Source organism: Sparus aurata, chromosome 4 (assembly GCF_900880675.1).
Source record: "Sparus aurata chromosome 4, fSpaAur1.1, whole genome shotgun sequence".
NCBI classification, from domain to species: Eukaryota; Metazoa; Chordata; class Actinopteri; order Spariformes; family Sparidae; genus Sparus; species Sparus aurata.
Window position 1 is genome coordinate 31330733 of NC_044190.1, and position 288358 is coordinate 31619090.

Below are 288358 nucleotides of genomic sequence, written 5' to 3' on the forward strand. Positions count from 1 at the left end.
CTGTGGACAATATCGTATCGCTGCAAAACCAGGGCTGCCGGAGGTCGGTCCCGTTTGTTGCTGAGAGGCCAGGATTACATTCATGTAATGAAGACGATTTACAACTGTGAAAGTGTTTCCCACTACGGCTGACAGGAGGGGCAAACGCGTACGACAGCACACCGTATGTCGAGGTGGCCACAGCTGCTACAGTCAACAACAGTAAGGAGGTGAGAGGGGAGAGGAATTCCCCAGACTCCCTGATAAAATCTCTCAATTTTGTGAGTTGTCGAGATAAAGGGAACTTAATACACTTATCAGCTGGTGTCAATGACGAATTCTAAATGATCCGGGCCTACTTGTAAATTCGGCACATGTAATACTTTTGGAGTTATTTATTTCACTGTGTAAACAAACATTGTTTCCATTTTTTCCCAGTGATATTTGTGTTTATTTGCTTGTGGTCAGATCACAAGTGGTCACTCGAGATGCATGTTGAGACGAATGTTAGGTGCAAAACCACTGTCAGACTGTGATCAGATCGCAAAAGATGCACGTTAGTAAAAGGGATCAACAGCCTTATATACAGATGTTACATAGAGGAGACGAGTGTATATAACGCACATCTGTCACTTGTCACTGTGGACTCCAGTCTGCAGTTTAGTTCACTTGACCGATTATCCAGAGAACTGAAGGCTTCATGATCAAATAAAGTATTCGTATCATGTTTTCTTACCAACCGATGTTTTTATTTTCATTATGCCTTATTTCACAGGGTGCTGCAGCATGTCCGGCACCCTCACCTCCCACGTCCATGTACTGAACGCACAATTTATGTAATGGTCGTAACTAACAAGTCATCTAGCATGTGGCCGGCTGCCTACATGTTACTGGATCGTGTGAAAGCACAATATAACACACAATATTGTGCAACGTTGCTCGAGCGCCCTTGTGTAAGAGCGTCTGCTCTTTGTGCTTGTGCCTCGGAGGTGTGCATCTACGTGGGTAAATGTCAGCCGGGGTGAGGTTTCTTTTTCAGGTTTGGATTAGCTATTTTATGGTGTTAGCTGTTAAATGTTAAATAGCCTTTAAACTACACCTCAGAGGGTTTACACACTCGTACACAACGAGAGGCGCACATGGAGAGAATGGCACAAACACAACGTCTTCCTCCCTCCACACACACACACACACACACAATGCTTGTAGGGAAAGTTTGACCTCTAATCATCTTGCATATCTCATGATTTTCTTAAAGCGCTCACACTTGCACACTTACATGGACACACACACACACACACACTTCCTCCCTCTTCGTCTCTTCATCCTTCATGACCTTTCATATTCAACATAATCGTCCTCACTCACTTGCTCTCCTTATCTGCTGCTAATCTGGCAACTTAATAGTGACGGGGAGACGGCCACCGTGTGTGTGTATCTGCACGTGTGTGTTCACAGTGACACATATACGATTGAAACATTTTTTTTTTTGCTTTTCATCCAGAAGTTTATTAATTTTGGAAAATCAAACTCCAACATTGTTTATCAGGAACTTCATGTCTATTTTTGTCTTTCCCTGTAGCTGATCACACATTGCAGGTGTTGTCACTGACATATGTTTCTGTTATCACCTACCTGCACAAGTATTCAAGAATAATTTAAGGTCATAAATAATAAGACCCCAGAAAATCACCTGAGAAATTACTCATCCTCGCCGAATGGGTTACAATTACGGGGCTTCAAGGTTGATGATACAAATGTGCTGTGGTATTATCATTTTCAGTGCTGATAACAACCTGGACAAGAAAGTCCTTTGGCTCATTGTTCCTGATGTGAAGGAGAAAAACACATGGGAAGATTCACGTGTTGATCTCATTTTTCCCATATTCGTCCACGAGTTGTCACATTGCCGTAATTATTTTCATTTCGTCATTTTCCTTAAATTGAATTACTCCGTCGCGCGCACAGGAATCAGCGAGCGTGCGCTCTCAGAAGGTCTAATCATTATCTAAATTATGTGTCAATTGTTTGTAATTGCCTTTCGCAATATTGTTTGTGAACTTTCGTACAAATAAAGCTCATTAAGTTGAAAGTGAATTGAAGGAGCAGGAGCGGGGTGGGGTTGGTGGTGGTGGCGGGGTTTTCTGAAAGGAGAAGCTCCGCTCGTCTGTCAGGAAACCCTGACAACACAATCTCTCAGACCCCCTCCCACCTCCCTCGCAGATTCCATTACCCAAGCGGTGATAAAATTTCCCGATGACACCCAGCACCATCGCATCTGCAAAGGCCCCAGACAGAAACATAAATTCAATGCACCAGTGCCGTATAGTGTCTAATTGCTAATTGTTGTAATATCACATTACAGGCAGCGGGTGCTAACAATTTACAGATGCCCGTGGTGTGTGTGTGTGTGTGTGTGTGTGTGTGTGTGTGAGCTGGGAGGAAGTGGGAAGGCATATTTATTTATCCAGAGTGATCCATGGTATTAGACAAACCCAATCCAGGTTGGGTTTCAGAGGAGAGGCTGTGTGTGTGTGTGTGTGTGTGTGTGTAAAAGAGATGCTTGATAAGATGCTTGATATTTAAAAAACACACACTGAGGTGTATGCAAAGCAAATCATCACGAAACCCGACAGTGTTTATGTGTGTAATCTAATTAAAATATACACTTACATACGAAGTCTCATATCGCTTCAATCTTGGTAAAAAGTTACTGGGCATATATTAAAGAAAATCTGGAGAGGTTGAGTTAAAATCACAGGCTTCACTGCAACAGCACCATCCCGCTCTTGACTGGGGCGACACAGGGACACCCAAAAATAACACATAACAAACTGATGATGTACTACCCTTGTTGCGTTTTCACGTAAGGTAGCTCGTGCAATCACTTTCACAGCCATGAGGGATAGGAGGAACACTCACAGGTCAGTTTACCAAGCTGGATTTGACTTTGACTTTGCATTCGGATGCTCGGGCAGCCCAGTCGCCACAATCAAATGTTGGCACGGTGCATTTTTGCACACCACAAATACATCTGTAATTTCCCTGTGTATCGTATCAACGTTTCTACAGTGTGCGTGATAACGTGTGCATGAGCCGCCTATTTCGTCCGGAACGAGATGGCGCTGACGAGGAGGCACTGCCGCAATATAAAATTGAAGTTAAGCAGACAACATGGCAGCTTACCGCTAGCAAGGTTTATTGGGATCCAGTGTAAATGCTGATGGTTTCATGTTCCTGTATCTATTACACCATGCGATCAGCGTTTACTTCATAATGACACGCTGAAGCGGAAAACTTTGAAAAAGATTGTAAAGCTTCCACACATAAGATGTACAGTTTCAGTTTGTCTGTGGTTTGCAGAAACCTATATTGCCAGCATTTAGTCCGGCAGTTTGGGTTTCCCCAGAGCCATTAACATTACTGCTTGAGTTTCCTGCGGTTTTATTATGGCCATTACCACTATAAAGGCACCAAAATGCCATTTTATTTCCTTTTACCAAGCCTCTTTACTCCCGGCTTAAATAATCCTCGTGGGTTAATTTGTAGCAGACTGCTGCATTTAGAACTGAACAGATCTTGACCCCTTCGTTCTGAGTTGGCATCAGGACTTTCCAATTACTTTTTTTTTCTACCAGAGAAATGTTTGTTCTCAGTTCTGTTTCTAGCATATAGATGGAAATGAGTACTTTCCTTTTCTTGTTGTTTAACTCAGGGTCCACTTCTTTTCTTTTCTTTTCTTTTCTTTTCTTTTCTTTTCTTTTCTAGTTGTTCAGTCCTGAAACGTCAGTTGTTAGCATCCTGAGTCCTGTGAAACAGTAGGTTCAGGCAACAACTGCATTTTTTCCAGGTGAGGGAAAAGTCATTGTTTAGGTGAAATGTTTATCAGCTAGTATTGTCTTGCAAAGATCACATAATTTGACCATAAAAAAAACAACAAAAACAACTTTAACGATTTGTTAAAGTGAAACTCTTGCCAAAAAGCAACCAAGGCTTTATTTGTGACTGTATATGAGTCAAACCTTCGTGTAAATGTATAATTACGACAAAAGAGGCACTTTTAAGATTTACCATAGTTTCATTTTCGGGCAAGCTAATTTTCAATGGGGTGCAGGGGCACTCGTACACTAGCATCAAAATCGCTATTTTTAAAACACTAAGAAGGCTCGACACAACATGAAAAAACTTTGCTCGTAGTATCAACAGGGTCTCTTCACATGAACACAAGCATTGAGAACATTGTTTTTGTACGCAGAGTTTACTAAAAAGAAGGTTTTTGAACTACTCACCATTGGAGCTGGATCTAAAAAAAAAGATCTTAACAGTGCCTCTTTCATCGTAATTATGCATTTACACGAAGGCTTGACTCATATACAATCACAAATAAAGCCTTGGTTACTTTTTGGCAAGAGTTTCACTTTAACTCTCACCATTTCCTCATTTTCATCAGCCACATCCAGTCTGCACAACATTTCCCTCCCACATGTGCTCAATATCGCAAATGACTTGCATATAAACATCATTTCTAGGGGACGGGGGATTGCTTGAGTTGCACCAGCTCAAGAAAAGAAACTGCTTGTGTATTTGTTTTTGCCAAAAGCTGTTAACAGATGTTTGAGAACCTGGACAACACTGGCAGCGACATCACAAAGAACAAATGATTCGTTTAAATTCCAGAATGTCATTTTGTTTTTGCTTTTGTTTTTTTTCACATCTTGCCGTTTTAATTGAGCAATGCTTCATTAATTAGAAAAGGGACCACACGTTCGGTTGCAAAGCTTGTTGTGACGTCTGGATGGACGAGTCGGCGCTGGGTGATGTCTGGTAGATTTTTTTTCTTTTTTCTTTTTTTTTTTTTAGAGAAAACATGATTAAAGTTACCTTGGAAAAATGTAATGAACTGCCCAGAAAAATGGAACAAAATCATCTCTAACTGCTGCCATGTCCTGCGTCTCTCTCTCTGTCTCTCGCACGCCCGCACACTCCGATGCCTCCGTGTTGCTATGTTAGTTGCTACAGCCAGCAGGGAGCGAGAGGCTGCTTTTTAACCACTAATGGAGAACACCTGACGAGCCTCTGTGCTGCCTGCTTTACTTTAGATGGAGGAGTGGAGTGGACAGTCTAGCCTTCGTCGTCTGTTTTTATTTTAGACGACGAAGGCTACATCTTTCAGGTTGGGAGCGAGGACAGCGGGGGAGAAGAGAAGCCGCTGTACTTCAACGCACATCGCTGCAGAATGGAACAAAGTGTGCAGTGTGCCGTCTGTGGCCTCTCATCGGAAAGACACATTAAAAGCATAAAACATATGCTAACCATTGATAATGAAAGCGTGTGGATGATTAGCATTGGTGTTCGCGGAGCACTAATGAGGCTGATGGGAATGTAATCAGTTTTGCAGGTATTTGGTCATGAGCCATACTAACTGCGTGGCTAAATAAAGACGTAAGCTACAGCGATTAATAATATTTTGTCCCATACGTGTTCCATAACAACTGTCCAATGGAAAAAAGTATGTACTGCTATGGTGAAGCAGACACCCACGTCTCTTTACAGGGCCGGTTTAAACACTTGCTGCCATGTGCTAATTAGCCATACAGTAAGATGACACAACATAACAGCTGGCACGGCTATGTCACCAGCGTTTCATTCTAATTGGGTATATTTTTAAGCAGTTATTTCTACTTTTTCTCTCCTGATGGGTCAACCTAATTACAACATACAGATATTTTCGCACCAATAAATCCAACCTTTGGACATATTTTGTAAGAAATAATATGTTCTTTATTCAATAAAGTAAAATCTGCATAGTTGTGTATGAATTCTATGTACAATTTGGCCACTTATTTCCTCAAACCTGTCTTGGTGGCATATGTCTGTCCTGCTTTCTCGCTGTCAAAGAATGCTTTATCATTTGTAATTGTGCTTCCCTTCCTTAAAAGAGAATATTCCATATAATGCTCATTTTCCGGTTCATACTTTTATTTTGGGTTACAACTAGAATAGGTCTACATGCTTTAATGCTCAAAATACACAATCAGTGTTCTCAAACTGTCCGATGTTCCACCTCTGTCTGAAACGCTCTGTTTAAGCTCCTGTCTCTCTAAGGCCCCCCTCCTGAAATCCTGGTGTCCCCTTATTGGTCAGCTCACACCACCGATAACGACAAAAGAGCGGCTGTGTTAAATCAATTCTTAAGTGCCAAACTTGCCAAGAGGGGTGCAAATGTGTGACATGGTGATGTGGTGTGATGTCACAAAGTCACAGAATTAAAAGGTGAGACCACTGACGAGGCGTTTCAGGAGCATTGTTTATTGTGGGAGAGAAGAGCTTCTGTCGGCTACCTTCAAAATCTTTTTACATGCACGTGCACAACAGACAAAAAAAATCATAAGTCTCTTTTAAAATGTATCGTCAAATAAAGTGTAACCCTTTGAACTACACGCAGACGCCACAGAGCTTCATATCATCACGATCTTGAAACACATATTTTGCAGGGTCATTCTTAAACACAGACCTGCTTCCCCATCTGCAACAAATTCAGTCTTCACGGATGACTTGCATTTCGCACGGAGCCAAACCGCTCACCGTCCGAGTGAGGCAAATGAAAGAGTTGTTTGAAAGTAGCACTGTATGTGGTATGTAATTCACCCAGCGGCAGACGATAGCTGCTGTCAGACTGTGTTTGTGGGCTCAACAGGGTCCACATCGTTTACAGGTCAGGGAGAGAAAGAGAGAGACCATTAAAGTAGACAACAACTTATTCAAAGCAGCACCACTTCCCGATTGGATTCATCTCTCCCTCTCTGCGGTCCTAATTAGAGAGAGAGATGTCACACTGTGATTGCGATTGGAAATTGAGACTCTCAGTCGATTCTCATCATTCTCCCATAGCTGATCAACGCCTGAATGGGAAGGTCTCATCTGATGCGTGCTTATTTATTGTAGCACTCAATTAACACATCCAAGCTAAACTCCTGGGTGGTTTAAGATGAGTTGTGTTCGCATTGTCTCTCTATCCTCCGCTTCTGTCTAGTTGATTCTCTTTGTTTCAGGCCTGTTAACACTTTGATTTTCTCCACAATGACGGTAAGATTTAGCTAGGGGACTTATTTTTCCTTTTGACGAAGTCAAAACTGTTGCCCTGATGAGGAAATACATCACATGAGGAAAAATAAGTCATTGACCTGCGAAGTTCAACATGTTGGAGGTCACAAAGGGAGGCCGTGTCTCTGGCTTTCCTCGGATGATGTTGGTCCACTACCTTATCAGAACAGTTATTCGATGGATTGCCCTGAAGTTCTGGAGAGATATTCATTGCGCTCAAAGCATGAATCATACTGTCTTAAGTGACCCCCTGACTTTTCCTCTTGCGCTACCAGCAGGTACAAGGTTTTCAACATCTACACATTTTGTACAGATGCTCGGAGTTCTGAGGTGATGCATCCAACTGATCCCCTGACCTCTCATCCTTCCATCATGATGTGATGATGACGACATCTGAGTTGGTTTTAAACATCTACTGCCATCATCATCTTAACACTAAATGTGTCCAATACTTTGGTTTATGATTACATAATGGTAAAATAATCACATCTCTGCTACTTTGTGTTTGTGAATGTTGATATTGATCTATGGGTCTTTTCCACTGGCGTTTATGGCCAGCTGTTTCCGGAGTTGATGCCCATGACCCTAAATGTACCTAAATAGCACGGGTATGTCTTACAGATGTTGGTTCGATAAATAGTTTGCTAATTGACAAGACGTTGGCGAGGCATTGGCATTTGGTCGACATCTTGCAAACGTTTTCTCTAGACGTACGACGTCTGCAAGACGTACGTTTGTTATTGGGGTGTGTTATCGATATTCTGCAGGAAGGGGGGGGGGGGTTACAGCTGCTATGCTGACCACTATTCATTGCGTGTCACTAGTAAAAGACACAGATGCAGATGCGAATCTCTGGCACGCTGGGCTGACGTGCCAAGTCAAACGGAGTCAAACCAGGAGGCGGGTGTATGTGGAAAAGCCCCACTAGTCTCGGTGCTTTCACTGATCTGATAGCTGTAGCTTCAGGAGGTGGAGGTGGAAGAGAGTCACACAGCCTTTGGAGGAATAGCTCTTCCTGTGACTCATAAGTTATATCTTATAAACAGGTTTTGATTTTTCAACTGCAAGCCCACCACTGCTAACTGGAAATTCAGGAATCCTGCTGGCTTCAGAGTTGGGAGGGTATACCATCTGATGCCTCAGCTGAGGACAGGACATCTGGAAAGCTGCGTTCAGTCGTCAGGGCTAAGCTAGCTGTCGACAGTCAGTAAATACCTCCAGGCTGGCAGCTCACAAACCATAATGCACTGTTTTCTATTTCCTACCGAAGATGCAGAGCGTTGGTGTGAAGGCGATGCAGTCGGAAGGCATCCCAGATGGAGCTGGGACGTAACAAGCGATGTAAGTAACAACTTCTGCTGATGAGTAAAGTGATGCATTATTCATTTTTCAGGAAACACAAAAACAAAAACTTGTCACGAACACATTTTATTCTTCGGTAACACGTTGCAGATGAAAACCTCAGAAAACGTCCGACGACACAGCGGTCCAGTGTCTGTCTCATCCCCACTTCATAAGACTAATAGAATACTTAATGAGCAGGAGATTAAAAAACTCATTTGGAGCTCAAGTCTGCAGAAGAATGACAACGCTCTGGGTGATAGTATCAACTGCAAGTGCTGAGATTAAAGCCAGTGCCTCAAACCTGCCTCACAACCCCATGTCTGGTCGAATCTGCTAAACCAATACTTAAAATCATCACTTATTGGATAATTAATGGGAATCTAACCTAACCATGACCCAGGCAAGTGCAGAATATAGGTTTGAGATTTAATTTCATCCAGGCGCATAATGAAAAACTTCTCTCCTCACTTGACCTCTGTTTTCTCTGCACATACCAGAGTCAATTGCACACAGACTCAATATTTGAATTCCCATTATGCCTAAAAAAGGAGCTGTTTCAAGAGAAACATTCACGCCCAACAGTCACTCCAGGCACACTGCCAGCTCCAGCACAGCCTATCCGGGAGATAACCTGGCTTTTCTGTGAGGTAACTGACCGTGCGGACGAATACTGCATGGATGCCATCGACTTGACTACCATCTTCAGAGTCATTCTGCGGTAAGTGCGTCTCCGCTAGTAACAAAGTAACATGCTCACCATTGTGCAGTCACACACACCGGGAGGGTGGCAACTGCACATCCAAGAGATGGGAATGCACAGACCTAAACAGACTCTTTGTGGCAAAATCATTATTTATTAATGGCCGAGTCGGATTCGCACAAAGCATTTGATGCAGGAAAGCAGCCGCTGTGCTTGAGGGGCACGATGGCGTCTCGGGCCGTGACTGAGTTGATACAGCTAGTGGTTTATCTGCGAGGTCAGAAGAGGGGGACCGACATGTCAGTCTGCTGATGATTTTCTGTGCACATTCTGCTTTGTGGGCACTCTGCCCTTTTAGCTAGCTTATCTCAGGATCTGCTGGCTGGCTGGTCCGGCTTTGTGTGAGTGTGTGCGTATTTGTGGATGGCAGCGTAGCATTGGGAGAGATGGATGGAAGAATGCATAGCTAATCGGAATAATTTGTCTCTCTACTCTCACACTCTCATGTTCTGCTTGTTACTATGCAGGATGCAAAGAGCTGACCCTCAACACGCCACAGAACAAGGATTATCCCCTCGGGGGTCGACCTCTCCAATTTACTGCCTTTTTCTGCTCCTCTTCTGCCCTTCTAACAGGGCCTGTGTGGGGATAGCGAGCGTTAGAAAAGGACCCGTAATTGAAAGGGAGTGTAAAGTGTCGACTTCTAGTTTGCTGTCAGGGAACAAGGGCAGAGCGAGAGGGCATCAGAGAGAAGGCAGGGGTGAGGGCACGGGCAGGGAGACATCTGATTGTTTTGGTAGCCTCTGAAGTCCGTGTGGGGAGAAAATAGCAGGAATTTCAAGGAGCCGAAGCTGAAGTGGTTTAACACTCTCTGCGAGTCAGTATAGTCCTCGCAGAGATCCGCCATACTGCTCTCAACAGCGTCGCCTCCTCCCCTACTGCAAAGACAGTCTAATTGGATGGCATCAATATTCTCTTTTCGTCCGCCATTAGGATAACAATAGATGTAACAACAACCAGCTGCCGAGAGATGTGACTTTTTTCAGTGCGCGTTCTCTTCATCTTGGTTACACAGCTAATGCAGCCTGAATTCACTAATGCAAAGCGAGGGACTCCCGCGGTCAGTCAATAAAATCACTTGATCTAATGTGGAATTACCACAGTACATTCCACTACACTTTTGTCTCTTGTCATTATATGAGAATAAAACCCCTCAAAACCTCAGATGGATTGATGTGTTGATATTGGATATTGACCAGATCATTTCCCGAAACCCTCAAGATGGCAGGTCTTACCTACTATGAGCCTGTCAGGAGGCATGTGACGCCGTTACGGGCACTTGTCTTCGAGACCACGATGGACGATGAATGCTAGCATTCATCTCTGCGGATTTTTCACCCAACTAAACAGAAACCAACGGCAAGGTCCGTGCAGGAGGATAAGAGCGGACCGGCCCTTCATCACGCGATGAGCAGTATGGCAGCCTGGGGCTAGTCGGGTCCACTGGGGTTTGGTCTATGTTTTCTGGCTTGTTGGAAGCGTTTAAAACCATAAGGCCTAAAGGTAATTAAATCCCCCCAGCCAGAGGTTTTCAAACAGTGAGCGGGTGAAAGCGACAGTAGTGTTGAAACTAATACTCATGACATGACACTCTGTAAGGACACTCCCACTCAGAGTTTAAAAGCCTGCATTTCCCCCCTCTGATGAAGCCTGTCGGATGAGAGCTGAAACATCTTCATGAAACATCCAGTTGCCTACGATAACAGCACTTAGAATTACCATGACCTGGATGACTGAGAAACCTAGTTTGACTTGAAATTTACCAAGGATCAGTGTCCAATGTCCTCTCATCATCCACTGCAAGTCTTAATAAAACTCATAGAAAAAGAACCGTCATTACAGGAGGCAACTGTGGTGGCTGGGTGGCATATACACAGGACCTTTCTCCTTTTACACCTGGGTTTGTGTTCTTTGTCTGGCCAAGTTTAAAGATGCATTCTTTCTAAAGTTACGTTTAAGTGACATAACATACGCAACGTGACTGAATGCAGTTAAGTACTTCTGATGCCTAAACCGAGCCAACAGTGTCCATTTCACAACTTAAATAACAGTTGAAGGGTCATGAGATGTTAGAATAGGTGAAATGTTTGTCAGCAAGCTATATTTTCAAAGTAGAAGGGAATGTTGCGTGTTATTTTTGTAGTATTCTGGCTTTCTTTACCACAGAACCCCTCAATGTGTAAAATGGACTTTATGGGGATGAGCTGAGAGTCAAAGTTCCAAGCTTAAGGCCTCTGATGGAGCTATTTAGCAAATGGGGAGTGGCAACGTGTTGTCTGTTGATAGCTGTCTGCACATTTGGGGGATACATAAACAAGAATTGCTAATGCTTATTCAGAAAACTTCCGACAGCAATTTACTGTAATACAAACTAAAACAAGCAGGGCTCAGGTTGTATCCCACAGCCCATTAACACTAGACGGGGGTGTTGGGCAAGTGGTAGCTGGTGATTATTTACCTGGAGGTGTCTAAAGGCGCTGAAGGCTTCTGCTTACACACCAGCTGTTACTGTCTAAGATTCGTCTCCCAACTATAGAATTTCATTTGCTCAACAATTTAATCAGAAAAGCAAACACGCCAGGCAGCAGCTGAGCTTGTTCTACTCACCTTACCTGTCTTCTTTCCCGCCAAGCAGAAGCGTGTCCCACAAGTATGAGACCGAATTTAAGACATTATTTCTTAGAGGAGCGAGACAGAGCTGCCGAAGGTGTCTGCTTCTCCGACAATATGCCACAGTTATTGATGTGTGGGCTCCTACTGGATCATATTCTTTTCCATCAGTTTTAGGTCTTCTGCACGCTTTTTAAACCCATTTATCTGGATTATGTGGGAGGTGGGATCAACAGTAAGACTAGTGTTGAATACCTCTGTGATGCATGGCTGGGAGGACGCCGAGTGGGAAACATTTCAAAGGATACAACTTCATTTGAAGTAATACTGAGATGCGGGGAAAAAAACAAAAAAACAAAAAAAAAATAATTCAAGCTTTTTGGATGACCCTAACACTTTAGTACAGCCTGTGACGGCATTATGAAACAATATCAGAGTAAACGTCTGTCATACAATTATGTGCGACGTGTGAGTGTTTACCTGTGAGCGCGTACTTCGCTAAAATGTTTGACATTGTTGTACACGTTTGATGTGTTAGTGCGATGGCTGCCCAATCAATACGTGCTGCCTGTGGTACTTCTGGTGTGTGAATCAATATGCATCCAAACAGGCCAATCTGAATTCCACATACCATTAATGCATCCGTGCCAAACCGGTTGAACCACTGAATGTGGCAGCACTGCTGAGAGCACACAGCACTTCGGTATAGTGCCATCTTATCCATTTTGCTCACAGTAGGACTGTGACGCTGGTGCGAAGCGGCTCACACCTCGGCTCATCTATTTTAAGCTTCAGGTAGCTGGATGAGCTTCATATCTATGTTAATTCTTGACCCCGGGAGCCCTTTTTTTTATTTTTTTATTTTTTTTTAACAGGATACATATCAAAAAACGAAAATGACTCGGTGTTAAATTTTGATGAGGACTTCAACTCCAGCTCGACTTAATCTCTGCGAAGACTTTGCGTGCGACGGAGACCCCCCATATCCGCACACACGAGCACACCGCGATCTCCAATCTAAAGAGCCTCGTTTTCGCCGGATTCACGGACGAGGTGGACACGCGACTGACTAACAAGAGAAAAAAACAAATAAGCGAGTCCTTGAATGCCAGCACAGGCTTGGAAATGAATACAATATTTGCTCTCCCGCCCTCCCCACCCCTCCCAGTTGTGAGTTTGTGAGCAATTGGAGCTGGCAAATTACCTCCTCCTAATAAAACCTCAAATTTAGAAAAGAGTCAAGGAGAGAGTAAGGAGAGAGGGAGGGAGAGAGCGACACTCCGGAGCTGGGCTTATACCACTGTTGCAGTAATGATAGTGTTTGCCCGTGGCCAAGACGCACAGAGAGAAGGGAGAGAGAGCTGTGCGTTCGCTGCAAAGGGAGGATAATAGCACAGAGAATTATTAGACAGATCCTCGCAGTCTGTGTTTGAGTCAATTCTTTAGCCTTATTACACGCCGCAGGGGGGGGGGGGGGGGGGGGGGATGCAGAGAGGGAGGAGGAGGGGGAGAGATTTTAACAAGTAATACTGAATTACACGCATTAAAGGGTGACAGTAATTACTTATACCACTCAAACTGAGGCATTAAGACAGCAAAACACAAGCTGTGCTCCCATTTTCACCCCTTTTCCCTCCCCTCAGCTGATTGTTTCCTCCTTTTCACCTTCTGTCTCCGTCTTCCCTCCCTTACTCTTCCTCGCCCGGCTCTCTCCTTTCCCTTTCGTTTCCTTCCTCCCCTCTTCGCCATAACGCTGTCTCCTCCTCTTCCCCTTCACTCTCCTCACTCTCCTCTCACTTCGCGCCTCCGTCTCTTTTCCCCCCTCTTCCTTATCAGGGCTGTGGCGGCTGCCTGGGTAATGAGGATCAGTGTTGTTTTAAACATGAAATGGTGAGGGGGCCCGGCGGGGCGGAATCAATAAGAGCCATTACCTCTCCTCTCTAATGATGCAGCCCCCCCCTCCTCTCTGCGCAACACCACCCCTTGTCTCAGCCCATTTCTACCCGCTATCCGATATCGGATGGGAGGAGGTTATGAATTATCGAATCCCAAGGGCAATGTGCCTCGCTGCCAATTACCCGGTGAAAAATGACCCCTTCTTGGACATACGTGTGTGTGTGTGTGTGTGTGTGTGTATTTTGCCGCAGATGTGTGTGTGGGGTGGGTGGAGAAGTTGACACGGACCGGCTGGTGTCACACCACACCGGTGGACAGCTATGCATCCTCAACGCGCGCACACACACACACACACACACACACACACACACACACACACTTCACTCGAAGATGGCTACACATTGTGACGGATGATTTGTTTGTTTACTTTGTCTTTCGGAGGGCTGTGTAGGTGCGGCAAATTATCCATCAGCTTAAGAGGACTAGAGGATTTCTGTTACTACACGCTGGGGAAGCGTTTTTTCACCGGTGATCAGTTTTGCATAATGCACCATAACTTCAGCAGAGGGGAGACATTACAAAGACAACAAAGCGAAAGAGCAAACTTTTTTGGTCGACGTCAGTGATTAGCCATCTGTCAGTGGTCCTCTCTTTTATAAAGCTGTACCCAGTCTATTAGTCATCGGTGCTCCATTTTGCTACCCTTTGCAGTTTTGTCCCCTCCGTCGAAAGATAAATTACAGGTCGTATCTTCAAAATAGTTTGTCTTACAAACTGCCAGAAAGAGATGGCTGCCAGTTTGTCAAATTGCCCTTAAGGAGGTAGAGAGGGAGCGTAATGGAAGAGGAAACTGAGCGCCATGTGAGAAGCGCACAATGCCGGTCTCCTGCAAATTATCGCCACAATGGACAATTATGCAGTTGTCGTTTGCGAGAAATGTCATTCCGGTGAGAGCCATCGATTTAGCTCAGTAATTAAAGATGAAGAGAGGGCGGCTCGTTGACTGTCCTAAACTTAACTTTACCTTAACCAGTCTGTATTTACATGGTCTACATGGTTTATTTACTTATCAAAATGCTGATTACAATGGGCTTACATCTGATTATATTATTTTGGGTAAAGTGCTGAGAATGTCGCAGTGTGTGCCGTCTCAGCCTTGTTGTGTCATGTTTTTTGTGTCCCTGTTGTAGTCTTCCCTCACCTGCCCCGTCCAGCGCCTGTGTTTGTGGGTGTGGCTTGCTCGTCACGTCCTGCTGCACCACCCTGATCTCTCCACCGCTCCAGAACCAGATCGTTCCGCCGCGTTCGGTGACGACTCCAGTGCTCTCTTTGCCTTAAAGAGTGTTTCTCAGAGTTTCAAGTGGCTCCCTGCTACGTTTTTTGCTTCAGATTCCCCAGTGCCTCTCTGCTCAGCCTGCAAGTCTCACCTGTGCTTTTGGAAACTCTCCTTGCTGCCATCATTCCTCACCAGCCTGCCCTCCTCGCTCCCTGCCTCAAAGTATGGTTGTGAATAAAACATTTTTGAACCGCACATCTGCCTCAGCCCCAACACAGCATATACAGCCGATCACTAGGATCAATGTTGGCAGTATACATTTTTGCAAAACATGTGTTGAAACTTTTCAATTCTTGCAATAGATTTTTTATCTTGTGACATCACTATGCTTATGCTCTGGTAAGGCTTTAGGCACAAAAAACACTTGGTTAGGATTAGAAAAATTAAAAGAATGCCTGTTTTAATTGCCAAAAACACTTCTGGAGATGTACTTCCCTTCTAAAATATCAGGGTTCTGTCACCACTGACGTGGCTGAAAATTGTCTTGAGGTCTCATTAAAAGCATCCAGTGTCATAAACATAAGTCATAAATATGTGAATGTGAACATATGAGTAAAAATGTGAATGTCTGAGTGGTTTAAAGCAATGTTAGCCTCTAACATTTTGTCCTGGTGATGAGGCTGAGAATATAACATCCATCCCGTCATCCAAAAAAGACACATATACCATCATTTTATATGATAACAGCAGAAGAAAATGGCCACTATAACGTAGCCTGGGATCCATTTTCGGAGCATAACATCAGACGATGGCCTCTCTGTTGGCCGTCCTGACCCGGTCTGACTGACGTGTTGTCCTGGGAAATCTCACCTCCCTGCTCGGTGCAATAGTCGCAGCTACCTGTTCTTAAGGGTCCTAAACGCTCAGGAAACACCTTCATCCTCGTCTCTGTTGTGTCGTGGACATGCATGTACTGTACGGTCGGCTACCAACAATCGCTTGCGAGTTGCGGCATACTATGGAGGCCAATCTGCGCTGTTTGGTCTTTTCTTCCCTTCGTCCAAGTTGAGTAGCTGGTGGCACGATTGTCCCATGACATTGATGCAAATTTCCTTTTGACCCAATGAAATTTGCTCCTCCAGTGGACATAGACTAAGGAATAAAAAAAATATCTTTGGATCTTTTCATGTAACAAAAAAAAAGAAGAAAAAAACTCCCTTTTCTTTTCCAACAGACGTCTTTAATCTCTCTCAGGGAGCCAGAATCCTCGCGGCCCTCTGCAGCGTCCACTTTCCTTCCTCGTCTCTGTATTGACGCGTTGAGTTGTCTAGTTGAGATGCCTGTTATCGCACCTCTGTCTAACGGAATTATATTGCTTTTCTATTCTTTTCTCCGCCACACACACACACGCACACACACGCACACACGCACAGACAATGAAATTATTTCCCGTCTCAAGTGTATCTTTTCTGTCCATTTAGCTGTTTCTATGTGGGGAAGTGCTTGGTGCTGATATACAGCACTTTGAGCTCTGATTGAATTACACTGATGGGAACATCAATTACAGAGCATGGTTGTAGGAAAAAAAAAAAAAAATCTAACCAAGCACCTCAGATCACATTACTGCGTGCAGAGCTCCGATGGGCTGCGGAAATAAGACTGTGGTCTGGAGACAGATCACATTTACTGCGGAGACACCAACAGAGATCTTCTTTTGTCTCGAGCCGTTTATTGTAGGGATTTTACTCCTGATGCGCTCAATGTTCAAATGGAAAATAACCGTTTGAAAAGTTGTTAATAGCGACACAGCTTCAAATTACTCTACTGCTCTCATATTATACCAACAGAAAATGCTCATTTATATTCTTTCCAGCTTGCAGGCTGTAATACCTGTGTTACCTCGTTATCTTTTTTTTTGTTATTTTACGCTTTCCTGTGCATCTGTGCGTCTTCGGCTGGTTCGCTGTAAGTGAATTTACCTCGCGCGCCTCCTGTTTCCTCAAAGTCTGCAGGAATATTACTGATTTTTGGTGGTGCAAAACAAAACCAATGAATAATTTTTGAGAACTGTTTTTTTTTTTTTTTTTTTAAAGCAAAGATGGGATACACAGTGATTGATGTCTTGAAGCTCCGATTCTGTTCGGTTCCAGCTGAAATTATTCTGCCAGTTTTCATAGAAGGTCAGTGTAGAAATATCCACCACGATTCTTTGTTTGAGAAGAATGTCTCTTCAGTTCAAATCATTTCATTCACAATTCAGTCGTGCTTTGTGTGATTTTCATTTCGTTGCTATAGAGTTATTGACAAGTGGATCCCTGCTTTGTATGTTTAGTGCACAGGTGATACATGTTCCTCCAGGGGCGGTTCTAGGGGGGGGGGGCCAACAGGGGCCAGTGCCCCTGTAACTCTGAGTCTGGACCCCCCTGTGGCCCCCCTGACAGGGAGTCTGCATTAATAATACAATGACAGATTTCTTGCAATGATTTTGTACTGAAGGGAAAGGCAGAAATAAAGTGTCTCAGCAGTTTACTACCCAATCAAAATTGCTGAAATTGTAAACACTGCTTTGTCTGAATGAGGGATTTATGTGCCCCCTAACAAAAAAGCCGGTCCCAACCTCGCCCCCCTATTAAAACTGGTCTAGAACCGCCACTGCGTTCCTCCGCACCTGCAGACAGTCCTGATTTCCGCGGATGTCTGTTTTTAACCCCTTCTCCCATTTTACTCCCATTATATCATTTCTCTTGTTGATCTCCCAATTTAATAATGATGTCATCTCAATAGTGTCTCAGTTTTTTTGTGGGATGCTGGAGGCGGAGGTCCGTGTGTGAGCAGACAACCCCACCTGACGCGTGTCACTCTTCCAAAGTCCTCCGCTTCACTCAGTTTGCTGCTGAAAACGACTGAAACAGGTTCTGAGAAGAAGAACTACGCTCCGTGAGTGAGGACTCCTCCTCAACACCCACACACACTCTCAGATATTCTGTGTGATGTAAGGTTAAGATGCTGACTTTTGATAGTTTTGTTCTTTACAGTGAGTTTTGGATTAAATACTATCACAGCCTTGTATTTGTCCTATTAATCTGTGGTGTAGGGTCCGAAATAATCCAGGTTACATAGGGAACAATGGCAGTTGAAAATTATGATAAAAAAAAAAAAAATAGATGAAAACGAGGCTTCCACATCAACTCAACACAGAGACGGTGGGTCAGAAGCACGGTACTTACGGGAAACCGATGTGTGACATCTGCACCCGTAACACGCGAAGCACTGATGCGGCCACTGAAAGGTGAGAGGTGCATCCAAGTTTGTGTGCGGCGGAGCCAAAACAACAGTGAATGTAGCATTTGTAATATTTTGTTGTTGTCTGTGTTCACTTCTCTGTTGGCTCTTCTACACCCGCTGCAATTATTGCCTCGCTCAGAAGCCTTCTGCAATTCTTTGAGAAAAACATGGCTTCATGTGGTGGGATCACAGTGTGCGTGTGTTTGTGTGTGTGTGTGTGTGCTTGTGTTTTGGTGTGTGGCTCCCACCCAAGGTTGCTCCTACAACATGTTGTCTTTTGAGATTCATTGCCTTAAGCAGCTATGATTCGCTCTCAGCAAGACATGCCAAGACTGCTGGCTGTAGCCCAGGACGAGGAGCGAAATGGAAAGAGGAAGGAAGCAGAGAGACGGATTCTTGAGCCAGATCCCGTGATTTTGTTTACGCGGAACAAAAGATTCATTTGGATTGAGAGCGCTAAGTAATTGCTGAGTGTCTTGATTCTGCTTAGGTGTATTTACTGCTCACGGCTGCCCAGAAATGACTGAAGTGCACAAATGTTAACTGCTACGTTAGGCACAGCACAACCTGCGTCGGAAGTTTGCTCTTCTTAAAAAAAACTTTGTTCCCGGTGTTCATGAATGTTACTCCAGTGAATAACAAAGCAGTTTGGGTCTAGTTCTTCAATTAGAACGTGGAACAAATTCACGTATCATTTTCTTATCAGTGCTTCAAACATAAGCCGCATCGAAGCCTTCCAGTGTACGCTAAGCTATGAGGTCCAAGTTCAGTTAGAGTTTGCGGGAGGTGTAGGTGTGCTGATGCAAAAGAAATGATTTGGAAACGTTTCAAATCGAGTAAAACGCGCTTCGAGCGTCCGTGCGGATTAATTAACATCGCCTGGCTCAGCAGAATCCGAGCACGAGGCGTTCGGAGTACAGTAGCGCAGAACACTTTGAAGTTTAACATCAGAGGCTCCGACAGCCGGCAGAACAAGACAGATGGTCGTTTGACCCGAGGGTTGCTAGTTCTAGTCCCGGGCAAATTCAGAGGGAGATGTTGGCAGCTGAGCAGAAGAAAGAACAGAACCACCGAGGTGCACTTTATCAAAGCACACATCCGGCAGCTGCACCTGTGGAGCGGGTCAACAGCTTAAACCGCGAAGCGCCGCATGTCTGCTCGCAGCCTGCACACGATGCGCTAGACAAAACGATGATGTCATTTCCAAAAACTTCGGTCGATAAACAACACATAAATCACAGATCGCACACTCAAACAGGTGAAACAGTGACAGGTGAGTTATCTGCTGGATGTTAATGTCGCACTACGTGCTGAGACGATGCAGTCAAAATGGATTACGACCACGTGTCGCCGTGCAACATGAATTTTTTCCAACACGCGCATCAATCTGAAACGACAGTCCACCCACTCAGCGTGTCAGACGGAACAGTTCCCAAACAAATACTCCTCTGCAGCCGATACCCAAGGTGAGAGTGTGAATCTTTTTTTCTTTGTCGAGCGGAATTATTTGAACAATAATGCAATAAACGAGCCTGGAAAATGAGTGAAGGCTGGACAGTTTTAATATCTCCCCGTCTGCAAGGTCGCTTATTATACATTCAGGCACACGCGATGATTACTGTCTGCTGTCAGTGTTTGATTTGTTTAGTGGCCTCATCTTCCACTATGATCAGCCGCTCTACGGAGGCCTGAAATGAACAAAATCAGAACTGAATAAGAAAAATGGCTTGATAAATTAATACTTATGGCAATAAACAATAATGAAAATACATGTAGCCATTAATTATCAATATATAAAATGTGACATAAATTGATATTTCGGCTTTAATTTCCAACTGTATTCATTTACATTTGTATTAATTAAACTTTTTTTTGCTTACTTTGCCACTTCATTTTCCATTTTATTTATCAGTTCATTCGTTCTTAAATGTATTCATTCACATGTTTATGTTTATTTTTCCAAAAACGTATTTACTTTTGGATTTCCGTTTGACATGACTGTGTCCGTTTCCAGCTGCTCTGCCTTCACTCTGAGGGACAGACTGAGTTTCCTCGATGGACGTATAACTTAACTTGTCATTAATAATTTAATAAGTAAATACATTTATTTACAAATTAGTAAATAAAATGGAAAAATGCTGAATTTATACTATATAAATACACTCGCAAATTAAAGCATAATTATGTCAAAATGTATTCATAATTATATTATTAACAAATGTATGTTCAATATTATTTTGGGGGAGTTTTATTTAAATGGCTTTTTTTTTTTATTATAAAGCTCTTTAAAATTATTTTCAGATTTTGGCACATTCAGTCCTCCATACCACTGTTCCGAACAAACAAATGAATATATACATACTTCTGCCTAAGCACTTTGCAATCATCCCACACTAACAGAGTCCTTTTTAAATAAACTGAATATTCGTTCTGGTCTTTTAAAGGGCAGCTTGCTCGCTCTGCCCTGATGACAAGAGCCGTTTGATATTTTTGAGTGTCTGTTTTATTCAATCCAGCTTCACAGGGACACACTGCTGCGTGATCTCTCGTGTTGAGGCCAGAAATACAAGGACACACACACACACACGCGCACGCACACACACATACTGCACGCGCATCCCAATAGTGGTAATGCGCTGACGCACGCCCTCTTGTGGTCACGCTGGGATGTTTGAAGAAAAAAAAAAAAAAAGCCCGGGGCACAACTATGATGCCTGTGAGTGTAGACAGAGCGCGAGGGTGGGGAGGTGTGTGTGTGTGTGTGTGTGTGTGTAGAGGCTTTTAATGTGTGTGTGTGTGTGCGGGGTTCAACAGTCAGTCTATTTTTGCTGTCATAAATAATTGGTCCGCGGGGAGGAGGGCTGCTGCTGCTGGTGGTGGTGGTGTTAAGGGGCTCCTCCATTTGGCCAACAAAAAAAAAAACTTTCGGAGCCGCCTTTCAGTCCTAATTGGCACCGACGATTGGTGGCACCGCAGCTGGTGAACTCCGCCAAAGACTCGACAACAAGAGAAAAAAAAAAAAAAAAACACCACCGCTGCCCTCCATCGGCTCTTAAAAACATCCTGTGGCACCCAACAGGCTTGAAAACCTCCTCCTCTCTTCTCTTCCAGAGTGAGTGTTGGATGAGGAGAGACAGAAGAGAGAGAGAGAGAGACACACACACAGAGAGAGATGCTGTTCTTTTGACAACCTGTTCAGTGTGGAGCTGTGGAGGCTCCGGCGCATCTATGTGTAAAGCCTCTGTCCTCCTCTCCTCTCCTCTCCCCCTCCCCTCCTCCGTCTCTCCGAGCCCTCTCTCTCCCTCCACAGACAGGGGCGGTCGTTCTCAGTCAGCGCACATATTCCACTTGGCCAGCATCACTTGGAGTCCACAGACAGACAACAGCGCTGATTGAACGAGCGGAGGGGAGCTCATTTTCCAGAGCGCATGATTGTGTTAGAGGGGGCTTCACTAGACTGTCACCGGTCCGACACAGACAGACAGACAGACAGACAGGCAGTGAAGCTGGCTCAACCACGCCTTTTAAAAAAGTAAGAACATCCACAACACAGGAGACGGCTGTGAGGAGGATTTTTTTTAATTATTTTTTTTGGCTAAACTAGCCCTGCCTTGAGTGTTTTTTTTTTTCCAAAGAGGAAAGTGTTTTTTTTTCTTCTTATATTTTCATCCTTGGGAAGAAGAAGGACTCTCCTGTGGAACCGCTGACATCCCGCCGCTCCGCTTCTTCTTTGTGCGTAAAAAAAAAAAAAAAAAAAGTTTAACACTCCGAGGAGGACGTTTGAGAGCAGACACTCGTCACCAGACTCTCCGGGAATCTGTAAACGCTCACACCGGACGCCCATCTGAAGGAGGATATATAACTTTTCCACGCATTTGCTTTCTTCTTGTCTGTGGTCGCTCATAACGGAGAGCGGAGGAATCCTGTTCGCTGAAGCCCGGGGAGGAGCGCGCACTGCGCCGGGCAGCAGACTGACCCGAAGGACGGCCACCTCGGAGACAAGGTAGAGAGGATCACACTCCTGCACAGCGACTGTTTGGGGATGTTTTTTTTTATTTTTATTTTAAAAATCTGAATCACATCATCCATCTGTTGACTTTGCATCCTGCCTGTGCGCTCTTCTAATCCAATGTGCACATATTTGTTGAAAGCCTCCCCAAAACACACACACACACACACACACACACACACACAGTAGGTTATTTATTCTAACCGCTCTACATCTGTAACATCCACGCTTTTAACCACACGATGACTCACCGGGGACAAACTCCCAAAATTCCCTGGCTCCATGGCGCCTTTCTTTAATTTGCATCATCTTTCTTTCTCTCTCTCTCTCTCTCTTTTTTTTTTTTTTTTTTACATCCACGCAACATACCGATAGCAGTCATGTCAGAATAAGCAGGAGCCACGCAGCGCTCCCTGACATTAATGCGGGGTATTAACTCACATGCACCGTGTGATGAAACTTTGATCACGGCACGCTGCGTAATGCGACCTGTCAATGCGGCCGCGTACAAAATGCGAGAGCTCAGACGTCGGGAGGGAGGAAATCCTGGTGTCGGGGCCGGAGGAGTCACACCGGAGGGTCCATTACCCCCCCTGACTCCTGCTGCCTCTCATCCCTTTGATGCTGATCGATTTTTATAAAGCAAACCCAAACAAAAAAAGTGTGTTTTTTTTTGTTGTTTTTTCTGGAACACACATACCTCCCTCTCCCTGCTGCAGAAACACTATATTGATCAGAAGCAAAGGTGCTGTGTGTGTGTGTTTGGGGGGGGGGGGGGGGGGGGTCGAAGGAGCATGACCCCACTTGTTGTAATCCCCCCCATGAACACTGCAGTCCTAATCCTTGTCCTGACTACACCTGCTCCTCCAAACCAGGAGGTTTAGTCACGCTAAACAGCAGACAATCCTGTCAATCTCAAATTCTCCAACACACATACACACACACACACACACACACACACAGAGCCCTGCTTGTAAACTTTCTCTAATCCACCATTTGTGATTGAATTACTCCTGCCTTTAAGTTGAATGAGACGACGCGGGCTGTGCCGCCGGGCGCCAAATTGCTCTGTAATATTATTTTCACGGCTTAAGGGGGCTGCAGGGGGACGTGGTTGAACAAGAGAAGAGAGAGAGAGAGAAAAGAAAAAAAAACAATTGGCCCCGTACCTGTTCTGGCTTTTTTAGATAACAATCACTCCAGCTGCCGCCTCCTGTTTGTCACCTGTCTCTGTCTCACTCTCTGCTCTGTCTCAATCTTTTCTCAGGTTATGAGGGAACTGAGCTGAACATGGAGCTTTTCTGGATTTTGTTATTTTCTAGCGTCTGCCCTCTCGCCTGGGGCCAAGGAGTTTACGGTAAGAGCCTGATATCTACAAATGCATCCCCGTTATTACATCAATGGCATGCTTTGTTAGTGCAGGCTGACTGAGCTCCTCTGCACCACCACCACCCCCCCCCCCACCACCAGCAGCAGCAGCAGCAGCATGGATGTTAATTTGTTCAATTATTAGCCCATAGCCTTAATTAAGGGTTTCTCCGCGCCACATATTGTCCGCGTTTCAGCACCACGCGCTTAATGGGAAGGCAGCATAATAACTGGCGTTCAAACTACTGCTAGAACAGCTCAAGGGGGGAGATCGACAGCAAATTAACTTGAGAGGGAGATATTACTTCTTAGAAGTCACAGGAGGCGGCTGGAAAACATCCAGCGCCGTGGCGGAGAGGAAACCCACCTGCTGTAAATCCAATCTAATTCCATTTTTAAGGCTGATATTAATCTTTACGGCGAGAATCCACATTATATGCCCACAGATTAGTGCTTTATTACACAAAGTATGATCAGACTTTGAGTTATTGTTTAAAGGTTTATGGTTATTACTGAGTGTGTGTTGGGGGGGGGGGGGGGGGGGGGGGGTTACGGTTTGGCCACTGCTGCACTCACAAGCTCACGCGCAGACAACAGGTTTGGAGAGGAGGATAAACGCTGGCACGGCTCCCCGAGTTCGAGGCTCCGTCTCTGCCGGGTTAAACCGGACCGTCACACTGTGCTTTTGAGGGATGAAGCGGGAGACTTTGTCCCCTGCAGCTCTCGCTGAGCTACAGAGGCTCGGTTTCTTCAGCTACAGGCACCTGTCCAGATACGCCATCCGTCCTGTCCCTCCGGGGCGAGGCGGAACGCACAAACTGATCTGTCAGCTTTGATACGCTGACTTTGACGTCTGAAGGCATGTGGCAGCCATCGAAAAAAAAACAAGGCCCTGTTTAGTCGTAGTAGCATTAGAGCGCCGTTGTCATAAGTGATCCCGCAGCCTGCCGTCACACGCTGACACACGCTGGCAGTCTGTCATGTGCTGAATGAAGCATGTAGGCCGGGCGCAGAGGTCCGGGCTAACCAATCACAAACGCTTCATACTGCCGGTGTCAGTTTCGGTGTGAATGATGCCTTCTTCGCTCTGAAGACTGTAATTCGTTATGTATTTAGTTTGTCTTGACCACCGGTTGACGCCATTTTGAACCAAAGCGGTTCTGTTTCTCATGACTCACAGCTGAGACAGAGCCGTGCCTGTGTGCTCCGACAGAGCTGGGTGAAATTTTAGGAAGTGCATTTTTTTAGTTTCACAGCCTCACATTCTCACCTGGGATCGTTTTGTTTTAACCCGGCAGGTGCAGGCCTCTTCATCCGATCTGAGAGAGCCAGGATTTACTATGGATCTATTTTTTAAGTCGCTGTTACGTCCTAATAAAAATGAAAATTGACTTGACATATATTAGGTATTTTGGAAACGTAACAGCATATGCATTCCAGAACTTCCTCTCGGTTGCCAGCAGTCGCTCTTCCAGGCGCGTGTGTTCATTTTTTAAATCAGCTGTCTCCTCGTGGAGTGACTTCCTCTGATCTAGTTACTGTACGCTGTCCTGCAGAAGGCTCACATCTCTGGTTTGCCCTTGTGCATTCTTGTCCTCATTTATTTTTTATTTTTTTCCCCTCCATAATAACTGCACGAAACAGTTTTTTTGGGTTTTCTCTCACAGGGCGATGCACCGATTGTCATGAAAAAGCGTGTGCATCGGCGCCTCATGGGCTCTGTCACAAATACGTGCTGGGTCGGAGCAGAGAGGTGTGCAGTCCGTGCGAGCGTACGAGGCAGGCGTCGCTTTTAGGTTTGTTTCCTTACTTGTCTTAAGGGGGGGGGAGAAAAAAAGTCCCCAGAGCTGTCCGGGAATCGCTCTGGACAGCTTTCACAGGCCTGCCGAGTTTCCCACGTGGCTCGTTGTGTTGGTGGTGCTCAGCTTTGCGGTACCTGCGCTGCAACCGTTTCGTGTAGGTGAACCATTGGCACTAAAAAAGGGAGTCATTCAATAAGAACAAAAAATCGTTTTCGCGATCCGCACAGTCGCAGCAAAACAACCCCTGGGTAGGAAAGATCGGGGAAGGGTGCCAACGAGCCTGGCGCGCAGATATGCATAAAATGGTTTTTCCTTCACTTTGGAATTGTTTAGCACTTGCTCTAGCAGACAGATGCGACTCACCGTCCGTCGGGAGCCGAGTCAGTGCAAGCGTGCCTGATTGATGTCAGCGCTTTGGACGGCTGCGAGGTTCATTTACTGTAGCCTCCTCTGGGTGGGGGGGGGTTGCGTTTGGATACGTGAGTTTTTTCTGTGTGTGTTTTTTTTGGTGTGTCAGCTCACGCCTGCGAGTCTGTGCGTGCAGGTGTTTCGAGTGTGAGTCCGTGCACGGGTGTGAAGCCTCGGTTAGGTGCGCGTGCCCGCGCGAGTGTGACGTGTTTGTAAGTCAGGCACACTTTTTCTTCCCACTGCAACAGTTTGCTGGCTCAGCAGGGACTTTGTGGATCAGTCACCGCTCCTCTTGCGGCGGCGTGGTATTGATTGTGCTTCTGTGGATTTTTGATAGGCTGTCATAAAAGCTCGTAACGCCTGTCTGTCAAGCGGCGACTGGACGGACGAACGTGCGGGAGGAAATGGGGTGCTGTATTTTCAAAAGAGGAAAGAAGAGCTGCACACTGTATGTTGTTTCACATTAAGCTTTGTTATGCCGGTTTAAAATCCATCCTCTCCTCTCCTCTCCTCTCCACTACTGTTTTTTTTTTTTTTTTTTTTTTTGGGGATAAGCTTTTTATATGCATCTCATCACATTAGTCACAAGCATTCTGACGTACACATACAGAGATTTTTCAAGTTTCATTTAATCTGGATGTACTGTAATCCCGGGCATTACAAGCATGATGCGTCACTCACACGCGCCAAACTCTTTAACATACTTAAGGATTAGGGGGGAAGTTCAGAATATTTCAAGACGGTCTCGCAGGATTTGAGTCCTCGCCTGCAGCACTCCGACGTCAATCCGGACAAAGTGCACCGGAGGAGGGAGGTGTCTCTCCGTCTTTCTGGCGCTGCGTCACATCACACTCCGCGGAGGCAACCGAGTTCACAGGGACACCAAATTATTGATCGCTCGACAAAGTCACACGAAACCATTAGCCGGCGCTGTAGATGGAACCCAAGCTGCATTAGTCGGCGGCGCGATGCGTCATTATGTGCTTGTTAACAGGAAATTTAATGAACTTAAATCAATGATTTTGCACAACATCGTTCGAGGTGGTTCGAGTGAGGCGCTCGCAGCAGCAGGAGGCGAGGCCTCGCCACCGGCCATGGAACAAAGCACTACAAGAGATGCAGAGAGTGAAAAAGTTTAATATGCCTACATCGCGCACAAATTTAACATCACTTTGAAGATGTTGCCCAAGGAAGAACGAACGACTTTGGAGTACTTTGCTTGTTTTTTATTTGCAGTCTGCACGTGTGAATGTGTGTGTGTGTGTGTGTGTGTGTGTGTTTTGACGAGCACCTACAATTTGAGCATCTTCTTTAATGCAGAGGTAAGTTCATTAGCTCGCCGGGGTTGAACGGCGTTGACCTAGAAAGGGATCGTTCCAGGTTGAACCGGCCCCGGCCACTGGCTCCCCCCCCCTGTGACTTTAACTCTTCCTCTCCCCACATCAGCACTTTTTTGTTTGTGTCGCTCTTTTATGTCTCTCGCTGCGGAGTTTATTTTAGATGCTGAATATTGCCCTTTTCTAATAAGCATCCATAATTTATCGTCGGCTCTGAGGCAACGGAGGAGGGGGACAGGAGACGGTGATAGAAAGAGACTGAGGCATCGGGCTGGTGGAGATGACGAAAATCTTTTACCTCCCACTATCTGACACCTACAAGCCTCCTCCTACTCTTTACCTCTGCGCTTCTTTTTCTGCACACACACACACACACACACACACAGACACACACACACACACACACACACACGCCTCTTCTTGCATTACGGAGTGCACCTTCCACATAAATGTGATGGGTAATGTCAGCAATTATTGAACGACCTTTCCCTCTATATTACGTTTAATTAAAGTCCTTGGAATTTAATTAGTGGAGCTGGAAAATCTTTTTTTCTGACTGTCCACACTGGATAGATAGATAGATAGATAGATAGATAGACAGATAGAACTGAGAGGAAACATGAGAATCAGGTCAATATTTGGACAGATAAATTGAGTGGTTTGGAAGCGTGATTGTGGTGCCAGATGATTAGATGAGCTCTTCTTTGCACAGCACAGATAGACAGATAATAGGCTGGCAGGGTAGGAGAGCTGATGTGTGATGGCAAGTGCCTTTATTGTCTGTAATGTATATCAGATTCATCCCTCGTAAACCACAATTAAGAATTAAAACATTTCGACATGAACCACTTTACCTATTACATGCGAGCGGCGGCATCTGCCTGCTCCCCCGTCTTTGTCTCCCCCCGTCCCTCCCTCTTTTTGTGTCGCTGTCACTCTCTCTGATCTCATCCCTTCTGCTAAAAGTTTTAGCGCACATGGTGCTTTAATTATCTCTTCCTGCTCCCATTTTTTTTTCTCCCTCACGCTAACTAGGTCCATTGTGTGGCAGCGTGGGCCCTGACGCCTTTGTATTAGAGGGGTCAGCCCTCTGGAACATTCACACATTGCAAAATGCAACCTCCTTGTTTTGATGCGAAGTCAGCTCATTCTTTGCCACTTTTCGTTTCCCTTGATCTCCTCCCCTCTCCTCTCCTCTCCTTTTCTGGCTTCCTATTTTTCCTCTATGGCTGACTGGATATTAAAGCCTGGCAACATTTCTATTAACCCACAGGTCAGCAGCAAAGCCATAGGCCTATGGCCAAAGTGATACGTTGACTGTGGTTTACACTAGCCTTGCTACCTGGGGCTAAAGGATCAGAGCGCTAAGACAACGTCTTGGGAGGTCTGATTTATCACCCTGCCTCCCACTAGTTACAGTCAGAGCCCGGGGTGGGCACCAGGCAGCAGGTAGAGGTGGGCAGCCTGGCACTCTGGGGGCCCGAGCGAGGTGAGATAGTAATATATCTCCTTAGAAAGCAAAGTCTGACAAGTGTTGGTGTAATGTATGAGAACATACCGTGTGAGTTTAAACCAAAGTGTAAAGCTGCCTGCCTGCCTCTTCTGTTTGTCTTACCAGTAATGCGATGGGCAGTGGGTGGCTCCTCCCACCAGTCGTGATGCAGATGATGTGCTGTTTTTCCAAAAAACATTTTATTTGACTTGTTTGCTGAAAGACGGAAGAGACTCAGAGGAGAAAAAGACTTGAGGGAGACAAGGCAGAAGGCTTCAGTAGGAGTTGTAATTTAAAGGGACAGTTCGACATTTTGGGATATACTGTACGCCTATTCACCTGCAGAATTAAATGAGATGATTGTTGCCACTCTCATGTCTGGACTGAAGCATAAAGATAACCCTCTCCTGTAACTTATGAAAGAAGTGTAAGTCATAAAATGTTGAACTAACCAATCAAAGCAATATGTAACAATTAGTCAGATGTAATGTAGGTGCTAATTACAAACAAAACTTACGTCATCACAGTGTTGTGTTGAAAAGTAAAGATGTATGTAACGCTGTGATCCTCCCCTCTCACTGAAGTTACATAATGCAGAAACAAGTGATAGGTGGGCGGGGTGGTGGAGACACCATTCACTCTATTACAAGACACTACCATCAAAATTATTTATTTTAAAAAGGTATAAAAAAAAGTTACATAATGTTGCTTTTAGTTGCACATTTTAAGAAAACTGTGCACAAAATCCCATCAAATTAAGCTTTGTGAGGCCACTAATGGCCATCAGGGGGCACAAATCCACTGGTTTCAAAAAGAGGTCCTATTGTATGTGAGCTTATGAGAAAATGACCCTACTTCTCACTTGATTTATGACCTCTGTGAACAGTTTTTTAATGAGTTTATGGTCTCAATCTGTCGATTCAAGTCTTCTTCAATACAGCACAACGTTCACGTTGTAAACTATGGTCCCGCTGAGAGTAAAATGGCAAATAAAGCAGGGCAAGCTTTCGGGGTAAACCTTCACTCCACAGTGTGTCAAAACCAATCAGGATAGCCTCCCCAGCTCAAACCCCTTTGTGTAAATACGGTCGCTTATGGCTCCAAAGAACTAAGTCGGCGATGACGCAAAACTGGGGGCTTTGGAAAGGTGGTCCACAGACTGTTGTCTGACGATTACAGCGGGCAGACACTTGTTTGTCGGTAAAGCATATTTACCACTCCACACACTGACTGATCATATTCCTCTGAATGTTTCTGTGTTTCAAGTCGGACTTGAAGAGATCAAAGTTCGGAGCGATGAGGATCACCGCAGGCTCCAGCAGTGGCGTCTCTACTGAAGTTCTGACAGAATCCTATCCAAATTGTTTGCTCACGGATCATCTTGCAAACCCACCCCACTCCGTTCTATCTGTTCACCTTCACTTCTTCTCTCGCGTCTTTATGTTTCGCTCCCTCCGATTATGACGATGTCATTCTTGTTCATGCAGATCACATCCACACGCACGAGAGCCCACGTGCAAGAGTCCCGTGCACGTACGCACATGCACGTGCGCAAACATCTCTCGTTGCGTTTACCTTTCGCTGAACTCAAAGATCATTACCTCACTCTCACCCACTCTCATCTCCCTGCACCGGGATGTTAGTCAGTGTCACACACACACACACACACACACACACACACTAAACCAAAGGCCTACACACACACAGACCTCTTTGGATGAGAGTGGTCCACAGCGTAACAGGACGACGTGGGTGCCCTGTGAGGAGGAAGAACTGTCAGGGAGGTTTCACTTTTCTCCTCTGTACTGCTGTCACTCTGTCAGACATTATCAAGAGCCTCTCACCGGCTCAGCCACAGGAGGGAATACACACAAAAGCGTGTGTGTTTGCGTGTGTGTGCACAATTTCGGGAATGCAGGGCCGCTTAATGTCTGAATATACTGTACTAGAGGCTAAACTAAAAGCTTGTTGGAGCGTAGGTGTTTTTATGTTTCTGCATCCGTTTGTTTTTTTTTTGCGTGTACACAGGCTCTCGCGTGTGTGTGTGTGTGTGCGTGCGTGCGAGTTTCCGCATGTGCTGTGTGTGTTGCGCGCACGGACATGAGAGGGAGGGAACATTTGCCGTCTAACTTATTCATGAAGGTGACAGGACGGTTGTGAAAAGCGGCGAGAACATGGCTTACATCAGAGACCGTCTGCCTCCTCCTGCACTTCTCTCGCACTGTCACTCTCTTTCTTCTTCACGGCCGTCTCGTTCGCCCTCCTGTCCTTTGTCTTCAGCGCTCAATTCACTCTTTGGCCCTCGATCTTTTTCAGAAAGTTCTATTCGAATGTCTGCTTTTTGGGATTCAAACTTTTGTGAGATTTCTTTATGGAATAAGAGCCTCTTTCAAATTATTCTCATGGAGTTTTTTTTTTCTTTTTTTGAAGGTCCAGTGAAAATAGGTGCAGTTTATTTGCTGCTTTCAACGTTTATTGCCAGAGGCACACCGCAGGGAGAGGAAAACCAAGCAAATGTCTGGGGCCCTCGATGAAATTTGGGGAAAGGGGCCCCTATTGGCCATTTTCTGTTGGTGTTCCATTATTGAATGCATAATGGTGGTGAACGCTGGCTGGGGGTTAGTTTACGTTAGTGGACTTTAGAGTTTCTAAACTGATATTAGCTACTGTAGCTCTCTGTTAGCGAAGCGGAACGAGGCACTTACAGGAGAGACTACTGAACTTGTATAAAGTCACATCCTTTGGACCGTCGCGGAAAATCTGTTCTGGTGTGGCCAATAAAAAAGTGATGAATACATGTAACAGGGTTCGTACGGGTGCTTGAAATCTTTGAAAGTGCTTGAATTTCTATGTTGTGTTTTCAAGGTCTGAAAAGTGCTTGGATTTTCGTTTAAGTGCTTGTAAGTGCTTGACATTATAACTCTGTGTCTTTGCAACATTGGGATCAGACTGGATAATTTGCTTATTACAAGGAGAAATAAAATCAGTGTGTGTGTGTGCGTGTGTGTGTGTCGTCACACATGCAGCCTGGTAGCAATAGAGAAGGATGGCTGAGGAGAAGGTGACTTTGATGCAGTTTGGACTGATGACACGTTCAATATTAAACTTTGATGAATAAGCGAACAGCTTATAAAAGTCTATGTCAAAAAAGAAAATGACAGGGTGCTCTCAGGTCTCTCTTTGTCTTGGTGCAAGTGTACCTGAAGAATGCCAAGTGGCTTCCCTTTTTTTGGATAAAACTTTGTGTTCTCCTTTAATTTCTAAAGTTTTTGCTATTATGAAACAGCATTTTAGATGTTTACAGCATAATACAATGTACATATTTGTGATAAAATGTGAAAAAAATAATCATGAGTATATTCCTGTAGATATGTATTTTACCCCAGCGATAAGGTGCTGGAAAATGTTGTAAATGACCCTTAAAAGTGCTTGAAAAGTGCTTGAATTTGACCTTGAAAAATGTGTACGAACCCTGATGTAAATCCCTGCAAATAGTCACATAGAGCCCCTTTAAGTTGTCTTTTACTGCTGGACTGCTTATTATGAAGGACTTGCGTAGGATTTCCATGACTTTATACACGTTGTCAAGTGCCGCGCCACAGTGCCTCTGACAAAAAACAATAGTAGCTAATGTTAGCTGAGAAATAGAGTCCACTCACATAAACTACCTACCAGCTTAAAGCAAGAGCCACAGAGCCCCTTTAAGACAAATATTCAATGAATAATATCAGGAGTTTTTTTGAGCAAAGTTACCTTTTTTTTTTTTTTATAGTTCTCAAACATGGATCCTGCAGACCCATTGAAAAAAAAATCCCAAATCCATCCACCGTGCATTTGGGATTGGAGTCTGGAGTTTCATCATCAGACTTTTAAGTTGCAAATTGAAGCGTGATTGGCTTCCCATCTCGTCGGGATGTCACAAATTCATGCGTGTACGTGCAGCACATTCTGCACCCAGCAGATGTATTTGAAAAACAGTCTCAAATTTCACGTACGTCACTCTGCACAGTGAAGGTCAGACAACCGAGTAAAGTCACAGTAAACAAAAAAACACGCTGCTGAGCGAAGGGAGAACAATTTTTCATCAATCTTGCATCTTTTTCCAAACCTATCTTCGTGAAAAGTTGTTCAGACTAAGAGGTAAGTGGTTATCTTTTTTTGAAGATCTGTATCTTTAAGTGTCGGCGCACTGTGCCAGTCTTTACAGTAGGTGTAAATCTCCTCGGGGAGCTGTAAAGATATTTGTGATATCGTTGCCTCACACCGAGCAAATGGCAGGGTTTCACTGTGTGCAAAGTGCTATGCATGCTGGCAGCCGTCCTCGCTGCCTGTTGCACCTTCAGCACAGACGTATAATGATATATTGATATATCTGTCACACAGACTGCCACTGAAAAAAACCTTATCACGCAGATGTACTCCGGCTTAAAAGGTTGTCGGGAAGCAAAAAACGCACAGCCAAAACCACACTTTTACCAGGCTGCTCCTCCCACGTGTGCTCCGCCTCACCCTGCGATGCCCGGCGCCAAAAAAAAAAAACCCCCTCCGGAACAACAACAAAACAGCCGCAACTGCCGGAGTTGGTCGTGTCCAACTAAACTTTCAGACAGCAGGAAGGGATCAACGCTGGAAATCTATCTTCTGCTCCAACACGCGTCCGGCCTCAATAATTCAGCGACGCGTGCCGCTAGGAGACCTCTCCCTCTCTCCCTCTCCGGCTCTCTTTCACGCCGACTCTCTCTGACTCGCTCGCCCTCAGCAGCAGACCCTCCCCCTCCCTCGCCTCCTTCGTTGCTCATGACGGTTTCAGGATTTTTTTTATTTTTCATTTTTTTCCCAAGTCTGGCACTTGAAATGTTTGAAATGTTTAGCTTGCCGCTCTCACACTCTCCCCGTCTTTTTCTCCATGCATCTCAGCTGGCTCGGAGGAAAGGGGGGGGGGGGATAATCTGGCGGATATGTTAAAAAGTCCCCATGTTGTCAGGGTAGCAATTTACCTGCCACGAGCTACACATCCTGATCCCTCTCCTCCTCCTCCTCCTCCCCGTCCTCCCTCATTCTGTCTCTACCCATCTTCTAAAAGTTGTACCTGTCAAGAAAGATGTTCCTGTCATCTTCCTCTCTTCCCCCTTCCCCTCTCTCTGATCCTCTTTGCCTTCCCGGCCGTCCATAAAGCTACCCTTAACATGCCAAAATGGGGTTGAAAATGTACCCATTCTCTGCTTTTTACATCCTCATCCCATCGTAATTCTCTGCCTTCATCCAACCCTCTCCACAGACACTTCCTCGCCCTCCCCTCTCCCCACTCTATCCTTTCTTCACACCCAACGCCCGCTCTCCTCCAAAGCCCTGTCATCCTCTCGCTATCATCCGCCGTTTCCGTGGCAAGCATCCACCCACCTCTCCGCTTACCGCATATAGGACATAGTGCGCGCTGTCATTGAATGCTGCAGACAGGCTTTGGGAAGCAGGGTGGAGGGCTGACGCCGGGGGAGGAAGCCTGGGCCGGCAGGAAACCTCAGGAAACGAGGGCAGAGGGAGAAGGTGCGTCGTGCGGAAAAGGTGGCTCGGTCTGGGTGAATGCAATTACGGCTACAGAAAAATGAGAATGCATTTACTGAATTTTCATGCAAACCGTGCTGCCCAGTTCACACGGAGCCCAGCCGAGTTTTTTTTGAATGGTGTACCCCCACAGCCCGACCAAATAAGCTCAAATGCCCCTTCATCCACGCCACCTGTCGGGTTCCAAATGAGATCACGTCAGTGGATTTTAGCAAAAGCCGGATTTTCAACCATTCATCTGTTCCTTTCCATAATATATTTCATCGTCTCTGCTCACTTGCTAGTTTTTTTGTGTGCATGAAACGCTGACTTTGCTGTTGCCTATGAATGAGCACCAAAGTTAGCCTAGATAATACGACAAATATGACATTTTATACTGGTAATAAAATGCTAATTAGCACCATCACCTGGGGAGACATGAAGGCAAGTGTTAGCTTGATTTATTAATTTGTAGACACTTGACAACAGGGTGCAATTTTTCATAGGGAGGGCACACAATGTTAAAAACATTAACCTTCTTTGTTGCTGAGCATAGACGTGAGTTGGAGTGAAGTAAGGCAGACAGACAAGACGTCAAGCTGTCCTCAAGGGTATGAAATGGTATGGTTCCGTGGAGGGGTGTCAGATTCTTTCAGGAATATCAGTGGGAAATATAGATGGTAATAAAGGTTATTGGTAGAAAGGAAATATTACTTTTTTTTTTACCCCCGACTTTATTTATTTATTCATTAATTTAATTAGTTAATTGATTAAACACCATTTGAACCCAGGGTACAACTGATTTATTCTGGTCGCAGTGTTTGTCCTGTTCAAGAGAGAACTGGTAGTTTGTAATCCTATTTGCGTGTGAATTTTTGCTTGTTCAATTTAATACAGCTTCTCCACAATTGTTTCACTCGTGCCCCCCGGTGAAACTTCCCCCCCGGTTGGCGTCACTGCTGTAGTTGATGGAAGCCACTCAGACATGGAAGCGCGTCAGCGCTAGAACGTTATCAGTCCAATAAATTGTGACGAAGAAGCGACGTAGCAGTCTTTGATTTAATCAAAATCTTGAGAGATGGAGACAATCAAATTCTTAATTTGTGAAAATGTTAAAAAAAGAATAAAAAAAACCAAAAAAAAAAACAGCTCTCACGGCAGAAAGCTGTGGAAGCTTGTTCGCCGAGGACGGGGGGAATAAGAAAAAACAAATGAGAGCAGCTATTTGCAGGTGCATGTGTGAGAATATTATTTCTAACTCAATCACTGTGATGCCTGTGGCTCAGCCAGGACACGTTATCCCACACAAGAAATCATTTCTCCAGACATCCTTCATCTGAGGAGGAGGTGCTGTTAAGCAAGGTAATGCATCAGGTAAATTTCACACTTCCAGCGAAATGAAACCAGAGACACGCTCAGCAATATTCTGATTCGTCGGCTGATCTCATGGCTGTGACGCAGACAGAAGCAACAGTTTTTTGTTTTTTTTTGAGCAGCTGCGATGCACACATTCTTCAGAAGCATCTGAGGATTTGAAGTGATCTAGAAAGAAATCACTCACTTCATTTTGTTTACGTGAAACTGATTCGACATGAAAACCGCGCATTCTCCGAAACGCGTCGCCCTAATTTATTTACCAGATCAACACCACCCTTCCACCTCAGGTATTAACACATCGGCGACGCTCGTGAATTCTAATTGAATTGTGACATTCAGCGAAGTGACTTGGAACTGACTCACGGAAGCAAAAAGGAAGAAAGGACACACGGCCGAGTGAAAGGCTCACATTAAAAAACAGAGAGAGACACACAGCGAGAGTGACATTGGAAAGGGCAGGGCCAGATACAGAGCAGCTAAAAGAAGAAAGGCCTCCCTAGAGACAGAGAGCCAGACCGACACGGGGCTCCGGAAAATGAGAAAGAAACAGAGGGAACGAGAAAGTGAGAGAAGGCGGGAGCTAAACTTTATTTGCTTTAGCCCAAACCGCGTTTGAAAAGTTTGCTGTAGGGCATTTTTTACACTCGGCTCCTCTGTGAATCACACTGTTCAGGTGCAACGCGAGGACTTCAAACAGAATCACACCGACACACGAGGAGCTTGTTTCCGTCTTTGAAAGCTGACGGAGAAACAAATCTTTTTTAATCTTTTTTTTTGTTTTTTTTTAAAATGCCTATCACAATTTCCCAGAGTCAGAGGTGATGCCTTCTGCCAAAAGCCTGAAACCCAAAGATATTCTCTTTAAACAGCGTTAGACCGTAATGACATGCATTTAGTTGATCACTGTACTAAAAGTTAATTTATTGACATGTGTGGCTGCAGCTCAGGGGGTAGATTAAGTCGTCTAGTGATCGGAAGGTCGCTGGTTTGACCTTTTGTATGACTTTCATTCCATTAGAAAGACAAATATTGTACCTTTGCCTCCGCTACATCTCCGTGAATGTTCCTGTTACTTTGAAGCACAGCTTTGAAGTCGGTGGATTCATTTTCATGTTTATCACGGGAGAAAAAAAAAAAAAAACCCAATCATAGTAAAGTACTTGTACGGCAGTCAGTCACGATCCTGACCGCATGTTTTAACAGTTCATTTTGAACTTGGCAGCATGTGATGATGGCGTAGCAGAGGTCCCAGCTACAAGATCTTTATTAATCTAAAGACCTGAGTTTGATCCGCGGAACACAACTGAACAATAACGATGGATACAATACTTGATATACTTTCTGACAACTCAGTTTTCCATTTCCCATCAGTTGAATTCACATCTGATGTCACTGTATGTCCTTTTGGTTTTATCCAATCAGATTTCCTACTACGCCCCTGACGTAGATCTTGCATCTTTTCCAGAAGATAGGAAAATTAACTCAGATGACGAGGCTAAAAAAATAAAAAGTCACAGTGCAGCTCAAAGCCTTAAAAATGCTTCAGTGAAAGGCAGTGGCAAACAGAAAGGTCCAAAAATAACTGCATGCTGCTTCTCCATGTTTAGTTTTGACTCTAGGGACTGAAAGCAGACCTGTACCTGACGACCTCGGAGGTCTGGATGGTTCAGAACGTAGCAGCGGATCAGAAATGTATTTTGGCCCTGAACCATTCAGTGCTTTAAAAGCCAGCAGCAGCAAGATTACCAACGAAAAGCCAGGCTTGTTTTGGTTAGTCACAACCTTTTTCCAGTTGATTGGGTTCCATAAAACAAACTCAGCAACAGAGTAATGTGTTATTGACAGACAAACTGAATATTTCAATGCCAGTGGGCAATCCCACTATTTTTGAAAATTTCAAAACTTGATTTTTTTTTTTTATTTGTAGACTTGTTATTTTCTCCACACTTTGCAAACAGCGACAGGTTGGTCATCCCCGCTGACAGAACGTGGGGTGCTCAGTCTACCAGTCTTGCTACCAAGTTGCCCCTAATGTGAAATCACATATGAACTTAGTTCCTACTTTTAATCGCTCAGCTTTTCCAGAACTTAGCAGCTGTTCTCCTATGTCTGTGATTAGATGTTTACAAATCTTCACAGGTTTCCAAATGTAAGTGCTGCTTTCTGAGCCCCCCCCCCGAGTTTAATATGGTAGAAAAGTAAGAAAACCAGCAAGTCATCACATTTGCGGAGCTGGAACCAGCACATCTTTGATTTAATTACTCGAGTAATTATTTCAGTTCCGGTTAGCCCCAGTTAGTCGAAGCATTTCTCATTGAGTAATGTTTTTTTCAAGCGTGAACAACCATGCAGTACAGGCCAGGTTTATTACATGCCGACCATCGACCAGTAAAACCTTGTGGAACAGCACGAAAACACAACACAATAAGAAAAACTCTGCGCTTCTGAAGTAGTTTCTCCTGAACCAGACTGCCGTCAAGTGTGGTTAATCAGTCCCGTCGGATTTTGAATAGCTTTTGTTTTTGGTCTGCCAAACTGAAAGGGTTCAACTTTCGAAATAACGTGTTTCAAACATGGAACACACCACAGTGGATATGAAACAGCTGTCCTCTGCTATTCACGGGTAGCAGGGGGAAAATGTTTCAGGGATATAGGTGCTGGCTTGCTGCTGCTTTACACTTATCAGACTCATCCTCATCTTTTTTTCCTCTCTGCATGGGGATCCTCTCTCTACATCTTCTCTGATAGCAACACTCCTCCTCTCTCTTTCATTATCTTACCCGTCCTCACTTTTTTTTTTTTTGGGACACACACGAGAGACTGGAAAGAGCTGACTTGTGGCCCTGAAACAATTTCCCCCTGTTTATTCGTTCTCTTTCTTGTTTTTACACATCGTGATTACTCACTACAGGCTTTCTCCTCCGCCGCAATTTTTTTCCTCTCTCCCCCTTTTACTTACGTTCCATCTTTCTATTCAAAGTCTTCATCCATTTCGACTTCATTCCTCATTCCTCCTTGTTTTTAGTCTTTTTTTTCCCCCCCTCGCCCTCTCTATTCTCGCCTGCAGCGCCCTGCAATGCAAACACAACCTGTTCTGAGGAGAAGTGAATTATTGAAGCTGCTGCTGCCATTCCCTCTGCGCAGAAGTGGGCCGCAGAGGAAGGAAGGATGGAAGGGAGGGAGGGAGGGAGGGAGGAACGAACGAGGGTGGATAAACGAAATGGAGAGGATAGATCTGTAAGGACGACGGGGGGAGGTGTTCGGGGTGTGAAGAATCAGAGAAATGTAGTTTTGTTTTATAATGTCTGCAGTGTTTACAGCTGGATGGAGGAGATGCAAGAACGTGATCGGGGATGACGATCTGAGCTGAATTTAGAGACGGATCACAATATTCCAATCGTCGGTGCCTTCCTTGAGCTTGCTCAAAAGTTCTTTTGTCAGAAACCATTCCGCTCTCTGCGGCAGGTGTCTTGAAAATCGGGTTCGGACATTGTCCAGAGTCGCATTTTCAAACTGTGGCACATGACAGTAAAATTGCCAGTGTGGGACATGTTTTCACACACTGGTAATCTGTGTTTGGTTTACCCGATGAAGAAAGTACTCCGCAGTGTTTTGTTCAAAGCACATTGAAGATGAAGGATGAAAAGCTATCGACTGTGTGTGAGAAGCTCTGCGTTGGAATAGTGTTGTATCCCTCCGGCTTCACGCCAGACACGTGTCAGAAACTGGGAGATCTCTAGACAGTGATGTTCTCCGTTCACACGTGGGCTCCATCGGACTCACGGGTTGTTATAAAGGCTCCTTTGGTTAATGACCACTTGAGTTCAGGGCTGCAGCACATGTGTGAAAGACCCTTCTGAGACACAATGTTTCATCCTGATACAAAAAAACCCAAAAACCTTTTAACGCCTTGTTGTTGTTTAATTAGCGTACAGGCATTTTTTATGGCTGTGGCCGCTGTGCATCGCGCTCTAACATCTTTAAGTCAAGTACTTACAAGTAAAGTACAAGTACACTTACTGTACATGTACTGGTTAAAAAGTTTCACTCATCCGCATGTGAGTCTGCAACTGCAATATGCACACAGAACATGTGTGGTGCTATTGCTCAAGATTATGCACAAGCTAACAGGAATGGAGAGGAATGGAGAATATAAAAGATTTAACCCTCCCCCGCAGATTGACGAGGTGGCTTACCTTGACCCCCTCGGGTTATTTTAGCCCTTTAATGGGTCACTCAGCTGCGGGGGACCTTTGGAGATCATTTTGTCTTGAACACGAGCAAGACTACTGGCAGCCCTGAGGCATTTTGATTCGTACGGCTGAGCCTTTTTTGCCAAACTGAATTTGTCATGTTTTTTTTTCTTACTTGATGGATGTAGCACTCAGGATTTTTGTGCTGAACTTTTATCATGCACCAATGTTCCTTTTTGTTACTTCTGCCGACAAGGTTATGTCTGGCTACTCCCACACTTTGATCCATTATCCAATAGGTTTGAAGACTTGTACACTTGTTTTATTATACAGTATGTGTTTGCTTTATGTCTTGGTCCGTGTTGACTCTGTCTTTAAGTCTCAATGTTAGTGTGATTGCAGTTGAAAGTCCAAAAATCAGTTCCCTTCCAGTCCCATTTTTTTTTTTCTCCTGGAAGTTTGCTGTCTCAGCTTCTGTCGTACTACTGATGCACCTTATGTAAACACAAAATCACTTCTGGCGTCCTTGATCGAGATAATAGTAGATGTCGTGTTAACATCTGTACCACAAAGGGCTTTACTGCCTTGTTTTTGACTGATGTTCTATTCAAGCACCTTTTTCAGAGAACTTTAATTAGCCGATGTTTTAGTTCGATGCTTTGAGAGCATGAAGAGCTGGTGGAGGTACTTCCTCTGCCCTCGGTGTCAGATACGCACTGCAGGCTTCACACAGTGCTGACAGTGTGCACCGGTCACGTAGGGCCGTCTGCGTGCATCACTCATTGCTGCTTGTTAAGCTTCTTGCCATTAAACTGACGATGACTCCAAACCAAAAAAAAAAAAACAAGTTCAATCTTTTTTTATCATCGACTTCATGAACTCAAAAAATAACCAGGAACAATAAAAGTGAGGTGGGCAGGAATAGGATTGAAGGGAACATGTCCCCCAGCGTGCACACAAAGCAGTGTGACAACACTGACTGCCCTGAATGTCTTTTTCACATTATCATGTAGACCGGAGCGAGTAGAGCTGGTGCTTCTTTCTTATTTGAACCACTAGGACCTTTCCAGATGCTTTATTTTTTTTCATTCAGAACGGGGAATTGGTGTGCGACCGCTGTATTCTCCCTTTTTTTCCGTCACATACATGTCATCAGGGAGGTACCGACAAGTTCAGCGGGTGGACCAAAGAGTGGAGGGGAGGGTGTGCAGGGAGCTCACAGGGTTACAGCTCTAGCCTCGACCTGATGATGTCTGAGATTGCCTAAATGGAGAATTGGCAGCATGGAATCACCTCGCAGTAGACTCAGCATTCATTAGCAACACATATGAGGTGATTACGTCACGACCTGATGTCACACGTTTCTCCTTCGTGGGGAGCATTTGACTCAGACGAGGCAGCTATGACGCTGAGTCGAGTCAGACTTTTTTTGGGGGGGTTTGATGTTCCAGCTGTGACTCACACAGACGTCCTGCTGAGCATCCTGTTCAGCCCGATTCTGCTCTACAGCAGTTACAGGTATTTCCTAATAACGCCATCCACGGGAACAAGCGGTGACGCATAATTCATGTTGGAGTTGTCATTCACCGGCGAATGAGAGCCATGGGGCTTCTCTTCACTGCAGTGTACAAATTGTAAAGTACGAAGGGTATGAACCAAGCCTGGATACAGAAAAACAGTATTTCTGGCATCAGTTCGTGCCGTTGAGACCTGCTGTTGAAAGGGGAGACATCGGACCTACGTTCAGCCAATTTAGGTATCGTCAGCATTTGCTTTCATCCTGCCCCCAAGCAGTACAACTTCAACTGCAGAATTTGGCGCTGCACTTTGAACCTCGGAGTGAGCACGCTGCAAACAAAGAAACATGCCGTTCACAGCTCCCTGCCACATCAGATTCACGGGGCACTAACAGACACTCATGAATATTACACAAAACACGGCTGTATGGGCAGCTGCGCTATGTGGAAAAATAGCATAAATGAAATGATGATGATTTGGGGGCGAAATAGGAAGAAATTGCATTCTAAGAAATAATAATAACTTGGTTCGGACAGATGTTGGAACAAGAATTAAGTTAAATGTCTGAAGAGCAACAAAGGGTGACGGTGCGCTACAAGGTTTGCATTTAAAAAGAAAAGAATCCGACTGTTTCATGTTGTTGCTGAAAAGCCGTGCCACACTGTGAATACTTCACCCGTAAGAGATATGAATGCTGTAATTGGTAACCGGGGGATTTTATGCACTTTCATCTTCCTTTAAGATACCCACTCCTCTAATTGCTGCTTTTTGTTTGGCAGCGAAGGCTTTGAATCCATGCCCAGGAAAATATGTTTTTTATTGGTGCCAAATTGAATTGAAAATTGTTGATGCAATATAAATCTGCCACGCCACGGTACCGGCCCGGTGCCAGAGCGTTGATGAATGTACGTTGGCTCCATTTTGTTTTTTTGAGCGCGGATGTAGTATCTTCAGATGTTTGCGAGCGTCCGGGGTTAACTTGACGTTTTTTTTTTTTTAGCTGTTGTCCTTGAGCTTGACAAGCGATGTTTAAATGAAGTCTTTTATTAAAGCTAATAAAGGTAATGGGGGTGACTTTAAAACATGGCGGGGGGTAGAATCCGTGCTTTCGATGAATCTGTTTTATCGGCCGCATTCGACATGTTATTAGTTAATTATCTTCTCGCATATCCGGCTGACAGGCTCATCAAGTGCGGCGCTGTAGTTCGGCCTTTGCAGTGTGAAAAGTTCGTCCTTGAGCCGTCGCTAAACAGGAATCCTGATTTTAATCACAAATCTCTTGCGAATCAATATGTTATCAGACGATTGTACTATTTTCATCTCTTTGCTGCTCTTTTCCCTTTCTTTCGCCTCACTTCTACTGTTCTTATCTTTTATGTTCCAGCCTCTCATCACCTCCTCTGCGCTGTAAGGAAAGTGCGGACGCCGTCCATCACTGGTTAATGTCTGGTCTTGTATTAATGAGTCATGTTCGTGTTAAAAATTGAAAACGCTCACCACTTGCTGTAGCCTCACACTGTGTGCCTGCCTTCTGAGTAATATGCGAACACATATTTTTCCCCCCTCTGCTCTGGGAGCGGGTGAGTCACCTCTCCCTATCTGTCACCCGTCATTACAAAAGCTGAATTATCAATATGATTGTTTCTTTGATCTCGGTTGTAAAAAGGGGAACAGACGTCACCTTGCAGCTGAGGAAGCAAGAAGCTGTAGACCTGCGGAGCGAGGAAGGGAACGCAGATGAATATTGCATACATTCTAGATTTGTTAAAAAACTGACACAACAGGGTAGGAATGAAAAGCTATTGAACTGGTATTTTAAAGGAGACCTATTTATGCGTTTAGTGTTTAGCAGACAGTGTTTTATACAGGTTAATGTCCATCTGATAGATCTTGAAAGGTAAAAAGGTCAAAGTCTGAAAAACGCTGCTGCTGAAACGCCCTCGTCAGTAGTCCCGCCTTTAATACTGTGAGTTTGTGACATCACACTATGTCGTCATGTGACACATTTGCGCAGTTTATGCCTAGCTCTGTTGTTGTTAGCATTGTTGGGTCAGGCATGTGTGAGCTGACCAATCAGAGGGAATGGATATCTGGGATGGGGGAGCCCTAAAGAGAAAAGAGTATAAGAAAGATGATGTGTTTTCAGCACTAAGGCATGTAAACCTATTCTAGTAGTCGCCCGAAATGAAATTGTGAACCCTAAAATGAGCAGAACATGTCTCCTTTCATTCCATTCTTCATTTATGTGGCCGTGGAGAAAATAAGGAGCAGGAAATGAGCGCTGATAAAAAAAAAAGGAAAACAAAGGAAAGCTCACCTGAGAAAGTCCAACTGTCGGTCACAGTAAATTGTCTTTTGATTTTTCTTTGCGCTGTCTTCTCACGCTGCTCAGAGCTGAACCGGGACAGATGTAGAGCCGACCGCTGGGGAGGTGCATAGATGTCTTTACACTGGGGAACTGATCACAGAGCAGCCATTATCTCAAGCTGCAGGAGGTGACAAGGTCAGGGAGAGAAGTGCCGTCTTCCTCTGCTGGTTGTCTTAAATACAACGCAGCACTTCAGGGAAGGTTTTCAAGGACTTGGACAGACTTTGAATACATTTTTCTTTGGTTAAGATTAAAATCTGTCAACAAATTGATAAATTATTCCATCATAGATTGCTGTCATGGTCGTTTTTCTCCTTTCACTCTCCAAACGATCCAGTTTCCCAACTTGTGAGGATCTGACTTGTGTCGGATCAGGTGAAACCGAGTAAACCGTGACCTCGATTGTTCTATTTCATATAACTTTTAAAACTCTGTGTCTTCACAATGAAAGCGTTTGTTATCAGACAAGAGTAAAGTTTCTCTCTTTTTCAAAACCCACTTGGACTTCTGTGCTTCAGACTTGAACACAGTTGTTAAGGATTCATTCAAAAAGAGGAAGAAAAAAAACCCATAACAGACAAATCCTGCAACAGCATGGAAAAAAAAGTGTCGACCCTGAAGAGTTGATCGACAAAAATGCTTTATCTGTTAATCTGTTATGAAGTATGCAACAACTCTGTTGTTTTGTTTTCAGTTCTATTCTTTTCCAAGTCGGGCTACGGGTGCTGTTTTGTTTTTTTAACTTGACGCTGTGATTCGGATTTGCTGTTGTGATTTGCAGTCGTACCTTTCAAATACGCGAAGACTCACAGAGACACGACGATGAACTGTTCTTTTCATCACTGGCATGTACGGTTCTGGGCGATATGTCAGAACAAAGGTGGGGAGTGGATGGTACGGTAATCCTGTGGCTTGCATTGACCCTGATTCATAACTAAGCACCTGGCGCTCTTCAGATCTGAAGGACATTAGTGTATGTATGTAGGAACGTTTCTATCTGATCAACACAGGTCTGAACGTCCTCGCATTACAGTGTATGGCATTTATCCAGGATTTTATTTGAAGCAACGTTCTTTCAGTGTAAAGGAAGGTCAATAAACGGCCCTCGCGAGTGCTTCTGTGTATTTAAGCTTAACCTATCACACACATACACCTGTCCACACACACGCACGCACACACACACACACACACACACACACACACACACGTTATACCAATTCTCCACAGGACTCATTCCATAAAGGGAATATTGTATTACCTGTGATGCTCCAGCAGGAGTGTTGCACGGAAAGAAAATATAGAGTGAGGGTCCAAGGGTATTGGATGAGAGCGGGCGCTGCTCTGTGGTCTGCTGTGGTTGTAATAGCCTCATTATTCATCGGTATGCTCTGCTTATACAACCCAGCAAAGCCTAAAGGAGAACAAACAGAACCTATTATACACACACACGCACAAGCGCACATGCAGCAAACACACATTATTCCTGTACACATCCTTCAGCACCCTGCACACAGCGCATATAGATTCAACGTTAAACCCGGAATTTTTTTTGGCCACTTGGGGGCAGCAGAACAAGTTGCGAACACAAGGCTGACAAAAGTTGGCGAGTCGACGCGTGGGACTTTTTCGGTAGCGCTTCTGGCCGCCGTCAAACCATGTCGGTCCAATAAGCTTTTTCATTGCGTTTTTAAATCGCGCCGAGTTGAGCCAGACCGCGCCCCAGTTGGACCCTCACCACGGTGGGGCGAAAGCATGCCTAAAGCCAACCCTGGATAACCAACAAGGGTATGTTGCATTTGCAAAAAAAACTCAGTACTTTTGTCTGCTCTCCTGCGTCCCTGTTTGCACTTCAGACACCTGCTTTATTTTACCGTTACCGTTGTCATCATGGTCGCATTCATTCGCTTCCGTTTGGCGAGTCATGTTAAGTCACTGCCGGTGACAAACCAAAACGTTTCATGATTTTGCTGCTTCACAGGACAAACGTCTTGTATTAATATTTTTTGGGGGGTCTTTTCGTGGCTTTATTGGACAGGACAGCTTAGAGAGATGACAGCAAATGGAGCGAGGGAAGGAGGATGACATGCAGCAAAGGGCCAAAGGCAAGGGCGCTATATTAAATCTGGACACAGTGTTGGAGGCGAAGCTGCATTCATTCCTATGAAAGATGCTCATTTGAAGCCAAAAAAGCTTGACTTTTGAGACTCAAATAGGGATGAAATAGTTTGCACATCTTCTAGACTTTCCAAAATTTAATGGACTGAATCCAATCCAATTATGATAGTGAATCAAGTCATTTCGAGTTGTGATGCTCAAAAAAAAAGGTGCTCACTGTTTTACAGATGCTTCTTTCACTATGTAAGCTTTTGGCAAAAAAGTATTTTTGGGAAGCGGTGCATCACGTGACGATTTAATTACACTGTGTGGCCACTACGAAAACTAGCTTCAAAGCCTGCCGCTCTTTTTGGGGGCTAGGCCAAATGTCAGTTTTGAATCTGAGGCCAGTGTGGCGAGGACACAGTCTCTGAGCACGGGCTGTATGGTCAACCAAATCTTTTAAATAACTAAAACTAAAACTTGGATTATACTTCTGGTAGGAAGAGCGTTTGCAGCTGCTCTTTTGACCACTATTCAAAGCAAATGCATTATCCGACACCTTTAACTAGGCAGCCCTGTTGTAGAGAAGGTGCAAAATCCCTGCCATACTGGTCTAACACACTGAGTTAAACCAAGTCCAGCTGAGCCCTGTGTGGCAAAGCAAACAGCTGCTTATTTACATGTCGAGCATCTTCTGTGTTTGGTCTCACCAATTCTAGATGGACAATTTTGTTTGCGAAATGCTTAAAAGGGACAAATAATGAAACAAACACAATACATAGCGTAGTCTCCCAAGGTTTGAGCACAAATATCAAGGAGCATTGACAAAATAAACACAATCTGATGTATATCAGGGAGGCATGATGCCCCGCTCCTGAAACGCTTCCAGTGGGATATGAAGCGGCGTGAAGGACGGGATAAAACAGCACCTCGCACACCAGGTAGAGACTAGCCGACCTAGCGGTGAGAGTAAACCAAAAACCACAAAGATGCAGCTCAGATAGCGTAGGTAAGCATGTTTCCCAAAATAATCAAACTAATCCTGTAACACCACATTCCCGAGAGGCGGGACCGGCCTGAATCACACGGATTTGCAAAAATTTTTACTCCGATGACCTTAAACTCAAATTCGAGTTTAAGGTCATCGGAGTAAAATTTTTTCTCATAAAGATAAAACAAGGGCGCGCGCACACACACACACACACACACTGCGTTCCCACAGATATGATATAAGCTGTTCGGGAATACCACTATATGTAGAGTTGTGGACTGTTGGCGAGGCGCCTTTGTTTGCCCGTGATCAGGGGAAATAATACAATCACAGCTTTCAGGGTAAAAGTAAGCCCGAGCTTTAATTAATCCATTTGTCAGTTGACTGATCTCTCTGTGTGAAAGTCATAAGCCTCTTGTCTCCGTGACTTTGATATTCACAAGTTAATTACCATGGCAACGCGGGCCGCTGCTACAGCGAGTGTTGGTGGTGCGGCTAGAAGAGAACAGATTGTTGACTCATACAAACAGAAACTTTGATCCCCCTGGTTTCGCTTATGCCGTTGGATATAATCAATCTGAGTTTGTGCGTGATGAATGTTGTAATTTTTCCTTTTTGGTGGAATCATTTTCCCCTCACCCTCTTGTTCCGATTGGCGATTTGCATTTAGAAAACACCTGGAACTGCTGCAGTCAGTCTGTGCAGGTGGAGAAACCAATACTGAATTAACACACCGGAGAGCTTTTCCCGTCTGAAAAAAAAGTGGTTATTGTAGAGCTGTGTTGCTTTTCAGTCTTTTGAGGCTACTGTTAGTGGAGGAACCGGCGTCTGTGCGCCCTTCACTCACATTTCTCCTTGTGGAGTTGTTGAACATCTGTGCACAACAATGTTTACAAAGCAGCTATGCCTCTTTTACTCTGAAGGGACGGCGTCGAAACAAAACGTTTCCATTTCTTCCAAACCTTTTAACCTCGGTATAAATTGCGCTTCGAACGACTTTACTGGGGGCAATCTCATCTACTGTCATTTTCCCCTAAAAACCACGCATCTCTAAGACAACTTTACATAAACCGCTTTCGCACACTTAAGCTGTTCGGTGATCAGATACGCCCCAGACGAGCCGACTGCAGAGGGAAGAGCAGTAAGTACGTTTGGGTTACAGTAAATGAAACTGATACCGACTGTTGAAAGGAGACGGGACATGAACCGCAGTCTCTGATGTCGTCTCTGAGTAGTGTCTTCATGAGGCATAAGAGGTTTTAGATGCCTGAGCAACGCAGAGTGATTTATAATATCACAAGGAAAGATTTTACAGTTATAGAAAATGATCACACATCGTGGAGGTGCCACTCCCGTGAATGAGAGAGCAGATTTTTGCATGCGCTGTTTTTTCCTCTCTGATGATACTGGGCTGCTGCTGAGAGAATTCATAAGAGAGTAGAAGGTTTCTTATCAGGGGAAAAAAATAAAGAAGTCCTTAAAGAGTTTGAACACAAGTCCAAAACAGTTGTTGTCCTGGTGGAGATAGTCTTGTTACAGCTGTGTCAGACCGCTGTCTGAACTCATTTACTTTTGTGCCTCCTTTTCTCCGCTGCTCTCCGTGTTAGAATCAAAAGAAATTGACTTGTCTGATGAAAAAAGGGGGCTTGTGCCGTCACAGTCGGTGAGCCTCAGAGCCGCTCTCGAAGAAACCTGACGGTTTTGTCATTGTTGTCTTGACCTTATTCAGCGTATAGAAAGCCGGAGCAGAGCAGCTCAGCTAATTAACACTCCAAAAGGGACTTAATCAGATGCCAAGTGCACTAATAAAAATGAAAGTCATTGGGAAAAAGGCGAGCTCTCCGCAGTGGGACGGGGAGGATATTTGAAGACACATGCGCATGCGTGTATGCATGTGTGTTTGAGCGCGTGGGAAAAGGACTGAACCGTGAAATGCAGTTTTCTCAGCCACGGTACAGTATAGAACGTTTGCGAGGACACCAGTGGACACTTGTGTGTCTTCAGAGCGTTGACTCAGTCGGTGCTTACATGCGCAAACACACAGCGGGGAAATTGAAAGTAAAATCTGCGATTCAAGACGCTGGTGCTGTTTGTCAAAAGTGTCCAAACAAGGCTTGAAAATGCATCGAAGAAAAGAAAAGATATCATTTGAATGCATGTTGATTCAAGGAATATAAATGAGTGTCCAAAGGGAAGCGATTATCCATGATATGGGGATGGTGCAGCGTATTACTAAATGCTGATGGATGGGTTTTTTTTGGCCGTCTAGGCGTTACGCATCATCACTTTGTACTTAGATTCTTGACCAATCTAAGTGGCTACAGAAAAAGGGAGGCAGCTAATGGACATGCTGGTTGTAGCTTCAAGCGGTGCTCAGAAGTGCATTTTATCCCCAAAGTAATGACCATTCATTGAGAGACAATGACCTCGGTGATGGCTGTGTTTTCCAGATGAGTTGGGAGAGAAACTGAGCCGGGGAATGAACTGATTATGAGAGAGAGTGAGTAAAAGAGAGAGAGAGAGAGAGAGAGAGAGAGAGAGAGAGAGAGAGACCCAGAGAAGCCAAAATGTGTCTGAGGGGATGTGGAGGTGTAATAACTCTATGGGCTATGGCTCGGTGCCTGTGAAGATTCATGGCAAACTCGAAAATATATGCTTGAGTAAGTATATTGTGTGTGCATATGATTATCTCTCCCCCTCGCTCTTTGCATGTGAATATTTAATCATTTCACGGCGCGTTAAGCATGTGTTCTAAGTAAGTGTGTTAAAAAAGTAAAGCCGGGAAGACGGGCCCCGTGCTGCACTGTCTAACCACTAACCATACCTTGTGTTCGTGTTTAAAAAAGGGAACCACTTGAAACCAAAAAACAGCCCAAAGTCCTGTGTGCCCAAGATAAAGTGATATAGCGTGAATCTTTTAGAACTCAAAATTAATGGGGTGACAGTATTTTAGGGATGGCTATTGTTAATTTTTCGATACATTTTTCATAAATAATCATCAGTAATGTGGATATAGTGACTAAAAAGGTAAAGGCACTTACTAGAAGTAGAAAAATTACATCTGTGTACTGTAACGCAGTCTTTGAAAAACACTCTCATAATATTACAATATCCAAAATCTAAAATCTGTAGATGAAAAGTTGTCTTATATCCTGATATCGATGTATGAAATGTATATATTGCACAGCCCAAGATTCATACCTGCCAAAACCTGCCGAGTTTCTCGGAAGAGTCTCCTGGTTTGCTCCTGAGGTCACAGTTTTCCCGTATATCTCCCGATTAATGACAATTTTTCACACTTTTTCCCCTTTTAACTTATAATAACCTGTTTCTGGCGCTGTACGGCGTGTAGTCTGCTGTACTACTGCACCTCATCCTCCCCTCTGAGCCAGAGACGAGCAGAGAAATGTAAAACAGAGAGAATATTTAAACAAATTCTCTTTTTTGTTTAAGTGTCACAAGAATGCAGGAAGCAAAGTCCATTTAAGGTAAAGGTCGGATCCCAGAGTTGCGCTTTGGTTTCGAAACACTCCTTTTTTTTTTCTTTATTGACACGACAGCTGAAGATATGACAGGAAACAGGATGAGAGAGAGAGGGGGAGTGACACGCAGCAAAGGGACCCAGGCCGGGAGTCAAACCCCGGTCCGCTGCAGCGAGGACAAAGCCTCTGTACATGGGACGCCTGCTCTGCCCACTGAGCTAAACAGCGCCCCGAAACGCTCCATTTTTTGAGGTCTCAAGGTTGCTTGTAATCTTGACTAGCACGCAAACACAGCACCTGAGCAAACTTCCATTTGGGTTTTGAAACCAGAAGCATTCGAGTACTTCTGTCTGCTGCCGTTTCAGAATTTGCCGTCCCTTACATACAATAAGATGCTCCCCTCCTTCCGTCCTCTTTCTCCTCCTCCTCTTATCCATCTCCACCACACCTCATCGTCTCTGCTATCTTCCTGACTTCTCTCCCTCTGCATCTGCGCGGATGTCCTCTTTCATTATTCCCTCATGTCTCATTCTCTTACAGCATCCCCCCCCCCCCCCTCCTTTGCTCTATCTCCTCCATTCTCTCCTCATTCTTAGCTTTTGCTACCTGTTGTATTCACTACCAGCCCCTGGTAATGCATATTTATTGTCTTCAGCGGGCTCGCCTCATCCAGCATGCAGCGGCTGAGAGTAAATCTTCCCCCTTCCCTCGGCTTACATGCAGCCTTGTCTACTGTCGCGGGCAACACAAACACCTATTATTTACTGTGTGATTTATTTATGAATTAAGTCTTTTAACTTTTTGCTTACATCCATTTCCCAGGGTGGGGAGGATGCCAGGGCTGATTAATTGTGGGTTGCCGTGCCCAGCAGAGGCATCGTCCTACATACACACACACACACGCATGCACTCACACACACACACACACACACACACACACACACACACACACGCTCATACATACACACACTCGCAGGCTCCGTCAAGACATTTGCATAGACACTCTCGCTCACGCGTGTATGCATGCACATGGCTACATTACCTAAGGGGCAAACACAATGTGAAAAACCCATTCACCGGAAGGACAATGCCACTGTTGCTTCAATCTTTTTCCATAAGAGCAGACTCCCCTCACAGGGACTGGCAAATATAAATGTTTCATCTTAAATACAGCAGATTACATGCAACCCCTCTACTGAGATGTCTCATTTCTGATTTAATTCCTGTGTGCGTATCTATGCATGTTAGGGAGATCATACTGTTTGTCACGTTCAAGATACACAACAACTCTGTGAAGTATAAACTGCCATTATTAAGGCTTGACAGGACGTTTGCAACAGATCCTAAATTATTCCCCTTTGCATCAGCTTCTGAGCTACAAAGATTTAGGAAGGTCATGTCATGCAAAATTCCAGGTTCATAATTTCATTTGAGGGTCCTGGAAGAATAGGATTACATACTTTAATAAAAAAAAAACAAAAAAAAAACAACTTTATTATCTCATATGGTGATCTCGCCTCTGTTCAAGCTTTGGTGAAAGTTGTACAAGCAGATTACCTAACGGGCAGGATGTAGATCAGAGGCAGAGCAAGGCGGGTCATTCCGAGCAAAGTAGTGTGATTTAAAATAACGGTGTTACAGCATTAGCAACTAGATGTCTGCTGACTGACAGGGGTGAATATATTTTATAATAAATGCATGAAAATATATATTTATAAAATGCCTGTTGAATAGTGATGCACATAAATTACAGAAGTACCTTTTACATGCACAAAAATGCTAAATAAGACAATAAAGGAAAGGCAGAAACTCCAAAAAGCATTATATGACCTCTTTAACAAAACTTAATCTGAACCCAGAAGAACTACTTTTTGCAACACCCACTGCGTCATCTCAGTGTACAACCACAGTATGCATGTCCCTGTGGGCTGAACCTCCTTGATGCAGGCCAGGTGGAGCCAGGGGAACAAGACCAGTGTTCATTCATCACGGGCTGCGTATGATGAGTGAGCAAGTTTTGTTTGAAAGAAAAGGCACCAGTTTTGCTGTATTACATCCAGTCCTCAATATGTCGGTGCATATTGGACTCACTGAAGGGAAGGGCACTCGGCAACACCCGAGCTATACAGCAGCACCTGTAGGAAGAGAGCGACATCTTATGCATCACGCGACATCTTATGCATCACGCGCCATCTTGGAATTTATATGGACTGTTTAGTTTAATTGAATTTTTTTTTATTGTAGCCAGTTCAGTTCCTGGTGGAAGTGAACGCAGACCTTCACCCCAAACTACTATGAAAACTATAAAAAAAAACTGTGTGTATGGTTAAGTTTAGGCATAAAAACTACTTGGTTAGGTCGAGGGAAAGATTCAACACAGTTGCCAGAATAAAGGTTGGCAGTGTAAGTTTCTGCAAACCAAGGATATGTTGCAGCTTTACATTTCTTCATGTTTGCAACTGTTTCAACTTTGCATTTATTTAGGTTCAGTTTTCTTTTTCATGTTGTGACAACACTATGCTTATAGTCTGGTTAGGTTTAGGCACAAAGACCACATGGTCGTGATTAGGTAAACATCATGTTTTTGTCATAATATACCTGTTTTGGTCGCCACAAAACAACAAAAACAGCTGAAGATGTCGTAATGTCTTGTTAAAAACAGCCTATTTTGTAGCCACAAACATGGCTGCGTCCCTCCCCAAAAATATCCAGTGTTTTCACACTTACAATTACAACTATTCTGGCAACTGGGCCAAAAGATCATGGTTGGAATTAAAAAAATAATGAAGGTCAGTAGACATAGTTGATGAAATGGAATAGTATGACATTTTTTTTCTTCCTCCTTTGCTCTCGTAGTAATTGTAGCTGCTAAATTGCCATGTAGGCTGTGTAGCATAATAGCTTACATTTGGTTATGATACCAGAGATACAAATTTAAAAAGAGAGCCGTGTTGTTCTCTTACTTATGGTCTTTGCTTAGTATTTTACATCCAATCTGAGAATCACGCACAAAGGGCTTCACATGCAGCTCTAATACACAAATACATCAATTATTTAGGTACAAGCTTAAACACCAACGCACACAGAAGGACTTCTCGGGGGGCTATTCTTAAGTACATCTAATGCAACAGTAAACAAACACAAAAGAATGTGCACACACACACCCAGAAACACACACACAGGTATGCACACACACTCACAGTTCGTCTGGATGGGCTCTAACTCTGAGTGCAGGTGAACTCAACTTTCCTCCTTGAGGTTCCCTTTGGAATTTCATTACCTGTACTTGGTGCTTATCGATCCTGTTATATACACTAGGCCAAGCAGCTGTTAAATTATGCAGTCTGGTTAAATAGGGCTGTTCCATTATTCAGAAGCGTGGCACAGTGTAATTAATATTGTAGAGATATGTGACAGGCCGGGTGGCATTTCACTCAGTGACAGCACATCGCCTGCTCTCTACTTTTGCTTTCTCTGTTCTCCTCCCTTGTATTTGTCATCGTCTTTTCTCTCTTTTGTCTTTTCTGCTTTCCCTTTTTGAAGATTTTCTTTCCCTTCACTTTCTTTGTTACGCTTTAAACAACAACAAAAAAAATGCTCCAACCCTTTCCTGTATCTGCTCGTCTTTCTTGACTTTCTACTTTACTTTTCTTCCCCTCCACCTCTCATTCGGCTCTCTCAGCCTTTTTCTCTCTCTCCGTCACTTTCGTCTTAATCTCTTCTGCCTCCTCCACTCCATACACGCGTCTGATGCTTGCGTCGAAAAGTTAGTTGCGAGACTCAAAAAGCATCTGGGGGAATTCTCGGCGAGTTGCGCGTGCATGCGTGCACATAATGGAGCGTGTTGTCTTTTTAATGCGACATATATTCCTCAGCTCCCTCCACAATGACCCATATTGTGCGGCAGTTGTTCAGTTGTGACAGAATACTCCATTTGACAGAATATCCAGAATATTAAATCCTCTGCATCGCAGTACGTACAGTATATGAGAAGAAGGAGAAGAAAAGCTTTGTTGCTACTGTATCTTGTACTCGTGACAGCGTCCTTGAGCAGCTTCCTATATGCTCCCACGCTCTTCATTAATGTGTATTGTAACAGCCATTATAGAAATCCCCATCCAGCCTATCCTCAGTCTGTCCTTCATTACTACTGCATTATTTTTTCAGTAAATACTGCATTGCAGCTGCCTGTTCAGCCTCAAGTAGAATTACTATAGATGAAGTGTAAAAAAAGGCCCGATGACAGCAACATCATAATTGCTCAGTGCTTTTCTTCTTCTTTTGTTAACAGAAGTGCAAGAAACAGAAACAGAAATACTCGTTGGGTTAATTCTCTGGCTAGCAGCCTTGACCAAGGCACCGGCTTAGATCTGGAGCTGGTCCCATTGGCTGCCCATTGCTCCCCTGGGAAGCTTAAATGCAGAGGAGAACGTGTTTCACTCAAAATACACTGTATCCTCTTCTTTTTCTTCTTCTTTGATCTGAAAGGGGAAATGAGGTGACATTACAGTTGCTCTTTAATATAGTAGAAATGTCACAGCAGAGAAATTATGAGAAAAATATCAAGTAGAGAATAGATATCCTGTATTTAACCAGGATAGGTCACTATTTCTGCATCAATCAATCATGATACACTGAATTCAAATAATTCCAGTTGACTTTTACTTTTACCGAGGCCTGGTCAAACCAGAGCGTGGCACAGGAAATTCCTCCGCGCATCTTTGCAAAACTTGGCTCGGGAAGCTTGGTAATGTAGTCCCTGCTCGTTCAAACTCGTTGGTTTGAACTGGCGAGCTGACTGCTAACACGCAAGCTGATAGTTTAAGGTGCGTGGCCCAGCTCCATTCAATAAAGAGTTTTACTGGAGTAGGAAGGGAAGCATCTGTGAGCTGACGAGCTTGCTAACTGTCGGCTAGTGAGCTCATTAGCCCAGTTGCTAATGTGACATGAAGTTCAGACAGTCTATTCTAAACAGAATCACTGGCTGTTATCAAATATTTTCACAACTGTATGTGAAACCATTGTTGTTCATTAGGGCAGTTTATACTCTGAGAGAGGAGATGATGTGAAAGTGAATGGTGCTACATCGCTAAAAGGCTCTAGCAACTTTCTCCATTTTGGAGTCTGTTCCAACAAAGGTCAGCACAGTCACGGCTTGCTGTTGGTCGGCAGAGAAAACAAAGTTAAACTCAGAACAAGAGAAGTTGTGCAGATTCACTTTACACGCCTGTAATTGATCCCACTTATTGGAGAGATTTCATGAGAAAGAATCACTATGTCACTTAAGTTGCTGGCTGCAGTGAGATTTTACGTGGCTACACTCGTGTGTATTGTGAAGTACTGTTCCACATGTCTGTTGACATCATGCACACACACACACACACACACACACACTTTCACTCACAGCTCTGAGTTTTCTCAGGAAGCCTCCTTGGCATTGTCCTCCTCTTCTCCACGCAGCCAATTAGGATCCGTATCCTCTCATCAGCGCCCCTCCTCCTCCACTCTTGTCAAAGATCTTTGACAAAACAAGGAAGAGGAGACTTCAAAAGACTGTTGTCTTGTTTTTTTCCTCCCTACTTTCGCTTTCTGAAGCCCAGAGTGAAACTACAGAGGTGCCGGGATGACAACACAGCGAGCTCAAAGGGTGCTTCGTGTGTGTGCAGGGAGGGATGGTTGATGCTGTTTGTGTGTGTTTTGTTTTAAAGTTCAATATCTTTATGTAAATCCTTGTGAGAAATTGGCTAAATGCTTGACCTTATTGTTCGTGGTGTGGGATGTTTTCCTCTACATATGCCGGTTCACACACCATTGTTTCTCAAGTCTGTCTCACGACCGACTGAAACCGTTAAATGCGTTAATAAAATAGGAGTTGGTTTTGTGTTGGAGGTACAAAAAGAATTGCTTTCACTCGACCAATCTCACACTCTTTTTTTTTTTTAAAAATTCAGCACTCTCCTCGTTAGTATCCAGCGTGGCGCTTGGCGAGCGATTTCCCCCTCAGAGGAGCGTTCTCTGTTCGCTTCATATTTGAAGAGTTATTAGGAACACAATGTCATGATTGCCTTCATTAATCTTTCATGATGGTTTTAGCTAATGAAAGTTTTAATCACACGATAAATATTCAGTTTGACTTGAGGTACATAATTTTAATATTTTAATATAAGGAGTGACGGTGTGGACTCAAACAGGACATTAGGTGGAGGTGAGTGAGTGTAATCAGGCCTGCGCTGTAGTTTGCTGTGCGGATCCAGACACACTGTGGGTGTGTTTTGCCCCTGCCTTTGTCTCGTTGTTTTCCTGCTTATTTCCCCTCTCCTTTCTCTGCCTTTTCTTGCTGTCACTCCCTTCGTCAATCTATTATTGTCTAACTATCCGCCCCCCTCAGGGGCTTTGAGTCTGACTGTTCTCAGATGCTACTTAATATTTAATCTACTGTTAAATAACACATTGTTGATGAGTCATTGGCTGTCTGTCAAACATATTTCGTACGCAGAGCGCTGTTGTGTTTGCAGGCAAATATTGCAAATCTGGGAAATATTGTCCCGCATCGTTGAAGAAATGCCTCGAAAAAACATGTCAGCAACCTTTTCAAGCCGTCGGGACCCTCCAGGCACAGTTTCCCAACTCTGGCTGGGCTTGTGAAAAAAAAAACGAAAAAAAAACACACACACGAAAAGTGGCACTGCTGCAATATTTGGCGCTTTGCTTCTCTTGCTCTGTTCATAATAGAACCAGTGTTCTTCAGAAGGGCAAGTTTGGACAGATGAAGAGAGAGAGAACAGCGGTTGCGTGGAGTTAAATAGCCTCCTCGTGTCCACGCGGAAGTTACCTCGGAGCGAAGGAAGGCACAAACAGATAGCAGATAGAAACAAACTGTCGACCTCTCGCCGTCAGTCAAGAAGCACAGATGCCTATTTTCACTTTGTTTTTTAATATCTTCACCATAAGCCCCGTTCGGACGTGACGCCTCGATTTTGCAGTGAATTCTGGGGGCTTACTGATCATTCCTGTAAGCTAAGTCAGTATCTGATGCATCCTCAGTTGGAAATAATCCACTGGGATCTTTATCCGCCCCTCTGAGTTCTCCTGTCTGTGTGAGATTGCAGTTTGGCGGATATGTATTACATCAAATACGTCATGGGGGGATGGAAGTATTGTCATGTATAAAGAGAGCTAATATACCTACAGCAGACTGAGAGACTGGCACAACTAACTTCCGAGAGTGCGAGATGGTGGAACTTTCTGTGCGGGCCTTTTTATTCTGTTCAAGATCTTGTCTCTGCTGCACAGTCTTTACTCGCTTCCACTGAGAGTCTCACTGAAGTAAGACTTTAGTTCAACTTTAACTTTAGCATAAGAGAAATGTCTGAACATCGTGAGTCAGGGGATGATTTTGCATCACGCTGCTTTGAGCTCGAGGGTTCCTCGCAAAATGTTAAGCCGGTAACTTCTGGAGATCTTGCGTAATTGATAATCACCCTGATGAAACTCGCCGAAGTTGTCAAAAAATGGTCACTTCCTCATTTAGCAACCGCCCGGCGTCATCAGCTCTGGACACCGCTGTAGCCTCCGTTTTTTCTTTTTTTTTTTTTTCCCTGATTTTTTTCATGATATGAGGGGGAAAATTTTTTGTGTGTCTCGAAAAAGACAGGAAATGAAACAGTCTCGCAGGTCATCAGAGGACGTCGCTTTTATCAAATATACAGTCTATCTTTATGAGAGCATGTTCATAATACCGCCTGTTCATGTAGTATGAATGTGTGATATCTCTAATCTGTGTAAGTATGAGACTTATGATTGCCACACATAGAAAAGTGCATGTAATATAGGGTGATACGCAGACGTTTCATACATTTATGGATGAGTAATGGACGTGTACAAGCGTGGACTCAGTTATCAATATATTTGACTGAAAGCATGTGTGTGCTGCTGGCTTCCCTCATGTGATAGGCAACCTGACAGCTGTCAGATCTCGCTGGCTAAGTGGCCCTACATTAAGTCAATTATTCGGAACTACATGTCTTTATTAAACCTCATCTGCGGCTAATGAAATGCTCCCTCACGTGTCCAGAGAGCCGGTGGATCTGTGGAAGTCGTCGTGTGACGCTGGTTAGCCGGTGTAGCCCGGGAGGTGGCTGATCATACATGTGGGCTGCTAAAGTAAATAATGAAGAGATGGAATTGCAGAGATGTTGAGAGATATTTTTGCGCATAAACCGGTCAAAAGTCACTGAAGACAGACAGAGACTTTGTGTCTTTAATCAGTTTGAAAATGGAAGAAGAATGTGTGGAATGAACAAAGCAGAACCTCTGGTCCTCTAGTGTCGATGCTGTGTCATTTGTTTTCCAACTGTGCATTATGACTGCATTTTAAACGTGACATCACTGGAGGCAATTTATCAGACTGCATGCAGCTTCCTCTGGAGCCACAAAAGGCTTTACACGGCTTCATATACGCTGTAGCACTCCTCCAGACCTGTAAACATACTTTAATGTATGACATCTGTGGAGTTACTGTAAGTGCACTTTTGAGGCACTTTTGCTTTACTTGGTAATTTTCCATTTCATACCACTTCAAACTTCTACTCCACTAGATGTAAGAGGCAAATATTACAGTTTTTACTCCACTCCATTCCACTTTGATCACTTCAGTCACTAGTTACTGTGCAGGATCAGATTAATAATACAAAATACAGCTCACAAATAAATGATGATGTATATTACGGATTAAGATCAAACCTTACTGATATCTGCTGAGGAAATTCCCTCGCAGTTATATTTTAGTATTTAAAATAGGCTGATTTTGCAAGTGCAACGTTAAAACATAAATGTTGTTATCCAATTATATTGTGTATTGTATATATTTTTACTTTTTGTGCTTTGCCTTTGAATTTTTATTTGCAGCAGAGTTTTACAAAGTGTTGGTTTGCTAAGTAAAACAATCAGACTGCTTTCACCCCAGTGTATGCTGGGATAAGCCCTTAAAGACATGCCTTAAACCAGCGTTCGGTCTAATGGCCAGCAGGGGGCGACTCCTCTGGTTGCAAAAGACTTTTCAATTGTATGTAAGTTTCTGAGAAAATGACCCTACTTCTCAGTTGATTTATTACCTCAGTAAACAGTTTTCCTAGTGAATTTAAATTCTGTATTGCTACTATCAAGTGTTCTCCAATAGCGTCATGTTCATTTCGTGGTCATGTCTGTAGTGAAATAGAAGATCAAGGAGGGTACAATTTAGGGCATGGGTAGCTTAAATTTGACTACCTCGGGTTTTAAAAAAAGAGATGGCGATGACGAATGGGTGACATGACGTTGGGATTTCAATTGGCCTAAACACAATGGCCCTCATTTATCAATCTTGTGTGAAAACGGGTGCAGATCTGAGTGCAGAATTGGTCTAACGACAGGACACGTGTGATTTATGAAACATTCGTATCTGACCAATTCCAGCGTACGAATGATCGGGTCTTGATAAATGCGGCGGCTAAATTTGATCGTCATTAACATGTTACACCCTTAAATATTCCTGGTTCGGAGGCCTCGCCCACTGAGGTCAAACATGGAGAGAAAGAACACTGGCAAGAAGAGAAACTTTTTCAAGATGGAGATTGGCATCCTGGCAGCACCGGCACATCAGAGGCACTCCATTCACTAATGCAATGTTGTGCAAAACTGAACAGGCCAAAGTAATATCGCACCCTTTCTCTGGGGTATACAGCAGCGCTCCCCCTGCTGGTCCGAGATCGAGCCACCTGCCCTTCAGCAACCTGAAGCAGCGCTCCACTGTGACCCGTGTGCGTGTGTGCGCACTATTGAATCTGCATTCCTGCTCTGTGGCAGGGTTTTCCAGCGGGGTTATTAGGTATTCCGGTAAATAGTTGTCATATTTTATTTTACAAAAAAGTGGTATCAGTAAAAACGTGGGCTTTTTTTTAATTAATTTTTTTTAATTTTGTTTTATTCGTTTCAAGAATCTGTTGATCTGTTCTAAATATGTGACTGCTTATGCTTAATGACAGCTGAGGTTTGTTAGATAATTATTTTCAGACTCAGCCAGATTTTGCTGTGCTGAACCGCAAATCCACAGACTCAGATTTGCGTACACGAGCTCAGACCTGACGTGAGATCTGATCGTAGCTTCCGCTCACGTCCAAATTGATAAATGCCGAAGCGTGCGTGGAAGTGGTCGTACGCACGGTTTTCTGCCGTACGTTCATTTGATAAATGTCGGCCAGTAAGTGGTTCAGAAACAGAAGGCTGGAATTTGTAGCATATTTTTTCTTTTATATCAAACAAACATAACATTTCCAGGTGGAAACATTTACTTCTCCAGATTAACCCTGCTTTCATATTGACCCAGCTTTGACTTTTTAAGCCAAACAGCCATATGAAGGTTATCCTTGACCAGCTGTCCCTGTCAGGTTCTTTTAGCGTGCAGCTCGCTGCTCCAATTTCATCTACAGGCTCTTCCAGGCCAAGCCTATAGGTGATAATCCATCATAGCTGATGGTACGGAGTGTGCGCACACACCGACACAGCCACACACACATGTTGAAGTTTCACTTTTTAGTAATTCATTTTCCTCTCCCAAAAAACTGAATTATTTAGCTTTCTGAAGACCATTAAAGCATACTGCGTGAAACACATACAGTCAGGAATGGTGTATGGGTAACGTGTGCACGCACATGTGAGTGTTCGGTAACACATATTCCTCCTGCTCATCACCCAGAATTCCTTTTCACATCATCTGAGAAGTCTCACTTGCAGCTATTGTTAAAGATCACCTCAGAGCTCACCTCTCCTTCCCCTGCCTCTCCTGCTCTCCCTGTTTCTCTCCCTACACAAACCTCTGGACATCCGGCTTAAGAAGTGGGATGATTGTTATTACAGGGTTTATGCTTGCTGTGTATTTTAAACCTCTTAGCAGATGTTGCAGCTTGTATGAAGGGGCAGTGTTTTTGTAAGCGTATTGTGACGCTGAGCTCTTTTCTGGCGAGACACCTATATGCTTTTACAGAACAGTTGTTAACATGGATTGTCTCTCCTTCTCTTTTTCTTTCCCTCTCCTCCACACGCACCTTTAGTAAATGTAATTATCACGGCTTGTCTCTGCCAAACGCAGCAGATGTTAGCCCCCTGCACACCTTAACAGTCTTCAACAGTTCCCTCACTCTGAATGATAAACAGTTAGCAGTTTGGCATGGAGTGAGAACAGCATTTCATTACACTCTTATCATGTCAGAAAAAATCTAAATACTCTTTCGTTACCGCGTTGGCACCAGAAACACCTGACACAGAAATCCGACTGCGAGCGGTGAAATGCAGTTCATGCTCTTAGCTCGTTATCTCAAACTGTGGTTACTGTATTCAAATGGCAATGTGTCGATGAAGCTTCTCATCCAGGTCATGGCAATTCTTAGTGATGCATCGTAGGAAACGGGACATGTTTCCGTTTTGCAAAGATGTTTCACCTCTCATCCGAGAGGCTTCTTCAGTTCTAATCAGCTGGAGGGGAGCTGCAGGCTTTTAAACCCTGTATGGGAGTGTCCTTACAGAGTCAGTGTGAGCTCTGAGTGTCAGAGTCATTATGGCCACTTGTGGGTTGCTAGGGTGAGCCCAGCCACCATTCACACCTGATCACACACTTATCGGTAACAACTCTGTACGTACACTCCCACACAGGGTTTAAAAGCCTGCGACTCCCCTCCAGTTAGTTAGAACTGAAGAAGCCTCTTGGGAGTGAAACTTCTTCAAGAAACTGAAACATATCCAGTTGCCTACGATACAGCACTTAGAACAGGCAATATCTGTTTACAATTCATGCAGCATTACATCATGTGGCTTAATAGCCTTCAAAAACTGTGTTATTAACTTGTAATTAGTTGTCTTCTGTTGTCTTTTGACCTTACTCATTGTCCTTTTACTTGTATTTCTTTGTGGCACGCAGGGCAGAACATGTCATCAGCCAGCTCCGCTCATTCATCTCTCATATGGCAATAAAGCTCTCTGGAGTCTTGACTTGAGCAAACAAATAAAAAAGCCCCAAATCATTATTTTTCATTTCCGAAAATGACACTTGACTTTGTCTCCCTGTCATTTACACTCGTTCCTCATTTTTCTCCTCTTGTCCCACCTCTGGAATGATAGTTGGAAGACGGTTGAGCTCAAGTATCCGAATACAATGACACTTGATTATTTAAATCTTTACACAGTGAATTGGGCCAACGCTACAGCCAGAGATGTGGACTCAAGCCATTGTGGCTTGGTCTCGAGTCAGCTCAGTCACTGCTCTGATGACCTGCAACTTGACTCAACAGAAAATAAATTATTTGAGACTCGACTTAGACTTAAAGACTTTTGATGTGACTTGAGACATGATGGCTTCGATGACTTTTGTGTGTTCATTTGTGTTCGAATTTTGTATACAATTCTTTAAAAGTAATATGGAGGGAACATTTTTCTAAATTGATAAAGCTTTTTTGAAGTTTTGATGTTGATTACATGTATTTCATTGAATATCAATACACAAGATTAAAGTCTCTTGGGTAGGGAAACAGTGACTTGACTTGATTTGACTTGTTTAAGGCTAATTGACTTGAGCCACATGTCTGTTATTGCATTTTTTTATTTACTTCTTTATATTGATTACCAAGATTCTATGAAACATCTCAAAAAATACAATAACTCCATCTGTCTTTCCATCCATCCATCCATCCATCCATCCACCCACAAATCTCTCTAACCCTCTTGATGGACGTGACGGGCGTTCTCTCCGCGCCGCTGTCGAGACCCGCCCGTATTGTGAGCCAGCACTTCATTAAATCCTGATAACAGCTGAGAAAAGCCCGCGTGAAATCAAGTGTGACACATTAATGAAGCATTATTTATCAGCTGGTTAAATGGATCCAGTAGTTCTGTGTGAGACCAATATCAATATCCAAAGTCTGGCTGTTTTGACAGCCTCACAGCGAGTTTCCATTTAAGTTCTGAAGTAATTGCAGCCGTTCTTTTGTCTCTGTCTCTCTCGCCAGCTCTTCGTGGTCGCCATTTACTGTGGTCTGTGACTCTCCCTTCCCTCAGTGCTTTATCCTCTCCACCTCCTCTCAGTAGTTCTCTACATGATTCACATGTGTGGGGCATTTTCCATTTGAGCCTTTCTTCCTCTGTCTGCCTCAGCATTCCTGCGTCTGTGACTCTTTTTGTCTGTCCGTCTCTCTCTCTCTCTCTCTCTCTCTCTCTCTCTCTCTCTCTCCCTCCTTCAGTTTCAGTTTTCCAATTTCAGTCCCTTTATTGGCATGACCGTTAAAATGGAGAGAATACGTAATATCTTGCCTCTGCTTGTGAGGATTTTTTTCCCTCCGCACACGCACACACGCACACACCTGTCTCTCACTTTACCTCCAGCTCTCACTCTGACCTTTTATTCAAGCGTTTCTTCTCGCTCTCCTCTTTATCGACATCCTCTCCTAGTACCTCCTTCCTTCCCACCACTTCACCCGGACTGACCGCCATGCATTGTCGGGCTGCCCTGCCGCAGTTTCCTTGGAGATGTGCAGACATGCACGCTCACGCGCAGACAGAATCCTTTTTTCCTTTTTTTCTTTTGTTCCTGCCACTGTGTCAAGTGTGCCTCTTGCGTGCGTGTCTGTGCGTTTTAGTGTGTGCCATCAAAGTGGGTGGGAGCATTTTGGTTGAATAGAATAAGGTCAGGTTGACAGTCAGGCAGACGGATGATGTGGGGGCACATGACCTCCAGGCCGCGCCGCCTTGTCTTCACCACTTCTCTCTCCTCTCTCCTAAATACAGTGCTTTTCTCCCCCTGCTCTCATTCCTCCCCTGTCATTTGAGTGTTTTTCTTCACTCTGCCGTGCGACTTTCCGTTATCTCTTCTCTCCCCTCCATCACAGCGTAATCACAGAAACCACAGGGCAGGGAGACTTTTTACTTGTCTCTTCTCATCGCGCCCGTCCTGCTCCAGAAAAGCTACATCAACTAGAACAACCATATGTTACACCTAAGGTGATTTGTGTGGCATATGCTGCACAAAAAAAAAAAACCCAGAAAACCACACACAAACACACACGCACGCACACACACACAGGATAAAAGAAGCCAAACCTTTGCTGCAGTTTCTAAGCCTTGCCAGCTGTTACTGTCCTCTGCTTGTTTCTATCTCTCTTTTTCCGTAGCTCTCATTGTATTTTTTTTTGCCTTAACAGATGCTTATGTTGCTCCGAGAGACCCAGAGGTTTAGTGGGAATTATGGTGTAGGAAGTGTGAAGTGCAAATCTCAAACATCACTTCTACAAAAAGGCATGAGGGCGCCTTGCGTCTCCTCTCCTCTTCCCTCTCCTGTCCTCTAAGACGAATTGGTTTCTTAATGATATTAAACAGAATGGAGAGTATACAGTGGAGTAACAGGGCAGTGGGCACAGAGAGGTAGATAACCTGCGACAACCGTCAAGGGATGAGCTTAAACAGTCGATAGCAGGGGTTCATGGCCTGTTCACAGGGGTGCCCAATTAAGCTCAGTCTGAGCCTATTAAAAGATCTGAATGATGATACGTTGTGAAAATCCCCGGCAGTGGGGTTATTGCTGGAGGTAAGACATGTATGTGTGTCCATAAGAACGGTCTGATATGATTTAAGGGCACTGTGATCCTCACCGCGCCGTTTAAAGTGACCAGAAAGAAAAGTCTCGCAGCATCTCTAATCAGCCAAACTTAGAACATCGGACTTGTGATGATGGTAACTCTGTACTTAATTAGTTCGAGGAATCTGCGAGATGCCATGATGTGTTTACTGACCTTCGGGCGCAAAGGCGATGTTGTTTTTAGCAGCACCAGCCTCCACTCAGAGGATGTGTGTTTGTGTGTGTGTGTGTGTCTGTGTGTGTGCGACTTTATCTGAACACTTTTAACTTTAATCAGGACATCAATATGTGCTGTTGTAACTCTAACTGCACGCTGATGCATTGTTCACGTAAAAAAAAAATGGAGGTGATTTGAGGATGTTGTTTCTTTCACGCGAGGCTGAATTACACAGCTACTCAGGTATCCAGCAGTAGGCCTAATTGTCAGTCATGATGATCCTCATGTATATTTAAAAAAAACACATGTAAATACAGTTTATGCACATGTAATCAAATTTCTATACTTTATATACTTTGTATAGGAATTTGTCAGTTATTGGCTAGTATTCCTCACCAGCAGTTGGCTCTGTGAAAAGGGAATGTTTCACAATTTGTTCACTTACATCACTTCTCATTTTACTTGATAGTGCTGAGATGATAAGTTGATTAATTGGTTTAGCCAGCAACAGTTATTCAACATTTTCTCATAATGAACTAATGCATGAAGTAATTTATCATGCAACGAAACCAAGAACATTCAGCTATGCTAGCAGCTGTGTGAGGCTGAAATGCTAACACTGACATGCTACTGTAACAAGCTCACAATAACAATGCCAACATGGTGATGTTAAGTTCTTCTTAGTAAAGCATTGTAAGCATGCTAACATGTGCTAATCGGAAAAAAAAAAAAACAATATGCAGATGCAGCCTTTCTGTTATAAAGAAGTTTAAGCTAACCTAGGACCCAAAAATATGCTACTATGAATCTGAATGTTACAGTCATCCCTTTATTAGTGATAGAGACATTTCCTTTTTTCTCGAGCAAAGCGGCGGATCAGCCGACTGACAGAGATGGAGGCATTTCCATTCCAAGAGCCATGCTGCTCAAATAGCTAGAATACCAGAAAAATGTCAGAAATATCAGTCATCATTCTCTATATGTTCATATTTTAGACACCAAGCGTTAAATCAAATAGTTGAAACCAAGAATTGCATGTTATGATAAGTGAAAAACACTTTGTCGCATACTCAGCACTACACTGCACAAGTTCATGGTCATGTTATGATATAACCATTTTGTCATTATTATGCAATTCAAACTGCTTCAACAAGGTGAATAATGTCGCCGATGAGAAATAGTGGAAATTTACTGGCGGAACCAAAGGTTTATGAAATGATGGAGCTAGCCAGTTCTAATGATTCATCGACATCCAAAGAAAGTCATATCTGATGCTTTTTCATCCTCTACGACCCACTAGGTCAAGACAAGCTGATATCCCAAAAATGATATTGTCTGCAGAGGAAGCGAATATCAACTCGTAAACTCTGTCAGCTGGTGTTAAAATTAACTAGCTGCGCTTTCTCCTCCCTCCCGTCGGTTTCAACGCGGCGCGTATGGGATGCGACAGGCTTCTCTCACAAAGAGAATGCCAGTCAGACATTTTTTCTTCATAGCGCCCTACTTCGCTCCTTGCTCTCTTATGGCTCCCCCCTCTGTCCATCTGTGCCAAAGATCTAAGTAGTTTTCATCTCTTTGTCGGAACTCTGCCTCTCTCTCTCCTCTCTCGTTATCTTTTCATCCTGGGGAAAGCTCAAGTGCGGCAAACACGCTCTCGCGAAGGAGTACGAGTCGTGTTTGTCCGCGCTCTACAAAACCCCAGATCACTTCACATCACTCGCATCCTCGCAGCAGATGCAACACATGATCTGCCATGTTTGCGTTGTTGACTCTCCTCCCCCCGTCCACATCTCAATTGTCATATATTGAAATTGATTGAGTTTGTTAAATAAGCATGGGATTTGCAGGCTTGATCGCAACCTTTCTCTTCACCACTGAAGACCAGATGTCCGGATTTGAACTTAACTAATAGCTTTTTGGAGCTTAAATTTATAGGATCAGAGTGAAGCGCTGGATGGTTCTAAGGGAATGTATGGTGAAAAAAGTTTTTAAGGAAACAGACAAAAAAAAAGATCTCATATTGATGTTAAAAGAAGCTTGGTTATGTCCAGAGAAGCTGGCTGCACAAAGTAGAGATCTTTTGAAATTTCGTCTTCACTCCCTTTCCTCAAGGATTGCATGCACCGCGCCTGCCAATAATCTATATTGAACAATATTTCAAAGAGAAGATTCACTGTCCTTGGATGTGAAGCCTGCAGTGCTGCAAGAAAACTGCTGCTCCTCTCTCTCCCCTCTCCTCTCCTCTCTCTCTCCTCTCTCTCACTTTCCATTACAGTTTTTTTTTGTCCCCCCCCACCTCTCTGCCCTTCCAATCCACCCCTCTGCTCTCCAATGATCCCCCTTTATTAGCTTCTGCTGTCATCTGACACTTTTGTTGATCACACAATCTCTTTCTCCTCTTGCAGTGATTGTGGTGGAAAACACACAGTCGCTCACTGACAAACACAGGTGTAGACACACACACACACACACACACACACACACACGCGTAGGCATCGCAGAACGTATCACACACCATCAAACACGCCCCCGACACGGCGAATTCCTGATCCTAGAAAAGCTTCCCATTGGTGTGGATAAAACAAATGAATTAGGGCTCTTGTTGTCTGGCTTCGGATGCAGTCGGTGTTGTTGGCTGTCGGATACACTCTCATGTGTCCCATCATCCATACAGAAAAAACACGGCGGGCGCGGAGGTGCTCAAAAATGCACACAGGCGTGAGTGCACACTTTCATTAAAGTGAATCCAAACTAAGGAGAGAGAGAACACACACTGAGTTGCTGGACATTTAGAGATCCATTATTTGATAGACTAAATATGTGCTCTATCTGTTCTATCGCTGTTTCTCTCTCACTGTGTTTTCTACTATTTGCACTCTGCATTAAGCTCGCCTCAGGGACGTGACGACTGGGCTCCGAGCGTGTGTTGTGTTTGCGCTACTGCTGCATTCACCGTGGTCATTTCATAAATACCTCACAGTGTGGTGTGTGATTGGGGGATGTCTGTGTTTCTTTTCATCCTTCATCCTTTTTCGCATTATATTAAAGCATTCTGCACGTATGACACATTCAAAGTAACATTTTAATATGGTAATTTAAAGCAATTTACGCTTATTTTTTATTGGCCATATGTGAGAGGATTGTTGAAAGTTGGGCTTGTCTCGTCTCTCCCGATTGCCTGTTCAAGTTGTTTAATGCCTCTGGACTGTGGATTTTTTAATAATTAACGCGAAACGATTTTTTTTCCGCGACAGCACAGAGGATGTAACTTTATGCACGATAGCCTCGTCTCTGTGGCTCTCTCTGCCTCGCTTACAGAGAGCAACAGTTGCAACAAGAAAAATGCAGACATTTTTTGAACTATAATATGGATGATATGGCTCAGTAGGACTTGGACATCTACTCTGGTAAAAAAAAAAAAAAGTTCAGCACTGACAGAGTAGAAAAGTCCATTCTGGGAACACAGCTGGGTTAGCTAGTGTCAGCTACACACTGAAGTAGAATCCGCACGCTGTCTGTCAACTCATGTGCTTTTATCTTTTGTTATATTAATGCTGTGTCATCAAAAAAACACCAAAACACAGAGTCTTTTTTTCCGTCTCATAAATGCAGTAAGGAAGCCTGAGCTAACTCGCCACCTGGATCCACCGCGGTCCCGTGAACTGGGGCGAGTGCAGGTATCGTGTTCCTTACGTCACCATTTACAGGACTGATGTGACTTAAGTGAGGCAATGTGGCCTCTCAGCCACGCATCGTGCCTCCATGATCTAAATCTAACCAGTCCTGTAATAATAGTCGAGCAAATTCAATATTGAGTCTTTATTTCTCATAATCATAAAAAAAAATTAGCACAAAATATGATAAATTGACTCTTTCAGTCCAAAATGAGCATATTTTCCAAATTTTATTGGAGCAAACACAGAATTTTTATCAGCTGAAGTCATGACACTCTGGAACAAAATGTTCTTGTGTTTGAATATCCGTATTCACTTATTGTCAAGGTAAGTGACCTGTCTTCAGTGTTAGAATGCGCATGAAAATACAAATAAGTATTAGATTTTTACTTGAGGAACAAAAGGGGACAAGGGGAGACTGAATTCAGTGGCTCCGATCAAGTTAGATGATGGAAAATTCAGCTTTCTGGTGTTTATGCAGGCGGAGTCTAGGTTTGGAAAGCAGCACTCAATTCAGCACCAATTAAATTCATGATTATCTGTAAGATGCAACCCGGAAGGCTGTATCTGTTTAGAAACTTTAGTGACACTTTAAAGTAACTTTATAGAAATTACACTGGACTTACTGAAGGATTCACAGTTAAAATAATTACTGGAGTTAAAAAAGTTAAGCCAAAAAACGTTATTTAATCTTTTATTATTGTTTCATTTATGAGTGAGTAAGCAGGGAAGCAGCAATTTAAAGCCAATTGAAAGCACCGGAGAGGTTACTGAAGGTTAGTCCTTTCATTTATAACGGCCATTTAACGCTCAGGTCAGAAGCTAAATCAATGTCCCGGACCCGATTTGATATCTAGAGCTCCAATCGAGCCAAAATGAAAAGGACGGGGTCATGACATCAACCGTTTGATCTCTCTCTATCCTGTCTGCAGTGAGGAATCCTGATAAAAATACTGCTTTCATAAGGCCGTTTGTTTGTTTGTGTGTGTGTGTGTGTGTGTGTGTGTGTGAGGGAGAGAGATTAGTGTTTCTTTGGGTCAGATGAACACTTCCCTCGATTGCAGTTAATCGATAAAGTCTGTGACTTTTCTCCCGGGGACCCACTCTCCACTACTCTTATCTCCTTCTTCCCTTTCCTTTCCTTTCTTCTTTTCCTTTCCTTTCCTTTCCTGACCTGCTTGTTGGGGGGGGGGGGGCAAAGCATCTAAATGGTCTCTTATGAATGAAGTGAATTGAGACAGAGCTCATCGACATGCATAGGCAGCTCCCATAAAGTAACTACGCATATCAATCATGCTCTGCGTGACTTCGTGTTCGACAGGATTCATGACCTTCTGTGGGATTCTTCTGGCAAGATACAGTACAACATACACAGAATCACACACACACACACACACATACACACACACACACACGCATGCACACACACAGACACACAGACACACACACACAAGCGTATTCACTCTTTCAACCACAAGCACACGCGCGCCGCTCAGCACTCCGTCAAGCTGTCAGTGCGGTTTGACACCAGCTCTCCTGTCTCATCATTAGTTTTAGTGAGAGATGTCCTGTCCTCTCAACAAAAACAAACATGGCAGGCGGTGACGAATCAATTAATCAGACGAGGCATTTGCCGATAGTTATGTTTCACTTACAACTAATGCGCATTGAATGTCTCAGAAAGTTTCCAATAATGCACGGACAACACATTCAATCAGCATCCCGCGGAACAGCCGTGATCGATGAATCATCAGCGTCAGATGGATTCCTGTCAAAACAGCAGCTCTGTATGACTGATGATCGCCTTCCCAGCTAACCGAATTGATGCGCCTCTGAGCAGGACACAACGCCGTGCAAAAATTTGTGTTAATAACTTCTTCCCATGTTTTTTTTTTTTTTTTTGTCTCACTGCTACAGCCTTGGGCATGATTGTCGAAAATTTTATCCTGTTCTAATTTCATTCCTTTCTCGAAGTTGGGTTTTTTTTTTTTTTGCTGTTGATCTGCTACCTGTGTTGCAAAAATGAATCACAACCTAAATCTCAGAGTTGTTCCAGTATCAGGGCATTTCTTTAGAATGACGGTTGAACCTAAGATATTCTTTCGTTACGTGACTACACCCTCATAGAGCCTTATCGCAGCCCGCTACCGTCACAATACATAAATGTACAGAGCGATTTTACGGCTCCCTGTTAAGTTGCACAATTTAAACAGATCTGTCTAATGTCAGTAGATACTTTTCACACTTCATGTATCAAGATCTTTGTGTGTAAAGTCATCTAAGATGCTCCTTTTGTGTTGCTAAGCAACAAAGCAGTCAATGCTATGTATACATAATGCACACATTGGAACGCAACACCTCTATTTAACTAGGAAAGATTATACATACGAATATATATATATATATATATTTATGTATAAGAACAATAAACAAAGATGAAAAAGTTGTTGGACGTAATATAGAAGTGAAACATTTGCAGGATAGACATCAGTTTTCTAGTTTGACGGCTGCGTAAACTGTTCAGCATGTTTGTTTTTCCTCGGATGGTGTGATCTCTTGGTACGTCTGTGAGACCAGAGGAGAGAGTGAACCTCTCTGCAGTGCAACAGGTTTCGCCCTCTGGCTTTGTTTGCATCATCCCTTTGTTTTACACGTGATTGCATCGCCCTGTTGAGGAGCCTCCACCCATCCGGCCTCTCCTCCCTCTGGCCTGGCTGTCAGACTCTCCTCTTCCGCCGACCACACTTGCCTACTTGTGCCTCTGTCTTATGATTATCCACTTCCATTCTCCAGTCATTTCCTCACACCATAAGCACCTCTTCCCCATTGATCTCTTTTTCAATTGCCTTATCAAAATCCCTGGTCACATGACTTTTCCTCCGTCCACATTTCTCCGTCCCTTCTTCCTCTCCTCAGTCTCATTCGTCTCTCTTTGCCTCCACTGCTCGTCCCCACTTCGCTTTTTCCTTCCCTCTCTGTTCTTTGTCTTCTTCCATTTATTTTATCTTCTTTCCTATTTCTATAATTTTTTTCCTTTTTTTATTTTTTCTTATTCTCTCTCCATCTCCCTCTCCTGCCTCCCTCTCTTCCTCCTCTCCCTCTTGCCTTTGCCTCTTCCTCCTCCTCTCGCTCAGCCTCCCTTTCTCTAGTCGATCAGACAGTTGAAGCAGCCAAGCTGCCGGAGGCGAGAGCAGACAGAGGAGCCGCTCTGTCCGACCTCCCTCCCTCTCCGGAGAGGCAAACTAATGCCGACACGCCAATAAGCTGTAAGGAGACAATTATTCACCATTTATATCAGCTCTACGTCTTTCTGAGTTAGCGGAGCACACCTCTGGAACCCAGCTCTGTCACCCCACATAGTGTTTTTTAATCCGCGCGCACTTTCATGGTTCACATTTTTTTCATTTGCAGAGATGTGCACCGGGGAAGCTGTTGCCTGGAGGTTACAGTTTGCTTGTTAATGGGAGATTGTTGGTCAAAAGTAAGCTAACTGAGAGATTCTGAGGGAGGGGAACATAAATAAGACATGATCTCACATCCCACTGCAGCTGCTATCAACGTGCCCTTGAGCAAAGCAGTTAACCCCCAGCTTGCACTGCTGGCTCTGCTCAGTGTCCGGCAGATGAAGACTTTAATTATACTCTGCCGCTCCCTTGTGTAAAGGAGAGTAATTTTAGCTGCTAAGTAACAATAATGATAGATAAATGCTGCTTGTTTTGCTGAACGTCCAAAACTGAATCACGCCTTCCATTTTCTGTTTCTCGAAGAGGAGCTTTTAAAATCGAGATTTTGAACGTTTGTTTTGGGGGTTTGTGGACTTAAACTTTTGACACATCTCCTTTAAGTCAGACACCACGCACTGCAAACACGGCGCCGAGGTTAAGGCGAAGGATAGGGAACGTCGACAGAGCGAGAGGCAGTGAACGTAACAAGCATCCTGTTTGAATTTAGGGCTGCTGAAAGAGTAATGCAGCATACTGTGTGTAGCTACATATGCGCATAGATGCATGTTTTTAAGATGCAGATTTTGTGTGTGTGTTTTGATGCGGGCATACAATATATTGGAGAAGCTGTGGTATGCTAATGAGGTCTCGGAAGAACAATGGAAAGACTGAAGGAGGGAATGATTGACTTGCCTGCTTGATGAGCAAGTCTTATATTCAAGCAGGCATTCACACGCATATTTCCGCGGTACAGCCTGGAACCGGAACCAGCTAGGTCAAACGCACAAATACGGCATGTGAATATCATACCGCAAACATTCTTGCTCTCTCGTTTCTTACCCAACACATTCCCTTTCAGAAAACGAGAAACAAAAGCACGCTACATGAGGAGAAATATCGACTGCTGTCTGTTATCGGTTACAGTTGCAGATGCACCCATGCTGTTATGAAAATGCTACGCTCGTACCGTCTACTATTTTAAGAGTACGGGTGTTTGTGCATTTACCCGCTTGGCTTAGGAGCACAGCCGAAGACGATGACTCAAGTTTTTTTTGCAGCTGGGACTGAATCTGCTCTACAACCATTATTTTTTTTCCCCCTGTCTGTTCTATCCTGACTGTTTCTTGAAAGAGAACAAAGAGGGAAAAAAATCCTCCCCTCGTAAAGGAGAAACGTCATTGGAAGTCACAAATGTAAGTGGACAGGCACACTCGCCGTGTCCCGGCACCCTAAGCTAGTTCCAAAACAGAGAACACGCGGCGACAGATTCGGAGCCCTCTCTTATTTTGAACTTGATTTCTGGCTGGAGAATCGCGCTCCACGTTGTGTCTGATCGAGTTGGAGTCTAAGGTGAACAGGCCGCCCACTTCCTTCCTGTCTGCTCAGTGATAACGGTTGTAGAGCGCAGTGAAAATTTGTTCTCCCTGTGAATCGATGCTAATCACATCATTGTGCTCCCCCGTCCCCCGCACCTCTCCCTGGGGTTTCACACTCCTCTCCAGCTTTTCTCCTCCTCGCCCGCTGCTTCTCTCACTCTGTCTCCGCCTCTCCCCTCCTTCCTCCTGTCTCCCCTCATCATACGCGAGGTGAAGCCATCTGAGGCTGGTCGCACGCGAGCCAGCCCTCCTCGTGGGTCAGCGCCGTGCAGACTCAGATTTTGTATTTGTCGCCACTGCACACCATCTGTAGGCCACTCTGCCATCCCGCACCTGTCATCCATTATTCCTGCTGTTTTTGACCTGTGACCTGGCGTTCTATTTCTGTAAGTCTTCTGAAGTCACTGACAAGCATCTTTAAAATGCTGTTGAATTTGATCTATCGTAGGTGAGACTTGAGAGTTGCGAGACAAAGGAGGCGAACTCTTTGTCAATTAATAGCAGTGGTCTGAAATCACGCTGTCAGACCCGATCGCGGAACTCCACCAACCATCGATTTCAAAAGGCTACGACCTAAACGGCTAAATAGGTCCGACTGCCAGTCACTCCCCAAACAATTTACATCACCGTTCTGATTGTTGTAGTGTACCAGGCAACAGGCATACCAGACCATTATATGCTTGTCATTTGGTTAGATTGAGGCAACAAAACTCCTTGGTTCGATTTAGGAAAACATTGCGGTTGGAGTTAAAACATCTACCTCATCTACGTAACTGCAGTTACATTATGATAACTGACTGTTCACTTTTGGTTTCTAGCTGGACACAAACGGCAAAAGCCTGTACTTTGTTAACCAATCCATACGTCTTTCTTTCCTGTGTGGGCTTTCTGATCTTCGCTTGAATACCTCCTTTACTGCAGTAATAATTACTATGTCCTCTAGAGGTCGCCACATTCTAAGAAACGTAAATATGGGTCATAATGGGCTGCTCTCATGGTCAACCTATATGGTAATTTTTTCGGATGAAGATGGCCCGGTATTTGACGGCTGCTACGATCTGAAGCCCCGAAGCAACCAATCAGAATACAACATGAAAGGACGCGGATAATGATAGCTCATATATAGTTCGCTTTACAAGCTCCTACTCCTTCCTTTTTGAAGTTTTTTGATATACCGTAGTGCCAATGCCATGGCCGTCTCAAAATATGTGACGACTGCAGACCGATGATTCCGGTTGATCGGGGCCAATCGATAAGTCCATTGAAAGAAATGTAATTGCCAGCTGTTGTGTCAATCGATTCAATGTTCAGTGGTTTTTCAAGCAAAAATGTCAGTATGCTCCAGCTGCTTAAATGTAGGGAGATTTGATGCTTTTTCGCCATGCATGATAATAAATGAAGAGCTTGGGGGGGTTTTGGGGCTGTGGGATGGGCCAAAGAAGCAATTTGAAGATGTCACTTCCACCCTGGGAAACTGTGATGAGCACTGAAAATGATTGTAACTTGCTGTTCAATTGTTAGTTAAACATCTCTTCTTGCATCCGATTTTTTTCTTTCCTTCTTTCCATTGTGATTTACCATCCAACGTGCCTCAACACAGATATCGTGCAGTCTGACATTAATTTGCAACCAACTTCCCAGTAAGCCCATCTTCTACTTTGTGACATGCACTTATCTCGTAATACGTTCGTTACTGCACACTCTATACTATGATTATAAGACGAAAGCACCGTCCCACAGTGAGGATTAAGCCTTTTGACCGCCTAAAGGAGACCAAAGTTTCAATTTTCCAATAAATGCCTGCATCTCTCATCAAACACCGGCACACGTAACACTCCAGCATTTTTCCGCAAAAGGCTTTGTTCATGCAGATGCAGGAGTAATGTGATATATTTATACATCTGAGTCATCGATACCGGCTCTTGTGTTACACATACACCCACAGGACGGTGACCTTTTTTTTTTCTTTTTTTCTGCTGCAAAGATGTTACTAAATACACAATGTGGTTTCTCTCCCTTTCTGTTTGTGCGTGTTGGTGTGTGTTTGCGTGTGGCTTGTCTCTCCGTGTGTGTGTCCACGCGATCACTCACAGCTCCAGCCAACGCCCAGATCGTGCACTCAGGCGCAGCGTGCAACGTCAAGGATGATAACATCAGTGAGAGGATCTACACCATCAAAGAAGGAGACACACTAGTGCTTCAGTGTATTGTTAAAGGGCACCCACGACCACAGGTAAGCTCCCGAACCACCTGCTGATGGACTGTTTTATTTTTTGTGCGCAATGTCACGTGATAGTAGTGGTGACACAAAAGAAACTTCAGTTCATTAATACATAACATGCCGCACTCTGTAATCACTACACACTAGTTGACCTGATGATTGGATGGATGAAGGAATCTGGTCAAATTTCACACTTGGTTTATTCAGACTGGTGTCAAAAAGCCATCTGGGAAAAAATGTGTCTAGGAATAAAAGTTCAGTGTGTGTACCACAGCTTGATAACATGAATGCCATGAACTAGAACCGAAAATTCCTTTTTTTTTTCCTTCACATTTTTTTGCCTATGCGCCAGTGATAGTCGCGGCCGGAGGCATAATGTTTTCGAGTTGTCCGTCCAATGTTGTTTCAGTTTCAGGGCAACAAGAGGTGAGAAACAACCCAGCGCCACAGCGTCTTGACTTTTTGAAAAGATTTATTCTGATTCCCAGAGCCAGACAAATACATCCCAAGGAGAATGAGCTAAGATCAAAGTTGTCAGAAAGTTTTTACACAAGTGAGTATCGTCCAGATTGTATAATATGGCCTAGTTAGTTAACTGTGCTGTCCTTTCTACAAGTTGTCCCTTAAAGAAAACAAACTGACTTTAGTCAAGTACGACCTACGTCCAGCTGTCCCTGAGCCGATGAATACTTTGTGCAGTCCAAATGCCTTACATCAGAGGTTACAGAAGTCAACATGTAAGTCCATATAAATCATCAGCGAGGCTAAAAAAAAAGTGTAAACCATACTGACTTTCCATTCATCCATCCACTCATCCATCCCTTCCATGTGAACATGCAATACATCCTTTTCACCTCATGGGATTTCTTCAGATTTGGGACAAACATCCATTTGGACTAATATCGATAAATAATGCACCTGTTTATTATAACAAAAATGAACACAAATGTCCAACAGAATTAAATGATGAAGTGGTGACATTTCATATGCGAAAGGTCAAAGGTCAACTTCACTGTGACATCATAATGTCTGGACATAATTCATTGCCAACAATCAGGAAGCAGAAATCTCACTCAATCAGTCGGATACTGAATTAATGACACTGATATCATTTGCCCACCATGAAACTGTGCTGCTTGATCGAATCTTTAATGCTGCCGGCCTGAGGATGTACGTGGAGCATCCATGTTTTAGAAAATTGTTGCTTCCTCTTTTTCTATCAGAGTCATCTTGAACCTACACACTGACAGACACACACCAGTAAGTTCGCCATAAGTTGATATTGAGCCTCAGGTTGTTGCTGCACGATGTCACAAAGCTTTCCATCGGTATCCGTACTCCGCTGTAAAAATAGTCTTGGAGTGAAGACTGCGTGTTCCCAGCTGGGACTTACTCACTGGAGTCAAACCTAGAGATAACTGCAGTTTCGCCAAGTACTACACTTAATACCTTTTATGAAAGTCTTCTCTACGTAGGCTGTGTAATATGACGGCGGCACATTCTAGTTTCTATATCAATATTAATATCTCGGTGATCAGTCCGCTACATGCATTTGGCTGAAAATAAAATGCTCCATCCCGCGGCCAATCAGAGTTGGATTCTTTCAATGGCAATGTAATCAATGAGCCATGATCCGCACTGACACCTCGCTTCCGTCATTCTATATTTGCTAACCTTTTGCCGGATCTCAGATTCAAGCTCGTATCTCTTTGTGTCTCTTCATTCGTCTTAATTTTTTCCTGTCACAAATATAGCAGAGCCCAAGGTCTTATCAAGCTGCTGATGTGGTTGTAATGCTTGAACAGCACGTTTAAAATCTCACTTTGTTTTGACACGAGCACGTTGGGGCCCAACATGCCGGTGACAGTAAAGGCCGCCGGCGACGTGGACACATTGTGTGGATAGCGTCCGTTACAAAACATCACCTCCGGCTAGCGTAGATTTTTTGTGAAACAAATCCGTGAGCCATTAGTCATGTTTAGTGTCACTGTGCTTCTGTTTGTGCTGAGTCACGCGATCTCCGCCTCTACTCGCCCAACAGTGGCGCCCACTGAAAACATACACTGCGTCAGCGTTCTCAGGTGGACGCTAACAGTGGTTGGCTCTTACCTGAGTCTTCGTGTTGGTCGGTGTCTCACTCACTTTATTTGGCTCAAACATTGCACAAATGGTTTTGATGAATAAGCGCGGCAGTAGTTCAGGATTTAGAGAATATGCTTGCTACTTAAAGGTCACGGGATTGATTCCCACCGAACAGCTGTTAGGCTGAATGTGCGCCGCCCTCCCGTAGACACTTATTTACAATCTACTTACACTTTCAGGCTAACTGGGCAGCTGACTTGTACAGTACAAGACACAAGGAGGGCTCATAAATACGCAACTCGATATATGATAAATCACAGCACGAAAATGTTTGCCGTCCACTTCAGTGCACCACTCGATTTCCTTCTGTCCTTTTTTAGCGGCGCAGGAAGCAAGTGAAGAAGAACAAATGCTATTATACAACAGCTCTGACTGGGTTGCACATGCTGCGCTCGGAGTGCAGCCGATTAGTTGGTTAAAAAAAAAAAGAGAGAGAAAACAGCCTGTATGCTTTCATAAAGACGTATTCTGTAATTAAAGCATTTAAGCACACACTCCCTCATCTGAATGTACAGTATGTACATACATGGGGGGGGGGAGTCATGCCATGAAGGGTCAAGGAGGTGAAGTCTGAACAAATGAGACTTGAGTCTTTTGTGGAAGATGGCGAGTGGTTCTGCTGTCCTGACATTGGTCAGGAGGTTGTTGCACCACTGAGGCGCCAGAACAGAGAAGTGTGTGCGTGCATGTGCGTACACACACGTACACACACACACTCACTGTAGACTCAGCCAGCACTGGACACATCTGGTTTCCTGGGTTGAACTCCAACAAACATTTTGGACCAGGGTCTCCGCGTGCGTTTGTGTGTGTGTGTGTGTATATCTGTGTGAGCTTGCAGAGCTTGATCTAAAATGAGCGGAGATGACTGTGGAGGGATTGTGTGTATTTGTGTGGGAGTGTGTGAGGTGAGAAAAGCAGTGTTCCTCACGGGTGCATGTCCACTGGCATCACATCAGCATGAATAAAACAGTGCCCGTGTCGAGGCCATGTTTTCTTCTGTTTGTGTTTATGGGCGCATCGACTGTGTGCATGAGTGTGTGTGTGTGTGTGTGTGTGTGTGTGTGTGTGTGTGTGTGTGTGTGTGTAAGAGGCAGCCTGCTTATGTGATTCTTTGCAGACTAATCATTTGTGCGTAGCTGCAATATCTAATTACACCCTGACTTGTTGACCCAACCTGTCTATACTAACTGCGGCAGTCATTTCCTTCTCATTTGATCCATCCATCTCTCCCTCACACACACACATACACACGGACAAACAAATACACACTGCATTTACATGCCGTGTGCCCCTAAAACAAATACAGAAAAAAAATACTTGTAATAAAACTTTTATTTTCACCAGCGATGGAATACTAATCATCATAAAAAAAAACGTACTCTCCGGAAAACACATACTAACGCGAGTTCATTCCCCTGCAGCAGTTCAAAGATGTAGGAAATTGCGTCAGTGATTGCTTGTTCTGTGGGTCGGAGGTGGGAGTGTATTTTGAATAATGATCACATTGGTCACATTGTCAGAATGTAAAAATTGCATAAAGTGTGTGTGCACAAGCGAGACTTGCGCCGCCTCTGGCAAAGAGACACCGGTTGAGTGTGTGTGTGTGTGTGTGTGTGTGTGTGTGGCATGTTTGTCTGAGTTCGAGTGTATGCGCATGTGCTTTTCTGGGAGAAAATGAGTATGTAGACGCAGTAACAAACAAAAGCAGACAGAAACAAAAGAAGCAGATAAAGGAATGAGACGGCGTTGCAGCGGCGCAGAACACAGCGCAGTCGCTCGATGCCCTTCGGAGAGAAAATCTGAGGTTGAGACAACTTATCTTGATTAAATCGTCAGCGTTGAAGAGTAAAATGTGTGTTTAAGGGTCAGCTCCAAATTGCATCACAAATGATGAAAGATTCAATCTGAGATCCAGTAGCATTCTGAAATAGTGTGGTTTTGGAACAGCGAAAGGTTTTACGGGCTTGCTGTAGGTGTGGCTTTCCGCCACACCTACAGGTCTTCCACCGGCGGATAACACCGGCTCAGGTGTGATCTGAGATGATGTCAAGCGACAGCTAAGCCAATTTAAATTTTTTTCTGATGAAGAAGGCAAAATGTGGGAGAAAGCTCAAAAAAAATCTTTCAAGTTGACCTGTAAATTGAATCAAGCACATTTTTCCAACATATATTGTTCTGAGTTGTGTCCCTAAAATCCAAATTCCTCAACCGGTGGTGGTTTCAACCGGTTTTTATTTAATTTAACAAGATAAGAAAGAAGAGGAAAAAAAATCAAAAAAAACTGAAGAAAACACAAATGAAAATCAGTTAAATCAGTTAGAATGTGAAGCAGGGAGGTTGTTGAAGACGGTCCTGCAAACACAGTTTTCTATGTTTCTGATTATTATCATTTCTTTTGAATAATCCTTGATTTGTTCTCTCATAGTGCACAAACTACAAAACCCTAGAGGGGGTAAAACACCCGCCTGCTAATGAAACACTGACAGCAATCACACATGTAAATATAGATTCAAACATGCTGTAATACTCTATGTTCATGTTTGTTGGAGAGAGGGAGGGACGGAGATTAGATAATAACAGCGGGATGAAACAGTGTAAGGACAATTAAGGACAAAATCGAATGATGACAGACGACAGAGGCGCCAGAGGAATGAAGAAAGATCGAGTGATAAGAGATAAGAGGGAAAAAATTGGTGATGCTTCCCGTGATAAGGAGGAGGGAACGATTCAAAGTCGAGATAATGGTGTCTTTGTGTGCGTGTGATTATCTCAACGTGTGTTTTTGCATCATAGAAAGAGAAGTAAAGATTTAGTTCAAACAAAGAACAGTGGTTTTGTGCTCCGATGCGGCCCCGACTGCGCGCCCTTTGTCTAATGTCATCCTTTATCCGCCTCCCGTTTTTTTGCTGTCGCCCTCCGCAGGTCGATTCATTTACAAAGAAGACACAATTTTTCCCCAATCTCAATCAAACCAGAGTTCAGCCGCAATAACCACAGATGTTAAGATAAACATCCGTCCCCCTAGCCTGTGAGAGGAATAAAACAGAACAGAGTAGAAGTAAACAGCGAGTGTGCTGACCTCTGTCCCAGTGCGTTCTGCTGGAGTAGCACACTGCAGCATTCTGCGGTCGGTCCCTTTGGGCTTACAGAGTTTCCACTGCGCTCCATTGGCTGTATTGATAACCTGATCCCTGTCACCCCAGCTCTCCTTCATCCATCCTTACAGTTTTTCCGTGCCTCCTCTCTCCTCTTCACACGCGGGCCGATCCGCCTTTGCAAGTTGTTGCTTTTGACGTAATTTGGTCGCTAAAGCGGGCGCCCGTTCTCTTCTCTCAGCGTGTTTTCATCACTGTTTGCCACAGAAGAGAGACAGAATTCCCAAACCATTAGACTCAGGGGGCCTTGAGATGAAAACAATCCCTGACATTGACCCGGAAGGAGAGCGCAGCCATTCCTGCCTGAAAAGCACATATTCATAACTCAGAGTGAGGTGATTAGTTCGGGCTTCTTTAGACAGAATCGCACGTTGCTGACCGTGTGTGATGATAATTGGCCGCCTCACGCCTCGATTTTTGTTTTTAATCTACGCGAGTGCATTCAATCTGCGGTGTGTTGCGGAGGGTCTTGACATTTTTTGAGCCAATTAGCAGCGATCTCGGACAAATACACTGCGCACATGAAAGCCCTCGTTCCGAAAAATCCTGTGCGGCGTACCCAAGGCTATGCTGTGTTGAGATTCTTACCTAAAGCAAGACCGGTCAGTATTTTCAAAGCAGAGGGATATCGACACTAACCGTAGCCGAATCATGTGAAAACACTGGAGCGTTTTTACATCCGTACTCTCTGCAGAGATGGTGAAAGCGTGGTTGTGATAGTTTTCATCCCGTTTTGGAGCGACTCCTCTTGTTCTTTGGTGTATTTGTGGATTCACAAAAAGCGAACAATGTCCTCCCTTTCCTCCCCCCCTCCTCTCCCAGACGTTTGTATTGGCCTGCAGGTTCCCGCAGACACACAACATGTTCAAGACTCCTGGCTGCTTTGCTATTATTTATGGATGTACTCCAGTTTTTCGAGTGAACGTCCTCATAATGCTCCCCGTGTTCACCCTTCAGAGAAACAATATGCGTACAAATTTGCGCCGACAACATTTTAATACACTTGTTGATAAACGCGCCCGCCGCTGAGCGGACCACACTGAGCCTTTAAAAACATTAGAGCTTCATATTTTATTAATCGGATAAGCTGTTTCATAGCAGTTCAGAATCTTTTATCTGACTCTGGTTTCTGGCGTTTGGAGAGAGCCGCTCGTGTCCCACATTTTGATGGGTCTATTTAAGATCATAGGAATATGATGTATGAGTTCTGATTGGCAGTGGATTTTTTCTTTTTTTTTCGGGATTCTCAGTCAAGCTGTATTACCGGGAAAGACTTTTCTACTGTGCATTACTTTTTAATGCGAGGACCATTTTGCTCGCAAGACTTAAATCCGCATATTCTCGGACTGTGATGATGTAGACTCTCCCATCCACTTTCTTTCTCTCTCTGTCTCCCCCCCCCCTAACCTCTCTCAGAAGGAGGATCCAATTTAGCCATGTGAGGCCGGCCCAATAAATAGCTGCTTTACTGAGAATGAGTCTGATTGAGGATTTATCCAATCCTTTATCAAGACTGATTGTTTACCTTTGCCTGAGCTTGATTGGATTGAAAAGGGAGCTCTCCCCCTGATCCATACAGAGGAGAGAGAAATCTAATCATTTCTCTCTCCGTCTGTCCTTCTTTGTCCATCTCTTTCTTTCTTCCTCTTTTTCGTCGCGGCCCTGTTCCCTCATACCATCTCTTTCTCCTCCTCCGTCTCTTTGTCTTTCTCACTCTTTCGGTGCTTCCCCACAAATCTCTTCACATGTCTTTGTTCCCTCCTTGTCTTATTCCTCTATCCCGAACTGATCGCCGTTCCTTACCCTGTCTAGCTCCCCTATTTTTCCTTCCATCCCTTGCCCCGCTCTCCATTTCTTTTGGGCTCCCTGTAGCCTCTATCTTCTTTACACTTCAGACCAACTGCAACAAGCCATACATCAAGTCAGTAACAGTTAGTTTAGCCGGAGGAGCAGCCTGGTCCGGGACAAGTCAATTTTGTGTGCATATCTTTGTGGGAAGACACAAACAGCCAGTCCATACTCTAAGATATACGATGTCAGAATTCTGCATTGGAATGTCTAAAAGCAGCTTTGTTATTTATTTTGTTGAGTTTTGTACCAACACAATCCCTGTTGTCGCCAACAATGTTCAAACCCAGAGAAATCCACATTTTCTCAAAGTGACTTGTTTTATTTCGTTGCTGTCGCTACATCAGTTGAAAAGAATAGACTTTCATCAGCGTATGCATCAACACTGAGGCGTTTTGACATCAGGAACATTTGTGTTTATTTTCATTACTCATGCCGTGTTTATCTGCACCAAACAGCCAGATTGCTTACCTTCTTTGTCCGATAGCTGTAAGCCGACGTTATTGAGCGTTGAGAGTGTGTTTGCGCGTCTGCGGGGTGAAATTCAGGACAACTCTCGGAGAATTCAGTGCTCAACAGAGACTCTCCTCTCCCCTCTGTAACGTTATGCTCATGAAAATGTAAAGTGCATTTCCACTCCAGCTCCGGTTAGCAGTCAACATCACCAAGCATAAACACCCGAAAAGAGAGGTCAGCGCCATAGATCGTCGTTGCGGTCAGGTTGATGAACAGGAGTGAAGATAAATCCACATTTTAATCCCAAAAGTTTACAAGCAATCTCCGAGCTGTCCCCTCGTCGATCAACTGGTTCCCGATCAGGGCGGAATCCGATGTGACTTCAGGTGTTTATTCCTCCAGAGGGTCTGGCTCTAATTCAGACTTGTGGGAAACAGGCGGCAGAGTCACCATACTAAAGTGTTGACGTTTTATGCTTCTGCAAACCACAGCTGTGTTCAGATTTGTATGTGTCATACTAACCGTATTGACGTTTCTGCAATACGTGTCATGTGTTCGACTTTACATATATATGGCTGACTTTCATGTGGAGAGACCCTGTATGCTGGTGTTTGTATGTTTGGTTTTTTTTGTTTTTTTTTTACATTTTTAAGCTTGAAACCGCTGAATTCTTTGACAAGTCGTCCAGACATTTTCCGGCCATGTTTGTGGCGACAACGCTGGATACATTTGCCAAGATGTTGGGACAATGTCCAGCTGTGTTTGTGCCGACAAACAAATGATCTTTTCCTTACCCTAACCAAGTGGTTTTGGACCATAAGCACCGTACTCTCATGATATAACATTTTAAACTAAACACAAAGTAACGTAAAGTTGCAACATAAAGAAATGTAAAATTTCAACATATCCGCGGGTAACGGGTTCAGGGCAATGATATGCAATGATTCTCTCATATGCTGTTAGCAAATTGATTACTTCTCTGCATATTTTTAGACTCTTCAAAGGAAGAAAGACAAGCTAAAACACACAATAAAACCTTAGTGTTAGAGGTCACCTAGAGGGTGCTTGTAGCATCACTCAAGTTAACTCCAGGGACAGCGGGGCTTTTAGTTAACAAAGCACTGTAGTCTCGCTCACAAAGCTTTTCTTGTTAGGTATACACACATAGGCACACACTCACACAGAGACACACACTCACATGGCTTCTTCAAGAACACAATAGGGGAGTAAATGGTTTTTCTGAAAGTGATTCCTACCGCCTTATTATTTATTCATGGGTCTGCTGGTCATTGCAACCTTGAGACCGGCATGTGTGCGTGTCTGTGTGCGCGTGATGAATTCTATAAGAGAGGTAAAGGTGGAGAGAGCCATAGGAGAGAAAAGTGGAGAGGCAGAGAGAAGAAAAGGAGCGGGGAGGGGAGGGAGGGAGGGATGGAGGGAAAGGATGAGGGCTGTGGTCTGGAATATGGGTTTGGATTTCCGTCCTTGAGGGGTGAGTGGAAGGCGATCGATAGTGAGGCTGAAAGCAAGGCTGATCGGGTGGCAGCACGAGGCTGCACAGGCACTCAGTGGGAACACGACCTAGACACAAACAAGGTCAGTGCCCGACCCCTAACTGGGCGGAGGGATGGAAAGGAGAGGGAGAAGAGAGTGGAAAAAGATGGGTGGAAAAAAAAAAAGGTTAAAGAGGAGGCGGAGGGTCAGTGGACAGGTGGGAAGCAGGGGTTGAAGATGCAACCGAACTATTTTTCATCTCCCTGGCAAAATGAAGTCGGAGCGGCGGGGCGGACAGAAATAGACATGATGAAGGAGGTGAGACAGGGATATGTGGTGATGGAGTAAAACGAGAGAAACGCGCAGCATCAGACATGGAAATCATGTACAGATTCCAGACAGAGAGGGAAAAAGGCGGAAGAGAGACAGGCAACCTTCGACTCTCTTTGATGATACAACTCGCTTTTAAACTTCGAGAAAAAAAAAAAATCGCTTCCGCCCACCACGAATAAAAAAGGCCTCACGATGTTTCAGCACGCAACCAGATGCTTGAGCGTGTGAAACCAGAGTATACATGTAAACAGGGAGACAGGATGCAGAACAACTGAACACAGAGGAAAGAGGGAAGAAAAGTGATTGCGGGTGATTAGTACTCCGCTGTGAAAAGAGCAAGCTGACCACTGGCGAAGGGTCGAGAAATGATGATGAGCTGGCAAATTGCGTTCCTTATGTTCGCTGAATTCCTTCAATAAAAGGGGAGATAGAACATCTGCTACAGCACATATCTTTAGGCAATGCTGCATCCTGCGTGCTTAGTGTGCTGCAACACAGAAGCCTTGTTTCGTGTTCCTTCGGTGTTCTGGGAGGTCGTTCTGGTACCGGCACTTTTATGTAAGTATAAAAAAGTGAGGGATCGAGGTGTCGCCACTTTTAAAGTTGTGTCTTACAGTAGGCAGAATCGCAACATCAGGTTTATTGAAAGTGGATAAAAACAGTGGGCTGATCAACCTTTTTCGCTGCAATCACTTACCAGCTCACTCGCGCCCGCCTATCATTTGACGCCGCACTTTAGTTCAAATAGAAAAACCGCAAACCGGGCTAAACTACTTCAGACGTGTCTGCGAGAGCGCGCCAGCGAGTCTTTGCATCTGCGTCCTTGACTGCTCGAGACGGTGGGAGAGATCAAAGATGAAATTAGATTAGATCGCAAAGCAAAAAGAAGACAAACATACAGACAACAACAACCAAAAAAAAACCTTAGTACTGCTAGTGATTAGTCTGGGGGTTACGACTGGACTTGACTTTACCACGTCTGTATGTCTGAGTGTCTCTGCAGTGTCTGCTGCTGTGGTAACGCACTGCACTTGGCAGACGGGCCCGTCTCTGAGGCAAAAAATAATAAAGACAATGTCTCAAATTCTGTATGTCTGTGCTGGAAAAAGTACAGTCTTTATATTGTATAGTGGCTAGACAAAGAAAGATGGATAGACAGATAGACAGATAGAAGGATGGATAGATAGTTGTAAAGATACTGTAGCTATTTATCAGTTGGACTTTTCTGTCCCTCCGTCCATTAGTCATTCCTCAGCATTCTCCATCATGCTATTCAGCAATGACATCATCTGCTCCACACACACACACACACACACACACACACACACACACACACACACACACACACACAGCAAGAGCTCAAATTTTGCTGTCCCTTGCTTGTGCTAATGATCCACTGTTCGTTACAACTAACACATCCGACATGGGCGGAGCGTGTAAGATAGCGGCTGACACTGCTGCTGACGGCTGTCGACAAACAGGCCGCTCAGTAGAGAGAGGTTCTGGCGTCTGCCGGTTCTGTCGGCCCCGGTTTGTTCCCGCTACGACTCAATCCTTCCGATGGTCAAGGTTTTTTTTTATAACATGGCACAAGGCGGGTACGTCGTTTTCAAGACCAAGCGATGGGAAACGTCTGCTGAGCTTAATCATCATCACCATCGTCAGTATCAATGACTTCATCACCACAGTCATTCAGTTGTCCGTATATATGTTGTTTTTTTTTAACGATCCTGACTTTATGGTAAATGCTGACGATTCCCCCGGCTTCCTGTAACTCCATCACTGCCTCGCTCTCACGTTACAGAGGCAGAAAGAGCGATAAAGGCATCCATATTGAATGACAAGGTTAGAGAGAGGGGTGGCGTGTTCAATATCAACGAGTCAGTTTTTATTGAACTCTGAGCCTGTGTGATGTCTGCATCGGGGTGGGGTGGGTTGGGGTGGGGGGGGGGGGGGAGGTGAAGGGTGTTCCGCTCTGAAACGGACTTCATAGAAAAGCAGACGGATGGCAACTGTTGCTCGGCTTGGTTCAGAGGCAGGCGGCTACAATAAACGACTCGTGTGAGAGCTTATTGATGTGAAATCAATTATGTTCCTATTGACAATAATGGAGTTACGCCACTGGCTTAAGATGGTCCTGCCAATTACCCAGGCTATTGATTACACATCCAAACAGGCGATCGTTAATTAATGGAGATTAAATAAGAAAAAATGCCATTTAACTGTCACGAATAATCAAACGTTGTCTTTTACTTTTCAACTCTGTTAAATTTCTCATGTGTTCCCCGTGTTCCTGTGTTTGTTCCTTGGGGGTTTTCTGGTTTGTCCTGAGTTCTTGTATTGCTTTGGCATTTCCCCTCGCCCGCCTTTTTGTTGCCTTCCCTTTTCGCTACTTGGATTTTGGACTGCGGTTATCAGGGTGTCTCGCGGCGTCCGGGCCCTTTCTGTGCGAATTGTGACATCGCCTGCTTCAGCCTCTCCTCTTGCACCTCATGCCATCTCTCCTTTCGCTTTTTCTCAGATTCCTTCAGCTCCTTCGCTTCTCTCTTCGCTTCTCTCCCTTCCTCTTTCGCCGCTAATGTCTCCTCTCCTGCCACTTTCATTCACCCACATTTTCCCCTTATATTCCCAGATAGTGACTTCCAGACAAGTGGCGATGCTTAAAATTATATTTATTACTCCCTCTTGTCTCTTCCTCTTGTATTCCCTCCAACCCCCCCACCCCCGCTCATCTCTTACCCCAGTGACAGATAATTAAAATTGATATTTCCATGCACAGGTTTATTCAGTCTTATACTGTATGTCATCCACACTTTGTCAGTTTTAGTCATTCAATTTAGCCATTGTTTGTAAGGCAGAGCGGGAGTGATTACCTCTCAGTTCTCTGTTCACCGGCACAAACTGTTATTACCAACCTGCACTGCTGCTCCTCTTGTCACTGTCATTTCCCTCTTCCTCCCCCACACGCTCCCTCCGAGGCTGCATCCAGTGTGCTTACGCATGTGTTTGTGTACGTGTGAGTGTGTGTGTACGTGTGTGTGTGTGTGTGTGTGTGTGTGTGAGAGAGTGAGTGGCTCTGTGTGTCTGTGGGTCTGCGTCCGTGCCAAGTAGTATTCCCCGATAACAGGATTACTATCTTAAGCCTATTCACGGTAAGTGAGCCAGTTGGATGGATAAAGCACTGTATCGTCGACTCCGCTGGCGCTACATCAAGAAAAGAGTTAGAAAAATTGTAGAAGGCAGGCCTAGCAAGCTCTGGGTGGGTTACTGCGAGAGAATATGAAGGACTCACACTCTGTAACATCCTGCGAAGCGGCAGCGGTGGAGGAGGGAGAAAGCCTTGCAAGCTCAACATTGCTTAGAGTGATGTCAGACGAGGTTACATGGAAGGATTTCACTTTTCATAGCAGTGTTTTACGCACTGGTTGATGGTAGATTACACTAAATATGAAGGCGGCTGATCATAATCTGCAATGAGGATCTGACTTGGCTCTGCCCCATCGAGGCATCTAGACATCGGCCTCTACGGGAGGGCCTCGTGGTGTCTGGCACGAGGGCATTGGAGCGAATCCTTTGAGTCCTGTGGATCCGTGGATCAGACTTGTTCTGGCACATCCAACAGATGCGCTATCGGATTGGGATCTGGGGAATTTGGAGGCGAGGTAGACCTTAAGCTCTCGGTCACGTTACTTGGGCTTTTCCTGAGCAGGTTTTGTGTTGTGGCCAACACTTAAACCACTAAATAGGTTGATTGTCTTCAAAATAACACAAGTCAGAGTCTCTAGAAACTACATCTATCACTGTTTCCAGAACATGGCTGTTGCTGCATTATTGCGACACATGTACTGGACCTTTATCGTACAGTATAAGTATATAACCAAATACCTGGTTAAGGTAATGCGACATAACTGTGTGGTCGGGGTTAGGCAATTGACAACACTTGTTCACAACAAAACAGCACAGTTTGGCCTTGAATCACTTCATTATTTCTGTAACCTCTGTTACAAATGCAGCTATGCAACCTAGGCCACTTACGCTATGGCATGTATGTGACGCTACATTAGTAAGAACTCACCGTTGACTTTTGGTTCCAACTGGGAACAAAAGGCAGTTTCCTGAATCAAAGTCCGATGCTTGTTTAATCCGTCCACCGTCCCCGACACCCCGCATCTCTCTTTGGTCTAGTTCCCCTGACCTCCTCCTCCACAGCCTCGTAAGCTTTCGCAGCCGCTACAGGGAGCTACAGAAGAATAAAACATAAATATGGATCGTAATTACCTGCTTGCATTTTCAACCTACAGAGCCTTTGTCCTGAGGAGGATGGACTGGCCGTGGTGGGACTCTTTGTCCTTTTGGGAAGGCTACTGACATCGAGGAATACTGTGGCAATGGGCGACAGGTGCCGAAGGGATGTTTCTTAATTGCTCAGGCAGAAATGTAAATGTGAGAGTGCGAGGCGATTGACACGTGACCCGTCCAGTTTGTCAGCTGCATGGTAATAAGTTGGGAACACATGAGGGCAGTTGGTCAGCATTATCTTTTTACTATTTGCGACAGCTGTGCTGAATACTGATAATACATTAACATAAAGAGAAAGATGTAAACAACCGTCTCAGCCTCCCTTTTTTTTTTTTTAAAGGCTTAATGCTAACTCAATATTGAGGTCTCTCATGTATTTTTGTGTAGCGTTGACAGTTCCCAGTCGAGACAGCAGGGCAGAAGGGTCCGACAGCCAATGGACCGTGGCTGCTGGATCCTGTTGTGATGTGTCACTCTGCAGAGACGGCGGAGTCGGGGAAGGGAGGGAAAGTGTGTTTTCGTGCATATATGCGTGTGTGTGCGTGTGTGTTTGTGTAGATGAGGGATGTCAGAGAAGAACAACATAAGACTTGTGAAGGCAGAAGGGACAGAGAAGGAAACACAAAGAGAGAGACGGCCGGGAAGAGAGATGAGAGGAGAGAGGAAGACAGACAGCTGCAGGCCATTGACCTGTCAGTACGGTTGACACACATTAGCCTTCTTCTCCCTCATCACCTAAAGAAGCACAAACATTTCTCTCTTCTCTTCTCTTCTCTTCTCTTCTCTTCTCTTCTCTTCTCTTCTCTTCTCTTCTCTTCTCTTCTCTTCTCTTCTTCTCTCCACACTGCAGCTGTACCTCATTTCTTCCCGAGCATAGCTTCTCCTTCTCAGATCCATATTCTTCGCGCGTAATTAGCCTCCCTCCTTCCCCGGCAATCCAACCCAGATATTCAATATTTTGATTTTGAAGCCGGAGCGTGTAGCCAGTTTATTTGGCACACAAAGCCAAATCAAACGTAATCCGATACGAGAGCTCTTAAAGCCCACGTTTATGAAGCTCGTAATGTTCACCCGTTGTAGACGGTGTGCCAGAGAGGTGTTGATTCGAGTCGATCATTCTGGGGGCTGAGAATCGAAAAAAGGCGTATCTAATATTTTGTCCACTGTCTCAACTTTTAAAAAAAAAAACGAACGTTATGAGCTTCATGAAGTCAGGTTTTATTGCGGGGCTGTTGTATTGGATTGTGGTGGATTTAGCCAGGTGCGTGTACCTGTTACAGTAAGGCCTGCAGACCTGGGTGTGCTGTTAAAATATCAACTCGTGTTGTGTAGTGCAACACATTCGCTGTGGCTGGAGATGCCGTGAGCTGCTCCTTAAGAACGTGTTTACTTGCTTGTCAGGGCGCAACATGGTTGACAATGCAGATAAAGTCTGTTTATCTGATTCACATAAACAGCAGGCGGCCACAATAGCGTTCACAACAGCTCATCCAAAACATCTCCGCTGCATTGTGAATGCGGCTGCGGCAGAAATCAGAAAACTGATTCCAGCCTCAACCCTTGAATGGGAAGAGCTGTGTTTCACTGAACTTTCTGGGTTACGAACGCTGCAACCTCAAGTCAACGTCGGAGACGGCAAGCGAATGACGCCCAGCGAAATCTCGGAAAATGTGCATGATAGGTGGGGGACTAAACTCCAGACTCAAACATACTTGAGGATGCGCAAACAAGGCAGTGTGATACAATTCAAGGACGCGTTATTGCTGTTTACTGGAAGGCTCTCTCAATGCAGAAACTGCAATGCATCCGTTTGAAACAAATGTAAAGGGATTTATTGAGACAGCGTGCGACCACTAATGGAATGTTTACTGGACCGCTGGGCTTCGGTCAGTATTTTAGTGGATTCCTCAATAACCACAGTTTGAGTAGGGCCTAATACACCAATCCAATAAAAGCACCGACGCAAAGTGGTCCCTAACTTCCTCCCACAAACACTCTGACAAGGCTGTTTTCTTCTCCTCTCTGCGCTGTTCTCCTGTTGAAACATCTGTGTCCTAGACAGCATACAGCTCCCCAGCTGAATACAAAAAAAAAAACAACAGCGAACAAAAACCTGCTGCGCTTCATGTCGAGCCGGATCCCAGGGGATCCCAAACCTTCCCTGCGCTTTACACTTCTAACCAAATGTAAGAGCCATTACGAAAAAACGGCTCCTGCTCCACAGATGCATCTTCATCTCCCAGCGTGAGAGTGTGTGTGTGTGTGTGTGTGAAAAGTGTGTGTGTTTTTTTTTTTTGTAATGTGTGTAAACGGATGTGCATCCAGATCTGATGACAAGCGCCTGCTTGGCTTTCCTGTGAAGGAATACAAAAAGGGAAGAGGAGAGAAAAGCACCCAGGCACGGATGAGATGGAGGGGGGAGAGAAAAAGGGCCGAGAGAGATATACCAGACCAATCTGGCGGGACCCGTGTGGAAAAAAATAGAGCAGCGTCGCGAGAGAGAGAAGAAAGGGGTGTAGAGGGAGAGCGAAGGAGGTCAGAGAAAGGGAGCGCAGGTGATGGTTCTAAGCTGCCGGTGTCTCAGGCAGATATAGGCTCCATCCGCCCGCCTGGCTGTCATCTGCATCGCACACAATATCCCCCTTTATTCGCAATATCACCTCTCTCTATTTCGCTTCATCTGCCTCCCCGGTGTATCGACTCTGAGTGTGATGCACTTTTTTTTCACTCCCCATCACACAGATGCCAGCGGTTCTGTGTATATCATTCCCTCTCATTCTCGCTCTCACTTGCTGGAAAGAAGAGAAGAAAAAAAAAAAAAACTATATCTCACTTACACATGCATTATTTTCTTGCTTCCTATTCCTCACCGGCTCTCGCTGTTTTTTTCTTTCTTCGCACACTTTGTGTCTCGCTGTTTTCCCCGCATGCTTGCATACTCCCCTTGTGCCTTTTTACCCCCAGGATCTCCTTATATAACAATATTCCGTATCAGCGCATATCCTAGTTTCACCCCCGCTGACTTATCGTAATCTCTTGAGTGCGACTCATCGCCCCGATCTCGCCTTCAGAAAAGAGACAATGTCGGTAAACAATCGGATTTGAACTGACATGTATTATTATTTCACTGCCATCGTTCCGGAACCCCTGTCGCATTATCTCACCATTACAGGTTCCTCTGAACGTGAACCCAGAATCTTAACGTTCCTGATCCTTTGAGTGACTCTTGAAATGCTTCCTCTCCAAAGCCTAAGCAGACGAAATGTCCGGTATTTGTAAGATTTTTCACTCATCTTTTAATCCTTGAATGGAGAGGCTGAAAAGCTGGAGAACACAGATGCGCACTTCACGCTCACTCTCCCCCTTTTTTTTGTCCCCCCCCCCTCACAAACTCAAACACACACACGCACACGCACACACACACACACGCAAACCGGACTCACTAAACCATGGAGAGACAGGGTTCGGTTCATTGCTCACCTTGGCTGGTTGGATCAATGGCAGCCTGCCTCTTGCAAATCCCTCCCACAAACAGAGCTGAATAAACAGACAGGGAGCGTTTACACAGACCCTGGTAATCTGCTAATCCATATATCCTGCTTTCTAACCAACACACACACACACACACACACACACACACATGGACGCAGGAGGGAATATGTACGCAATTACTGTGTACATATCCAGGAACACGAGCAGACACCAGTGCATGGAAGCAGGAAACACACACGCTGCTACACACAAACATTTGCATGCACGCATACACAAGCACACACACACACACACACACACACACACACACACACACACACACACACACACACACACACACACACACTATATCAGTGACTTTTGCCCATTATCCTCTCTGACCTCCTCAACAGGACGTGGTTGATAGTCTTGTCGATGTTGATAACAGACCGAAGGGTTAATAGGGATTAATGGACTGTACACACTCAGTCGCACACCCACCCACACACACACACAAAAACACACACGAAAGCGAGAAAACATTTCAGTGTTGATGAGTTTACAGGCTTTCATGTTTCTGTGAAGTGTGTGTGTGTGTGTGTGTGTGTCTGTGTGTGAGTGTTTGTGCATTTGATTAGTCGAGTGAAAGTATCATGTAGCTGTCAGCCGCGCAGCGTTCCCACGGCTTGATGGGATAATTGAAGCGTGAAAAAGCCATATAGAGTTTGTCAAAACTCTTAGTGGACCGAGTTCTGCACCATGGAGCCCACGAGTACGGCGCTTAGTGGCATTAACTTCCACTCTATGGAGCAGACGGAGATTTTTATCAGCCAGATGAAAAAAAAAATAGACGTAACTGCATTTATGATTTTGATTAGTTATCCAAAAAAAATTTAATGACCTGCCCAGTGAAATGGAGATTCTCCCTCTCGCGCTCCCTCTTTATGTTTTCTATCATTTAAGTCGCCTCATGTAGACACATTTCCACAGCTGCTCTTAATAAGACCATGAAGTGTTTCTAAACGTGACGTATGCAGAAAAGGTTCAGGATTCAGCGTGTGGTTGTCTCTTTGTTAAGCATTGATGTATTTGTCAGTTATATTTTGAGAGTGTTCCATCTTGGCTGTCCGTCATACTAATTGAAAGTTTGTGTTACATTTTTTCACCAGTAATTCTCTTTCCTAACAAACTGACAAGAAAATGGTTGTCTGGAGGCACATACACCAACACAAATCAAGGTTAGATAGGTGGTTTCAACAACAGGTCCAATGAATTAAAGAACACGAATGCATCATTTTTGGTCAGAAAGACACATGCCCGATGGTGCGTGTCCACAGTGATTTTTTGGATACGTGGGCTCCCATTTTCCCAGCTTTTGTAGACCAAGCCGGCACTGGCACTCCGGTTACCATGCAAACACTTCCTAGCAGCACCTGTTTGGACGAACACCACTGGTGGGCCACTGCTCTGGGAATTCAAACCAGGCCGATGTGTCGGCTCTTTTGGAAACGTTCTCTTACAATATGAAAATGGTTCTAACTAACATATGTCCTTTTCCGGGCATTTGCTAAAATGTATGATGCTGTTGTTTTTTTTATTGAGGAGAAAGTTGAGTTTGACTTCTCACCCTGCTCGCAGTGAGTTACAAGTGTACTCCCGCATGCACACTGCACACTGACATCACTGTTGGGTGTGGTTACAGCTGCGACATCTTTTCATAATCTGAGCATGCTACGCAGTGTGACACATTGAAGACAGTTTCGTTAACTCTGGATGCCAGTTTTCATTTTCCCCAACAATGCAATATTGATTTTGGATTCTTTCTCTCTGTTGCATTTTTCTACTACCGCTTTCTGCTACAACTACAACCCTTTGACTAATTCTGTCCTTCAGAACACCTCGCTTTCGCCTGACAGTGTCTTTGTCAACTCAACATTTCCTCCTCTCCTCTCCAGGTACGGTGGACGAAGACGGCAGGCAGTGCATCAGACAAGTTCCAGGAAACATCCATCTACAACGAGACGCTGCGCATCGAGGGCATCCAGAGGGTGCAGGGGGGTCGCTACTACTGCAAGGCCGACAACGGGGTGGGGGTGGCTGCCATCAAGTCCATCCGCGTAGATGTGCAGTGTAAGTGGGCAAGGGAGAAAGAGGTCCACTTCTAGACCACAGCCGACTATCACTGCCACCATTCCCACCGTTAGAGACGACTGAGATGGGGGAGAGATGGAGAGATTGGAGGGGGAAAGATGAAAGACAGATTGGATGGATGATGAGATTTCAGGTGGGAATGGCTTCCAGGAGTATCTGATGACTTGTGGTGGAAGGGATGAAAAGCATGGCTGGAGGATTAGGCGGGGAAGAGGATAGAGGAAATAGCAGTGCAGTATTTGAAAAAGGGGTGTAGATAAGGGAGTGCAACACTTTAAATCACAATTTTAAATCTCCTTTGCCTTTGGTGTGCAATTGGTTGACTGTGTGGATAACGCAGGTGTGTTTACTCCACCAATGACAGTGAATTGAGAACAAATGCAAACTGTTTCGTCAGATACTCCTTGGAATAAAGTGAAGTCTGTGGGACATATAAAGAGTTTTGTAACAGTTAGTCCAGGTGGTACGGGCTCCCTAACCCACTGTTTCTCAAGTAGGCATCCACTCTTAAAGAAAAAAAAAATATTGAATCAAAGATGGAAAAATCACAACTTTGAAGTCGTGTTATTAGCCGAGAGACAGAGTGAGACATCTTCAACATTTGTTCGCTCTTTAGCGCTGTCACATCGTGTGATTTGACGGTGCCTAGTATAAATGACTAATGGAAATGACGACCACCTCCCCAATTCAGAACATCTTTACACATTTTCTGTCGACAATCGTGAGAAGCAGTGTTGTGTTGTAGGGGCCCCGTGCTGCTGCCTGATTCACTGCCCCACTGTTCCTGTGAGTCAGGGGCCAGGTCATGGCGACAGGTTGACGCACATCCAACTGTAGACCCAACTCATCGATACATCCGTGCAGTTTCTTTTTACATTCCCAGCACCCTAAACTCCTCGTCCATCCGTTGCATCGGTTTATTGCGCGGACAGTTCCTTCCTCCATTGATTCAATCATTTTAATGGTAGGTTTATAGTCTAATAGAAAAAGGCTGATTTTCCAAGGGCCCTATAACACTGAACATCCACTACCTGCTCTTCATTTTCTGAATCCGTCTCTTCTTCTGCTCTGCTTTGTTTGCAGTCCAACACCGTCGTCTGCAGCCCCTCCTTTAGCACCAAATGTATTGCACCAGAATATGCAGGCGAAAAGCATGCGCACACACACACGCACAGACACACACATGCTCCCCCCAATGCTTGTCCCTCTAGGATTTGTCACTTACACACCACCCTGCCTCAACCTCTTAATGGGGCTCTCCCTCCCTCTCTCCCTCCTCCTCCTTCTTCTTCCTCCCTCTCTGCTGTTAGTGTTAGTTCTCCCCAGGCGCCGGCTTGGCCCCTGCTGGGATGCTGGTAATTGCAGGGGGACCGGGTAGTAAACAGGTTGTATTGTGTGTGTAGTTGTGACAGGTCCGTGAAGCTAACCAGCTCTGACGGCCAATGCTTGTTCAATTCCCCATCCCCCATGCCGCGTTACACCCAGCGGCGGTCAGCCACGCTCCCTACACAGGATGGCTTTAGTGCCAGAGCGATGTAACAATTAGCCCGGGCTACCGGGGAGAGAGGGAGAGATGGAGAGAGATAGATGAAAGTGGAGAGAAAGATGGATGGGAGAGTGAAAAAAGACGGGTCTTAGGCAGGGAGGGAGGGGGAAGCAGAAAACCACCACGGCTGAGTGTCCCTGAAGATGCAGCTTGAGCAGCAGCACAGCGGGAAATATAAACCTGTACACTGTGTCTATTTTAACGAACAGGCAGGTGACAAATTAACAGACGGAACGACACGGTTTCTTAGTGAGGTGTCGAGCCATGAGCCACCAGGGAGAGCTTCTCTACACATGATGTGGATTCTACAAGTGTCTGAGACTTGGACGTAGTTCAGAAATCTCCAATAGGTGATCAGTCAGATTGAGGAGTGAAAGCTATAGAGAACGATTCACCTTGTTTTATTCTCATTAAACCTCATGCCAGAGCTTGATGATGAATAAGCCTATATCTAAACCAGTCTATATCAGATAGGCAAGCTTGTTTTTTAATGGTAGGACGGAGCACTCGGCACATATACGTTGAAAAATAACCAAATTGAGGGGTTAGGGATTTTTCACTTGTCTGCATATACTACATGTATGTGCAGTATGTATAGTGTTATCCATGCGATTCTTATTAAAGCTGAAGAAGACAATTCTAGAGAAATATAGTAGATATTTGAGTCATATTTCCAAGGTCGTCAAATACTGACGCCTTGGGTTGTCCACTGTCCTGTTGGCTCTGTCCGAATACCAGCCCCATTTTACTATATTATTCTTCAGCTTTTATAGACTGGTGTCATAATTTGCCTCATTGACAGGTAGAGCTGTAGCAATAAGTCGACTAAAGAAATATCAAACATTTGCTGGTTCCGGCATGTTAAATATAAAGACTAATATAACAGCAAATGAATAGTCTTGTTGAAAACAAGCTGATTGGAGCTATTTTAATATCTTTTTTGGATGTTTGGTAGACCACATGATTACTGGTTAATGAAAATCATTGTTAGTCGCAGCTCTTATCTTTCACACTTTGTCATTGTTATCGCTGCTGAGTGTCTAAAATCTGCTCTGTCCAGGCTCCACCTTGTTGCCAAATTGCTCTTTACAGAATCTTGAAGGTTTGTAAAACAGCTGACCATTGAGTCGGTCAGTATTTGGCGAGGTGAAAGTGAGACTCAACAATCAACTGTCTTACCAAATGGACTTTTAACAGCTGACAAGATAGGAGCTTGTCGTAAGCACAAAACTCCAGACTCCAAACTGCCCTGTATAAAAACCAGTAGGAAACCCTGGACCATGTCTTTCTACTAAGACAGTACAGGGGAAACAAAACAACATGTGCAGAGGTAAAGAAAAGACAATACCAATTCCCATCTTGCTTAATACAACCTAAAGGGGGACTCTGCATTTTCATGGAAAAAAGCTGAAATAGAAGAGAACGGCGATGGATTGCGGCTGAATAGCGTTGAAGTAGTCATAATTTACACTCAAAGAAGGGGGGGGGGATGGAGGAGAGAAGATGAGAATAAAGAAAAGGGGGAAGACAGATGGCGGAAGAAACAAAAAAGGAAAATGAAGACAGCGAGAGGGAAAGTTCAGGCAGGGAAAAGCGAGACGGAGAGAGATGCACATAATAAGGTAGATGCACTCATATGCTTTTCAATTTGGATGCATCCAACAGACCAGTTATTGGACTAGAGGGCAGAACATGTTGTTACCCGCACAAGGGAACAAACACAAGCTTCAGCTCTCCCTCTCCCTCTTTCTCTCAATCACACCGTTTCACTGTCTTTTCCCGCGTCTCAGCCTTTTTTATCTGAAATGACCAGGCGCCGCACTTTCTATTCCCTCCTTATTTCTCCTCCTTCTTTCATGTTGTCCTCTCATCCTCCATGTTTTCCTTCCTCCTCGCCTGCCTCTCTGAACCACACACACCACTGCGTGATGAAGCAGTGTGGGTTTTTTTGTGTGTGTGTGCGTGTGTGGGTGTATGAAGTGAGTCAGCTGGGGTCTCTCCCCTCTCAGCTGTGAGGCTGAACCGAACACAGCGGTCTCTGGCTTGAGGTCATCTGCCCTGCATGCGGCTTTAACTTTGCTTTCATATAGTCGCATGGCTGCAAGCAGGCATGCAAGAAAGCGTGCACGCACACACACACACACACACACACACACACACACAGACAAACAGAAATATACACATAGTTTATATGTTATACACACGCACACGCATCTTTTGCATTTAGAAACATACACATATGCACTCAAATTTCTCGAATATGTCCAAAAGCACACGCGGGCACACCAAACACACACACACACACTCAAAGTGCAGTGTGCGAGGGCGAGAGGAATAGTGTGAGGAGGAACGAAGAGTGGAGAGGGTGAATGATTGAAACTGAAGAGACAGCAGAGAAAATTAATGAAGGGTTTCAGGATTGGAGTAAAGAAGCATATTCAATATTCTGCTTGAATACAAGGCGCATACAGCAGCTGAGTATCTCGCTCAGTCATTCCTCCTCTTCCTCGTCCTTTTTTTTCATTTTGTTCTCTTGACTAGGGCTGGGCAATATATCGATATATATCTGAATCATTATATTGTGATACAGGAAGTGTCTTCTCCTGCATTTAAAGGCTGCATTACAGTAAAGTGATACAACATTACCTGATTCTTTTACTTGTTCTGATATTCTCCTTTACCGACTTAGTCATTATATCCATTTGCGGGTGATTATTTGTCATTGTGTTAATATTTTGTAAAGTACCATTCTTCATCATTACAGTAGTGTTGCAATATCAATACAGAGTCCAATACAGCCAAAAGTATTGTGATATTTGACGGAGTATCAGCCTGGTTAATGATCTTGGATGATATCCAGCATTTTTCAATCATCAGTATTTGTTCTCAGCCTGTGGGCACACTCAGTGTTCCAGCTCTCAGCACTATCTATCTTTGGTGAAATGTCAAAGACATTGTCAAAAGACCTCTTAACACTGAATAATCTGATTCTGCAAAGTAACCAGTCACCGAAGTAATGAAATAAATGTAGTGGAGTTGAAGAGTAGAAGCAGCAGAAAATGTTAATACTCAAGAAAAGCACCTCAAAATTATAATAAAGTACAGTACTTCAGAAAATTGTACTTAGTTACATTCCATCACTGTATTTTCTAAATATTTCAATTAAAAGATTTTTAGTTTTACTTTATGTTTTTTGGTTTCAAATATGGCTTATAGATCTGCTTGATTACTTATAATCAGCATCATTTTAAAAAAAATATTTCAGCCCTGAGATTTTCAAAATACAGAGACATGTATTGCGATATAGCCTAAAAACATTGTTATCATTATTTTAAGACCAAATCGCCCTGCCCTACTCTCTGCCTGCCCTTTAGTGTTTTTCGTTCTAAAACTCTTACAGACCTTTTCTCATTCTGTACCATTTTCTAATTTTAAGCCTGTAGATCGTTTATTAATTAAGCATGTCTTTACTTATTAACCAAAGGGATTTTTGAATAAATCAGTTTGTACAGAATATTTGATGCCAGCCAGCTTGTTTTCCATATGAAAACAAGCTTTGGCCGTCAAATTATAAAGTCTACGGAATGAGCAAAAACAAGTGAAACTATGCCTCCCCGCTTTCAGTCTTCCCTTTTCCAATTCCACAGTCGACACACGCGCAGCAGCCTTCCTATTAATCCACACCCTCTTAAACTGCCTTCGCTGATGCATTTCACTCAGCGACACCTCATCCACCTTGCAAACGACCTTCTTTCCTGTTAGACCTCCATCGCATGGGGGTCACCTGTATCAACCAACTGACCAATGACCTGGCACTCTAACCACTGAGGCAGTGGGGCAGTGAGCTGGCGGGGTTTAACTTTGAGTAGCCTCTACTGATGGGATGGACTTGGTTCAGAAACCCAACCAATTATGCTTTAGTTTAGATCAGAAAACAAAAAGAATGGTTGTCTCAGCTTTATTCAGATCAATTCCTCTCTGTGGATTCATAACACACTTCAGGATGTGACCAGGTAAGTGGAAAAGTGTTAATTGTGTTAATTTTGATGGCAATGTTGTGGCAGTGGAGGGTGAAGATGATGATATATGTGATGTTGATGCCTTTGCAGGATTGTTTTTGCCCTGGATTTAGTCATTGTTTGTTTTGCCTCTGTGAAACTGTTTGACTCAAGATTTCAAAAGACAGAGAAAACAGAGTTACCCTGGAGCAGGGGTTTTCAAAGTCTGACACTGTGGGGCCCCCTCAGACAAAATCGAGACAACCGCTGTTTGTTCAGTGTTCCAGAAATATCACAACAATGTCAGTGGGACATTCTGAGTCTCAGTAATATCACAAAAATATTGACAGTGCAAAAAAGTTCATATTAATGGATTCTGTGACTCCTTATATCCTTGATCTTATTTTTACCTGGGGCATAATCATGCATAGTCAAGTTTTTGCGAACTACAGTGGATGTAAACAGGAAGTTCAAGGTTACCGTGAGGTCAGTGAGATGGCTGTGGGCCAAATTCTTTGAAGCAATTTTGTTTATATTTTGGAAAATTGGCATCACGAAAAGTTTGCCGGATTGCCTGTGAGCAATTCCTGTGTGCAATGTACCCGTACTGAAGGAAAATATAATTAGCTCAGTTAAGTTCTGGAGTTAAAGCACCCTTTTTCTATGATTTCTACATGCATTAATATTATTATTTAATGAGTGAGTCACACTGAATCTAAACATATCAGTAACATATCAAGTTGTGACACCAAGCAGCTGTTCTATTTCTTAAGCAAAATGTGGCAATTGGGCGCTAAAATTGGAACAACTGCCTCCAAGAGCCTCCAAACGTGTTGTTGAGTGAGAAAAATTAGTGGATTGAGCTACAGTACCTTTTCCACAATATACAATAGATCCATTAACATCTGGCTTCTTTTGGTAATTGGTACAATTGGCAACCATTCCCATGTCAAGTGACACTTAAGCAGTCACAAGTATCTATCAGCTTCAACTCCAATCGGCAATGACTGAAACGTGACGCCTGCTTGACATACTAATTATCGCCCCTTTGCTAGCAAAATGCATGGACAGATGCTGAAGTTTGGCGTGTGTATACTTTTCCATCCTAGCAAATTGTTAAGTCACTACTGACTTTGACTTTTAAAGTGAAAAACCCATAAAAAGTAACCACATTGTAAATCGCCTCCATACTGCTTCCCACTGTTTTCCTATACTCTTCTTTAGGCATTGGGGGGAGTTAATTGCCTGGTTCTGCACACACGTATGCCTTGGTCTTAAAACATATATAATGTTTTAGAACATTACATATGCTTTTTCACAAGAGGTTTAAGGTGCTTTAGAAGCATACCAAGCTGATCAAAATGTAAACTTCCGGCTCAGATGATTTCCCAGGCAGACTGAGCTTTTCTAAGGAACTGGCTCTAACCTCTTGCAGCATTGACAGTAATGACAATATAAGTCAAAAGGAGGTTAATAACCATGAATCGCCATGAATGTACAGCTTCTCCTTCACAGCTTCGGCAGTTATCACCCTAACTGTCACCGGCTATGGGAGTCAATAGACAAAATGTGTAATCTCTAGAAATAGTCCCACAGCAGTAATACAAGTGCTCTAGAATTGGTGTTTTTGACAGCAGCACACACACACACACACACACACACACACACACACACACACACACACACACACACACACACACTTTCACACCTATAAACAGCAGGCTAGGTGGCATTTAGTCTGTCCGTGCTGGCCAAAGTCTTCTGTCACAATAGGGACTCTGTGCTTCAGGGTGACTCCAGACCTGGCTGCAGCGGGAGGAACGGACACTTCCCGCTGCTGTCGGAAACGCAGTAAGCACACACACCCTTGTAAACACACATTCGGTACGAGGTGCGCACACACACACACACACACACACACACACACACACACACACACACACACATACTTTGACACAGAAACTGTGGTATAGACAGGAAGAGGTGGCTACAGGTAGTTTGAAAGGAGCTTTGACCTTTCGGTGGGTTCGAGGTTGAAACCGCAGTGTGAATCATTGGGCCACTCTGAGTCACGCACTGTGGCATGAAACTAACACAAACTTTCGTCCCTTTGCGTATCATCTCATTCCTCCTTTCCAGAACTTTCTCTGTTTGTCTTCCTCACTGACACTTGTTATTACTCTCCGCTGCTCTTTCAATATATATTTCTGTTTGTGCATGCTTCTTTGTGATTTGGTTGGCTTGTGTTTTTCTCCATCGTCTCTGTTGGATTGTCTTTTCTGCTTTTGTTGGTTTCGTCTCCTGTCCAATTTTCCGGCTTATTCCGGCTGTGTGTATGAAGGAATGGTCATTGCTCCCATGCTGCTTGTGTTATTGAGGAGGTGTATTTTAATATGGCTTATACGGTTGTTCATTTTTTCACAGTTGACCTTCACACCGTGATTTGATTTTGTCTGCTGCACATATTTACAACAAGCACATTAGAAATATGACAAATGATGTAAAATTCCTGGTGATCTGGAAGTTCCCCTCGGCCCAGGGGGATGCAGCTCAAACAGTTTCTTTTACCTAATGCATTTGGAAGAGCCCTTACTAGTCAGACAGAGTTAGACAGCATGCTTTGTTGATGACCATGAATTCTTTGTGTTGCCCAATTTACAAGAAAAACAAAAAATACTCACTGGCAGTGCATTTTGTAGAAAGGGCTGTCCTCCTCACGGTCGACATTGTGCTTTGTCACAGCACTAAAAGCACGGCTGTAACTAATCACAGCAATGAAGGCTTTGGTCCATTTAAGTGTGTCTGGGAGCCAGTATGTTTAATACCGGGGCTGCCGTGACTGGAACAGCTACAATTGAATGCGGCCATTATTCGTTCTACATATTTGACAAATAAAAATGTATGCGGCGAGAAAAGTCTATTATAATGCAGACTGAAACTGCAAGACTGGAGGTTTTAATGTGTTTAATGTGTTTTAATGTGGGGACATTCTATGCAGACTATCGTGACATACATTGTCATTCAAAAGCAAAATCCATGCAGTATCCACATTTCTCTGTATGTTGTCCCTCTGACGCCTGCTTTCGTAGACTTATTATGCTTTTTATTATTTTTTTTCATTCAGTCATTCATCGTGTTAGGTAGGTTCTTGTGCATATAAAGTGTCTTGAAAGTTGAGAAGCACAAGGACTGCGACAACGGGAGCTCCTCTCTCCAACAGAAAACGCTGCTCCTGAAACGCCTCGTCTGTTGGCAGCCTCTCACTCTGTGACTCCTTGATAGCACGGTATATCATCATATCACACCTCTGCGTAATTTATGCCCATAATCACGGTAGAAGTGAAGCTAACCGGAAGCTGAAAACATGACAGAGCTGACCAGAGGCACGGCGAGTGTTGCTGGCTCAGACGCGCCTGAGATGACCAATCACAGCAGACCGGGTATTCGGAAGGGGGTGGGGGTTGCTTAAAGAGACAGGAGCTAAAACAGAGCACTCTGGTGAGGTGAATACAGTACTTCAGCACTGGACAATATGAGAATATTCAGCTTCCACACATGCTTAGCTGTCCACACTGCCAAGTTTCATCTTCCTCCTCGCCTCCTGTAGTCTGATGTACTTGTTGGGTGCTGCGACAGAAGGAGATGCTTTAGTCAACCATGATAATTTCATAACATTGTATAATAAATAAAGATGGCACTTTGGCTCAGTGGTTTTCACTGTCACCTCACAGCAAGAAGGCTGGAAATGAACCCAGCTGGAGCTCTCATGTTCTTCTCCTAGTCATGTGGATTTGATCCTGCTCACAGTCCACAGTCATGCAGGTCAGCTGAATCAGACACTCTTGTCTCCTTCAATTTTGTGCTTTGTCATTTTGAGTTTTTCTGAAATGAACATAATTTATGTAATATAGCAATCTGAAGGAGATGCCACTAATGGAACAGATGCCACAGAGAAAAGAGTTGAAGGGCAGAGATGAAAAGGAGTTTGAAGAAATTAGATTACATGAGTGGGTACGTTTCTATTGGCATGGAAAGATAATTATCTGTCCCTAAACTCTAAAAAGAAGTAGGCTCAGGGTGATCTCCTCAGACTGAAGGACTTTTATGACAAAGTGATCTTGAACATGTGTTGTCCTACACAAACTGTGGCCTTTCTACAAAACCCTTTTCAAAGAAGCCCACTCGGGCTTTAGAATGGTGCATAGAGGTTGCTTTGTAACAAGTGCTTTTATTTCAATTTAAAGTATTTGTTGGAGGTCCAGGAATATTGAAAGCTGTTCATTTACAAATGTTGTAAATGTTTTCATGTGCTATTCATTAACTGCTGCCTATTGTTTCTTAAAACTTTCCAGGGGCAAAAGTTTAGTCTGGGTTTTTCCCATAATTTTTATCTTATTTGAATGTTTCTTTTGGCCCATCTCAAACTTGTATTGTGCTTCTAATGCTCTTATTTTATTTGTTAAGATCTGTCTTGACTAGATCGTGCAGGGGGAAAAAGCAGTGTGGTGTGAACGGGCCTGTCTCAGCTTGACTCAGACCGGCTGATGGTGTTGCCAGCCAGGGGCAGACTCAGGATAGTTGAGAGGCAGCAGCGCAAAATATAAATATATAAATATATATAAAAATATAAACTGCAGAAGTGTTATGGGGTGGCCGGCATGCAGAAAGGGCAGTGGAATCGCCAGGCTCATTCATAGAGTCAAAGAGGACACATTTAGTGGGATTTGTTGTGACATTTTAATTTTGTATTTTTTCTGCTCAATATTAGATTTAGATGTATTTCAGCCTATAAATGCTGGATGCAGTGTGTGTCCATGGATTGAGCCTTAACATGTCAAGACTTAAAAAAAGAAAGAAAAAAAAATTGTAAGTAAAGTGAACAACTGAATGGAAAATGATAAAGAAGGTGACCTCGATGCCTTCAGTGGTAGGCACAACCCTGGGAGCTAAAGGGTGCCTGCATATTCTGATGTACACAAATCCTAACCTTTTTCTTCTTTTTCAAATGCCATTACCGAGTGTCCACTTGAATACCTAGCCTGCACATCCACATTGCAATTTGCACATTGTGAGCTGTCAGTGACTATCTAGGGCAGTCTGTACCAAAGGCTACCTGCTTTCAAGTAAAAAAAAGAAATGTTCCACTTAAGTGATGTGTGGTGCAGCTGAACAGTAGCTCATTGAGTTTAATACGGTGCTAACACTGTCAGGGTTAGGGGTCTAGGTCCCACCGGGCCCATCTCCCAGGAATGTAAGCACTCATACTGTATAAAATCGGCCAGGCACATTGGATTAAAGCATCTGCAAACTGCGTATAGCGCATTGATGGTATGTTGAATATGTTGTTGAAGCTCATAATATTTCTGCTTTCACATCAAAGAATGTGCAGCATGTACTCATCATGTCCTCAGCCGAGGTGTAGAAAGTGCAAATTACTCTATGATCATTATGAGAAATATAAATGTTGATTTCAAGTATCTCCACATATGGGGAAGATTTTCACCTGAGAACAGCTGCTCACTATACTCTTTGCTATAGCTGTCTTTGGCTTTACCTGCTGTATTAGCTGCCCTTAGTCAGTTAGCTCAGTTAGAAATGCAGCTAGTGGCCCTATTAATTGACCAAGTCTATCTGGACTGGGAGTGTGAAGCAAAAGGACATGTTTCTGAGTTTTTTTTTGGGTCATTTATTACATTAAAAACTTGAGTGCTTGTGAAAACTAGCAATTTTGCTGCTCCCAGCTGAAAATGTGTGGGGCTTTACTATTAGACTCACCTCTATAGGTATAAAGTGGTGATAAGACACAGGATGGGCCAGGGCAGACATCTCTGCAACATAATACACTGAAGATTCATAGAATGTGGCATTCCATCTCCCCCCTCCATTGCATTCTTGTCACAACGCTGTTGTGGTTCAGATCATCTGCCCCTTCAAGTGGTTGCTAGTTTTTTTGCCCTACCTAACGTCCTAACGTAGCTATCTAACATTATCATTGCTAACGCTAGCCAACGTTAGGGCAGTACAGTATGCTGTGGGCGTAGAATTCACATTTCACATTCATGTTTTTCGAAAACTTGCAACACAGATATCAGGTGATGCTAGTGGTGCTTTACTATTGGCTCACAAAGGTTTTTAGAGGCTGGAACCAACTGAACCAATTTTACACAGATATAAACAAAACAATAATTTCTTTGATTAATAATTCACAATCATAATAATTTTTTCAACCTTGGAATGCACCTTTCTACAAGCTCTGTTGGCGTATTCGTTATATAAAAAAAAGATTTATCCACATAAAATGTTATCAAAGACCTTAATAGAGCAAATACTGTTGATGTTAAATGCTTAACAGACTGCCTCTGTAGCAGCTGTCTCCTGCTGCAGCAGTGCACTTGAAATGTTAATAGCAGCCAAATGCTAAGTAATTCAAGTTAAGGTATAATCTCAGAGCAATCTAGCACAAGGACAAAAACTCCAGTTGCTCAAAAGACACAAAGCTGTAACTTCACTGAAAACTGGAAGGACGGCACAGTCAATCGTTTCACTTGAACTCTGAGGTTTACAGCTCGGCATAGATCTGAAGCCGCATCTCATGTCGCCGTTTCGATCCATCAGAACAGATTGTATTTGTGCTACATTGAGTGTTGGATTATATGCAAACAGCCTCAGGCTTCTCTCAACAGGGCATTGTTGTGTTTTTGCCAGGAGGCTGTGAATATATAACAGCAGAAATACACCGCCCTGGCCAAATTATGGCTTTTAAAAAAAAAAAAAGTCTGTTTCGTATGCCAAATATCTGGAGATACTGATACAGATACTAAAATACTGTTATTGTTCGTTAGGTCTAAGTTAACAAAAGCATACGTGACAACGTCACATACCTGCTGTTGGTTTAATGTCGTCTAACTCTATATTGCTCGCATCTACTTAGTCATACCGTCTAAAAAGAAACTCATGCTGTGGCTGGACATGAACTTGATATGACCCCAGATAGCAACTGATTAAAAAAAAAGTTGATGTAGCATCATCCAAGGGAGTGCTGTGCAGCTGATATCCAATATTAAAGAGCAGAATATGCTCACTAATAGACAGGCCTATCAGTCATGTTCTTTGCTCTCTCTTTGCATTTAAAAGATTCTCATTACCACTATCTCACCTCCAGTCAAATATGCAAATGAAATAATTTGACTCATAATGTGAAGTAAAAATATACCTGCACCACGAGGCGCCAGCCGCTTCCTCCTGAGTTCTCATTTGATCTTTGTGAGGAGGAGAATGTGATTATTATCACCTCCGCTGCTATCATATTATCATCATATCGTTGTCAGATCCACTTCAGAACTAATATGATGGAAAACTAAGGTGGATTTCATTACCGATCACATATATCCAAACTGTCTCTTTCGGATGAATGGCCTTGACTTAATAAGAAGATACAGAATGTGTGCGTGTGTATGTTTGTGTGTTCGTCTGTATTTCAGAGGAAAATGAATTTGTACAGTAATTGAGTGTGTCGAAGTGCATGTGCTTGACAGTGTGTATGCTAAGCAGCGACAGGAGGACTATTGTCACGGGAAAATAATACATCTCTCTTTCTATAAAATCTAATTTTCTCCCACAGTGCATCCTATTTTTATGACCGAACGGGCAAAAGATGTTTCAGAGATATGGGGCAGTGGGGAGGTATGAAAAGGTGAGGGTGCTATTGTCCTTTTCCTCATGAATACGTATCTTTGATTAAGTTTGTCATTCTGATATTTAAAGTCCTTCATAAAAAAAAAAGGGGGAAATGAGAGAGATGTTGCCCCCCCCCAGCAACATTCAGCTTCACAGGCTCTCTCATATCTACTTTATGAGAAAGCCAATTATGTAGTTCACTGTTTATTTGAGCGTGTTTTCGCCTCTTATGTCAGCGTGATCCAGCGTAGCCTATACCTGAGCAGAAATCATGAAAAACACGACCGTAGATAAAAAGAAAATCCTGTCTTCACGCTGCTTCGGCTTATTGTTTACTTCACAGTTTTTGAAAAGCTGAAATTGACTTTGTGGAAATCAAAGGGAAAAACACACCACTTGCATTAGCCCGTACTCTGCGCCGTTATTCCCTTCTACTATTATGTTTTATTCTATACGTGTGGAATTAAGTTTCAACCCGGTCTCCGGGAAATCATGTCTACTGTTTTGCCCAGCTCTGCTGTGGTGACAGCCGGCGACTTTTTTATAATTTGTATCCCCTATGATTAGGCTTAGGCAACAGAAAAAAGAAAAACAAAAAAACAAAAACAACTTTGGTTAAGGTTAATGAAACATTGTGAGTTCATTTAAATGTTATAACAGGAAACACGCTGTGTCCCTAGCATCTAGTTACTGCAGACTTTAAACCCAGACCATGATGAAACCCAAATAAAGCGCTGTCAGTGCCTTTATACATCAGCAACTTTAATAATGCTGTAGATGCAACAGGTGGATCTCATTCTGTCAGAAAACAAACACAGCGAGTACAATTTGCGTCTTGCTGAATTTTTACCTGTATTATTTCCCTGATTGTGTTTATATAATCTCACTACTTTCTGTTGCAAATTTGCTCTAGAAGGGCCTCAAGTTATCGCGAGCAGATCTATTTCCATCGTGTACCCTTGTAAAAGTGGATGCTTGTTTGTGTATTAGGTTTATGGTTGTTAAGCATTATTGCACTCAGGTCTGTCTGTGTGATTGATTTAAGGCAGACAGTTTTAGTGCAGCAGCTTCCCCGGTATTCCAAAAACTCTCCTTATATTCATTTAATTTGAGCATCCTGAAATACTTACTTACTGTACTTGTCTTAGCTGTCAGTCTTCCAAAGCAGGCCGTATTGCTTTTGAAATTTGACATGGCAACCTGTTCCACTTCAGTCAGGCAGGGACTTCATTAAAATTGTAGGTAAATTGATTTATTTGACATCGGGCGTAGGAAATAGTTGAAGAAATATGCGAGGAGTGTGTGGCGACTCGACCCCCTTGCTCCCCATTCCATCCTGCAGGAAGATCTGCGTGGATGAGATGGGCAGCGGGATTATAGATGAGCTGGGTGCAAGGACACCATGGACACGGGCGGTTACGAAAAACTGGGCATGAACAGGGTGGAGAAGGATTGCAATCAATATGACAGCAACATGACAGCTGAGAGCAGCAGAGAAGGGAGCCGTTTTAAAAGCTGGCAGAAACAAGACGTTTGGCTCACAGAGATCTCGGCAGAATGTGACCGCTTTGACGAGTGAAGTGAAGTGAGAGTCCCCCTCAGTCAGCTGACGTAGTTGGAAACTGAGAAAGGAGAGAGAAAGTATATGTAACTGGTTGAACTTTTGCTAACCTTTTGTTTCTTTCACTGCAGGCAGGAACGTGAAACCTAAGTTAGGTAGGATTACATCATATCACAGTGAACAACCTGTCTGCTTTGATTTTAGCCAGAGTTAAGTCGGTGTTATCTGGCTGTGCATCAGTAATGTACGTCCAAAAAAAATATAGTATAAGCAGACATGAACATATATCTATACAATTAGATCATATACTGAACGGAATCTGGTGGACGGTTGATAAAGCGCATTCAGAAACCTTAAACACTGTAACATGATTTCAGAATGATTGGCAGTTATCCACAGTTCTTATGATTTACAGTTAAATAATAAAATCTTTGCCGTGGCCCTTTAATGGACCAGCTGTCAAACGGCATCTGTGTAATCATCACACTTATTTTTCTTTGCCAGCTGTGCCAGATTCCGATCGTTTTTCTGTTTGCACAGAAGACATTTTAGTCTGATGAAGATGTGTCTTTGCTAAGAGCAAACAGAGCTTCAGTTTTCATATAGAGCCCATTTCAGGCAAGGAGATGAAAAACAAGATCCTTTAAGTTATTTTATGAGAAACATAAGCTAATCACTTGTTATCAAAACATAGAGATGTCAAAATAATGACTCAATATCTTGAAATACTGACTTAATATCTGAAAACAATTGATAAATCCATCAAAACAAAAACAAAATACCTCAAAATAATGACTTAGTATCTAAAAGTAATGATTACATACCCCAAAATGATTACAAAGTATCTTGAAATAATGACTAAATATATCAAAATAATCACTAAAATATCAAAATTATCACTAAATGCCTCAAAATTATAACATAGTATCTTGAAATAATGACTAGGTATATCACAACAATGACTAAATGCCTCAAAACAATAACTAAATACCTCAAAAATAATGACCCGGTATCTGATGAGTAAATACATAAAAAATAATGACAATCTTGAAATAATTGGTAAATTATTTGAAATAATGATCTAAAAGACTTACTTACTGGGTCTTTTTTGTTTCACCTTATTGATCCAGATATTCTTCACTTAGAAATATGACATAGGCAAAATCTCAACACTGTTGTAACAGTGTTGGTGTTGCAATGTAGCTTCTGTTGCCACATCTACAACTTTGTGTTCCTACACCTTTCTTATAAGACTTCGAAGGCACTTAACCCTCAAATGCTTCAGAGCAGCTGCTCAGTGGTAATGTGACTTTGCTGCCCCTGTGTATTAGGGCATTGCTTAAAAAGCATGCGTCGTCAGCAAAGCTTGCCAGCTAAATTAAGGCAAAAAAAAAGAAAAGGCTTTCATCCGACCTGAAATAGCCAGCAGTGCATTGTATCTCCTACAGGGAAACGAGCCGACAATCCGACCATTGTCTCACATTAGGGCTAATTAATTAGCACTTTGCTGTGGTATAAATCCCTAATGGAAGCTCACTGACCTTGGAGTTATTTTCAGTCCTCATAAGGCAAAGGCAGCCCTCTCCTGGGTGTATTTATAATAAAAATGTACTTTCCAGTTTGTGTTCTGTTCAGCGTGTGCATGTCACACATTAGCATTGTGTGGGTAGGTTGATTTGCGCAAGGTGTTGGGTTAAATGATGAGCGGAGACTAACAGGGAAGCTTGATTATGCATACTAGGTGTAATTGCACTGCTGACATTATATTGAAATTGTCAGTTGTGGCGAGGGTTATTGTTTGGCTTTCCCGTAAGTCTGTAAAACTGTGTGTAAGAGGAATCGCATGGTTTAAGCTTCACACTGACGGGGTGTCATGTGTAATGCGTCAGATTCTTTGGCACCGTGACATTGGCTTTGTCACAGACTGACAATTCTTGTGACAGTGTTGTTAAAACATATTGTAGGTAATGACCATCCCTAGTATGCAGGCAGAAAGTGTTTTGTTATTATTTCATGTAAAATATGATTTGTCTATATTGTCATACTATACATAATCTAATGCTAGGGACTGATAATGTTCTCCAGATTCATTGAACATCTACCAAAACCCAAATAAGTACAACCCCAGTTACCAAGAAGTTGGAATGCTGAATGAAGGGCAATGTATTTACTCGTCATTAACATTATTGACTTCACAGATTTTTGTAGATTTATGATTAATCTGAATTTGATGTCAGCAACATGTTAAAAACAAGTTGGGATGTGGGCAGCAACAGACTGGGAAGGTTGCTGAATGCTCAAAAACACCTGTTTGGGGACATTCCACAGGTGATCAGGATTATTGGTAACAGCCGATGATCCCGATCGGGTATGAGATGGTTAATTCTGGAAAGGCTCCACCACAAGCAGGGACGGGGCGACGTTCACCACTCTGTGAAACACAGATTTGTATATAGCATATTGCTACATGAGCTCAGAACACTTCGTCAAACATGGTTCCTTTGCAGACTACTGCAGTCTTTGTATATTTATGTTTTACACAGCGTGAACAGAATTTCAGCTCCGCGGCGTTAGATTAGGCACCCTGATTCAATCCTTCTCGGTAATTGTTAGCAGGTGTGGAGATTCCAAAAGTAGAAACTGATGAGTTGTGAAACGGGAGGCCATCCTTTTCTAAAGGAAATCACCTGAATACTTCTATTTGTTCAATGTGTACAGTTTAAGCCCCAACTATAGGTGCATTTCAGGCATTTATGGCAAAACTATACTGTATGCTGCCATATAGGGACACTGTCATGTTAGCTAACGGTCATATACATTTACAGTGTGGATGAAAGAGGAGTGTTCCTTTCGAGATATGTGTTTTCTCTTCGCACTCCTCATCACTCCACAGTAAATAGGGCCTGTAACGTATAAGATCTGTTACCAATGGATCTTCATGCTTCAAACAGCCACCCTTGGCCTAATTATTTCCTCTTGCTGCCAGACACCTTGCGCGAGGCCCCGCGAGGGAGGGTGAGTTAGAGGGTCTGATCGAGTCTTTAGCGGAACCCCCTGCCTTCAAGTGAAAAGCATCTCTTACAATCTGACATGTGCCTTTCCCCGACAAGTCACAGACGTACGCAGACATCAAAGAAGCCACAACTGCAGATAATGGCTTCTCTGTGTCCGAGAGAATATGGATCAAACCCTGAAACAAGGAAAAGCACTTCATTTTTTCCCAACAAATCTTTAGATCAGCAAAGAGAACAGAATGAAGAAAATCCTCTTTTGCGTTTGAAACCTCAAAAGGTTAATCTCATGTGAGAATTATTCTTGCTCCTTGTATCACATTTATACAGACATTTTTTTTAAGTATCCACATAAAGGACTGGTGTTATTGTACTATAAATTCCTCCGGAGAACAACGTTTAGTTAAATGCTTGTGATGGAAAATACCCAAAAGCGAAGATGTCTCAGGAAGAAGAAGCTTTCATTCAGCCGCCACCACTCTGAATCTGTGCAAGATTTACACACAGGTAGCAAGTGTTCAAATACCTTGGTCATTATCCCACACGTACTGTATTTTACTCTCTAGTAGCAATGTATTCATGTGTTTTATCATCATCATGTTTTAAATTCATAGATGGACTATTTATCAGTAATATACCCACGTCAGGGGTTTAGTGTGTGTCAAATGTGATAGCTCAGATGAAATCGTCATTTTCTTTTTTTCAATATTGTGCATTTTCGTCTCATGCTCCGGTTCAAAAAGACAACTCTAATTTGTCTGATAGTTGTGATATAATCACAGGTCAGAATTTTAATCTCTTAAAGGCACTAATTCTCTCAGCGTAAATGTGGTTAACATAAAAACCTGCGACTCACATAAAGCTATGCTTACAAATGACTCTGCTTTGCATAATGGGGCTGCTATAGGTCAAACCTTTAAAGGTATGCTGGCAATTTTCAACCTCATTTCCATGAAGGCTATGCTAATTTCTTCGAAATGGGCTCAATTCAACGCAAATGCAACAAACTTTTATTTTTTGTTGAATACCACGGCATATATTCATTTCAGTCAATTACACACTTACCTTGCTAAACTGTGGAATATTACCTCACCAGTATTGGACTGAACAAACTGTGAATACTAGATGTACCACAGTTTGGACAATAAGTTTAAGATGGCTTAAAGGAAACCTAAGCATTTCCTCCTTTCTTTCAGTGTTTTGTACAGGTTCTTGTTCATGTCAAAGATCTTGAAAGCATCCGCATCATCAGAAGCTCCTCTCTCCCACAGAAAACGCTGCTCCTGAAACGCCTCATCAGTAGTCCCACCTTCAGTTCTGTGACTTTGTGACATCATACTACATCACTGAGTCATACATTTGCATAATTCATGCCTTGCGACTAGTTGCTCTTTTGTTGTGGTTGTAGTTAGCGGGGCTAGGTCAGGCGTGTGTGAACTGACCCATCAGAGGAGATTGGGCATTTCAGAGGACTGCCTTAAAGAGACAGGGGCTAAAACAAGTGTAAGACAGAGCTGCAGCAGTGGACGGGATGAGGAAACCGATGTGGTTTTTGAGCACTTTAACATGTAATTCAAAAGCTTTATCAGTGCAGTTTACCTGAATCATTTAGCCATCAGCCAGAAAGAACTTAGTTACCTCAAAGATTTCCAGGGAAGTGCTTCACATCAGGAATCCAGAAGACAAACGTCCTTGCATTCCCCCAGAATGTCACTACCATCTTACTGTAACAGTGGCTCCGGTCCTTAAACATCATGCTGTCACAGCGCTGTTGCTTTGGACCCATTACTTAGTTCATTACGCAAGAATTATGTCCTCTCTCTTCTGCTCCAGTCTTCACATCTCTATTGTGAGAGGTCATTCGGCCTCCCTGGAGGACCATTCAGCTGGGACAATTATATAGCAGTAAGTCACGGAGGGCTTCAGAGAGAGATAGGCAGGATGGGAAGACTTCAAGGGTGCGTCTTCCATGACACTTTTAGATAGCTGTGGGTGGTTGTGTGCATACGGTACTATCATCAACATACAGTACTATCGTAATGTCGAATCAGAAAATGATCAATCTAATGTTTCATGTTATCAGATATTCAAATATTGACAGGCACCTCACCGAGAGACCTTTTATGGTAACTACAGCCAGGGTTATGTGACTCTTGTGTATATTGAACTGTATTGATTCCCCTCCGACAGGCTCGATGTGAGTTGTTTTAAAAACAACCCGTGAAAGTCATGCAGACACTGTTGTAATTAGCTTGGTGCCACTTCCTCAATAAACTGTGTGACATTAAATGTTAACAGTTACACAGGCTGCTCTTAGTGATATGAAGGAGAGCAGTTTGTATCTGCTGCTGGGTGACGGCGTCATGCGAGAAAGCGATGTTTTAAAACGCTCATTCTGCATTCTGCATTGCTATTTTCTGCAATTTGAGGCATCGCTGCTACAAAAATGATTTAAATTGCTATTTAAAATGGTTCAATGCCGTCAGTTGCTCCTCAGGTAGTCTGTCAAGCAAAATAAATATCAATGCAGGACAAAACTGTTGCTGATTATATTTGACCAGCAGCTGTTTCAGAGGTCCAACACTTTAAATCCATCGGATGTTTCTGCTGTGAAGTGTTCCAAATAAGCAGCGTTGTATCACGATAAAGAATTTCTGTGATAATGTGTGACTGAGTCCGCAGCAGGTACAATGCAATAAGCAATCTATCACAGGACTAATTAGGTCATTTCAACACAGCCTTATCAAAGGTCCCCAATTAGTGCGACTTGAGAAGTTTCATAGTTTGCTCGCAAATCAGCTGTACTTGTCAAGACAGATGGATGAGCAGATGGAGGTGATGAGCACAAACCACAGTCAGCCTGCCATTACTTCCCTGACATATGCTTGATATGACATGTTACAATTACACTGTCACAATGGAGCCTCATTTATCCAAATTTCAGGCACCATCTAGTTGTGTCAGATTGCTTCGACACAGCAGAATCTAACTGATTGAGCGTCTAGATATGGGCTGGTTTGCTCGGACGGCCTCTCTTAATAGCATTTAAGAAATTGTAATCACAGTCAGGGAAATATCTCAAGATTGTTCTTGCCTTACGCCTCATCAGCATACAGTATCTGCTTAAACAATCCATGATCATTGAAGCAAAGTCCAATTACTCCAGAGCCACATATCTTAGCGGAGACAGTATTTCAAAATGCGCCACGTTCTTTATTTTTATCTCGTAATCTGAAAGAAGACATTCCCATAGAATTGGCCCTTTGGTCCAAGTGCTGATGGCTGTATTTTCTCCGTCATCATGGTGTGACTCTCCAAATCATAATCAGAACTCCAAAGGTCTTGATATCGGAACCAAGCCAAGATGCCTTATTTGTCAGCACACCATACAGTATGTGGCCTATAGTTGGCTTTATGTGTGTGTGCTGCTTCCCAGCATGAATGTGTAAATTCACGAGGTTTTGATAGAATGGGTTTAAGTGACTGTATGTATGCATGCGTGCACAGACAACACACTCCCAACACTTTCCTCACCCCAGGTTTTGGTTGAGTGCGGTGAGTCACTGATAACATGTGACATGGGTTTACCGTGACAGTTTGGGGTCACTTGTGTCCCCAACCCCTCCACACTTACAGTAGGTACTACATCACCGTTAACTCCTCTAAAAGCAGAGCTGCTTGAAGGCTTTGTTAAATATAAAGTATGTATGACAAAGACAGAGGTATGGAGTGGAAAGAGCGAGAGGGAAGAGAGGGTGCAGACACAGTGGGAGTGTGGAGCACGGCTGCAGAAAGGTGAAAACCAACAGTAAAGGCAAAAAAAAAATGCAAAATTGTTATGGATAATGCCTCAAATATTGCATAAGCCGTTATGTTTCAGCCATCGCACCACAGACATTAAAGATGGCCAGGAGGAGTCTGGATTTTTTTATGGCAGCTCGCCAGTGTCTCATACATAGTCAAGTAAGGTAAGGCTTTTATATCATTTTGCTTGGTGGAGACAAGATAAGAAAACTGTGTTTTTACTGATCAAAAAGGCCGACTGTCAGACACTGATGTGAAGACAGGGAAAGAGAAAAGAATATGATGTGCAGATACCCTGATGGACAGAAATACTAATGCATTAAATCCACTGGGTTGGACTCAGAACACGTTTATTTTCATATTTAAAATACTTTTTCTATTCCGAATGGACTCGCCTGAGAAGGAAGACCACCATATAGGCGCACCGAGTGCACACATGAGCACACACACACACACACTTTTACAACAGGGTTCGGTTATAAGCTCTCCTGCAGACAGCTGAGCAGATAAGACCACTTCACTTGTCCCCATCGTGTGGCCGACTTTATCTAGGATGTGTGTTTTTTTTCCTCCTTCCCCTTTGTTTTTCCATCCCTTATTTATTGACTCTCTTCTCTATGAAGGTTACACAATGTAGTGTAGGCTTGAAATTATGTTGACCTTACCGGCGACTCTTGAAGCACACACTGATATTTTTCTCAGGGAAAATAACCATTACGCCGGAATGAGACATAAATCAAGTGGTTCACGATGGGTTTCCTGCAGTGCTGACAACGTAAGAGAAAGACAGGAAACCAAACGAGAAGGGAACTGAAAGAAAAGGCCGTGCAAGAGTGGAAACAGTTTGCCAGGTAAATGTGTGCAGATATTCCAGGATCGATACAGTGCCACCACCAGTGCAACATGTAGATTATGATGCAGAGGACAACGGCTTTATTTTATTTGTTTGTGGCAGCGGTGCAGAAACCCCGTCTGACACCTTAAAGAGGAACATTACGCGTATGGATTTCTAGTTTAGACCTGGTATAACAGCAACAGCACCACTTCATTTGAATTAGATTAGATTACTACATACTCTAGTTTTCTTACAGCATCATTTATCTAAATTGCTCAGTCTTGGCAGAAATTAAAACATTGATCTGTGTTGAGGCATTAAGGAAAACAATTTTCATTTCATTCACTCCCCCCTGTGATCAGGCTGACCTTATGGCCTCCTTTAACCCGATTCAAATGTGATAAACTGGCATCACCATGACGCTGCAGTAATTAAGACGTCCAGCTGTCTCCTCAATTTTCCCCAGTCAATATATCTGATCAGATTTCAGCAGGTCTCTTTTCACTCAGCTGTCATCAATTTGCAACTACTCGTGGCCCCTCCAGGCCAATTATTGACGACGTGTTGGAGTGGGATGAGGATGAAATAAAATGCACTCTAATTTTAGTGTGCAAGGTTGGGAGATGGTTTGATTCCTCTAGTACATAATATTTGTTTAAAGCTGCAGAGGGTCCATTTCAGCCGGGGTTTGTAGTTCATTTTAGGGGTATCATCGATAAATCCCACCGCACACATGGTTAACTACCCTTCTGGCAGCTATTCTTAGCAAGAGGGAGTTCTGTCCGACACCTAACCCGCTATGAGATGGAAATGTGGGGCCATAAACCAAACAACTGACAGTGAACCTTTCATTTAATTTCCTTTAATATTTCTTACCGCCCTCGCAGGTAGGATGGCTCCTCAAATGAGTCAGTTCCCCCCAGCCAAAGACCCCACTGGGCAGCATCTGTATTCATCAACGCCATAAGGCCAGACCAATTCTAATATTATTTTATGGCGGTGGCATTTTTCACCCAGCCATTCTCCAATAACTTCCAACTTAGATTTTATGGCTCATATCTTCCTCTCTTTTTCCCCTTTTCAGTCTCTGTACACTGTACCTCCCCTTCACTCCCACCCTCACTCTCTCACTCACTCTCAATCTCTGTTGCTCCGTCTCTAACCTCACTATCTCTTTCACAATTGACTAGTTCTGTGGTTTTTGACCCTTTCCTCTCCTTTCCTTTACTTCCCCCTTTACTTTTTCCCCCTCCCCTCTTCCCACATCTTCAGTTTTTCATTACGGCCAGCTGCAGTGGGGTGGGTAATGAAGGCAGTGTTATAAAGCATGGGAGGTGCCTCCCGGCAGGATCACAGCCTGTATATCGGCACCTAGAAAAAATTGAAATGAGGATGGAGAGGAAGGGGCAGGAACTAGAGGATTAGATGACCAAGAAAAATAGGAAAGCTAAAAGATCAGGAAAAAGGGTCGCAAAACAATACAGGAACAAAGAAAGTCAACAAAGTAAATGTGTTTCCTCATGTGACTCTGAAAACTGCCAGATATGTCGACAGATGAATACCTTATCAATGAAGCAAATACACCGACATCAGGTTCACCTGAGGAGGTAATTATTTAGCACAGAACTGTTTTTTTTCCAGGCACAAGCAAGAACTGTCTGTCTTCGTCTGAGGCGAGATCCAGCTTGAGAAGGAATGTACTTGAAATGGTGATGGGATTCAAGTTAGCAGAGACTGTGAAATAAGGAGAAATGAGATACAGAGAATAATGTATTGTGAAGGAACAGAGGGAGTTGGCTATTAAAGGGCCACTCATTGGTCTTTTTTTTTTTTTTTACTGCAGCAGGAAGCGCTTCGTATTTTATAATATGATATAAACACAGTGCATACACATGTATATGTTACAAAATATTTTTTAAATACTATTAAGAAATCCCCCATATTAGAAGAATCTTTTGATGGTGCCTTTTGATTGGACAGCATGTAAGAATCCATCTGTTTCACTGAAAACTTTATTCTTTTTAAATTAGATTAACTTGAGGTGAAAAAAAAAGAAGCTAAGACAACATGTTTCTCCATATACTACTTTTATTTTGCTTCCCAATACAGCAACAGAATAACATTAAGCTTTTAACCCCAGCCCTAAGTGAATCACAGCAAGTGAATAATACAGCACATCTGCTTCCTAACCTAAAATCAGTTCAAAACAGGTCTGCAAAACTTTTGCAAGTGGTTCAGCCTGGGGAAATAACCTCTACCGCTGCAGAGAAAGTACGGTGGGACAGAAAAACTGGAAGCGACACAAACAGATAAAAAATGTAAAGAAGGCAGGAAATAAACCCAGCAGAAATCTGTAACGGGTATCCGGTCGGTGCACTACCACAAACCCATGGTGTTAAATTTTGTTAAGGGTGTGCTAGCTCAGCACTTTCTGAATGCATTCAGAGCTGGTGGTGGAGAGTGCCACACAAATCAGTCTGGAGACTAGGCAATAACCATCACAGCCACAGGCAGGTGGGTTATTCCCTCTCAGAGTGTTGCCTAATAAGCTTTGTGAGGAGTTCTGCTGTGGGCAGTTTTTAAAATAACACTTGGAGGCCTGTTGGTGGCCTGGAAAGTCATTTTTCTATGTTTTGGTTTGAGAGAAGGTGGAGTTCGACTTTTGCAAGAGACTGGCTCAGATTTGACCTTTCTGTAACGCACACACACATTGAGAACCTGACAAACTCTCTCTTTTGTTATTGCGAACTTAAACACCTACACAAACAAAGTCACTGACTAGTACGTTAGAAAATAAGGGAAGCTGTAGATGTTTCTATCCCCCAAGACACACAATTAAACCTGTAACACCTGTAATGAAACTGCATTGGCTAGCAGATAAAGCAAAGTTAACAGCGTAAGCAACTGCAAAGGATCCTGCTAATATGTGTTTGTGTGTGTGTGTGTGTGTGAGAGAGAAAGAGAGAGTTTGTTTTTGTTACCTATTGGGGACCATTTCTGGCAGAAACACTGACCATATCAGGACCAAAGTCCTTACGGGTTTGGGTTTGGGTTGGGCTGTTAATGTAAAGTCGTAACAACTAAAGTGTGTATTGGGTATAAGCGTGTGAGTGTAATGTGTGTGATGGGAGTTTCAGTGGCTGTTTCATTTCACCGTTTCATCAAATTTAATCATATTCATTTATCCACTCTGCCAGCTATGAGTCTCCTTGTTGTTCATTGCTGTGTTTTATATATAGTCCATCAGAGGTATTTGTCAAGTAAATTAAATTGTGCTCCGACACAAGCATCTAACGCTGAGCTCATAATATTGCATTACTGTGATAAACAGTGGGACTTTCATGTGACCTTTGACCCTATAAAGCCTCCTGAAGGTCAGAAAGACCTGACGTGAAATTCCCCTATGTCTAGGATACATAAATAGTTAATACGACTGCAATATAGGCCAGAGAGGTCTGTACAAATAGAAATATTACTCACTCCCTAATGACTCATGAGGGGACGCCTGGACCACTCAGGTTACAAATATTGTAGCATGTAACACCTGATTTTTAGATTTTTAAGCCCTTATTATTGTTGTTATAATTGGTATAAAAAGTTAATCATTTTTTCTCTCTGATGTCTCCAAATTTATCTGGGGCTGTTAAATATTTATTGAGTCAGCAGATGGGTTTTCAGTGTCTTGCTTGAGGGCATTATGGTAAGCTTTGTTATTAGCTGCCACTGAGCACAGCTGAACCTTTGACCTGCCAGATATTGGGTAATACCTTTTGCCGAGGTCATGAAGAACTAATTGTGAGGGGATGACAATATGGGTAATTGAGTTGTTTTTCTAGTGAAGCTTGTGGCTCAGTATTGCCGAGTAACAGTTCCATCTCTTTTTTATCAGTTAAACTACATATACGTCGACAAGTTATTAAGGTGAAAGCCAAAGACTTATTGTTTACCATCTTTCTGTCATAGTTCTACACCGGCTGGAATTTAAGACTGACACACAACTCAGATTATATTATCTTCCTCAGAGTGAAGCTTCCTGAGCTTATTTTTATTACACAGTGTTTTGAATTTGATTTGGGATGACTTAAGTGAACATGCTAGCCAGATGTCTGGTAATACAACTTTGTGCATTAAGGCTCCACGGCTAACTGAGCCATGACCTAATTAGATGGCTAGCTCAACCAAGAATAGCAAGCAATGAGCCACGGTCGACGGATTCTCATCAACGATATGCTGCCTCCTATAGTTCTGGAGCTACCTTTGAATTTTGGCCATATTTAACACCTTTAAGAACTGCAAACTACCCTTCATCTCCACTTTATAGTCACCCCCACAACTTCGGAAGGCCAGCTTGGTCAAGCCCCTAAAAATATCACAGGTAAATTCCATGTTGGTGCTAAAGGAGCGAGGATAAATTACTTTTTGAAGGTGGTAAGTACTCCCTGTATCAAAAGTGAAAGGGAAGGCAGGTGTTGTTAAAATGACTTGTGACAAGATGTCTCACAGAAAATAAACTTGATACTCAATGTTATTTCGTTTTACAGTTTGCGAAAACTAAAAACAACAAAAACTATCCCATCCTCTCACTGGAACTGGCGATGAGACATTCTGTCTCGCACCCCATCTCGAGTCTTCCCGAGCGCTTACTTTTTTTATTTCCTCACTGTCTCCTGTTGAAAAGACAATGAAAGTGAAGTTGTGCCAGAATACCACTTTAGCAGCGCAGGTATCCGTTCTAGAGTTGTTTTAATAAAGGCACTGTGCAGATTGCCCCCGAGTCTAGTGTTCGTCCCTAAACACAACACAATAAAACACAAACAATTTGATAATTATAAGAGCAGCAGCAACCTATATTACTGTGCGTGTGTCTATATGTGTATTCCATACACTCTATTGCTGTGGACCACAGTGCCCCGCATGCCGCAAAGCTAATTAAATATACAGCGAGCCAGGACCAAGGGTGCGGGCACTAGGCATCTGTCGCCTGTTTGTGCCCCCACATTGTTGCAGCTGAATTGTCCGAGTGTGTATACATGCATAGCGACGCGAGTGTTGAAGAAGCTGGGGTTTTCTTTTGCAGACTCCCGATGTCATCGTTCTCTTTGTGACATTGTTCACGCGGTAGTGTATGGATCCCAGCTGTCACCGTGACCCCGGCGTTCGTTAGACCCCAGTAGGAATGAGAAGGACATGTTTTATCCTCTCGGCTCCCTATAGATAACTTCAGAAGGCACTTAGATGGACACAGGAGGACTTTCTTGTTTTTGCCCTTGGGGGCGGCAGCGAGGGATCTGAGATTCATGTGTTGTTTTGGCCTCAAGGAGTTTGTGTGTGTGTGTATTTTCCTGCCGTGTGCCTGCCTGTGTGCAGGCATATGTATGCGTAAAGTGTGCTTCCCCGTATTATTGCATAACTGTGTCTTTCCGTGTTTCTTTGCTCCTGTGTGTGTACGTGTTATTTTAGCCCGGAGGTTGAGTGAGTGAACTATGCGTCTTTGTCCCTTAACACCCTCTCTGCTGTCACCACCGCTGTGCAGCTACACTGTCACACTCTGGGTAAATAAGCGTGCCCAAATTAGTCTTTTATGGCCTTAAAATAATAGAGTCACACCGTCATGAATGTTTAATACCATTTGCAAGGCTCTTTGCTGACAAAAGCATAATTAAGGCTTGTACATAACGCGCTGGCTCAACGAAAATGCACCATTTTCAGCAAATTCATGAGTGTTAGTTTAGGAGAAGACTCATTCTGTAATTCCTCTGAACACGGCTTTCTGTGCCTCGCTGTTAGACCTAACAATACAGGACGCAGAACAAGATGCTGTTGTACTTTTGAAGGTAAACTGCAGTGTTCCTCTTATTCCCTGTAATTATTTGGAAAGTTGAAAGATAATTACAGCGAAAAAAAAAAAAAAAAGAGTCCTGACGTGCTCGGGAGAGCTTAATAGTAGCTGCTCTCTGCATCTGTAAAAACAAATGTATCCAATAACCAGTAATTTTAACAATCATAATTACCTACAGAATGTTATAACCTTCTCCTTTTGGTTTATGCTGATAATGTAATAATATATGTTTGCTATGTATGAAAGGTGGTCATTGAATCAGGATGTCTCTCGGGTCAGTCAGTAGTCTAAGTCACTGGATGTTAACTGATGGTATAACCCAAGCCCCCAGGATTACAATTAATTACAACAGCACGTGAAGGACTGGGGCCCAACAACTCTTCTTCCCATATGCTTACATCGTGAGTGAAGAAGTTCCTGTGAAACGGCTTCTAATGTCTTTCTTTTTGTGTTGCATCACAACCCCACAAAATGACTTGTTTTTGACTAGAAAAGCTGCACGTTTAAACCATCGCATCCCCATTCAAGTTAGCCGGGCGCTATACCTCGAAGGTAGCTGGAACACACACGTGCACACCCACACTTATTTGCATGGGAAATGAAGAACCATTTCAGGACTGTGGAGGTTAAGCTAGGACTAGTTTATCAGTAATACGACAGTGTCTTGATATTGGGCTAATGCAAGGAGCTGGATTCACTCATTTCGTTTTTGATTTTTGACGTTTTCCCTCTGCTTCCTCCTCTTTATTCTCTCAGTCTTTTCTGTGTCTGTCTTTTATTTCACGTCAGCACCTCTGTCTATGTTTCTTCATCTTCTTCTCTCATTATACTCTCATCATTCTGCTCTTTTTACAAAACAAACTCTGTTTGCCTCTGTAGTCGTTTCTTCTGTAAAGGGCTGGGTACATACTTATCACATTGCTGTTTTCATTTCTTCAAGAATAAATTGCAGATTTAATGTGTGGAACACAGTAATAAGGAGGCTGGAAAAGTCTTGCCACTGTTGTTTTATCTCCTCTCCTCTCTTCTATCATTTGGTTTTGGCTAATATCTGAGGGATCAACGAAGGCCCGTGATTTGTGAGGAGAAAAAAGCAAAAGGCCGGGCAATTTTTGTTGGTATACTTAAAGAAACGGAGCAGAGAAAGTCAGCCTAAATCAATCTTTACTTCTCAACATCGCATTTTAAACACAGGCAATGTTCTCGTTATTTCCAAATGTGGGCCTCGTGCATGTTTTATGCCGTCTTTAAGGCGATGTCTATGAGCAGAATGCTGAATAATTGACGAGACGCGAAGCTGGATCAAACGGCAAGTCTGCCTCTGTTTGTGCCTCTCTGTATGCACAAGCTTTTCTCTCTGTGAGTGTGTGTGTGTGTGTGTGGTCGATAGCCTATAATAATGTGTTTCCCATGTGTTGTGTGTGTATAGGTTTGTGTGCATTAGAAAAAAAAAAGGTGCACAGAGTTAGTTGTTCCTTTTCTGATCGCTTATTACTGCAGACTGAAATATGTCGGGACTACGCTGTCTGTAGAAATGCCTGTTTTCTACCTGATCATCTCAGTGTTGTTTGGGGCTTTTCAGCTGTTTTTGCACTGGTTTTGATCACGTCCAGTTGTCCATCGCACACAGTAATAAGCCCTCCAAAGAAAGGTTGCCTTTGTTTTTCCATGTCAGGAAAGCTGGATTTATTTTCTTAATGGATTTTTTTATGATTTTACCAATATTGTTCAAACATGCTGATAAAAAAAAAATAATGTGGCTGCATAACTGCTTCTTTAGATATCCTCAAATTAGCTAAAAGGCCACAATTAAAAGGGCCAGTGGGCAAAGTGAAAAACATCAATCATCTCATTACCTCCCCATGTTCTGCTGGGAAACCTTGGGTCCTGGCTTTCCTGTGGATGCCACTTGAAACGCACCACCAACCCAACACCGCCCTCATTAAAACGCCACTTCCTGATGGCAGTGAGACTCGTGGCAAAACCCTGAGGAACGTAGCTCTAGATCCCAATCTAATCAAGCATCTGTGGGATATGCTTGGAACAAGTCTGATTCACGGTGGACCTAAGGCAGATCCTTTAAGGCCTAGAAAAACAGGTGTTTGGATTGACTGATCAGTCTTTTCAAAAAATCTTGCAAAAGGCTGGTTTTGTGCATCCTCACTCGTGACTCAGAGCAGACGTAAGAGCACTGGAGCAGCCCTCACATGGACCTGACAAAATAGGTCGGCTAGTGGCAGGTCACTGGTTCAAATCCCAGCTCCGGGCTGAGCTGAGCTGCAAGTTGAAATGTCCTTGAGCAAGATACTGAACCCCAAAAATCCTGATGTGCGGTTGGCACCTTGCATGTCGGCCTCTGCCATCAGTGAGGGCCCTGCCCTGAGCTGGCGACTTGTCCAGGGAGAACCCTGCCCTCGCCCAGAGACAGCTGGGATTGGCTCCAGCAAAAACCCCTCGCGACCCCATAAAAAAAGGGGATAAACTGGTTACAGACAATGGATGAATGGATGGATTAGTCAAACCTCTATAATCCAGTTTTAAGCCTAACCCCAACCCTCCATCCTGTTCTGGAAGTGCTAGCAAACAGAAACAAAGCAAGCGGTAATCGAGTGTCAAAACTCTTCAGGGTTTTTGCGACAGAAACTACATTCTGAATCCAGCAGCGTGGTCAACCTTGTGCTCAGCGCCCAAGGTAGCAGCCCCTATTGCGCCGCGTTGACTAGAAAACACCTATATCACATCTGATTACGGTGACCACAGTGTTTCCGCCGCTCCCTCCCTCCTCTTTTCTCCACCTCACACATGCACTGTTTCTTTCCCACGTATTATTCAAACAAACTGATAATGGATTCTGCAGTGACCTTCAGTGAATTACAATGATTATGGTTCTGTTTATCGGGGATAACACGATGTTGTACAATCGTAAACAGAGCTCTCCTTACTTACACAATCACACAACCCCCCCGCCCCAGCCATCCGCACACCACACCACACCTTATTCTCCTCCATTGCACGCTCACACTCAATTGAACCTGTCATTTTCTCTTTGGTCCCCTAATGGCCGTCTACTCCTAGAGAGCCATTAGAGTACAGGACATGTTATTGGAAATCAAAGAGGATTTGGAGTCCGGGGCGTCCTCCTGCGGGGGAGAGCACCCAGCAGAGGTCAACTTGTTACAAAAACACACTCGGTCAACCCTGACCGCTCACATGGATTGCTTCGGAGTAAATCTGTGTTTCCATCATTGCCATGGCAACTCAGGTTATCTCCAAGGGGTTTTTTTCCTAGTTGTGATTGTGATGAACTGATGACATTCGGACACATTACTGAGTCTATAAAAGAAAACCGCGCACGCCTACGACCCAAATTAAATCACCGTCTGTTTTATTTCGTGCACGTCTTCACTCAAGATTTAATCTGTCGCACAGGGCTAAGAGATTAAGAACAGGTTATGGGATAATAAGTATAGCATTTGAACTCTAGGAAAGGTCTGGTGGTCAGTACAGAATGAAGGGGGTGGTTTTGCTGTTGCCATGCATTCCTTCTGCTGCGTTTATTCTGTTTGCCGGCAGGGTAGTCGCTCCATGTCCAGCGCTTGTAATTCTCATCACACGTCTGATCATCCGATGCCTCAGATAACAAGCAAACACTGTCTGTATGTGGGGGCGCGTCCTTCTGCTCGTTAGTCTGCCCTGAAATTTGTATTAAAACAACAAACATTGTTTCAAGAGCAAACGTAATTGGAAAACCTGACCGAAATTGTAAAAATCCTCTGGTAAATTTATAGCATACGCGTGTTCTCTATGTCAGTTTCTAATATAATGGAGATGAACGGGGACCTGAAAATATTCAGAACAAAGAGAGGTAAAACACTTGACTGTGTTTCCTCTCTAATGATAAAGGAATTGCAATAAGAGGCAGCTAGTCTAAGTGGTTGCCTGATCAAGACTGTATGAATCAGAGTGTTGAATTCTCCCACCCCCCCCACCCCCCGAATTAATTTGTGTCAACCAGATAAGACAGCGTGCCGGAGATATGCCTTATTTCTTATTTTCTTTATCGAAAAAAATTCTAAATGAATTAAAGCAAAGTGTATTCATGAAGCGAGGATTTAAACGGAAGGTGTTTGCCATTATGTAAATGCTAAAGAGCTGAAACGACAGCAGATAACGTGGCGGTTTTTATAGACGTTCCAGTTTTCCAGTTTCCAGCTGTTTTCTTTTTTTCTTTTTTTTTTTTTTATTCCTGCCGTCTGAGTTCAGGTTAAAAATAATATCCAAGGATTCCGGTCGTCGAGGTAACCTTGTAGATTTCAATCCAGTGTGGGGCTTCAATTGTGCACGTTCTGTTTTTGATATTGTTCCAGTAATATTTTTATCCCGAGGCTTTCCAATCTCTCCCAGTACACTGTCGACAATAAAGAAAGCTGAATTGCCCAGAAAGGAAAATCTGTGGTAAAGTGAAAAGACCGCTGGCCAAGTACTTCTAGTAGGTTGCTTTGTATATTGTGCTTTAATTCTGTAACTCAGTTTGCCACGTGTCTAAATCAGGCACATCGGCAGGATTTCAACTTTGCCTGGTAAATTTGGCTGAGCCTTTCAATTACAGATGTTTATACTGTGTGCCTTCTCATCACGGCTTCCAGTCTCGCTGGAACAGAAATGATTCGCTGATGAAGGCAACTAGTGAGTCTGGTAGATGATGCAACTTTTATAAACTTTTTTTTTTTTCTTTAACATGTTCAGCGCAGTTTATTATTTACCCAAGACAAGCGGCAAGTGCAAGTAAATTGCTTAAATCGTACGGAACTGAAAGAGTGTCATATCTTCCATGATTATTTATAATGATTTGTTTTCTATTCATTTAGAACAATGACATTTTATTATTCTATTTAAAGAAATACCCTCTTGTTTGAATGATGTGCCTGGATTGTCATTTGTTTGAGCTGATTGCAGGGAGAGAGAGAGAGAGAGATCGACTGCCTGGTGAGCTAGATTGACTTTTAACGAGATGCGCCATCAATGCCTAAGCTTGAGAAACAGTTTTTATCCTTTCCTTGCCTCGTGCCTGCATTGTTTTGAGGCTCTTCTGATCTCAATAGGAAATGTATTTGCATCTATGAAATTGGATGGTGACAACTTCCACACTGAGACATTTGTGTGTGGGCTACAGGGCTTTTTCATCATGAAATGACCTGTTGTGATTGGTCTATACTTCTAACATGACAGCCTAATGAGTGCTGTCTATTAATTCTTTTAGGAAATGAAGGTTAAAAAGTTATATAATGTTGCCTTTAGATGTTATTAATTAAAAGTAAACGTTCTCCTGGTCATTAAGGATGCGCCACTGTTACAATCGGTCAGGCCCACATGCAATGCCGCACCAGATCTACAGGCTACAATGCTACATATTCAATCACAGTAGCACCAAAATTAGTCAAGAGTCTGACTCACTTTGATTTAGGATAAACAACACAATACAAACCCCAATTTTGTATGCACTGATAATTCAGCTCATTTGAAAAGTAGCATTTTATTATTATTTTTTTTTAATTAAAAGACAAATCTCCCTTCAAAATCTCCTTAGTACTACAAAAACAACATTTAAAACAGGATTTAATCCATAGCAAACATGGAAGGGGGTTGTCTCAGAGGACAGACATACATCAGAAATAATTATATCACATCGTGTCAAACGAATGCGGTACTTTTGTGTCCCCCTGCTGGCAGTGAGAGCACTTACGCAAACTACCGACCTGCTTCTGACACCACAGCCTCCACCACACTCCATTTGCACCGTCAGTTTCAGTTTTGACAAAGCAGTCTTCGCTGACAGGTGTAAAACGCATCGCACCAGCTAGGTGCGTGCAGACCGATTTATCTGCCAGTAATGGGCTTAATCAGCATTGTGTCGACAGTCACTTATGTGTTAAAGTCCCACACTGCAGGTGTACGTTCTCAAAAGATGTGTGATCTTGTGCTTAATCCGCGGCTATACGTCCCAGCTAATGGCCACACTCTGAGGGGGAACTAAAATGTCTTAGTGTCAGCACCGCTGTGTGGTGTCTAAGCGGAAAACAATGCCAGAGCCCCAGTGCAGCTTCAAATTTGGATGCATAGATGTAAATTAAAAGCTGTGGCTAACAAAAGCAGCGCAGTGCAATTGATCTGAGCTGTGTGCAAAGGCAGGACTTTGGGGAAATCAGAAGCTTCATTAAAGTTTCATATTGTATTTCTGTACACTTGCAGTTTCATCCTGTGTCTCTATTTACCTAAGGGCCCAAACTGAGGAAAGTTAGACATCCCCTGGGACGCTGGATTAAAAAAGCTTTAACGACACAATGGTCATGCTGAAAAAAAAAAAAAAAAAAAAAAAGGCCGTAAAAGCACCGGCATTGTTTTATCCACGTAAGAGAAATCTGAAAGTTAAGGCCAGCAGGGACGGATTTTTGTGTTCCAGTGGGGTGATTTTGTTCACCAGGCTGTGATGATACTGGCAGTATTGGTGAAATATGTTAACTATTAATATGCTAGTTGTGCTATCAGAGTCTTCCTGACTGTATATGAACATGTATGCTGTGGATGTCTGGGCGACTCTGCAGTGTTCGTCCATTTGCGCTTATGTGATGTTCTTGACAATCGACTTGTGTCTGTCAGTGTCAATCTGTCACATCCCTCTTTCTCCACAGTCATAGTGTCACAAAATAGACAGAATGACAGCAGATAGTCACTTTAACTCACTCACTCACTCTCTCTCTCTCTCACACACACACACACACACACGCGCACACACACACACACACACACACACACACACACACACACACAGGCACACAGACACACACACACAAACAACCTGCCCGAGCATTAGTCAGCTCGGATTCCCCCTGCGCCGCAAATGATCTGTGAAAATCATACAGAAATCCCGTGCCAGTCTTGGACAAATACACACACACAAACCCGGCGTATTCATGCACATATTCACAAATCGAAGTATACAAAGGTGCCTGCTCCTTTGCCAGATCTCTTTCACACACACATGCACACGTGGCAGGACCAAGAGCCTGATATCTTTGATAGCGACCCAGGTTTGATGGCCTGTTGCTGGCGGAGGCTTTTAGAGCGGCTGGTTGCGCTGCCTCGCTGTCTCGTTTCCTGCTGGGGCCTTTTGTCCCAATCTGCGGGTTGTCGTTTCATAAATGAGGGTGTCCGCGGGGAGATGAAAGGGATGGGAGCAGGTGAGCACTTCACACGGGAAAGAAGTGAATCACTGGGAAAATCTCAAATAACAGAGACACAAAATATTTTGCTGCATGCGAGTAAGCAGCTTAACCAGGGCTAGACGCAGAATATTCAGCTCAAATACATCTTTTCAGATTAAGAATTTTTTTAGACAAATGATGACTGTCATGTTTATTAGTCCTGCTTTATAACATTTTAACATATAGGCTGTTCAGTGCAGTTATGCTGGTCTGGTCTGTTTTTGTTGTTTTTCTGTGCAGGTATCACCACAGAGTGCTCAAATGCAATGAATACATACAAAGGTGACATTAAATCTCTCCAAACTAGAATCACAGCATCGCAGTCGTATGCCTCCACACAGGTCACTGTTCCAGAATTTTGGTGTTGAACAATGGCCAGGACACTTTCTGCAGAATATTTTGATCTAGCGGTACACTGAACCTCTGAACCTTTTGGATATCAAATGCCAAATTTAATTTTATCCTGTGGACTGTTGGCATAATTATAAATCAGTTCTTGAGCTGATGTCCAAAAATGTGTTTTGTGACCTTTGACCGTCTAATTCTAATCACTTCACCCTTGAGTCATATCGGACATGTATACCATATTTGAAGAAAGTCTCTTGAGGCGTTTCCTGTGGTATCGCATTCACGCTACTGTGACGCCATGATGACCTTTGACCTTTGGTGACTAAAATCTAATCACATGGCCCCCCACTCATAATGGACATCCGTACAAAATTTGAAGAAATTCCCTGCACGCGTTGGAGATACCGTGTTCACAAGAATGGGATGGACCCATTTTTAAGCTATTTCGAAGATAACTTGATGAAACATCTGTAGTAACAAATGTTCCCATGACAGTTTTAGTGTGGTACTGCACCCTTCCTTCCCATTAAAAGGTTTCTGCATGTTGTACCTCGCAGGCGAGTAACAGTCACAACATTCAGTCACAAAAAAAAAAACCTCAACAGTGTTGAAGCTGCTCTGATTCTATGCTAAGGCTGCACAAGCTTTATATTTATCTCCGGATGCGAGTGTGTGTGTTTGTGTGTGTGTGTGTGTGTATGCGTGATTTTTTGACACAGCCCTCATGAGACAGCGTGCCCTTTTCAACAACGCTCTCAAACATTTCAACCAAAGAGGCATTAAATACAACTCCATCCATCATGTGGGCCGGGGCTACAGTCACAGCTGATGGTGATGAAGGAACACGAGAGTGACACTCCCGCCTCACCTCTCCTCTATAGCTGTACCTGTTCTCGATAGCGTACGGCGGGTTTTTTCGGTGCGGGAAAGGAAGGAAGTGAGGGACCAGGGCAGAGAAGGAAAAAAAAAAAAAAAAAGGAGGTGAGAGGGAAGGGGAGACGTGAAATGGAGAGGCAGGAGCAGGGAGGAAAAAGGCTGCCCCGGTCTTGGCATAAATTGTTTCCGTGACGTTTGAAGTCCGCAACAGTCCAATTAGGCTGCAAATAATCGGGATTACACACCCTCACAACCCTGCCCTGTAAGAGATAGAGGCAAGGACCAAGGAGGAGGAGGAGGAGGATAGAGAGGGAGGGTTGGTGATGAAGAGTGAAAGTGGCAGTGAGGTTCGGAGAGATGGCAGAAACCAGGGGGGAGCCGCCTCCACGCTCGTGACAGCAGCTGAAATCCTATCCAGCGGAGGCAAAGGGGGGATGACACTCCCATGGAGGAAATGTGTTGGGGGGGGAGACGAAGGCAAGTGGGGACGGAGGGAGATAAAAATGACAGGAAAAATGTCTGAAACTAGTGTGTGAGAGAAACACACTGCGAAATTGCTAAGATTGTTCGGACGTTTGTGCTCGTTAGAAGCGATGATCAACAGACAGCTGTTTGGACGTTTTGGGTCAGTTTGAGTGGGCAGTTCAGCCAACAAACGCCACTTGTTTACCATTATTTACAGTTGTGTCCCAGTTAGCGAGTCCCTCTGCTGCCACACATAATATTGCCAGTGTTCTGAACAAAAAGAGGCCACGACATCATGCAGAGAGCAGTGTTTTTTTTTTAAACCACGCATAAGAATTTGTACTTATTTAAAAGTGTACCTTGTGGGTTTTCCTTGCTGTTCACTTGTGAGGCTTTAACGAACAAGCTTCCGGGGTGCGATTAGCGATATTCTCTCTCCCTCGCAGCTAAATCTGAGTCTTTGTTGTTTTTTTTTTCTTATTTTCCTTGGCTGTGTCCCGCAGACCTCGACACACCAGTTCTGACGGTGCACCAGACCATCAGCGATGTGCGCGGCAGCTACTACCAGGAGAAGACGGTGTTCCTGCGCTGCACTGTTCACTCCAACCCTCCCGCGCGATTCATCTGGAAACGCGGGAACACGCTCATTGAACAGAGCAAGGACAACGGAGTGGACATCTACGAGCCGCTTTACACTCAGGTACACATGGACACACACACGGCATGGACACGCTGCCAGGTGTGCAGTCAGTCCTCGCTTTCTGCCTTTCCCTTCAAGAAGCGCCTCGCCAAGCTCCCCCACCGCTGAATCCTATCCTATCCTCGTCTGCTCTGGTTTTGTTCTAGTCTCATCAGAAAATCTTACATTTTAAGTCTCTCTCTTGCTTTCATTTCATCTCGTTCCTTTTTTCGTTTCCTGCCAGTACTTCTAACATTTAGTGCTCACATGAACACTACTATGGTGGCACACATGACGTGTTTTAGCCGTTCACTGAACCCCCCCCCCCGAGGAGCAATTGTTCAATGGCTTGAACCTAAATCCACCAACCCCAAACAAAGTCTTTACGCAAGATTATTTCATATCACGAACATAATCACCCCCAAAAAATGTCTTGTTAGTACGTATCGCCTCAGGGTTGTATGCCTCTGGGCACCAGCCGAGATGCTGCTCCTGAAATATGACGTTGAATAACGGCACAAACATTTTTTGAACATTATTATAATGTCACAGCGAAGTCGAACTTTGATTTGAATTTTTTTTATATTGCAACTTTGTGTTTCTATAGGTTTGATTTGCAGTGTATCTTGTGGCAACACTGATGATCTGGTTAGGTCTAGGTACAAAAGCCAGTTTAGGTCTTCACAAACACGGCTGGAGCTCTTGAGATGTCGTGACTTTCTGTCCAAAGTATCTCACCAAACATGGCTGGAGACCAGACACTAGATAGATTTATGGTGTACTGACTGTCCAGTCCGTCCATCTGTTATTTGATCAGTTTAACAGCATTAGCCAGTAAGTTAGCCAAATAACAAAAACAGTCTCTAGGCCCGATCGCCAAGCCTGAGCGCCTGTTGCGCCGACGCAACTGCTCCATTTTTCTCCACTTATCAAAGCATCAGTCAGCCACAAAGCGCAGCCCCTTGAGCTCAATTAGCCGGCCGGCGGAGCTCTTCCCACGGCTGCCTTCCGACGCCTTTTGCCCCTCACCTACTGCAGCAGACAGACACTTATACAGTATCACACGCAACGTCTTGATCCAAACAAACACGAGTGAGGTTGAAAGAGATGTGTGAACTGTCTCTGTGTGTTTGAGAGAGAGAGTTTGGACATGCCAACGTTAGAGGCAGCTGCTGGAGCAGCAGGAGACATTGTTTCAGGAATGGTTCCGGGGAGAGGGGAGGAGGGATTTTCCTTCTTTGAGTCTGTCAATCAGATCAGTTTCATTCTGGTAATGGTCTCATGTGAAAGCCGTTTGAAATTCATCACTCGTGTTACTTTATATGATTGGAGACGCTTCGGTTGATAATCAGGGCATGTCAGACCTACAAACACAGTATGCGTTTGTGTGTGTGTGTGTGTGTGTGTGTGTGTGTGTTTTCTGACCCTGTTTACCACACTGCTGCGGCTCATCAAAAATTGAAGTGACTTTTACGCAAGATTACAACCCAGTTTAGAAACGGACTAGAATAAAAAAAGCTCGGAGCGCTCTCATTGATGTAATGTTATGCGTTGCGTTGCGGAACGCATAACATTGCTGCTTTTTGATCAATTATTAGATTGATGTTTATGTGTCTTTCATAATAACCACATAAGCGATTCTGTGGTAAAATGTTTCTTAAATCTTTTAGCATGATGTTGTCGTGTGCGTTTTGTCCCATCCAGGGCGAGACCAAGGTGCTGAAGCTGAAAAACCTTCGACCCAAGGACTTTGCAGATTACACCTGCCAGGTCTCCGTCCGCAACGTGTGCAACATCGAAGACAAGTCGTTCACCTTCAGGCTCACGAATGCCACAAGTGAGTTTTTTGATTGTTTCATTTCAACAACAACAACAAAAACAAAACAAAAAAAACGCACAACTGCTTAAAAAAGCTTTGGCGTGCCTTCACACAGCCAAGCTTTCCTTTGTCCTTCGCTATCAATTTCTTGCTTTGCCTCTTGCTCCGTCTTTGATTCTCCCGTCTCGGCTGACTTTTCCTCTGCGTGCTCGTTGTGTCTCTGCTCAGGAGTCTCTTGCTCTCTGTCTCTTTCTCTCATTGTTAAAGTGTCTCTTTTCTTTTTTTTTTCTTTTTTTTTTTTTACCTGAGCAGGGAGTAGGCATTCTCCTTTCATCATCTCATTTTCTCACATCCTGTAATCTTTCCTTGTCTCTTTCCTCTCTTCAGATGGGTTTTTCCTCTGCCCTTTGACTTTGCCACTCAGATTTTCCTCTCAGCCTCTCGTCTCCTCGCCTGCCTCCCATTGTCTGTCTGTCTTGTTTTTTTTGTTTTTTTCTATTGCTGCGATCTCATGTCAGGGCCGTCAGCTGTAATTCAGTTGTCACACTCTCTGTTATCTTCAATTCGGTCTACACCCCGTCTGTCCGTCTGCACACCATCGCCCTGGCAACTCTGTTACTTAGGACAACATCGTTGCAGTTGACAACCCTGATAGACTGATACACCACAAGGGAAAAGCCTCGTGCTGGTGCAGAGGATATTTTATTCCTGTTCCGTTGTCTTTATTCTCTCTCCTGCTCTCCTCTCTTCTACACGCCAGCCAGCCTGAATGCACGCTAAATAGCATTTTATGTGATTTTGAAACCATATTTAATTCCTCTCAGTGGTGTTAACATATTCATTTGGATCAAAGTTGCAATGATTGCTTTTACTGAGAGGAGGTTCTATGCGGAAAAAAAATGCCTCTTTTCCCCAACATAGACTCTTTAAATCTTCAAACTGGTTGTGAAAATGAAATACGATATTCACTTAAATCATTATGGCTAAACATTTTGGAGGTGGGATGCTTTCTTGTCAAGAGTTACATGAGAGGATGTATGCTCTCATGTAGGGATGAATGATGATATTGGCCTGTCATGTTATCTTAAGGTTTAAACATTCAGCTTGAAGTGAACATTTCTTTCTTTTCCTGTCCTTCAGTATCTTATATAGGTTTTTGTGTCCGTAAAAGCTCTTGTAAGTTAAGTAAACAGAAGCTCCTCTCTCCCACTGAAAACACTGCTCCTGAAATGCCTCGTCAGTAGCCCCGCCTTTAATTCTGTGACTTTGTGACATCACACTACATCACCATGTCACACATTTGCTAGTTTGGCACATAAGAATTGATTTAGCACAGCTGCACTGGAGACCATAAGGAAACTAATGTGTTTCTTTGAGCATTGAAGCACGTAAACCTATTCTGCTAACATGAAACAAATTGCCCCCTTTAATGATGCACAGGCAGCATTAAGCGTTTACGAAAAAGTCAACCAACAATCAGTCAAATGAGTTAAAAAAATATTGACATATCAGATATCGGGCGATGGCAGTGACTCCTCCCGAGAAATAATCCTACACATAACCTTTGACAGTACAATATACTAATTTAGGGAGTGACAATTACTCTCAAGAGGCACAAACACGTATTTACATGGACAATAGGTAAAGAAAATCAAATACAGCGAAGAGGTGGGTTCATACTCCTGTGACATCACAGTTCAGGAAGAGCAAACATTTAAAGCTCGGCCTATTATTTCTTTTAAAAAGATCATATGTTAATGAATATCTTTTTAACTGCATTCATGTTTGGTCTGTAGGACATCTCAGTCTCGCACTGAAGGGGAAAGAGAGAAAAGTTTTGCTCTACGTGTTTAATGAAGTGTCCATGACTTTTTACTTTAACTTTGTATTTACAGACTTTACACTGAAGGAGAGGTTATCAATTGAGCAATAAGGCCTCTTTCAGATAAGACATAAAGTTCCCCGGGAGTCTTCTAAAGTGAGCTGAAGGTGGGGAAGATAAAAAAAAAAAAAAAAAAACACCCTCAAAGACCGAACTCTGTGATGAAGTTAAGAGGAGTTGAAACAGAGTTTCACACTTCTGTGAGAGACTGAGCGGAGAAAGATGTGTCCGCAGACAGATATAGATAGAGGAGGAAATGAAAGACTGAGAGTGGAATCAGACAGAAAAATGAGAGACGGGCACAGCGGGCCGAAATACTCCAGACAACAGAGTGACGCTAATGAATCGGCTTCAGGTGAATGTTTCCTGGCTCACAGATGTGCTATAAATTATAACAGAGATGATAAGTGATGGATTATGATGAGAGAAATGCTTTTAACAGAGAGAGCAAACGGAAAACGAAACAAAGCTGCTGAGTACATGCGGGGAAAGGCTAGGATAGCTTTTGTATGTTTATCTTACCGTGTAAGGGTAAAATTACATTATCCCCTGTGCTCATTTTTAAGTTATCAGCCTTCAAAACAACATATTATAATGGCTTGTTCCAAAGAAAAAGAAAGAGGATAAAAAAGGAGAACAAACAGGCTGTAATGCTCAGGCCGTAGTGATGGCTGCTCTTCACTCTCATCCCCTCTGTCTTCCTGCCCTTCGCTCTCGGACTCCTGTGCCTGAGATCGATTGTATCCACACACCTCTGTCAACACACACAAACACACACACACACACACACACACACACGCATACACACACGCAACCACACAACCACACACACACACACACACACTACCACAGCCATGATAACAATAAGAGTGCACTTGGTGCTGGCATACGGACTGAGAGACTTGCCAGAACAGCCAATCTGTCTGGACCACACAGCCTCACAGAGTGACAGAATACACACTGCTTAGTGTCTGGTTGTCTATGTGGGATTTCTTTTTTTTTTTTTTTACACACATCTCTTAGAAATAAGAGCCAGGTTACCAGCTGCGCTAACAGCCATACAGCCACTGCCCCAAACGTCACATTATGCCACTAAAATGGAGAAAAAGGCTACGTTATCTGTTCCAGCCCGTTCTCCTGTGCAGCAGTTTGTAGAAGAAAAAAAGTCAGATGCGAAAGCCAAGATGGTTTGTGATTTTAAGCAATGTCATGTATGAAGTTTAACTGTATGAAATCAAATAATATAAAAAGTTTAGGTGAGTAAACGTAGTTATATTTTTACAGTTTTTTTGGTGCCTCGACCTGACCAAACACAGCCAATACATAACATTGATAACAGTCCAAATAATATTATTGATATGTTTTTCCTTGCGAGGCAGCTGGATTTGCAAGAGCACAGGTATGGAATCTTGCCTGGCTTTCTCGGCGTTCTCTGAGGAAATACAGGCAGCCACAACCGTTCTTTAGATGTGGCGGTGGCCAGAAGCGACTGCTAGGTGGCCCGCAAAGAAGTTGGCGGGAAGAGCAAAGAATGGCACTGAAGGCTTTTCTGGATGGAAAAGATGTTTTCTGTCATTCTCCTACTCTTTGGTCTGATTTGTTGAAGTAAGCCTCTGATGGACAGCTAGAGACAGATGGTTCGTCCAATCACCTTCCAAGTTTTTTTGGATGCCATCATGCCATCAAACCATACACCCAACTCCATCCCACACCGCAACAACCGAAATGGGGTCAGCAGAAAATTGAACAGAACTGTTGCTGATGAGTCTAAAATGAATACATTCTAAAAGTGAACTGCTCCCTTTGAAAATGTTCTTTTTTTCCCAATGCTAGTATTCCCCTGTAAAATCTCATAAGCGATTATTAGAAAAATGATAAAGAGGCAATGTGGGACTAAAGTAATATTGGTCCAAATAACACTGCTTTTCAGACAAGTGTAAACATGCAGATGCTATCAGAGAAAAAATCACATCTCTGGACTCAGATCTCCAAAATAACCAGAGCGACAGACGGGGAAAAGAAAGAGATGGAGAACAGAGGGAGCGAAGTAGACACACAGAGAGCGGAGGGAGGAGGAGAAAGAGACAGATGGACGCAGACAGAGATAGAGAGATTGTAAAGGAGGAACATAAACAGTGAGTCGTTTCTTTTTCAAAAATTTCATCCTCAATAATATTTATCTAATGAGTGTATTTTGTTATTCCACGCTCTCTTTTGCCCTTGTGCCGTCAGTCACTGCTTAGATTAGATTCATCCAGCTGGGTTACGTCATGGCCGCCGATTCACAGCGCCGGAACAAGGGGGGATTGATTTTTCATATCATAATCTCAACCTGGGATTTGAGTACGGGGCTTCTGCCCCTCCAGTAACTGCCGGCGGTGGCCAAATCCTCTTCCCCTGCCTCTCATAAAAAGGACATGGAGGCAATGCTCCGGAGCTTGTCATGTTATTTAAAGCGGTGGCGCACAGGGGCGGAGGAGGGGGGGATTAATGGAACGAGGCCTGGATGCGTGGAGGGACGGAGGAAAACAGGAGATTGCAAGATTGACTTCCAGCGTAACCGCGGCGGCCTGTTACTGTTCTAACATGATGCTTGTTTACTGCGGAACGGACAGAAAGAAGACAAGAAGGCAAACAGCAATTTAGTCATTTTATTTGAAGCTTTAAACTTAAAGCGTAAGGTTCATTATCCATCTGACCCAAAATCTTTTTTCTAGTAGTTGTGGGAGAAAGATATGACTCTCCCTGGATTTTCTGTCTTTATACAAGAGGATGTCGAGGTCACACGTACAGCGTATAAACGCTCAGGTCTGGATAAGGGCATAAGTGATGTCTGCTATGAGTTTATATCTCGTGGTCTCTGCAAGCTAGCGATTCAAAGCTGCTGTAGTTATGTCTACAGATGCCCGACAAACCAAACCAAAGCAAAGCTGATAGTTTGTGTAAACTGGCCTTCGATCGGACTTGCTCCCCGCTTCACATTTTCTTTGTATTCCTCACTTGTCCAGAGGTGAGAAGCTCATGCAGTAACTTCTGCCCTCCTTGTTGTTAACAGATGACCATTTATCTTCTGAACGCTTTCTGTGCTGTAGATGTAAAAACTGAAGAAGGTTCAGGAGGAATGACTTGCCATTACACCGATGTGTTGTTATGTTGTTCCTCCTTGATCAAGTTTGTATAAACTACTTCAACTTAAGTCATCGGCGTCTCTGAGGCCTCTTCATCCCTCCCGATTGGTCAGTAGTAGGCTGCTGCAGAGGTTTTATAATAAAATATTAAAACAGCCGCGTGTGCGGACAAGTGAACAGGTCCAGCCACCGTGGTAAAATAGCGCAGGGGTGAAAAAAAAAAGAAAAAAAAAAGAGCACGTCCACATCAGAGGAAGACCAAGGAGTAGAAATGTGAAATGGACTTTCTTTTCTAACTATCACATTGTCAGTAATTGTCAGGTTTAGGTGACAATTTACATTTCACATACATCAGAGACCTCCTGACAGTTTAAGTGCCACGTCTGTGATGAAATTGTGTGAAACGCTTCATTATGCCGCTCTACGTGTCGAGATAGGTGCTAATTTGGAAACGCCGAAGATTTTAGATCTCAGGTGTCTGTTGACAAAATGCTGTTCCACGAAAGAAAGAAAAAAAAAAAACAACAATGCTGAAAAAATAAAATCCATTCCTGAATAATTCCGTCCGCAGGTATGCCGAAAGAAAAGAAAAATACACAGGCGCCGCGATCTGAAGCTGTTTATAACCTTCGAGAGAACTGAGTCAGCCAGTAAATCTGAACGACGGGTGGTTGATTCAGTCTTTTATTGATTACTGTAACTCTTACTACAATACCTTCCCAGTGATATGACAGTGGTACAAGTGCGTAATATATATGATGAGATCGATACGTGGCAGGGGCCCAGTGCGTCCAAATTCCCCCCTGAAAAGTTGAGGATCAATGGCCAATCTGCAATAACCCCCAGCACTGTAAAACCTCTGCGGTGGGAGATTGTACTGCATCTGTGCAGTCAGTCAGTTTTATGTAAGGCTGTAACCCACGACTGAGAGTGCTCATGAGGGACAAAGAGAGGCAGAGGGAGATAATCAGGAAAAATAATGGAAAAATGAGAAAGATGAATCATCAGAAAAAAAACAAAAACAAAAAAAACCCTGTGATCTATTCGAAGCGGTCGTTCCTTTGTCTGTTATAATGTTTAAGATGTTTTACCAACAGATCATGTGCGTCTGGGGCTTTATGGCTGCGGGTTTACATGAAATATTACACTGTTCAGTTCCTAAACTTCCTCCTGACATTTTCTCCACCGCTGTCAGATCCAGTCCGGTCCGGGGGATCAGGGTGGGGATGTACGGCCACACCGCTGGCGAGAATCAATCTGCTCGTAAGGCCGCTTTGATCATTTTTTGTGAAGTCACTCGAAGGGGCTTTAAGAAGCTCGCAATTTCAGCTCCGTGCCCTCTGACGGTGACCTTTTCAGTTCGGGAACATATTGCTTTAAGTGAACAAGTAAGCATGCGGCCTCAAGTCAGCGGTGCACATAGTTATACCCAGTGATGGGATGTAAGTACATTTAGTAGTACTAGTACTTGACTATTTATATTTTTTGCGGCTTTATACTCCCACAACACTTTGGAGGCGAATTTTGTACATTTTACTCCACTACATAACTTTAGTTATTACTTGCAGATTGAATGCTTCTGTCAAGGCTGTGCATTTTTAATGTTTTTCTTTTTTTTTTTTTATCTGCAATAGGATTAAAACAATAAATGAATAATAATTTCTGATAATCAGAAAAATGCTGTATATAGGATCCCATAAACAGCATGGTTTATACATTTAAGTATATGTATAATTTACTTTTACATGTACTTTTGATATTAAAGTACAATGAATGCTAGAAAAAGATTTTTTCAAGCATACTGTTTGTATGAGTGAATTTGACTTTTTAGTAGTATTTTGACTTTATTCTCAAGCACAACTTCAGGGTACCTTTTAAAAACACAGTTTACAGCCATGAGCTGCACTTTACAAATGATAGAGACTTATTGTGCTTTTAGACGTAAATGAGCAGCCTTTAGATCACAATCTGCATCTTTAAACACGTATTAACTATTATTTTGGATATAAAAACATCTTCACACCGACAAGTTTACATGGTGTTTAATGTCCCAGTCACGCCGGAACAGATCAAGCAGCAGCTTTCATCCTGCGTCGGTGTATGTTTCCAGCTCATTGCTTGTGTGCCCATTAAAGAAAGCTGATACGCGCAAATGATGCATCCACATAAACAAGCGGACAGTAAGTGCGTACACACAGGCACACATCTGCTATGTACATACACACAATTATGCAGATGGCTCGGTGTTAAAGCATGTAAACAGCAGTGAAGAAGTGTTTCCTGCGTGTCCTTCAAATCCTTCTGTCTTTGTCGCAGTAGGCATTTTCACCTGCCATCTTTCTAAGTCTCTGTTTCTTTATTGTTGTTTTTTTTTTGTTTTTTTTTCATGATGTGATTGAAATTCATAGGTCCTCAACTTTTTTTTTCCATTGATCATAAATTGCATATCTTTCCTGAATGAATAAAACACAAAGTTTTGGTTTGGCCACAATGCAGCACGCCTCAAATACTTTGCAACTTGCTTCGGGGTCATGTGTCTCCGTGCGTGGAGGTAATAACACCCAATCCTTCATTTTTGCAAATCATACCTCAAACATTTCCTCACAACCGCGCCAACTTTTCGGCTGCCGTTCTGTCTCCGAACCCCGAGGCCGACCTGCTGCCTCACCCGACTGACGTGGCGGTGACAACCGCTCTTCCAGGGTGCGAAACACAAACACGCAGCAGCTGTCACGACACACCTCAAGCTAAACCTTTATAGCTTTTATTTCCAGCTGATTTCCTCCCAGTAAACCCCCTACTGCCTTTACCTCATATTTGAATTCAGTCCTGCAAACCTGAAAACACGTAAACGCAGTGTGTGGAAGTGAGAGAGGAAGCGAGCGATGGAGGGAAATCAGTGAGCGCAGGATTGCAGGAAGAATGAGAGCCAGGCACGGAGACAGAGACAAGGAGAGGTAAAGACACAGATATTAGAGATACAGAGGTGACAAACTGACAGAGAGAAAAGTGGGGAAGTGGGAGTGGGGAGAGAGCGAGAGTGTGAGCGTGGAGGAGAGAGGCATTTGTTACCTGGTTGTAAACCGCTGTGCTGCACATAAATCCCATTACTTTGGGAAGAGCGCTGGCTGATCCCACCGTTACCGTCACCCACGCATCCCCAGGAAATTGAAGCTATAATTCTCAAATCCTCAGTTCCTCCCCCCACTTGCTTCACATATAGTGTTCTTTCTTATTTTATTTTATTTTTTTCTACCCAGACTTTCTGTCCTGTCTACTTTGGCTTCTTTTGGGTTCTTAGGATCACAAGTTTCATTTGTTTTGCTGTTTTTTTTTACACTTGTTTCACTAAAGTAGGTTCAATTGGGGCCACTCCTTCTTTTTAATTTAGCCTGTTTTATTGTTTGTCAAATAAAAAGGCTCTTTAAACATGTGGGATCTCTTTTTTTTATACATTATTTTACGTAATCTGACCACGGCGTGCAGAGTGCCACTGTGCGCCAGAAGTGGGTCGACAAGGGAACTTCCATGGGACCACTTTGAAACTCCACAATCCCATACTCACGTGCCTGGCGACAGAAAAATCAGGCAAAGTTTAAAAAAAAGGCAGTATAGCAAATTATGATCCCATTCAGGGCCTTGCCACAATGTATCCCCAGCTGAACTGATACTTTGCTTCACGTGTATATAACAGACAGACACGCAACGCAGCAGAACAGTTTCCATGGACCTTGTTCAACAACACTTAGGAAGCTCTTCGGGTCCACGGGGCTTTACTTTCCTCGCGCTGTGATTTGATACAATGGGAGTGGACAGTGCTATTTGTGTGCTGATTGCAGTTGTTACACCAGTGAAATTTCATGTCAGCCCGAGAGCCGTCACCAGCGAGGTTGACTAAAGAGATCCCCCATTAGTGTGTGTTTCTGCATGCGTATTTTTCGTCGCCCATTTAAGAGAGTACAGGCCTGTCTGAGCGCGTGCACGGGCGCGCGCACGGTCTCGTATGAGCGGAAACACGCATCTGTAAACCAGTTTGTTGAGCCTCCGTGCACCTCTTTCATTACGGTGATTGCAATCTAAAAAAGAGATTAGATGAGAGGATGTACTGCATAAAGTCTATTAGAGGAATGAATTGCTTCCTGTACTCTGTGGGGTCGCTCTCTCACTGAGGATTAACTCTCTCAGGTCGATAAAAGCCTGGATTCTCCTCCTTCTTGTTCTCAAGGGGCCCATTTAAAAAACCGCCCGTCTGGAGTATACTCCTTTTTAAAAAGCCCAAAATATTAATATTTAAAAACCTCATCGATGCATTCTCAGAGGGAAAAATGTTTTCGGGCAAACAAAGAGCTTCTTTTAAAGATCAACATGAAATACTATAAACTCCTTACTAAGCTTAAATAACACACGGCATAACAGATTAAAAAAAAAAATTATAATAATAATCTGAGATAGGTACGGTGAGCACACAGTAGTCTTACCTGGTTTATATGCCATGCTCAAGGGAACCTAAATGGTATCTCTTTTCACAACAAAACACCATTATTGTCAAACCCGGAGATCCCGGAATGGCCTGTGTTTGGTCGACGCCTCGATGATTGGCTATCGTACGCCCGCACTGGAGCTTACAACAGCCAACAAATGATCAAGACTCACTTCTGCACACATTTTAAGGAATGGTAAACGCTAGACTAACAAACTGACATAGAAGTGCTGCAAACACTTCTTTACTCAGGCTGCTGTAGTCTCATTAAGTTCTGACTCTCAGGTTGGATTTGTTTATTTTTCTACAAGCGTCTAAACCTATCAGGGAATCTAATCCTCTTTCATCTTCCTTCATCCATTGAATTGGAACGAATTCAAACTGTGCAAATAAAGTAGCTGTAGCGCTAGCTCCTAATATCGTGTGTGTGTGTGTGTGTGAGTGTGTGTGTGAATGGTGCGTCTTCTTTAGTTCTCGTGCCAGACAAGATACGCTCTTTAAACAAAGAGTATATGTGAAAAATAAATTGATATAAATAATAATTGGGAGAAGAAGGTGCAATAAGGTGATTGTTTTTCTTATCTCCAAAATGACCTGGAACCATTTTATTAACAAAGTAATGTCATTAAGACCTCCGTATGCTATCACTTCCTGCACGAGGTCTCGCGGCAGCAGTGAAAAACAAGCATATACAAGCCATATATGAATAATTTAAGTGGCAGGTTGACTGAACGGAATACAATGATCTTGTTTTACTTCTTTTTTTGCAACTATAATTTGCCCAAATACTTCTTACAGCTCCACAGTACAATCACAGATAAGTAACTCGTCAGTCATGAGCAGAGAACCGGGCCTTGACTGTTTTGCCCTGGGGTGTTTCTCTACTGTAGCTGATGAGGGAGGGGGGGAAGACCTTTTCATATTACTCCACTAAAATAGATTTTCGTAGCCACTCGAGGGATTTAACCGGGTGACATTTTGGTCACAAGCTCATTTCTCTCTATGTTACCCTCATGTCACCCCCATTTACACCCTGTGGCAAGATATGCAAAAACCTATTACAAGATGTTGCAGATAGGATTGCCAACGACGCGATGGGGATAATGTCGAATGCCTTGAAAGTGTTCGCTTTTACATGGAACTAGGAAGCATTGTGAAACAGGGCTTTCACCGTCATTAAGATGTAGGGTGCATCACAATCCTGGAGAGGCGTGGAGAGGTTTTTAAGGTTGAGTTGAGGTGAAAGCCAAGGTTCAGTTTGATGGAATTAGACAAACCACCATTTAATGGTCTGACAAAAAGCACAATTCCCGATCGCCGACTGCCAGAAGTAGTTTTAATCTGTAGCTAGTCATTTAGTTAAACACAAACACCGACAGTAAATCAGGTGTGTTTATTTCAAAAGCCTTCAGCTGATTTACGGTAGATGATCAAACAACAATAAGAAGCAATTAATGGTAAACTAATGGTTTGCATTTGCATTTTCAAAATTCTATGTGATTTTTGTCCTACAGGGAGCAGAATAACTTGCTGTCCTCTTTAAAACCTGCTAATGCTAACACGTTAGCAACAAAAATCCAAGCCCACTTACAAATCCAGCAAACATAGACCAATGTTACCATCACTCTCTGTTGAATATCAAGAAAACCTGTACGGATTCTGATTGTGGTTTATTGCTGTGCATACATACATAGGCTTTTCAGCACTTATCTGAAAATGACTGCTGATATGCTCTTTTTTACCCTTGAGCTTTAAAGGTAAGTGTGAGTTGTATATCTTTAATAGTACACACATGTACTGAATGTTCCTTTCTGAGAATAAGAAGACCATAGAGAGCAAATCATTTGCAAACCCATCAGCGTTTCTGAAAATGGCTTCAAGTTCTCCATTATCACATGCCTGTTTTCATGAACTGAGCTTTCAACTGTCTTTCTATCTGCTGATTACAGAAGCACTCAATCAGGACTAACAGATACTGTTGATACAAATATTTGTACTTATTAGCAGTTGTTTCTTGTCGTCGACTCCGTCTGCTCTTGGTGATGGTTTGAGAGTCAAACCAAAAAGCTGTAGGCCTGTCTGCTTAAGAAGGCAGTGTGAGAAAGCTGAAAATAATCACAGCATCTCATTAACACCCTGTTCAGTAGTTTTACAGACAGTACACACCCATGCACTTATCAGTGTGTGTGTGTGTGTGTGTGTGTGTGTGTTCACATGATGGTATCTGTCACTGTAGATATTCCTCTTTCCTCCCTCTCTCCAACCCTCCTCTTAGATGATTGATATCCTTTTTTTGTCTTTTGGCTCTTTTCCCCTCTCCTGTGTCTTTTACTAGATAGTGTGTGTGTGTGTGTGTGTGTGTGTGTGTGTGTGTGTGTGTGCACGCGCGCACACGTGTGTGTGTGTGTGCCCCTTGCTTCCACTGCTCTGCCCTTTTTTCGTATTGGGGTGCGATCGATCTCTGTCTGGCAAGAGGATTTTTTTTTTTTTGCCCCTCTGCAGTTGCGTTTTGAGTCATCCTGTACTCTCCCTGTTAGGTCAATCATAGCAGAAAGGGTCTCGCTTATGTGTCCTGGGATTTATGCAGTGGTGGTCCTCCATTGGACAGCCGTAACACCCTCTTTTCAAATATCCATAACTGGTTCTGTGCATTTGGGAGGTCAAAGCTGATAAAGATGTATTTATTCCAGTGTATGTCCCGTTGGATAAAAAAGTAAAGATTTTACTTGCTGATAAAATAGACAACCAATAGTTGTGTTTTGAAAGTCCAGGGCCTTTATTAAAATGTTTTTAGTACTGGAACTCAGCCTTAAGATGATTTCTGACAGTCTTTGGAAGATGAGACAAGATCAAGGCAATGGTGGAGGAGATTGATGCCAGACAACATGTATCATTCAGTGGACTAAATAGTGGATTAACAAACAAAGCCGCACACGCTCCTTGGGAGTGTTTAACCGCTGTGTATTGTTCAGAAAGTTGAGTCTAAGTTTGCCACGAGCTCGGACGCAAAAGCATCCCAAACTGCGTCACCCCGACTCGACCAAGAGGAGAATCGCTAAAGTCAGGGCGAGATTTCTCTTAGAGATAATATTGTTTCCACGACAAAGTAATGGCTTCTGGCTCAGTCATTATATTAAATGCACACAGGTACAGTATTAACACACACAGACATTAATTTAACACACACTCCTAATTTCACTTCTAAACAGTGTCATCATTTGCATGCAAAATCCTGTAACAATCCTGCAATGCTACTGGGAACCCTGAATTAAATCTGCATGCCACAGTTGCAGACAATGAACATCACATCTGTATGACTCAACATCTGTGGACCACCAGTCTTGCACAACAGTTGCAAACAAAACAACACTGCTGTGTTCAGTTTGTCAACAGAAAAACTGATTTGCACTTGTGATCCTTTCCTTCTCCCCCTCAGCTCCCCCGATGATCCGGCTGTCAGTCAACGACACGGTGGTGGTGGACCCCGGGCAGGACGTGCTCCTGACCTGTGAGGTGACGTCGGGTTTCCCCCCGCCGACGGTGACGTGGTCGCGTTATCCCGGCCCCCTTCCCCTCAGCGCACAAGTTCGAGGGACGACGCTGATCCTGCGGGCCGTCACCCCGGCCGACGCGGGCTTCTACAACTGCTCAGCTGTCAACAACGTGGGCAACCCCGCTCGCAAGAACGCCAATCTGGTTGTCAGGAGTAAGTGCGTGTGTTTGTTGCCGGGTGACAGTGAGACAGACGGTGGGAGAAATGTGAGTGAGCGTGGGTGAGGTTCAAGGTATTCGCGTGTATCATTTTCACTCGGATTCAAAATGCTTGTACCAGACATGACATCATTTATGTGCGCTCATCCGGCAACATTTTGCTTCTAATTTCCCAGCTCTGAAGCTATATTTTAAAGGTGCATTATGCAACAATCCCCCCGCACTCTAATCTCCCCGTCTGAGAAGAGTCGACTGATGCGAGTGATGGCTTTCAAGGTTAAAGGAGCAGTTAGCGGCTACTCTGGTGATATGCTGCCCCCTGTTTGTTTTGAGGCGGCACATTCTTACGTACTGCACCTTTAACAGCGTTGTCGTCATTCCGTAATTAACTCCCTTAAAATAGCAGACAGTATAATCAAGAGATTATAAAAGCACACTGATTCTTTGTCCTCTGTTGACAAAGCAGATGCACACCTAATAGATATCTGAGTGTTCCTAAATCATTGGATTAAAGATACTGTATTTTTTTTTTTCATTTTCAAAAGTGCCATCTGTCGCGTCCCTGCCAGCTTTTAGTGTGCAAATTTATTCACGTGCGCTGGAAGCGACTGAGTGGCGCGCGACTCGCGAAAGCAGTCGATTTGTCATTACAGCGAGCCGACGTGAAATCTCGTCAGAATAGGCGGGTTAAGGATTGCTCTTTTTTCCTTTGCCGTTAAAACAGAAGCCTTCCATTCTTCCTCCCCTCCGGCTATTTTTAGCCCCTTTAATCATCTTTATTCACTCCAATTAGTTAGACTGGAGTGGAAGCAATTAGCGACAGTCTCTTCTGTTAGTTAACACTGTGGAGAACGTATGCTGGATGGGTTTCTCCTGTTAGCTTAATGGGCCTGAACGCATCATCACACCAGCACAGGTGGCGAGACGATGAGTGAGACGCACACACACACACACACACACACACACACACACACACACACACTCACACACACACACACACACAGGCACATCCAGTGAGCGCTAAGAGATAGGAGTCTGCAGGTAGGCAGGCGACACAGTTGCACATGAATGCGCAGCCAGCTCACAGGCTCCCACGTCGCAGGCACACACAGCATCGTCTCCACACTAAGCAGGTAAAGTTGCAGGATCATGTTAACCATATGGTCACCATTTCACATCCGCGGCTCCACCCAGGCGCCTTGTTAACAAGCTTCGAGAGGAGTTTGATTTGGAGCTCTCCTCTCCTCCTCGCCGCCTGTCTCTCGCCTTAGCGGGGGGAAAACTGTGAGCTGTTTTGTATTCAACATGGAAATCTGTTGGGGAAACGCAGCCTTTGAAACTGAAAATTAAATGTGACAGAGTGAGAGTTACTCTTTGTCCTTGATTTTGTTCCCCCCCCCCTTTCTCTGTATCCCTTTGTTATTTTATTCACACTTGCTCCTTTTGTCTCTCCCTCCTTCACAATTTGCCTCTTCCTCTCTCTCTCTCTCTCTCTTTTTCTTCTTCAATTTCCTTTTTCCTTTGGTTTTCTTTATTGTCATTCTGCCCCTCTTCCGATGCCTCGCACTCTACGTTGCAAGCTCATCTACCATTCCGTGTTAGCCATCTTCCCCCTCCTTCATCTGCTTTATTTTTATTTTAATTGCCTTTTTTGTACTCTCCCTGTCTCTCTCACAACTCTGTCCATTCTGCTATTCCTAAACCTAGATTTAATCTCCGTTTTCAAATTTAAATTTCAGTCATATTCAACAAATTTTAGCAAAATTCAGCGGCATGAATATGTGTGTAGATATATGTAGATAAGTAAGCGCTCCCTAGATAGAGGCAGCAGGTAGGAGACTATTAAACACATACCCTAATGATCATACCTCAAACACAAGTCCTCTCACTTTGCACAGTTCTGTTTAAAACGAGAGGCAACAGGCTTTTGTATTCATTAGAAGTGCGTTTTATTTGTCTGCCATGTCAGCCAAAAAGGATAGATTAGCCTTTTTCTCATGCTTTTGCAATAATTTTACTGATAATTCAGTAATATCCTGAATGCACAAAAAATAATAACTTCTAGAAACACAACAGCTCCCCCATGCAGGGCCAGCCGAATGCAAATTTGGGAGGGAATGAGTGAATTACAAGCTAGATTCATGAGCTGCTTGACATTCATAAGAAGTAGGTAGATTATACTTCTGGAATTGTGTAGAAGAGTGTATAGATGAGATCCAACATTGAGGATTTAGAAGCAGTTGCAGATTGCAACTGACTGAACACACTTCATTTCATGTGAAAAGCCTTCTCCGGAGCCAGCGTTTGGTTTGGTCTGTTCTGGGCTACTGTAGAAACATGGAGGTGCAACATGGCAGATTCACTTGAAGGCCATGAAAAACACATCGATTATTAGTTTCAGATGATTATATATCAATACAAATTTACATACATACATACATAAAAAAAGTGTTTTTTTTTTTTTATGCATTTAGCTCTTTTCACTGTCGGATGTTAGAGAGCATCGCAATTATTTTGAAGGTGACGTCCCGCCTCCATTATTAATATCAGGACTTCACCACAGCCTTCCTCTCACACTGTACCTTCTTCTCTCTTCCTCCTCCTCACCCTGACACCGCCGCACACAGCAATGAGCAACCTGACCTTCCAGATCACACCGGACTCCAACAAGGACAGCGAGACCATCCAAATGGGTCGGGACCTCAAGCTGTCGTGCCACGTCGACGCCACCCCGCAGGACAAGGTCAACTACACATGGTACAAGAACGGCGCACCCGTCTTCAATTCAGATAGCCTGATCCTGCTTCGCAGTGACCCAGACATGGCACCCGGCACGAGCAGCTTGGAGATTGTGGACATGAAGTTCAGAGACTTGGCGACCTACAGCTGCGTGGCGAACTTCCCAGGGAGCAGAGTGCCGGAGCTCCGCGTGGATGTCAACATCTCTCAGAGCAGCGGTGAGGGTTTCTTATTTTTTTTTGCTTTTCACACCTCTGTCAGTCTGAGACCAGTATTTATGACTTCATAAGTGTCAGCTATAAAGTAGGTTCATGGCTACATTGTACTGTCAAAAAAAAAAAAAAAAAAGATTTGATGGGAAGATTTTCTACAAGCAAGAAAGAACAAGTCTAAATGTTCAAATAGCTGCAATTCATTATCCAAGCTGATGATATCCTTAACACACAGTAAGTTTTGAGTTATTAAAAAAAAAAAAAAAAACACTCCTAAAAAGGATATTTTGCTTTGTCATGCCAGTATATCTCCTTTATTAACACTTTTTCTTCTCAGAATAGGCACTCTGTGTACAGTATATGCATACTACGTACAATATACAGTGTAACCCTGACGCATGACGCAGAGTGTTATGTTTACATTAGAATCAAGGACATCATTGCGAGCCAAATAGCAGATTTAACTTGACAGCTGAAAAATCATTAAGTGCCATTATCATCATTAGTTTCCCAGCAAGCAAAAAAGCCGCGTGCAACTTCTAACATATATGTAGAAGGCACCGATACATCACCGTCAATTAAATATGAATACTATCATGTTTCTCTGCCCATTCTGAACTAAAAGACTGATATTTAAGATAATATTTTAAATATACATGATGGCAGGAGACCTACTGTTAGCACCTGACACGGACAACGTATGCGGTGCATTTGGCAGGTGCTAATGTCACTGAGAGAACGTGAATAGAATTTCTAGTTTATGGGGTTTAAACACAACGGAGCCAGCAGAGAGGTGAGATAGTGGCTGATGTGTCACTTTAACTTAAATCCCTCCATGGATTATACCACGGAAGCCAGTGTCCATTTTCCATTTTTCCTAAGATCGCACTATAAAACCTGTGTCGGTGAAATTTGAGAAACTATAGGTTAGATGGAGAGTGCAAAAGAAACCCCCACACTTTTGATTTAAACATTACATAGTTAACATTCTTTTTGTTGTTTCCCAATCTACATCGGCAGTGGTTTGACTTTTTCAACCTACTCTGTAACTTTCGCTCCATTATTTGATTCGACACAAAGAATTTAAGATCACAGCGGCGTATGATAACAGCATGTGTATGTGTGTTTCTGTGTTCTTTCTCATGTGTGATAAAATCTTAATGTGAGCTATTAATACTGAGCAGTGATCTTTTTTTAATGTCCCCGTGTTGCACTGAAACTCCGCTGATTGTCCAATAAAGTTAGCCTTGTAAATGTCACACTCTTTCATACCTTTTTATTCTCCGTCTGTCTCTGATATGTAGTTTCTCTGTTCACGCCGTCCGCAAATGTTTCAGTCGCGCCCACCTCCTGACTTTGTTATTTCGCGACAGCATTCCCCTCTTCTCCACTGTGCACTTAAGTGCTTTTTTTTTTTTTTTTTTTTACTTACTCTCACAATTAAGAGAGACGAAACCGAATGACATAAACTTTGTTCAAGGTTGTTTTCTTTGAGCTCACATACTAATGTATTTTTATGTTTTAAAAACCAGAAGATTGTAATAACTCTCGGTTTAATCACAGATCTATCTGTCCTTTTATTAGAAATTCACAAGCCACAACATATCAGATTTTCCTTCAGCTTTTTTTTTTTATGGTGAAGCTTCTTTATGAATATTGTATGAAGATTGTTTTCCTTTATTGCAGCAATTTGTATCATTGTTAAGAAAAGTCATACTTTTCAAATGCATTATTCATGTTTGCTGGAATTGATATAGAACAAAAGAGACTTAAGCTCCCTCTCTCTCTCTCTCTCTCTCTTCCCTCGTCTCCCCTCCAGTCTCTCCTCCGATGCTGTCGGTTCCACCCGGAGGTCAGGTGGTCAGCGTGCGAGAGGGAGGCAACGCCGAGCTGGTGTGCTTGGTGGTGGACGGCAAGCCGCGTCCGCCTGTGCTGTGGTCGCGGCTGGAAAAGGACCTGCTGATGCCGTCAGGGGCGACCATGGTGGAGACGCCCGATGGCCGCCTGAGGCTGAAGAACGTCAGCCGGGACATGATGGGGCTGTACCGGTGCCAGACGGCTCCTTACAACGGGCTGAACATCAAGCGCAGAGAGGCGCAGGTCCAACTCAATGTGCAGTGTAGGTATCAGCGGAGAGCGACGTTTGGCAGGCTTCATTTCGGGTTAAAGTGTAAAGGATACCTGATAGTACCTCACGCCTACACCTCCACAGAACATGCAAACTTTCTCTTTGTTGCCATGGTGATGTCAGAGCTCTATTAACACTGCTCTTTTCTGGTTCCCCCCTCCTTGAATAATGGCATAATCTTCACACTTTTTTTTTCTCAAAACTGTGCACCCCAAAGACAGGTGTGGTGATGTAAAGAGTGTTTAAAAGGTGAGAGAGAAAGAGAATAAGAACACACCTCTATGGCTTAGAGGCTGTTTTTCGCTAACCCAGCTCCTTCCACTTCTCCGTCTCTTTCCTCTTTGGGTCTGTCGTTATTAAACCTCCCGGAGGACGGGCTTTGAGAGAGGAACACTGTCTCTCTTGCTAAATGTGACACCTAATTTCAATGCCTTTCCCTCCCATGGGGTTACCCTACTTTTACTTACCTCTGCAGCGCTTGAACTGTGCTACATAGAGACGGTGTTTCTGACGACTCTGCCTGCGCACTGTTAAAACCGCGAGAGCGTGACATGAAGTACAAATATGATTTGGATTCTGGAATCAAAAACATACATCGCCATTTATCCTTTATCAAACCATACGAAACCACTTGTCCCCCAAGGGTGCATGTGACTGCTGTCTAGTTGCTTTTCGACTCCATTACTTTTCCTTGGTTTTAAAAAAAAAACAAAATCCCACTGCTTTTGCTTCCAGGACAACAGCGTACATATTGGTAACAGGGGGTCAAATCTATAATATATGTACACCCTGTGGGCAAAATCAGTGCGCTGTATAGAAGTCGTCATCAGCCGCAGTAACACGAGGTCCCCTGCTGAATTTCCCAGCGAGTGACGGTGTTGTCATTCACATAGCATGCCGAAACCAACGGGTAAAAATCAAACATAATAACCTAAAGAAAATAATCCTTCCAGAGGATAATTGGGACGAGTCTGAGCTTCTCGGTGACGCCGCGAGCATACGAACGACTGAGGTGAGCGAAAAATATTCAAGAGGAGTTGTTCTGGCACTCGTCCAAGACGCTCGATCGGCTCTGAACTGAGGAGTTCAAGGAAGTCGAGACAGCTTGTTGTCTTTGCGTCCTCTGTAGGTGCAAACCATCAAAAAAGCGGAAAAAACTCCAAGCGTTGTAGCCATTTTTCATATCATAAAAACTTAACATTCGCTAGTTTAAAATGTTGTTGGATGAATGAGTAATGAACTGTTTTGGTTAAAACTGCATTTTGCATTGGTAGAAGCTTGATTTAATCAAGTAAATTTATGTTAACAAGAATTCAGTACACAATACAGCCCTTTCAGCACACTCCCAGTGTGTCCTGCGTACAAGGTCAAGCTCAAAGGCTACTGCTATTAAATTAATGAGTGTAGGCTACAGTATATTAGAAAAACACGAGGATGAAAAAGCAAGTTTTGTGCATCTAGAAAACATAAAATCACAAACGGCTCTATAAGAGATGAAACATGAAAGTGGTCTGCGTTAATGAAGCTGTTCAGAGTCGGGAATTTGTTTTTCCTCAGCCAAAATTTCTCAAATTTTACATTTTAAGTCACAGAACAACTGCATGTTATCAGATTTCTTAAGGGGTAACACCACCTACTTCAGTTTGTTTAGAGAAAGCTGCAAATAATATACATTTCTAGCAGTTGCATTGTGGGTAATGTAGGCACCCAGTTTTTGACAAGCAGTCTACTGGTTTAGCATTGCGCTCCCTTGACACTGTCGGACTCTTCATGGAAACTTTTCCACATATTATTCTTGTTGAAAACATGGCGCCTACATTTCCCACAATCCAACCGAGCCACTGAGTGACGTCACTGGAGGCAATTCACCTGATTCCATGCAGCTTCCTCTGGAGCCACAAAAGGCATATGTAGTATTACTCCTCAAGCCCTATAAACACACTTGAGCGTCTGAAATTGGGTGAGTTACCTTAATAAACATATCTTAGCCTCCAGTTCCACATTTCTTCCCATATTAGCTCCATTAACTTGTTGCCAATCAAGCCATTTCTTTTGATAGAGCCATTATAAGCTTTATTCAGTTTTAAGACAATAAAAGAAAAAACAACTACGCATTGTGTGAGAGTAACAAAGCTGGTAGGACTAAATTCTCTCTTTGATATATGTTGATATATATATATATATATATATATATATATATATATATATATATATATATATATATATATATATATATTAAAAAAAACACCCAAGTCCACTCCTCTCCTCTCCTCTCCTCTCCTCTCCTCTCCAAGAAGGATTTACAGGGCACGCTAATGCAAGCGGGGCGGAAGGGCAACACTCTGTGAGCTCTGCTGTCCGCACCGGCCGAGGCTGATTAATGGACCAGGTGGCCGCCCCGCTCTGGACAGAGAAAGAAACAGAGAGATGACACAGATACATGAGCAGGACCGAAAAAGGGCCGAGAGAAACAGGGTTAAGAGTGAGCTTGAAAAAAGAGAAAAGTGGGGTTAGGGATGGTGGGGAAAAGGGGGAAGGAGGGCACGGCTGAGGTGCTGAGAAAAAAGATGGGATGATTGGGAGGCGGGGCGGAGTAAAACAGACTGGGAAATACAAAAACACCAAAAAAGAGTGGAGCCTACTGTTTATATTTCCTCTCTTCCATTGAACTTCATTTGTTTGTTTCGCCTCCTTCCATTGAGCCTTGCTGATCAATGCGAGGGAAGGATGCCATCATTTTTTCATGGCAGCTATAATTAAATGGATACGCGCGCTCTCGCAAACTCCCGCCTCACCCACTTCCTCTATCCGCCTCGCGTCCCCTTCTCCGCTTGCCCACTCTCCCTCTTGCGAGGTGGCTGTTCTTCCTCATTGCCGTTCTCATCATCATCAATCAGCTAACTGCTGGCCATGAGAGAGGACCTCTCTCCGTCTTGTCATTCCCCTTTCTGCATCCTGCATTCTCCCATTCTCTTCCCCACCTCCCGCACTCAATCATCGACTTCTCTCACTCTCACGCCGCACTTTCCCCCGTCATTTGTCTTCTTCATTGTCTTCACCTTTAGGAGCTGTTTCTCTCCTCCCTTCATCCCGCCGCGCTCACCTCCCTCCCTCTCTCGGCCTCATGTAAATTGATTTTCTCTTTGTGTAATGTAAATGTTTGGCTTGGTCAGTGTTGCATTCCCCCGGATGGAATCCATTTTGCATTCAATAAGACAGATAGCGATGGCGTGTTTACATGGATTATGGTCCCTCTGACTATGAAGCATCGCGGTGGTGGTGCCGCGAGTCTTGAATGAGTAGCAATGAACAAAAGCTCGGGGGAGTTCGACTGTTGAGAAACTTACATAATTGTTGAAATTAATCCTCAAGGCAAGGTAAGAGATCGTAATAACTTGTCAGAACTCTACTGAGGACGGGATGATTTATAAACCGCTCACAAACCAGCTCACAGCACGCCGCCTCTCTTCTCTCCCTCCCTCCCGCCTCGCACCGCCACTGTCACTCCCAAGTTTGCCTGCCTCTTCTTTGCCCTTGCCACCTGTTTCCAAAGTCAGATCAGCCATCAGTATGCATATGTGTGCAGGGTATGTGACCATACACTAATCAGTCCATAGGATTACAGTATGACCTTTGACCACCCGCCCATCCCTCAGCTCCATCGCATGGTGCCACAGGAAGTGTAGGTAGGTAACACAGTCATTTCAAGAGGTCAGAAAACACCCAGAAGTAAATGACAAGATTCTATATAAAATAAAAAAATAAATAAAGTGGGAAGCTGTAAATATGTTGCATGCACAAGCTGGGAGACTGGCAGTCAACACATGCTGAGAAGTTAAGTGTTATGGAGGCTTCAGGTCTTTTTAACATGCAGGTGCTTACTCGTGTCCCTCTGACTGGAGTGCAAGCGCAGAATGGTAAACTGAGGATTTGGTTTGGCTGTGTGTACCAGTTCCTAAAGGAAAAAGAAGGGGGAAAAAAAAGGAGTGAAGGCTTAACTCGCAGAGAGAATGCATTTCTTCATATTTTATTCATATGTCTTGTTGTGTATGTTTTGTTTTGTTGTGTGTCTTGAACCCACACGGCTACAGTTTTTTTCTTTTTTGTTGTTTTATTAACTCTAACGATCGTCGCTGTCCAGTAAAAAAAACAAAAACCCTTCTATCTAAAATGTCAACTTTTTCTTGAGCTGAGAAAAACAGAAGTGTTTTCAGCTTTGTGTCGATGCATTTTTCAGAAGACTCTGTCGCTTCATGAATAGTTTGTTTGGCATTAAAAATGTAATTGTCTCAACTTGTAAAAGTGCACTGCTCCCTTCTATTGAAAAATCCCAAAACACCAAATTTGGAGATTCACTTGACAGCGATGCTATGTTGAAATGTGGCTAAAAACATATATAATAACCATTGTTTATAAATGGTAGTGAGTGCAACACCACCGTGGTAAAATGCATGACCTCTTCTTGTGCTACCTTGTTTTTTAAGCCACACACGATATAACCTATAATGCCTAGTTCCGGCAAGACTACACTTTGTATAGCCTAGTTATTAAACTTCAAACCAATTGATGAAAAAGCAAAAAAAAAAAAAAAAAAAAAAACAATGTTATGAAGAAATTGGAATTTTGGGCGATTTGGCACCCCCTTGCCACACTGTTGCAAATACAAATCCCAGGTCTGTAACAATTTAGTTGCTAGGTACAAGCAAATCTCAGAAAACGTATATATATTTATATATATGTATATGTATATTGCAATACAAGACACTGTACCAACAAATTCGTTTTGAAGCTGTTAGTTTAAGGTAAAATAGTTACACAATGTTGCTTTAACCAACAACTAACTATCAATTAATGTTATTAATGATGGTTTTTATAAAGTGTTACCAAACATGTCGAGGCCGTAAAGTGTGTTGTTGTCTCCTAAAAAACAACAGTGAGCTACTTCCCTTTTGTAAAAGATATGAAATATGAATACCAATCAATCGGAACTTGATTTTTGTACCACCTTATTTTACAAAGCTGATAAAAAAAACAATAGTAAACATTAAAGTTAACAGTAAAACACATAAGATAAATAAGCCAATAAGATGCATGATGCATAGAACAAAATAAAATAGAAACAAGGCAATAAAACATTTAGAAATGAGAATATGACATCTTTACAAAAGTAAGTAATGTGCACAAAACATCCCAAATGAAGAAGTCAAGCTCAAGAAATAGCTGTTACTTTTGATGTTGTTTTTATCAATACTGTGTAGTGCTTGTTAAGGAAATCTCTCGATCAGCTGTTTAAACATTAGAATAATGTCTCCGTCAGCTCTGCGATTGTGGAAATCCCTGGTTGAATATCTTTCTATTACTGTTGTCATGACTCCTGCTGAGACGTTTAATTCCTCCCAGAGATTTCTACATTGTATCGGCACAATAAGAGCATCTCCCTGCCTCAGTGTCTGCTTCCTATGTTATCGTTCCATCTGCCTTTGCCGGTCCTCCTCAGCGTGGCTCATCCGTGGCCCTATCTTTCTAAATTACAGGCATAACATAGATTAGACTGTAATTACACATCTGTGTCTGATAAACTTGATTCATAAGGGACTCTAGTCATGCCACCTCACCTCTGGGGGCCTTAACACTGGATCTCATCACCGTTAGCACGACAATACCGCCATTAGCATCTTGTCTATTATCTACATGATTAGCCAGGGGTGAACTAGCTGGCTGGTGATTTGTGGCAGAGTCATTCGGCTGCGTTGCATCTCGGCTGACCCCGGGGCGAGAGCAGCTAGTCAGTCATTAGCGGAGCCACATATCGCTGCTGACAGGTTAATTACAGCTGGTTAGGATAGGTTAGCAGCAGGGATGGGATCGTGCCTCGTGGAAAATGCCTGATTCCCACAAGGCGGTTACAGTTGCTCTGTGTCAGATGATTTGTCAAAGCTAATGTTTTCTGATGCTGTGAGGAAATTTACACGGCGGAGAATAAAAAAAGATGACGAGGCATGGAGAATGAGACACGCGCGATGGTAATGAATGCACACTGCTGCAGCTCGTTTTGTACTGTTCACATCCCTGAGCTCAAGAAACCCTTCTCAAACCTTTTTCTGTTTCAGTTTATCTCCATCTCCCTCTTTATGAGGTAAATGGATTTTAAAAATGAAAAGCGATTAGGGATAATGGGTTTTACATGGATTCACATGGTCACTAAGCTTAATCACAAAGTAAGAAACCAAGAAATCAAAGATTTAGAAACAGTTCTAATCTGTTCGGTACAGAAGAAACTGATTCTGGGTGTCTCTCTGGGTGTCCAATGCTTATCGGATCCACTTACCATTTTTAAAATGGTTAGTGGATCCAGTGTGTTTACAGAAGCTTTATAAACCAGCCTGGAACTCTGTTGTCTTTTTGGGGACTGCAATAAATCCATAATGGTAATTCCGTATTGCTTCTGTGAATATTTTATCCACTCTTCTATGATAAAAAAAAAAAAAATTACCACAGATGCTAGCCGGCCATATTTGATCGATCCGAAGTTTGTTATCGACTCGTCCATTAATGGGAGGCCGGTCAGACGAATTTGTGCATGAGCGCGTATGCCAGCGCGCACACAGTGCGATTGCCAAGACCTTCCAAAAGATTTAAAAAAGCCAAACATCTTATTCATTATGATGTGATTAAATTTCAGTGTGATTCCATTTTTTCGATTTTGTTTTCATTCCTTTGCCTTTGTGGTCATAGAGCTATTTACACATTCAAGGACTTCACTCCAGCCACACACACACACACACACACAAAATGATGTACATAACTTAATTTTGCACTACAGGGTGATGTAGCACAGATATTATCACAACAAGACACGACCAGACTGTTTGGCCTTGGTGGAAGTGCCATTCTAGTTTCTTCATGGAGTACCTTCTATTTTCAGATCTGTATACCTCTAGAATCTATTTCTTTTACTCTTTATACTTATATTTTTGTGTCATTGTGCTGCTACACTCACCACCCATGTCATACTATGATGTTTTAAGCCACTCAAATACTTAAATCAATTCAAACTTCCCAAATCAAATAACATAAGCTCTGTCTTTAACTTATCAATTGCAGTAAAGAATCTAATAATCAATTAATAATTAAATGGACAACATGTACATACATTCTCATAGCTTCTTTGGCCTCTGCGCCTCATATCCTTAGATTAGTTGACATGTAACTACCGTATGTCTGAAAAAAATTCTTGTGTCTCCTCAGATCCTCCTATACTGGACCCGGTCTTCCAGGACATGCGCTCGAGGAACTATCAGATGGTGACCCTGACGTGCACGGTCCTGCGGTCGAACCCGCCTCGCCTGACAGACATCCGCTGGTTCCGCAATGGCGACCTCATCCGCATGCCGATGCCGGACCTGAAGGAGACACCGGAGCTGAAGTTCAAGCTGGAGCCCAACAACAACGGCTCCTACGAGTGCCGAGTCAGCAACAACGCGGGGACGTCGACTTGCACGTTTAATGTCTCAGGTGAGCGAGCAGAAGCGAGGCGGTCGTTTGTAATCCATCTGCGGAAAAGAATCACGTCCATCTATCTGCTTAACATCCATCCATCATAAATCCATGTGTGGACCTAAGGGTAGGACCACCGCCCCTCTCGGTGTCCCCATGTTGGGATAAAAGCTGCAAAAGTGCCCTCTTGTAGATAAAATAAGATAACGAGCCCTCTATATGGTGCCCTTTTCCAGTCAAAAAGTAAATTTTTCCCCTTGTGTTTCATTACAGAGGTGCAACCTTTTCTAACCCAAAGCTAAAAAAAGTAAACGTAACAAGGGCTTGTTACTATTACACTATGAATATATCATAATTTTCTTTTTTGCTCTCCACCTTTTCTCCGCCATCCCCTCAGCCAAACCCTACAACGCCGAGTTCTACTTCGACACACCCAACCCAGTCAGAATCCTAAAAGGGAACAACTATTCCTACAACCTGCAGTGGACACAGCGAGACCCCGAGGCCACAGACCAGATCATAGGCTACTGGTTTAATGTCCGCAAGGTAAAGCACTCAATATCTATGTATACGTACACACTTTCATGTCTCTTGGCTCTGGCATACATCTGAGTGACGTGACTTGACAAACAGGAACTCACTGACTCTGTTTATCCAAAGCTCACAAGACTGACGTTCATCATCACGAATTAAACCTCAGAAAAACTCCGGTTACCTGCTTGTGTTTGCGAGTTCGGCATCACGTTGACCGAGCGGACTCGCATGTGTTCCGACAAGAACACACACAAACACAAGATTGTATGTAGTAAAGCGTGCATGCTCAGTTAACATTAGGCTCCATGAGCTCAGGGAGTGTCAGGCATGTGTAGTCAATCAATAGAGACCTGAACGGAATTACAACAGTGATACAGCCTCCTCTCCTCTCCTATCCTTCCCCTCTTGTTTTGGCTGTTTACCGATTTCAAGAAAAGATCTTTTTCTGATGTAATTCTTGCCCAGATTTCATGTTCCCATGCATGGAGAAGATTGTTGTTTCCAAGAAGACACTGCTTTTCGCAGTAAACACGCCTCTCTTGCAGTGAAGCGTGTCTCGAAAATGCTTTCGGTACAACAAAGTGAATGGAAAAGAGAGCAAACACGGCCGTACTATGCAGCAGCGCAAGTAAACAAAGCAGAAACTGAATCTTTTGGCGCTGCGTTGTCTTTGGCTTTGTATTCTGATGATCTCGTTTTCACTTGGACGTTTTAAATGTTGTTTATCCAGATGTCACTCACCGAGGTCAGTGTCGATCTGCCAATATCAAAAATAGATATACGCAACTAGATGTTTTCCAAATTAACTCCAGGGACTTTAGCTCACTGCCCTTTAACCTCTTGTGTTATCTCCTCGCTTCCTGTTACGTAATTCTTTATTAATAGCCGTCACATCCCCCTTCAATAGTCAGCGCACATCACTCAGCTTTACCAAACAAAGGCTTCATTTTCCACTTCCAGACAGTGGTCCAGAGATGTAGAGATGAGTGGGCCGCTCAAAGAAGCCCCATCACAATGCCTGAGCGTCATTTTTAAACTGTCCACACACAATTACTTCACTGTCTAGGCCAGATTTCAACTTTAAGTGCCAGACAGGCAATTATGTGTTTACTTCTGATGTTGTAACCAGTCCAGGCACAGCCATGGGTGGACAATTTTTTAATGGTATTTTCATGTTTTATCTTGTCCTCAAAATGATTGAGTTTGCCTTGACGTGACTTCATTTTCACAAGCCTGCGAGGGGTGTTCAATTAGCCTCGCAGTCACAAACTGAAACTTAAAATTCTTATGCACTGGAAGTAAACTCTTGACCCTGAAATGCCCAGACAGCTGCTGGTGGCAAAAAAAAAAAAAGTTATTGTTCTTTTGTTTCATACTTTTGAACCGCTAATACTATCCGTATGATTTAAAAACTCACATAAAGCAGAGTTTCTCACCTTTTTCAGCGGTATCACACGTCTTGTTTTGGGCCTTCAGGGGCGCCGTAGGGAGCCCGAATACCCCATCGCATTATGTGTCATTGATTGGTCAAGAGAAAACCCACGTAGCTTCTTCCTCTGGGCCGACGGGCGATGGTTGTAGCCAAGCTTGGCTGCTCATGTTCAATGGATAGTATAATGCATATCTCAGTGGACAGCACGTTGGCTTCAGTCCTGGATAACATTGGAATAAATGTATAATTGGCTGTAACTTGCTTGGGAAAAGTAGACAAAAATTCATATGGAAGTCAAAAACACCGGAGTTCTTCTTTTTAAATACACTATAAAGTTGAATTCATCCGTTCTTAGTTGAAGCAAATGTAAACCTGGGACACTAAATGAGCCAGACATCATGTATGGAGCTTGATGCTGACCGCGAGGCTAGGCTGGAAACAAACTGTATCTACACAGGAGAGTTCGTCCAGGTCTTTGAGGTTTAAACCTTGTGTTCCCATTTGGTAGGTTTTAAACCAGTAAGCCAACTGGATATGCTCTGGGAGATGCTGTGTGTGCATTTTTACACGACACGGGTAACACGCACACACAGCTTTTCCACTGCAAATGACTTGTGTGTCTAAAAGCATACTAGTTCTATCAGTACTCGTCTCAATCATGACCGATTCCTACATTTTTTTCCCCCTACTTCTATCTCTAACCGAACCTCTTAGCGGGCCCCTGATCTGAACTTTCTGTCCACATTGTGAAGGCGACCTCAGGCCACCTCCTTGTTTTGTTTCAAACATCTATTCATAGATTACTGGCCTTGAGTCAGAAGACGGGGAGGATAACAGTGAATTATACACAACTGGCTGGGGGTTGGTGCGTGCATGTGTGCATACGTGTGCGTGTGTGTGTGTGAGACGCTGAAGCGGAGGGAGTGCAGGGTCTGCCAGCTTGCTTTTGTGCGGATGAATAGCTAATTCCCCTCCTACTTTAAGTCTTGGCAGCTTACCTCATTAAGTAAGACTCTACAGGGAGACAGACAAAGAGCGCTGGCCTTCCTCAGATGCACATATGATTGAATGCCCGGGCTCTCCCTCTCTCTTGTTCCCTTCACTTTTGTCCCCCGTCCTTCTACCAGTATTTTTCATCGTCATCGAACACAGCATCTCTTCTTTTCTTTCTCCCCCATTTCTTCCTGCTTCCTCCTCCTCCTCCTCCGTCTTTCTCTCGCTTCCCATCTCTGTTATTTTCCAGCTCCAAGGTAGCGTGTGTAAGTGCGGGCTTAATGGCATTTAGCGTCTGGTGAACCGTGGCAACTAAAATAGCGCTGATGAATAGTCGCCGTGAGTTGTTATGCTGACAGTGTTAAAATAATGAGTTGCATTAAGTGGCAGTTTAGGACTTCTTAAATGTTGTTAAAGTTTAATTTGATTTCAAGGTTTTCTTACCTGCGTGTTTTTTTTTTTATGTGTGTGCATTAGAGAGCGGTGGGAAAAAGAGACCGGAGGCGGAGAAGGGGGAGGGGGGAGCGAGGGAGTGAATGAACGGGTGCGAAGGAGAGAAATAAGATGCAAATTAAAGAAAAACAGCAAATCTCACTGGTCCTCTCGACTATTAAATAGAGTATGAGAACATTCAAATGTAATACCATCTCAATTTCACAACCCATCTATTTCTGCAACACTTTCTCCAGCTCATCCTCTTAACGCCCTGACAGTCTATCTTTTTAGCACATACAAAATGATGTAGGGGCTCTCGGGGGAGACATGCAGACGCACGGGGGAATAAAAGAGGACTCAGATCAGTTCATATAGAGCGCTGCTCTTTGCTGTCTGTCTGAGCACAAAGCTATTACTTCTGTGCCCATTTGCTTTAACTTTTTGCATTTTTATTGATGTCCATGTGGGTGTTTTTTCTGTGAGTTTATGTATATTTATCGATCTTTGTGACCATGTGAATGGCCTTTTAATGCCTTTTTATTTACCGGTGTGTCCATTCCCATTTGTGTGGCTGGAATGATTTGCTCCATGACTCATTGCCAGCCTGTGAAATCCACGTTTACACGTCTTAATTTAGTTTTGTTCTCCCTGCGGAGAGCAGGGGGGTTCCCTGCGTAGGAATGAGCAGAGTTGACAGGCCCTCGTTGTTTCATCAAGCTGTCCTTACATTCCCTTTTTTCCTCACACCATAACCTCTACTCCTACGGCTTCTCAAATGAGTTCTTTGATTTGTGAGAGATGATTAAAATGTGATAATTTAACCTTTTTACAACAAGAGAGAAAGATTTAATAAGCCTTTTGATGCTCATTTCAGACTAATGAATGCAGGGCTCTTGTCTTTTGTGGATGTGTTTAAGGAAGTATCATGTAAATGTCACAGTTTCACATTTACTTGATTTACTGCTTTAAAAGGCATTTGCAAATTTGTGCACATATATTTGTGAAAAGGGAAGAGGAAGTTTAAAGGGTAACATCACTGATTGTAGACATACTGGAGTATTACTCCATATGTGATAAAAACAAGTGTAAAGCCTTATGTGGTAATGTAGGCTCCTGGTTTTTAATGTGTGGAATAAAAAAGTAGATACCTCTGGGTCTGCTGTATCTGTTTTGATCATTTGTTCATATTGAGTCCATCAGTGTTTTAGGAGTGCAGTGCATTTTCAGAAGCTGATGCCAGCATTACCCACAGTGCAACTTAGCCGCTGAGTGACATCACTGGAGGCATTTTATCAGATGACGTGCCACTTCAACTGGAACCAGTTAAAGACTTTATACTAGTTTTCACAATTTTCCCATCACATATGCAGTCCCAAGACCTGTAAACACATATCAAGTTGCAGAAATCGGTGGAGTTGGTTTAAAAACTAGCCACTAACAAGGAAAAAGTATGCAGTATCCAGTCACACATAATTTTCTGAAGAAATGTTGGAAGGCAGTTGAGTGAGCGGTCATTAAACTTGACTTCACCAAACTGCCGATGCGCACATTTCTCTATCACTTCTTCCATTCCATTATGTTGTGTTCAAACAGGAGACGAAGAAAGCTGTCACCTCGTGTCATTCCCCCAAATGAGAAAGCTGGACCGTTTGTGCAGTTCCTCCTGTTAATTCACCCCAAAACAGTCACTGTACCGAGCGTACAAATGATCGCTAGATAGTGACGGAGCAGAATATCCTGTTCTGTCTTTCTTTGATTTTCCCTGCCTTTCCCTCAAATGTCTGTCTGATCCGGACAGCATTTATTTAACAATCTTTAGAAAAAAGTTTTAAACCGGAATTGTATTCACAATTGACGCCCAGATCTCGGTCTTGATAAATGTTTCCTGTCGGAGCTCGCTGATCTTAAACTAAATGTCGATGCAGTTTTCATCTTTGCATGCTCGCAGTCAGGAGTTGGTTCTTGTGCGCTTAGTGTTACAATACAGCACCTCTGAAATGATTTGGAAGTAGACAAACATAAACCTCATGTTCACACAACACAGCAAAGTGTGATCACTCTGTGGTACATGTATATACAGCAGAGACACTCCAGACTACAATCCCATAATATACATACTGTACGTGTGCTTTTTTGAATCTCAAATTTCTTCTAAAGCTTGTTTTCTTTCCTCCATTATTGCTTTTCTCTCTCCGTCTTCACACCTTCCTCCCGCTATCTCTAAATCTCTCCACCTCATCTCTGTATCGACCGCTCTCGCCCGCAGCGATGGAGTTTGTGAATCATCGAAGTTGTGCAGCTAGTAGCTGACCGCGCTTCAGATCGTTGCTACGCGCAGGTTCTTTCTTCACACAGCCGCACACCGTCGCACAAACACACATCCCCCATTATCATATATATGAGAATTAAACATATTCATGATGAATTAGAGTTTCACATTAAATCAAATATATGAATAATGTATGTATATATATGCAGATATACTCTGTGCTGTGCAAGCATAGATGCAAGCACACTCTGGACACAGTGCACACACACACACACACACATACACACACACACACACACGTGCACAGGTGATTGGCTTGTTCACGTGCGCCAAATATCGGTGAACTGCTGGATCAGTGATGAAAGAGCTCTGCTAATAGAGGATAATAGAAAAATTAACCCCACGTTCCCGAGTGTTTGGAGAGGCGGCCTCTTTTCGCGCCGTCAATCCCGATCTCCATCTCGTACGCGCACGTCACTCCGCCTGTGCGTTTCCATCCCACCGCTGCTCCTTCGCTCTCGCCCTCTTTCACACATTCTTTGTCTTGTTGTCTCTCTGCTGACAGTCTGATGGAGACGCAGCTGAAAACACCGTCTGGCTGCGATCCCTTAAAACGTGCGGCGCAGACACAGGCACACGCGAACACACGCGTGTCAGGAGAGGTATATGGACTTATGCGTCGGTCTGTCAACCAGCCAGCGCTTCCGCCTGTTAGAATATGTTGTCACTCACTGCGGTCACTTTGGCTGTCTCCGTCTGTTGGCCATTCCTCTACATGCTGTATATCTTTCTCACCGTCCTTCTGTCCCTTTGCCTGTCAATTAGGTTCACGCACACACACATTCCCACGCATGCACGCACACAAACACATGCAGGCGCACACACACATCATGTCCGCTGACCTAGTGACGGAGGTAGAAGCAGGGAGACAGATTTTTTTCTGCCAGCAGCAGGAGCAGCTGAATTCTTATGAGTCACACTTCAGCACCTCATTGATCCAGTGTGTGTTTCCAGGTCGACACAGTGTTCGTTTGTGTGTGTTGGTGTGTGTGTGTGTGAGTGTGTGTGCATGCTGTTTGTCTAGATCCTTTTTTTTTTGGCCCACACACTGTAAAAGGAAGCAAACAAGTGTCTGCATGTATGTGTGCGTGCGTGTGTGTACATAGACCCCACCCATGGATGGAAAAAGGCAGTCAACACACTCGTAAAGCTCCGACTCCGCAGCATTATAAACCCATATCTCCCTGCTAACGCGTAGTTTATGCATTTTGCATGAGCATAGTTTCTCTTTCGTGCGATATTTCACATAATTATGCATATTCCGTTTGAGCAGCGTGTAAATGTTTATACTGATGATCGTCAGCGTAAGATGGTGTTAAAAGCGCACTGTACATTTTAACATGTAACTGCAAACCGTGTGAAACACACATGTTATGATAATGTGTGTTTCTATGTAATCAATTTTGGTGCCAGATGAGCAAATGTTGTATATGAATTAGAATTAGCTCCGCCTCCATCAACAGTGGAACGCTACTCACATATTAGTAGATCAACATAAGGAATCTGGTAATCATTTCAGGGGTCAAAGGAATATTTTGAAAACAAAATACTTTCGGGACTTGAAGTATGTTTTGCTGATAATATTTCTGCACATAACATAACAGGATTTTTAATGCAGGACTGGTAATGGAGTAGTTTCACATTGTTGTATCAGCGCTTTTACTTAAAGGAGACCTATTATGCGCTTTTTCCTTTGCTTCGGTGGGTTATATAGGTTCTCTTGCATGTAAAAGGTCTTGAAAGTTAAAAATGTCAAAGTCTGCACCAATGGAAGCTGATGCCTTTTGAGCATTAACCCTCTGAGGTCAAAATCACGTGACCAATTTAAGATGGCATAGCAGCGAGACAGAGCCTCAGTGAGTCTCGGTTCCGACTTGTGTGTTGGAGCGGCCTTCAAACTATATACCAGTTTTTAAATTGTGTTGATAGGCCAAGTAAAACTGGACTTATGATAAATAATGTATGCCACGTTTTTTTGCTTACATTGCCTTCACGTTTGCTGCACATTTGGTGCAGGAAGAGACGGTAAAAACGGGCTTCTCTCACGAAAGTGTCCGCAAGCAAGAAGTATTTGCAAGCCAAAAAACCTGTGACACCCCCTTTCCTATTGGTGGAAAAAGGCACCACACCAACCAATCACAAAATTATATGGCAAACCATGTGATTTGGTTGCTGAGGAACAGGGGGAAGTTTGGGGAGGGACGGCGGCGAAAGAGTGACAGCGACAGTGACGGTGATAGAGATGGCGAGTTTTGAGAGTTTGTGACATTTAGCCTGTTTGGAGTGTATAGTTAGTGTGTTATGTAGTGTTTAACGTTTTTTTTGTTTGTCGGTCCATTGTGTTAATACAGTATGTCAAAATGGGGGGGTGCTGTCAGCACAGCAGGGCCAGTTCTTCCAATTGGAGTAGGGAAGGGGGTTCCGGGGGGTTATGTTTGTTAAGAAGCCTGATAGCAGAAGGGGTTTTTTTCAATACAGGGGCAGCATATCTTCTACCAGAGGGCAGGATCTGAAAGCAGGTGCTGAGGTTATGAGAGAGTCCCTGGCGATCTCACTTGCTTTCTTCACCTTCCTCTGGTCATAGAGCTGCTGGAGGGTTGGGCCTTGTTGCTCTCTGAGAGCCCCTCATACCAAGCCAAAAAAGAAAAAGTTGATGAGGCTCTCTATGTGGCAGATGTAAAAGCTGAGGAGGATGGGAGGGGCTACGTCCAGATGCCTCAGCCTCCGTAGGAGGTAGTTCCGCTACTGGCACTTTTTGAAGATGGTTTGTGTGACAGTCTCTTGAAACAAAAGGTCACGTTTCAATAAAATGGGCAGTATCCTCTTACGCAACACTCTGCTGCATCCTTAGTTATGTCTCTTCTCTCTGAATCTCATCAAATGATATTTGAAAAACCACAAGTTCCAAATTCAAAAGTAAACGGGAATCCTATTTGCAAATGTCAGGCCTTTAATTTCCTCTAATATATTTGGGCTCAGAGCTGCATTGCAAATCAAGAGCTTGATAGGAAAAGGAAAACAGTAGATGAGAGAAGTTTGGGAACAATGAATGTGAATTAGAGAAGAGTATACTATTATGTTAGGAAGGAAAATGTGGTTGATATTTAGAAAAAAAAAAAAAAAACATAATTTCACCGGCATTGTGCAAGAACGTTTCATAACTGAAAAAAAGAGGGTAAAAAAATTGGAGCAACTGAACTGGAAACAGCCGGGCTATCACTGAAAAAAGAAAGATTTAACAGCCATTAGTGGCGCGGGGCCTGGTGAGGAGGGAAGGATTTGATTCCGAGTGTGTTGCTAAGCACAACCATGCATGGATCGGGCTCTGGATGCCATGTGGGGCTCACACGATAATTGGAGTCGTATCAAATTCTTTGCAGCCTGAGCGGGAGTCACCATGGTCTCGTCAATAGAAATGATCATCTCAGTGCAGCCGAGTTTGAGTTTGTGGTGGTGGGTAGACAGCCAATGGGGATAGCACAAATCAACTTGAGTGTCAGAGGACAGGAGGAAAAGCTGAATTCACCGTGGCTGATGTCAGGACATATTAGTGATATTCAAAGCTATGGAATTCCACCGTGCCTCTGTGACTTACCAAACTGATACTCTTTGGATCGGATGAGCCGAGTAGAAACAGGACAGCAAGCAGACACATTTGAAACAAACATTTAAACTTTTTTCCCCTCGCTTTTGCATAATTATCCCACAAAATTGCAATGGAAAAATGTGTACTTTGCGATGACTGACATTAAAATGAATTTTCAGTGCAATAAATCAATCACGAAATGAAGTCACACATACAGGTGCTGCGTATTGTTCTAAATTCATGTTGCATAAAATCCGCACAAACTTGTTACACTGATTGCTCACCGTGTGAGGGCTCTGTGCTGTCGACACTTACCACACACACACACACACACACACACACACAAGCACACGTACACGCACAATCAGACATGACGCGCACACACACACACACACACACACACAGACACTTGTGCTGCATGCATTACCTGATAATGGCATGCTGTGGGTGTACTAAGGTGTTATGGTGGAGTGGCTGACCTAATGCATTAGATTGAGCTCACTGTCAGGTCTTTAAGTAGCTGGGATCAGAGGCAGATACACAGCTAATGGATCCTTCTCTCCGTGGGTGGAATAACACAGCAATAGCTGTATTAAAAGTGGTGCTAGCAAAAAGAAAAAAAAAAAAAAACACCCCTGACTTACATTTAAAAAAAATGAGGAGACAATTGGACCGGATCACATCTTATTTCATCCATTTTTATTTCCATTTTCACGCACTGCCAATTCAATTTATTTAATACTGTTTGGGAATCAAACTTTTGTAAGTAAAGGTAGAGATATCATAAATGACTGACTCTCGGGGGGAGACGTGCAAACACAGAGGGGAATAAAAGAGGACTCAGAGGATCAGTTTGTATACTGCAGTGCTCTTTACTGTCGGTCTGAGCACAAACATAATCATTTTGTACCCATTTGCTTTAAAGTTTGCATTTTATTGATGTCTATGAGGTCGTTTCTCATGTGAGTTTATGTCCAGTACATTTATTTGTGCCCATATGAATGGCCTCTTGCATTTACCCATGTGTCCATTCCAATACTCACTACCAGCCTGTGAATTGTTTTGGTTAAAAGACGGGACTGAAAATATAAATGCAGTCCAAGAAGGGTAAAATCGAAGTCCTGGCCTGGTTGACTGGCTATATGCCCATCGCTGGCTGAATGCCCGTTGCCAATTCCGCTGATGTTAAATGGAAATGTGAGGAATCACGCACTCATATAAAAGAAAAAAATCAAATTATATGATGATTCTGGGATTAGTAGGGTGTCTAGGAATCTAAGAAACTGTAATGTAGGTGACTACAGTATATGAGAAATGGTAAATCATCATGCCACCCCTGCATGAGTCAGTTCGCCACCCCATTCCAAAAAATCTGCACCTGACCCTGGCGTGTGTAGATAAAATTGTTGCTTCGTCAACACAAAGCTTAAGCTGCCGATTGTTTGCCAGGAAAAGTACGAGTGGATCTTTAACCCAGAGTTAGACTCCGTTTGCCTGCCTGCGTAAAATTGCAGAGAGTATTACCAGTGTAGGAGCGGTTCATATTGCAGTCAAAACCCTCCAGATGGGAGATGAGCCGGAGCTTTGCGTCGTTACCTGGGGGAATTTGCCCTCACACGGTTGACTTTTGATCGGCAAACATTTTGATATTTTGGCATATCAGCATAAGTAGGCTGGGTTAAGGATGCTATTATGAAAGTATGGGAGGAAAAAGGGGGAAAATAGATGGAAGGTGTGCCTGACAGTACTGAGATTCTCACTTTCTTCTGCCTCTCAGTCAGATCTGCCGTTTTCTGACAGTCGTCTTTTTTACAAACTTGCGTGTTCTTGTGTTGGCGACAACCAGGTGCACTTACGTGTTTGTCCTAGATAAAAGCATAAGTAGGCCTACATTAAGAGAGGTTGCACCACTACTGTGCATTTACACAAGAGATGTTACTCCAGAGAACGAATGATTGACAGTAGACAGGAGGCAGGTTGTCTAGGTAATCGATCACCTGATGGCGTTGCTCACTCAGACAGATCAAAGAAATAAAGGCCCTGTTATTATTATTATTATGTTATTATACCTGGGTGGCCCTCCCAAGTAAAGTCTATGTGTGGGAAACACTGATATTTGTGAGTTTACATCTTAATATTCCCTGTTCGTGTGCTTGTGTGTGTTCACCTGTACCAATCCAGAACAAGCAGGGCCTGTTTTCAAAGCAGATAGACCTCAAGGGTAAGGAGCCAGAGAAGGGTGTGCTGATGTCCTACACCATCTCAGACCTGAGAATCCCTTTGTCCTACGAGGTCCGACTGGTCCCCATCACCACCTACAGCACTGGGGACTACATCAGTCGCATCATACAGTACTCAGAGCGTGAGTCTAACTTTAAACATGCATAATTTTCTCAAGAAATCACCTTTCATATCCATGGACTGACATACTTTATGTGTGCATATCTGATTGTTAATTGCTATTATTTTCTTACAGCCTACACCTATCCACGTTCTTCAGGTAAGACTATCCTCTTAACCACCATCTTCTGCTCTTGTGCTTCTGTTTGTGTTTGTGAGCTGACTGATGGCGGGCGTTGAAGTTAGGAAGGCACGTTGAACTTCAGCGCAAGCTAATTTATCTTGTGTGCTGTAAACAATGCCGGCATAAGTTTTCCAAGACAAAGTTTGCCATGACCCATCCTTGACCTTAAATAAATCTTATCACTGGGGAGGAGAACAGCTGAACACTACGACGTGAGAAAGCAACCAGTGGCATTTGTCATCAAAGAGTGCTGATTATTTGAGGATATCAGACAGGTTGATGCTGTAATCGGCATAATATGACGTATTTGAAAAGTGATAGATGAAACTTTATTAAAACTATATGTTACACATCGCCTTTAATATGTACCCCCCCAGTCTTGCACTTGCTCACGCTCCCCCCCGCCTCTCATCCTCTCCCTCTCTCTTTCTCAGTCAATTGCATCTTGTCTATTTTCTTCATTAAGAGATACGCAGCATTTTTCTGGCAGGAGTGGCAGTTGGCTCCGCCAGGGTGAGGCAATTAAAACAACAGCAGATTGGAACAGACTGCGAGAACAACAGTGCAAATTGAAAGGAGCGCATGTAGTGGAGCAGGGTGTGAATAGTAATAGATTAGCTTCCTGAAAAGAACGAAGCACACACACTCACACACACAAGCTATCCTCATGGGGAGCGCGAGCCATATGCATCTGCAGCGGACTGTGCGAGTGTCCGGGAAGCCTTCACTGAATCTGTCAGCTTGGATGGTTTTCGATAGCGGCTGCTTCGCCCGCTTTCGATTTTCATTTGTTTGGCAAGTCTCTGATAGTGGTAAAGCCCTCCAGATGGGCTAATGAAGGTGACAATGCCATAGAGAGAAGCCCGTCTATCTGTCTTAACAAGAGACATCAGCAATCAAGGATGCTGACATTCCCCCAGAGGTCTTTCTTTGATGCTTTCTTTCTCCTTCCTGTCGTATGTGATAATGTGAAAAATCCCAAATCTGACTTCAAAACATAAGAATTGGAGGACATACAAAGAATCCCAAACATCCTAGAATATTACTTGTCATGTGGATGCATCCGATCATTGCTTCCACAAAGCTTTGTTGTGATGATAATTTGAGTGTCAACAGCGGGTTGAAAACAGTCAAATGGAAGCAGGTAGACCTTGGCATGTAAATTCAAGAGGTTTATTCAGGAAAAATGGTCTCCACGAGAATCTGTGTACTGACATTCTCAGACTGGATGTGTTCACTATCGCGGGGTTTTGCACGGATCCTTCTAAATAAGAGTTGACCTTTGAGATACTTTCCATCCTGACCAGTGAATCTAAGATCAGACTTTCCCTGTTTAGAGAAGTTACAGCTTTCTTCATTCAAACCTTTTTTTAATCCTGATTTTTGGGTTTTCCATCTTTATTAGCAGCAAAAGCAACATTTTTTCTTAAGATTTTGCAAAAATGGACCCAAAGGCAAAACACTCAGGCAGGCTGATAACCGGACAAAAGGCAAGCTTTAATGCAACCGTAAAGTCCAAAATGCAAAATCTAAGACAGAAGGTGGGCAGAAAAAGGCTGGCAACAAAACAGACAAGGAACGCAGGGATGTGGGATGAAGACAGACAAGTTAAGGGAAAACATGGGCTTAAATGCTTAGGGTGCGATTTACTAATATAACACAGGTGAGCAGAAAAAAAATGGAGGAGAAAGCAGACAAAGACAGGAAGTGGAAAGTAAAGCATGACACATGAGGATAAACTGCTACTGTACATTCTTGAAATTTGACTGTTTGAAACACTCCTCGAAAAAAAGAAGATCAACTGTTCTTCCTCTGACATGTTTATTTCCACAATATCTCTGGGGTTTTTTTCTTTGTTCCGTCAGAAATGCTGTCAAACAGTCAAACTTATTTATTTTATTTTTTTTCACACTTTACACTCGACGCGGCCTGACCTCGTCATGACTACCTTTAACATTTGCTGCGTGTGGGAGTCGAACATCAAGAATATGCTAAATATGTGAAATCCACTTCGAGTTAACATTATATTCCCCTCCGCCTACATCGTGCCTATCACTTCTGTCTGTAATTGCCTGGCTGTCTGATCTTCACATTTGAAGTGCATACCGCAGAGGTTATTACACGCCTGCATTGTCGCCGTTCATTTCCTGGTAAAAGTGGGTGAAAAGAAAGAAACGGCAGGTTATGTCACTTTTAGTCTGTGCTGTCAAAAAGTCTGACGCGTCACTGATCTGCTGTGTCTTTTCTCCACACCAGACCATGTGTGTGGTTTCGAGGATGAGCGCATTTGTGGTTTCTCTCAAGACCGGAGTGATGTCTTCGACTGGACGAGGCAGAATCACCTGACGCAGAATCCCAAGCGATCTGCCAATACCGGCCCGGAAACCGACCGCAGTGGAACCAAGGAGGGTGAGGAAACAAGGGCTTCACTTCTGTGATTATCAGTCATGGCGGTGCATTGACAGAAACTTATCAGAAAATGAAAACAAAACAGAAATGGATAAATCAAACTTGTGTTCCAGACTCTGGGTGATAGAGTGTCGTCTTGTTGCTTTCAGGTTACTACATGTACATCGAAGCGTCGCGGCCGCGTGTGCCCGGGGACAGGGCTCGTCTGCTTTCTCCACTTTACAATGTGACTTCAGTCAGAGGCCCCAAGGGCTCTGGCAGAGTCCCATACTGTGTCTCCTTCTACTACCACATGAAGGGCAAACACATCGGTGAGTAGCACGGCGGAGAATGATGCTCATAAACATACAGAGACGTCTTCTACAACATTAGAGCATCCATAGAGCACAATGACATGCTATACAGGAGAGAGTATGGTCACACTCATATCGCTCAGCTTCTGTCAAAGGCTGAACTCTGTGCTTGACCCTCGCTTGTAGAGCTTGTCAGACACGACATCATAGGTGTGTGTGTGTGTGTGTGTGTGTGTGTGAGTGAGAGAGAGAGAGAGAGAGAAAGAGAAAGTGAGGGAGAAGAGTGGGTCAGAGTGTTACCAAAGTTCTGTTTGTATATGTTCCTGCTCCTGTGTGTGTGTGTGTGTGTGTGTGTGTGTGTATGTGCGTGCGTTTGTGTGTTTGGAGGTGGCTGAAGGGGGCAGTGGGTGTGTGATTTATGGCAGTGGCAAGTCACAATCAGTCATTTGGGCAAGCTGTTCATCATAATATGCTCTGTCACACAGCTAGAATGCATACATCTTGTAGCCTGCACAACTGCACACAGACACGCACACTCACACTCACACACACACACACACACACACACACACAAACACACACACACACACACACACACACACACACACACATGCATCCTGTACAATCCTGTACAGGCATGTATTCCCCCAAAAAACACCACGTAAAACTGGTAAAAACACATGAAGGCACACCCACTTTTGTTCAAACACAGACACACACATACACAACCAAACACGCAAGCCCAAACACACACTCATACACAAGTTGATTTATGTGTCCTTAGCCCAAGCATACAGGTTTCACTGTAACATTTGTCACATTCTGACCCGCCCTGCCTCCTAAGAATATTGCAGTGTATGTAAGGGCACAATGTTTTGTGTGTGTGTGCACATGTGCGTATGGATGGGATCATGCAATACATATGTGTATTTACCTGTATGGGTGAGAGAAAAGGCATTAGCAATGGTTTGTTGGTTGGTCTGTAGCTCAGTGGATCGATTCCGATCACATTTTTGTACCTCACAGAACTCAAGCCATTACGAGGTTGACATTTTTGGTTAAGAGTCAGATAGCTTGACTGCTGTTGGATTCATCTTCATGAACTCTGCAACATATACATAGAAGGTATATCTGAACCACATGAGTGACACTGACTTCACTCTGAGGTCACGATGCTGTGGTATACAGTATCTCAACATATAAGATCTGCATGACAGATGGGCACACAATTTAGATGTCCATAGTGTACAGACAGTCTGTCCTGCTGACTTTGGTGATCCTCTGGTGCCACCATGAGAATGACTTTCAATTTCTTCATCTGAATATCTTAACAGCAACTGATCGATTGCTGCTCAATTTGGTTCAGACCTTTGATAACCTCACTTTTCATATAGTGCACAGCTGCCAAATGTGAGGCCTGTGGTCCACTTGCTCAGTTCTGCCTGCCAGATATTTGAAGGAAAAAGGAAAGAAAACAGAAATAAATGAGTAAAAAATAAATGTTATAATGTTTATGCTGTGAGGTAAAAAAAAAAAATGCTCTTTAAATATTTAGAATTTTGAATTAATAATTCATTAATTTTTTCAGCCAATTGAGGTAATTTGGGATCCTAGTAACATTTTGCATCGTAACAAACATCAAATAAGGTGATGCGTTCGGCCCCGAGCCCGCCAATAAGTTTCAGTATTGGCCCTTCAAGGGAAAGAGCATCGCTGATCTGGCGTCTTCGGCTGGTCAAGATGTTTGTGTCATGCAGTAGTTCAGTTCATGAGAAAATACCTGGAGCACTCAACTACATTCCCATCAGCTTTAGACAGACTTTGTTAATTAGCAAATGTTTGCATGCTAACACAGTAAACAAAACCCTTAAAAAATGGTAAACATGCCCCCTGCACATCAACATGCTTGAATTACTAAGCTTTTTCGCTGATGTAGCCAAAAGCTACCTACCCTCCTTCACATTTACTCACTGTTGACCACAGCTCTGATTAGTGTGTGACGTGCCTGGTCAGAAATAAATCAAACACGTTGAAAAGTTGAGTGTAACCATCTCTTCCACAGGCAGGGGGTGAGACTACTGACACAGGTATGAACCCTTTGAAAAAGCAGCTGCACAAGCACAAAGAACCATGAACGCACACAAAAGCACTCGGATGTCTAATGATTAATTTCTTGAATCTTTTTTTCTATTCCTGGAACTAAAAGATGGGAAAACAATTGAAAGGTCGTTTCAGCTGAGACCTTTTGTCCACAATAAAACGTGAACAATTTTAACATAAATGGCTAAATCTCTTCAGAGGAGCTGACCCATTTGATCTGGCTGACATCGTTGTTCTGCTAAGCTTAAATTTCCCCGTGGTTCCGTGGTTGTACAGTCAGGGAAGCTGTGTGGGAAAAACAGCCTGTAAGTCTAGACGGAGGCCTGAAATGAGAAAAACAAAGATAAATTTCCATATTCAACTGGCATGGTGTGGATGTTCTCCCAGATAAGCCAGAAGGACACCGCCTGCCAAGCAAAAGACAGCAGGCTATCAAAGTGATCCCCTAAAAACTGGGAGGCTCGCTAACAAAAAAATCAGAGAGGCGCTTTACCAAACTAGACCCATGGCTGGGTGGATGAATGTGTTTTTCCTTCTCCTCACCGCTCTCTCACAGTTGTCTCCGTGAATCACTTCATGAGCAGACTTCTGTGGGTGCTAAAGCACTTACTCGAACGCTTTTATCGTGCACTGTTGCTCAGAGGGTCTCGTAGCACTGAGACAAGACAATGCCGCATCAGTCGCACGGCGCTTGCTCACAATTAGTCCGTTCTGTTAGCGGTTACGCCCCAGCCTCTGCTACAAGCCCTCCCTCAATTGACTCTGTTGTTTCTCCCAGTCTGTTCCAATCTGTTGTCACTTTAATTGCCTTACCTTGGCAGATCTCACACTCCTGCCGGGGAAGACACGGTGTGACTCTTAATGACAAAAAGAGACAAGATGTGGGGTCAGCGAGAGGAGAGATGAGTTGAGATGAGAGGAGCGAGGGGAAAGTGAGGATCGGCGAAGCCTCCGGGGGGAGGGGGGGGATAAAGAAAAAGAGGGCTAATGAAGACGGTAGGAAAAAAAGAGACGGGCCGAGAAAAAATGAAGTGCGATAAGAAAAGAAGCGCAAGAAAGAATGAATATGAGGACGCATGAAAAGGAGGGCTGGGACAGAGAGCTGCAGGAGAGGCCATCAGCTCGGTAATGGTCACAGGTAGCGAGATAGTGCTTAATGCTGAAGTACTGAAACAAGTTTTAATGTACTCCACTGTATAGCGTTAAAGTACAGTAAAGTGTTAAAAGGGCTGTATATGTTTGAAAGCCTTTTTTCCGGTACTTTGACACGAAGCAATTTTTAGAAACGCTGTTGAAATGTTGCACCTTATTTCCAACCCACATATACATGTTGGCAGTGTTATAAACCAAGAGCGTTATGCGAATATGAAACAGATGAGAGGATTCTTTTAAGGACAAGAAAAAAGATCTCTGACTGGTTCGGACTCGAGGTGTGAAATGGGCCGACGCTGCAAATAAAGAGCTTCCCAGTGCGATGTGTTTTTTGTGGTTCACCTTAATGTGTTTCTCTTTGGGCTTTGCTGGCAGCAACAATAAACCACATTTAATTAGTTTTGCTTGGCATCGGGTAGTATTTTAGACGGGCTCAGGTTTGCGAGTGAGTGCCTACTGGCAAGCTCACTTGGAATCACCGGATTATTTTCACTTCAGAGTGATGGAAAACAAATTAGAGCTTGAGTTTATTTTATATATTATACCTGTACATATTGTTTTGGATTACGCTTGTGTTAAGTAGGGCTTTTTAATTAGCTTGCCGTGTGAATTTTTACAGTTCTTTGTGTTAGCCGAATGCATTGTCCATGTCACATGCTGTCGCAAGTGTTACATTGCTATCAGGTCTTTTCTGTCTCTTTCTAGACGCTACTTGCTGTTAAAGAAGTGTCTCCCTCCAACGTTTTAGCTTTACATTCTCGTTTTCAGGAAAACATTTGCTTTGGATTTAGCTAAATCCAGACTCGTCCTTTGTCTCAGTGCTCCTGAATTGATTGTTTACTCAGAACTTTAAATGAAATGCTCTGGCTTGCTGCCTTGGTGGCGGAAGCCAGACCACGGGCTGCAAATCTCCGTCTCGTGTGCTCGGTTTAACATGTTCGGGTGCAGATGAGGGACAGAGACAGATCTGATCGATCCTTGCTCATCCGTTATTATCAACAGAACACACACACACACACACACACACACACACACACACACACACACACACACACAGATGATGTCCAGTATGGCAGTGTGTGTGTGTGTGTGTGTGGTTCTGTCTCTGTGTGTGGCTGTGTATCTCCGCCGTCCTCCTCGCTCATGATTCTACGGACAAGTAGCCCTGATAGAGCTGCTCCTTCTCCTCTGCCTCTCTGACACTCTTACCAACACACTCTGCTTTACCCCCAGTTCAATCAATGGACTGCTTATCAGAGTCCTCTCCCCACTGTTGGCTGTGTGTGTGTGTGTGTGTGTGTGTGTAGGTGGTGATGGTGAGGGTGCAAATAGATTGGAGGAGAGAGAGAATGGGAGGTGAGTGATGGAGGAGACAAGGAGGCTCAGATATGTGGGGGTAGAATGAGAGAGTGGGAGAGTGGGCTACACCAGCCAATGTCTCTCTCCATTATACAGTATAACTATATCACAGTGCCGCCCATGTCCTTTCAAATTGGAGGTGATGAACAGTTGCATGTGACTCTCTGATAGGGCTATTCCAGCTTCAATATCAGTGCATGATTTTTTTCCCCGGGAGCATTCTGCCGTTTGGACCTGGATATGACATAAAACAGTAGATACAAAACTGTCCTGCTGTTAAAACAATGGGTTTGACATTTTCGGGGGAAATGCACTCATTTGGTTTTCTTGCCGAGAAGTCGGATGTAAAATCAATACACCTCCTGTTCAATATGAAGCAGGTAGTCCGCTAGCTTAGCTTAGCATAAGGGCTCAAAAAAGGGGTAAACAGCTCACCTGGGTTCATCCCGAAATACCAAAATCTGCACCTCTAATTAGTGTGATATATCCAGGTGGTTTCCAATCAGTTGAAGTGAGACATATCTAAATCACTGGTCGTAAAAAAAAGTCTGGCGAAAATATTCCCTTTAAATATGCTATAATTACATTTCTACATATCCTTGAAAATGAGTCTTCCTTTATTTGATTGCGTGAGCTTTAGGCACGCCTAGATGCTGAACAACCGTAACATTTGTTTCACTGTCGCTTCACATTGATTTAACACACGCTTGGATTGAATGATGTAGCAAGCCTTCCTAACCAACATACGGTTCTTCAGTAACTTAGTTTACAGACGTAGCTCTGTTACCAAAGTAACTGCCATATACGTTACATACACAACATAACTTGGCTGGGTTAGTAGGGTTTAAAGAAGTTACCCTGCAGTCTGACGTATAAAAATGCTCTGCTTGTTTAACCGAACTGTCGATCCGTATACAGACTTTCACTCTACTACTTCCGCTGACTTCCTCCTTTGCAGCTGTAGCTGTTACCACAGCTGCTAGAGGTTGCCATCTAGTGAGCAAAAGTAATTATGGATGGTAATAAGACTGATCTGATAACAAGATGTTTTCCATTCCTCCACACTTCCTATGAAATGGACAAATATGTTTGGGATCTTGTCATCTTTCTCTCATCCAAGAAATAAATAAGCATGTTTCCCCAAATATTGATCTATTGCAAAAACTAAAAAGTGGCCTGAAATCAGTTGGTTTTCACAAATCTGACAGATTTAGCTTCCGGCACATCTTTGAGTTGATACACCCTCAACATGTTATTTAACCTCGCTGTTTGCCCCACTGAGCAGTTCGTTTCCCCTAGTCGCACCTCTCTTGTGACAGAGTGGGAAGTTAATTACCGCCAGCCTGCTCTGCTGTTTAATTCAAGGTTTGAAGAGCATTAGCCCAAAGACACACACGCACACACACACACACACACACACACACAAGGGAATGACAAACATTTGTGCGCACACACAAACATATATCAACATGCAAACTCACAATTAAAAGTGCATGCGTGTGCACACACAGGTATACAGTACGTGACACGCAGATAACTGTGCCCCCTGCCTGCATATGTGTTTAAGAGACTGGTGGATGGTTAATGTTCCAATTAGGAGCTGGCTGGGGATCGTTAAGAAGATGAATGATTCTCTCACACCTTAGAGACCTGCGAGAGGGAGAGAGAGAGAGACTGTTTGGACCACTTCCTTATGGCTCCAGTGGTGTCACTCTCTCAAGCTGGTTTTTTTCAGGGATTCAGGACAATCGATTTCCGTGGCAACATGTTTTTTAGTGTTTTAAACTGAAGATCACGTGGCAGTGACGTCAGATACTGTAGGTTAATCAGGTCAGTTCATCAGCCGATCTCTCTTTCAGATCCTCCAACCTCCCTGCGTCTCCTTTCCATCATTATGTGTTTGACTTTTCTCTTTTCCGTCCTCCCTGTCTCTTTGCCCCGTTTATGTCAGTGTGAAATAAAACCTTTCCACCGGACCGCTCATCCGAGGGGGCTTCGCACATTTAATTTCCCCTAAATGTCATCCACATACAGCGTCTGAACTCAGAGCTTCATCCAAGTATATAAAAATTCAATGCACTTTTTTTCCCCCCCACTTCTTATATAAACCAAGTGATGCCGTAGCAGAGCTGTGTTTTTGCCTATAAATACAGGCAGCTCGAACACGGCTGTGTGTTGTGTTCCTCAGAGTTTGGTCCCCTAGATGTTGTGAAACATATTCAATTTTTTATATGGTATTTAATGTTGACAACTTGACAGCAGCCAGATATTTGGTGATGCCGCGTGACTGAATTTATGCCAGTGACAATCAGTCAGCCGGCTCCCTTTTTGCAGTAAATTGTTGCCGGGCTGTAAAACATGGAGCATTTTTATTGGGGGGAGAAGGCAGCGGTGACGATCAATACATACGTTTTCTCTGGTGACTCTAAACAATCAATTGAACTTTTGTAAGCATGTTGGGATCCGTCGTGAATCAGTCACTTATCTTGGTAAAGAGGTGGGCAAACGCAATTATTTTCGGGATGCAGTCGGGATCGAGGCGTCTCAGCTGATCAGAAACGACTCCCACCGCAGTCTGTTTGTTCAGCGCGTTCACTGTATTTATTCAGTTCACTCCTTTCTGACTGTCAAGACTCAAACATACGTCTGAGTTGGTTGAATACGTCGTTATGCGTGGGCTGTTAGGATTAAAATGTTTGGCCTTTAGATTTCAATAATCTTAAGGTCTATTACCCGCTTAACATAAATCAGTACTTAGCCTTTGCTTATTGACAGTTCACTGGCAGTTTCTAATGATCTGTTCTGTGTGTGTGTGTGTGTGTGTGTGTGTTTGTGTATGTGTGTGTACTTTTTCACAGGCACTCTCAATGTGCTTCTGAGAGTGAGAAGCATCGCCTCTGTCGACTCGGTGGTGTGGACAAAGTCTGGTGATCAGGGCCGAGACTGGAAGAAAGCATTCTTTGACATCAGCCCCAGTGGACCCTTCCAGGTAATGGCTTCGTGATTTCTCCTCGAAAAAGACAACAACACAGGGGCGAAGACAGTGCACTACTTGTACTTTTAAACCAGCAGTGCTGTGTTCTTTTGCCTGCTAGCATGCCTGTTGTTTAAGAAAAACAAGTGTACAACAGGACACAGTTTGGACCACACGCGTGCGCTCTGGGCTGGTGCTAGTGCTGGTTCCGAGTTGGCTCAACTTGCAAATCTTTTAAGAACCAGTTTGCTTTTCCACTGTAATGTTACATCATTCAGTCACCGTATACGTCCCCAATTTCCCATTGTTGTTAGGAACAACTATTGTAGACTACATTCACTCCTTCAAAGTGTTGCTCCCGGCTTTGCATACCTACATTGGCTTCCGAACATCGGACCACCGTAGCTTCGATTTGCAGTCCATAATCTTTACATCAGGATAAGTCGGATTGGCTGGATGAGAGCTAAGTTATTAGAAATGATGGTTAAGTGGATTTCATTGGTTCTTGGTCACAATAAATCCACCTACTGACCCTGACGTAACAGGTTCTTTGTTCTGTGCCGTTGCCACTGTGGGTTCAGTTCTTCTGAACGCGAGCCAGTTCTTAGGCTGTCAAAACAAAAAAGAACTGGTCCCAGAGTAGGCACTGTCTCCGAACTAGCACCTGAACCACCTCGGTTGAATAGGGTACAGCATGCTTGTAGTGTGCTCTGTACTGTTTGCTTGATGTTGAAAGGACTTAACCTCCCAAAGCTTAAATCAGCCTCCAGTGCTTGCCTCTTGATGGTCAGTTCCACCACGTGCTGACGCCGCTGTCAGCGCTGCTTTGGCTTTTGCTTGAAGAAAAAGAGGGGAAAAAAATGGGTTTTCAATTTTTAATGTCCACTGTATTCCTGTTTTTCCTGTCATCCGTCTCATCCCGAGATATTTCCTCAACTTCAGCCATTTCCTGTCTACTGTGTCTTCCCCTAAGGGGACTCCCTTGACTGCAGAGATAGAACAAGGGGGATTTGTACTCTAGTAGCTGTGAGGACTCAGCGGGCGGAATTCCACAAAGATTTGGGCTCGATACTCTGCTTTGAATTTGATTAATTTTTCACAGGAAATTCTCCACAATGATGTTTGAAGCTTCAAAGAACCAGAGAAAGTCCTCAAATTTAGATTTGCTTTTTGAGCCCCCTTGCCACCTCGCACAGTGCTGTCAGAGCTAACACATTTTAGCATCCTGTGTAATTAGCACCCCTGCCAGCACCTCGGCCACTGCAGCTAATCACAGTCTTGGAACGTAAGCAAGGAGAGCGTTTGCCCACTGAAATCAATAGTATCACATTATTATTTATCAAGCCACAGACATTTGTGCGAATGGCAGTACTAATGAAGGCAATGAAAAATGATATATACAAATTAACCCCAAGCTTTTATAAGGGAGACTGGGGTGCATTTATCATGGATTAAATAAATGTGGGTACAGCATTTTGACATTTCAGTACTGAGGGAAGTATTGATGAATGACTTCCTCCGAGTGAGCATTCAGCTTATTTTCTGCTGAATGTCAGCAGCAGGCCTATCCGCACAGAAACCAGAGGATTACTCGCTTCATCAGGAATGTGCTGATTTCAGGCTGGAGAACAAGGTTTCACACCGATTTCCAAAGATCCAAGTAGTATGCGCAAGTAGCTACCTGCTGTCATGAGAAAGAAAATGACAAATAACAAAGGTACAGAGCCATAGTAGTAATCTCATACACCGAAGTCTTAGCCAATCTTAAAAAAGATAGTGTTGCAAAGATATCTACTGAAGTTAGCATGCTAACCAGCTAGCCCATCTTGGTCCAAAGCTCCTGCGTTAGCGATATAAATACCCAGACTGCCCCTGCTGCCCGCACCTTCCGCTAGCTGCACAGCTAACTGAGCTAACCAGCTAACAGCAGCTACAGTAAGAAGCAGTTGGAAGTTACTTGAATGATATGCTGCCCAAGTCTTACACATTGAGCACTTGTATTAGATCTGTACCTCTGTACTAACCAATCCCCTGAGTTTAGATTCAGAATCACTGTCAGGACCGAATGTAGGATCGGTGCATATGGCATGTTATTGAAGAGTGTGGATTTGATTACTTGAGTTTATATTCAGGTATGAAACACAGTTTAAATACACAGATGCACCATGAGACCCAACAATCAGGGTACAAGGCACAACAAGAGAATACTTGATTGGCTTCAAGGATACTAAATTACTAATGCCAGTCCCCTCAAATGATGTTAAGCTTGATTATTAACCAATATGAACTCTTTCTCATGTCTAGAACTCTGACCAAGCTCAAATTAAGCGCAAGGGTTGCAGCCTTCCCCTTGTTTGAGCTGCACAATATTGTATTCTCTTTTTCCTTGTTTAAGTTCAACAGAAGTTCAAAGTTTTAGTTTACTGTCCACACTCAGTCAGTGGTGGAAGAAAGTGGACTGGGAGCCATAACAGAGGAAGCGGCTGTGTTTGAGGACTGTCTGTTGACACATCATTGAAGTCCCTTTGGCTTTTTGGCAGCTGCGCTTGCAGTCAGCTCTCCCCTGTTGGGATGTGGCCGAGTAAACTAGATGACTCAGACCTCCTTTCTGACTGGACATGATCCTTCCTCTCGCGCGCATTTTCCCCAGCCGTTTTCCTCTCTTTTCTCTTTCGCTCTATTTGTGTGTGTGTGCATATGCGTGTGTGTGCATCCATAAGTTAACAACCCTGCACAGAGAAAAGGAGAAAAGTGAGGGGGAAAAAGTGATGATTGTTTTGTTTTGCGTGCCTCGATCCTCTGGTGTGTTTTTCTCCATCTCTTTCTGTCTTTCTGCTTTTTTGTTTCTCTGTCTGTCTGCTCATCCTTTCTCTCCGGCCCTGTTGAGGGACAGGCAGACCAATCGGGTCGATCCTTGCTTTGGTGTGCTTCACAACCCCCCTTCGTCTCAGGGCTGATGACTAATGGTTCTAAAATCAACACACTCACGAAAGAGAGTCTTCAAGTAACCAACTGTTCATAGACTCGCTCTGTTTCCATACATGGGAGCGATCTTTACACACACACACACACACACACATATTTTGGAGCATAAGCACTATGTAAGATGCAGACACATGCACACATACAAACTCTTTTTTTTTTTTTAAAAACACACACACAGCAGTCTCCTATCCCCTGCAGCAATTAGCTATGACAGGTCAATTAACAGGCTTATTTATGAGCAGGGGATGCCTGCTAGTTGTGTTGTAATGATTCCAGATACTCGCCGTACGTGCACGGGGGAAATTGAATCCATGATGAATGCGGGCTGAAGGTCCTGGCTAGGGGCTGCATTTGCTCTTCATTAACTATGCCTCTGCAACACCATGTTTCTTTCACCATTAAAGGGAAAATTAAGTCCGAAACAGTGGGCACACTGTGTGTTTTAGGGCTCCTCTGTGATGCTGGACAGTGCGGACGTTATCGTATTTGCATGCTAACGAGTCCCTTAGACAAAGTTTCGGCGTGCTGCACAGACAGACAGACAGACACACACACACACACACACGCACACACAAACGCACACAAATTCAGTATACAGTTCAATCCATTTGCTCACCCACACACGTGGCTACTGTAACTTGGTGTCAAGTTCTGGCACATCTCACAAATTCCAGGTCAACTTGGCACAACATAATCATTTCTTACTGTTTAATTTTAACCAATAACTAATATTGCTAGTACATCAAGAGATTGGACATTATTCTGACATGATGCACAACCAACAGTGCGGAAAGTTGTAGAAAGGAACATGCCTGGAAAAAACGACACACACTGTGGAAACGTCACATCCGACCAGCACCTCCCCGCTAAATATTTTAAAAAATCTGATTATGAGGGTTATGATTCTGTTTCATCAGCTGACTTATTGATGTTTAAATACGCAGTATGTGGGATCAAAGTAAATAACTTAAACCGTTCCATATTATACACTTCAAAAGCAGAAAACAAACGCAGTCCTTCGTAGCCTGCTTTGGAGCGCTTCAAAAATAATTTGAGGTGTCTTCATGTCACCTGTAACTCTGATCTACACAGATGGAAACTCACACACACACACACACACACTGACACACACACACACAAACGCATATGCACAAAAATAGGTTACAAGGGGAGGCAGACACAGCGAGGAGAACCATGTCCTAGGCAGCCTAATTGGTCCAGACACCATAACCTGCTGGTAATGGATGGGAATTATACAGTCAAGAAGATGACAGCAAGGAGAAAACTGTGTGTGAGAGTGTGTGTGTGTGTGTGTGTGAGCAGAGTAGGAAGTGTATGAGAGATGCGGAAAGCGGATGTGTGCGCGAAAGGGAGTGAGATGCGTGGATGTGTGTTTGTCATCATCAGTAAGGCACTTAATGCGTCTTAAATATTCATCCCCCTCCCATTTGTATCGTGACTCAGGCGGAGGTAGGTGAGGCAGATGGATGACCGAGGAAGGTTGCGTGCGAGAGAGGGGTCGTCTCCTTGGCAACTGAAGGTTGCCACGTACTTAACTATTTTCGCCTTCACTCTCTCTTCCCTGCGAGGTCCCTCTCATGCAAACATGCATGTTTTAGTATCCTTTCATCTGCACTGATTGCCTAAGTATCTCCAAGAAATCTTGTATTTGAGACTTGAGACTTGCGTATGACTTGTATTTGAGTGTAAAACGAAAAATAACTTAATAGATAACATTAATAGTTAGTGTTATATCTATAAATGTATGAAATAACTGACCCATGATACAGAGGATACAGAGTCTTTAGTCATGTTTATCCGTAGCTAATAAAAAGACTGAAGTTGGAGAGGGCTCAGTCCCACCAGTCCAGAGGATGGATGTTATGTTTCAGCCCTTGTCGTCTTTCCAGTCCATGAGATCTACATCTTCTACCCTGTTTATAACAGCCACACAGAATGTAGCCTGAACCATCTACTTCTGGGTGAAACCACACTTTATAAAGCCTAGTTAAACCTGTTGATGGAAACACAACTCATTTTCTTTTAATTCAATGTTTCACTTTTTTTTGGACCATTTGAGAAATTCAACTCAAATTCACTTGACTTCAGATGATAAGGGGAACACAGCTATTGATAATATTACACTAGTTCCACAGTCTAGGTATTCCACACGCCGTCTCACGGTCAGGGCTTACTGGGACACCTAATGGAACCGAGACGCTGCTGACCAAATCGCCTGTGCTTTTCCTGCTGCGGCAACTCAAAACATCTTCTGTGAAAAAGATCTACAGTGTGCAGTTTTTCAAAAGGACCTGTCTCTGGCCGAACACTTGGAGGTGAAACCTGTACAGTCCTGTTAAGATGAAGTGATATTGAGAACCACTCATGGTTGTGAAGAAGTCCCATTATTAAATAAACTGGAGGTTCAGAAGGTGCAACAGAAACTTGGCACATATTGATTAGTATTCTTTCCACCTTCTCGCCCCATACACCTTCACCACCAACCTAAACCTGTATGATCCAATAACAGAAATATACCCTACCTACCTGTCAAAGCTATATGTGTCCAAACTTGAGAGTTAAAGCAAAAGTAATGCTGTCTTGTTCAGTCACTTACATTCACGTTGCATCCGTGATCTTTATGAATATTTATTGTTTTGTCGTGTAATTGGAAAACAGGATTTTTCTAACCTTTACAAAACTTGGTCACGGGTATTTCAGTTCTTCGGCTCGCTCTCTCAGTCTAACACACTCTCTCTAACACACACACACACACAGACACACAAAAAACTGCTGCCGTGTAACAAATAGAGTTGTTAAATAATGTAGAAAGCATGCCGCCTTGATCCCAGCACCAGCCAGAGGAGGCGAGCCGATAAACATACTTTGTCACCGCCTTCTCGCGCTCTCCCTCCTTTCTTACTTTCTGTTATGCATCGAGCTCCCAGAGGGCCTGATGAAATAAGATAAGAAGGGTGAGCCCCATCTCTCCCACCTCCATACACGCCTGTCTCTCTTGAGCTTTCTCCCTCAGCCCGTCCTCCCTGCGTTGTCTTTCGGCTCTCATCGCTGCCGCCGTTCCTCCAGCTGCCCTGTCTTCTCCCATTCACCGCCTGTCTCTCACTCTCCCCTCTCTATCTCGCCCCGTCTCTCGGGAGCGCTGGTTTCCTTGCGATCAATAATAATGATTGAGCTGTCTGCTGTTGACAATGGGAATTACCTGACACAATTGCTGTTGTTGTGATCTGCTGTTTAGCTTCTTCTCCACGAGTTGAAATCGTAAAGAATGGCTCTATTAAGTGCGTTTGGTCAATTACTATGGCTCGCTGCATCCAAAAAACTCCAGATAGTGATGTTTATGAGGGAGGAGATGACTGCTGGCTGCTGGGAGGCAAAAGGATTGGGCAAACCATCGCTGTGTTTATTTTTCATTTTTATTTTTTTTTTACAAGCAAGCGATGCAAGACTTTGGCAGCCTTTGGTAATTAAACTATACTCGAACGTTGTCGATTTTCACTGCTTATTTACACAAATTCTGAATCAGTAAAGACATGATGTTGTAAGAGCATCAGGCCCTAGAAGTGTTGTGCAGCACTGCCATGAAGAAGTAGCTGGTTATATTACAAGATTACGGCCATTTTTATGTTACAACGTTAACTAACAAAACGTTATTTGTCCTCAGGGGGGAAATTAAAGGCACGTGCAGTAGTTGTACACATACACAGCACAAGTCAGATAGAAGAAAATAGACTTAATAAAAGGCCTTTACAGCATTTACATGAGGTGCAAAGCAGCACTGAAGGTAGGTGGGGTTGTGCATGAAGAGGCAGCAGCAATTTAGCGCAAATGTGAAAAATGCGACAGCGAGGGAGGGGAACTTGTAAATGCGGTGACCACCAACAGGTTACTTATTGTCCCACTACTCTACGAGCCAACCGGTCGACCGCACGAGCAGCGACCGAGAAGCTGCAGCTTGTTAGGATACATTTGTGTTGCTGAAAATGAAAAACCCTCTCGACATTTCTTGAGCACGTTGCTGCCTAAACTAATCAGTGGCTGCCATAATTTGTAACTCTGCGGGCTGATAATAACAGACGCACATTACCCCTTCACAGCTCGTCGTAACATCTTTTATGTTTGATCGCAAGCCATAACATTTGGTGGGCAGGGACGCATGAAGCCTCACGAGTTGATACAAAATGGAATTTTTGTTCATGCATTTCAACTACAACGGCAAAGGTTTCATGACATGAACTGCATGAAAGCTGCCTCTTCAAAACAAGGAAACACTATATCATGTTTCAACAGGCATCTTGTGAACCGGAGGCTGCCCTCTCGGCTCTGGTCATCTCGCTAACTGAGTCACACCTGATACAGCGCAGCCACAACAACACATTCAGAGGTAGCTGCGAACTGCCTGACGAGAAGTGGGAGAGAAACTGTGCAAAAAAAGCACAAAGGGTTTTCTTTGCTGTTTTGACGGAACAAAGCTAACAGGGAGATCCAGTAGAATATTACTTATTTAAGGAACAGAGCAGAGCTAAATTGATCTGTCCTCCGATATACGCTAATTACCTGCACTCCTTTGAAACAGAGATTTCAAAGGAGTGCAGGTAAGAGACATCTCTCTCTCCCTTTTTTCTCTATATTGCCTTAACATTAATAAGTAGATACTTCATTATCACATCGAGTGGAGGATGTAATGTTGATTTACAGTCGCGATAAACAGTGCGGTCATTCAGCAGTATCTGAAGCATGAATTCATGGAGGAGAAGGGTCATGTGATCTACACATTGCCTACGTACATTTCAATGCGAACAGTGTGCTGGAAATAATATACTTAACTGTTCGTTCAGCAGGCAGTATGCAGTATATACGGATTGACTATGCAGTAGGCGGTACGTTAGTATGTGATTTTTGGAAACACAGCCCACAGGGGTCGGTGTGCTCACCGCTGGTCTTATTCTATTTTGTCTTTATTAGCGCATTGCTACAATTGTCTCCACATCGCCGCTACCGACCGTCGGTCAGCACAATAGTCAAAGGAAGCCAAAGGCAGGATGTGTACCGCGCCACCCACGCGCTCATTCAGCCTTCTTGCGCGTGCAGGGCAAACTGAAGAGTGACCACCCGGTGAAATCATTGTTTCATGGCCCCGCTAGCAGTCAAAAGCTCCACATGGTATCTTTAATCCTCGGTAGTCATGGTTCAGAGGAAGTTTGCCGCTGGCAGTGCCGGACACATCACTTCAAAATCGCAGAATTTTGCAGAATAACGCAATAACCAAACAAAGTTATGCCAATAGTCGTTGATTCTGTGTCGCTGTTCCATGAAGTCTGGGGACTGGTGAGAGAAAGATAAAGTATACATGGGCTTCTATCGATCCTACACTTCCTCGTGTGACTCGCTTGTGTGGCTTTCTGTTTCCGTTCCTTTCTCTTTCAAATTCTACACCCTCTGCTTACACCACAGGATTTCTAATTAAAAAAAATGTGACAGCCATCTTTAATCTTATGATGTCATCCGGATTAAATGTCAGCAAAATTATATAAATTTTCCCCCCTCGGAAAGGCTTGTTTATCAGCAGAGGCCAACATCCATACAGGGTTCAATCAATGTCGGAAAGGAGGGCTGTGATCCGGGCCGGGTGCATTGTTCCAAACCTTTTTACTGTGTCTTTACATGAATCTGCCTCTACCTCCATGTCATCATATAGGGTACCACTGTCCAAACCGCAGTTTTCAGTGTCAAACACTTTTAAATGCCCCGAAGCTGAATACTGTTGAGTACAGTCGTGGCTGACTGTGACTGTTGTTCTGCAATATAAAGCTTTTTTCTCTATAACACCCATTAACCTAAATTCCCCAAGAAAAATAAACAGAAATAACCTTGTCATGTCAATTATCTATCATCCCAAATGCCCCCTTTGAACAGCACTCACATGATTTTTCAAATTCAGTCGAATTCCCAGAGAGCGGCCGTTTGAAGCAAACATTATTTTGTTCCGCGGAGTGCGGGGCGCGGCTGCACATCGAGCCTCGTTTCATTTCTGCCTAATGTTGAGAGTCCATGTCCGTGGAGAACACAAACTTTCTAGTCCCGCGCACAGCTCGCTGACTGCACCCACCGAGAGCCTTTGAGGTGCTGCCACTCGTCTCTGCATTTCCCCTCTCTTTGTGCTCCGTCCAACAAAAGTAATGATGTCTTTGAGAGCGGCCTCTCTTCCTGCCTTTTCTGAAAGAGCTGTAGCCCGGCCGATGGCTCGCATTAATACAAGGCTTTTATTGTAAACAGCGCTAGAGCCGGCCGATAAGCAGGCATTAGAATTTAAATTGTTTACTGCCTGCTGGCCATGATTACTGCATACAGCCCAAGTATATTCAGGTGGTACATTTTTTAAAATACGAGCTGCGCTGCGTGAGCTTCTCTGCTTTTGAGTGGGCTCGTCGCAAGTATTTTTGTCTCAGCTGCCCATACATATGGAAGAAAAAACATCTCAGCCATCACATCGTAAATCAGCATATATCTGTAGCAATTACTTAATGTTTTTATCGTCCAATGAAACCGCCATCTGTCTCATTTTTGTGCAAGCTTGCCAATCAACCGTCCCGTGTAAAATCTGATATGATCAGAGTGATTTGGCTTTGAAGCCCGTTGTTCGTCGAGACGGACTTATAAAGCAGGAATTACATGCGCACATAAAATCAATGGGTGGGGGAGTTGTTGTAGTACATTATTTGTGTCCCCGTTCGCTCCTCTGTGGATTACCCAGAGGCCATCTGTGTTCCTCGCAGTGTTCGGTACCTGGGGGGCTCGTTGGAAACCAGGCCAACCCACATTTGTGTGCCTTGCACTGCACCGACTCTCTTCTGCACTGGTATTTCAGTCTCTCTCTCTCTCTGTCACACACACACACACACACACACACACACACACACACACACACACACACACACACACAATCTCTCTCTCTCTCTCTCTCTCTCACACACACACACACACACACACTCACTCTCTCTCTCTCACGGCTGTGTCCCCTCTGGTATGTGGACAGCACATCAATGGGAACATTAAAGGTTACAAGGCTCGACAAAACGACACATTCACAACTCCAACCTGACACTTTATTGTACAGCCTTTGATCTTGCAGTCACACACACACACACACACACACACACACACACACACACACACACACACAGACCCAAGCTCACTCAGGCTTCCTCGTGTGACAAAAAAATGGAAATGAAGACAATTCTACTCATAATTGTTTGAGGAAGGGATTTTTTTGTCGTCCACCTTTCCACAAAACAGTGAGATTGTTTCCCGAGCATTTGGTAAATGTCACAGTTAAATATCAGACACATTAGATGAAACGACAGCCTTTTAGGGCCCGTGACCCCATTTTTAGATTACGCATTAGATTTCACGATCCTTAGCACCGAGGGCGTCGTCTAAGTTTCCACGTGCATTTCGGGAGGAAATCTGTGGCATTGTATTTTTAAGTGCACAGAAAAAATGTAATTGTGCGCCCTATAAACTTACATTTTTTGTTCAACTGATCAAATTAAAATAACTGTTGACTGTGCTGCGTTATGCCTATAACACAAGCCTCGCTTTCACTGTGCATTTTTGTCTGCCAACGGGTACAAAATGTCCCCGGAGTATAAATAATAAAGTCCTCTCTCAGCCACCCTGATGCCAAATCCTGCTGTAGTTACTTGTACCTGACCGATATGCAATTTTTTTGGCCCGATGCCAATACTGATATTAGGGAGTAAAAAAGTCAGATATCGATTCATTGGCCGATAAATACACATTTTTTGCAACGATCCGTCATATGTTGTTATCAAACTATTTGAAATGACATCTGTGAACTGTGATGACACCATTTTCCTCACTGTGTTCTTTAAAACCAAGAAGTTTTCCAAACAGCCGATATAGACGATATGAGTTTGTGATGGGCCAATATGGTCTCATAACAGTGGGCAACTGACATCGGTCGGGCTCTAGTTACTTGTTCACACAAAGCAATACTTACACTCGGTTCATCTTCGTCTGTTCAGTGAATCTGCTTCTTCTTTGTCTCTGGAAAAGTTGGAAAACAAATGCAGTGTGTCCCTTGTTGCTGGCAGTCGCTCCTCACAGGAAAACGGAAAGGTGTCCCGTTTTTGTGACAATAATAATGTCAACATCATGTTACACTATTTTTTTCCTTACCTTAAAATAACAGCTTCAAAATCATGTTGATGGTTCAGTGTCTTGTAAAAAGCCGAACGGTGTCTCTGTCCCAGCCACTCTGCCTTCTATCACTTGTTCGTGCGCTGTATAACTTCAGTGAGAGGGGTCGGATCACAGCGTTACATACATGTTCACTTCATGTTCACATACGAGCATTCAACGCGTAATGTTGTGATGATGTCATGAGTTGTGTTTGCCGTCAGCAGCTACATTATGTCTGACAATTTGTGGGGTTTGTATTCACGACAGTGCTGTTGTTGTAAACACTAATGCGAGGGGCGCCAAATCGCCCAAGATGCCAATTTCCACATAATGTTGCTCGAAGTCGAAAAAGTTGTCTTTTTTTTCCTCGCTCGAATCCAAAATATCAGCCCTCAAAAAATGGTCCATGACTAGTATATCCAACAACCTTGCCACTCCCAAGGTTGAGTAACTCTCAGATACACTTCACCTCAGCACAGTGCCCAGCGGTGTCGTTTAAGTGTGGTCGACTGTCGGCGCCGGCAACTCACACTTCAGCTTCATCTGTCAGCACTGGACACAGAGTGAAAGGGCACAGGCCTGTTTTTTTTTTCAGAGCCTCTTCAGAAAAATAAACACATAAAGTCGTTATTTTGCCATCCTGCGTTGCATGGCAGGATATTGCATTGCTTTGCGCCGCGCCATTCTGTCTGATCGAGGAAATGATCGCGCTCTTGCCTGATTGCGTTGTTATGTAGCTTAAAGGGCCCTCTTTACTTTTGCTTATTTGTGCTGCGGCTGTGTGTGGAAATGTGTCATGGCCGGTGTTGGTCTCTGGGTTTTTCCTCTCCGCCAATTACTTTTCTCATCTAATCCAATTATGCAACAGTCTGCTGCCTTTGCTCCGACTTGTTTGATCCACGCGTGTTTGCAGGTGTGCGGAGGCAGGCGCGCGGGGCTCCAGTCTCTGTGTATGTTATGTATGTTGTATGTGTGTATGTTGCTGCCTGTAGCCGGGGTCCTGTAAGCGTGCTTGGCTGGGTTTTATAAGCGACATAAAATTCACAAGAAGGAACATAAATAAAGCAGAAATGTTAACCACAGGCACGCAGTGGAGAAACAGCATCGTAGCGTTTATAAATGAGATGACCACGGACTTTTGACCAATTAGCCTCTTTCCCTCTACTACGCCTGAATTTCCCCTCGCAGCTACCCTCTGCCTAGTAAATCAAATAATCCTTTTGCACAAATGAGCCGACCAGCTAAACCCATCCAGCCGGTGCTGCTGCACTTCCCTTTTTCCTTTCTCCCTCCACACACTTTCAAGGTTCCTCTAATTATTTTATTTATTCATTCAAAGGAGATCTCTCGTTCAGGGACTAAATTAGAAAGCAAGCGGGAAAGAGGTGGTGCTGCTCTTGTGTTTCCCTCCCCTTCATGAATGTAATTGAATGGGCTCTATTTCTCCGAGAGGAGGACGGCGTGAGGGACACAGACGGCAACACAAGGAAGATTATTCAGGCTGCGTTGGGAGTTTGTAGAGGCTGCGGCTTCGAGGTGGAGGCCACACAGGCTTCAGTTAGCTTAGTCTAAATGAACCGAGGAAACAAATGTTCAGTAATCCTCCGGGTGAGAGACAAATATATATATATACATTTCCGCTGTCTTTTATATATTCGCCCTTTATCTTGGCTTTTCACGACTGCTCCGCAGAGGTGAACGGCCGAGACGACTCCACGCGGCCGCGATGATCCTTGTCTGTGGCGATGAATAGGTTATTGGTATCTGCCCCGTGAATTTCAGTTTGATGCTTCAAACCGAGACTGCTGTTACAGCACAACACTCGCAGATTAAAACACAGGTAATGGAGTGTCGCGGCAGTGAGAGATGGTAACCATGGTGTGTGTTTCATTTCCTCGCAGCGTACAGTATATGGGGTCGTGTCAGGCTTTTTTTTCTCCTTGGTGGGTCAGGACCGGGTTAATTGAACCCCGTAGCTTGATGTATTTACACATAAAGTGATGGCAGCTTTGCTATACCTCTTTACTGGGTTAAATAGTCTGTTAATATAGCAGATTGGTGTCAACAGATGGAGTTTAAAGTGGGGTCAGTCATGCATATTTGCCACCCCGTGCATGCACCTGCTTGCATTCGCCTGTAGGCAGTGTTTTTTTCACTCATACACACAGTTGTACCTATTTTTTATTTGTTTTTAATAACCCAAGGGTTTCATGCCTGGCTCAAGGGCCCCATGCGCGTGACACACCCGTCTGTCGAAAACCACTTTACAGATAAATGAGCCATTACGCTTGAAAATCCCTCAGACATGCTCACACAGAAAGCCGTTTGGTTATCATATTTCAAATTAAACATTTCCAAGTGTGCAGTTGTAGCCAATAAGTGCAGCCGGGAGACTCAGTTTTTGAGCAACAAGGCTCCCTGTGTATTTGCTTTTTTCCCCACCACATATTCCAGATAGAATACGGCTGCTTTTTTGATTAACTCGGCGCCTTGGCATGGCACAGTAATTAGACTGTCAGTCAAAACCAGATGGCCGGTGGCTAAAATGGGGAAGTCGCCCGGAAAGTTTTCAGATGCGTCTCTTTAGCTCTGTGGTTATGAGTCCACCAGTGATTCTGGGTTAAAGGAGGCATGATATGTCCATTTTCATGTTCATCATTTAATTCAAAGCTATAAGAGGGTTTGTATCACTTTCTCATATCCCCCCCTTGCTCTGATTGGTCAGCTCACACATGCCTCAGCACTGCTAACAACAGAGCAGCTGTGCCAAACTAACCGTTAGGCAGGAAAATATGCAAATGTGTGACAGAGTGAGGTATTGCGATGTCACAAAGTCGCGGAATTAAAGGTGGAACTGCTGACGAGGTGTTTCGGGTGTTTTCTGTGGGAGAGAGGAGCTCCCGTCAGTTTGGACTTTGATTTTAGTACTTTCAAGAACCTCCAAGAAGAAGAACTCTTATAAAACTCTGAAGGAAAGAAAAAAAAAGTGAATAAGCACAACAGTTCTCCTTTAAGAACATTTAATAATGAAGGATATTACTACCTGCATATTGTTATCTGTGCTGTTTGATTAATGGTTCAGCTCATCGTCATATTAAAATGCAGTGCATTTTAATGAATTCATTTGGCCGGTCTGAGATCTGATCCAGTTTTTTCGGGTGATACAGTCACATCTGTTCTCTAGCAAGGCGCCAGATACACACTGTACAACATGAACTTAACCGGCATCCGTCCGTCTCTTTTTTTCTCCCCTGGAACAGATCGTGTTCGAAGGAATCCGGGGCCCGAGTTTCGAGGGGGACATCGCCATCGACGACGTCTTCATCACCATCGGGAAGTGCAAGCAGGAGAACACTGTAGCCAGCGCAGGTAAGACAGGTAAGATTTTTTGAGAGGAGCCTCAAACACGCATCTGTTATTAAGCTCTTCCTCCCTCGCTGTCTGTTTGCAGCAGACATGCAAATAAAGCACTTGCTTGGGAGCTCAAACAGCCGAACCGACGCATTAATCTCAACTGAACTGGTTTTAACTGAAAAGAAGCGAATGAAGGGGCAACAGAGAGGGAAATTAATGTGGAAAAAAGAGACCGAAAACTAAACACCTTTATTATCTGGGAGGTTTGGGAACAGGGTGCGGAGAGAAAGGGAGGTTTGTCAGCTGTGCAGCTGTGCAGATACAAAGGGAAGCCGCAGGGCACGGAGGTGATTTGGAAGCCTCATCATCTTTCGCGGACCTTCCTCCGCCGCTGTCGTTTTATTTACCTCGCATTCGCCTCCGTCTTTTCATCCTCTAAGTTTCCACACCACCGCCGCCACTGCCCCCCCCATCCCCCCCATCCCCCGCTGCCTCCCTCCTCCCCACTCACCCACCTTCATTATATCCTGTCTCTTCACCTTTTACCTTCTGTTCTCTATTAGCCATCTACCCTTTATTATCTCTATACCTCCGCGCACTGCTCTTCCTCTTTAAAAGCTTCTGTTATTTACCCTTTAGAGAGAAGAGAGGGGGGGGGGGGGGCTGGGTGTAATGATAAGGATTTCGAAAAAAAAACAGCATCGGATGAAAGCAAGCGTCTTTGCACTGAGGGATGCAGCGGGGTCGAGACATCAGTCCACCAGAAGAGTTGGTTTTTTTTACTCCGTAAAACCGACCACAGCGTCTCCACAGCACGCACGCTGACATGCAAGATGTGTCATACCAATCCGTCTGGTCTGAGATAAAAGAGCAGAATACTATTTTGCTTCTTGTAAATCGTCTTTGTGGCGGTCCACTTTACCTCAAGGGTGAACCGGAGAGGAAAAACAAGTGGGTCATGAGGAATGAGTGCATGTCCAGTGTAAGCGCGTTGAGAGGGACTCAAACAGCCTAAAGGGCCGGGGTGTGGAGAAGAGACAAAGAGAAAGAGAAAAGGTCAAAAACGGAGTGACCGAAAGAATGTGATTGTGTCTGAATGTATGTGTTTGTGTGTGTGTGTGTGCGTGTGTGTGACAGAGAGAGAGAGAGATAGAGAGAACCACAAAGAAGAAAGGGAATATGAAACTAAAACCTGCCAGCAGCTTAGCTGCAGTAAGAGCTGAACTCTACCAGCCAAGATGTGCATACACACACACACACACACACGCACATACAAAGGCACAGGTGCATAAACACTTCATTCTCATAACAGCCTTCACTGCAGACGTGCACACCATAAGTGAGTTGGCATCGTTCTCTTATAGCTTACTGCCATAGCTGAGAGGTAAAACGGGGACACACAGGTTGTTAACAGTCAATCACATGAGTTATTGATACGATAGAATGCACAACCGTTGTTCAGCCGGTCAGTTTGACTTCATGTTACTTTTGACTCTAATGTCATCTTAGCATTTTGTTTGGAACATAGGTCACGTTCTGTTTTTAAAGTGCAACTTGAGTGGCGAGTTAAAGTCTAGTCACGCCATCACAAATCACACATTTGCCTCGAATGGCTTTACCATCTGCGTAGCATATGGCACCGTCTATTTTTTTGATCCTCCGTTTCCAAAAAAATACCTATGAATGGATAGAAAGGATAGAAAAAAAAAAGAGCGGCTGAGGAGAAGGGACCCTCCTTGAGGACAATGGGTGCTGCATGTATCGACTTTCAGTACGTTAAGTGAGATTTAGTGCGGCGACGTGTGGTGAGAATCTACATGGCATTGTCCACTTTTTATAGTTTGGACCAAAGAAAACATTCCAGCCACAGAATCATCACAATACTAAAAAAAAAAAAAAATAATAATAAAAAATAGATAATGAATTATTAACATTCCGCTTTTACCTCCTCAAAACCCCCCACTGTGTGATGTGTGTGTGTGTGTATGTGTGCAGTGTCGCACATATGTGCATGTACAGACACTGGCGGATGGAGTGAATAATGGATGGAGGTGTAAACAGGAAGAGGAAAGCCCCCGAGTGTGAGCGTGTGCGTGTGTGTCCTGCAGGTTCTGTGCAGGCAGAGGTACAGCGCAGACAGATGGGTAATTATCAGGCAGCCGACTGACGAGGCCTTGCCACTGTAAGAAACGCAAATGCATCTGTCTAGAGTGCAGATTGAGCCGCTGCGGAGCTGGCGAGGTAACATGAGGATTAAAACTCAAATTGTGTTTGCCAGGTATGATGAAATCACAAAGGATACGACTCACAGGAAAATGCAGAAAAGGTTCTAACAGACAACCTGCTTAATTACGCTTAATGCAGGATCCACAGAGTATTTTACTGCGCAGAGAAAGTCTTAAAGGAGACATATAATGCTCATGTTTAGGTTCATCACTTTATTTTGGGTTACTACTTGAATAAGTTTACCAAAAACAGGCAGAAAACAACATCTGTTTTCTCTTTTCTGAGCTCTGTTCTGATTGGTCAGCTCACGCACGCCTGACCCGACAGCGCTAACAACAACAGAGCGACTTTTGCTAAAATCAATTCTCGCGGGCCAGACTCGTCACTTGGAATGCATTGTGCAAATGTGTGACACGGTGACGTAGCGTGATGACACAAAGTCACCGGATTAAAGGCGAGACTGCCGACGAGGCGTTTCAGGAGCAGTGTTTTCTGCGGGAGAGTGTAGCTTCTGTCGGTGCAGACATTGACCTTTTAAACTTTCGAGATCTTGTACATGCACGAGGACTTGAATAAAACACTGAAAGAAAGGAAAAAGCATATGAGGTCTTTTTTAATAAAACCAATTACATACTCGTTTGAGTCCAAAGCAGCCAGGTGCACTGACGCTGTGTAGATTCGCAGCTAAAGGGCTGGAAAATATGCACACTTGCTCTTATCATCACATTTATAAAGCTCATGTACACCTGGTTCTGGTTTATAAATCTCAAATCCTTGTTGAACTGGGTGCACGAGCCTAATTTCCACTCCATAAATGGACGTGGAAACGTCCTTAACCATCTGTTTGTCTATCAATACTTGTGTCCACTCCACCGTTCAGCGGTCCTTTCGATTAAATGGACGGCAGAGACGAAGTGCAATTTCACCCACTGCGGTGCATCAACGAGGTCCTCCAGCAGCATCAGAGCAGCTGTCACGGCGGGGAAGCACTACACGCCGCTGTGACTATTTATAGCCACCACTAGCACACCACCATTAGCGGCCCCTAATTCATCATTCATCAGTTCATGTACCTGTAAACCATCGCCACGGTGATATCTCAGTCATCATTATTAAATGTCAAGAGGGACGATCGTGATTAATTCATACAGCTCAGTGAAAAATCACAGAACTGTTATTTACTCTGTTAGGTCTCTGAGGTGAGATTTCATCATCACCCACAGCTGTCAGAAACACCTGTGTCTTAGGTACACAATGTGGTGTACTCATGTAATCATTGATTGATGAAAGATTACCACCATTGGCTAGAAAACAACAATCGTATGTTCTCAGATGGACACACAGACAGACAAATAGGTTAAAACAGTCACATATGGGGACATGGTGCCTCTGAAGGAAAGGGGGCTTGGGGTTGGTGGTGTTGGGGTGGTGGTGCTATGTTTCCGACCCAGAGTGCACTTCTCCAATGAGACCTTGCTGCTGCATCGCTCAGGAGGTGGAGGGGGGAGAGAGGGAGGGAGGGGAGACTGGCAGCATCGCCCAGCTGATACATCACACCTGTGCAATACACACACACACACTCTCACGGAGGCACACGTCTGATGTGCGTTCACCCGCAAGTGCTTTCAGCGGTGACCTACTGAATATATAGGCTCACACGCACGCACAGGGATGTGCATAATCTTACAAATACACACACTGTAGTGTAAGATTCCTCACGCACGCGCGCACACACACTTACTCCGGGTTAACTGCGTGCACACACTGGGACTGTTATCCTGCGGTCCTCCACAAATGAAAGATGATTGCCTCTGACATGTTTGGCGCAACTCTGCCTGCATTAATCACAGGACACCTGCTCCGCTGTGTGTGTTAAGAGGGGAGGCGGTGGAAGGCGGCTCGTCTCTCAGGCCGCTGTTTTACATTTCGCTGTGTTTAATCTTCCCCGTTGATGGAGCGCCTTCCCCTCCTCTTCACTGCTCTTTTATCACATGTCACGGATCCGTTGCATCATTTTCTGAGGACTTACCGAACAGGTGAAACAGTAACGCAGGTATAGAACCGGACCGACTATGGAACCGCTTAACCTATTTGAGCCACGTGAGATCGAACAGTGATTAACATCGACAGTCGGGGTAGTAGTTTTGAATTGTTTGACTACACTTTGACATAAACCGAGACTGAACCTGTTTGGCGGCACTCTTCATGAAGCCTATGTCTATAACACATTATGAACATACTAACGCAGTGTTTTAATGTTCCTATAGCATTGTATGGTCACAGTCACAGGCACTCACGGATATTCAAAATGCTTTACAACATTAAACCTTACTCATTATGACACCGTTGCCTATGATGCATAATACACACATGTGCTAAAGCGCGCTGATAGTTAATAAGCAAGCATAAACATTCAGAATGCTTTATAAGAATTTACCATAACAAATTATAAAGCATTTTATATCAGCTTAGAAGGCCACTTTTTGCGAGGATCATAGAGTATGAAATCCTCAAAGTTTTAATACATTATAATAATTTTTTTTTGTGTGAGTAGAAGTGACTGCAGGTGGCCATTGGGGGCTTTCAGCTAAGTAATGAAATCCTTGTGTTACAGGCAAATATAATACATTACAAGCTGGTTATAAGTCACTGTAAGAGGTCAATGTTTTGAAAAATTAGACTAAAACTGTGATTGTTGTTATAAAGCATGATGAATAGTTGCCTATAACTTTGCTGATACAGCTCTTGGGCACATTATAACACATTATAAGTATAAGTTGTTCTTTAATGAGATAACATGTCGGCCCCTCAGGCCTGCTTCAAGATTAAGACCGACTGAACAACAGACACTGATGTTCTATCGGCCACACCCGACATCACTCAGATAATCATGCTCCCATACAAACAACTGTGAAGATTTAAACCGTCCCACACTGGAGAATATTGAGTTTCTCTAAACAAAGCTGCTGGTGAAGAAAAAACGATTTTTATATGGTTTCGGTGAACGCCCACCCATGTTTTCACTTTCCAGATAATTTGCCTGAATCATCTGTTTGGAAATGAAGTAAAAGTCAATCAGTCCACTCATGTTTGCTACGTGCTCATTAACCGGGAAGATGAAGTGTTGTCTGTGGCTGCAGGGGCTGCAACAGAAGAGCATGTAGCAGCAGCACAATGACTCAGGTGTGGAGACTCAGCTGTATGTGAGTGGATTAAAAGGCCTATGCACTGTCTGGACTATCACATAAATGGAACATGCATTGTACTCTGTATGCCCAAAGTAATCCATTATCCGTCTAACTCCTATTTAATTCCATGACAGTACAGATAGATGCACAGACCAGAAGCACATACAGACAATCTCTGCAGCACAGAGCGAGAGAGGGATGTAAAACACCATGTTTCACTTCAGTGTGCTGCCCGCAGACCATACTATAGGAGGGTGTGTGTGTGTGTGTGTGTGTGTGTGTGTGTGCGCGCGCTGCATATGGATCAAAGCTTTATTATAAATATTGATTTTCTGCCTGGAGGATGGACCCCTGATATGAAATCATATTGATCTTTTTAATACAATACCTACATTTTATTTATGAAACTCCCTACAAGAAGCCCGTGTGTGTGATTTGTTGCTGCATTTGTATATAAAAAAGAGAGAGTTTATATGTAAAACGAAGAGGTGGTGGATGTTTTCGCACACTGCTTCCATAAGGGACCGGGAAAATTATGATTGGAAAAAATTAATTGATTATTAATTCATTGATTAATTCATTCATTAAAAAGGGCTCTGAACAGCACTCGGACGACGTCCGTGCATCTACCAACTGCGCATAAACAATAACAACCTGCACAGACGAAAATGAAGAAAAGCTATCCATCACATATCCGTGATGATGACATCAGTTGCAACTTCTATTTCTCATTAAAATCTCAAAGCTGTCATGACAAACTGTGGATATCAATGTGAACGTCTCTGTTTACCCATCCACCCCCTCACTGTTAGTTCCTTCTCTCTCCATATCCTCCAGCCTTCTCGCTTTCCTCTGCATGCAATTGTAAAAAAAAAAAAAAAAAAAACACAGTTACATGTTTCTACAACCCGGCCCCCCTGATTTCAACATCGCTAACGTGGTATTGTTCGAATGATGTTTTTAGTGACAGAGAGGAAAACTTCATTGTCACACCAGGGTTTCCTTTTCCATCACACGCGCTCGGCCTCAGGCTTTAAAGACAAGCCTCAGGCCAAGGAGATAAATACATACATGTGCGGTTATCTCCAAAGCCCTGGGGTTAATGTAATGTCAAGGTTAGCTTGATGTTTATAAAATGCATTTCACAAGGGACCGAGAAAGAAATAACGACAGAAAAGGAGGAAAATTTAGAATTTGCACTTTTGACTTCAGAGCATTTCAGCGGAAAAATTAAAATAATTATTCGTTCTTTGATGATTCAGATGTTATTAAATGTTTCAGAGAAACTCTTGCCATTTGTGAATTTTTATTTCAAATGAAAGAATTATGATTACAACATCAGACTACTCTGAGCCATTTCATTAGTTCCTGAATTAGCAGAGCAAAAAGCCATCTTTGTTCGCATCTTTTCTAAAACGAATACATCATGAGTGAAAAAAATTATCGAATTGAAACCCAGTGGTTAAAAAGCCTTCGCAATTGCTCAGCCAGCCTCTAATTACAGGAATGACTTATAGAATTAGAACGAAAGTAAAAATGCAACAGTAATTTAAAGCCTTGGTTGGGTTTTTGAAAAGATGGCGTTACGTGCGCGACATAACTTAAGTGCGATACATCGGTTAACTTACGGATGCAGTTTCGAATGCTGACTTTTGGTGTCTCACGCCGACATGAACTCCGCTCTCCTGGGTGAAAGTCCCGTGTTTGTTTGACCCATCCTTCAACCCCGACCTCTGTTATGACCCTTTTTCGCTCTTTTAAACTACATCACCTAACATTTCTTTTCAGGCTGTATTTGGAATGCATCTTTTTTCCCCCCCACAGGAGTTAAATGGGAAGTATTTGCGTCCATTTGCATCCAAATACAGCCCAAAAAGAAATGTTAGGTGATGTAGTTAGCATCGTGTTTTGGTGCTGGTCTATGCTGGTTTTTCCAGCAGGGTTCGGCCTGTGGAGTACGAGCTCCATGCCATTAGAAAAGTCACGTGAATTTAAAAACACATCCAGTGGAGTGTAAGGACATGTGTCTGTGAAAAGCCATTCATCATGCATTATTCATTTATATGAACTAATGGGACTCTTTGCTGTCTGTTTCCACAGTTCTGATCGGTGGATCACACTCGCTCCCATTGGCCAGCTGGCTGACCTTTGGCCTCTCCTGCATCCTGTCGCTGCTCTACAGATGATGAGCACTCCCCACAGCACCGCCTGTCTGCAGCGACAGACACTGCCCCGACTCGCGTTCTTTTACTTCTCTCTCTCCCCCAGTTCCTCTCCTCTTACTTACCCGTCTCCCCAACTGTCCGTCCTTCTCCACTCGTCTTTCTATCCCCCATGCATCCATTTCATCCCTCTCGCTTAGGTGAATGGTAACATAAAGTCTTCGTCTAGAATCTCCGCTCCGCTTTCTTTGAACCTTCCCCCGCCCCCCCAGACGCTCAGTATAACCAACTGACGCTCGCACTGTATTTACGGTGAAGACACATCATGATATTTGACAGTCGGGCTTCTCTCCTTTGTCGATCTATTAATCCAGTTAGATTCACTTTAATCATGTCAACGTGTCACTCCGTCACCTCTCCCTCCCCTCCATCGACCTTTCCTCATACATACGCGCACCCTCTCATGTATCTCCTCTCCCCCTCCAACCACAATCCTCGACGCCCAGTTCCCAAGACACACCAAAGTGTCGGACACTCTACCAAAGATGACAAAGGACCTGCGGGAATAAAATGAGGAAACAGGAATTCCAAGGAAGTGAAAGACAGAAAAAGAAAAAAGCGGGGAGAAATTCTTTCTTTTTCACAGAGACCGCCGCCCCTTTCGACCCAACCTTTGGGACCATGGGAGCTACGGAATGACAAAAGAGACAGACGGAAAAAAAGAAAAAATAACACTGATGAATGAATGAATGAATTAAGAAATGAATGGAGAGGATTGAGGGTAAAAGGACAAACCAGAAACAGAGGAGAAAGGAAGGGTGCTCCTGGCAGCCTCTCTCGCTTGCCCTCTGCTCGCCACAAGAGACGAACCTCAGTGCGGAGTATACGTGTACATTTATCTCTCTATATATTAAATATAACAAAGTTTAAACTTAAACACAACTAGGACAGTGGAGGACTTTACAAAGTGAAATTAAAGAAGCACAACGTTTATACAACCTCTGCTGTTCCTTTGGGTTTTATTCTACTTATTATGTGATGTTGCAATTTGTCAGACCTATTCAATGTTTTTGATAATTTGCTCTTTTTTTTTTTTTTTTTGTTGTTGTATGGCGTTATAAAGGGTCGAGGGGCAGTGGATAATAAAGTATTATATTAATATTTATGAGAGGAAGAGAAGATGGTTTGTGATCCGGAGCCTGAATCGAGCAACTGACACACGCAGTACAGACACACACACTGGGTTTTTCCTCGCTGACACCATATACTCAGCTCACCCTCCGCCTCGACGGATGGTGAACGCCGCGTTCACATTTCCACTCCTTTACCTCTCACCGCTGGACACCTTCACTCAGACGTCTGGACTAACCAACGGCAACGGAAATAACCGGGACACGTCTCTGTAACGAGCGGAGAAGCCCGGTGTGGTTTCAGTTGGATGTGAGATCAGACAGCATTTCTTCCTCCACAGGTTATTGAATGTCATGTGTGAAATTCCCCCGTAAGTGTGAGAGACGGAGAGGAGTGTGAGGCGGGGTGTGCGTCCCGGATTTGCATATCAGTATCAGAGTCCTTTGTCCAATAAGCATTGAATGTCTGTAGCGCAAAACGATTTTTTTTCATAATCGCATAGATATGATTGTTAAAGTTAAGCAATACTCATATCTACAGATCTATATACGACAGTTTGTGATTACATTCAGTCCGCAGAGTGACAATTCTGTCCGCAACGCAGCGTAAAATGAGCGTCTCTCTTCATCTGTCAGTACTGATCTTTGATTACTAATGTATTCACCGTACAGTTAAACCTCTTGCTGTTTTAATCGACCGGGGGACACTCAGTATGTTTGCATTTTGCTGCATCGTGCTTCGGCTTCTCATGGCAAAAAAACTCCATGTTCACGAGTCACCGCGCTCTGATGAGGGATCTGCTTGTGTGTGCGCTTCATCGCCGCGTCCATTCACATGCGAACCGGTCTTTTCAGAATTGTATGTACTTCTGTCTCTGTCATGTCACCTTGATTTGATCATTGCACTTGTTTCTTGTCTTTGTTTGCTTTTTCTTTGTTATGGTCGGTTCGAATTGTACCACTGCTTTACATACGGAAATGAAATCGCTGTTTTGGCTCGACCGCTCCGGTGTGAGCCGCACTTTCCATGTTGGATGGATGTGTGAAAACTCCACAGACGGCAGTGTGTTGTAAGAACATGGAGGGTGCTTTGAAAAAAACCTACTATAAGCAAACTCATGTATCTCTGCTTTTTATCTCTGCCATGATAAATGTACCTCGGTGCGATGAGGGCCTCCCGACGGCGGTTTGTGCCTGAGCGACACAAACTATTTTAAGAGGTACATGTGAGCGACACGCTTTACTGTAAATGTAGCCTGTTCATTCTGCATTCACACGTATACTCTTAAGACTGTGCTTCTAATGTTTTCCAGCTTGTTGTAATCCTCCTCAAATCATCCGTTGTCGTTCTCCCAAAAGACATTGTAACATGTTTGGTTTTTAGGCGTTTCTAGCACTGAAGCAGCACACGGTGGGTCAGTACATTACCCATATAGTATTCAATACATTTTAGGAATACATTTAAGAGGTATCATTAAGCGTCGATGTGCATGGCATTTCATCAAGCTGTTAATCATTCCTCGTATGAACTTATCCCAGCGACAGTAGTAACGGGAAACACTAACATTGTTATCATTGCATTTAGAGCGATGTGATGCGACATCACCGACAGAATACTGTGGCTTCACCTGCTGTCTGTCAACTTTAATATGTTTTCAGTAATGACACACACAGCAACACACACACTGTCGGGGTGTTTTTGGCTTTTTGTGACATTTTGAGACTGAAGTCCAAAATGGAAGATCATATCATATCATAATTCACACAAAAAGTCCACATAATCGCTTAGCTTTTGGATTGTCATTGTGTTGACTGTATGAATTGTATGGCAATGTTGGGAAGTAACTAGACATAAACTCCTGAATGAGAGTAGCTGTTTGTTTTTTTTCTCAGTATGAATCAACAAAATCTTCAAAACTGGCCTCGTCAGCAGGGCTTGATTCCCATTTGCTGAGCAGATGGAAAACATTGTTTTCAACAGAATGTAAATTACGTTACTGTCATTGGTTTCAAATTTAAACCATTTCGACAGTGGTTCAGTAACTTCTCTTTTACAATATTCAGAGTGTAACACATCTGTAGGGAAACATTTTATTCATGTCGTGTCTGGGACAGATAGAAAGTGAGGTTTGCATATTCATCCCAGGAAAAAGAAATCACAAATACTGACAGCGTCACTTATAATTCAAGTGATGTGCATTATTTCTAAAGACAAAAATAGAGTCATGTGCTTCATTCGTTTCAATATAACATCTGTCAATAAAATTTTAATCCAAAAAAAGCAATGGAATCACAAAGCTTTGGTCAGTAATAAAAACATCTGTCCTGTGTGATATTCTGTTGTAGCAGTGCTGTAGCCGAGCACAGTGGGAACATGTAGCACATCTGTCAGTTAGCGCACAACAGTTCAGGAGGCCGAGTTGTTTGGCTTCAAGCCACAGAAGCTGTGTTAGGTTGTGTGAGATCAATCCACACGTTTTGACGTTGAGAACGGCGTCGTTAGAACTCAACTTCAATAAAGTCATCACCTGTACAGTGCTTTGGTTCTCACACCGGCGAACATGAAGGCCTTTAAAGTCTCGCAGTTCTGAGAAACTGATGCTTTGATAGAACACGATGGGAGTCTCCAAAAGTAAGGTTTACTTAGACGAGCTCACATCCAGTTTTGAAGGATTTTGATGGAGACAAACCAAAGACAAGAAGACTTGTTTAATGTTTACCACACAAATGAGTTGACCAGGCAGGTGACGTAGGTATACCGGTACACAGAGGTCACAGCTCTGTACTAAGTCATTACAGGGTCGGGGTTCAGTAGGAGTTAGGAACGATGGGATGCAGGAGCCGAGGTTTCCTGTCATTTACTTTCAACTGACAGTAGAGTAAGTTACAGTTTGTTCCACCTGAGGTAGTTGGTACACACATCTACAGACTGCTTGAAAACAGCAGGGATTCATTGTTGGATATTGTTTTTTTTTTTTTTTGATGATGCTTGATGGCGGCTGGAAAACAGCTTTTAGGCACATCGCTGGATTGGAGTGTTGATCAATACGGTTTTACTCTCACCCGTTTAACATTTGCTCTTGTCATAGTGTGACAGTCAGACGTATTCTTCGTCTAAAAGTCCCGTTTGTCGGGCTAAATGTCAGCCACTTGGTTTGTCTCACTTCCTGTTCACTACATGCTCATTCAGCTGCATCCTGAGCCCCTGTTAGAGCTGCACATGTACACAAACCACTTACAGATAGATATTTCTGCCATTATAAAGGTAAAAAAAAAAATAAAAACCACAATGACAAACTGACTGTTAATCTTCCAACCTTCTGTATCCTGTCTGTGCTGGATGTGAATTGATTGGAATTGAGCTGCAAGAGACTGTCCGGGGAAAAACTCTGCCTCTGTTCCCTTCTCCTTAACTGTGCAAGCTGCCGACACACTGAGCAACAGCAGGCTGATAGATCGAGCGTTTTCCTCCTGGCGACAGAAATAAAGAGAGGTACATGTTCAAAAGTTATTTTCCTTTTTTTTTTTTTTAGGAAATGATGTTATGTGAACTGATCAGTGTCCGAGAGCTGGTAACAAACCAGGTTAATGTTTCCCTGTAAAGTTGCTCAAAATGTGATTAAAAGGGTTGATTTTACAGAGCGGAATGATATTTTTTCCACAAAACACTGTGACCCTTGCCCTGATTTCTCAAAAAGTTAATCCATGTTGTTTTGCTTTAGGAATATGAGGTGTGATAAAAAAAAAAAGCCTTATTATCACCAAACCACACACCTCACCGGTCTACTGACTTCAAGTTTCCCAGTGGACTTCTTAACATTTTACCAACACACACACACACACACGGTGGAGTCTCTGTGCAAGTGTTCCCGGGGAATGTTTCACCCAGCAGCGTCAGAAGGGAAACACACCTTAAGAACCTTATAAAACACTTTTTTTTAGGACACACCTGCCTATTGTGACTCACTGTGATGAGCATTGTCTTTCACACTGAGAAGAAGGTTTTGGGAAACAGTGCATCGGTCACAGTGATAGTACACACACGCCGACTGTCGGGTTTTTAACGGCACGCGGCGGCCTATGTATCGATCCATTTTGGGACGGAAGATGTGAAATGCACCTTTTAGTGGGGAGAAAAGTGATGAAGGAAGGGTATCATCAAGCGCTGGGTGTTGTATATTTCTGTCATGTACTGAAGTATTTTAGAGGAAAATATATTTGATGACTCTGAAGGTATAAATAAACATTAATGAAACAAAAAAGGGCTTAGTTGTTGCTTGTTGCTGCTTTTTCGTTGTATGAAAGGAGAGTATACATGTAATTACCACTGAGTTTAAAAGGTCAATACCAGTCTTATGTCTGTATCTTAAATATGTATCTTAAGCCAGCAGCCAGTTAGTTTGAATTAGTCTGGCTGTGTCAGAAGGCAACAAAATCTGCCTACCAGCACTTCTAATAAACATAGTTATATCACGTTCAATCTATACAAAAAAAACAGTTCTTTTGTTGTTTTGTTGGGTTTTTTTTTACATTTTGATCACAGCAAAAAAGAAAAAGACAAAATAACAACAACACAAGTACATGTTGTGGGATTTTCGGCTGGCTTTACCATTCAGGAGAGACGAAGAAGACAGAATGTTTTGGGGGAGTCATGTCTTTTTCCCACAGTACACAACAATATGCTAGAAGTTACAGCAACCTTTCTATCTTACTCATTCAAAACACTTCTCAAACTAAAATGGCAAATATTCATAAAGTCCTTTGTAGGTGTTCGTGGTCCATCATCCATCATTACATCATCACAGTCATAAAACGTTTCATTATCAGTTGCGTAAAGGCTTCAGAGGTTTACCTCTCCCAGCCAAGAGCTGGTCTGCCAAATTTCCCCCATTAACCCCCTCCCCCCTGTTTCCACACTTAATGCTCAAGTGTACTAGCTGGCTGTTGGCATAGTTGCAGTTTGATCTTGAAGGCTGCGGTTTACAAATGAAATAAAAAAAAAATGTTGGAGAATTTAACGGGAATAACAGAATCTTTGTTCCCATGTAATGAAATAATCAGGAGACAAGTCGGTTATGTCCAGACTAGTATGTCCAATAAGGAATGAGATACTGAGGGAATACAACTGGAAATTAACTCACGCAAACTACAAAACCCAACAGGTAACCAGCTGCAGATCCCAGCTATTAGATTTTGTCACGAGATGCGCCTTGATAAAAACTAATCATCCACTTTGCAGATCTTTAAACCGACTTGATTGGTTTTAAATGATCCAGCACACATAAAGCAGTTAAAACGATAAAGGCCATAATATTATAGTTCTGTATGTAACGTAAAATCATGTACATTATTCCTGATTAACCTGTAAATTGCAAACAAAGACGTACCTTGTGTAATTACCATCTTTTATTTGGGATCACAGGTATATTCATGGGGCACTCTGGATATTTTGCAGAGTGGCAGCTGCGGTCCAGGTCATTAAAATGAACATTGCTAATAGCGGTTTGATTAATAGTGGATGTGTTGTGCATGAATCTAACATTGGTCTGGGGGGTTCTCCCTTGAACATGTGTTCACAGGGTTGATGTGATTTTCTGTATTCTCGTTTTTAACAAGTCATCTAATGCTTTTATCTGGCTACACAAGCATGAGAAAAATGATGGAGTTAAACCAGTGTTTGGCCCCCGTATTTTAAGATATTAGAGCTAAAAGTACAGAAATAGATTTTATGACTAATTCATAACAGCTTTGCAGCGGATGCCCCTGATTTAGCAGTCGAAACCCCCAAAAAATCTAATGAAATATCTGATAACCTCCACGAGTTATCAAGCGCCCTGTATCAACTACTGTGATAGTGACACTGTAGTGACAGTTAAAAAAACGCAAAGTTAATACAAAATAAAAGCTCAGCGCTATGGCCCCTCCCTTGATACCCTTCATCCCTTGTTTCTTTATCTCCTCATGTCATTCCTTTCTTTCTCTCGATCTCTTTTAGTCTCATTTGGCATCACATTTACCTCTTTTCCTGTCATGTTTTCCTTCTCAGGACCCTTTTGTGTCGGTGATGCGTGACCCACCTTGACTCAGCTGTCTGATACATTTAGGCATCGATAACCAGAGAAATGAAGCAGTGTGCTTGCTATGCTATGCTATCTCCCGGGGCGCAAGGTAGCAGTGAAAACGTTTAATTGATTTGGGGATTCTCTTAATGACATGGTTCGTACGGTTGCTTGAAATCCTTGAAAGTGCTTGAATTTCAATGTTGTGTTTTCAAGGTCTGAAAAGTGCTTGGATTTTAGTTTAAGTGCTTGAAAGTGCTTGACATTATAACTCTGTGTCTTTCACAAAATTGGAATCAGACTGGATAATTAATTTCTGAAGTTTTTGCTATTATAAAATATAAGTTTAGATGTTTACAGCATGATACAATGTACATAACTGTGATAAAAAGTGAAGAAAATAAATCACAAGTATATATATTCCTTTAGATACATATTTCACCCCAGCAATAAGGTGCTGAAAAATCTTAAAAATGACCCTTGAAAGTGCTTGAAAAGTGGTGGAATTTGACCTTGAAAAATGTGTACGAACCCTGTAATGAGCAAGTTGACTGGATATGATGAGGAAGCACTAGAGGTGTAAAGATTAACCGATACAAATTTAACGATAAAGATGCGACTACATCATTACGAAGACCCCTGTAGACCCCCGATTCTAAAGTTACGTATCGGTTGATGGAAGTTTTGCTGCTAATTCTGCAGAGCGTCTCTCAACTCTCGTAAAAGGTTAAAGGTAAATGCGTACAATGTGTACAACTTAGCCACAACTCATTGCTGCATCTATAGCACGTTTTATTGTGAAGGACTTATGACCTTACAGTGTGGTTTTGAGTGATGGCTTTCGAGACATGGTAAGGTAAGCAATGCCACTTTTATAGAATTGCTTATTTTAATTTAAAATGGAAAATGAATGTCTACAAATGTTAAGAACTGTATCAGATTGCATCGTATTGAATCGCACCAAATCGTTCCGTATTTAAAATGTTTGATCCCTGAATTGTATCGTAGCCCACGTATCTAGATGCGTATCGAATCGTCTTATGAGGGAGAGATGCACACCCCTAGGAAGCACTGACACAATGCTCTGAAAAGAGAGGAAGAGCAGATTAATCTATGTATTTTGAAAATGGTAAAAGGGGGGGGGGATTAGATTAATAATAAACAAAAAAACAACTAAAAGCTGCCTATCTGCTTTTGATTTGATTAAAGACAACTGCAGAATCACACCTGACTTCAAGAGCAAACATTAAATCGAGACGGTGGAGTACTTCTCGAGTAACTCTCATTGAAGTGAGCAGTTGAGAATATTTTTTGGAGAATAACTCGTAAATGATGAGAGTTTTAACAGTTGCCAGAACGTCCAATTATCCCCCAAACCACCTGAACCCTGTGATCCTTTTATTACCACATCCTACCGAGTCACAGGGTTCAAAAGTGAGTTCAAGTCTTGGCTTTGAAATTGAGCTCAATGATTTGTTTCAAGTTGTTTTTTAGCCTGCAAGAAACATACATTTCATGCATTAAAACAAAAAAGACATATACAAATATTAAATAGCCGTAGGACATGTGTGACTTACTGCTATTTCTAGGAAAGTGCTTGAAATCAGGAAGCGTACTCGCAGACGCTGTCTGGTGTGACTTTTTTTTTTTTTTTTTTACAGGAAAGTACATCAGAACAGCAGGGGGGTAATTACAGAAGTGCTACAGGTGCCTAAAGACACTAATTACCACACACACTTAATCAGTCATTATGTGGGATTAATGGAGCAACATGTTTGGACTACTTAACAAATACGCGCAGAAACATAAATAGTAGACGACATAACTCAAACACTGTGTGCTCTATGAACAACACTGGTGTTTTGACTTAGATAGGAGAAGATAATATAATTACATTTTTCAACGGAGCATTTCTTTTATAGGTTTGTTTTATTGTGTTTTGTCTCGATACGATCGCACGTGTCGCCGATGCAACATGCGCAGCGATTAATGAGAAAATCAGGAATTAAGAAAATTACCAAACACATTTCAGCACTTGCTCGCTAATGGCTCGGCTGCCGAGGCTGCCAGCTCATGCATGCCTAATTTGCGAGATGTGTAAAAAAGTGTAATGAACTCACTCAAACGGCTTCTCTCCCATCTTTCACCACCTCGGCGCAGGATGTCACCACAAAGTCATACCATCGCAACGCGTTCAGCAATCAGAACTCATTTACACTCCGAGGGCGTGTGATTATCTTCTCACTTGCATTAACATTATCGCTTCCCCTAAATGTGTTTTTTGCGAATACTCTCTTATCCCCCCTCCCCCCCCCCCATTTGTTTAGTTTTAGTCTTTTTCCCCTCAACCTTTTCCGTCCTTTTTCATCCCTCACAGTCTCCTATCTCTGTTCCTTCACAAACTAAAATAGATACGGACCAAAAATATACAGGAAGTATAAAGAATCTGTCAGGGTTTGACCTTCTTGTAACAGTCTGTCCCTGTTTAGCTTGCTTACTTCAGTCTGGAGAGCTGGGAGAAGTGATAGGTGTCACACGCTTGAGGTTTTCCAGCTATTTTTTGCTAGAGTTGTTTGCTGTAAATTTGGACCTTTGACTCATGAGCAAGCTTTCTCCTCTCAGAACAAACTGCTCGCTCCAGCTGAGACACGCACACTGCCGCGCATTCACACAAGCTCCACCTTCATTTGTCACTCTTTTATTTTTCTCCTTAAAAATCAGAGAAAAAAGTTTTTTGCAAAAGGCATAACAGGTGTTGGCTCACATTCACAGTATCAGACATGACCATATACGCAGCTCCTCTCCTCTTTCACCCTTCTCATCCTCTCTCCTTTCACTCCTCTCTCTCAATTGAGCGGAGCCGAGATGTACAGATAGAAGTCTAATTAATGTGTGCTTTCTACTTTGAGCCGCCTCTTAGTGAAGCGCGGGGTGGAGGGGGTTTGGGCTGAACGGTTCAGAGCTGCGCTGTTCTGCTTCATTTGTTGTCTGCGTCGCTGGGGAGGTGGGATTTCTTACTGAGCCCGTGACTCCAGTCGCCTCGCACTTGCACGAAGAGGGGAGAAGGGCTTTGCTGCTGCGCCTGTAGATCCAAAGATTACCCCGGGTTCATTATTGATAAGGGCCGAGCTTTGCTCTGGAGAAATCCCTATGACGTTTAGACGCTTGCCCAGAATCAATGCACACCATGTTGTGTGCACTAACCGACCCAGCAACTGGCCGTTAAGGTTAAATTATGAGGTTGTTTATGAGCGTGGTTGAGCGTGACTACTGGCAAGAGATGTGCATGTTCATTTGAAAACGACAAACAACAATGGAGTAGTGGTGGAGTGATAGATGATGATAGATCATGATAGATAATTCGTCCAATTACTGCCATGTAACAGTTTTCTTTTCCAGAAAGTATATCAAACCATCTGGCATGTCAGGTTAGCACATGTCGGTAACAGCTGATGTTATTGTTACCATGGCAACCCCAGTAAACACTGCCCCTATAGCGCCTGATGCGCCTCGTCAGTGGTCCCGCCTTTAATTTCAAAAACTTTTTGTCACCACATCACACATTTGCATAAGTCATGCATTGCTGGCTCAGGCCTGTGCGAGCTGACCAATCAGAGCAGACTTTGAGTATTTTAGAATTCGAGAGGCAAGCCTTAAAGGGACTGGAGCTAAAACAGGGCGGTAGTGCTGCAGCACTGGACAGTATGAGAGAACTGATGTGTTTTTGAGCATTCAAGCATGTAAACCTATTGAAGTTGTAGCCCAAAATAAAATTATGAAGCTGAAAATGGGTCTTAAAACCAACTATGTCGTCCTAAACTTGTCTACACATCCAATGTAGATGACTTCTCCATCATTTTCTATATTTTTAATTTAACCAGTAGTATTTGAGACTGTGGGATTATGAGGTCAGTTAAGAGTAAGATGACAAAAATCACAAGTGCTCACATGTCAGGTTGCTTACACACTACAGTACATCTTTTACTTGCTTCCTCCTCTTCTCCTCCACCCTCTCCAACAGAGAACGCTGGCGTTAAACACACACCTTAACAAGAATGTTACTCTCAAAGGAGCGACAAACTTACAGAGAAAACCTTCTGTTATGCTTGAGGAGTGAATTCCATTTGTTTGATATTCAGCCACTGGAGATCTTATGTGCTTCATTCAAGACACTGAGAGTATAGAGGAAAAAAAGACTTCTACATCCTTACGAATGTCCTCTTTACATTATTCATCAAACGCTGCTCTTCTGCCGTCTGCTAAATGCTTCCTCTGTGGCAGAAATCTGAAGGTAAAATGTTGAATTGTTCTGATAAATGTTTCAGGGTCTCACGAGAACAATTCACTATAAAGTATTCGTCAACGACCTGAATATCCAACAAAGGTCACGTCTTCCACATTTTTTTCTGACTGGATTTGAAATAAGTGCTTTAGATTCTCTTTAGATTCTCCTTTATAAATATCTTTATGCTTATTTATTATGTGTGCTTTATCACATGGTCGGACAAGGTTGAACGCTTGTTGAGTTGTATGACCTCGAATGGTTATTTTTTCTAAAGAGAGCGATTTATTTGTTGTTTGTGATTTTCAGATTAAACAGTCCAACACTGAGTGTGTTGTTCAGTTTACATGTGAGATACGTTTAACAAGACAAGAGTCTGAGAACAAGAACTGCTTGTCAAGTTCATTCATCCAGAATAAATGATGGCAATGATTAGTGGAAACCATATACATGTCTCAAATCTATGTTTCTTTATGTCCTTAGTATGTGTTGACAACGCTTTGTCTATGATCTGGTTAGGTTAAGACACATAAACCACTTGGTTTTGGCTGCAAATTTTGCCAACATCTCATCAAAAAAAATCTGTTTTTTGTTACCACAAAGGCTGGAAAATGTTCCATCTTGTGAAAAATATCCAATTGTTGAGCGCTTAAATTGTTGAAACGCCTTCTCCAGCGGTGGTCTTTTGCTGGCCGTCACGCCGCTACCTTCCCTTCCTTCTCTTAACAGGAACATCAGCTCATTTACATAACCTTAACATGGTATGACAGTCACTGTAGAAATGTTGATATGATATGTATGAAATGAAACACCAATCTTTGTTCTGGTTAGAAAAAAAATGGTAATGGGAACGATTGATAAAGATTTTGTCGATAAAGAACAGTGGTAACAGCTGATGGCCTTGACGGTTGAACACTATATTCATATCAGTCAATTTGGAAACACTCTCGTAGACCTTAACAACTCCAAACTGATCCCAGTAAGGGTCAAAATCCAACATCCGACCAAGGATCAGAGCCAGATTGTTCAAACAGAACTGATGTGATCTCAGTTGCCCAACATGTCTGAAGGCTTAATTAGGAAAAGGAAGATTAGAATCCTACAAATCCCATCACACAAGATAACAAGTGTCGTCACGCTGTGACCTGAAATATCTTGCGCGGACGCTCCACAGTCTTGAAACATTGAACATCGACCACTTTCCGTAAAAGACGCTGATCCTTTTCGTCTGGTGGTTGAGATTCTCTAGAGCCTTTCCAATCATATGAGTTTATTCAATCTAATACAGGAACTCATCTCCCTGCCTTTATAGGACATGATATACCAACAGGATGATGCCGGCAGCATCCAGCATCAGGGATCTACTAGGACAGTTGCTATTCAAGGTTCTACACAGCACTTGACTATCAAAGGGCTTCTTGAGTTATGAAGTGAAGGAGTGCATTTGCTTGTTCAGCTACAAGGACGTGTTGATCAAATGTGAGCCTTCAAACAGCAAGTGTGTTATCCTTTGTAGGCATTTATCTTTCATTCATTTTACGAGATGACAAAATCAATGAACCTGAATGATTTTGGTGATCTCCTGACTTAGAATTTCAGCACTCCACTGGGCTTACGCAGTTTTTGGGAAGTGTTTCAATAACTATTAGATGGATTTCGATGACATTTCTTTGGTTAGCATCTGACTTTTCATTAAGTGGAAATCTGTAGTATTCCATTATGTCTCACTACTGGAGGTGCTGCCGTGTCAGATAATAACTTTAAGGAACTTGTAACGTTATATACAATGCCATTATCAGGTCAAATTCCCCCATATGATCAAAAATACCTTAAAAGTTTTTGTTCGCAAACATAAGCATGCTAACAAGCAAAACTGAGCATATGAACAGTCTAAATATTAAACCTGCTACACACTAAATTGTACCATTGTCGTGTTACCATGCTGATGCTGATGTATAACAGTACTTTTCTTTTTAACAAGCATGAAACAATCATGACCACTTCGCTGATATCTCAGTAGCTAACTAACTGTCTAGCTAATGTTCCACTGTTATTACTGATTTGTGCACGAAAGTCCCACATGTTGGCATATTTCAATGTTCATTCCCCCTTTGATGCCGTATGACACCTGAAATTTAACTGATGTCCAGTAGCAAAGTTTCTTCAGTTTTGTAACTTGGGTTGCTAATGTTAGCCTATTAAAAAGCTGCTAATACTAGCAGCCAGTAACAAAGCAGTGGTCCTTTTTATTTGACGACTTGGTGGATAACTTAAGTTGTGAACATAACGGGAAAGCCACGGTAACACAAGAGAAATCCCTGCAGCCGAAGACGCCAACATCAACCGATGCCCTATGGTTGTCTGTAAGCGTTGCCCCATTTCACAGGGAGCCTTTTCGAAACCACTACCCCTTATAACTGTGCTCTGAGGAACGAGGGAGCACTCAGTCATACCTTGTTGAATGTCATATGGGAAAGGAGGTAGATGGACGAACAAGAGAGGGCTAGATAATCAGCACAATTTTATTTTAGATTGAAAAAATACCGAGGAGTATGACCTGTCCTCATGAATACTGATGTTCCTTGGCATCTAGCTGGAATTAAAGTGACTCACATTGCTGTAATAATCACAGCTATCGATTGGTCTCTGCTGCATGGGCAAGGTCAAGCAGGAACTCCATGACTTCGAACAACAAGGATAAAAGGCAGGTGCTGTTTAGGAAGCAGGTATAATCACATTTGGATTTACAGTACAATACCAATCCATTTTACATTTAGTGTATTGCTATTCCTTATTAAAATAGAATAAATAGGATAGAACCATTTTAAATCGATGCCTGACTGCTGCAGTCTGTGTATGTTAGACAATTTAAAACACACTGAACCCATTACACCTTTGAATGAGACAGACAAATCACTAGTGGTAATTCAAATACTGCAGCTGTCAGCAACTTAAAGTTAGTATCAAATTAAGTAAAACATGTTAATTTGATATTACAGTTTTTTGTGTATACATTAAAAAACAAAATGAAATAAAATAAAGTGAAAAGGAACAGCACAGGAAATCATTCCTACCTGCTATCAGCCTTCATAACACTCACTCCAAAACACACAATTAATTGTTGCACTTTAATTTATTACTGTAAATAAAACAGCACCTTGTCCTCTTGCACCTTATGTTCCACCTATCTTTACTCCCCAGTACCTCAGCATTTTATTTTATTTACCTCAGTATTTTATTCTGTTTTATAACTACTTAAGTATTTTATTCTATAAAGTACTTCATTGTTTTCTGAATATTGTATATAGTACTCTATTGTTTCTTATTGTTTCTATATTTGCCCTTGTATTTTGATTGTATTTGTACTTGGATGTACCAGCTGTTATGATGACCTAATTTCCCCTCTGGGATTAATAAAGATATCTTTCTATCTACCATTTATCTATCTAATGTTGTATTTATTATATAGTTGCATGTATTATTGTTACTGTAATTGTTTATTAGAATAGAAGACCAAGGCATTAGGGAGTAAACCTTCTGAACTCCATGCAAAATAATGGTGTTTAGTCCATCATCAAATGGATCCCTGAGAGCAATTCTGTGGTTTCCTAATATTACATTATCCCTAAATGGTCGGTTCGTCATTAGTGATCCGAACTTACTCAGAGCGGGAGGCGTGTGTGTGTAAGAGGACGGGGTGAGACGGAGACAGCCAGAGGTTAGCAGGAGAGGACGCGGAGCACATCCATTCCCAGAGGTGCCTTTATTGGATCATCGTTTCACAAAACTACATTTTCCCTCTTAAATAAAGCCTTCGAAAAAACCAGGGCAGGGCATTCTCTTTTATCCACTCTTCACTCTTTCTGTTGCCCATAGCCACTCCAGACATGAGAGAGTATCAGCTATTAGAAATGAATTTTAAAAGAGATTAAAAAATGAGTGCAGATTCTCTGGGTTGCACTAGAAGGGCAAGCTTTCTAGATTTCAGTGTGCACTGTCAGCAGGCAGGGCGCTGGATGTCCTATTAATGAGAGATAAAACAACTTCTGATTACATGCTGCGTCAATTCACTGTGAAGCGCTCGCAGTGCTCAGAGGCTGCATTAGCAGCTTGAGACGGCTGCAAGACATTTTTCTTCCTTTTCCTTTATTTATTTTGGGGCAGGACGACTGGCTCTGAGTGGAAATGATGGCGGGGGAAGAAAGATAATTTGCAATTACAGGCTTTGGACTTGGTGCCACTAAGTGACATCAGACGGAGTTTACTGGTGGCCGCTGAGCAGGTACTCTGGTGCAAATGAGTTTTTAACGCTTTGTTTGACAAGTTTGGTGGAAAAATAACAGCTGCTAAAAGTGAATTTGATATTTAAAAATATGCAATGTCTTATTTCGGTTAATCTCGGGTCCTTATGCAAACAGCTGTCTGAGAATGATGGATTTTCTTGGTAGGAACAAGGAAGTGCGGCGTGCTTCGAAAGGCCTGTTGTGAGTTTTTGAGTTCCAAAATAAGCAGGAATTTGATACAATCGTTTCCAAGACAAACTCTCACCAAGCCAGATGGATTGTGCAGAGGACGGGACAGCCTTCACATAAACGTTTATGTTTCCATTGTTTTTCTAATCCAGTAAAGGAGTGTGTGGAGGGTTGAACTGAAATATGAATAATTCAAGTGCAATACAAAGTGTCGAAACAATCAGTGAAGGAGAATGGCAACACATGGTGGTAATAACCAAGCAAACGTATTTGAATTTTCTATGAACTCACCCCCAACATTAGCTCATAAAAGACCTTGAAATGTATTGAAAACTACCCCCAATAATATTCAATGAAGAAATTTGCTATATTCCAATAAATACATAGCTGGTAAGTTATTTAATACATTTCCAGGAAACTTCCAAGTGGTTTCGGTTTAACTTCTGCTGATCATGCAATTGTAATTTCCAACTAGTCGCCGTCTAATTTTATCCACAGCAGGGCCACTGAGCTGAAGTGAGTAATGCCGCTTCACACTCTCACCAGTTCAGCAGTCAACAATTAGGCTTCCTCTCTCTTTCCCTCTCTCTCTCTCTCTCTCTCTCTCTCTCACACACGCACACACAGGTATTACACGCATGGTAGTAAATATTAAAAAAAATATTTAAATGCTAATGTATTGTTGTTTTATCAAAACACTGACATAAAAGAACACGATGAGATGAAACCCTCGTCGCCCCTACAAAGAGCATTTTAGTGGAATATTGCCTCGTTTTCATGCAGATGCCCTGATAGTGCTGCACGGGAGGCTCTTACATAAATCACCAAGTGGGCCGCTGAAGTCACATCAGTGAAACTGGGACAGGGGCCAGATGCGAGTACAAAATGGTCTATAGTGTTTAGCACTCCTTTAATTTATTTAAGAGTAATTCTTCCATTATACTGCAGTCATCTTAATTAGCAGGAGCTTAAAATGAAATATACCTCTGGTGATGGATGACTGCGAGGGCAAAAATAAATAATGACTTTGTTATGAATCTGAACTGTAAGCAACACTATTTTTTTTTTCAATTATAATTTATTTATTCAACAGGAAAAACCTTGAATTTCTGCCCCCAGTAACTACAGGTAACACCACCACCGCGTTGTTATGGCCTTAGGGGGCAGAAACTTAGTATTGTGGATAAGTCCCACCACTCCATCAACCTTGAATCCAGCAGCAGCAGGAGGAAGCTGTTTTCCGTTAGAAAGCTCTGATAATCCGGCTGTAGCAAAGCCTGCCGACACTGAACTACAGACAGAGGAAGGTAACGGAATAGCTGAAGACACAGTGGAGCAATGAGCAACTAAAAGAACCAGATTTTAATGTCAGGAGGTGGAGACCAAAACATAGCTAAAAGGAAGGAGTGAAGGTTGGCTCCAAGTGAAAAGATAGATAGATAGATAGATAGATAGATAGATAGATAGATAGACTGCAGAGGTTCTATACAACATCACTGACCTTGTGCAGAGTTTATTCCAGTGCTCTGATTTATGCCTCAGACAAGCTGAATATCTGTGCGAGGAATTAAGCCAGTGGTTTTATTACTGGCCAATTAGTCTCATACCCACTCATACTGAATGACCCGCTTATCTGTCCCTGTGTTTGCACACTCTTTGCATACACACACATACACACACACACGCGCACACACAAACAGGCACAATCAGTATAAACTGTTTAGTCCGCATCAGCATGGACCAGATAGGAGAGCATTGCGCTAAGTATGTTTGCTCTCCTATGGTGCTAACCGCTAGATAACAGTTAATACAATCACCAATGTGACTGCCTTATCTGTCAGCCGTGTTATTGAAAAGTTGTCGGGAAAAGTTTCGACGGCTAAAAAAGGCGTAGCGATCGTGACTAGCAGAATGTCAACCGCGGGGGGGAAACAGAGAATGCATCCAGTAAAAAAAACAAACAAAAAAAGTCATTTATCAACAAATCACAAGATTTAATAGAAAACAAAAATGATTCAGCGTACCAAAAAAAGCCTCGCTGGATGAAACCCAAACTCTTCATTTTCTGTCTCTCTCTTTCCCCACGGGCTCTTTCTTTTTCTGTCTCAGCTCTGCCTCCTTGCATGTTCTGGTCTGTCGGTCTCAGGCTCTCCCTCGGCCTCACACTTCCTCTCTTTCCGCGTTCTCTCTCCCCACCTCTGTCTTTCATGCCCTCCTTTCTCAGGACTTTATTAGGTGAGATGTTCTCAGCCGGAGCATGGCGCTGGCTAGACCTGACTTGCATTTCATAAAAAAGACGCTGCCGTACGGCCAGCACCGTCCTCCTTCTCTCTGTCCTTGCCTGTCTGCTACTGCCACTGCTGTCGAGGGTGCAGCAACAAAAATTCCATCAATGCAAAACGAGCGAGGGAGACACTACCGTGGTGAAAGATGCTGGAGAAATTGGGTGTCTAACAAGACCCAAGAGTTTGGGTTAGGGGATGAAAATGCTCAGATTAAAATGTTGTGTGTTACATACTCGGTGCTTAGCAAAACTTTGTGTGGATGGAGACAAAAAAGGTTTTGCAGTCTGAGAGCGAGAAAAAAACACAAACAAACAGCTGAGTTAATGTTTTCACTATATTGCCTCCCTTCTCTCTGTGGAACTTTGAACCAGATTGTTTGGGTTTCTGAATTGGGTGGTTTGTACAGATTTATTGAGGGAAATAGCGGGGAGGCGAAGAGCTGGAGGTGATATTAAAAAGATTATTCTTACCTGCAACACGGGGGCCTAGTGTATAGAATGTGGAAGAGAGCAATAAATCTCCCAATACACACTAGATCCCTGCCAAAAAGGGAAAATAAGATTATTTACTTTGGATTTCCCTGAGAAATTAGTCAAAATATATTTGGTACTAACATGAATTAAATTAAGGTAAGACTTTGTTGTTACAGCTGCAAAAGCTCCAAAATGTGTTTCGCTCTTCGGCTGTTTTTTTTGCCACATGAGGCCAAAAGGAAGAGCGGCTTTAGGGATGACGATGAACATCTGTCAGTCGGTCAACCATTAGTTTATATGGAATTATGTCAACTATGGGATGAATTGTTGTGAAACTTTGTACAGACATTCATGTTCCCCAGAGGTTCCATATGTACTGACATGGTGATCCTATGACTGTTCCTGTTCCTCTCTAAAAAGCCTCAGTTACCCAGTGAATTTTCAGCCCAGTTAACAGGATATCATGATAGCAGTTGATGTTTGTTTTGGTTTATGGCGACCAAAACAGGTATTTAAAGCCAAATGATGATGTTTTCCTAACCCTACCCAAGGGTTTTGCAGGACAATACTTACCAAACATTTATTTTGGCGATTTGTTTGGAATATCCCTACATCTGCAAACTACAGATACGTCCAAGGTTGATCTTTGTACCAAACATGGCATATCACATTCACATTATATGATTTTCTAGCTGACTTCCAGAGGTGGAGGTGAAGTAGGTGGTGTTATTAGAAGCCAGAAAAAGGCAACTGGGGGACCGTAATTTGAGTCTGTGGGGAAATTTCCGTTTTCCGTTTTTTTTTCAAAAGATGGCAATTTTTCACAGAAAGGTGGACCATCTCCAAACATTTTTGTGGTGACAAAACTATGTTTTTAAGGAGACCACGGAACATTTCAGGCCGTTTGTGGGAACCAAAGCCGTCTATTTTTCATGGGAAGTGATACCATGTCCAGCCGTTTTGAGATGACCAAAACAGGTATTTAAAGTCAATTTATGATGTTTTCCTAACCCTAGCCAAGGGTTTCACAGAAACTTACTTTTGATTTTGTTGGAATATCTTTTCATCTACAATCTGCAATTGATTAGCATTTCCAATATGTTTCGCTTATGAGCAAAAGAAATCTTCATATTCAGCTGTACTTTAACTTAAGTTCTAATTAGCTAATCATGCTAGCCTGCTAACATGCTGAAATAACATGTGAACACAGTAAACATGGTAAGTTGTTCAACATCAGCATTTTAGCACCTGAGCATGAAGATTTTGGCATTTAGCTTTAGAGCACAGATGGCTATGTGCAGCAGCAGTGTATAAATGGACATATTTTATACAGTTACAAGAAAATAATAATAATCTGGAAAGTAGAAGCCGTACTGAAACATTGGCCTAGTATTGCAAGGGAAAACAAGAGTGAAAGAGATGGAAACAGAATTCAGCGAAGCTTTTGCCTAACTGGCTCCAGTGGTTCAACAGCCAATTCATCAGGTGTGGACCAAGAGCATACACGGAATAGCAAAGATAGACTGTTTATTGGATGAATAAGATTGTTTATTAGGTCTGTTGTGTACTGTCACACAGTAAACAAGTGCTGCTTTGGCTTGTTTTAGCAGGGTACGCTGGTGGGGAGCTAATGAATTGATAGAAACTCGGTTGGGCTGAGTTTCTTTGGCAGAGCAACGAGGACTCCAACAGAACACACACACGGCCACACATAGTGGAGAGCACAGGACCCGGGCTGTTTATTACAGGTTCAGCCACAAAGTCATGCTCGCTACAACCCTCTGCTGTGTAAGAGTAGAGAAAGATACGAGGGGATGGAGGGCGGGGAGGAGGGAGGAAAAACAACAACATCCGGCACTTTAATTTGCGGGCCCTCTCAAACAAAGCGTGCCATAATAAATTGGAAATGGTGTCATCCACGGAGGGACACGGCCACATTACAGCAGAGGCTTAAGGTGACCACTGCATGAAGCAAAGCCAGGTCTGCACACATAGCCTGGGCCGGCATACGGATGCTGCACTTTAAATGAGATTTGGATTTTTTATAGTTTGATATGTTTCCAGGCAAGATAAAACACAAGAAACATTGTGTGGTTTTTGTCTTTATTTCCCTACGTACTTACAATTCTGTATTTTCTCTCTGACTCTAAAAAACCCATCTGGCACAGTGTTGTACTGTAGATCAGGATTTATTTAGCATTTTTGGCCTGGTACCCAAATAAAGAAAAACGCTCATCCTGAGCCCTGCAGTCATTCTGCTGCTTGCTGGCATTGACGAGCATCAGGCCCAATTTTGGCTCGTGATCCAGCAGCACAGCTGCCCAGTGGTCCTGTATTTACTCTACACTTATTTCTTCAGTCAGTGTTTTCAGGCAAAAGGTCAAGGCAGTGGTAATCAATCAACCAGTCAATGAATCAATTTGTTTGTCTGGTATCAAAGGAGAGCCAACCACCTCGGAGAGTCAGAGGCTCTGCAGAATAAACCTGTTGGATGAGGCAGCTTAAAGACTGCTGAGATTTTTCGGGGGTAGAAAAGCAGCACACAGTGCGTTCAGTCTCAAGGCCTGGTTTATAAAAGCTTGAACCAAAGTCGATTCAGCTTCCCACTTCCTCCACCAAAACGATTTTACTTGGATCAGTTATTTTTTCCTTCGCGATATATCGATTTTTCAGCATTGCTTTTTCTGTATTATGTCAAATCTGACTAGTTACTTTTCTTTCTGTTTGTTTGCAAACAAAAAGTATTTTTTTTGGTGTCTAAACAAAAATGGTTGGATTTGAAAGGTGCAGTAGTTTTGACGTCTTATGAAGTGCTGCTCCCTCTCAGCAATACCCGCTGGGACCCCAGGCCTAAAACACTTTTGTCTGGCAGTCATCCAAAGTCCCCGTGGTGGCGGTGTAAATACCGTCAGCTCCCGGTCCAGGCGGAGTCAGCCAAAGACTGCTAGTTTGAGAGCTAACTGTGCTAACTAACTAAGCTACAGTTACAGCTACATACATTTTGAGTAGACACATGAGTAGATGAGTAATCACAATATTCATCTTCTTCTTCCCTGATGTATTCTTTGTTGTTGGTGCAGGGTGTAGTACAGTCACCGTCAGCGACAGATTAGGTTATCAGAAGTGTTTGGAGACTATGTGCTAAGTTGAGCAGTGTGGACTTTACATCCTGTGCTCGTCTGTGTCCAGGCTCTCTTCATGTAAATAACACACTCAGAGCAAAAGGCAAAAAACGGGAGCAGGGTGCAACCAAGTTCTCATAGGATATTATAACATTAGGATATCATGGACAACACTGTATAATTGCGGAACTAATCTGTTATTTCTTACCCGGCACAAACTCTTTAAAACTGTAAAAACACTGCAGGGTCTGTCACACGTCTCAAGCAAGGAAACATCATGCACATATTTTTCTTACATCAAAAAAAGGAATATCTATATCTATATCTCTATATCTATATATATCTTTATATATATATATATACATATATATATATATATATATATATATATATATATATATATATATATATATATATATATATATATATATATATATATATATATACATATATATGCATATATATATATATATATATATATATATATATATGCAAACATTTTGACAACTTCCTTCAATTATCCTCATACGGTAAACAGAAAAAACCTGCTTAGATTAACTGTACAGTTACATCTAAGTGCTGTATCGTAGGCAACTGGATTTATATCATGACCTGGATGACTGAGAACCTTCATCAACATGCACAGTTAGGCTTTGTTCATTAGCATGAGCCGTTTTTTTTTTTTTTTTGTATCTTTTTAGTTTTAATGTGAATACTGTGTGCCAGAGCTTAGTTTGTGTGACTTTTCACTAACGTCCCCCTAGTGGTGTGAAACCGCTCGATGCACCTTTAAATAAATAAAGGTGCATAGCAAACTTCCACATTTTCAATCAGGAGAGTTGCGAAAGTTTGCACTGAATTTACAGTTGTAAATAAATTCATGTTAAGGCAGAGACTAATTGGTAATACTTGTTAAGCATTCTAAGCAGAATGTTTAGCAGGCTGTTCGAGTGTGTGTGATGTAGTGGGATGTGAGTTTTGTGTACCTGCTTACATGGCCCGGACCTGCAGCTCCTCTAACCTCTCAGCCATGAAATCATTTATTAATGGACCCATGAAGCAGAAGGAAAACCGTGCCAATTAATACTGAGAAACAAAGCTCGCCTGTGGGAGACTGAGGAGGGAGTTGAGGTCAAGGTGTGTGTGTGTGTGTAGTCTTTGTATGGAAGTGTGTTAAAGTGGGGAAGAGAGAGAGAGAGAAAGGAAGGAGGAACAGGAGACCGGGAAGAGCAAAGAGGAGAGAAGTGGAGAAGGCACAAAACAAGTTGAAATGGAGGGAAGCGGTAAAAGAAGAAATGGAAAGTGTAGTGAGGAGGCCAGGGGAGAGGAAGGGAGGAACACAAACTGTGACAGGTTAGAAGGAGAACAAGAGGAAGGCTACAGAAACTAGAAATGAAAGAAGGAAGAGCAGAGGTGCAGCAGGATGAGGAAGCATTTGGTTTCCTTGTAAACTGTAGGTGCGTGGCAAGGGAATGACCTGAATCAATTAATTAGTCTGTTGATTAATGAATGAATATATTTTGTGGGCTGTTAGCAGGGCTGGGATTCACTTTAAAAATGTACTCTGATGCTAAATCTCCTGTTGAAATGAAAATCCAAATGTCACAATAATAAGGTAGCGTAACTTGACTTGTTACTTCCTGTTTCTTTCTAATTAGCTCAATGCAACATATATGAAAATGGCAACAAGAGAAAGAAGTACCAACTTTTCTCTAACTTTTATTTATTTTTTTTTCAGAACAATGTAAACTTGCAAAAGAAAATGTAGACAAAGTGTGTCCACCTTCTTCCTTCATTATACAGAAATATGTGTTTGTGAATAACAGCGGTTAAAATGTTTCTTTTAAATGTGGGCCTAAGTACGCCATTTACATTTCACGTTGAAACTTCGAATAAACTGCCATAAACTTATTCCTCCAGCATCACCACCTCCAGTTCCTAAAATTTCCATTTGTAGAAGCAGAGACATCAGAGCGAGGAGGCAAACCGCTTGAAGCATTTTGAAAAGAAAAGTCTGTATCGCCACGGATGGCGGTTGAATGATCCATATTCATGTTCAATATCGCGCATGAAGCGTGATTGTCCCTCCTCCCCAGTACCTGCTAGGTAATAAACAAAGAGAACATGACTTTACTGATTTTTTCGTGGCTTATTTTGGGTCGTTTTGGTCATAGGCGGCCCTCACATGCACATGCTCAGCATGAATATTACCTGTGGGGAAACGGTGACTTAAACCTTATTTTGGAGCAATTTTATATCAAATTGGACGGTCAATTCTCTACATGCAGTTGTTGTATCCTAGTAACCATTGAAAGTGAAGTATCAGCTGCTAAAGCTAGCTGCGCTGTGGCAAGACTTTCCTGAAAGGCTTTGGTACTATCTAGCTAACTAGCTAGTTAACATCATATAATTGAAGTTCTGTGTGGCGTTAGCATATTAGGGGTTGGTTTTAGCTGTACACGTTTCCTAAAATTAGACGCTGAATTGTCGGATGTCAGCACGACAGCTTAAGTTACTGCTGAACGGCTAAACTTGCACAGCACTGCTCCCCTTTTACAGTTTTAAAGACAAACCGATAAACCGGTAAAATTTCCGACCAGTGAAAGTATTTTTTCAGAGTGGTGTTGTGAGACGTGTGAATTGACGCGTGCGCACAGCATTGTAGTTTTTTTTCTAAAATTGTTCTGTAGTTAAAAAAACGTTAGCATCCGAACACCACTGCTGCACTCCTTTATTTCACCTACCTGCTTTTTTGATGAACACTGTGTGAGTGTGTGTGAGCCTGCGGTGTCTTTGATTTGAAAAGAAACACCTTGAAGAATGAAGTGGATTGGAAAGGTGGACTAATTCACACTTGACAAGTGTAATTTATGGCTCCATATGAGACAGACGTTCAGCCTGACGTCACACCTACCGTGAAGCTTCCATATGTAAACCTATCGGTTTAACATTTGTCGAAAAATCAAATAAAGCCTCTAGGTTCAACCATTTTTTCCAAATCCCTTGTATCAAAACATATTCTGAATAACAAGAGAAGCTGTCCTCTTATTCTTGCATGGTTCCACTCACTTTAGCCTATAGGGCCGCTTTGTAAAATTACATTCATTTGTTAAAAGACTCACATTCCTCAAGCGATTCTCTCTCCAGCCCCTTGAAAACACATTTGTAATTCTTTCCTTCCTCTCGCCGAGTCCTTTATTAGAGGACCAAATAGCATTTGGTGGGTGAACACTGATTTGTATTCCTTCAGCTCTAATTAAATTTGTTCTGGTAATACAAAAGAGAAAGCCCATCAACAAATAACAACAAAACAAACAAGAGGGGTGCATGCATAAAAGAAGATGAACAAACCTGCTTTGGGGCTGATTGTGTTCAGATGTGCCTGATAAAAAAAACAGAAAACAACTCTGCATGCTGAAAAATCAAGTTTGTTTTGTGGGTTGTTTTTTCTCTACAATTTCCCGTCTTATTCATTGAGCACAAGGATGGAAATATAGATAGTGCTTTAAAAATGAACAGGATGACTGTGGGATTATTTTTACAGCGAGAGTACTTTGAATTTGAAGATATAACATTTATACAAGTGGTGCAATCTTTCAGGAATCCACCCACAGTCGTTACCTTTTGTAAAATAAATCTTTGCTTTGTATTTTATTCTTTACTTCTACCAGAACTGTGCAATTCAAAGTGCACCAAATGAATGGAATGATGAATGTAAAGTTAAAGCTTGTCTCAGCTGTCACACTATTCTCTCAATTAGCAAATTCCTATCACTGACCGGTTTTGAGAGGTTGAACTCTTGCTAATAAAAAAAATGTCTATACAGGTTGGCACAATTTGACTAGGAGCTGTAGGACAACAATACATTATTGGTATGAGGAACACATATCTTGCCAGCCCTGTCCCCTCGAAATCATGTGCATACATATTTCATGAACACTTCCAATTCTTTACTTTCCAGATGGTTTCCTATAATATTTAGCATGTTCTCCTTCTGGTTTGTGTTGAACTGTTGCGACAGGAAGGTTTGCCAAGAGAGCCTTTCCACCATGAAAAAACTATTCCAAAAGCTCAACTAGAGTCCTTTATCAAGGACTATAAGGTTTTTGTACTGTAGTGTGGTAAGACGCTTAGTGTTGGTGTTGTTGAAGTCATGCAACGGAGTGGTGTTTGTTAATTGGCTCACTTTTGCCTTTTTCTGCTAGTTATTTGATCCGCGCTTCAAAGGTCAAGTGGTCATCTGTGAAGATTATCTTGCTGAATAAAGCATCATAAACTTGTTGTTTGCCACTGAGCTTTTGTTTCAGGCAATAATCCAAAATCCAATTTATAAATCCCACTGGCTTTTTGTCAAGGGAACCAGGGCGAAGCCAACTTCCTGGTTAGCCTATAATAAAATGTCATCCCTGCAGCACTCTCTAATGCCTTTTTTTATGCCATCATATTGTTTGGATTACATATGGTTTCCCATATGAACTGTGGTCTTTGTCCAGAGTTGCCCTTTCAAACATGCGGCACACAACAAGCAGTTGTCTGTTTCAGACGTGTTCTCAGCTTCTCGAAATACTCAATTTTGTTTTGTTTAGGCGAGGTGTGGCAACTGGGTAGTACGTGTAGAAGGAGTAGGTAGACTCATCAATAACGTCTGTTTTTGCATTGATATCAGCACTATATTTTGTTGGAACCTCACAGCATTGTCTTAACAATAGAGAGGCCTGCACTTAAAACCAGAAGCCTAACATGTGGCCTCCATGCTCTACAAAACCCAACCCCAGAGGAAAGCGTAGCAACCCCAGAGGTCACTCCTGGTTGTTACATTTCTCCAGATTCAAAATTCCCCCCTCCCATTGGTTGAAAGCACACCTGATGTCTTTGTGGCGGAATAGCCATGATCTCAGAAGAGTACCGCTGCACGCCTGCAACTCACCGCAGTCCCACGTTGTTGGATGCACTAGGCTTTCGCCTGTGCAGCAGTTACTAATGTTCGCTTCGGTCACAGTCTTCAACTTTCCCTCGCTGTGCCCCGCTTTCTTCACCCAAATCTGCTCTGCTGTTTTCTCCACCATGACACCATGAAAAGACACTGTCAGCCCACTGGTAAGACTCTATAGTGGCCATCACCACTCATCTCAACAAACTAGATTAACGAGGCAGACGAACACGCGCTAGTTGCTGCTAGTGCGATTCCAAGTAAGGTTTCATTTAGTGTATGGGCGTGTCTTGTATGCTATAAGCTGCATCTGTGAGCTCTTGGAGCCATCGTTCACTCAGACATGGTGTTTGTCGCAGTAGCTCGTACACGTAGAACCTCAGAATTCAGCTCCGTCCAAAACCACACCCTGATTAAAGGCACGTGTTGGAACAGTGGGCCCTGGTCCGCCAGTGTTTGTTCAGGTTACTCTATTCAAAAGGATATGACACGGACGTTGTGCTAGCGAGCCAGCAGGAGGAAGTCTAACTGATCTGGACATGTGCGTTTGCAATGCTGTAGATCTCCTCCAGGTTACGTCTTGGATAAGTCCAGGGCTGCAGTGCATGAGGGAAAAGGACTATAATACCATATGATGACTTACAGTGTTATAGGCATCGCCTCTACAAATCATATGCCAGCAGCTGAGGGAAAGATCAGGTTTTGGTTAAGTGTAAATAATTAAACACGCCCTCTCCATGACTTGAAATCATGTTGACTTCAAAGACCCTAATTTTTCAGTTAGTTTCTCACTATGAGCCTGGAAAACCTCAAATGTTTATGCTTTACTTGCTTTAAGCAGATATTTTATGTAGGAAGCTGATATTAGATAAGATAAATCAACCACATTGTCAATAAATTAACATTTCACAGCTCACTGGGTACATTGATTTTGTGTTTTAAAAAAAGACCTAGTAAGGGCAGCATTATGTCTCTTTCAAAACATATTTGCTGTTGAAAATAAGCAGCCTATGAACATATTCTCCAGCAGACGGGGCTGTATTAGCAGGTGTCAAGATTAGAGGTGGATTTATCAACTCGCAGCACACAGCGTCCTAATAACAAAAACAGCAGACCAAAATGAGTACCAAAATTCAGTTGTACTATCTGCACTGACGAAGCCCAACCGCCAAGTTCCAGAGCTTCGAAATAACCAAACAAGCACAGGCAGACTCAAAAAAAAAATTGCCAATCTTTCAGTGTTTGCACCTTCACCACTCGTTTGCAAGCATGAAAATCGGGCCCTTTATCTCTTTTATTTCCTTTCCTTTGTCGATTACTTTCAGCCCCTTACTAATAGACTCAGGCACAGCTAATGGACACTTCATCAGAGCACACACTGACAAATCTAAACTCGAGTCAACTTGAGAGAGCCTCGGCCGGACCTGTGCTCGGCGGGATTCATTTGATCTGACTCTGCATCTCACTGGTGGACATGAGCAGGAGAAAGAGGTCTCTATTACGTTGATGCAGAAAATGAAGAGAACTCAGACTTACACCACGCTCCATCAGTGAGGACACACAGAGGTGTAGGGCGACAGCTTGAAGAAAAGCATTTCGTGTTTGTACAGAAGCATAAACCTACGAGCGTATGTGTAACCTGTCTACGGATGAGTTGCCAGATTCGTCTGGAATATGCAGTATGTCTCAGTGTTTGCGTGTTTGTATCATGACTGCAAAATATGAAAATATGGTGACGCTTCATATTAAGGTCACTTAATAGCTAATACAGGTTTCAGTCAGTCCTTCAAGGATGCTTTTTTACATCATATAAACTATATAGGTGTTGATAATAGTCGAATAAACATGTTTGTTGTAGGAATAGAAGTGAATTATACAGACTATAAGAAACTTGTTAATAGTTTATCAAAGCTTAATAACGTTAATAAAAGCCTTGTGAATATCTTATAATTGTTAATAATATAATTTATCATATATCATTTATATATATTTTACTTGATTAAAATGAATAACACTTCATTATGAATTCATTTGTACATCATTATGCACTTATCATGAGTTAACAATGCTTTTTGCAGCTACAGGATCTGAACCAAGATCCAATTTGAAACCGCATATTTGATAAACCGTTAGCTTCTGTTAGACCGCAGCAGTTAGCATTCAACCACTTCCGAGCTTACACTACTGTTTCATCGTGTTACAGGATAAGATAGTAAAAGGCATAGATTAGTTCTAAAATATGAATCCATATCTTGGACACATTTTTTTAAGATGTAATCAACGGGTAAGATTTTACAATTAGCTAGGAAGTGGTTGGATGCTAACGTTAGCTAATGAGTAAACAAATATGTCGTTTTACCTCAAAATGTCTCCCAATTTCTCTCCAGATTTTCATTGTCAAATAACTTTTGAGTTTCTATTTAACAGGTTATTGATAAAATGATAATTTGTCATTGATGATTCCTGATGGTTATACGACCTGCAACCTGCAATTTAACAGCATAACATAATCCAAGCGTTCAAACTTTCCACACTGAGCACAAAGTCAGAAAAAAATGGCCACTGTGTGAATAGAGTCAGTGCCATATTAAAGTGAATACATTATTTTATCTAAAATATATATATATATATATATATATATATATATATATATATACAGTATATATATTTATATTCGTTATTTTATGAACTTATTTAAGTTTTTACAGCTCAAATAATCATCAATGTGTGTTTTAAACGCTATCATTAATTATTAAACTCAAAAGGCTTATTTTAACATTCTTAAAACATCTATAAACGCTTTAAATCCTTATAAATGTCTCATAATAGAATACATTTTATTTATTTAGCTATCTTTAATAATATGATAAAAGGGTCCTATTACCTGTCACCTTATACATATTACAAGGACCTTATTATAAAGTGTAACCGAATATTCTGTGACTGTATATGTAATCCATTGCATCTGTCAAACTTACGCCACTCCTAAAACAAGTGCATACAGGTACCAGGTTGCATTGCACATTAATGGTCTCAACATCAGACTCGCAACTCGACACCATCTCCGCTCCCCGACGGTCTGGTCGTACGTGGAAAAGCTTCTTATCTTGTCCACCTCCTGAAAGCGTTTCTGCTTGCCTGACAAATGTGACACAACTGCACCTGATTTTATTGCCTACAAATCTTCCATTTGCACAAGTTACAACCCTCTGTGCTTTCATCTTCTCTCCTCTCTGCTCCACACATCTCATCTCATCTCCTCATTTGTGTTCCTCTTCCCCGGCTCTCCTCTCCTTTTCCTTCCCTTCCCTTCTCCTGGATCCAGCCGCACTATACAAGCTAATCAGCGTCTAATCTCACTTTTAATTCTCTTCCTATTAACCTCTTGCTATCATTTGTTTTACCATTACCCCTCCACACACAGAGGCACGTAAATTGCCTTCTGAGCTAAATTGCGGTTTATTTCCACATCATGGCAGAGATATGCTGAGTTAATTACAGGGCGCAAATGAACGTCACAGCAAAAGGGAGGAGGCGAGGGGGAGGGAGTGGAAGGATACTCACTGCAGAGATGCGCAAGCTCACCAACTGATTTAAGAATGCTTTTTTACTTGTGTTTTTCTTTACGGATAATACTTGTGCTGGAGCCAGTTCATTTGGATGTTTGTTCAACATATTGATTTGTTTTTCTTTAATTGAAATCAAGGGAAAAGATGCACATAATATCAGTTGTAGCCAAACAATCTGTCTTCCATTTCCAGTTTTTCTCTTCTACATTTTCTATTCGTTGAACCAAAGTACTATATTTTAATAAACAAACAGTGTATAAATTATATATCAACTAATGCTTTGGTTTCTAAATCACTGATTCCCTTTATGCTGCACAAACGTCAACCATTTCCATTCTTTTTCAATTATTTTTTTGCCCTGATACAGCTTTATTGGTAGGAAAGCTTCAGTGGCGACAGCAAGCAGGATGTGAGAGATGGGGGAAGACAGGCAGCAAAGGGCCCCAGGACTGGACTCAAACCCGGGGCCAGAGCAGCAAGGACAAAGCCTCCGTACATGGGACTCCTGCTCTACCAACTGAGCTAATGTGAGCCCCAGTGTTTCCATTCTTTCAAATTTAGAATGATACAACTGTAGACAAGAGATGATTTATTTTGAGAATAACATTTTGTTGTAACCATGTCTTATAGGTCTTATAGGATCAGGAGGTAGGGCGGGTGGATTACCTTTGTTATGACTGAGAACTTACTGCGTTGTGAAAGTCTTTATGGGTTAAATGTGCTCATGACTCGTCTAGTAGCTGAGACATGCTGCCCTTTGCACACACGAAAACGGGCCTTATGGAACTCACTGCTAGGTACCACGGATGCTAACACAGGTGTCAAATCTGACACCTGTAATAACAAAAACACCTGTCTGCAAACACGGTAAGATAAGTCTGATTATCACTTCAGCGATGCCACAAATATCATCGGTGTACCGCAGAGTTTAATCAAAGCTATAACATGATCAGTTCGTAGCTCCATGCAGTCTTAGCAGTGTCGCTACCTGCTCATTAAGTAGAAGGTGAAGGTGTCTGAACAGCACTGTTCTGCACACCTGTAACTCCGACACTATGCATGATTAAAGGTTGTTTTTAGAAATCCACTTTTCTTCTTACTTGATTGAGCTCAAAGAAAAGCAGAAACTTTTTACGGATGACTTAATAAGCGAGATATGTGGTCCACGTAACAGCTTATCAGTGGTTGAGGGTCAGTATTGGGAAAGGCTTCGGGTGATAAAGCCCCACTGCGATGACGATTTGTTTACCGCGTGCAGCAGGGTGCAGTAAGCATGGGCCACACACACACACACACACCGAGCTTTAATAATACAACATGTTTATTCAAACAGTGTATTGATTTACCGGCTTTAATATATATACATGTGACATTGCTCGTTAGGTTGTTTTCCTGTTAGGAGCTAAGGTGCAATTAATGCTATTGAGGTAAACTGAAGAAATTGTTTATGTCTGTTGTTGGAAATATCAGTACCCTAAAGCAACAGCTTGTAATGTTTTGGCCTTAAAATAGCAGCTTCAAAATGATTTTGATGGTACAGTGTCCTGTAATAAGCTGAATGTCGTCTCTGTCTCAGCCACTCTGCCCCCCATCATTTGTTTCTGCTCCGTGTAACTTCAGTGAGAGGGTCAGATCACAGCGTTACATACATGTTTACATCGAGATACAAGTTGTAAGACATAACGTTGTTATGATGTAATGAGTTTTGTCTGTAGTTGGCACCTACATAACGTCTGATAACTGTTACAGACCTGAGATCTGTATTTACAACAGTGGTGTTGCACTTCAAAACTGTGGGGGGCGCCAAATCGCACAAAATGCCAATTTCATAATATTGCTTGAACTGAAGAAACAAGTAATACACAAGAAAAATCCACCAAATTAACTCATTGGGTGACTTTTTTAAACACACAATATATAAGTGTTGCTGCTTGAAGGCTCCCTACCAAAAAAACCCACAAAAAAACATAAGAAACTCGTAGAATATTATGTGAGGACGAGCTGGCCGGAGTATCGGGGGCTAAGCCAGACCTGAAGAATAAACAGTCACATTGGATTCTGCTCTGATCTGAGGCAGTTTACTGTTGGGGGGAGAGCTCAAGGATGACTTTTTAAATTTTGGGATTAAAAAAAAAAGTGTATTTATCTTCGCTTCTGTTTATCAGCCTGACTGCACCAGCAATCTGCTGAGAAGACCTTGTCAGTGTTCATGTCACGTTACAGTAATGTTGACTGCCAACTGGAGCTGGATGGCAAATGTACTTCATTTCATTACTGAGAGGAGAGGGGAAAAATCTAGGGGTAAATATTTGAGTTCACCTGAATTTAAACACAGCCACACTCTCCTTGTGTGCCATTTCTGACTAACGTTAGCCCATTGCTAGTGTAGTATCATAATCTGGCTGTTTGCAACGGATAATGCAGCGATCAGACCACCAGTTCCGGACAATTTGCAAATGATTTGGTTGTGGCCAACAAATTTCCGGCATCGGCCTGATTGTAAGCATCTGGAACTACGAACTGACATGCAGTATAATTGAAGAATATATAATGTATATATGTAAACATGCGAAGAGGAAGAGGGATGCTGTTTTCAGGTGGAATAGCTAACACTACCAAATGTAAGGATTTGACGTTTACACATTTGTTACCTTACCTCAAGTTCTCTCTAGTCCATACTGTCCTCTATGTGAAACCCAGGATTGGGTCTAAAATCATATTTTCTTTTTCTTTTTCATGCTGAGTAAAAGACTGCTTGCATCAAAAACAATGCTTTCGTAGCCATGGATGACATTTTCCTGTCCCAGCTCCCCAAATACCAATGAACTTGTGGAGGATCATGAATGGTGATTGATTGGGGTCGTACTGATGGTGTAGCTAGTCTCCCGACCAAGACATGGAAATAATTTTCTGCCATTGTGATCGTTTACTCTGACCATCATGAAGGACATCATTACTGTGCAGTCTGATCCCGGCATAAGGAACACAAATTATCCTGCAGTTAAACTTGCTTTGCTGGGGGTTTATGCTGGTGGTGCGCCATTTAATGGTTAATGCACCATTGTAGGAAACATTTAGGGTAATGTATGTACACAACTCAACAATATATTTGACAAAGACCTAATTGTTTTCATACATTGTATTGCATAATCTCTACATGTTATATCTTTAAATCATTGTAAAATTACAGTTGTAGTATTTTGTCCCTACATTACATCATGCTGAGTATTCATGAGTGTACTGTATTGTAGTTTATGAGCTTATAAAATATTTCTGTCTCTTTCTTCCTTTGTGAACATGATACTTGCACAAGCAGAACACCGACCATGACTTTTTTTTTTTTTTGCAGATGAGGCCTTTATATCAGAAGGACATCTTATTCTCCAAGCTCACATAAGCAGAAGGATATAGGTAACATTATAGCAGCTGGGGACAGACCACTGGAGGAAGGAGGAGACTAACTTGCCTTTCTTAAGCTGAGTCAACAGTTCTGCGATGGCACATTGAAGCTTGGCCATACAACACATTTGGCCCTATGTATTTTATCTTTCTGTATATTTCTTTCTATATGCATTCACAATGAGCTGAAGTAGCAACGGGGCGTTCTGGAAAAAAATGCAATTCCAATTAAGTCTCAGAGGAGACCATTAAATATCTGGAGTCTAATATGCTTGCTGCGCCTCATCCTTCCCTCAGCACTTGACTTTAACTTACCAGCGAAGGTTTTAGTATTCAATGGGTTAACACCAGTATCCTGTAATGTCCCCATCTCCATGCAAGACCCGGAATTGTACATAATTGGACTTCTGATAGCCGGAGAACGTGTGGTGAGATGTCGCAGCCGACAGGAAATGTATTAACCTGATATGATGAAAAACTGTCATTTTTGTGCACCCTTGTATTATTTTTACTCCTAAATTTCAGATTAGTTGCACATCACAAGCTTGATTTGTCAAACAGCAGGCACAAACCTGAGGAAGCTTTTCCCCTCCGCCGTCTGGGGAAAAACCTTCTACCTTATTTTCATTTCCAATGACTAGTGTTAGATGAGGAAGGCAGGACTGCAGGGAAACAAGAGGCTTAATTGGCCGAGCTGATGGCAACGCACTTAAAGTTAGAAGTGCATGAGGCATAGATCGTAGACCTAGGCCAGATCCCAGGTGAGAGCTGTGCGGGAGGAGCTTTATAAGTCTCAGAGCAATTTGCTGCGAATGTAGAGAGGAATACAAAGAGGGAGAGAGCGAGAGAGCAAGAGAGAGCATGGATAAAGGATGGCTTATCATGTTTTCTGTCATCTATTTGCTCACAACTTCCCTCTTCCGCTTTTAAATCATTTTTCCTGTTCTGTCTCACTCTATAGCCAAACTACCGAACGGAAGATAATTAGGCCACATTGTGTGAGACAATTCCCTGAACACTAAGTACTGAAAACTCAGTGTAGTCTTGGAGTTTTGTTCTATTTTTAGCAAAATCTGCAACAGTATGGCTGCTTCAAGTGCCACTCCAACATCCCCTTTACCGATGGATGTCACACCACTTCACACCTTAATTCATGTGACTCATACCACTTTCACATGACTACAGTGGGACCTTACAACCCACATATGACCTTGACAAATCTCATGTGCCATCAGCGTGTGAATGGTCCGAAGAGATTTAAAAGCCATCGTGGCACTAGATCTGGATCTGGATCTGGCTGAAACTTGACACAAATGCTCTAGAGACAGTTTGTTAAATGTTTCTTTTTTTTTTTTTTTTTTTATCTTTCCCCATTTTATATTCACATTTTCATTTCCCATTTCTAAAGTTTTAATAATTGTCAAAATTAGCATTTGCCTTAATTACCTTGTATTAACTGGGAAATTGAATCGCCCTGTGAATATGAGCATTACTGTATGGAGGCGGATGTGAATTCATATTTTTTTGCTGGTATTTGGTCCTAAGTAAACCAGTACACCATAAAAGGATTGACAAATTGGAATTTTGACATGATGGCGATGTGGGATCAGGGATCACAGAAAGTCATTAGGATGGATCTCAAGAGAGGCTTAGTTATGTGTAGAAATGTTCATGACAGTCCATCCTACAGTAGTTGAGACAATTCACTCAGTTCATCCTCGACGTGATGCTAGAAGGAAATCAGAGGTACTGAAGTCTTTAGGACGTATCATCTGGGGACCATGAATGAAGGTTTTCTCCAAATCCAACCAGAAGTTGAGATATATCCAAGTGAAAAAAATGACCTGCTGGTGCCATTTGAGGAAAAGTTAAGGGATTGCCAAAGTCATGAAGATTCATTCTCTGGGCACCATGAATATCTGTATAACATTTCATGGCAATCCATCCAATAATTGTCAGGATATTCCAGTAAAACCCTGATGGTGTCGCAAGAGGAAAAGTAATGGGGGCACCTTATTGTGTAGCATACATCCTCTGTAGCAATACACCTTAAGTCATTGGAACATTGAGGTACTAACCAACTGACCTGCTATCCCTCAACTGTGCCACTATCATGTCTAAAAGTGGCTAGAAAACCAGTGATTGGGCCCCACAAAGGTGGCACCAATATACCAAGTCATATACAACAGATGTCCCTAATATGGTGACTGGCTTAATTCATGTCTGCTGCCTCTTTGAGCTATATTTGTGTTGTTTTCAGTTGTCTCCATTTTCAGAGAAAGATTTATGAACGTCTCCTCCAAACTGTATATCAGATGTGAATGTGTGGCAGCAAGGTGTTTCACAACACAAAAAATATGTTGATACAAGGGTTTGCCCTTGGCAGAGCAGACCTGTGTTGAATTATATTATGTGGTTCACCGTCTCACCAAAAGAATCTAGTGAGAAAAAAACATCTACCCAGACATTTCTCTCCTTTTCCAGCATTTTTGGGTGGTGAAGTTAGAGGAGGAAACATACACCCTGCAGAATGAAGAATGAAGCTTCAGTTGTTAAGCCCTTTGGTGAGACTTCAGGAGCCATGTTTCAGTGTAAATAATGTTCCCCTCCGAGGTCATGAATAATAGAAAATAATAATGATTGAACTACCCTCTCCCATCATGCCAGTGTAACCAGTTTGTCCCTAGTGAAAATAACTGAGCTACCATTTTGTCAGCTTCAGTAGTTGAAACATGAAAAAGATTTGGACTGTTTGCTGCTTGCCTCTGAAGAGCTGTGGATCAGACACTTCAGTAATAATAATAACTGATCCAGGGTTTAAACAAGCCTTTTTGTCCCACATTCAAACAAACAATGGCCAACTAAACTGTGAATTTCACTTTAATAAGAAAACTTCTGCACACAAAGGTCTGCTCGAGGTGGGCAAGAGTCATGTGACTGAAGGTCTTGGTGGTTTGAACCATACAGTATATCATATCGCCCGTGTCATTTCTTGTATAGATCCTTCTCTGATACATTATAGTAATACTAACTAAAGGAACAACATGTTTTAACTTAGGTTTTCAATTACAACTTCCTAATGCCACCACAATATATCCTGTCGTCGTTTGAATGCACATAAAGTTCAGCTCCCTGTTTAAAGATGACTTTGAATGTCTCATGTAAAGAACTTTTGCTTGCCTCGCTGAAAGGGGGTTTCGATGTAAACGGATCTTGGTGATGCAGCTTCTGAAAAAAGCACTCTTCTCTGATCCACTTCCCTTTCACCTCGCTTCCTCCTCTATACCCGTTTCACCTTTTCTGCCGTTCATTAAAGCAACAAAATGTAACTTTATGGAGAAAGTTAGTTGATTATTGAGTTTCACTCCTAGATGGCGAGACCTCGGGTTGGCAGCTCGACCGCCTGAGGATGAAACTCAACATTAAACAGTTTTTCACCTGGAGGATACATTGTGTTGCTTTAAAATCTCCTTGGAAGTTTTTCTGCCTTTCTAATGTTATGATTCATGAGCTGGGCTGAATCACCATCCACTGTTTGCTTCGATGGTTACTGAAAGACTTGTGTTATAGAGAATACGGTTGGTCCTACAGCTCATTGCCTCAATTTAAAGAAAAAAATCCGGATTATTTATCAAAGTCTTTTTTGTTGATCACAGAGTTGCATCAAGACTGTACTTATAAAATCCCATTCGAGTGTACTGCAGAACGGATGACCGGCTGGTTTGCCTGTTTTCCGTCAGCTGGGCCTTTTAACCCTGCGTGAAACTGTTGTGATGCTACAGCGGTACTGAGGTGGTAAATAATAGAAATACCAGACGTTACTCGAAGCCTCCCGTACCCTTCAAGTGTCAGTGAAACCAGACAACAAGAGGCAATTTATTTAACAATCGATTCCGCTTATTCAGTATTTCAGCGTTTGTCAATTCTCAGTGAACAGCTAAAGAAAGAAAAAAGACTCTAAGACTCATGTTGCGTAATAACGCCTCCGATGAAACAGATAAATCAAGCAACTGAATTATTATTTGTGTCATCGCCATAAAATGCGATAGGGGTTGATTTTTTTTTTTTCAATGCATCACTAGGAAAAAAAAAACCTAGTGATGCAGCCTTGTTTCAGGCTTTACATCCATCTCCCCCAAGCCCATTTTTCTAGAACAACATGAGCATCGGGAGCTCTGGATCTTGTTTCATGCCGCCCAGATCAAACGCCCATCGCTGAAAACCTCATTTATTGGCAAAAAAGGAAAAGAATGAACTTCGCCGTGGCAGAGAGTTGCTATGATTTTTCTTTCTGTGGCGGAGCAAAACGGCAAAAAGTTAGCATCAGGAGGAGTGTTTTGCTGGTGTGTTTGTTGAGCATGTCCTGGAGCTGTAGGGAGCAGTGTACTGGGAAAACGGCGCATTATGGAAGAAGGGAGGGAGGGAAGTGGCAGAGAGGAGGGAGCGAGGGAGGGAGATCTTTGATGAGGCCCCGGGAGTGTCTCTAATGAGAAGCGATGTGAGGGAGCTGCTCCTTTCTTCCATCGCAAACGGAGCTGTGCCACACTGTTATAATCAAACCAAAGACATAACCAACGGCCTTAATTAAAAAACACAAAATCACCATTCTGCTTCATGCCTTTCTGAAACACAAACTCCAGCAGGAAATCTCTGAGAGAGCATGCAGAGGGGAGACAACGCTATCAAAGGCTTCTTTTCACTGTGTGATTTATACTCCAACCGCCAACCGGGATGATTCTTTTACCCTATGATGAGTCATTTTAGCAACAATCAGGAAGGCCAACAATAACGTCTGTGATGTGACGTGTTAAAGAGCGTGGTGTGTTCAAAAAAGGGATTGTGCAGGTTGTGAAACGTTGCAACTGTGGGAATACACTCACGCTTAGCATATTCTTACAAAGTCTCTCATATATCGCTGTGCATCAAGTTAAATTAATGAAACACTTGGCATTAGATTTCAGGGAAAGTTTCACTGAATCAGCTCGAGACCAAAAGGGAAGCACGCTGCCAATTTCTTGCCGACAAGAATGGAGCAGAATTCATGAAAGAAGTTGTTTTCAGTAATTAAAATTGGCTTCAAATGCAGAATTCTTAATCTTCCAGCCATAGAGAAACAATGCAGCCCACAGCAAATCTTAAAATCAATTGTCCAAGTCCTAATCCCCACCCTTTTTTTTGCAATATGTAAGATATTGCCAGAATTTTTCAAACTTGAACTAACATTATCATTAGAATGTGATTTAACAATAGTATTGATACTACTGGTGTTCCAAAATGTCTCCTAAAGTTTGCATAATAACCAGCTAGCCCCAGCTGTCTGTCTTGCAATATCCATTGTCTACCTACCTCTGGTTGGATTCCCCTGGTCTGCATGTCAAAGTGTCCTTGGGAAAGATACTGAACCCCAAACTGCATCTGATGTGGTGGATTCAAGGCAGTGTATGAATATATGTATGAATAACTGTAAGTCTCTTTGGACGAAAGCGTTAGCTATATGCCCTTAATGTAAACATATAATTTAAATGTATACCTTAGTAGGTGACCATTACGCTCAGCATGCTCTTAATGCCCAAGAATTAACACAATTTACTCTCAGTATGACGAGAAAATACATGTTCTTACACGCAAATGTATCCCCTGTCTTCAAACCGACCTCCGTGGGTCTGGAGGCTTGCTAAATGTGTGCAAAAATTGTTGAGTGTTTTTATAACTACCTGCCTCCCTTTTCTCCTTCTGTAAAATATTTCTTGATGACTCATCTTCGTCCGTGGGGTGGTTACATAAATGCATCCAATCAGATGTGATATTGGGTCCTTGCTGCTAGCAGTCATATAAAAACTGCTCCGACCATTAGCTAGTGGGCAGGTAGAGAGAGCAAGCACCTAGTGGGTGAGTGTTTCAATTTCAGCTGGTAACACTGTAAAAAAAACAAGACTGCAGACCAGTTCTAAATTGTTCATTTTACCCATATTTTCCTTCTCTTGGTCTCACAACACACATGCAGAACTTTGTCACATTTCTCTCACTGCGACTTAAAAAAAACCCAACAAAACAGTGACTACGCTGAAGTAAGCATCAGGTAATCCCAACCACCTGGACCTTTCTTTTTGAACTGATTTGATTTTGCACTGTTAAACCGCCGTGAATCAAATCAAGCCAGCACTGTCATAATCCCCCCCCCCCCCCCCCAAAAAAAATACACGATAATATGTGAAAGCAAACTGCATGAGAGAGGAAAGAGATAACAGACTGTCTAAGTGTCAGGGATTTGTCAGCATTTCAACAGACAGACCCTGCTTTCTCTCACTCTCACTGTCTCTCTACCAAATCTGTCTCTGCTCACACACGGCAAATCACCACCAGACAATTTTCCAACTCACTGCGCGAGTGCATGTGCTCATGTGTGCACGTGTGTTTGTGTATGCCGGATATGTGGAGATCGGAGAAAAAGGGCCTTTTGCTCTCTGCCTCGGTTACACTGTGACTGGCAAACTCAGATTGGAATGACTTATTTGACACTGGTAGACAATGCGGTAAATACACGAGGCTGGTACTAAAGCTGTAACTTGGACCAAATGGATGAGTGTCTGGAGACACTGTATCTGTGTTTATGGGTAGGTTTATAAGGTGGAATGTCTATAACAATGTAATACGTTACTATGTGTAATGTATATCTATATGTGTACATATACTGCCATAATAATCATTACCCATGTCTTGAATTGTATATTCAAATCTTTGAAACAGAGAACATTTTGAATTAAAGGTGTTTTGATAACAACACTGATGCTGTTCGATTCATCTGCCCAATCAACTGGTTGCAAGTTTTGCTAAAGTTGCTAACACTAGCTATCAAACATTAATATTGCTAATGCAAGTTAGCAAACAGTAACAATGCTAAAACTAACTAACTTTAACATCGCCAGGACGAGCCTATGTTGACATCACTAATGCTAGCTAGCTAATATTAATGTTGCTAATGCTAGCTAACATTGGAACATAAAGAAGCCATTCAAGGTTTTACATTTTTTTGAGCTACTAGAGCTCAACCAATTTATCGGCCAAAACACAGACCTCGCCTGATACCAATGGCATTAAACTGTTGGATAAACAAAAGAAAAATGTCTTTAAGGAGGAGATTTACTATTACTCTGCACTTTTCTACAAGTTCTGTAGATGTGTTCTTTAAAAAAATCATTTGCTACATCTACATGAAAATGTTAACAATATGACCCTTAAGCATCAGAATCTTTTAAACATCACAGTATAGAACTCCCATCCATGTCCTCCCAGTTTCATTTGTAGTCAACCATTATCCAAAGCCTTTGGTTGAATTACGAAGGGAAACGCTTGCAATTTATGGCTGTCTAACAACCTTTTTGAAAATACAGGCTGGCAGAGCGTTTGACAGGAAGAGAGAGAGTTGTAAAAAAAGTACTTGGGGGGAGAAGAAAACAATAGCATGAATAAGATGTGAAAGGAAAAACCGCATGTTGGCTTAACCCATTCTTTGGAAATAAAATGATTGCAAGTTAATAGCCACAAATGCTGTAGCAGCACTGTCACGGACGCTATAAGGACACGAATAAAGAGGAAGGTGCATACGAGTGACATATATACTTGCTGAATGGTTATCTGATGTGTATTATGATTTTCTCGTTACCAGGAACGCATTTATCAAAACAGTTCAACAGTCATATTAAGATAATGGATATATAGAAAGTAAGACAAATAGTGTACTAGTGTTTTATGTTTCATCACTTGTATAGTTAATAAACTGCTGCAAGAATACAATATGCTCGTGTAGGACGAGCTGCTGAAATGAAATGAATTCAAAGTAACACCTAATTGTTGTAAAATGTTTAGTATTGTCATAAACACCACTCCTGCTAACACCAAAAATAATTGTTGTAGGTCGTAAAAAGAAAATGTAACATAAATTAGAAGTCGAAATAAGACACCATATTAATCGGACTCACATTTCAGCGCATGTCACTCCCGGGAGTTGCTAATTAAAAATCAGTGCTTTAATGCAGTTTCATCAGCACACTCCATTTCACAGGCCACGTGCAGGTAGTTTGCTTCAATTTTTAATTACACCTTGCATGCTAATATGGAGTATAAACCAAACACTTACCAGTAGGGACACCTTTTCATTTCACGCTGGGATGCTCTCTTGTGTTTATGAAACGAGCGAGCGAGTGTGCCGGTGCGTTTAAACAAGGATGATGTGTGTCTCCTCTGCGTCAGAGCTTAATAAGCTATTAACCAAATCTGCAAAATATCTGCTAACTGGTGACGCCATTGGCAAATAAGTGAGAACCAATTTGTCTAACTCAAACAAGATTGGCATTGAGTAATTGTCTTGGCAGAACACCCAGTTATTTTACCCCCTTTTTTGTAATTATGAGTCACATTGTGCTATCTGCATGAAACTGAGTGAGACGCCCAACAAAAGCCGAAATGGAACGAGCAACAGGAGTTCCAGGAAGTCTTTACACATTTACTACTACCGCGTGTCTGAGAGTGCTTGCGGGGCTGCACGATAAGAACGTACAAGACATTCTGGTCTATGTAAAAACAACCCACCTGCTGACTCAGCTTTGACCAAAAAATAAATCTTCACGGGTTCTCCAGCTTTCAGTTTCATCAACCCCGAGTCCTGTGATACTTATCAGAGCTGACCTGAGTGATTGATTGGCTGCAGATGATGACTGGCCAGCATTCGCTCACTTCCCCTGGGATCGAGCACCATCTCCCGCAGCTTCTTGACGTTTTGAATCACATTATCATCATTGGAAAAATATTTTAAGAAGATAATACAATGGCCCGATGTTTTTTGTTATGCGAAGAGTGGCGTTGGCATCAGAGAATGTGATAACGTAATGTAGTTCGAGCTGGATAGTGGTGCAGTCACTGGTAAGCAATGTATATAAGACTAAAGAGCTGTAACAACTGTTGGGGTTGGGGGGGGGTCTTAATACTGACAGAACATTGTTTATGTTGCACACCAATGTTTGGCTACCCCTTCTCTGTCATTTTAATGCAAAGAGGATAAAAGACCTGCTGCAGTTACAGAATCAAGATACGTGGCTGAAGACTGTTAAATGCTGAAAGGAACTGAAATGAAACAGCGCGACAAGAATAAGCAGGAGGAGGCTTTGTGATGCTTCGAGACCGAAGGTGTAATGCATCGTCTCTCCATCTCCCCGGCTGATAAGCAAACTGATGGCAGTGTAATAATGACTTAGCCTCTGCTATACCACAATCATCTTCAAAGTCTTTACAAGGAGAGATGTTAACGCCGGGATCCTAAAATGTTTATTTAGAAGCAGCAGATTGCTTTCTGGGTTTAGTCTCACACTCTCTGGTGTGTTCCCTGATTCCTGTGTAAAGGTGTACGATAGAGATGATTGATTAGCATTCTTAATAGCGCAGACTGACTATTCACACACAGCAGAGGGGACATAAAGGACACCTGAAAAAGCCCTAGAAAAGGACGAGACTAGAGCCATTACTTACGGTACAAGGTAGTACTTGATACAGCTACAGAAAGTCTGTAGAAATCGTGTTTGTTTAACACAGCCTCCTAAACTCTGAGGATTAATTGGAGCTGTTAAAATGATCAAGGCTGGTAAATTACCCCACTTAACTCAGAGCACTCGAAGAGGTTCCTTAACCCTCTGGGGTCTGGGGTATAATTGGCCGTTTTTGACCATTTTTGATTTTACCATTATATTTCACCTTAAAAACAATTTACCTTGCCTTGTTTGGTGTCATTCTTTTCACCACAACCTCACATGTGTGACTGTACAGTTATATTTTCATTTTGACATACTGTATTAAGACAATGGACCTAAAATCACAAAAAAACATAAAATCCGAGTAGGAAAAAGTTAGTTTTTTTACTGTGAAAACCACAAATATGCTCAACGAACCATTTTTATTACTTATAATGCAAATATAAATTGTTGTTTGCTAAATCTGTGCATACATTTTTGAAATTTACAAAGTTATATGTAACTATTTACATTTAAATGCAGGCGACGCCTCAGGCTCAGGTCTGCCTGAGCTCCTCCAGCTCAATGAAAAGCTGCACTGCCTGCTCCACATTCGGCACTCTCCTTGTTGTTTTGACTCATTAAACAAAAAAACGACTCCACTACACACTAAACACACTACATAACACACTAACTATGCACTCCAAACACGCTAAATGTCACAAATCTCCCAACTCTCAAAACTCGCGATCTCTGTCGCTGCCTCTCTGACTGGCACTGCTGCTTTCACTTTTCCGCCCCGTCCCTTCCAAATCTTCCCCCCTCCCTTAGCAACCAAATCACGTGATTTGCCATGTAATTTTGTGATTGGCTGGTGTGGTGCCTTTTTCCACCAATAGGAACATGTTTTTTTTGCTTGCACTTCCTGCTTGCGGACACGTTCGTGAGGAAAGCCCGATCTCTTTTCCGTCTCTTCCTGCACCAAACGCGCAGCAAACGTGACGCCAACACTAGCGAAAAAGTGTGGCGTACATAATACATCGTAACTCCGGTTTTACTTGGCCTATCAACACGATTTAAAAACTGGCATATAGTTTGAAGGTTGCTCTAAGATATAGAGTCAGAACAGAGACGCACAGAGGCTCCGTCTCGCTGCTACGTCATCTGAAATTAGTCACGTGATTTTGACGCGCCGGCGCGTCAATCGACCTCAGAGGGTTAACAACTTTTGACAATTTAAAGGGAATCCGCTTTGCTCTGGTTAAAGACTGATATGTGGATAGAGTTATTACTGTTCTTGGGGGCGATTATGTAAAATACATTCTAAAATCTATAGCATAATAGTTAAACAGTTACAATAATGAACTCTGATGTATTACTTTATCTGTACTTTAATGCGCAGAAAACAAACGTATCCAGTTTTTGTCAAATTCACAGAAATATTTATTCAAATGATCCCAAACATGCCACTCTTTCAGTTGCATAAAACTGACCAGGATGGCAAACTGAGGACAGTATCATCTTCTACCAAAAAGGAAAAAAAGGGGGTTCTTGCTCAGACCTTTAAAAAGAATGAGGCTTCTCCGATCAATAAACTCTTGGCAAACAGCAAAGTCACATTCATTAAGGCCTTTATAAAACACATATTTCTTCAACGGGTACTTCAAGGTCCTCCATTAAACTTGATTAATTAATTAACCTTGTGCTGGTTTTAAATGACCTGCCGGAGATGTACATAGTGATAATGATAGCCCATTCACTTAAAGCAAAAAAAGAAACAAACTGTGCCTTAAGAGGGCTGCTGGCAACACCTGGAGAAAGAGTGTGATCTAAGCTGGAGGCGGAGGTGAGCGATTCGTGCACAAGCAATATGCCTCTGAAGGTACTGAGATTATAGCAAGTGAAATACATTACAATACATTTTTTTTTTAGTTTTGCTTCAGATCTATAGCGCACATAAAGAACTCTTATCACATTTTTAGGGTAACAAAAAGGTTAACATGTTTTCGAGTAATTTGAGAGGATTGGGAAAATTGCTTCTCTACTGATTTGTTGCTTTCAATACAGACCCATTGATCAGTTACCCAAATGAGAAACCATTGATCTTTGGCATTTAGTCCTGGACTGATGATGCCTACATGCTCAGTTTATTGTTTCAAATAGCTTAGCATGAATGTTGCAGACGGTGACAGAAAACTGCAATCTCAATCTGTAAACTGACAAACATTCATATTTAAACCTTTCATGTGATCCATCTATTGTTAGGACTTCATCATTACAATTACAGATATATATCTATTTCTTCATCGTTAGGCAGAATTTTTTCTTTTACTTTTTTTTATAATAGCCATTACCTAATTATGAAATTGGAATAGTTGAATGGTATATATCCTGACCCAGACGCACTTTAAGACAAATAATGCTATTAAAAAACTTTAAATTAAATCTTTTCCTTCTCTCTAATTAAAAAAATCCAGAACCTATATAAATAATCATAGATACATCAAAAATGTTAACTATATACAAGACATCCCATACTTTACTGAAAAGTGTGCTTGAGACTTCAAGTTTCCAAAAACACAATGCTTGTACGTGCACTTTTTGAACTGAGATTCAAGGCGAGCACAGAGAAACTTTTTTCTCATTCAGAAGATGAATGTGGAAACAGCCCTCCTTTTTCCAACTGTGCTCATGTATTATTCTGCACTGTGTAGCTGGAACATCAACGTGAAAGAACAAAAATTTCAAGAACCTTTTTTTTTTCTAGTTTTCTAGTATATTTCTTCATGGGTCAGGAATTCTGATCCAAACTCCATCAGATGACCAGCAAGCGGCAAGGCACATCATCAACAAACCGAGTAGCATTATTGCTAACTAAGCTGCTACTGTTTGCTGAAGGCCTGATTTGGTTAGTCGCGATTGTTTAATGCTGACTAAAAACAAAAGGACCATAATACATTCAAAGCCTCGGTTTAAAGTGCACATCTGGAAAACTTCAGTTTGGAGGGTCACGTCTCCAAACACTTTGCCTGTAACAATCAATCCTGATAAGAATCGGGACACCCTACCCCTAGATGTGAACGGGGGGAATTGGGACTCTGAGTTGCATGAGACAGATTTTGATGCCCTATATGACATCATCAGCAACATGGTTGGGTGGTAATGCATCTCTTGACATAGTGAATGTGAAAATGTCACCAAAATCCTTCAAGTAATTTGCTAATATTACTTTTTTACGACTTAAAGTGCACTGAAGTTTGAAGTAGTTCTTGTGAAGTGTGAACGTGCAATCAGGTTAAAAGCTGTTAAATTCAAGGTGTGCATTGTCAAAACACTGCTCGGCTAAGTGCTGGATTTATGGTGGACTCTGAAGGTCAGGATTTTTAAACAACGGCACTTCCTGCTGCTTTCCCTGAACTCTGCTGTCATTATTCTCCAAAATGCATCAGCATGCGTGACAGATACCTAAATCGAAATAATCCCGGCAACAAGGGGGATGACAACACTTCTCAGCAGAAACGGCTGTGCTTGAACGATAACTAAGTCATACTATGGCAGGAAGCACAGGGCTTAAATCCTCTGACTTCCTGTCCAAGTTTGACACCTGAAGAAGGGAGAGAGGAGAGATGACATACGACCCTGTCAACCCGGCTTCATGGGGTAGAACGGCTTGTGAAACCGGGAGAAATTACGCAAAGTATCCACTGACAGTCGCACACACACACACACACACACACGCACACACTAGTACTGTACATATATGCATGTGAATCATCCACCTGCTATGTGAGGACTTATTTTTATTTTTAGAAAAAAAAAAAAATAGGCAGTGTACAATCCTCTTAGACTCAATCAAGCAGGAAGGACAGGCAGGCCTGCTCAGCCATGCAAGCATAAACGGAGGTCATCTTAGTAAAAAGGCACGCTGAATAGAAACGAGAATAACTCAACATTTTTCAAAGTTCAAAGACAGGATACCCAAGAGTGCCTGTAAGACTAGCAAACTCAACCAATAAACACAGGAAATTGAATGTCACGACTGAGAACTTTTTACTGTATTTATCAAAACGAGATGCGGCGAGGGAGCAGCGTTGCCTTGGGCCAAACGCTAGCATGCTAACAGGCTCACAATGACGGCGCTAACTTTACCCGCGCGACTCAAGCTTAAGAGCTTTCCAAGTTTTATTCAACCACATAATATACATCAGTAAATATTCATAATCATCCACTTTGAAGCTTTTGACGTGTCTTAAAAAGGGGAATTGCTAACATGTGGCTAATATAAATGTGGCTACAAGGACATTCAGTGTCATCACTCCAAACACAGACAGTTACTTACTACTAGCCAGCATTTACTGCCGGACTTTACTTTCAAAGTAACTTAACTTAAGTAACTGTGACTTAAACAAATGTATAAATGTATAGTGAAGTCTGTATAGTACGTAGCTGGAATGTTAGTGCTGCAGTGTTACAAAGGTAACGTGATATGGTAACGGTTATATAATGTGTCTCTAACAGCATATCTGCTAAGTTATTACAGGTATTATGTTCAGTAATACAATATCACCCATATGTAGTCATTTATTAGTGTTTTTGTGTCAGTGTGTTGTCCCATTGCATGTTGTCCTCATCTTTAACATTCGATGTGACCTGCTGCAAACATTCTTTCTTCTAAACTGTAGTCACAGTTTCAACCCCAAGCTTCATCTCCATTCAGATACAAACCTTATGAACCCAATCTGTCTTTTTTTTTCACCCCCACCCTTCTTTTTTTTTTTCAGGTCAGTTTCTTTTTGATGTATGGCCACTGCCACTTATACCAGGGGACTCTGGGTGTTTCACAGTGTGTTTACCTTCCTGCTCCAGAGCGCACGCAGCCTGTGTAACTGTAACTCTGATAGCAGGTAGTACCGTTCGGGGATTTGGGACAAAGCCTCTGCAGGCTCACCGTGCGTGCATGTGAATGTGCACACATGAAGACTTGCAAATAAACCACACGTGGAAAGTATATGCACATGTATGCATCGACAAAGAGGCATACAAACATGGGAGCGGAGGTGTGTGTGTGTGTGTGTGTGTGTTGGCGTGGGGTGCGTCGGCCTTGTTGCTCGTGGCAGTGATGGATGCTGCAGATAATGGTTTGGGCTTCCTACAACACGCACCTAAATCAAACTATAGCCAGGAGCTGGACTCTCATCGCCTACACATACACAAATACATTATAGAGTAGATTTAACTAAACAGCACAACGCATTGCACGTTAAAAATAGATGGTGTTGTTTAATTTAAGCAGTGTATTTGCTCCTCAAACTTGCTTATTGCTGTAGCTATGGTAATACAGAATAGTATTAATTTAATTCCTGCGCCGAATCCAGGTTTGTAGAGCCTGAAACATCTGCTGCTGCTTTTTATAACACTTTAAAAATGTTTAAAAGAAACCGGACACAGTGTTAAAACTGCTCAGTAATGCTACACTACCGCAAATCATGACTCTTGGAGTTGGTACCTATACTTTGAAACAGTGTTTGGCTGCATGTTAACTTGTGTGAGTTAAGAGTTAAGTCGTGTTCTTTCGAGTACACCTTTGCATTTCCCAGCACGGAGACTGCGTCGTTATAGAAGAACCTGTGGGCAACGTATTCACAGCATACAGTATGTACTCCTTCACTTACATCACTGACTGAACAACAGTTTGGGCTGTGGGGTCTTTGAGGTTGGAGTCCATGATTTGAAGGGTTGCACCTATCAATCTGAGCCGAAGTGTCGGGATTTGTGTGAAGAAGTGGTGACTGAGAAGTTTAACACGGGGCATCAAATTCACAGCTCTGGAGAGGAACCTATCACAGGAACATTCACAGATCTTACAATATAATCTGAAAGAATGTAAAGCTTGTACTTCTAAAGCTATTCCTAACGACTGCACAACGTGCCAAGTGCAGCTTCAAGGGAGGAATCTTTTAAATGTGCTACCAGACACACTGTGGAGCCCGGTATTACAGACTGTGACTCTCCAGTTACAGTGTTTTTTTTTCAAAGTCAAGACGCTGAACCATAAAAATATTGCATTAACCCCCAAAGGACCAGCTTCGGAGATGGGTTTGTCCCTGTGTCAACAGCAAAACATGAGCTCGAGTGCAACGAATGGCCAAGAGTGTCATGACTCAAGCCCACACATGCAGGGAGCCCTGTGAGTTGGAAAGTGTGAGAAAAAAGGAGCTTGTCAAGAAGTGTCAGAGGCTCACACCAACGCACCACACTTCCATGTTTGTACACTTGGTGCGAAACATGCACACAAGCTGAGCGCCGACTCCAAGATGCTTCACAGCCAACCATCATGTTAGTCACATGCCAAAATTACGTTGGTCGGCACTTGGAGAAAGAGGGGTGATAACAGAGTGGTAATAAGGTAATTACCACTCTGTTATCACCCCTCTTTCTCCAAGTGCCGGCCAACACGTCCTACTCTGCTACTTTGTCTCCCCATCTACTCACATCTCACGGAGATGTTTACCTTTTTTTTTGCTCAACAGCGCTATGCGAGCTCATGTTCTGACATGGACATGCTGACTCATTTCGACAGCACTGAATCACTGAGGATGCACACCCACAACTGTGAAATTTAATGGTCACTCTCCATCTCCCAAACTCAATCATACATACAAACACTCTCCTACACAGAGAACCATGCTGTGTGTTAAGCGGCCGGACCCAGATGGCAGCCACCTGGTGTGTGCTGATGGGCTCCTGCGATGGCTTCGGACAGGATATGGACACACACACAGATGGCGACCCACTGAGAGTGGCCGGGAGATGGACGTGCTGGCTATTGATTTGCTCAGATCAATGCTTCACAACCTGGTCATCTGACACTGGGAGAGTTGCACCCACTGAGCTGGCACAGTGGCTTGGCAAACATCACTGCATCTATGCAGGGGACAAGTCAACTAAGTTTTAACCCAAACGGTCAAATCTCTGATCATATTCTTAAATCCCTGGACACATGGATTTGAATAGGTTTTATATTGCCCTCTTCTTACCTTCTTTGAACACATCAGTCAGATATGCAAACAAGAATCCCCTGCTGACACTCAAAGGGATAAAACACTTTTTTTTGTTTTCATTTTGATTACAGAAACAATGATTCATAGAGGCATATGATCCTCAAGTGTATGAACCCAAATCAAACAAAGGTTGGTTTGAAATGTGTATCCAGCTTTTAAACCATCATGTACATCTATGTAGTCCAAACAAAAAGAGGGCAGCATATCACCAGGATTACCGCTAAGTAAGTAAGTAAGTAAGCTTTATTTGTACAGTGCCTTTCACAGACCAGGGTCACAAAACACTTTAACAACAAAATAATACACAGTTAAGAAGTACATACAAATTTAAATTTAAAAGGCCAAGACAACTCAGTGACAATCATAGCAGCCCCAAGACAATTAAGCAAAAGCCTGAACAAATAAATAGTGTTAAGTTGCCTTTTGAAGGAGTCAACAGACTCCATCGAACGCAGAGAGAGCGGAAGATCATTCCAAAGCCTAGGAGCAACAGCCTGGAAAGATCGGTGTCCTCTGGTCCGGAAACGAGTGCGCGGAACCATCAGCAGATTCTGATCCACAGACCTCAGAGCCCGAGCTGGGGTGTAAGGCTGGATCAGATCACTGATGTAAGGTGGAGCCTGACCATGCAATGCTCTGAAATTTAAAACCAGAATTTTAAAATTGATCCTAGAGGAAACTGGCAGCCAATGAAGAGCTTTTAGAATAGGGGATATGTGTGTCCTCCTATTAGAGCGGGTCAGAATTCTCGCTGCAGAGTTTTGCACTAACTGCAGGCGAGACAGCTCCTTCTTGTTCAGACATGAAAACAAACTATTACAATAGTCTAAACGCGAAGACACAAATGCATGAATGATCAGCTCCAAATCATTTTGTGACACCATTTTCCTAAGTTTGGAGATTTTCCTCAGCTGAAAAAAACAGTTTTTGGTCAGCTGTTTGCAGTGTTGCACTAATGACATGTCTTTGTCTAATACAACACCCAGGTTTCTTAGGCTCGGTTTAACAGACTGGCCTAAGTCACCCAAGTACTGGTTCATCCCTGGAATTGAGTCATCAGGGGCAATAACCAGTGTTTCTGTTTTGTCCACATTTAGCTGCAAGGTGTTATTACTTAGCCATTGTTTAATCTCCACCAAGCAATGAACTAAGGAATTCAGCCTCTGGAGCTCAGTTGGCTTAAAAGAGCAGTAAAGCTGGATATCATCAGCAAATATGTGATACGAAACATCAGAAAATCTCTGGATGATTTTTTCCCATTATTCCCAAATAATACAGGACCCAAAACAGAACCTTGAGGGACTCCACACAACAGATCCGCTGACTCAGACCTTATTTGGTTAGCTGTGACACTAAAGCTACGCCCAGATAGCTAACTGCTGCTAACAGTAGCTGCCGAGCCATGCAGCTTGCTATCCAGACTGGGAGCTCAGAGTGGTATTATGAGAGAGGACGGTTAACTGGTTAGCACGCTAATCTGCAGCAAAATACATAATACATAGTCATCTTTGACATATAAAATCGAAACTGTTGTTTCTTTACATTCCATTGATACTGACTTTGAAATCTTAAATATTGTACCTTTAACTGAATAGTTCAGTGTTATTGCAGCCTCCTGTGTTGCATTACTGTTTGGTGCTTGAGGCGTAATACCTTCTTTGTCCTTCATGCAGAAATACAGCCACACATCCGCATATAGACGTCGACTCGATATGGATATTGAAATACGCTAAAAGCTTTTTTTTTTCAAGGAATTAAGGAATTAAGAAAAGAGCCTAACTTTAGCTCCAAGTCTGATGAACAGGAAAGTTGGACACTCCATAAATCTGCCACATATTTCCAGGTTCATGACCTCTCTGGTCCCCCCATGAGGAAGCCTCTTCCTCTCACTGAGTATGCAGGAGTGCTTAAGTCACAGTGGGAGAAAATGATGGGGCGGATATGTTAATTTGCCGAGGCAATTAATGCTGAACACCCCGGAAGCCATTTAAGTTCCTTGGCTTATTAATTATGCACTTTGTACATACTAAAATATCCTCCAATGCTGAAAAAAAATTAGCTAATTAGCACCCCCCCCCCCCCCCCCCCCCCCCGCCCCCCCCCCAAAAAAAAAATATGTAATTTTTCTTCTTAAGACCTTTAAATAGGACAACCGCTGCAAATAAAAGTGTGTGAAACCAAGCCAAGTTATCTTTTAACCCTGCCGTCATCACTCGCTCATCCTTCATTCCTACATCTTACCTACCTTTCATGGCTGTGTAACCTTCTCTAAAAGCATACACAGGCATTTAAAGAGTTTATTATTAATGTGCTGGCACAATGTGCTCTTCAAACTGTCAGCGTTAATCAGCACACTTCAGCACTGTTCAGAGGATGACGCGAACACACTGCACTTCCTTGTCAGGTGTTGAATTACTTTATCTCAGTGCCTATTTGCAGCCTCCAAGGAAGACCCGTTGTCACGGTTACCTTTGGAGCATCTCATTATTCATAAAGGTCATTCTGGGATGAAAAGTAAAGCTCAAGGAAGGAGCGATGAAGGGAATACTTTTGAGTGTCTTCTCTATTAAAATCATAACAAAACTTTGCTCTCCGTTCTCATATGTCAAAGCTAAAAGTTCATCCATCTTTCAGAAACAAAGAACTTAAATCTCGGTGGGGTATTGCTCGTAATAAGTTTTATATGTCTTGAACACACAGTGCTCTGCCAGAATGAAAAGACTAATTTAGAATTTCACCTGCACCCACATTTGCAGGAGCTGTATTTTTTTTTTTTCTTAACCTTCAGCAACACCTAACAGAGAAGTGCAGCAGCTTGTTCCTGTCCGGCTAGAGAAGTCACCTAGAGAAGAGAATCTCAACAGTTGTTGCAGACCAAATAAATTCAAAGGTAAGTGAATATATCTGTAAAGTTGCTATACACATTAAAATTGTTTTATTTTAATACTATGTGGATAGGCTGTGCTGCTGTGAATTTTTAAGCCCAATGCTAGCGGCCCTTTGTGGCTGTGGTTAGTCACAGTAGTGGTTTGCTGTGGCTCAATGCTAATGTCAGCGTGCTAACAGGCTCAGAATGATAATGTTGACACGCCAATATTTAGCAGGCACAATGTTTTACAGCCCAGGTGGACAGGGATGTTATTAGTTTTGCATTTCTGTCGCATAAAATTTAAATTCCTCGTGCAGCTTTATGGACAAAATGTATCCGTGGCATGAGTATTTCATGGCCCTAGGGTGCATTAAGCACCAGTATGGTAAAGTATATACCATGTATATGATTTTGACTTAAATAGTAAAGTAAATATGCCGATTTTCCGTTCATATATTGAATATCCGGCCGAGCATGAGTGGATGGTGTTGATACTGCGGCTGCTTCACAGGGAATACAGCAATGTAGTGGAGGATTATATTTGTGTTTCCAGAATTTACCCAAGACAAAGAGCGCTGTGTAAACTCTGCAAAATGCCCTGGAGATTCTGAAAAAAAAAAAAAATGCTATTTCTAAATTTGAGATGTGGGTTTACCCTCCACTACACCCGTGAGTGGTAGTTAATGTGAGGAGAACTGGTCTTGTGGAACCAGGCTGTTTTGGGGTTGTTCCTTTTAGATAAAGGTGCAGGAAATGAATCCACGGGAGTCTTTTGCAACAGTGATGAATTCCCAGGATCTGGGGCTTCCTCGTAGATGACAATGACAAATACCCGCAGCTAGTTCCGTTTGCTTTTCCTCCATAATTCTAAACTGGGACCCATTGTTCTAAATTTACCTCAGAAACTAGTATGTGTTTAAGAACTGGGTTAGTAGTCCATGTGGATTTTGTCCAGGTTCGTGCATGTATTTGACATTCTTGCATTTAAAGTCATCGACACCACTGTGAAAAATCTGCCCTGGTAAAAGGCCAAATATCTGCCGCTGAGCCCAAAAATATCTTACCAGCTCAAAAAGTTTACAGGTTCCAGCTATTCACATGGATCCTCCAGGAATTACACAGTTCTCTACCTCTTGTTTAAATAATGTCAGAAACAGACAAGTTAAGAAATGCGGCTGTATTTTTGAGCAGTATATTTTGTTTTTGGATGTTATTGCTGGGAGCGATGGCATTAACAGTGCAGCAAAATTATAAGGGGCAATTATAAGGAGGTATGAAACAAGGTCACCTCTGTTAAGTACAGTATGTATCTGTGGATGGTTCCTATTGGCTAACTCCGGGAGCAGGTGCTCGACAGCTTGTCTGTGTTCTCAAACCACCTTATTTACAAAGGAGAGATCGGCTGTAAAATACCGTTAAGCTCTCATCAAGCCATTGTGTAACAGCTGCAGACGTGTTCAAGTTGTCAGCGGGGACGACCGTCATATTATATCACTGCGTCTTAAGTTGTTATCGACTCCAGTTTGGGCAGCACTAATAGCCAAAACTGCTTTAACTTTATCTTCAATCACTTTTTTTCAGGTTTCATTTTCAGATTACAGCCAAGGCAACAGAAATAGAGCGGTGGTTAATTCTTCATTCTGTATTCTAACACTCACTATTAATCACAGGTCACACTGTGTTACATGTGTGTTATTATTATATCAAACTACACACAACATTACCATCAAATATCCTGGATAGGCTTAGATATTGTGCAAGGCAGGATACTGTAGGAACAGGCTGGAGTGACCCGGCCGGATGTTTCTTGTATTTGTTCTGAAGATAAGTATGTCTTTGCCAAATATCGGATGAGTAGTGTGCCTAAACTCCCCTAGAACCCCCCTGGAGCTTTAGTGACACCGATGCTATACATGTGAGTCGTGTGCAAGCTGAAAAAAAAAAAAAATTCTGTTAACCTGAGATGCTTTATGTTTCCTATGTGTGCACTCATCCCGGCTCATTACTGTCAGTAGCCGCTCCAGCTGACAGTGTTCATGGGTGGGGAGCCGGCGGGGGGGTTCACAGGCTGACAACCGAATCCCAGCTGTTGTTGCGGATGCTAGATACGCATGCACAAATTAATTTTCTAAATGTGACAAACAGCTAAAATAACTGACTTCTGTAAACCTAACCGTGACACACACACACACCATGACTCAGAGAGAAACCGATAACACTTTAATCCTGATTAAATGAACTTCGACACTAATCCAATCAAAGTGTCAATCCCGCGTTCGTGGTCCCGTTACGTTTACGATACCAATCTGTTCTTTCCGGCTTCCACAAAGCTCACTCCTCCCACCCGAACAGCTCTGGATGCCAAGGAGTATTAGTTTTGTGTTTGCACATTCATCATTTAACTTTTTCCAGAAATAAATGCATGAAGAAAAAACACTGGTGCTCAATGTACCAAGTCAGAGTGTGTTGATTGATTCACTAAGCCTTAGTACATAAAATACATCTGCACCAGTATTATGCAGTGTTACACCACTTCATCTCTTCTCTACAGAGGCTTCTAAGAGTCAAACTCGTCCTCAGTGGTCAGAAATGATGTGACTGACGTTGCGACACAGTTGATGTATCTAGTGGTCGTTCAGTTTTCTTCTCAGAAATGGGTATACACACAAAAACTGGTTGGAGTAGTTATATGATTTTTGTTTGATATTTATTTTGTTTTTTACAAAAATGTAAAATTTAAATACAAGGCAAAGTTTTTTTTTTCTTTTTCATGGTCAACGGGGATGAGTGGATTATCATTTTCTATTTTATATAATAAAAAAATAAATCCCTGAACAACAGAAATAAGAAAAGGGGCAGTTTTTTCAAGGCAGCGCTAACTTCTGAAGGATTTTTTTTTTTTTCAATGGCAGTTGAAATATTGGACAAAAAACATGAATTCTGAGCACGATAGGACTTGTTTTGTCATGTCTGAAAATTAAAATATTAAATAAAATGTTAAAAATATTTTTATTAAAATAGTTTTTGTATTCTTTGCTACTATTTGCCCCTGTACTGCCGTGTTACCTGTGAATTTCTCCCAAGGGGGATCAATAGAGGAACATCTTATCTTAGTTTTTTTAAATCCCCATTTTTGTAAAGCAAATTGAATAATCTTTAAAACCAGTCAAAAAGAATGGTAATTGATACACTGACTGATTTGGACCTGAGTAAATAGGAACTGTGCATCACCACAATATGTTTCAGTGACTCAATCACCAACAGACCAACTGCACCAATCTGGTAACAACATGTCACATCTGACCCTCCAAACTCAGTCACATTGGTGATGGATCCGGTAACAACTTGTTTTGAATGTTGTATTTTTCAGTTTAGTTGACATGTATAAAACTAAAATATGTATGTGTGTGTTTGCTGGTTCACTGTTCCATCACTGTACATAACCCCACTATAGCCATAAAACCTGTTTATTACGCCTCTTAACATGCCCAAGAGAGTTTCATCTTTTATGGACTCAACAGATGAACAATTATCACATTGAGGCTTTGGAGAGTGTAATTTTCTGCATCTCCCTTGTAGCTTTTTATCACAAATAGCTCCGACTAAATTGGGAAGAAATGATAAAGCGTGAGCTCTACATCCCTCCTCCCGGTGCACCTATCACATCCTGGTGTAATAAAAGAATAAACACTGGCTTCCTTTCTTTTTTTTTTTTTCCTTTCCTTGCTCTGGGAATTTCTCTGTTGGTCCAAAAGGTCATTGGGTCCTGTTTACTTACGTGAGGATCCATAATGCATGGTTTGTATCGTTTACTTGAGGGACTCCCTGTGCCACTCATGACTCCCCACTCTGTATGTGACAGAGAGGCAAAAGGAGAGAGGAGATAACCAAGTGTCAGGTCAGTCCTTGGGACAACTCTATGCATACATATAAGTGCACACACAAAAACTGTGCGAGCGCTCAAGAGGGGAAAAGAGACACTTGAGGAGTGGATACGAGAATCTCCCTGGTGTTTGGTTTCCTCATAAGAATGAACCCTGACCTATTATGTAGAATCTCGGTGGGTGAATTGCTTTCCATACTGAATTATTAAGGCACAAGTCCAACACAAACATGACTCATTTTTGTCCCTGCCCATAACATACAACCAACACGGGATCAGCATACAAAATGGCCACCACCATTTGGGATAATGTCTGATTGCAATATAAATGAAGGGCAGGAAAATACTAAAGAGGTCAGCTGTATTTCCAAGTGGTCATATGGACGGTTCATGGGTTGTCTCAGCGTGTCTCAAAGACATGAGGTCCCAGACCTTCACTTGGATGGGATTCAGTGGGATTTTGTGTGTATTGGTGTGCCCGTGCATGCGTACGCGTCATTCATGTGTGCATGTTGGCGGTGTGTGTCCGTGTGTCAGGGGACCCTGGCACCTGCTGATGAAGAAATCAAGTCAGAGAGCGCTCCCGCGTCCACAAGCTGCCCTCCAACCCCAGGAGCCTCTCTCACCAGTCTGTCATATTGGCTGCTGGTCACCACACAATGCCCACAGTCTGATTAGAAATGTGTCTGTCTGTCTGTTTGTCTGTCTGTCTGTCTGTCTGTCTCTGGTGAGGTCACTCACACCAACTGAGAACCAGTTCCAGAATCATGCTCCCCCACCCTTTTTTTCTTCTAAATTTTGTTTGTGTTTCCACGTTATAATAATAATAATAATAATACATTTTATTTATACAGCGCTTTTACAGCTCTCAAAGACGCTTTACATAAAACCAAAAACAGAGGAAAAAATACATAGAGAAATAAATGAAAAGTACATATAAGGACAAACAAACAATGTGCAAATAACTGTGTGTGTTTGTGAATACAAAAACTGATGGGGGGCACAGAGAAAGACAGCTATTATTGCAGGTTAAAAGCAGATTTAAAAAGGTGGGTCTTGAGTAAAGATTTGAAGGTGGATGGGTTAGAACAGTCACGGATGTGTTTGGGGAGGGCGTTCGAGAGGGGGGGGGGGGGCGGCTATGGAAAAGGCTCTGTCGCCCCAGGTGCGGTGCTTGGTCCTGAGCGGGTGTGAGAGGAGGTTAGCGTCGGATGATCGGAGGTTGCGGGATGGAGTGTGGTGGTGGAGCAAGTCTGTGAGGTAGGAAGGGGCCTGGTTATGTAGGGCTTTGTGTGTGAGGAGGAGGAGCTTGAAGTTGATTCGGTATGGGACAGGGAGCCAGTGTAAGTTTTGTAGAACAGGGGTGATGTGTTTGTGGGAGCGGGTGTGGGTAAGGAGGCGGGCAGCTGAGTTTTGAATGTACTGAAGTTTTTTTGAGAACTTTGGATGATGAGCCATAAAGGATGCTATTGCAGTAGTCGAGTCGTGAGGTGATGAATGCATGGATGAGAGTTTCGGCGGCAGAGAAGGAGAGTAATGGACGAAGGCGAGCGATGTTCTTGAGGTGAAAGAAGGCAGTTTGGGTGAGGCGGCTGATGTGATGTTCAAATGAGAGGTTATTATCGAAGATGATACCAAGGTTGCGGATGAACGGGGAGGGTGACAGGGTGGTGTTATCAATGCTGAGGGAGAAGTTCTGGGTTGATGTGGCGAGGGATTTTGGGCCGATGAGTATGATTTCAGATTTGTCGCAGTTCAGTTGAAGGAAGTTAGTTTGCAGCCATGATTTTAGTTCTGTCAGACAGTTGGTGAGGGTGGAGTGGGTGGCAGGGGAGATGGATTTTGTAGAAATGTAGATTTGGATGTCATCAGCGTAGCAGTGGAAATGGAGACCATGACAGCGGATGATGGAACCAATGGGGAGTAGGTAGAGGATGAAGAGGAGAGGACCAAGCACCGAGCCCTGGGGGACGCCTTGAGGGAGGGGACAGTGGAGGAGGAGCAGTTGTTGATGTGGATGAACTGATGTCTGTCGGTGAGGTAAGATTTAAGCCAGGAAAGAGCAGAACCAGTGATGCTGAGTCATGTTTGTAGGCGGGACAGGAGAATGGAGTGGTTGATGGTGTCGAAGGCTGCAGTGAGAATGCTGCAAATAACACATGGTCTCTGTAGACAATACAAATCATGACAAAGGGAGTCATTTTTCCAATCCTCCTTATTATGTCAAAGTCAAATAAAACCATCAGCAGAAAAGACCGTCTATTCTCATAATTCGAACATCAAGAATAATACGAGCATCTTTCTCACAGCAGACGTGTTAATCCGTCATAGTGGGGACACAACAGGTGTTACTGATAACATCATCAGTGGCTCTGGTTAATTCAAACACACCAGTGAGACTCCTTCTACTCTGACATGCCAAAATGTTCTCTTTGAAAAGCATCTTGGAATAACACTGGACCACATTAACTCCACCGTTCCTCCTCCTCTATCCATTTTCTGTACAGGTTTTCTGTGCTTGAACATGTGAGTAGACTCGCCGATAAACACATTAGTTTAGGAATATTCACCATACTGCAATAAGCAATGTCTCAGCTGAAACACTGAAAGTCCTGACACTAGATGTTACACTGAGATTAGGATGAGGAAGATAAAGTGCACCCAGAGGGGAAAGAAGGACTGAGATCCTTTCCAAGTAGTTAATGTAGGACTACTCTGTCAAAAGTCATGCATATTATTTTGTACTTTTACTGAAACAAAAGCACATGTACTTAGAAATGAGTTAGTGGGGGGGTTGTGATGTTTAATATTTGCATACTTATTATGCAGAATTGAATAAATAGATTAAATAAAGAAGAGCACGCGTTTGAGAATAGCGGATGTGCTGTTATTGGATTACACGGATTACTGCGTTCATCTCTTCAATGCTATAGCTGTTAAAAGTGCTTCAGCGCTTCATATAATTTATCTGCTGGGTAGGTTGTGAATTTCCTCCAATCCTTGTTTCATTCTGTGATGTTTCGTAAAGTTCAGTTGTTTTGGTCTTTCTTTTCTGTCAAGCAATTTCTCGCCTTGTTTGGAAAAGTCATATATGGATGGTTATTACTTCTATTATTAATGTATTTTCGCAAATAATATTACATCGTGCTTCTTACTTCTATCTACCTGATCAGATTTTGTTGTTGCTCTTAATTTTTTTTAACAGAATTCAGTAGAGTATTTGTGAATGGTCATATGTCCACCTCCATCCCTTCAAACACAGGCTCTCCACAGGGCTGTGTCCTTTCTCCTTTGTTATTTATTATGCATACTGACAGCTGCAGGTCTTCCCAAGTGGGCAGCCATCTTGATCAATTTTCTGATGACACGGCCCTACTGTCACTCCTCCAGGGGGCCCAATCAGATCATGGTTGTGCATTACCCTCATTTGTGGAATGGTGCGATGGTAACTACCTGGACTTAAACGTGACGAAAAACAAGGACTTGATCATTGATTTTAGGAGGAACCGCCCTGATCCTGCTGCATGCACTATTCATGGAGGAAATGTAGAAATTGTGGAGACATACAAGTATGTAGGTACAATGTTTGACTTCAGACTTTTATTGAATATATATATATAATACATAATTTCCTCTCAGGGATTAATAAATCTATCTATCTATCTATCTATCTATCTATCTATCTATCTATCTATCTATCTATCTATCTATCTATTTGGAGGAGAAAGTGACTAAAGTTGTCAAATAAATGTAGTGGAGTAGAAAGTTTTAGATATATTTGCCTCTTGAATTGTGGTGAGGAAGATTTGTCATGTACTCTATCAGAATATGTAAATGCTCGGTACTCCTGGTAGGACCCATCACCCTATCATGTCTGCTGATAATGGACTGCAGTGTTGCATATTCGTTATCAAGCAGAGCTCCTAAAAATGAACCCAACAAAAGAGCGACGCGGCGAACCTCCTCTCGAGGCCCCCCTGGGGAAATGGGGGTATTTACCCACTTTGCTCAGCTGATAGTTCAGCCACGTTGAACTGCACACAGAAACAGAAATCAAAGCAAAACAAAACAAAACAAAAAAATCCTAGGAATAAAAGGAAGTCCCTGTTCTCCCACTCCAGTGCTCTCAGTTACTGGCTGATTAAACCTGAGCTCGAGCTGAAGCATCAGTGTGTGGCGATACACGGATTCATCTGCGGTCACCAAAACCCTGTGATACTAAAAGTCCAGTAGTTAAGGTGCAGTAGGTGCTGTAACAGGTGCACCAATTGACAGCTGCAGCAAAACAAAACAGTGAGGGGAGATATCAATTATCCACAGTCTGTACCCGCCCACACAGCCACGAGAAGAGCTCTAATCAGGCAAACGAGTGAAAACACCTGTGTGGGTGGACCGCGGATGTGTAGCTGTTTTAATGTACTGTTGTTTCCACATTGCATAAAGTAGTTAATTGCTGCTCCGGTTTCCCCCCCCGACAACAATCCGTTGGTTTGTAAGTCGCAAAAGCCATTTAAAACAATCAAATACGGTAGACATGAAGCAAAATATAGAATTTATCAACCGTTTTACCAAGCTAAAAGTTAATTAGGCCACGTTCCTCTCCTGTGTTGTGTACTGATTAAAGTTTTAATGTTTTATTTTTTTGTTCCCTACTGCTTTTGCTGCTCCGAAATGAAATCTGATCCAATAGTCTGAAAAGTTGCGGCCAGAGCACAAGTGACGATATGGGGGATTTGCCTTTATTAGACCCCCTAAACTGCAATTGGGGTTCAAAAGTGCAGCGTCCACAGAGCAGGACCATGTGTCTTGTGTGTGACTATATAAAGAAAGTGCATCTCGTACCTCAACAAAGTAGCACAGGGCTGTCTCCGGCCTATGAGAACAAACGAGGCAGGGTTAAAGTAGATGGAAGAGGAAGGAGATAGTTGCAGCTCGAAAATCACTCCCCCCCCCCAACCCTGTTTAATTACATTGTGCAGCCCGATGTGAAAAGGTGTCAGAAGAGCAGAGAAGCGAATCCTGTCCTAATGAATGGAAACAGATGGGTGAGACAGCGAGCAGGGCTACCGCCAAGAACCGGGGTGGCACAGAGGGAAGGAGGGTGCCAGGGATAGAGGAGAGTGCCAGATAGAGATGAGGAAAATAGGAAGAATGATGAAGGGGTGGATCAGGGACAAAGCCAATTTTTCCAACTGTCATACAATTTTCCACATTGAAAAAAAAACAAAAAAAACGTGTGATTTCTTTCAAAGGGTCAGGGTTCAAATCGTGCGGCGGATGATGCAAATGTGTTAACAGTCATCCTCCATCGAGGGCCGCAGCGACTTTCAACCCTGAGTTAAATGATACTGAGTGGGTCGTCAAATCCCGGGGAGAGGATGGGGAGTAGTGGTCAGCGACAAAACATAAAAAAACCACAACACAATCACCTTTTTTTTTTTTTTTAGCTTGGTGTCGTTGACTGATTCAGGTCCAAATCTTGACATTTTAATGCAAAGTATTTGAATTCTACGTATTGTGTTATAAATATTCCCTCTTCTGGTCAAAACCTGGCCGCTGCAATTGAATTTTACTATCAGCTGAGCTGGAGGCAGATGACGTGTATCGCGGCAGCTTTCACAACCAGCCAACACTTCCTCCCCACTGATACGTTCACACCATACCATATTGACATAATTGAAAACATGTCATACCACGTTCAAATAACATGTATAAGATGTGGAGATGATGGTCTTGGATTTGGATTTACTGTGATTCAAGGTTTGTCAGTGTTAACCTAAAGACAGCGTCAGCCATGCTTGCGGCAAACAAACAGATATTTTAAGCCAGAACATATTCTTTTCCTAACCCTGACCCAGTGTCTTTGTGCCTAAAGCTAACCAGACATAAGCACAGCATTATAAAACTGAACCTCCAGAAGCGTGAAGTTGCAATGGAAAGAATTGTAAAGTTGCAACAAAGTCGCACTTTATGTTGTAGAAGTTTTTGTGCGGCTACCCAAATCGCTCGTGGCCAGATAACCTGGAAATTCTAGCAAATAGCTTACCTGATATGGTGAGTGTGTGTGTGTGTGTGTGTGTGTGTGTGGTGGTGGCGAGGGGTTGGGTAGACGGCTGGGCTGCATGAAGGAGTGAATGGGCGTGTCTCACCACCTATTTGAGAAAGATTTTTTGTTCATGTTCTACAGGCATATTTCAGATTCCGAAGGCAAAGAGATTTTGGAGAAAACTCTGAAGGTTTGACTTATGAAGTAAAGACTTTCCATGATGGTGAAATCATGAATTTCATTTCATTTTTAAATCACAAGTAAGCAATGCATACGCAAAATCACTTTTTTCCTCTTATTCTCAATCTAATTCTGTCTCAGTTCAACATACAAACACTTGATGAGCTAGAAAAGTAGACTGTCCACCCAAAATTATAGCAGGAGCCAGGGAGGAGTGTTAATACTAAAACGATGATCACGATGGTCCTGAAACCATGACATTGCACTCAATTTAGCCCGAGGCATGATTTTTTCCTTTTATATAACTTTGTCGTTTTTATGCCCATCCATCCATCCATCCATCCATCCACCTATCCATCTCTTTATCGATCTCTCCATCCACCCTCTACGTCTCTGTCGAAATAAAAGCGAAATCCTGTTGAATGAGGATCCAATAACGGCATAAAAGGTGACTGAAAGCGAGAGAGAACGGGTACTGGAGGGTTGAGGGAAACCTCCCCCGAGCATCGTGAATTAGCTTTAGCTGAGTGAGTGCAGGGATTATTCTGCAGGCTGAAATGGAGTAGTTGTTTAGACAGGGATATAGTATTTAAACAGAGGGATTTCTCTGCCAGACCTCCATGTCTTACTTAGACACACGGCGGTTCACAGTTTTGCATAGACACAGGCGCGCACACACGGGAACAGTATGGAGATAACACCACAGACAGCTCCTGGTACATGGATTGGCAGCCTGTCACTTAAGTTTTCGAAACAACTTAAAAAAGTTGTCCATTCAGGTTCTTTTAAGGTCTCCTATCCTGTGTGAACCATTTCGTCTAAATGGCTAGCTTCATCAGAAAAATGTTTCTACTTATTATATGTATCAAATTGTGTTAAATGTTGTACTCAGTCTGCAGGGAGCTCAAACGTAAAATTAGGAGCGCGGATTTAGTCGATATTTGTTTTGTTTAGTCAGCTATCCAAGTTATTTTCTTTTTTCTTTTTTTTTTTTTGCTGTTTGAACCAATTTAGAGGAACATTTTTCAAAAAGTCAATCCCATATTTTTTCCTCGCCGCGCGCAGACGGCTAAATGTTTCATGAAGCAGGTTTATAACAAGCTAATTAAGTAGCTTTGAGAGTCGCAGTCTTGTTAAGGGCTCGGTCGAAATTTTTAATTAACAGTCAGGAAACACACGGCTCCATCATCAAACATGGATCACTGATCGGGGTTTGTGTTCTTTGATTGACTGAAGGAGCTATTATTATCACTTTAAATGTCTCCATTTCTGGGAGTGAGAGGCGCTGCGGTACTTGTTAAGTAAACGCTGTGAGTTTTGGTGGATGATTGCGGATGTAAGCTGACAAGATGTCACAAAAACGTGTGGATAACGGAATGAGTATTTTCTCAGGTAGTGCAGGCCGACTGTATTCTGCACGAGGTTCAATACATCCGTGTGTACCGTATACATCTCACAAATCCGTAGTGTGTTAGAAGCGTCGGCTCAGCTGTAATAAACTCTCTGTGAGGTACCTTTTCTCTGCATGTGTATCAGCAAAGTGGCGAGGAAAAGGCTCGATAGATTGCTTTGCATGGCTAATTTGCTCAGCTCATTAAATATTGAGGTGAAGGCAGATTTGTGTGATTGCCAATACACCGGCTCCAGTGGTCTTTGTTATGCCTCAGAGCGTGTGGAATGAAAGGGAAAACGGCCAAACAGAAAAAAAAATAAAAATAAATAGTAGTTATGTTGCTTGTGTCATATTGTGCAAGCAGGCATCAGTCAGAGGTAGTCCTGCAGGCACACCCGCACAAATCTGCTTATGCATCCTAAAATTCGTTCATCATACGTTGTGTCATCGCTTAACCTGAGCGATCGAGTGATTAAAGGTACTGGTTGGGTTCGGGTCATTCTACCGGGGTCAGTCTGCTTGCATTACGCGCAGTGAAACGACAGATGTGAGCGCTGCCATTTGGTTTCTAAAAAAAAGATGCGTGACGGTAGAGTCAGCCACTCGACATGTGCGTCAGTCTACAGTAGGAGGTCTATTAATCCAGTGATTAATAGACGAGATGCCGGCTCAGCGTACCATCCTGTGTCCTGTGAGCCGACAAGTCTGCTCACCTTGATTGTATCCGCGTGGGTGATATATGTGGATTCGGGTTCCAGTGTGTTTCTCCATATGACCTTCCGAGCGACAATGTTAGTGTGTGCCCATGAACGGCGGCGACGCATCGATACAGAAACTCACACTCTCTGTATTCCTCTATCTCAATCCAGAAAACACCAATTCCCCACCACACCTCCTCAAATGGCCACTTTACCTCGATGAATTGGGTTCAAGCGCAATCTTGGCTATTGTCAGATGTAGTTTAGGGGCTATTTCTTAATGGTGCACCCATTGCTCTCTGTCCTGTTCCCTCTCTTCAAGTCTTGCTCGCTTCCTTATTGGATAGCGCTACGTCCCCCTTCTGGGGAAGAGAAATGTTTTCCTCTGGTACTTCAGGGCAGCGACAAGGATGTTAAGTGCTGTCAAAACAAGCCCCGTTGTAAGAAGGAATGGAAGCTAAATCAAAGGTAAAGACAGGGATTCACAGTATGACACCCTAACAACTTTGATAGGTAGCAGCCCCAATGGATCACTCTCGGCATTTCCCTTTATGTCGCACAGAAACATCTTGTTACCGAGAAACAGCTGCTGAGTTCACATCCCAACACCACCCCAAAAAAATCGGCCGGTCTATCACTTTCTGTAGTTTTTTGAAAGAAGAAATGCGGGGCTGTTTGACACACAAAAGGCGCCGTTTAAAAACCGCCAATGAAACTTGACACATTAACAAATTCCGTTAATTAAAACGCGTATTGCGTTATTAAGATTAGAACATTTCACACAATTAATCTCATCTTCCACTATCAAGGATTTAATCAAAACCAAATTAAAACGGCTTTTATTTTTCCCCAAAGTGATCGCGGAGTTCTTTTCAATCTCAATTTGTTTTGTGAAATAGAAATTGATTCACAGCGCTTTTTTTCCTCGATCGACCCCCCTCACTGTATGAAAACGTGGCACAAACGCCCGGCATCTGTCATACTAAACACTTTATTCATTCTGCATTTGCATCCCTGAAAGCGTGATCTTAACCATCCCTCGTACAGACTGCGATCTAACCATGCGCACTTTACCATTGATTGCACTAAATCACTAATGTTTAAAGGGAGGCACGTTTTCAGTCCTAAGGTTGATGATTAATGATAACAAATGAATAATCAATCAATAGCCGTGGCAAGTGCCCCCGTGCATAATATGCTTATATCTGATATTTAATATGAGGCCCTACTTATTTACATTAAATAGAAAAGGGAAAAAAAAAAAAAAAAAAACATTAGCACCTCATTGACATGTAACGCTGTGTGTAGCATGTACCATGTAATATCAATGTTCTGTCTGTCTCTGTAGATTTGACGACCACCCTCATCCTGTCTGTGCAGCCACACCTGGAGCCCTCTGGCCAACTCCCTCCACTGCAGGGATCTCATTTGTCTCCAGCACCAGCTCTGGATAATGAGCTCCAGGCTGTCAACAGGGCCCTGCTGGCACCGGCCGCGCATCCGGCCCGCTTCTCTGACTGATTGACAACTACAGAGAGGAAGGGACGACGAGAGCGATCACGTGAGAAGTGAAAAGAAAAAGAGGCACAGAGAGGGATTGTAAATGCGTATGAGGACGCGGATGACAGGTGGAGGTAGTAAAAAAAAAAAGACGGAGTCATCGACGAAGAAAGAATTTGTCTTTAAAGAGGGAGACTGAGCTTCCTCGAGGGCCGTTCCAGCGCCAGAGAGCAGTTATCGGTGCGCGACCTGGTAACAAATTCACTAGTAAAGAGACAGAAACACGCGTTTCATCAAATGTCAGCAAAAACGAGTCAGTGGGGAAGTTTGGAGAGACGTTAACACATTTTCTAACCAGAAACCCAAATGAAAGTCACTCAAAAAAGGCAAGAGGATCTTAATGAGGACACATGTGGTGAAAATTAAGAACCTCTGGTGCAGCGCTTCTGTTAAATATGGGCCATCATTTTTTAAAGCGACACATCAAAAAGCTGACTGGTATTCAGAAATAACTTGGATTGTGTTGCTAAGCACTCGACTACTTCTGGACTGGGAGAAGCAGTTTTGCAGTGACAAATGATGATATCTGATCTGGTATTTCTTCAGCTCAAGGATGTGTGTATTATCTCCCTCAAGGAGCGGTGGATTCTGTCCTCTTCTGCTCCAGGTGGAAGGAAAATCTCCTGAACTCTGATGGGCTGCTTGCTCCATTTATTACCCTAATCTCCAATGATGATGGAAAATACACTTCTTAATTGTGTCTTGGAAATTGACAACATTTGAAAACAAGAGTACAAAAAGGCTCCCAAAGATGCAAATATTTGTCTTTGTGGAGGGTGAGGTTTAACAAAACGGTGACGCCCTTTGCCTGTTCCGTTTTCTTTTCCGCTTCTCCGTGAGGGTCGCGGGATGTTGCTGCTTTTTCCCCCCTGAGGGGTTGCGGGGCTTACTGGGGCCAAATCCAGTTTCACTCTATGGGCGTAGGCCAGGGTTCACCCTGGATGAGTCGCCAGTTCATCGCAGGACCCTTACTGATGGCAGTGGCTGCCTTCACACAAGGTGCCAACTGCACATCAGGAGCAACTTTGGGGTTCAGTATCTTGCTCAAGGATACTTCGACATGTAGCTCAGTCCCGCCCTGGGGAGCCAGGATTCGAACCAGTGATCTTCTGAGCACCAGTCAACCAGCTCTACCCACTGAGCTACAGCCGCCCCCCTTTGCCTGTTGTCACCTTGAAATAGGAAAGAACAATTGAAAGTATCTCGAGGGAGTAGAGTTAAATCCTTTTTTTTCAGAGCTATAGTGCTGTTTCTTCCTTTGAAAAGCGTTATCCAACAACATTACTGGCGTCATCCAATCAGAGTTGAGAAAAACAAGGATAAATAGACCTTTTATAGTTTGTGAAAAGCTGTTTTATTGTGTTTTGTTTCTAAAATGTCACTTCATTTTCTGTTAATTATGCTTTTTTTTTTTGTTTTCTGTATCAACTCGGATGTATTTTCTGAAATGTCATTATGTTTTCTGAAATGTTGAGTCTCCCATTTTCTGTTTTTGCCCGTCAAATTACATGTTTTCTGTTTTTCTTTGATACAAGCTGTGCTGTTAGAGTCACATTTTTGATTGCCTTTTTTAAAAACCTTTATGTTTACATTAATGCTAGTCTAATACTAGCTGTTTCCTCTCACATAATTGGAGAACACCAATATAAGTATCTATCTATCTATCTATCTATCTATCTATCTATCTATCTATCTAAATGAGCAAGTAAGTAAAATGCTCAAATAGAAATGTTTCTGAACAGTGGTCATAAAAGCTAATTAGAATATGTTTCTATAACAGGAATTGCTTATTAAAAGAGGAGTTAAAACAGAAAATAAAACCTCCTTGTTGTTTATTACAAGTGGCCAAATTATCTTATAGTTAAATAAAAGCCAATTAGGGATTAATTTACAATACAAAATAAATAGCTAAACAGAATTAATCCCTTTTCATGTGTTCCTTTGAATAATTTAAGCCAATTATCAGACGAAAGATTTCTTGTTCGTCTGATTTAATCTTCAACAAAAGAATGTAATCAGCTGTAGAGATGCTCGTGCCTCATCGATGAGACTTTAGTTCCCTGTCGATGTGGTCGCTGTTCTCCTCGTGCTTATTTAATGTGTGATGCTACTACTCTGCTTCTGTCTGTTGTAAAATAACACACACACTACCTCGAAAGAGAGAGAGAGAGAGAGAGAGTAAAAAAAAAAAAAAGCACACTCTGAGATGGCGATCTGGCTGCCGTGGCTGAATATGTATTAAAAGACGTTACGTAACATCCTAAATATCAAGCGTCACATCAGACTGCAGTTGTGTGGATCCAGATAAAGTCATCCTGCCCTTTTTCTCCAAAGGAAAGAAGATATTACACATCCCAGAGCTGCGGTTGCTTCAGTACTGCGGACTGTCACTCAACACCGGGAGCTATTCACAGGGGATTTCTTTAGATTCTTCTTTTTTTCAAAAAGATTGTAAAAGGCGAAAAAAAACATTATCTAAAAAGTAGAAAAAAGGAAACTTGCAGCAGAGAAGAGTAGCTAGGCTTATCTCAATTGTGTGTCATTTTACTGAAGCCAGGTAGGCTTCTTTTAAAGCACTACTCTATGAGATAAACATATATAGAGATTTTAGATAGTAAGAGATATTGATATTAACAATAACCGTGGTGTTTTTCAAATAAACATATTTATTCATAAATGATGATTTTGTGTAAATGATAACACAATATACTGTCATTTCTGATTCATTCCATTTTGGTGCGTGGTTATGCATCTCCTGCTGAGTGCCACCGCCACAAAACGACAAAATGAAATGAAGTGTAATTGTTCTCTTTGTGCGTTTTTGTGCAATAGTTGTCACAGACTCTCTCTCTCCATCGCCCTGCAGTCGTATTGTGAGTGTAATGGATGTGCCAAAAAAAGAAAAACGTGACAAAACACACAATAAAAAGTTCGAGATGAATTCGACTGAGCGTTATTGTTCTCCCTCCTCACGCTTCTGTCTGTTTGAAAGGAATGACTTAGGAGGTCAGCGGCGACGGTGACATCACGGTGAATAGCTTGTAACTCAGACTTTAAGAGTGTGTTGTCATTATTTTAAGTGGTCCCCATCAGGTTGTTACCTTCAGGACCGCGGACACATTTTCATTTGTTCCCGTGCCGTTTCCTTTTTTTTTTCTTTTTAGATGAAGCAGCGCCTTCTGATTAAATACACCACTGTAACTGAGGTTGATGCGTGCAGTATGCTGGGGCTCTTGACCTGCAGTGATTGGGTAAAGGAGGGTATTTCCTCAGATCAGTAATGACCCTCAGCCCGTAACAGGAACTGTCAGTTGTCAGTTAAGTGAGCATCATGCCCCTAGTGTAGGTTAAATATTAGATTTAAATGACTTTATAAACTAATTTTAATCAATCACACTGTACTGTATACCTATTACGAGTCTTTAAGTGACTTTACGGAGCTGTGTGAGGAGTTGCAGGTATGTTCATGTCAGATAACTAATTTGCAACGTTCCTCTCCAAACACCGCCCACTGTCGGCCTGTAATCAGAGCTGGTAAATTCACATCAGGGATGACCACACTGTCTGACATCATCTAAATGCAGATTACATTCATTATCAGCCCACACACTCTCACTGAACTCTGTCATCGTTCTCTCTTTTCCTTTCTCTTATCGTCGTCTCTCTCTCCTTCCCTGAGCCTCCGTTCATCCCTCCGATCTTTTATTTCCTCTGCCCCCTCGTCCCTCTCCCTAATCCATCCCTGCTTTACGATCACTTCAACAGTGACTGATAACAAGAGGAGAAAGAAAATCTCTGATCTAAAACAGAGAGCGTGGATAATCAGGAGGTGCTCGTTTGGTCTCTGAGACGTGTCGACTGTTTGTTGTTGTGTGACGGTGCAGCATTTGTGATTTTTGTTTACCGTCTGGCCCGCCGGCGGGGACAGCCCTTTTTTTTTTTTACACAGATCTGAGAGAGATGGTATCTCACAGCACAACTGCTCCAGTATGTGTGTTTTTGCTGAGTGCATATGTTTGCATGTCTGAGCAACAATCTTATAGCTGTGCAGGAGTTCTGCAAAGTGTAACTAACAGTCCTTTCTTATCAGTGGCAGGAGCAGACACACCCCCTGCTGCTGCTCCTCCACAATCGCACACACCTTGGAAAAGGGAGCTTTTAGGAACGTCAGTGACTCGTCATTCAAGAATCTTAATCAGTATCTTTAAAATCACAACATTGGAGGCTCCCTGTGTGACGGTTCCCCTGCAGTGCTGACATCCTGGCGACAACAGCACTTTGATATACTGTCGTTCCAGAAATTAGCTGCCCTGCCAGATTTCTTTGGCAGAAAGAAATCTGGCGGGGGGGGCGACAGTATGGGAACAAGGGTGGGGCAGTGATTTTAAAAAGTGTGGTGGTTCTAGGGGGGATGTGAGCACCGCAACTTCAGATCTTCAGCCAGTGGTCCAGTCTCAACAACAAAAAATCGAAATGACTGCGATGCATTTCTTCATTTATTTACCACAAAATTCAAATGATATTTAGTTCAAAATGTACAGTACATGGTAGCTCCTTGCCCTTTACCACAAGTTACTATGTTCACCAGCATTCAACAGAGTAATAGTATAAGTAAATGGTTTTAGTCACATTAGATCCAACGCTGCTATGGAGGCTTTCAAATGAAGCTTGGACGTTGTCATAATATATGATGTCATTGTCCTAACACAATTAAATAAGATAATATAAAATAATCCTCCTCACTCTGAGTGACTCAGAAGATTAAATGCAAGCAAACACAGATTATTTTTTTTAACAACTTAAGAAATGTTGCTATGATGTTATTTAGGGATGCATAACACAAAATACACAAGTGTGGACACTATACATTGCATACAGTATGAACTTCCTTTTAAAATATAAACATGTGAACATGTGAACTTATCGATGAACCTGTAGACCATATTCACATGCCGGACATTTTTCTCTAATGTCAAACTCAGGGTAGAATTACCAAATGTAGCGATTGGGGCCATATTTCAAGGTTAAACCACATTCAGCTTCCTTAAAACAGCAACTATCGTTAGGATTAAACCACTTCCTGGCTAACATTACCGTTTAATAGTCTCACAAGATACGACAGGAAATGTGTGAATCAATTCTAAAATATCAACACACGTCTTGGACACATCTATTTAAACCTGACGGTGAATCCACACTGGATGTAATTGAACGGCATTGTGAGATAGGAAGTCATCAGATATATTAATCAATAGTGAAATGATAGTGATTTGTCAGATTCACCATGTCGATATGACTTCTAACCTGGAAAACAGCAGCACGACATTTGAGCTTTCCACCCTGATGACATCAGAGGACAACGGCCACAATGTGAACATGATCTATCGGTCAATGAGAAGGTGATTATCAGTTATCGTACGGGCTAAAAAATCCATATCCTGCATCCCTATCGTCAGGGACGAAACTGTGTATACTTGTGACTTGTGGTGCTCTTGAAACTCTCGCCAAAATGCAACCAAGGCTTTATTTGTGATTGAATATGAGTCAAACCTTCGGGTAAATGCATAATTATGACGAAAGAGGCACTTTTAAGATTTACCGTAGTTTCGTTTTCGGGCAAGCTTCCAGCAACAACTATCCACGCGAGATGTCACGCGACTTTTCCGGCTGCTGATTGTAGTATTGCTTGTAATATGAGGCTCCCTTTTCAACGTGGACGTCAATGTTGCTTTTTGCTAACGACAAAACAATGAATTATCCGTACATTAATATGTAACTAAGCTTGAGGAGCGTCCAACCATTACTCTCCTTCCCGATGGTCGCACTCGTGGATCGAAACTTTTTGCCTGCCATGACGGCCGCGCCGGAGATGCAGCAGCTAATGTGAGTAGTTCAAAAACCTTCTTTTTCATAAACTCTGTGTACACAAACAATGTTCTCAGTGCTCGTGTTCATGTGTAGAGACCCTGGTGATGCTACGAGCAAAGTTTCATGTTGTGTCGAGCCTTCTTAGTGTTTTAAAAATAGCGATTTTGATGCCATCGTATCCCTGCCCCAAGCACTCCCGTTCAAAATTAGCTGGCCCGAAAACGAAACTACGGTAAATCTTAAAAGTGCCTCTTTCGTCATAATTATGCATTTACACGAAGTTTTGACTCATATTCAATGACAAATAAAGCCATGGTTGCATTTTGGCGAGCGTTTCACTTTAAATGCTGCTGCACTGCCCTGTGAAAAGGTATCCTGCAGAAATATAGGTCATTCTTGAGAGTAATTCCAAGGCTGTTATTTACCAACTTCAACAATCAACTATCTTGAATTACTGAACAAACAACTTTAAAAAAGCGTCAAACCTTCAAGGCTCGAGAACAGCTTTAGAATTTAGACTTTTTGAGTTGGTTAACAAAACACTCTTCTTACAAAAATATATTTCAAAAGAAAAGTAGTTAAAAGGTGGGTGGACTTCTTCAGCACCACCATTGAAGTTGACAAGAACAAAAGAATCACGTTTTTCTGCGAAAGTGCAGCCGTCACAGCAACCTAAACACCCCTGGGTGCGACATGCCTGAGGAGGAGAGGGCAACAAAGCATAAATGATGGACGGAAGAGAAAAGTTAGGAGAAAAAAAAAGGGGGACAACAGTAGAGGGGAGTAATACGATTTGGTGGCAGATTTAATTTTGAAGAATAGTGAAGAAAGAGTCTGATTCATAAAACCTGAAAGATGACATCACTGGTTCCAATCCTCGATCTACTTCACGAGTTGGGCAGAGGATGAGGAAAATGTTTTATTTCCGAGCTCTCACATGCTGTAGTGCAATGTGATGTACTTTGCATGCAGCATCCTGATTAACAAATTGGTGAATGAGTGTGTGTGATTGGCAAAAGGTTCCACTTGCAACCACCTGACCGAATGTGTTTTCAGCCAAATGCTTTAATAATGGCCGTTTAATCAGAAAGGGGAGTTTCTTCGTGCCACTGCTCAGCTGCTCCTTTGGCATTCCTCGCCATGTTCCGCTGCCACGTCGTAGCCTTGGTAAGCAGGTGTAAATCTGGTGTAATGTGACTGGTTTGCGTATTATAATATCCGCTATGAGTTACGAGCCAGCACCCCACTCAGAGCAGCTCGGAGCAAGAAGCAGATGGATGGGTCAGGCCAAAGATTTAAATGTTGGTCCTGGAGGGAGTGGTGCATTGCTCAACATGCATACCATTACAAAGACAAACACACACAGGCAACACACACACACAGAGACAACACACACACACACACACACACACACACACACACAAACATCTCTGTCACCTCACACACGAGGATTCACACATAGGAATGTTGAAATTGGTTATGATTGGCTTTGGCCCTTGAAAATCCGACTGACATTGGCCTGCCTCCATTTTTGAGCTTTTCTAATAATGTTGGTCTTACCTGAACCTTATTGAGAGCACTCGGGTCTTTGCAGCAAATAAAAGACAACCTCCACTTCATCCATGTCGTCGTTTTCTTTCCCCGCCGCTGTAGCCTTGATTATTATTGCTCAGCACTACAGTCAGTCACAGAAGGGTCACCTCAAAATGAGCCGCACAAAGGATTAACTGGATATGGATGGTGCATGAAAGGGCGGATAGAAGTTGTGGACTGAGGTTTTGGCCATTTCCAAGCACCCGTCCTTTTCTTTCCAAAGTGAGTGCAGGAGCTTTTGAAAGGTGAATAGTTTGTTTTCCAATGCTCATAATGGGTTGGCCAGTTGGTCCACCATTACTTTTGTCCAAAATCATGGTCGCCAGAAGAATGCCGCAGAATATGTTGACCATGGACTTCCACTCTCACGCCTTCAGGAGGTTGACATTTGTGTGTTTAAGTGAAACATTTGGAAGGATTGAGCATTTCTGTGTGGAAGACATTCATACCACCCTCAGAATGAACTGCAACAGCAATCAGCCTCAGTTGGATTTTAGACACAAAATAAACGCTAACATCAGACACTGAAGAACCCGTTAGTTGTGGGACTTCAACTGAAAATCTCTAAAATCCTCCAGGTTCCCACCTTGGTGTGAAGTTCCAAAGTTCCAAACACTGAATTAATGGATTGGCAGTGCTTATTAGTCTTAGTAGAGGCTGGTGCTCCAGAGACGATTGAATGTAAATGGGTTTGTATTAGTTAATTTAACTAATAATTGTTGTTGACAATTTTTATTTTTGATGAAATTTTTTTTTGAAAATTGCCAAATGTAGCTTAATATTAAGCTATTAAAGCTAAGCTATTAAACTATTAATGTTGCAATATACCCACAAAACACGCAAAAACATTTAAATGCTGAACATGATAAACATCATACCTGCTGAATATTGTTACAGTCTTGTTATCAAATGCGTTGCAGCCTGTCAACAATCATTTCAAAGCATCAATGTGCCTCGCTACAGCTTCACATAGCTGCTAGCATGTAGCTATAGACAGTAGCTGTTACTAGTGTGATCAAGAAAAACTATTTTGCTCACCATTCATTTATCTCCTGCTCAGAGAAGCCACTTTCATCCGTTATCACGTACGATGTTAACATGACTGTCTTCACAACGTTACTCTATAACACATTCTGTCCCTCTTATATGTCTGTTGTCATTTCCTTTCTTTCTGGAAACGTGAAGTGAAAAGGTTTCCCGCAGGCCTCACAGTCTCTGGGGAGGAGGAAGTTTGAAAAGATCAGCAGCAGCTGTAAATATTAAAAAAATAAAAAATGCCATAAGCAAACTCATTTTTATTGCGGTGACCTGGCATTTACAAGACAACCTTTATCGAAATTTAATTCACCTGTTTTTCTGGCCCCTCTTTAGGTTCTGTGACCTTTAGAGTCTTTGTCATAATATCTCAATGACTCTACTTGAGATTTGATAAGACATTTAAAAGTGAATTTATACTCGGGCATTTTGAGAGTAGGAAAAGAATAAATATATTCAAATAAATTAAAACCTTGCAAGTCCCTGTGAGGAACAAAATGCAAAGGCGTCATTATTTACACATCTCTGTTAGCCTCCAAAATTAACCGCAGTAGTAAAAACTATTATCGAATAACTGTTTAGAATATTAGTGCACCAGTAAGTCAGTATGACTTCTGTATGGAGAACTGTTATGAGCGAGGGCCTGTGTGGAGTAGAAGTTGTTGGAAAGGTTGAAGCCAGATGGTCAGCACCGTTTGAGGGTCACAGAGCTGGAGCAGAAAAAGAACAAGTGTTGACTGGCAGATTGTGAGCGCAAGTGAGAGCCGCCAGTCTGTTGGGGCTGAACCGTAACGACGACCGGTTTGATCAAAATGAGAATATTGTGCGAACACGCTTAAAGATCACAAAAGATAGGCACTTTAAAGCAGGTTTTTGTTCACAGGTAGGCACTCTATCTTTCTCTTTCTGTCTCCAGTGTTGGGGAGACTTATACTATATGTAGTTGAACTACATAGCTCAACTACAATTTGCTGTAACTTGCTGAAAGTTGAAACACATTAATATTTTGTACTCTTTGGGTCATTTTTTGTAGTTTAACTACTCAATTTACAAACTACAATTTTGGCCAATAACATGAAATATTTTTTTTTAATTAAAAAAAGACCTATATAATATACATTTATTTTTCTTTGATGACAAAGTCGATAGGGTGGAAGACTTTGTGAAGTCACCAGATGAATCCCCACAAAATACTTTCAAATCTCTACCCAAAATGTCCAAAGTGTTCGTGAAGTTCAACACTGGTCTGGTCATGGTCTCCCAGCCCGTGCAGCATGTGAGCAGCTTCTTAGTGCTGGTAAAGATGTTTTTAGTGCCAAACGGAACCGGCTGTCTGATAAAAACTTTGAGAGACTGCTCATGTGTTGTGTCAACAAGCGATTCTGCCCTGGCATCTAGTGTTAGTGCCTCTGAAGTTCCTGTGATGTTGACCAAAAATGTCAGCTTTGTTCTTTAAAAAAAAAACACTCGAGCGTAGAGGCATATTTCCGCTGGCATGTGAATTTTTTGCAGGCTATTATATTTTGTTTCATATACACCATATGTTGATTTATTTAATGCTGAGTTAATTGAGTTTAATGAGTATGAGTAGTTGCTAAAGCTATATTTTGAGCAGCAGTTTTACAAACTACATTTCTCCAGTTTGTTCAAACTACTGCCAGGCTGAGCTACATGTAGTTTTATAAGCTATGCTTGCAAAGTAGCTTCCCCAACACTGTCTGTCTCACGCACACACACACACACACACACACACACACACACACACACACACACACACACACAGCCAGGGTCAAACTGAGTGAAAAAGGGACGCAGCCCAACTAATTAATTTGACACGACAAAAGATCTGTATCTCAATGTCACAGCCTGCAGGACGCAACAGCACACACTGATGCCCAAAATACTGTTTGCAAAAGATTTAGGTTGGAATGATGATAGAGACGTGTGTGTGTGTGTGTGTGTGTGTGTATGTGTGCGTATAAAATTGAGCAAGGCCAAAGGATTTTGTCAGATGTATAAGCCTCCCTTGCGCCTGTGTGTGGTTTGTTTTAGGCGACATTTTGAGGACAGAGGAGATCATAGTTCTGGTTAGATTAAAAAAAAAAAAAAGTGATCAAGGCCTCACATTCTCTGGGGAGGAGGAAGCATTTTGAGGACAGAAAAGATCATAGTTGTGGTTGAATATTAAATTAAAAAAGTGAACACATTTGGGGTCATGGCCACAACCTTAAAAAAACGCTTTGGCTGCAGTGAGAACACATGAAAAGAAAGAAGTGTTTCAGTGGGTGCTTCAAAAAAACTTTTGGTATGAAAATTTGAGAATTAAGGAATGTAGACAGCGTTACCTTTATTTCATAATATCTTTCATATCTTATTCAAGGATTGGATCTTGCACATCCCCTTCCTTTCCTGACATTACCTGTGGGGGCTGTAGGTCTGCAGTCCATGCATTTAAATGTAGATTTAGCTGCATCAGGCGGACATGAAGAGGCAAAGACTGGCAATAAAGATAATGGCATCTTCTAAATAGAATACTAAATATCATCTACACTTATTCTGGACTAAATTCGATCACACGTAGTAGCACAGTTATCTGATTACAAAATGTGATGAATGTTGGGGCCTCCGGTTAAAGAAATTCATATTTTGTTTGCGAAGTAGCCGTTACATGACCGGCGGGCGTTCTTCTCTGTGTAAGTAATAAGAAATTGTAAATTCCGTTGCTGCGACGGAGAGCGGTTAATAACGGAGACTGCAGCAGCACAGGCTCAGGCCTGCCCTCCAACAGTCAGCTCTCATTATCTCAGCCACACTGTCCCTGCACTCACTGGCTTGCTACCTACTGCCACCGCTGAAACAAAAGGAGGACAGCACACACAGGAGGACGGAGCAGGAGGAGGAGGGAGGAGGTTTAAAATGACTGAGAGTGAAGACCTTCAAGAGTGAAGAAAGGAGAGAAAAACAAAAAAAAAATAACCTGCTGTAGAAAGAGCAAAACATAAAAAGTGATGAATGTAAAGACAAGATTCATATTCAGAGAAAAAGGTACAGAATGTGCCGTGAACTGTAACTCGATCGTGGACAGGCTGCAAAAGAAAGAACCTGACACCTCCGAATGTAGCGTCAGGATTAATGGAGAGGACGGACGCCTTAAATGCCAAACACTCTCGCTTTTATATAGTTCAAGTGAGTTGAACATCTCGGGGTATCTCCATCTTAACGGTGAAACTCCGAAGGTGAAAATATATGGGCAATTTTTTTAAAAAAAGGCAATAATACGTTCAGCTTTTATTGGAAGAGGCAGATGGAATAGAACCACTGTGGATTAGCAAGTGGGTCGTAACGCAGAAAAGTAATGAAAAATCAAAATTGGTCATAATTCTGGGCTAAATCTTTTTTGTAATTATTATTTTTTATTGCTTGATTTTTTTTCGAAGCCCTTCAGTGGATTGCCTAAAAACACAGGTAATAATAGTTCATCCCAGTTGTGTCTGAAGTTTAGGCCTCTTGGTGCTTAAAATCCTTTAAAAAATCACAAATTCATCAACGGGAAGCTTTCAAACAACTTTATAAAACAAAACATACACCCACATTCACATGTTCTCCAAATAGCTGCGTTCAGGTTAAACGTTCAAGGAGCCAAATATGAGTGTGCACCTGTGTGTGAAAATAAAGCCATACCGCTGTTGTGTGTTCATTGTGCTCTAAATGGTAATGCAGCAGAGTCTATCTACATCGAGCAAACGCACAGGGAGTTTCCCTCCGCAAGCCTGCCAGCTCCTCTCAGCCAGCCCCAATGGGTTATCAAAGCAGACACTTGGCAACCTACTTTCCGAAGCAAAGCATCTGCCCATTCAGAGGCAATGGGGCTAATGTCAGCCTCTATCATTCTTACGTTCAAAATGACCTTGGCATCAGCATATACAGCAATAACTGATGCATGGGTTTTAAGCGCAAGAGGGGGAAAATATAACTGCAAATCAATTCAAGTTTCAGCGCAGGTCCTTCTGACAGCCATTACTGAAACAAAGTCACCTTCAGAGCGTGCAGAGGTGGCCATTACTTCTTTAAAAGGTGGGTTATTGATATTCTGTTCAGTTCGGACATGCTTGCTTGCATTGCAAGTTTCGGAATTGGGCCTCCAATTGAAAAATGCACACACACAAAGACACTCGAGAGACACTTAAAAACATCTGGCGTCTGTTTGACCTTCCGTCTGTCTGTCTGTCTGTTTGTCCGTCTCACTCTCTCTGAAGACACTTGAAGGCAAGACTGGAAATCATGACTCAGCTGCAAAAATGAAAAAAAACAAACCAAAAAAAAACCAACACAGGTGAAGCCAACACAAATATTGATCCTCTTCAGCATTGCTGGACTTTTACATGATAATAAATGGCTGTTACATTCAAGCCCTTGTTCGATGAGTTCATACAATTATTACATTCACACCAGAGTTTGCTAAGGTCTGTGGTGACATTCCGGTGCTAGCACACTGGTAGCGGTGTGTTTTACGTCTGCAAGCAAAGATTGGTTACCCAGATCTGGAGGGTGGAACGACTGCAGTAATTAGTCGTATCACAGGGCGTGTTATGTGGCGTCACAAGCACATCAACGTTTGTAATTACTCTCATTGCCAGAAGGGGGAGACAAAAGTTCTATACTGCAGGTTTCACTCACAAGAAACGGCATCTCCTTACTGAAATATAATTGCAACCCTAGAAATAAAGCTGTATATGATGAAGTGATGATCCTTTTGTCTCCTTTATGTGTTGGAGAACCGCTTGAGCACTTGATGAGTCTCATTACCAGATCATCAAATATAGTCATCTTGGGACGGTATGAAGCCCGAAATTCTAACCCAACGTGGGTATTGGACAACCTGGGAATGAGGCTCAGCAATCAACTGTCTTTCTCCGGAATTGTTTGACATCCTGTAAATTGCACTTGCACCCAGGTTAAGATGAGAAGATTAACACAGCTCTCATATCTCTGCGGTAGGTATAAAGCTACAGCCAGCAATCAGTCAGATTCCCTTATTTTAGCAGAGACCTGAAACAGCTAGTTGGCCTAGCTTTGTCCATTAGCAACAACAGGCTGCGGTGCAACGCCATTGTTTTGATGGCGTATGATTACAAAATCTCCCCCAAAACCCTATTGTCCCAAAGACAAACACTCATCGCTCTGTAGACCTTGAAGATATTAGCTCAGTGACTGCTGGACCTGTCCATGGTTTTGGCCTTCATGGGCTCATATCTTTACACCAAACATCATATCATAAATCCAACAATTATATTAAGGGTGAATAACTGCACACTGTGAGGGTGTATTGGGGTGTAAAAGTCCTCTTGGTCCAACTGGACATTTTAAGACTGTTAGAGTTTTGGAACAGTAAACCAAAGGAACAATGGCACTGGACCGCAGCCCATTCCTTTCCATAGTTGCTTGATGGACAAAACTAGGCTTCCTCATCTGTAAAGGCGCTTTATAAATTAAAGCTATTATTACCTACAGCTGTGTTCTCGTTTCAAGCTTTTGGGTGTTTTTCGGACCACTGCTGTTGGCTGTAGCTCCATATTTAACAGATCGATATCAAGGTTTTCAGGCTCATCAGACTCTCGGCCAGAAAGTACCTAAGATTGTTTCTCAGAAGATTGAAGTGTTACTCGGAGTGGAGAATTGGTAAGGGTCATCAAATATATCATACTTATATTGGATAATTCTTGAGTTCATAGAATTTAAACATAAACCAAGCCAACTGTGGGAGTATGAGAGAGTTTACAAGCAGGAAATCCAGTCTGAGAATGGCTTAGCAGAGTGTCTTGTTGTGGCTTAGCCCCTCTGTCTCCTACTCTCTGAGAGCAGCGCCTAGTGTTTTAAGTGCCTGACAGACAGACACAGGCTACCTGTATCTTCCCAGGTCTACATCGCTGCTTTACGGAGGGATTTTAACGATATTGCCTTTGGCAATTTTCCCACGTGGCACCACTGAGTAAAGGTCAGACAAGGTTCAAGCTACTTTGTTCTTTTGTGTTTCAAATTTGAATGCCTTTTCCTTGGAATTAAGGAAACCCCCTAGCTGACAAGGGTAACAATTACATCTCAAATAGAGATCTATAAGACATGAATATATTTCAGAGGTTACGCATGAGCATAACCAGTAACAGCAACACGCCACCACGAGGAGTCAGCAGCACTGGTCAGCTATTTCTCAACATAGCAACAGTTCTCCTTGTGCACACAAAATAGTAAATTTCGCATCACGCATATTAACCTAACAATTAAATACTATTAGCAAAAGTAAATTTGCATGGGGAGTTTGTGTTTGCATTTCTTGTAATTGTAATGTTGTACAACAGCTTAAAATAAAACTTTATTTTAGGAGGATTAGGATTTTTAAAAGTTTATAATGTCCATTCTAAGTGCTGTATTATAGGCAACTGGACTTGTTTCAGTTTCCTTGAGACATTTCCCCTCTCATCCAAGAGTTCTAACCAACTGGAGGGGAGTTGCAGGCTTTTAGACCCTGTGTGGGAGTGTCCTTAAACTCCTCTCCTGTTAGTTATAACTGAAGAAGCCTCTTTTGGATGAGAGGTGAAACATCTTCAAGAAACTGAAACAAGCCCAGTTACCTACGATACAGCACTTAGAATAACCATGACCTGGATGACTGAGAACCTTCATCTGCATTTGAAATGTACATTTATTCATCAACTCACTCACCTACAAAATATTTTCAAATCCTTACAACAAATTCTGGTATGTGTGATTAATTTCCTTTCCTTATCCATTGGATTTGTTACATATGCACTAACCTGCTGCTGCCTCTTCATGCACAACCCAGCCTAGCTCAATGCTACTTTGCACCTCATGTAAATACTGCAAATATCTTATTTAGTATATTCAATCTATTTTATTCTATCGGACTGAGTTTTCTGTCCGTGCAACTAATGTGCTGACTTGTTTGCGTAAGTGTACAACTACCCTGCATGCCTTGAATCCCCCCCCCCCCGGGGACAAATAAAGTATTAGTAATAGTTGAGTAGTCTATTTTAAAATTATTTTACAGCTGTCCACCATAATAAATAAATGAAAGAATACATTTATTTTTGATGATGATGATGATTGTTGTTATTATTGCCGTTTAGAGTTTTTTTTTTTTTTTTTTTTTTATTATTATAATGGTATGTATCCACCCACAGAACTAATCTCATTATGTTGAACTGAATTCCTGTGGTTGATATCACTGGACCCGAGTTCTGCAGTCCTGAAAAAAAGACATATGGAACTCCTGACCATAAGTCTCATGTTCAGTTTGAATATGTTTTTTTTTTTTGTTTTTTTTTTCCCTCCAACAAAGATGCCTAATTACTGCAAACTATCATATGGCTTAAGTGAAGCTCAGCGGGACACTCTAAAGCTCCTCAGGGAAGAAGCTTGACCTTTCCATCCTCTTTTTATAGATCAAACAGAAACTAAGCCTGGAAGAGATTCAGCAGTCTGAGACAAGAATTACAGATGTATACCCACCACGAAGACATCCACTGCCAGGCCTCATCATAACTCCCAGTGGGAAAAATAAGGCACGGAGCTGGGAAGAATGATGACCGTGAATTATTCTGAGTATTATGACCGGTGGCGAGAGCTTTAATTAGGATATATCTCGATTGCTGAAATTGAGCGGGGGATCCAAACTGTGAGGCGTTTCTCTTCAGCTCGACCTGACGAACGGGGTACACCTGCAGGGATACACGCTCGAATCCCAATGTTACGATTTACTGGGTGACAGTAATCTTTATCATCACTTATGTATACATTCTACTTTCACTGTATCCATATAATTTGCTGGATATACTGTATAATATCTCAATAATTCATCAACGCACTCACATGAGACATGTCACCCGGTAAATTAACGACTTCCAGGGTTGGGGAGCAACCTAGAGTCGTAAAAAGTAAACTGTGTCAACCACATTTCAGAATCAAATACTGGAGAAGGCATCAGACTTAAAAAAATAAAACGCAAATTTATGTTCATTAATTGCTTGATTAATGGTGTTTTAATGCAGTCCCGACAATATCG

General features: G+C 42.8%; 1 protein-coding gene across 2 annotated transcripts; it reads left to right on the plus strand.

Annotated features, from left to right (window-relative positions):
• Positions 1-21282: 21282 nt before the first annotated feature.
• Positions 21283-209800, plus strand: mdga1 (MAM domain containing glycosylphosphatidylinositol anchor 1). 2 transcript variants are annotated; one of them, XM_030414726.1, is made up of 18 exons: positions 21283-22257; positions 23531-23620; positions 75637-75776; positions 94921-95095; positions 132842-133038; positions 134722-134854; positions 147763-148032; positions 150665-150994; positions 152808-153107; positions 160365-160631; positions 161011-161159; positions 172104-172284; positions 172399-172422; positions 174703-174855; positions 175005-175166; positions 182618-182748; positions 197202-197319; positions 204810-209800. In XM_030414726.1, exons 2-18 carry the CDS (start codon positions 23554-23556, stop codon positions 204893-204895), a joined length of 2883 nt encoding a protein of 960 aa, XP_030270586.1. In that variant the 5' UTR covers positions 21283-22257; positions 23531-23553; the 3' UTR covers positions 204896-209800. The 2 variants fall into 2 exon arrangements, with proteins under 2 accessions (XP_030270586.1, XP_030270587.1); XM_030414727.1 differs by having other exon boundaries at positions 197202-197310.
• The last annotated feature ends 78558 nt before the right edge of the window (positions 209801-288358 follow it).

What these genes read in the sequence shown, in the direction of transcription:
- mdga1 (XM_030414726.1), top strand. Translation starts at nt 23,554, where the DNA reads ATGGAGCTTTTCTGGATTTTGTTATTTTCTAGCGTCTGCCCTCTCGCC. An exon ending in CATCCGCGTAGATGTGCAGT is followed by an intron (nt 95,096 to 132,841) that starts GTAAGTGGGCAA and finishes TGTGTCCCGCAG; the next exon opens with ACCTCGACACACCAGTTCTG. An exon ending in CAACATCTCTCAGAGCAGCG is followed by an intron (nt 150,995 to 152,807) that starts GTGAGGGTTTCT and finishes TCTCCCCTCCAG; the next exon opens with TCTCTCCTCCGATGCTGTCG.